At 48.2% G+C, this 286,504-nt stretch overlaps 1 protein-coding gene across 3 annotated transcripts; it reads right to left on the bottom strand.

Annotated features, from left to right (window-relative positions):
- Positions 1–139,768: 139,768 nt before the first annotated feature.
- On the bottom strand, positions 139,769–286,267 carry LOC146822505 (uncharacterized). 3 transcript variants are annotated; one of them, XR_014963321.1, is made up of 6 exons: positions 286,151–286,267; positions 244,846–244,959; positions 195,051–195,366; positions 161,436–161,586; positions 160,525–160,906; positions 160,058–160,259 (listed from the first exon to the last, which is right to left on the bottom strand). XR_014963321.1 is itself a non-coding variant. In XM_085613614.1 (3 exons), exon 3 carries the CDS (start codon positions 143,144–143,146, stop codon positions 140,555–140,557), a length of 2,592 nt encoding a protein of 863 aa, XP_085469740.1. In that variant the 5' UTR covers positions 143,147–143,699; positions 244,846–244,959; positions 286,151–286,267; the 3' UTR covers positions 139,769–140,554. The 3 variants fall into 3 exon arrangements, 1 of the variants encoding a protein (XP_085469740.1); XR_014963322.1 differs by lacking the exons at positions 161,436–161,586; positions 195,051–195,366; XM_085613614.1 differs by lacking the exons at positions 160,058–160,259; positions 160,525–160,906; positions 161,436–161,586; positions 195,051–195,366 and adding an exon at positions 139,769–143,699.
- Positions 286,268–286,504: the final 237 nt, after the last annotated feature.

Below are 286,504 nucleotides of genomic sequence, written 5' to 3'. Positions count from 1 at the left end.
TTACACCCCTCGTTCTGCACCTGTTGATTTAAGGGTTTATTTTCATTACTCACTAATGGTGGATTGGTACACTCGGATCTCCAATGCCCCAATTGTCCACAGTTGTGACAAGGGAACTTCTTTTTTGCCTCTTCCAAATTCCCCTTTCCTTTTCCCGCATATCTGGGTCTAATTCCTGGATTATTTGCCTGTTCCATCAACTGTGCTTCTTGTCTTTCAGCAACTTTCACCTGTGCCCACATTGCTTTTTCTTTCAGCTTTCTCTGTTTTGCTTCAATCTCATCACTGAAGTATTTTGCATGTCTCAAGATTTCATCAATCTTTTTACTCTGCCAATCCACTGTATGCTCACGTATTCTCTCACTGATTTCAGGTCTCAAGCCATATACAAATCTGTATACAAAATGACTCAAATCCTTATCACCCAGGTGTTCATCTCCACTAAACTGTTTGAAAGCCAGTATCAGCCTTTCATAAAAAGCATGAACTGATTCTTTCGCTTCCTGGTGTGTTCGATCTATCTTAACCCAGTCTGTCTCTTTCCGGGGTACTTTATTTTTCAGGAACACAATTACCTGATCATATTTTTTCATAACCTCTGGATCTGGTGCTCCTGTTTTCGGATCTCTTGGATACTCCTTAGCAGGCCAATCTACAACTATCTTACACTCTGCCCACAAGTCTGCTGGAACAATTATATCAAACAGACTATTCAGGTCAATCCACAGCACTTTTGACAATTTCACAAACCTGTCTACCTGCCTATACCACTCGACGGGCTTTTCTCTCAATCGAGGGAAATCATTCGTAAATGATAAAATATCCTGTCTAGTCCATGGGACATGTACATATCCTCCTCCAGGAATCTCTCTCATAGGATAAGCATCCACTGTTTTTTCTTTCTCTCTCATGGGAAATGCTGAGTAAGTCCTGTCCACTGAATCGTCCCTTTTCTTGTACCATCTATCCTTCCACTTTTCCACATCACCCCATTTTCGCAATAAGGCAATCATTTCCTTAATTTGTCCTGTTCTACCAGCACCATTCAGATTTTCAATATCTTTATCTGTAAAATCCATCCTGTAAGACTTCTGCAAAGCTTTCACCTTATCCATATCAACTCCTTGTTCACTCGCTATTGCTCTTAACCTGTCATGCGTACTTTTAGCCCTCCAGGTGATGCTTTTGCACATAAATAACAACTCTCCATCATGATGGTTTTTGAGTATATCTGTAGGAATTGTCCCTGCAATAAGCTCCTCTAATTCTATACGCAACCTGGCTACATCAATTGCCTGTGAATCTTTATCTTTGTTTTGAAGAACCTTCAACCAATCATTCAGATCCTCAGCTGTTATTTCAGTAGACTTCTTCACTGTACCCACTTGTTCTGTCATCCTTTGTGGTTCCAAAATCGTTCCTCCCAAACAACCAGTATTCAATCCTGAATTAGGCTGCACATCTAATCCTCCACTACAGGTGTCATGTTTTGACTGTCTCAAATTATTTCCTCCCGTTCTCATTCCTGATTCCTCCAAAGTGCAAGTACCAACCAAACCATTTCCAACATAAGGAACTGTCAAACTATTTTCACCCATTCTTTGCTTATCAAAAACAGGCACAACCGGACCAATCGTTACAGGTACCGTAACTGCTTCAAGATTTTTCGTCAGCTCCCTAATTTTCTTAGTCAGCTCAGATGTGGTTCTGGCTAATTCTTTTGTTTTCTCGTCACTGACTCGATTCTCTCTTTCTCGCTCGCTCTCTCTCTCTCCCTTTCCATGAAAGAGCTACCACTTTTCAGATCAGGTGTCACAACCTCAGTTTTAATAATTCGCAAAGTATCTCTTACAGGAGTAACAGCTGGCGTACTCTCTTCTGGTTCTGGTCTATACGGCGGTGGTCTCTTATAAATCATGTCATCCAAGACCTCATCCTCATAATCATTAGCTCCATACCTTCTCACTTCTGTATCAGGCACCCTTTCTGTACCCTTCCTCTCTTCCTTTTCGTCAACTGTCCTCATAGGATATAATCCCTCTGACATACTAGCATCTCGCCATCTCCTCATTCGATCATGATGAGTTTCACGATCATATTTCCTCCCAAAAAAGTACCTATAATTGCCTTCACTCCTCTGCTTTTCTCGCTCATGCACCTCATCTTCCCATTCCACCGCCTCGAACTGTGTCGGCCTTGGTCTAGGCTCTAGACACATCATTTTCTCCCGTAAATTTCTCAACACGGCCAAATTAAATGAACCATGTTCCGGGAAAACGCTAAGACACCATCTTCCTTAGTATACTTAGCCCAGTTATCTAACCATATACAGGTATGATACCCATATTTCGCAACCATGAAGGATGCAGGAGTTCTCGTCGGAGGTAGCAATTCACCCTCTCTAGTTATTATGTTCTTATCCTTGTCGAACCACCTCTTTATTTTACCGAACAAGGATTTCTTCTTCTTTTCCTCCGGTTGGTAATACATTTTAACGTTTACCAGTATTCTCTAGTCCCTTCCGCAACTGTGCGATCTTTTTGTCCAATAACAGCGCGACTCACACCAACGCACCAATCCTGGAGCGTTTACGTCACCCTGTACTCCTTCCAATCCCTGCGCGGCTCACACCAACACACCAATCCTAGCGCGAGCACTATTCTGATCCACTACCCAATCAGAGCGCGGTCTGTATGACGTCAGCAGTCGCTGCAGTCGCTTCTGCTCCTGTCTCCTGTCACTCGTCTACCCCTCCTTTACAAAGCCTTCTTGGTAGACCTCGTTTCAGATTCTACAAAATCTATTAGTTACAACATATAAACATCTCCATTGTCTGCTTCGCTAACCACAGAATAGTAAAGAAAATTCTCACAAGAATCCCGCTTCTCTCTAGAACAGCGCTTACCTCTGCTCCACTACGGAATTAATTACTTTCGTTGACACAGTAGCACATACCTCTACTCTGCCCTTCTAACATGCATCCATTAACTGTTTCCTCTAGGACTGCTCCAAAGAGTCTTACAATCAACTAAATGCTCATACATTCACGCACTTTCACACCAGAAAATGTAGCACAACCACACAGAATCCTGCCTTTCCCGAGAACAGCAAACAGTCTGTCCCACTACAGAATTATAACACACGTTAACCAAGCAGCGCTTACCTCTGCCCAGTCCTTCAGACAAGCTTAGAGAATATCTATTACTCCTCCCGCGATAAGCTTTAACGGCAAACCTTACGGCTCCCTGGGACTTAAGACCAGAGTTTCACAGATAACCTTCGCTATCATACGCACTCCTTTTATACCGAAAATATGTCTAGTAGTAACACACGACGATGTCACTGATTCCGAACCCAGACAATGTGACGCGCAACTTCAATTGTCACACGTTTTTTCTGCATACATACAGGTAATTCCAACAATCCCGTCTTTCCCGAGAGCAGCACTCACCTCCCTCTGCCCTACTACGGAACCATCACCAGCTCCCAAGTTCCAGAAGCACTACATAAAACTTAACACGACGACTTCAACATCTAGTATTAGTACATATACCAACATCAATCAATAAATCAATGAATCAAAAGCCAATGTACAAGCAATCTAATCTGATCAAGACAATAATCAAACCATCATACTGCTACCAGGAAACTGCTGCAGATCGGCGCATATAAATTCTCCCTGCTTCCACGGACAGAGTAAATCTACAGTCACACGCACATACATACATCATACGCTAGGGCCCATCACACTAAATTCACACTATTACTCTATCCACACTGAATATAGAAGAGAAAACCTAAACCAATCTGCATCTACAATGAGGTCGATGCGACCTTAATGACATTGTCCCAAGTCATGATTTTAAACATAGGAAATACATTTGAAACTCAATAAATGACAAGGAATAAACACCCGACACTAGAATTCAAACAAATGCTTGTTTATCTAGATTAATTCAAATGAAAAGTCAATCATTAGCAAAATCGTTATTCTCATAGTTACCTATTCTAGCTAAAAGGGTCAGGACAGGTCTCTCGGTAAAGTCTCTCGAGCTGCCGTCCTCAGCATAGGTTCAGGAAGAAGTCCAAAACGCGATGAACCGCAAGGAACGCAATGGAAGTAATGAGCGCAATGGAACAGCAATGAACACGGACCCTCTTTAGTCTAGCATTTTTATAGAGAAAATATCAAATAAAAAGTTACAAACAAATGTCGAATATCTGTTGAGCCGCTGAGCAGAGCGAGCAGGAAAGTATGTCACTCAGTTACATTTAGAAAACCTCCGCTCAGGAAAAATCACAAAAATAAAAAGATGGAAGAAGGAAACTCGAGTTTGCAAATGTTACTTTCGTAAATGTTCTTCCTTGATATCCTAGCAAAGCCACCGCAGACTAGTCATTGTTCATTGTGGCTTTTTTTCCTTGTCCAAGGGCAGCTGGAATCGTTCCCAGAGCTGCTGTCCTCACGGAAAACTTTCTACCCAGGCAGAAGCTGTGGTCAGGTGACTCTCGACCATGTTCAGCAAGGCCTCTCGTCAAAATTCAATCACTCGAGTGCAGGCTGTAAATGGCAGCCATCTTGTTTTAGGCCAAAATGGACCATCGTAATTAAAAGAAACACAAACAACGTTACCACATCATAATGATTGTACAGTGTTAGTCCCCACTAATACCCTTATGTGTATGTAATTATCTAGCCTTCTGCAACACAATAAAGCATTAGTACACGTTATTTTAAAAAGCATTTGTGCTTTAAACAAATAGCACTTTGCGACATTCATTTAATTAGAACCGCACATTATTATTAAGCAACATATATGCATTCCCACGTGTAATTTTCTCTCATTAGTAATGTTGGTTAGTCTGACCTTAACAAGACAATCTATTAATTAGTGTTTTTAAACTAGTAATTTTAATCAAAACATATAAACAAAACTGGAGCTTAAAACTCGATAAATTTTCAACAGAAAACTCTGCTCCAGCAGTGGAACCCCTAGACTGCTCAGCGTAGTTATATTAGGGTCGCCTCCCCCCTGTGACGATTCCAGTGCATCAAACTTACATATGTCTATGGCTTTGCTGATTTGTGGCTTGCCTATCTCAAAGTTGCCGCCTGAGCGGCCCTTGCAAATGGTCACTGTGGGGCTCAGAGGGATAGGTAGCCCCTTGATTTTTGTGTTACTCGAGAAGACGGCTGACCCTGCGTCTTTTAGGAAGGCAAATTTTTACGTTATTTTTGGTTGAATGCTAGATAATTTGTAGTGAGCGAAGCCAGCTTCCTGCGAGTGCATATGGGAGGTGCTGGCTGTAATACTTCCAGGTGCACTTGGCAACAGGTCAAGTATCCGAACTATGTCAGCAGTGGGTATCTCTAGTTTTTCTTTCTGTTTCTTTTTCCTTTGCGGGACTATGCTCCTCTGCTTCCCTGATCGCATTCTTTGCTTTGTCTGGTTTTGTAGCAAAAAGCCAAGGTACCCCGTCTTGGGCCTTCGAGGAGTCCGTATAGGCAGCGTAGGGGTTGCAGGGCCAGATGCACTAGAATGGAGGGATGACAATGAGATCAGGGTTCGTTACTGATTGACTGATTGGCTGACCACGCACATCATGCACTGGGCCGTTAGGGGTGACCGCTTTCTCTTTTCTTTCTATTCTCCCCCCGCTGTCTGCTGCCTACTCCCTGGCGGCTCTCTGTTGCCTGATTGTTTACTGGCTATTCGCTGTCAGTCTCTCAATTGCTGTCAGTTTTTACTGCCGGATGGTTATCTTCCTAATCTGCACGCTGAGGCTGTATCTTCCAGACCAATCCCCACTTCAGCACACAAGGTTTTGATGCTTATTGCGTTTTGACCCTTGGCCTGACGTTTTTTACCTGCTTCAGAAGACTATGCGTGGATGTGTGGATGGGTAAACATGAAACTCCTTCCCACCACAACTCCTTGTTGCCGGGGTAGCCTGTGTTCTGCTATATATCGCTGCTCTCCGACGCCTCCGCCTCTCCAGCGCCTATGAGGTTATTGTGCAGGTTGCGCAGGTGATGCCAGGTGATCCAAAGCCGTGGGAGCTGCGCGGCGCCGCACAGAACCGCGAATCGGCACTCGGCCTAGCGGTCGCGTGCGGCTAAGGCAGGCAGCTGGCGAAACTGATGCATGCAGAGCGGAAGGGGGCAAACAAGCAAGCAGGGATGAGCTGGGATGCAGCAGATTGTGAATGAGTGAGCGAACCAGCAGTGGCAAGTTCCACTCTGGCTCTAGCTCTAGCTCTAGCTCCGATTACCGGTCTCCCCTGCCTCACCTGCCTCCCATCTTCAGTCGCCGGTCTCTGGTCTCTGGTCTCTGGTCTCTGGTCTCCGGGCTCCAGTCTCCGTCTCCGTGGCAACCCGGGGCCAGGCACTCAGGCTCCTCTGCAGGGAAGTGGAAGGCGAGCGAGCTCAAGCTCTAGCTCCAGCCCCTACTCTGGTCCGGTCGCGGCACTTTCCCTGGGGAGGATAAGGCGATGGTGGCGGCTCCTCGCCCACCGCCAAACACTGGTCACGAAGTTCCTCTCTTTCTCCTCTCCTCTACGGGCGGTATCGCGGTATCGCGGTCGCTGTCCCCCGGCAGCTTTCCGGCGATCTTCCGCGGCAGTCTCTCTCTCTCGCGCGGCCGTGCCTCTCGGCGTTCTCGACCATTCTGCTCAGTGCGGTCATCAGCTGGTCGGAAAACACAGACTGCACAAGTGCACTGAGGAAGAGGATACAAGAGGAGGGCAGAGGAGGCAGGGGCAGAGGAGGGGGCAATGGAGACAGATGCATAGGACCTGGGAGAGGGGGCAGGGGCACAGGAGGGGGCACTAAAGAAGAGGGTACAAGAAGAGGGCAGAGGAGGGGGCACAGGAGGGGGCACTAGAGAAGAGGGTACAAGAGGAGGGCACAGCTGGGAGGGTACAAGAGGAGGGCAGAGGAGGGGGCACTAGAGAAGAGGGTACAAGAGGAGGGCAGAGGAGGCAGGGGCACAGGAGGGGGCACTGGAGAAGAGGGTACAAGAGGAGGGCACAGGAGGGAGCACTAGAGAAGAGGGTACAAGAGGAGGGCACAGCTGGGAGAGGCACTGGAGACAGATACATAGGACACAGGAGAAGAGGGCAGAGGAGGGGGCACTAGAGAAGAGGGTACAAGAGGAGGGCTGAGGAGGCAAGGGCACAGGAGGGGGCACTAGAGAAGAGGGTACAAGAGGACAGAGGAGCGGGCACTAGAGAAGAGGGTACAAGAGGAGGGCACAAGAGGGGGCACTGGGGAAGAGGATACAAGAAGAGGGCAGAGGAGGCAGGGGCAGAGGAGGGGCACTGGAGACAGATGCATAGGACACAGGAGAGGGGCAAGGGCACAGGAGGGGGCACTAGAGAAGAGGGTACAAGAGGAGGGCAGAGGAGGGGGCACAGGAGGGGGCACTACTTAAGAGGGTACAAGAGGAGGGCACAACTGGGAGGGTACAAGAGGAGGGCAGAGGAGGAGGTACTAGAGAAGAGGGTACAAGAGGAGGGCAGAGGAGGAGGCACAGGAGGGGGCACTAGTTAAGAGGGTACAAGAAAGGCCTGAGGAGGCAGGGGCACAGGAGGAGGCACTAGAGAAGAGGGTACAAGAGGGCAGAGGAGGGGGCATTAGAGAAGAGGGTACAAGAGGAGGGCAGAGGAGGGGGCACGACAGAAGAGGGTACAAGAGGAGGGCAGAGGAGGGGCACTAGAGAAGAGGGTACAAGAGGAGGGCAGAGGAGGCAGGGGCACAGGAGAGGGCACTAGAGAAGAGGCTACAAGAGGCGGGCACAGCTGGGAGGGGCACAGGAGACAGATGCATAGGACACAGGAGAGGAGGGCAGAGGAGGCAGGGACAGAGGAGGGGGCACTAGAGAAGAGGGTACAAGAGGAGAGCAGAGGAGGGGTCACAGGAGGGGGCACTAGAGAAGAGGGTACAAGAGAAGGGCACAGCTGGGAGGGGCACTTGAGACAGATGCATAGGACACAGGAGAGGAGGGCAGAGGAGGCATGGGTAGAGGAGGGGGCACTAGAGAAAAGGGTACAAGAGGAGGGCACAGGAGGGGGCACTGGGGAAGAGGATACAAGAGGAGGGCAGAAGAGGCAGGGGCAGAGGAGGGGGCACTGGAGACAGATGCATAGGACACAGGAGAGGGGGCTGGGGCACAGGAGGGGGCACTAGAGATGGGGGTACAAGAGATGGGCAGAGGAAGGGGCACAGGAGGGGGCACTAGAGAAGAGGGTACAAGAGGAGGGCACAGCTGGGAGGGGCACTGGAGACAGATGCATAGGAGACAGGAGAGGAGGGCAGAGGAGGCAGGGGCACTAGAGAAGAGGGTACAAGAGGAGGACACAGCTGGGAGGGGCACAGGAGACAGATGCATAGGACACAGGAGAGAAGGGCAGAGGAAACAGGGGCACAGGAAGGGGCACTAGAGAAGAGGGTACAAAAGGAGGGCATAGCTGGGAGGGGCACTGGAGATAGATGCATAGGACACTGGAGAGGTGGACAAAGGAGGCAGGGACAGAGGAGGGGGAACTAGAGTAGAGGGTACAAGAGGAGGGGACAGCTTGGATGAGCACAGGAGGGGGCACTTGAGAAGAGGGTACAAGAGGAGGGCACAGCTGGGAGGGGCACAGGAGGGGGCACTAAAGAAGAAGGTACAAGAGGAGGGCACAGCTGGGGGGGCACTGGAGACAGATGCATAGGACACGGGAGAGGAGGGCAGAGGGGGGGCACTAGAGAAGAGATTAGAAAGAGTAGGCAGAAAGAGGCAGAGGCCCAGCAGGGGACACTAGAGAAGAGGGTACAAAAGGAGGGCACAGCTGGGAGGGGCACTGGAGACAGATGCATAGGACACAGGAGAGGAGGGCAGAGGAGGCAGAGGCAAAGCAGGGAGGATACTACAGACAAGGGCACAGAAGGAAGATTCAGGAGGCAGGGCACAGCGCACATCAGAGGGGGAAAAGGAGAAGGGGGCACAGGAGAGGAACATAGAAGGCAGGGACAGGTAAGGCAGGGGCACAGCAAAAGGTAGGAAGAGTGGGGGACAGGAAGGGAGGGTGTTGGACAGGCCACACGAAGGGCTTGCTCCCTCCCCGCATGACAGGGCCCAAGCCCCGGCCCGCCAGGTGTGACCCACAAGAATCACCCGCACTCCGTCTCCCGACGGAACTCCTGCCCCCGGACCTCCATGTGTCACGGGACCGAACCACCACCGACTTCCCCGGCCGGATCAAGCCGCCATCTTGGGCCCTGCGCCACGAGGCCGCGCGGCCTCCACCCGACCCCAACCCTGGGCCTGGCCGGCCCCGACATCCCGGCACCACCATCCACCCAGGAGGTGAGCGGACCACTTGGCAGGTCAATGGGAGAACGAAGCGTCAAGGGCTCTCCCCCGCCAGGTGCCGATCGCCTCCAGCTCCCCCAGGCGCTGGCTCCACCCCCTGCTGGGTGTCTGGACACCTTCATCCCGGACCCTCCGACCTCCAAGTGCGAGGGTCCGGACATCAAAGGGCGCCAGCCCTATAACTGGAACAGCTCCGGAGCAGGAAGGCAGTTGTATCCTGGAGTCGAGAGACACCGAGAGAACTCAGCCTTGACGGACTACTGGCGCTGCCGTAGCCCTACCTTGTGAACCATCATCCTGCCTGCTGGCGCTGCCGCGGCCTTCTGCAACATCCATCCTCGTGGGGACCTGCTGGCGCTGCCGCGGCCCGTTGTAACGACCATCTTCACCGGGACCTGCTGGCGCTGCCGCAGACCGTGTACCGACCATCTTCACCGGGACCTGCTGGCGCTGCCGCGGACCGTGTACCGACCATCTTCACTGGGACCTGCTGGCGCTGCCGCGGCCCGTCCCAGCTAGAACACCAAGCTCGAGGATTGAGAGCTATCCACCATACCATCACACCTACCCGAAGGGTAACCAGACTGTCCCGCTACCCCCTTTCCCCCATCTTGAGAGACTTGAATCGAGGGGACCCCTGAGTCCAGACCTCCTTGTATCATTTCATCGTACCTAAGAAATTGCCTATAAAGAACGCTAATTCTTCTCCTTGTGTGGTATCTGTCTGTGGGGGGGGAAGTTATTTATCTGTACGATCGCTGGAGACGGCTCTCCCCGGAGACCTCTCCCCTTGTCCTCGGCCGACCCTCCCGGTCCGTCTAACATTGGTGGCCAGCGGCGCGATCCGAATCAACGCGTAATCGTACAGAGAGTAGCTCACCCCACGACAAAACCACGATGTCAGCCAAAGATAGCGGTTCCACTGAAAAGTTCCAAATGGATAAGTTGGAAGAATATAGCCACCGCGAACTTAAACAATTCTGCATGGAACTAGGCATTGCTACCACCGGCCTGAGTACCAAAGACGATTTAAAGCGCGCCCTTGAGTCGTGGACAGAAAATGGGGTTACCGGATCCCCCGACCAAAACAGTGTCGTACCAGAGGGGAACGCCACGGCTCCCGAGGAGCGGGGAACGGGCCTCTCGCAGGAGGAAATCCAAGAAAGAGAAAGAACCAGATTACATGAGTTGGAAATGGCACGACTCAAGATGGACGGTGAACTAAAGTTAGCCGAGCAGAAACTAAATCTAGAACATCTGCGGCTCCGAGAAGAACGGGAAGAAAAACAGAGGCAGAGAGAGCTCGAGGAAAAAAGAATAACACTCGAACACGAGCGCAAACTGGCGGAAATAGAACTCCGGAAACAAAATAAAGAACCGGGGGTGCCTGAGCGACCGCACACCCCGGGAGCAACCGAGAAAAAAGTCCACATCCCCAAGGATGTTGTCCGAGAATATGTCCGAGAGGACGACATACAACAGTGGTTCAAGGCCTACGAGATCGCCATGACCTCCCACCGGATCGACCGAAGTGATTGGGGAGCCGGACTATGGGGGAGGTTCATCAACTAAGGCCGCGATGCCCTATTGCAGCTCCCAGATCACCAAATGTCGTCCTACGACCACATGAAGGCTGCCCTCCTCACCCGCTACGGCCTCACACCCGAAATGTACCGCCAGAGGTTCAGAGACTGCACCCGGATCCCGGGTACAACTTGGGTGGAGTACGTCAACTATTTCAGCCGGGCCTTCGAGGGTTGGATAAAGGGGAGCCATGTAACAACCTACGAGCAACTCTTTAACCTTATAGTATGGGAACACCTGTCAAACAACTGTTTCGTCGAGCTCAGGCAGCACCTCCTCGACAGTAAGTTGACTGACCCCCGGCAACTCGCTGCTGAAGCTGACCAATGGGAAAGCCCCCGAGTGGGCCGGAGAGGACCACACGAGCAAAACCGAAACAACCAGGGTCAGCACCGTCCCCGAGGAGGAGGAGGCCAGGGGCGAGGGAGAGACACCATCCCGGCAACCCCCGTGGCCAGCACCCCGCCCCCGGCCGGCCGGGGCAACCCCCCGATGCGCCCGGGGTTCCGAGCCAACGTCACGTGCCACCGATGCCAGCGAGTCGGCCACTACGCCAATGACCCGAGCTGCCCGCAGAACCAAACACCAAAGCCCCGCCAGGTAGCCGCCGCCGCCCTTGGGGAAGAACGACTATCAGAGGAACAGGAAGAGTATGAGCCGGCCCAGCAAGAATGGGAACCGGCCGCCATGGTTCTAGCGTGCCTAGGGGGAAAAGACATGGTCCCGCGGGCTCCCCTACCCGCCAACACCAGGAAATACGGTCAGTGGGTGACCATTAATGGGCATCGGGCCGAGGCCTTACGTGACACAGGCGCCAGTGTGACGGCCGTCCGCTGTCACCTGGTGAAGCCCGAGCAGATCCTGCCGAACATTCTCTGCCCCGTCCGCTCAGCCGACAATTCCGAAAGTCTGTGTCAAATGGCCTGCGTCCCCTTCGAATGGGGAGGGGTCTCCGGCCTGTTGAAAGTGACGGTCCGGGATGATGCCCCCGTGGACTGCCTCCTGGGGAATGACCTTGAGAGTTCCCCGTGGGCCACCGTCGAGAGAAGAGAGCACCTGGGGATGCTGGGCCTCCCGGACTGGGCCTGCGTAACCACCCGGTCCATGGCCGCCCGTGCCATCCCCCGTTCAGAAGAACCGGAATGGCCAGCACCTCCGCCCCCGGTCGCCCCAGTAGAAGACAACGACGAGGCCAACCCCCCGGAACCAACGACCGAAGGGGACGCGCACCCCCAGGACTTTCCCGGCCTGGCTCAGTGGCGTCAAGAAGGGGGGCCCACTCAAGAACAGTTCCGCCAGGAGCAAAAGACCTGCCCCTCCCTCGAGGGACTCCGCCAACAAGCCAGCGCCCAGAGCGCAGGGGACTCCACCGGAACTCACTGGGTCTACTGGGACAACGACCTGCTATACAGCGAACAAAGAATCGCAGAACTAGGGGCCGGTCGAGTACTGGTGGTACCTCTCCGCTTCAGAGACTTCCTGCTCAACCTGGCCCACGATGTCCCCCTGGCTGGACACCTGGGCCAGGACAAAACTTACAGTCGCCTAGTGACCCACTTTTTCTGGCCGAAGATGCGGAACGACGTCCTGAACCACTGCCGGTCCTGCCCCACGTGCCAGGCCAGCGGGAAGAGCGGCCGTAAGCTGAAAGCCCCTCTGCAACCCTTCCCAGTGGTCACCACCCCGTTCGAGAGGGTAGGAATAGACATTGTGGGGCCCCTCAGCCTAGTCAAAGAAGGTTGGGAGATGGCCCCCCTAAAGACCCCTCCAGACGTCTACAAGTATCTCCTGGCCCTACGCAATCAGACCCGGCGCTTCAGGGAGATGGCCAAGGCGAACCTCGAGGCCAGTCAGGAGGACATGAAAAGATGGTACGATCACAATGCCTCCTCCGTCGAGTTCGAACCTGGTCAACAAGTGTGGGTGATGTCCCCCACCGAACCCTGTGCCTTGCAAGATAAGCGGACGGGGCCCTTCAAAGTGGTCGAGCTCAAAAGCCCCGTCACTTACCTCATCGACATGGGGACCCCCCGGAACCCCCTTCGGGTCCTCCACACCAACAGACTCAAACCACACTTTGTGCGCTCAGAACTCAGCCTCCTGATGGCTACGGACAGTGGGGCAGAGGAGGACTCCGAACCCCTCCCGGATCTCCTGAGGACTCAGGAGAACGACGGTTCCGTGGACGGGGTCCGGCTCTCCGATGCCCTCACCCCGAGCAACGCCAGGGCTGCCGGGACCTCCTGCTACGGTTCGCTACACTGTTCTCCCTCACCCCCGGGATCACCCCTTGGTGCTTGCACGACGTAGACACCGGGGACAGTCCCCCTATCCGACACCGGGCCTACCGCGTACCAGATCGGGTACGGGCCTGCATCCAAGAAGAAGTGGCCAAAATGCTCACGATCGGGGTCATCGAGCCCTTGGACAGCCCCTGGGCCAGCCCGGTTGTACTGGTTCCCAAAGCCGCTGCCCCCGGCACCACACCTGAACTGAGATTCTGCGTCGACTACCGGGGCTTGAACGCTGTCACCCGGACCGACGCTCATCCTATCCCCCGAGCGGATGAATTGATCGACCGGCTGGGGGCCGCCCGCTACCTCAGCATCTTCGACCTAACAGCGGGCTACTGGCAGATCGGTCTCACACCCCGGGCTCAGGAACGGTCCGCCTTCTCTACCCCCGATGGCCACTACCACTTCAAGGTCATGCCCTTCGGCATGAAGAATGCCCCCGCTACGTTTCAACGTCTGGTGAACCAGGTCTTGGCGGGGCTCGAAGAATTCAGCGTCGCCTACCTGGACGATATCGCTGTGTACAGCCGCCACTGGTCTGACCACCTCCTCCACCTCCAAGAGGTCCTGCAGGCCCTCCAGCGGGCCGGCCTCACGATTAAGGCTGGCAAATGTCAAATTGGTCAAGGGTCCGTGACCTACCTCGGGCACCAGGTAGGAAGCGGGCTGGTGGCCCCGCTGCAACTTAAAATTGCTGCCATCCAGTCCTGGCAGCCCCCCGTCACCCAGACCGAGGTCCGAGCCTTCTTGGGGCTCACCGGCTACTACCGGCGGTTCGTGAGGGACTACGGCAGCATTGTGGGGCCCCTCACGGGTCTCACGTCCAAAACCAGCCGAAGCGGATCAACTGGACTCCCGACTGTCAAGCGGCCTTCGAAAAGCTGAAGGCCGCCCTGTGCACCGCCCCTGTGCTCCAGGCCCCCGATTACAGTCGGGAATTCATTGTACAGACAGACGCCTCCGACCACGGCATCGGAGCAGTTCTTTCCCAACTGAACCCCGAGGGTCATGACCAGCCGGTGGCCTTCATCAGCAGATGCCTCCTGGCCCGAGAACAGCGCTGGAGCACAATCGAGAGGAAGGCCTTCGCCGTGGTGTGGGCCCTCAAAAAGCTCCGGCCCTATCTCTTCGGTACCCACTTCCGGGTACAAACCGACCATCGACCCCTGCAGTGGCTGATGCAGATGCGGGGGAAGAACCCAAAACTATTGCGCTGGTCCATCTCCCTGCAAGGAATGGACTTTACCGTAGAACACCGACCGGGCCAGGACCACGCCAACGCAGACGGCCTGTCACGCTTTTTCCGCCTCGACGAGGAGAGTCCCCAGGAAGATGGGTGACTCTCCCTGCCTTCAGCTGGGGGGGACGCATGTTGGACAGGCCACACGAAGGGCTTGCTCCCTCCCCGCATGACAGGGCCCAAGCCCCGGCCCGCCAGGTGTGACCCACAAGAATCACCCGCACTCCGTCTCCCGACGGAACTCCTGCCCCCGGACCTCCATGTGTCACGGGACCGAACCACCACCGACTTCCCCGGCCGGATCAAGCCGCCATCTTGGGCCCTGCGCCACGAGGCCGCGCGGCCTCCACCCGACCCCAACCCTGGGCCTGGCCGGCCCCGACATCCCGGCACCACCATCCACCCAGGAGGTGAGCGGACCACTTGGCAGGTCAATGGGAGAACGAAGCGTCAAGAACTCTCCCCCGCCAGGTGCCGATCGCCTCCAGCTCCCCCAGGCGCTGGCTCCACCCCCTGCTGGGTGTCTGGACACCTTCATCCCGGACCCTCCGACCTCCAAGTGCGAGGGTCCGGACATCAAAGGGCGCCAGCCCTATAACTGGAACAGCTCCGGAGCAGGAAGGCAGTTGTATCCTGGAGTCGAGAGACACCGAGAGAACTCAGCCTTGACGGACTACTGGCGCTGCCGTAGCCCTACCTTGTGAACCATCATCCTGCCTGCTGGCGCTGCCGCAGCCTTCTGCAACATCCATCCTCGTGGGGACCTGCTGGCGCTGCCGCGGCCCGTTGTAACGACCATCTTCACCGGGACCTGCTGGCGCTGCCGCGGACCGTGTACCGACCATCTTCACCGGGACCTGCTGGCGCTGCCGCGGACCGTGTACCGACCATCTTCACCGGGACCTGCTGGCGCTGCCGCGGCCCGTCCCAGCTAGAACACCAAGCTCGAGGATTGAGAGCTATCCACCATACCATCACACCTACCCGAAGGGTAACCAGACTGTCCCGCTACCCCCTTTCCCCCATCTTGCGAGACTTGAATCGAGGGGACCCCTGAGTCCAGACCTCCTTGTATCATTTCATCGTACCTAAGAAATTGCCTATAAAGAACGCTAATTCTTCTCCTTGTGTGGTATCTGTCTGTGGGGGGGGGAGTTATTTATCTGTACGATCGCTGGAGACGGCTCTCCCCGGAGACCTCTCCCCTTGTCCTCGGCCGACCCTCCCGGTCCGTCTAACAGAGGGCAAAGGAGGAAGAGGCACAGGAGATGGGGACACAGGAGTAAGAGCACAGGAGACACAGGCACAGGGACACAGGAGGCAGTGGACACAAGAGCAGACACGTTTATCTGCTGTACTGGAGAATGAGAGGAACAGGGAGGATGGGGCAGGGGCTGTGTGCACAGGGGCAGGGGGAGGGGGATGGGAACAAATGAGACAAGGGCAAGAGGTGGGAGATGGGGACACAGGAACATGTGGCTCTGTCTGCTGGACCCAGAAATGCAGAGACAAAGATATGGAGGCAGGGGGACAGGAGATGGGGACACAGGGACAGGAGATGGGGACACAGGGACAGGAGATGGGGACGCAGGGACAGGAGATGGGGACGCAGTGATAGAAGATAGGGACAGGGCTAGGAGGCAGGAGAAGGGGACACAGGGACAGAAGATGGGAGCACAGAGACACAGGAGAAAGGAGATACAGAAGGCAGTGGAGATAGGAGTAGGACAGTCTATCTGCTGTGCTGAAGAATGGGGGAACAGGGCTCGATGGGGCAGGGGATGTGTGCACAGGAGCAGGAGGAAGGAGATGGGAGCACAGGAACACATGGCTCTGTCTGCTGCACCCATGAATACAAAGACAGAGATATGGAAGCAAAGGGACGACAGAACAGGGACAGGCGATACGAGCACAGGGACAGGAGGTGGGAGCACCGGGACAGGAGATGGGGACACAGGGACAGGAGGGGGGACAGGAGATGGGAGCACCGGGACAGGAGATGGGGACACAGGGACAGGAGGGGGGACAGGAGATAGGGACACAGGGACAGTAGGGGGTACAGGAGATGGGGACATGGGGACAGGAGATGGGAGCACCGGGACAGGAGATGGGGACACAGGGACAGGAGGGGGGACAGGAGACGGAGACACAGGGACAGGAGGGGGGACAGGAGATGGGGACAGGAGATGGGGGCACCGGGACAGGAGATTGGAGCACAGGGATAGGAGATGAGAGCACAGGGACAGGAGATGGGAGTACAGGGTCAGGAGATGGGAGCACCGGGACAGGAGATTGGAGCACAGGGACAGGAGATGGGAACACAGGGACAGGAGATGGTAGCACAGGAACAGGAGATGGGAGCACAGGGACAGGAGATGGGAGCACAGGGACAGGAGATGGGAGCACCGTGACAGGAGATGGGGACACAGAGACAGGAGGGGGGACACAGGAGATAGGGACACATGGACAGAAGACGAGGAAACGGGGACATGAGATAGTCCCAGAGGCTGGAGATGGGGACACAGTGGCACTGTCTGCTGCATTTAAGATTGCAAAGACAGAGATATGGAGGCAGAGGGACAAGAGATGGGAGCACAGGGTCTGGAGATGGGTTAAAAGGGTGTTAGACCTGGCATCCTTGGCATTGTTTCCACTGATTTTTTGCCTCTGCCACCTATACTTTTGGCTGTGTGCTGAATGTCGTTTTTGCAGTTTTTTTGCTGGTTTAGGTGCTCTGGGCGCTTTGCCACTGTTGATCAGAGCCAAAGTGCAGGTGCTCCGTGTGTAAATTGTCATTCTGATTGGTTCTCCATAATGGGCATTTTTGATTTACCAGTAAGCCCCTAGTAAAGTGCACTGTTTGTGCCCAGGCCCTGTGAATAAAATGCTAGTAGTAGGCCTGCAGCACTGATTGTGCCACCCATACAAGTAGGATTTCAATTCTGTCTCAGACCTGCCACTGTCTGCGTTTGCAGGTTTTAACTGTCATCTCGACCTGGCAAGTGCGCCCACTTGCCAGGCCCTAACCTTCCTTTTTTCTACATGTAAGGCACCCCTAAGGTAGGCCCAAGATACCCCATGTGCAAGATACAGTGTATGTGAAAGGTAGGACATATACTGATGTGTTTTACATGTCCATTGGAGCTGCCTTGTAACAATTTAACCCGTTGACCGCGGCGCAAATTCCGCCGCTGTGCGGGCGATTTAATCAGTGTGCGGGGTACGCACACGCCCACCGTCACGTGGGACGGCCGGAGGCCATCCGCAGCACCGAAGGGGTTACTTTCACTTTTGCGGCCGCACAGCTGCTTTGATGTTAGATCGTGACCGCTTTGCATAGCCAATAGGTCTCGCTTTTGGGACCTTCTAAGTATTTAGTTATGCAACTGTTGCATAGCTAAACACTTATAAGGTCCCAAAGGCGAGACCTATTGGCTATGCCAATGCTTGTTCACTATTGTAAGGCTACCTGTTCTCCATAGGCCAGAATGGGCTGTTAGAATTGTTACATTCTATGATCCTAACAGACCCAGGGAACATGGTAGAAATTCGAGTTTAGTATGCCTGAACTCAGAATAAGAAAATACATCTTTTAGTAAAGTTTATTTTAATATTCTGTGTTTGCAAATGCCACTTTTAGAAAGCTGGTATTTGCTTGCCTAACCCTTTCAGCCCGCCTCTGCTAGGATGTGTATCTGCTGTCTGGTTTCTGTGAGTGACAGGGCTGGGGAATTCCAGGAGACAGGCTGGGGCAGCCCAGTGGTGAATAGAGAGATCTACATCCAGATGGGTGGGAGGAGTGCACCTGGACTCTGAATAGGGCTGTGCTCTGCCACCAAAATGCTGGCTCCACCTCCTGTGGAGCGGCTGATGTCTCTGCCCAGCACCCTGAATAGAAAGTCAGAGTCATGTCAACAAAGTGCTCAGGAACTGGTTTGGACTGGGCAAAGGCCCCTCTACCCCAGAGGAACAAAGGAATTAGCGGTATACGTATTGGGACCCTGCTCCCAAGAAATTAGATCCTGCTTGACAAGAAGAACCTCTGCCTGAGGAGAAGGAACTGGGAAAGCTGTAAGGAGGAGTACTGTCCCTGACCTGGGGAATTGGCCTGCAGTGGTTGCCTTGCTGCTGAAGGAGAGGAGAAAGACTACAAAGACTTTATTTCAACTTGTGCTTTAAAAGATCTCCAAGGGCCTGTGTAGAGCTGGCCTCCTGTTAAGAAGTCCCAGGAACAAAAGGACTTCACCCCCAGCTTCCCCCTGAACTCTGATGTGTGAGTTCTGCCCCTCCTTGAGTGCTGGAACCAGTTTTGGGGCCTCTGGGAACTGTGCCTGCTGTTGGGAAGCTGGCTAAGAAGAAAGAAATCAAATATCTCCACTTTTTCACGCACAGCCGGCTTAGCGAGAAAACTTCCGTCGCACCGCTCGTTAGCGTGCAGAATTTTAGCGCTGAGGACATCGTCGCAGAGCCTGCTGCCGCTGAGCCAGATGAGCGCTGGAAAAATCATCGCCCCGCTCATTAGCGGACCGAATTTGATCGCTACCAGCCAAGATCCACGCTTCGCCTGTTAGCGGGAAGAATTCTATCGCTGCGAACTTCGTCGCAGTGCCTGCCGCTGCTGTGTGGAATTGTCGCAGAACAAGCCAACATCATCGCACCGCTCGTTAGCGTAAGTACTTTTATCGCTGTGAAAATCGTCGCAGACTCAACCAAGATAACCGCTGGTGAAATTGTCGCCCCACTCGTTAGCGGGCCGATTTTTGTCGCATTGTGCCTTAGCGAGTACATTTCTAAGCTACACCTTGATTTTCAACGCTGAAGTGCCGCTAGGAACTTTTTATCGCATCATAAGGTACTGTGGGTTAAAACGGACGCTAAGGTGAATGATTTTGTCGCTAACCTAAGAACTCTTTCTAAAATCATATTCTTGAACTGTGTATGTCATTTTTGTCGTTATTTGGTCTTGTGCTAAGCCTTTATATAAAAGATCACTATTTTTTATAAATCTAGTGTGGTGTCCATTTGTGGTGTTGTCACTGGGTTACTTTATGTGGTCACAAATGCTTAACCTATAACGCTCTGAGATAAGCCTTGTCTGCTCGCGCCAAGCTACCTAGAGGGTGAGCAGGGGTTATTTTAGGAGTGTAACCCCTTACCCTGACTAGAGGAGAGGATCCCTGCTTGTCACAAGTCTCTACCTGTGCCAACCAGAGATCCCCAATTCTAACACACACCTTTTGGTAAAGATTTTCTTTAATTGTGCGTTTGAAAATAATACTTTTTAAAAGTAATAAACCAACGTATCACCTTCCCTGGAGCAAAGAACTGACGCATCACCCCCCCACGCCTGTTTTCATCCCGTAACTTTGACGCATTTGAGGTACTATGTGCAAAAATCACACATCTGTAATTTGCTATGGACAGAACTGTTTTTAACTTTTAAAAATCATATTTTGATACCTCTATGTTGGATTTTTGTTGTTTTGGTCTTGTTTGGTTTAGATAAATATAATCTATATCTCTAAATTGGTTTGGTGTCCACTTGTGGTGTTTCCACTGTGTTACTGTGGGTTTTATACAAATGCTTTCACATTGCCTCTGTAGTTTAGCCTGACTGCTCTGTGCCAAGCAACCAGAGGGTGAACACAGGTAAACTTAGGAGTGTACTTTACTCACCCTGACCAGAAGGAAGGGTCCCTCATTGGACAGGGTGTATAACACTGCCAACTAGGGACCCCCAATTCTAAAAAAGGAACAGAAGAAAGGTCTCAGGAAATGGGGTCACAGGAACAGGGTTAGGAGGCAGGAGATGGGGAAAGAGACACAATGGGGAAACAAGGACATGAGATGGGGCCACAGGGGTAGAAGAAGGTGCACAGGATCAGGATATGGGACCACAGGCATATTAGATGGAGGGGTTTAAATTACAAGTCACCAGAGTGTAAACATGACATTGGTACCTGTTCCAAATCAAAACTATCACTTATTAAATATAATATGGTAGCTGATGTTATCCAATGGGAATAGTCTTTACTGTAGTCAAAAACGGAAGTAGGAGTTTTTCATTACCAGGACATATAAAATGTAAAAACACATGTTCTAATTTCTAAATACAGTGCGCGCTGTCTCATGGGCTGTTTAGGGCCTACCCTAGGAGTGACTTACATGTTCTAAAAAGGAAGGATTTGGCCTGGCAAGAAGCTTATTTTGACAGGTTCAAATATTGTGTTTTAAACTGCACTACAGTGGCAGGCCTGAGGCATGTTTTAAAATACTACATCAGTAGGTGGCCCAATATGTGTTGCAGGCCCACTAGTAGCAATTAATTTACAGGCCGTAGATATCTGTTGTACTTTACTGGGGATGTATAAGTAAAATAAATGTGGCAATTGGGTGTAAGCCAACGTTACCATGTTCAATGGAGAGAGCACAAGCACTTTGGCAATGGTTAGCAGTGGGAAAGGGTGCGGGGTCCTACTGCCAACAAAAATGAATTCAGCAAACCAACTGGAGGCAAAGGGTTTGGGGGGGAAACTACGCAAAGGATACCAGGTCTAACAAGCGCCAACCATGTGCATGAATTGCCATACCCCCCACCCCCAATAAAGGTCACACCTGACTCCTATTACTTTAAACTAACACATAGAAACCCGACTAAACTCATGGAATAGTTTCCTTAAGAGCACAAGACTGATCCCAGTAACCACAGGGAAAACCGTCCGCTAGCCTAGGAATCTGGAGCATCATGCTGCCTGGCGAAAAGTGCTTTAACGCCTTGTGAAGAAGGCGGCCAGATTAGGGTCACCCGGGGCACACACGAACACCTCTCAGCCTTCCATACCAAAAGAAGAGTCGGTCAGACAGTAGAGAATACAAACCAATATCTATTCCTTCAGGTACACTCAGAGTGGAACCCAGTCTGCCCAGTGGCTTAGGAGTGCTGCAGAGGGACTGACATCAGCAAACATGGAGATACATTATGTACAATTTACAACCAATGAAGGCACGCCCACAATGGAATTTTCCAAGCAGATGCAGCTAATAATGAAGTACAGAGGATAAACTTTGATTCTAAGGCCAGGCACACACTATCTGCGACTCAAGATCGCTCTGCCCGTGACCGCCACTAGACAAGTGGGAGATGGCCTCTATCTAGAGGGAAAGGTATGCGCTAATAAGAACAGTGTATTCAGTAATGAAACAAAACTTAGCCTTGGAGAAACACAACTTAACAGAGGCCTTTTCTCGGAAATAGCGAAGAATACGTTTTGATTATAACTCAAAATGGCATCAACATAGAAAATGGTGCTGCGAATACCAACATACATAGAACAATGCACAGACATAGATTTCTAATACTTGTCAAGAGTAGAAACTGCTATATAATTGCAATGACAGTACAATGGATACACCTCTTGTTCTACACTAAAACTAATAGCATTACATCCCGCGCTGGGTAGTTGATGGTAGGCCATACAGGCTGAATATTAATTCCCAAGTACTGCTTAACACAATTACACCCACATAAAACAAAACTGCTACAGGTCTTGTCCATCGCCCAGTACGCTAGCAGTCAACAGCGTTAAACCCCCCCATCTCCTTCCGAACAGGCTTGGAAACTGATTGAGATCTGTCACCTGTCGCAGGCCAAGGGAGGACTTTAATGTCCTTCAACTCTGCAGGTCCCGACCAGCTACATAATGTGACCACTTCACAACATCTCACAATGACAATTAGATATGGGATGATATTAACAAAGATTATTCCAGCAGATCTCTCACCATTTCTCCCTCCTACTTAAGCCTTCTCTAGACCATAAACTTTAAACAATAGTTCACAATGTACAACCCAGAAGTAACCATCTAAGTAAACAACGATCAGAAGAAACACTATAAAGAGACTTGCAGAGCTGCTCAACGCTTCCAGCTTAATGAAAACCATAAACTGTGCGCCTTTCTCTCACACTTCTTCATCCATCACACTGCTAAGTGCTGCTTCCTATAAAACGATAACCGCGCCTCAGCGGTCATCATCCATGACATGGAAACTCTACGCACATATATCAAAACAAACACAAAACACTTGAGAGAACACACCCTACCTGATGTAGTGTGGTACCCTGTTAGGAAAGCGCTTCAGCACCCCACATCTGGATAATAACCGCTATAAAAATGTTGCAATACAATACAATAGAACATTCAACATTTAACTAACAAAGTGTAAAACAACTGCAGACTGCATTAACAGGAAGAACAGCTCACTTATGTTAATGGTCACTACTCAGAAAACCAGGTCCTGATTCAACAAGTGAGAAGGAGGCTCTTAGGGGTAGTGGCAGGTCATTCCATTCCTTAGGAGGGATGTAGGAGAATGGTCAACCGCTGTATCTGGTTTTCTAAATGCGTAGGATGTGTGTGAGCAGGAGTCCAGACAAGCGGAGGTGTCTGAAAGACTTGTACGGAATGCGGGGCCAGTGTTATATAGTTCCTTGAAAGTGTGGGTGAAGAGTTTAAATTGTGATCATTTGTGTATGCAGAACCAGTATAGCTCCTTCAGATCTGGTGTGAAGGGAATGCGCCATTGTAGGTTAGACTGATTCTGGCCACTTAGTTGTGCATGGTCTGGAGCTCAGGTGAGTTTTTTGTTGATTGCAGCATAGAGGATGTTTCCATAGTCCAGCTTGCTTGTAACAAGGGCGTGCATGATGGCTGTCCGCCATTTTTATCATTTCTGATTGGGAGTCATTCGAAAATCTTCCCCAGCATCTTCGGTGTATGGAAGCATGAGACGTTGATGGCATTGACTTGGGCAGTCATGTCGAGACTGCTGTTGATGACGATCCTGAGGTGCTTGGCGTTGTCGTCCTAGCTCTGTTGACTACCAGGTGGAATCCCACAGTGAAGTGATCTCCCCGAAGATCACAATTTCGTTTTTGTCGGTGTTCAGCTTTAGACAGATGTTCTCCAACCAGTGGACAATTTCGATCATGCAGGCATTGAACTTGATCGGGGGCCTGAGCGTCTTGTCCATAAGAGAATGAGTTGCATGTCATTGGCATAGGAGAGGATGTTGATGTTGTGAGAGTGAATGATGCTATCTAGAGGGATCATGCATGTGTTGAACATAGCCTGGGTCAGGGAGGATCCTTACGGAACCCAGCAGATGAGGTCACGGACGTCCAAGAAGTATGGTGCAAAGCTGACTGACTGCCTCCTTCTAATCAAAATGAGAAGATACATTGGAGTGCGTAACCTTGGATTCCGATGTTGGTGTTGAGGAGGAGCCCATCTTTCATCTCACAAATCATTTACATAAACCCACATAGCCCCCACTAATGATCACCTTTACCTCCTTTTCAATTAATCTACCAAAAAGTGGAGTAAATGCATGACATGTTTTACTGGGAGAACAAGACTACTTGCGTTGCTGTATTCGGTGAGACGACTGTTGGTCATTTTCTCTAAGACCTTGACTGGGAATGGTAGCGGGGGATCAGTCTGCAGATGGTGAGAGTTGAAGGATCTACAGAGGGTTTCATGAGCAATGGGAGGACAGTTGCATGTTTACAAGTGTCTGTGAAGGTCATGCAAGAGATGGAGGCATACAGAAGGGGTGTGAGCACAGTACTGATGGGCTGCAGTGCTATGGAGTGGGCGTGGTGAGACAGGCGTCCGATGGGGCCCCTAAGTGGATGGACTTCATGGTGGCAGCGGTTTCTTCTGAGTGATGATGGGAAATGAGGTTAACATTGGTTCTTTCAATAAAATCAGGAGGCGTTTGATGAGGTCTTTCGGGTCAGATGCGGATTGAAGTTGCTGTAAATGGTAGTGATTTTGTTGTTGAAGAATTGAGAGAGATTGTTGCAGAAGTATTGTGAAGGAGTGATTGAGTTGGAGGTGGATGCCGGTGAGGTGAAATCCTTCACAAGGCTGCTTTGCCTCTTTTGGTGCTGACATCGATGGGGTCAACCAAAGTGGCTTGTTTGGTGGTCTGGGTTATTCGGCGGTAAAATCTAAGGGCGGATTTGAGCGTGTTCCGGTTTGGTTCATCCTGACTCATTCGCCATATGCGCTCCAGTTGTTTGCCGTGGTTTTTCATTTATCTGGGTTCCTCTGTGTACCCACCGGCCGGGTGTCTAGGTCTTGTATTGCTGTGTTTGAGGGGAGCCAGGGAGTTGGTGCAGAAGGTGATGAAAGTGTTGACATATTTAATGGCTTGGGGGAGGCTGGTGCTGTGTTCGGGTTGGTGGCCACTGAGAGTGGATCTCCTGTCCTCATCAGTGATGTTGTTTCAGTTTCAAATTGGCCTTTCTACTCATTAGGTGAGGCCCAGGCTACCAAGTTCTTCAATGAGTGCTTTTGAGTTTCAGTTGGCGTGGTCTTCCAGATGAAAGTTCAGGTCTCCAAGTAGGATGTTATTGCTAGTGCCGAGGGCGAGTGGTGCGACAAAGTCCTCGATGGTGTCGGTGAAAATAGTGAGAGGTCAAAGTGGCCTGTAAATGAGAGTGCTGCTTAGGGTGAAGTTGGCTGTGACATGGAGCTTGTCTCACAATTTATTGCCAAACTTCACTGACTCCCAGTTAGGCAGAGGATTACATTTAAATCATTGTTAATAGTATACATGGCACTGCATGGGACAGGCCCTGACTTTTTGAGAAAGTGCTTTGCTGGTTATTTACCAAGTCGGTCTCTGTGCTCCACATCAGCCAAATTTAATTTAGTCCCCAAACCGAGAGCCTCCAGCGAAAGGGGGGTCTGTTTGGGCCTATAAAGAGATGTAAGGCCACAGGGAATAATTCAGCGATCAGTATGGGAGAAGTATGTGAAACTGGTCTCATTGGGGTGATGTAACCGTCACGTATCTACTCATGCAAACATGTCCACCAGGGTCCGCAGCTTAGATACGAGGGATCCCGTTCCTGTCCCCGCTGAGCGCCACCTATCCACCCCTGGGGACATTACATCATTGCAATCTTCATCAATAACTGACAGTCCGTTGGGAAGGGAGCCCCAGATCTCAACCATGCTGTCTAGGAAGTTCTGGCCAAGGAGCGGTGGGAGATATATATTGCCAAGCACTACGTGTTCGCCTGCTACAGTCCCGTGCACGAATATGTACCTGCCGTAGATATCGGTTCATTTTTGTATCAGAGTGAATGCTACATGGCGGTTAATCAGGATGGCAACCCCCCTATAGCCCCATGTGAACCTGACATGGAAGATGTGTATATATCCATAGTAAGCCAGGCACAGAGCCTTCGTGCCTAGCAAGTGTGTTTCTTGTAGAAGAAGAATATCAGCGCCAATGTGTTTGGCCTGTCGGAGGACCGCGCCCTGTTTAATTTTGTCAAGCACACCCCTTTGTATTCCAGCTCACAATATATAGTTGCCTGGGAAACTGTCCTAAGGGGTCGGCTGCCATTGTGTCATGAGGTACTAAGATAAGAGTGCCAATGATTGGGGAAGGGTAATTGCAGGGATAGACAAGCTATGCAGCCAAGGTAAATCAAAGCAAAACAAACCAGAACTTGATCAACAACCCGGCCTCCACCCATCCCCCTCAATATCTCCAAACAGCAGAAGTATCTGTCATGGAAAGCCTGGCTTCCCACTCCCAAAAGGCGGGCAGAACACCATCTCCCCAGTGGATCCCCATAGTCCCTAAATGTCTCGAGTTCTCAGTGGGAATGGAGCAAACCCACATACGCAGCACAATATCGACCTGAAAACATGCCTGTATGCATGAAGAATTCCCAGAGGCCTCCCCCCCCCCCCCCCCAGGAGACAGAGATCATATTGGACGCTTTCACTTGTTTGCGGATTGCACATTTTCAACATCTTGCTTATTAGCCTTGGACCGCCACGAGGATCTGGATCTATGAGGTGTTTTTTCTTTTAGCTTCGTCTGTGTCCTGGTCGAGTCTTCTGTAGAAGAATCGGAGTTCCTGGGCGGCGTAGTATGCGGCCTAAGCTGCCGCTGTTCATCTGTCCAGGTGAAGACCTCCTCTGGAGTTTCGAAAAATAGGGTGCAAGAGTTAAAAACCACCCTCAGGCAAGCCGGATACAGGAGCATGTATGGAATCTTGAGGCCCAGAAGACGCGCCTTTGCCTCGGCCAAGGACTGACGTTGTTGTTGCACCATTTTTGTATAGTCCAGAAATATCATGATCCGATGGGACTCATACACTAATTCTGCCCGAAGCCTGGCCTGCTGCAGGATTGTGTAGCGATCTCTGAAGTTTAAAACACGTGCCATCATAGGTCGAGTCAAGCCCCGGGTAGGGGCTTCTGCTGTAGGGCCCTGTGTGCACGTTCAATCACAAAACACAATGACAAAGCGTTGTCTGGCAGCCAGGAGATAAGCCATTGTGTAAGGAACTTTCCAACATCGTTGCCCTCGCAATTTTCCGGGAAGCCCACGAAGCAGAGATTATTCCTCCTGGCCTGTCCTTCAGCGTCTTTAACTTGCAGTACAAGGCACTTAGTTAGTTGTTCTAAAGAAGTAACTTTGCGTTGTAATGTGGTTACTGCATCTTTAACCCCGAGACCCTTGTCTCTGTCTCCGTGATGCGGTCGACAGCGTTACACAGATCTTGGCGCAGTAGGGACACCTCTGTCCCAACCACCCTGACCTGGACCTCCACTGACTGCTGGACTGTGTAATGACCATTAGGCACAGGGTCAGACTGATTTGCATATGGCCATGTCTGAACTGGGGTGGCAGAGTGGGCTAAAGAACGGTGATGGATTAAACCCAGATCAGTTGACTGGGGGTGAGTGCTTGCAATGTTCAACACTCCGTCCATCATTTCCTTTGGTTTTTGCTTTGTTCGCCATAAGTTGGCAGGGTATGCTCAGACGTGAGTCCCTTGCTCACTTTGCCACTGGATTAACGCAAGCCTGGCTGAAGACGGCTGAAATGCCAGAAACCGGTCCTAGGAAGCTTGTTTCCGGTCCAGGGAAGACATGGCTTGGCAGTTTGGGCTGGACTGTTCCCATGAGGCACAGGGTCAGACTGATTTGCATATGGCCATGTCTGAACTGGGGTGGCAGAGTGGGCTAAAGAACGGTGATGGATTAAACCCAGATCAGTTGACTGGGGGTGAGTGCTTGCAATGTTCAACACTCCGTCCATCATTTCCTTTGGTTTTTGCTTTGTTCGCCATAAGTTTGCAGGGTATGCTCAGACGTGAGTCCCTTGCTCACTTTGCCACTGGATTCAAGCAAGCCTGGCTGAAGACGGCTGAAATGCCAGAAACCGGTCCTAGGAAGCTTGTGTCCGGTCCAGGGAAGACATGGCTTGGCAGTTTGGGCTGGACTGTTCCCATGAGGCACAGGGTCAGACTGATTTGCATATGGCCATGTCTGAACTGGGGTGGCAGAGTGGGCTAAAGAACGGTGATGGATTAAACCCAGATCAGATGACTGGGGGTGAGTGCTTGCAATGTTCAACACTCCGTCCATGATTTCCTTTGGTTTTTGTTTTATAGCCATAGTAAGCCAGGCACAGAGCCTTCGTGCCTAGCAAGTGTGTTTCTTGTAGAAGAAGAATATCAGCGCCAATGTGTTTGGCCTGTCGGAGGACCGCGCCCTGCTTAATTTTGTCAAGCACACCCCTTTGTATTCCAGCTCACAATATATAGTTGCCTGGGAGACTGTCCTAAGGGCTCCGCTGCCATTGTGTCATGAGGTACTAAGATAAGAGTGCCAATTATTGGGGAAGGGTAATTGCAGGGGGTGAACAACCTTTACAACGCAACTGTTACAACACACTACACTTACAACGAAATTTTTACAACGCAAAATCCACTACAACGCATTCCATTACATAGCATGACACTACAACGCATGTTTAAAAACTACCTTTACAACGCATTCCATTACATCGCATACTACCTTTACAACGCATACCATTACAACGCAATCCAACACTTACCCTACTGTTGCACCCCCTGGAGTTAGAATAGTAATTTTTACCCCTATACTATGCGTTGTAATGGTATGCGTTGTAAAGGTAGTATGCGATGTAATGGAATGCGTTGTAAAGGTAGTTTTTAAACATGCGTTGTAGTGTCATGCTATGTAATGGAATGCGTTGTAGTGGATGTTGCGTTGTAAAAAATGCGTTGTAAGTGCATGCGTTGTAAAAGTGTGCGTTGTAACGGCATACATCCATTGCAGGGATATACAAGCTATGCAGCCAAAGTAAATCAAAGCAAAACAAACCAGAACTTGATCAACAACCCGGCCTCCACCCATCCCCCTCAACATCTCCAAACAGCAGAAGTATCTGTCATGGAAAGCCTGGCTTCCCACTCCCAAAAGGCGGGCAGAACACCATCTCCCCAGTGGATCCCCATAGTCCCTAAAAGTCTCGAGTTCTCAGAGGGAATGGAAAAACCCCACATATGCAGCACAATATCGACCTGAAAACATGCCTGTGTGCATGAAGAATTCCCAGAGGCCTCCCCCCCCCGCCCCAGGAGACAGAGATCATATTGGACGCTTTCACTTGTTTGCGGAATGCACATTTTCAACATCTTGCTTATTAGCCTTGGACCACCACGAGGATCTGGATCTATGAGGTCTTTTTTCTTTTAGCTTCGTCTGTGTCCTGGTCGAGTCTTCTGTTGTCAGGTCCGCAGATCCTCAGAGACGTACGACGCTCTATGGGGTCCACCTCCTGATAGCTCAAAAGGCCTGAATTAAACCACAGACTCTATCGAGTGATCAGGTGAGGGAAGGAAAGGATGGGTTCAGCAGGGAGGGAGATCTGGAAATGAAAACACACAGAGATCAATACCCTTAACAATAATTGTATCTTACGCACTTCTGCCAATGTCCCTTACAACAACAAGTATCTTACCCCCTTTCTCTCTAATACCTGTAAAGGAAAAGAACGGTTCTTTATGCCAGGGTATAGCCTCTGAGAAGCGACGGTCTCTATCTTGTTCTAGAGATGGGAGAGCACAGTTACTATGGTCATACAAAGTGCGTTCTACAACTGCGTTGTCACATTGCATATGGATAGATAAACATTTATATACATGACGCGTACCTAGAGACACACAGCAGCTTGTTACAGGGGTTTTAGGAGCTGACATCCAAGGAGCTCAACCAGCCCCTGCTACATAAGGCGAGAAGTAGAAATGATATTAGTTTTCCCCCGTTGAATAAGGGAAGCACCACAGAGCCACAAAACAGACAAAGAACTATTCGGAATTTGTCAGGCCTTCCATGGCCATACAAGGTTAGTCACACCCGAACTGTTAAGCACACTAGTCAGGGCGTGTACCAAATGGTGTGGGCTTCTTCGGAAACCCTTCTGCTACTGTGTACGCGTCTTCTGGGTTCTGGCTGTATTTAATCTCATACAGCCCCGAACATCAGAGACACTACTAAAGGTAAAAACAAATGGTGTAGTCTGCAACTGCGGCTTGGACCTTCCTGGTCCGAGTGGGGCGCTTAGCAAGCCCGCACGAGCCGATTTCGGCTCGTCCAACAGGCCTGCGAGTCGCTCCCTCAGCTGGCAAAGTAATAAAGAATATCAGGCCCCTTTTGGCCCACGGGAAGCTCAGAAAATGGAGGGAGGCGGAATTCCTCCTCGGAATCAATATATCACGCAGCCCTTTCTTAGCGCTGCTGAAAATGGCACCCGGTATACAGGAGACTGCAGAGGCGAGTAAAGAGAAGCGTAGGGAGTTCCCAAGACCTGTACCGGTGCTACCGCACCCCTACCGTCTCTCGGCGTCTTCTCCAAACCTAGCTCTCACTCCGGAATTAGCAGCGCCGCTCATCGGGAATCCAGAAGTATTTCAGGATTCCCCGACGGGCGTCGTGACGTCGGCGATCACCGGAATTCTGGGTAATGTGGTTTCTTAGGACTTGCTACCGTCTCGCAGGGACCGCGAGCATCGTCAGTGTTCGGCGGCGGAGCCCGCGGTGAGCTGTGACATCTGTAGAAGAATCAGAGTTCCTGGGCGGTGTAGTATGCGGCCTAAGCTGCCGCTGTTCATCTGTGAAGGTGAAGACCTCCTCTGGAGTTTCGAAAAATAGGGTGCAAGTGTTAAAAACCACCCTCAGGCAAGCCGGATACAGGAGCATGTATGGAATCTTGAGGCCCAGAAGACGCGCCTTTGCCTCGGCCAAGGACTGACGTTGTTGTTGCACCATTTTTGTATAGTCCAGAAATATCATGATCCGATGGGACTCATACACTAACTCTGCCCGAAGCCTGGCCTGCTGCAGGATTGTGTAGCGATCTCTGAAGTTTAAAACACGTGCCATCATAGGTCGAGTCAAGACCCGGGTAGGGGCTTCTGCTGTAGGGCCCTGTGTGCACGTTCAATCACAAAACACAATGACAAAGCGTTGCCTGGCAGCCAGGAGATAAGCCATTGTGTAAGGAACTTTCCAACATCGTTGCCCTTGCAATTTTCGGGGAAGCCCACGAAGCAGAGATTATTCCTCCTGGTCTGTCCTTCAGCGTCTTTAACTCGCAGTACAAGGCACTTAGTTAGTTGTTCTAAAGAAGTAACTTTGCGATGTAATGTGGTTACTGCATCTTTAACCCCGAGACCCTTGTCTCTGTCTCCGTGATGCGGTCGACAGCGTTACACAGATCTTGGCGCAGTAGGGACACCTCTGTCCCAACCACCCTGACCTGGACCTCCACTGCCTGCTGGACTGTGTAATGACCTGCAGGAGGGTAGCGTTGTCCGGCAAGCTGGGCGCGACCTCCGTACCCTCAGTGAGGGGTGCCGCCGTGGCCGTAAATCTGTCCATAGTGCTTTGTTTAGGGCCAGGCCCGAGGCCTTGTCTTTAGACATGCTGCGTGGGTTATAACCTAAGGGAACGTGATCAATTTTCAATGCCCTTTCAGGTCTCGCGGCACTATACACGACTTGCCTCACTGGGACAGTACAGCTAGCCGCCAGCACGTAAGGAGGAAGGGCCGGACCTCGGGCAGCACCAACCAGGCCTGGTCCTCCTAGAGCCCCATATCCCCCGGGCCATCGTCTCCAACCACCACCTCTTGCCCACAGCGCCAACTGATTTAATGCTTACAGGCCGTTTCTATGAGCAATAGGTACCACCAGCAAGAAATGTTCTGTTCCCAAGGATCACCAATCAAGTGCAGCTGCTCAGGTGCCTACACTGGGGTCCAAATTCCGTTCCATTCACACCTTACAACAGGTCCAGAAAGCCTCTCGGCCGGGAATTGTAATGCTGGGCACATAGATGAGGCCAGGAAGTTGTGCATTGCACAAGGCCTCCAACATAATGGGAAGAGCGAGGCTGAGGGAGGGCCACAACCGACCGCAGGCCGAGCCGAACATTAATCGGGCAGCCTCCGCAGCCATGAGCATGCCCCCCTCCCCCTAATGGGCGCCTCACCTCACCAACACTGGCAGGGTTCCGGCACCACTACGTCACCACTCAAGGTGCCCTCAACAGCTCCCGGTCCAAGGAGCGCCGCTGCACAGAGCCCCGCCAGACCAGCAATTCCCGCCCGGCACCAGCAGCAGGCCTCTGGTGAGTTTCACCCCTGGCACCTGCCATGGCATCACAGCATTGCGGACTAGTCAGGAATAGGCCTCCAGGCACGCCCCGCTCAACCACCGGGACGTCTCCAGCACTCCAGAGGTCGCGGGCTACAGCCCGTTGGCTGGCCCAGAATGGATCAGGAATGGCCCGGTGGTGATCGGCAGGCTCTGTTAACCAGGAAAAGACATCCTGGGGTCTGGAAAGCCCAAGGACTTCATCGAGGCAGCCTGTAGTGTATGTTTCAGGCAGGGTTAATGCAGGATTTATTGGGGCCAGCAGAGCTCACTCAGAGAGCATCCGCCATGTTAGGCTGCTTGGCTCCGCTGCCAATGGTGTTCTTGTGGATGATAGGGATTCCTCCTCCAGGCTTGTGAAGTCTATCTTGCCTGGTAATCTTGTAGTTGGGGTGATGGCTCTGGAGATATCAGATGCCGATGTAGGGTTCTGACAGGTTTCAGTGAAGAAATGCAGGTCCAGGGCACTGTCGTGCAGCAGGTCCCACAACTCCATGGTGCTTGGTGAGTGAGAGGGTGTTAAGCATGCATGTGAGTGCAGTGTTCTGTGGGTGGTTGCAGGACTGCATGAGTGGTGGAGAGTGGGTTATTGGTGCTGCTAGTGTGGGTGCAGTAAGTGTTGGGTGTGGTTAAGTGTATGATAACTTGCAGAAACCACAGAAGAATTCTCTCTCAATGTTGCGTGATATGGAAAAGCAGTAGCGTGTAGAATGGAGGCTTGGGTTGAAGTCATGGAAAGTTGCAGCGGGGTAGCTGTGAGAAGGGGGGAGGACTGTGTTTCTGGCACATGGCACGATCCAGGTGAACACTGTCTTCACGTTGGTGCATCTTCAGGCCATTCGCATTGCGGCCACCATTAAGCAGGTCCACCATTAATCAGGGAAGAGTGATGCCACTTCCTGTGCAGATGGACAATTGGAAATCAGGGATGTCACTTCCTGTGCAGATGAATGGTGGGAAATCCACGGAGCTCACTTCCTATGTGGCTGAAACATGAGAAATAGTTCTCTTGCTTGGTTTCTTAGTTAGATAACAGTTTTATAGGGTAACCAGTGATGTCACTTTGTGTGCGGAGAGATGGTGGGATATCCAGTGAAGTCACGTCCTGTGTAGCAGGATGGAAATGAGTCAGTTTGCTTGAATTCTTCTTTTAAAGACAGCTTTACAGGGAAGCCTGTGATTTCACTTCCTGTGCACATGGATGATGGGACAGCCATTGATGTCACTTGCTGTGCAGATAGATGATGGGAAATCCAGTGATGTCACCTCCTGTAATAGCTGGGTGGGGAGAGGGCTTGCCTTGGTGCTTGACTCATGCATGAGCCCGTACGGTGGAGGTTAGTTGAAATGCAGAAGCGGGGGTTAGCGCAGGGGAGATCTCAAATTGTCCACCTACTGTAATCTAACAACACTTAATCTCCTCTAGCCGATCTTTCATCACACAAATCATTTCCATAAACTCACATATCCCCCACTCATGACCACATCTACTTCCTTTTAATTTAATCTACGACAAAGAAACTGGAGTAAATGCAAGGAATGGTTTACTGGGAGCACAATCCTAATTCTGATCACCAACAGTAGTGACTAGTAGATTAATGACTATCCTTAGCTTCTGCAGTAGAGTGTTACTCGTCATAAAATGGTTCAATGCCTCATCAGTAGTAGTAAGTGCTATATAAATCCAATTACAAAACAGTCCAGGCTAAACATGCCCTGATGCTTTGGGGGGCTCTATTGATATTTTCCAGTGATGTCACCACGTCAGAAAGAGAAGCAGACATCAGTAAGCTGTGTGGAGAGGTACACGAGGAAGGGTGAAGGGCGAACTAAATATATATGGGTCGTAAGGGAGACATTATCAGGGACAAGAGTTGGAGCATCATCAGGTGGGTTCAGGTCTGTGGAGAGGGAGCTCTGCCATGGGATGGAGGAGCTATGCTGTGATTGGAGAATCTATGCTTGGTATGGTGGAGCTATGCCGTGTAAGGAGTAGCTCTTCTGGTACCAATCACAAGTTGGCAAGAAAGGCTACAACACAAGACCTTTTTTTGGAATACTTAAGAGCATAGTCAATAGCAAATGACATACATTTTAAAACAAATTACTAGAATTGGGGGTGCGCCAGGCAATGAACTCCAGTAGACTGTTAGTAGTATAAAAAAATCCTTTATTAGAATTTTCCATTTAAGAATTTTAGAATGTTCTCCAGTTGCGCTGGAAGACCTTGGAGTTATTACAGGCATAAAGAACCTGCATGTTGCAAATCGCCAAGACGTCCGTCCGGTCAGGCTCCAAAAGACTTTCGATAAAATTCTTAAATAGAAAATTCTTAATGGGACAGTTCACTTTTGGATATCATTTGATGACCCTATAAGCCCTGATGAAGTTCCCCTTGAGGGAATGAAACACGTTGGCTGAGCGTTGCTTACCCATATGAAATAACGAAATTTGAAATAAAGGATTTTTTGATACTACTTACAGTCTACTGGACTTCATTTCCTGGCGCACCCCCACGTGTAGTAATCTGTTCGGATCTGGAGCACAGAGGCGTCAGGCAACAGCTGGCGCTGGGGAGTATTGCGCAGGACCAGGATTTGATCGAACTAGCGTGAGGTGCAGAGCTAGGAGTCCACCGTTGAGATTGTGGACATATTTACATTTTAAAACAAGCATTGGTAAAGTCAGTAGGCCTCGTCTATGTGAGCACTATTGGCTTTGGCAAGGTGTTTTAACAATGTTGTAAACCTGTGTGGCTGCTGTTCAGCATGGCTAAAAGGTGGTGGGATGGGGGTGCAGTGGGGTAGATTGGAGTAGAGTGAGGTAGATCAGTGTAGAGTGACATAGATTGGAGTAAAGTGCAGTGGGGTACATTGCGGTGGAGTAGGGTAGAATGGGGGGTAGGTTGTAGTGGTGTAGATTGGAGTAGGATTGACGGAATGCAGTAGATTAAAGCAGAGTAGATTAGGGTAGAGTGGAGTGGGGGTAGATTGTGGTAGAGGGTAGTGGGGTCGATTGTGGGTAGATGGGGTGGGGTATAGTGAGTGGGGTGGAGGAGATTGGAGTAGAGTGCAGTGGGGTAGAGTGAAGTAGATTGGAGTAGGGTAAGTTGGGGTATAGTGAGGTACATTGGAGTGGAGCACACCAGTGTAGACTGAGGTAGAGTAAAATAGATTGGTGTAGAGTAGAGTTGCGTAGTATTGGGTATGTGGGGGTAGGGTGGGGCAGATTGGGGTAGAGTGTGGTAAATTGGAGTGGGGTGGAGTCAGGTATATGAGAGCGGGAAAGATTGTGATACAGTGGGATAGATTGGTGTTGGGTAAATTGGAGTGGAAAAGCCAGGCAATAGATTGTTAGAGAGAGAAAGATCATTTTAATAAAAGCAAAAGGTCCAGGTTAATGCCAGACTTAATTAGAGGCCAAATTCTTAAATAAAGTCACAAATGTGCACCCATGGTATATGTTTTTGCATTAGGGCAGGGTTGCGGCTTTCATGAACTCACAAGAATTTACAGAAGTAAATCAGGAAATCGTAATCCTAGAAAATATTTGTGAACTATACTTTAGAACGAGCAAATGTGAATGTGTAGATTTGTTCATGCGAAAATCTGTTTATTTATTTATAAAGCTTTATATAGCTCGAACATGATCCAGAGAGATATCAGAGCGCTTCACAAATAAGGGAGGGAAAATAATCAGGGATGTACAAGCATCAAATACATAACAAACGAAACAGTTACAAAGGGTGAGTCAAAGATTATTACAATAGCTTAAAAATAGCGAATCTAGGAGGGGAAGAAAAGATTAATTAAGGAGATATAGCAAATCAATTCAAGACGTAAAGGTGTAAGTCCAGTATCTTACAGCAGATGATCCGAACTCAATTAAAGTAAGAACTTGTTCATAAGGAATCTTTTTACTTCCAATTTGAAAGCAACCGTGGATGTGATCCTGTGTACTTCAGGAGGGAGAGAGATACAGATCCTCGGGGCAGAGCCAGAGAACGCTCTTTGACAAGTTCTCTTTTTGCAAAAGATCTGTGGTTTCAGGAGGAAGGTGTTAGCGCTTCTTGAGGGTCTCCCACCTCCAGATAATTCTAGCTTTTGGACTAGATAACTGGGGAGTTTTGCTTCAAAAGGCAGCCAGTTTAGAGATTTTAAGACTAGGGAAATGTGTGCATTTCTTTTTGTGTCCGTAGTCAGTCTGGCCGCAGCATTCAATGTAATCCAAGGTATATTTAGGGAGGCCACAGAGCGTAGCACTGCAATAGTCTAGCCTCAGCAAAACCAGCGCTTGGAACACCTGCTTGAAGTCAGCTTGTGGAAGGAAAGGTTTGAGATTCCTGAGCAGTCTCATCTAGTGATTCGCTCCCTTGCACACCTTGCTGATTTGTTTCTTCATATTTAAATGCTTGTCCGGGGTGATTCCGAGAGATTTGGCTGAATCAATATTGTGGGGGGAGCAATTGAAGGCAGGGAGATGATTCATCCAAAGGTCTAATTTCGGGGTGTGATTCGGAGGAGGAATGAGAAGGAATTCAGTTTTGGAGGTGTTGAGTAGGAGGTGGTTCTCAGTTAGCCAGTTTTGAGTATTCATGAGGGTAGTGTTGAGTGATATAAGATTTTCCGGGGAGGATATTTTCAGGTAGAGTTGCGTGTCATCCACATACATATGGAAGAGAATGTTCATTGAATTTAGTGCCTTAGCTAGTGGTTCCAAGAATAAGTTGAAGAGTATGGGAGATAAGGCAGACCCTTGTGGGACCCTCATGGATACTGGTGTGGGCTGGGATAGGGAGTGGTTCACCTTTATTCTTTGGGATCTGTGATGGAGGAAGGACGAGAACCACTGCAGCACCAGACCAGAGAGGCACATCCTGTGCTCCGAATTAGATAAGAGGTTGTCGTGATTTACAGCATCAAACGCAGAGGAAAGGTCAAGGAGGATTAGAAGGCAAGATTCATTGTCGTCGAGCATTTTTAAAATGTCATCCATAACGTGAATGAGAGCTAATTCAGTGCTATGTCCACTCCGAAAGCCAGATTGGTGTTAGGTCTAGGATTTGGAAATTCTCAATGTGAGCGCAAAGTTGTGATTGGACGCATTTTTCAAGGAGTTTGGCCAGAGTAGTGATGTTGGAGATAGGGCGGAAGTTGTTACGGTCGGCACTATAAGCATTAGTTTTTTTTAGTGTAGGTGAAAGCTGAGCTGCTTTTAGGCAATCAGGGATCGTACCTTGTGTCAGTGAGGCGTTGATAATCTTTGTCAAAAGGGGGAAGACGGCCTCCTTTATTTCTTTGAAGACGTAGGGTGGTAATGGGCCGCTAAAATGATTGGATGGGTTGATGCTCAGGCTAGTTGCTTCGAGCTGATCTAAGAGGGCCAGGGGGTGGCAAGGAAGCCTTCTTAGAATCCAGTTCAATATTGATGAGTCTGGATTTCTCTGTAAAGAAAGCAGCCAAGGCATCACTTGAGGGTGTGCTGAGATTTTTGTTGAAGCATTTTTTTTGTTGGAGAGGTGCAATGGAATCCATGATACTTGAGATAGTAGAGTTGTAAAAGTCAGTGAGTAAATGAACCTCAGCCAAGTCAGCTTGGGAGGAAAGGGCAACTTTACAATGGGTTGCTGGTTCAGCTGTATTGAGATGTCTAAGGTCCCTTTTCCACATCTTCAACTTCTTCGTTTAGTGTTTACAAGTTCACTTTCCCTCCAACCACTTTCTTTCCAACCCTGGAAGAACTTCTACTACTGCCCTTGTCAGGAGTAAATTTCCAACCTTTCACATCCTGGGGAAAAATGAGAGAAGAGTTGGTGAAAATCCTTAAAACATGCAAGTTAGTAGGCTTGCACAGACTCAAAGGCATTCAAAACCTGGAAAAATTGCCTACTGCTTCCTCTGGCCCCAGTATGTGGATCTGCGGAAGGTGGCAAAATAAGGAAATTGCTAGTATACAAGCCCTTCCACAGAATTAGCCATGGCGTAATCATAGAGGCTATTATTAGAGCTCTTATATAATAAGATTGCTGCCATAATTTGTTGCTGCACTACATGGCACCAAAGGGACAAGTAGATGTTTTAACAGGACAAGTACATTTATGAAGCAACCTGTCCCATGGACAAGTAGATATTTTATGAAATTTCACACCCGTGGGTAGATTGGGATAGAGTGGGGTAGAGTGGATAAATTGGCATGGAGTAGATTGAAGTGTGGTAGATTGGAATGGGGTGGATTGGAGTGGGGGAGATTGGGGAAGACAGAGTGGGGTAGTGCAGGATGGAGTGGAGTGGGGTAGGGTAGATTGGATTGGGGTAGCAAGGAGTGTGGTAGAGTGGGGTAGATTGTGGTGGGGTGGATTGGAGTGGGGTCGATTGGACTAGAGTGGGATAGATTATAGTGGAGTGGATTATGGTACATTGGGGTGGGGTAGATTGGGATAGAGTGGAATGGAGTAGATTGGGGTAGACTGGAGTGGGGTAGACTGGGATAGATAGCGGTACATGCAAATGGTGGCATTCTTGATGGTAGTTTTAACCGCATTGTTGGAGGGAGGCCCACCGGGTAGTCGGGGAGACTATTCCGGCACCTTCCTACCGCAAAGTTATAGCCGAGCGCCGCTGAGAAGCCCCCTCGGGGAGGTCTTTCTCCTATGATCGTACTAGGCCCAGTAACACCACCACACAGGACTCAATAGCTGTTGCGAGATTAGATTCTTTATCGGCAGTAATACGTGCAATATTTACAGTGGGATCGAGGGATCCTGTCAGAGTCTCAGTGTCCGTTCAAGAGGGTAGGGTAGCGGGACAGTCTTAGTGCCAGCCAGGCACGGGAGGGCTCTGCGCCAGACCTTGGATGCTGGTCTCAGAGCGGCTCGGACGTGGAGAGCCGCGACGTCGTCTGCAGGGCTCGGATGGTAGTTCCGCTTGGGTCGAGCCGCGACGAGGTCAGCTGGGCTCTGGTGGTAAGGTTCAACAAGGTCGGGCCGCGACGGCGTCAGCAGGGCCCCAAAGGTTCGTGAAGGTCTTTAAGCACGGTGGAGCCGCGACGTCGTCAGCAGGGCTCAGGTGGTGGTTCAGGGTGAGTCTTCTTCCGTAGGGTCAGCCGCGATCCGATCAGCAGGGCTCTTGACTCCAGGATACAACTACTGCCCTGTTGTCGGGTCGCCCCAGATATAGGACGGGAGCCATTTGATGTCCGGACCCGGGCGCCCGGAGGGGGCTTAGAGGCCGGGTAGGGAGCGGCCAGACGCCCAGCAGGAGAGGCGCCAGGCCCCAGAGAGCTGTGGAGTGATCACACCTAGGTGTGGAGAGACGGTAGGGGGTCCCATCGATACTGCCCTCCGCCGAGAGTGGGAAGGGCTCACTTGGTATCCCCCGAGCCAGGGGTTGGCGTCTCGATGTCGGGCCTTGCTGGGACCGAGGCCGGGTAGAGCAGGTTCATACAGGTGGTCACGTGGAGTGACGTGCAATCCAAGATGGAGGAGCCCCGATGTGCATGGGACCTCGTGCGGCTGAGCGCGGGGAAACAGGACCACGCCACGAGGCCGGCTCCCACACGCGTCCCCCCCAGCTGAAGGCAGGGAGAGTCACCCATCTTCTTGGGGGTTCTCCTCGCCGAGGCGGAAGAATCAGGACAGGCCGTCAGCATTGGCGTGGTCGTTGCCGGGCCGGTGTTCAACAGTGAAGTCCATCCCTTGCAACGAGATGGACCAGCGTAACAGCTTGGGGTTCTCGCCCCGCATTTGCATGAGCCACCGCAAGGGCCGGTGGTCAGTCTGGACCCTGAAGTGGGTACCGAAAAGGTAGGGCCGGAGCTTCTTGAGAGCCCACACCACAGCGAAGGCCTCCCGCTCGATGGTGCTCCACCTCTGTTCTCGCGGCAGCAGTCGGCGGCCGATAAAGGCCACCGGTCGGTCGAGGCCCTTGGCGTCCAGCTGGGAGAGGACTGCCCCGACCCCGTACTCCGAGGCATCGGTCTGGACTACAAATTCCTTGCTGTAGTCGGGGGCCTGTAGCACAGGGGCAGCGCACATGGCTGCTTTGAGGGCATCAAACGCGGTCTGGCAGCGGGGCGTCCAGTGCACCGCCTTGGGTTGTTTCTTCGAAGTGAGTTCCGTAAGGGGGCCCACAATGCTGCCGTAATCCTTTATGAAGCGTCGGTAGTAGCCTGTGAGGCCCAGGAATGCCCGGACAGCAGTTTGGGTGGCGGGGGGCTCCCACGCCTGGATGGCGTCAACTTTTAACCGGAGGGGGGCCACCTGGCCACTCCCCACCTGGTGGCCCAGATAGGTCACAGATCCTTGACCGATCTGGCACTTGCTGGCCTTAATTGTGAGCCCGGCTCTTTGGAGAGCAGCCAGGACTTCCCCAAGGTGTCCGAGGTGCGCGGCCCAGTGGTCGCTGAAGACAGCAATGTCATCGAGGTAGGCCGCGCTGAAGGCTTCGAGACCGGCCAGGACCTTATTTACCAGCCTCTGAAAGGTCGCTGGGGCGTTCTTCATGCCGAAGGGCATCACCCGGAAGTGGTAGTGGCCGTCGGGGGTAGAGAAAGCTGATCGTTCTTGTGCGCCGGGAGTGAGCTTGATCTGCCAGTACCCAGCGGTGAGATCAAAGGTGCTTAGGTAGCGGGCGGCCCCTAAGCGATCAATCAGCTCATCGGCTCGTGGCAAAGGGTGGGCATCGGTCTTGGTAACTGCGTTCAGGCCCCGGTAGTCGACACAGAATCTGAGTTCGGGGGCTGTGCCGGGGGCGGCGGCCTTCGGCACCAAGACCACCGGGCTGGCCCACGGGCTGTCGGAAGGCTCGATGACTCCGAGGGCGAGCATCTTGGCGACCTCTGTCTTTATGCAGGCCCGGACTCGGTCAGGCACTCTATAAGCGCGGTGTCGTACAGGGGGGCTATCCCCTGTGTCCACGTCGTGGACGCACCAGGGGGTTACCCCGGGCGTGAGAGAGAAGAGGGCAGCGAAGGGTTGCAGTAGCTTCTGGCAATCATGGCGCTGTTCTGGTGTCAGGGAGGCAGAGAGGTGGACGCCCTCCAAGGAGCCGTCTTGGCTCGAGGACCCCAGGAGGTCGGGTAGGGGCTCGGAGTCACTCTCACCCCCATCGTCGGTAGCCAGTAGTAAGCTTAGTTCAGTTCGGGCAAAATGGGGCTTGAGCCGGTTGGCGTGCAGGACCCTGAGGGGGTTCCTCGGAGACTCCATGTCGACCAGGTACGTGACGGGGCTCTTTCTTTCGACTATCTTGAAGGGCCCGGTCCACTTGTCCTGCAGGGCGCAAGGGTCCACGGGTGACATGACCCAGACTTGCTGGCCCGGCTCAAACTCGACGGCTGAGGCATTCTCGTCATACCAGCGTTTCATATCTTCTTGGCTGGCTTCAAGGTTGGCTTCTGCCAGGGCACGGAACTTTCGAGTCTGGTTCCGCAGGGTCAAGAGGTACCGGTAGACGTCGGGCGGGGCACTTTGGACGTTCGCCTCCCAACCCTCCTTGACTAGGCTGAGGGGCCCTCGGACGGGGTGCCCATACAACAGTTCGAAGGGGCTGAAGCCCAGGGACTTCTGGGGTACCTCCCGGTAGGCGAACAGGAGGCAGAGCAACAGGACATCCCATCTCCTCCTGAGGGGCTCTTCCAGGCCCTTGATCATCACCTTCAGGGTTCGGTTGAACCGTTCGACCAATCCGTTCCCCTGGGGGTGGTAAGGGGTGGTGAATTTATAGGTGACCCCACATTGTTGCCAGAGAGATCTCATGTACTTCGAGATAAAGATCGTCCCCCTGTCGCTCACCACTTCTCGGGGGAACCCCACCCTGGAGAAGATGCCCATCAGGGCCCGGCCCACCACTGGAGTGGTCACAGTTCGGAGGGGGACAGCTTCTGGGTACCGGGTGGCGTGGTCGACCAGTACCAGGATGAAGCGGTGGCCCAGGGCGGTTTGGGGGTCGAAGGGCCCCACGATGTCTATCCCCACTCGTTCGAACGGGGTGTGGACGGCTGGAAATGGTTGCAGGGGGGCTTTCACTCGTCCCCCAGTCTTCCCGCTAGCTTGGCAGGTCGGGCAGGACCGGCAGTGCTGGTCCACGTCTCGTCTCATTCGGGGCCAATAGAAATGGGTCACGAGGCGGCTGTAAGTCTTGTCCCGCCCGAGATGTCCGGCGAGGGGCACGTCATGTGCCAGGTTCAAGAGGAATTCTCGAAATCGGAGGGGGACCACCAGCACCCGGCTGGCCCCTAGTTCGGCGACTTTCTGCTCGCTATACAATAAGTCATTGTCCCAATAGACCCAGTCGGTTCCCGAGGGGTCCCCCGCAGCCTGGGCGGCCGCCTGCTGTCGGGCCCCCTCGAGGGACGGGCAGCCCTTCTGTTCTTGCTGGAATTGTTCACGGGTGGGGCCCCCGTCGTGGCGCCACTGGGCCAGCTCGGGGATCTCGCTGAGGGGAGCGTCCTCATCGGAAGAAAGTTCGGATGGCCCGGCCTCCTCGTCAGGTTCCTCCGGGCTGGAGGAGGTGGATGGTTCAGGGCCCGCCGGTTCGTCGGGGGCCGGGGCCGCAGCTGGCTGGACGGTCATGGACCGGGTGGTGGCGCAGGCCCACTCGGGTAGTCCTAGCATCCCCAGATGCTCTCGGCGTTCCACCTGGGCCCAGGGGGAGCTTTCTAGGTCGTTCCCCAGGAGGCAGTCCACCGGGGCGTCGTCGCGGACAGTCACTTTTAGGGTGCCGGACACTCCTCCCCACTCGAAGGGGATTCGGGCCATCCGGCACATGCTCTCGGTGTTGTCGGAGGTCCGGACAGGGCAGAGGACATGTGGCAGGATCTGTTCGGGGGTCACCAGATGGCATCGGACAGCGGTCACACTGGCCCCAGTGTCCCGGAGGGCCTCGGCCCGTCGCCCATTGATGGTGACCCACTGTTGGTACTTCTGGGTGTTGCTTGGGATGGTGGCGCGGGGCACCATTTCTCGGGAGCCTAGGCATACAAGCGACATGGCGGCTGGTTCCCACTCGGGGGACCCGTCGTTGTGGTTCTCCTCCTCGTCCTCTTCCTCCCCCAGGGCTGCGGCGGCAATTTGTCGGGGAGGTGGCCCCGTGGTCCCGTTCCGTCGGTTCACGGGGCAAGCCGGGTCACTTGCATAATGGCCGGTCTGTTGACATCCGAAGCAGGTTACTGTTGGTCGTGGTCCAGACCGGACGATCGGGGTCCCTCTTCGGCCCTGGGTCGGGGAAGCGGGGTTGGTTGCTTGCCCTCGTGGCGGACTTCTGGGCGGTCCAACTGGGAATTCTCGACTGCGGTGGGATCCCCCTCCTCCGCCGCGCTGGCGGGGAGGTCCCGTGGTGCTCCGTTGGTAGTCCCCCACAGGGTTCCGGGGGACCCGGGTGTTGACCCATCGGTCCGCTTTGGCGGCGAGCTTCCGGGGCTCGGTCAGTTTACTGTCCAGGAGGTGTTGCCTTAGTTCAACAAAGCAGTTGTTGGCGAGGTGCTCCCAGACAATGAGGTCGAACAGTTCGTTATATGAGGTGACCTTGCTCCCCTTGATCCATCCTTCCAACGCTCGACTGAAGAAGTCCACGTATTCGACCCACGTGGTACCGGGGATCTTCTTGCAGTCCCGGAAGCGTTGCCGGTACATCTCGGCCGACAGTCCGTAGCGTGTGATTAGGGCTTCCTTCATGTGGTCGTACGAGGTCATCACTGCGTCGGGGAGTTGCAGCAGGGTATCCCGTCCCTCGCTGAGGAACCTCCCCCATAGGCCGGCGCCCCAATCCTTCCGGGGTACCCGATGGGAGGTCATGGCGACTTCGTACGCTCGGAACCATTGCTGGATGTCGTCATTTTTATAGTACTCCTTGACGACATCTTTGGGGATGTGAACCTTTGGCTTGGTCGGGGGCAGAGCGTCCCGGGCTCCGGGGTTGCTGGTCTCCCCAGTTTTAGCTTTTAGTTCAAGTTCTTTAAGGCTCCTCTCGTGCTCGAGGGTTAGCCGTCTCTCCTCCAGCTCCCGATGTCTTTTCTTCTCCTCGATTTCTTCTTGTAGTCGTAGTTGTTCCAGGGCTATCTTTTTCTCCGCCAGTAGGAGCTCACCGTCCAGCCGGAGCCGGGCAAGGTCCATTTCGTGTGTCCGGGCCCTTTCCCGTTCTCGTATCTCTTCGGGGGAAAGGCTGGTGTCTGGGATGGCTCGCTCCTCGTTTGTCGGGGTCGTGATCGGCAGGTTTCCGTCCCGGGCCGAGGTCCCTTCGGCTCGGGGTGGAGGGGTCTCGGTTTCTGCCCAGGCTTTCAGGGCTTTCTGCATTTCCTCCTTGGTGCCCAATCCTGTGGTTGGGATCCCTTTGTCTTTGCAGAATTGTTTGAGTTCCTTGTGGGTGTATTCCTCCAGTTTCTCCAACTGGAAGGTTGCGGCCACGGTTGCTTCTTGGCCATCCATGGTTCCCTTTTTCTCTTCTCGTCTGGTCAGGTAGTGGTTGCGTTACTTGCTTGTACGATTGCGTTTGCTCGGATCCCATCGCTGCCACCAAATGTTGGCGGGAGGCCCACCGGGTAGTCGGGGAGACTATTCCGGCACCTTCCTACCGCAAAGTTATAGCCGAGCGCCGCTGAGAAGCCCCCTCGGGGAGGTCTTTCTCCTATGATCGTACTAGGCCCAGTAACACCACCACACAGGACTCAATAGCTGTTGCGAGATTAGATTCTTTATCGGCAGTAATACGTGCAATATTTACAGTGGGATCGAGGGATCCTGTCAGAGTCTCAGTGTCCGTTCAAGAGGGTAGGGTAGCGGGACAGTCTTAGTGCCAGCCAGGCACGGGAGGGCTCTGCGCCAGACCTTGGATGCTGGTCTCAGAGCGGCTCGGACGTGGAGAGCCGCGACGTCGTCTGCAGGGCTCGGATGGTAGTTCCGCTTAGGTCGAGCCGCGACGAGGTCAGCTGGGCTCTGGTGGTAAGGTTCAACAAGGTCGGGCCGCGACGGCGTCAGCAGGGCCCCAAAGGTTCGTGAAGGTCTTTAAGCACGGTGGAGCCGCGACGTCGTCAGCAGGGCTCAGGTGGTGGTTCAGGGTGAGTCTTCTTCCGTAGGGTCAGCCGCGATCCGATCAGCAGGGCTCTTGACTCCAGGATACAACTACTGCCCTGTTGTCGGGTCGCCCCAGATATAGGACGGGAGCCCTTTGATGTCCGGACCCGGGCGCCCGGAGGGGGCGGAGAGGCCGGGTAGGGAGCGGCCAGACGCCCAGCAGGAGAGGCGCCAGGCCCCAGAGAGCTGTGGAGTGATCACACCTAGGTGTGGAGAGACGGTAGGGGGTCCCATCGATACTGCCCTCCGCCGAGAGTGGGAAGGGCTCACTTGGTATCCCCCGAGCCAGGGGTTGGCGTCTCGATGTCGGGCCTCGCTGGGACCGAGGCCGGGTAGAGCAGGGTCATACAGGTGGTCACGTGGAGTGACGTGCAATCCAAGATGGAGGAGCCCCGATGTGCATGGGACCTCGTGCGGCTGAGCGCGGGGAAACAGGACCACGCCACGAGGCCAGCTCCCACACGCATGAAATGATCAGCTCACATAGATGCAGCTGGTCCTACAACAAGGTGTCTTCCTACGATTGCCACACAGTCGCCATGACTGGATTTGTAATAGGCAGGGTCAGACTGCCTGTAGGGCAGTCAGGCAGCATCCGATGGGCTGGTCTGACAGGTAATTTTTGGGGGGGGGGAGGCGTTCTGGCTGATTTCGCATCTGTTTTAAACCCAGGAGTTTTTTCTTATGTCTTCCCTTATATTACCACAAGCATTGCCTGGAACAAAGACAAATGCATGCAGTCCCTCATACCTTGCAAAATACCCATATAGGGTGTCTTTACCGGATCTAAACTGCCCTACATTGCAAATGTGAGCCAATTTGTTAGCTACCTGGATCACTAATTAGGGCCACTTTTATTTTTGGTCCCAGTCCGACTCTAGTATTGAGGACAGTGAAACTACACGAGTAGTCTGAAGCCCACCCACAGAGGCAAAACAGCTGCAACATTCAAGGGCTTCGGCTGGAAAAAAACACGCGCCGTCGCCAGAAAATCCTCTGATTTTAGGCAAATCATTTAAATTTCCTAGCAAAAAAATAAATTTATGGGAACTTTTTTAATGTAACTGTTACTCATGTAAAGCGCCCAATATTTTCTGGTCAGGTGGTGGTATATAAAAGTAAAAAAATAAATAAAAAATAATACCTCAATTTACAATCGGAGCAGCGGATGGACATTAATTAAGTTAATTTAATTTGTAGTTGGACCCTGATCCACACAAACACAAGGAAGTCAAGCAGTAAGAGACGCCTCACAAGGGTTGCGAATTGGAAGGCAGCAATGAAGAGTGATAAGGATGACAATGAATGTAAATACATTTTTAGATACAATAAGTCACTGCCGAGCACCAGCGCATGCGCGCAGGTTTGACCTAAAATAGGTTATTGCCAAGCGACCGTGCGTGTGCCCTGCCTGAAAGCTTGGCCTATAAAGAGGGCTGGTGTTACAGGTTATTCCCTGTGGTGCATGCCATTATCTTTGTAGGAAAGTAGTCCCTGCTGTTATGGTTACCCTGCTTTTTGCAGGTGTCATTCTGTAGTTATGACTAGTCTGACTGGGATCCTGCTAATACGGACCCCAGTCACTGTGCTCTCTCCCTAAACTGGACTATGGTAAGAACTCTGGCGCCTTCCTAAATGGCTACTCGTGTACCATTGTAAGTCCCTAGTATCTGCTACTAAGGTATCCAGGGCATTGGTACACGAGGGGTCTCCCATGGGCAGCAGCATGTATTATGCCACCCATGAGAGACCCCTCAAACTGTGACTTCAGGCCTGCCATTGTAGCCTGTGAGAAGTGGTGCTAGCACCACTCACCCCAAATATGTTTCCTTACGTCTGAGGTCACTGGAATTAAGACCTATAAGTCACCCCTAGAGCAGCCCTTTCAATGCTGAAGGCAGGGTGCTTGGTTGTAAGTGTGACGGGACCCTGCAGGAGCAGAACAATCCCTTCAAACCCAGGAGTCGATTCTCCCGGCTTTGTAAACGTGTCAGCCATTTATACATATAGTCGACTACAAGTCAATAATGAGATGTCTAACTATATACTGGCTGCACCGAAACTGGTCATGTTTGGTGTCAAACATGTTGGAATCCTACCCCAACACTGATGCCAGTGTTGGATATAGGATCTCATGTACTGGGGGGCTTCGCTAGGGAACCCCCTACTGTATTCCCAGTACCCACCTTTCACGGTCTAACAGCAAGCTAGTGTTGCTGCCGACCAAAGACACGATTCTGCCCTTTTGCTGCTGAGCCAGGCTTGAGCGGGGAAGGCAGAACAATAGGTTTCCTGTCGATGTAACGACCTCCCTGACAGGACATAGTGTATTGGACTAGGGTGGGGGTGCTTTCCAGTGCCACCAGACTGCTTCGAAGTGCACATTTGGTGCCCTCCTTGCATACTCCAGTTAAAAAGCAGTTCAGGGAGCCGTTGGCACCCGCTCTGGTGCGAAACTGGACAAAGGACATGGGAGCATGTTCCCCTCTGTCCAACCCCTCCCCTGGGAGGGATCCCTGAATCATCCTAACCCTTTCTTTGGGGTACTTAAGGTCTCACCTGTGGGTGGCTCTTCAGATTCATCGTGGGACAAGATTCAGATTTGAAACCACTTCATATTCAACCATCTGGGCACTTTGGACTTCGTTGGACTTCGCCTTGGGAACCGAAACTGCATCTGGAAGACTCCTGCTGCTCCTGGTCTTGCCGTCCTGCCGGTCTTCTGCATCATCTGTGCCTGTGCTTCTTCTTTTTGGTTGCTCTCCAGGCCTGTGGGCATCAAAGACATCCAAAGGAATCTCCCTTGGAGTGAAGCAATCACTCCCCTGCATCGGCAGGCACTGCAAAGAAGCTGACCGGTCTGCTTTTCCTGAGCTTCCACGGACTCTGAAAGGTTTAGCAAACACAGATGTGGTTCTGCAACTCCCTCGAGGCCTACACTGTTTTCTCAGCAAGTTTGAAGCCAGTATCCCTCCTCAAAACCGCAGGAGCAATACCCCTGTGCACTACATTGACTTGCATTTGTGAAGGCTTGTTGACTCTCTCCTCCAGAGATCTTCGGGATCCAAGAAGCTACCAAGACCTTCATCCTCACCACATCCTCTGCACCATGGCCTGTGTGTCCGCTAGAGGGTCTTCTTTGACTCCAGTGGGCTCCCCTGCTTGCTCAGGGCCGGCTCTGATTCTCCTGCACTTGATGAGTCCCTTGGACCTTGCTGGTCCCGACACTGTACCTTCTTTGCTTTCCTCATCTGTTGCTGCTTTCAAGGCTTGTTGGTGCTCCTGCTGGACACTGACCTCCTGGTTCTCGAGTTCCGATGTGGGACAGTTCGTGAATGGCTCTTGGTCTTCCGCAGTGATGCCTGGTCCTCACAGCTGAAGCGACAAGGTTACCATCAACTCTCCTGTATCTTCGTGCATCTGTGGTCATTGGTCTTCTGTGCTTCCTGGCCACTCCAGAGTGACATAGACTCTGTCCCCTCTGCTTGCAGTTACTCCTCTTAAGGATTCCACTCTTGGATTCCATGGGACTCTTTCACCTTCTTTGTCGGCGGCATCTTCACTGAAGCCCTCCTTTGTGGTCTAGGGCGGTTTCTGGTGTGGGTATCCTGGTTCCCTGGGTATCCACTTGGAAGGGGTGACTCTCCAGCCTTCCATCTTCCACGGGGTTTCTTCAGGGTCCTTCTTCAAAACTGCAATTGCGACTTCCCAGTTGACTTGCATTGAGTACGCGGTCGTGTTTCCTGGGTACTTACCTTGGGTGGGTTCTTGGGTACCAGCTCTTCTAAGTCTTCTTGGTCCAGTCTCGACATCTGTCGCGGTTTGCATTCCACTTTCTTAGTATATGATTTGGTCTCCCCCTGAAGACCACTGTGTACTTGTGCTACTTACCTGTTCTATTATTGAAATATTGTGTATATTGTGTTTATATCTACGGGTAGCAGATATACCAATGTGTTAGTGAGTGTTTATAATGAATACCTATTTTTATAACTGCAGTGTGGTTCTTTTTCGTTTAACCTACACTACATGATTAGTTCTGATAAAACAATCTGCTTAACACTTCATCTGCACTAACCCTGAAGGCTTCTCTCCACAGCTACCACTTAGAGAGCTTTCTATGTTGTTTAAGACGCTTTCTATGGTAGTCTACGACCACTAAAATCACCATAAGGGTTGTCTGGATTAGTGCCATGTGCTTCACTTAGATAAGTGTGCACCATATACTAAGCCAGGCTCCAACAATGTTTGTGTTGTATCTTGCCCAATATTACCATACCAGATTGAGGTCTATAAATGACATTATTATTACTTTGCTTTCACAAGTGTGAAACTACTTTGTTACCCTTAATGTGAGGTTAAGTAGAGATGAATGAAGAATGTTCTACACTTGCATGACCACGTTTGCTGGTCTGGTACTGAAAACATAGTACACTGTTGGGGTGTAAATTTTACTGTAAAGCACCACTTACAAAGTACTTAGGAGAGTGTTTTGGGAGATACTGGTTCTAACAGTCGTTTTAGCCATCTGTAAAGCCGTTGTTGTAATTGAAATACATTTACTTTAAGATGAATTGAAACAATAAAGCATCTACTCATATCTCGATAGATGCTACTATACGTTACTGGTACGAATTAAAATATTATCATGCACTAACAAATCATGACACGAAGCTAAATAGTATTTATAGTACATTTGTTCCAATACTACCTGTGAAAGACAACATTTAAAGATGGCCGCCATGCATAGAAAGCCTTTATAGTAGGAGACACAAGGGATGTATGACCCAGAAGTAAATTGAATAAAAAAAATTAAGACCGCGACGAGAAGGCGGAATTAATTAAAACATTGCTTGACATATCCAGCCTATATATATGGCTCCTAAACCGACCGCCAAATATCACTAGGCGGGGGATCTTGTGACCGGACGACACGTTTTCGACCTTGAGCGGTGAGTTGATAATATTGATGGAGCGCTATATATAAAAACAAAGTCAGTGGTCTGCAAATTTAATTTAGGACAAGACTTTCATTGCCTATAGATTAATAAAATGCCTAATTTCAAAGCAAGGGCATGTAAGGTTATATTGCGTGTTGGTGTCCTGATCTATTTACCTTTGACTCCCCGTAGTGAAGTTAGGATAGATAAGAACACAGCCCTAAAAACACTCTTTCTTTCTGATGTATTTAATAGCCAAAGTGATTAAGAACCTACAAAGGAAAGAGAGGTCAGTGGGCCGAGAAACCAATGAGTCTCACGCCAGAATGATGAATTACAAAGAAGGCCATAGCCTCACTATACCCTTCGGATTCCAGGAATAAGCCACACTATCCTTAACCTAAGGGTGAGCAAAGTTATTTGCCACTAATTCATTATAGTGCCCATAGGCCTTGTAGTTAAGAGGTTATTAATTAAATCTATAACTTTGTAGATTGTCAGCACTTTAGGAGGAGAACCCCCAATCACATTTGGATCGACCTGAACCGGTGTGAAAAACCATATGAGATGAACTTTAATACACAATTAAAATAATCAGTTTTTAAGTAAGTAAATTTAGTTGTCACTAATTAATTGTAGTGTTCATAGGCCTTGAATTTAAGAGGTTATTAATTAAATATGTAACTTTGCAGATTGTCAGCACCATAGGAGGAGAATCCCTGATTACATATGAATCGTATTGTATCGATGTGAAGTACCATATGAGATGAACTTTAACATTAAATTACGATAAAAAATTCCTTGAGTAAATAATTGTGTAATATGATCGCGGGAGTGTATGATTGTCTTGTTATGAGTAGCGACCCTTATAAGCATGTTACGATGAACTGTAGCAGGCACCACAGTGGTGGAAGTATACATCTTTTACACCATTGGTCCCCATTGGTATGAATGGCCATTGAGTTGTATGGTATTAAATACTGAGCCTATTTTTGTAATGATAGAAATTCTCCTTCATTGAATATTAATACATGCATTGTTTTCAATTTGTATTTTCTATTCTTATAGTAAGCAATACTGTTTTTAATTGAAGAGCATGTCCTGAAGATGGTGGTGTCAACCATTTTCAACCCACCGAAATGACGCGTTGACAACTGTTCTTTTTATATAGTATTGTTTTGATAAAGTATTTCGTAAGTGTTTAATGTGTATGATTGTTTTTTATATAGTATTGTTTTTATTAAATCCTTTCGTAACCTGTATACTTTGTATGCATGTACACATAAGAGACATTAACATATATGTTTCATTGGTACATGATTGCCAACACTGAAACTTACGAATAGCATACTATATAGAATTGTGTGTACTTGAATTTTAAAGATACGTGCTCATTGAAAAATGTTATGTAGATAAATGTTTATGAGAGAGAGTTGATAAAAACAGAATTGTGTCTTCCTCTAACGATATTTCATGTATTGATTTTAATTTTTAAAAGGTGTTTATATAAATAAATTCCATAAAAGAGATGATATTTTTACCAAAATAAGGCCCATAAGGCCCATAGTCTGTATGGTGTGTATGGGTGAATGTTGTTGAACGAGTCAGTGAGCGAAGAAAAAACAACATAGGGAACATCTTCTTGTTATTAGGTACTAAAACCCAGTTACTTTTGTATCTGAAGGGTTTCTCTCATTTTTGTTTTATAGGTCATTGCCAAGCAACAGCGCATGCGTGCAGGCTCGATCTAAAGTAGGTTGCTGCCAAGTGACAGTGCGTGTGCTGCCCACGCTCGCTGTGTTGTACAGAAACACAGTCCACTTTCCACGGGGGTGACAACCTGAAAGTGAATTGCAGTGTCCACAGTGTGTTGGGGTGTTATTGAGATTCACAACAAACAAAGAACAAGAAAACTAAAATCTGTTAGTGTTATTTGTCTTGAAATCATTCTAGGGTCAATCCTATCCACGTTAAGTGCCTCATGTATGCCTTACTATAATTAGGCCGAAAGTGTGAGAAGTTGGCCTGGCATATGCTGTCCACTATTCTAGTGGGCACCTTGCACCAGTCCAAACGACCCTGATTGATGGTAGGTTAAAGACAACCTATATAGAAAGCTATCTTAGTGGTAGCTATGGAGAGCAGTCTTCAGGCTAAGTCTTGTAGGAATGTAAAGCAGCTTATTTTACCAGTCTATAATCTCTTGAATGATCAAATGAAAAGACAACCACACCAGGTATATATTTAAAATATATGTATTTAGGATAATACACACCCCTCTAGAATCTTTATGAGGCTAGAGGCAAAAGTACATTCAGTAAACTTAATTAGCACACAGTAAATTAGCACAATATATGTTGAGCCTTAGGGGCGTTCCAAACCATATATTAAGAAAGTGGTATAAGAACCACGACTGACATAGAGACAAGGCCTAGAGCCTTTAGAACCGCTGGGGCCACCAGGAACCACCCAAGGTACTGACACAGGGGACCCACGGGGGACGCGTGCAGTGTCTAAACACAGCCGCGAATCACCGTTAACTTCTATGGGGAAAATCATGGTTGGAATTTTAAAGATAAAGGACACTTAGAAGAGGACTAGGAGCAAACCCCTCTAGAACTAGGCAGTTCTAGAGTCAATACCCACTGGAGCACTGGAGTACTTCAGTTACCTTACCCAGGGAAGCCGGGTGCATAGGTGTCTTTTGGTGTCGGGTTTCGTCGTCATTTTCAATGGCGATCTGCTGCAAAGTGCTGCTGGCGTCCAAGTGGAAAGTGTCCGGAGGGATCCAAGCCTGGACAAGGATGAGAAGAATCAGAAAGCAGAGGGGACAGAGTCTGGGTCACTATAGGCCAATGTCCACCGATGTCGGGTGATTTCAGGTGAAGAAGGTGAAGCTTGACTCTTCAGCCACGAGGACCAGGAGGCGTCGACAACAACCAGGTGCTGGATTCGAGCTGTCCCACGGAAAATGTCGAGTGCTGCGGTGTCAGTTTCCGGATTGGACCCAACAAGCCTTGGCAACAGCAACCCACGCAGAAAACAGAGATTGGCTTTGGTGCAGACCAGCAAGGTCTGAGGGACTCACCGCACAGTGGGGAGTCAGGGCACGTCTGGAGCAACTAGGGAAGCCCAAAGAAAAGAAGATTTACCTTCGTGGGGACCCACCAGTCGATGGACCAGGGATCGCGAAGGGGCCTCGAGCAGAAATGCTAGAAGTGGGCTCACGAAACACTCGTGGAGTGTAGGCCCACAATCTTCGGTGCAGATGGTGCTCGTGGCTTGGACCACAAGTAGCCCAATGCACAACTTCGGGAAAGCTCGGGAAGTCGATACACTAGCAAATGTGCATGGTGTCCAGGAGTTCCGGTTCCACGTCACTCGTGAGGGCTGCGGGTCTCAGCATTGCTGGGATCTCGTATCGGCCTTTGAGGAGTCTGGAAGTCCATGTCCTGAGTTGCAAATACTTCGGAGTTCGGCGAGAGCTTTGGAAATGCAGACCGGCAAGATACTTCTTTGGTGCCTGTTTGAACAGGGGGGTCAATCCTTGACCCCAAGGGAGATTCTTCAGTCTTCTAGTTGTTAGTAGTGTGTTGAAGTTCCAGGATTCAGCTTCAGAGTTTCGTCCAGGTATAATCTAAAGTCCTGTTGCCAGGGATCCCTTACTTATACCTAGAAAGGGGGTTGGACATACTCTGGGGACCCACCTATGGGAGGGTCTGGGAAGAGGGGTGGTTACACCCCTTTCCCTTTGTCCAGTTTCACACCAGAGCTGGGGCTGAGGTTCCCTGCAACCGGTTTGAACTGGGGTATGCACAGGGACACCAAGTGTGCCCCCAGTGCTGTCTGAAAAGTACTCTCTGAGTGCCCCTACCCAGCCCCAATACACTAAAGCCTGTCTGAGAGGTGGTTACACCTCCCTGTGACAGGAAACCTATTGTCCAGGCCTCCCTTGTCGGAGTTTCGTCCAGCAGCAGGAGGTCAGACCCGTGTCTGTGGCTGCAGCATCCATTTTGTGATGCTAGGGTTCTTTTAAACTATTACCGGTCAAGTCAGTATGTACATGTCTCTCCCTCTAGAATGGTGGAATTCTACCCCCGCCGCCAGGACTGGCGGTGGGTAGGATTTGAAAGTGTTTGACACCAAACACGACCTGTTTCCATGCAGCCATTCCAAAGTTAGCAATTACAGCGAGGTTATAATGCACTTAAGAGTATATGGTCTGACTGCATCACAGAACAGCCTCAGAGAATAGGCTCCGGAAGCTGTAGAGGGGCCCAGCTCATGCATGGGCACCCTCTCACACAAAACCAAGCACTCTGCCTTCAGGATTGATAAGGCCTGCCATAGGAGTGACGGATAGGTTTATTTGTGTCAGTGATTAAAGGTAGATATAGGTAACCTATATCTTAGTAAGGGGTGCATACACCACCTTACCCAGGCTGCAGTAGCAGACCTGTGGTGCCACTTTGGAAGGCTTCCCATGGGTGGCATAATACACGCTGCAGCCCCTGGTAGCCCTCTGGGGTACCTATGCCCTTAGAACCTAAGGTACCATATACTAGGGACTCACAAGGGTAACCCAGTAACCAATCTGGAGTGTACCTAAAGTACATGCAATCATTTTAGAGAGAAAGCAGCGATGGCTGAGGTCCTGAATAGCAAGGCCCCAGCCAGACTAAAGTCGAGAAACAGTGAAACACCAGCAAAAAGTGGGGGTAGCCATAATAAGCAGATCCAGCTCTCCTACACAACCCCCCCCCCCCCCCTAAACGCAGGGACATTAAACTAACCTTGACTAGCTGAGTCTTCATGTTCTAAGTGGAAGTATCTGGAGAGTCCATCTGCATTGGCATGGTTACTCCCGGGTCTATGTTCCACTGTATAGTCGATCCCCTGTAGGGAAATGGACCACCTCAAAAGTTTAGGGTTTTCACCCTTCATCTGTTTTAGCCATAAGTGGGGCTTATGGTCAGTCTGAACAGTGAAGTGAGTGCCAAACAAGTATGGCTTCAGCTTCTTCAGAGCCCAAACCACAGCAAAGGCCTCCCTCTCAATAGCTGACCAAAGTTTCTCTGTAGGGGTCAGCCTTCTGCTAATAAAAGCTACTGGCTGGTCCTGACCTTCATCATTCAATTGTGATAGCACAGCCTCTACCCCCAACTCAGATGCATCTGTTTGGACAATGAATTCTTTGGAGTAGTTAGGACTTTGCAGAATTGGTGCAGTGCACATGGCCTGCTTCAGGTCATCAAATGCCTTTTGACAGATAACTGTCCACTGAACTTCCTTTGGCATTCTTTTAGAAGTTAAGTCATTCAGAGGTGTCACAATGGCACAACCCGAGTCTGGGTAGTTGGAGCCATCCATTCCATAATGGTCTGGATATTCCTCTGTAATGGTTGAACCTGGCCTCCACCTATAAGTTGGGCCAGGTATACAACCTAACTCTGCCCTATCTGGCACTTAGTAGCCTTGATAGTTAGGTCTGCCTTCTGCAGGGCCTCCAAAACATTTCTCAGGTGGACCAGGTGATCCTCCCAGCTAAAGACAGCAATATCATCTAGATATGCTGCACTATAGGCTTCCAGGCCTGTTAGGACTTTATTCACCAACCTTTGAAAAGTGGCAGGTGCATTCTTCAAACCAAAGGGCATTACCACAAATTGATAGTGCCCACTAGGGTTGGAGAATGTTGTATTTGGCTTTGCATCATCAGCTCAATTCAATTCAATTCAATTCAAAAGACCTTTATTTGAATTACTTAAATTCATAAAAGTACACACATAAAAACAATTCATTATTACAATATTACAAAATACAATTGCATATAGATTAAAAAGAACTAAAACAGCAATCTTTCAGGGGTTTTCCATCGTTTTACGTACACGTATTATTAGTCTTATGAAGGTGCTAGTGCGAAAAGTCAGTTCCTCCGTGTCCAGGGAGAGTAGCATTAGACGGGACTCCTCCAGGGAGAGGGGTCTTTGTTTTCTAAAATAAGGTGTTAAAAACCAGTTGATATATTTTAAATAAAATGTACAGAAAAATAAAAAAATGCAGATCATTCTGTGTACTGGTATCGTCACAGGGACAAGGATTATATTCCGTAGGATGGTTATAACCCAAGGGGAAACCCAACAAAAATTGTATGGAGCCTGCCCTTAGACGAAATAACAGAGACCTTTCCCAGCTAGACATAGGAAGGGTAAGGTAAAGTGGAAGGGGTTGCCTACACAGGTCGTTCTCCATGTATCTAACAATGGTGGATTTAGATATTTCCCTTTCCATCCTTTCTGTTTCAAAAAGTGCATATAGTGCTTGTTTAACCTCTACCTTATCTTTACATCCAATTCTGGAAGGATCAGAAAAGAGATCGCCTTTGTTCACGGCGCTTAATGTTTTTGAAACTCCAGCAAGCCATGGGATTGATCAGCCATGATCACATTTAAGGCAATCTTTAACCTCTTCGATGCGGCGCCGATTCCCGCTCAGCGCTGACCATTTCTTGCGCGGGCGTGGTCATGACGGAACGGTTCCGTCATGAGCACAGCTCAACCGACGCTCATGACGGAACCGTTCCGTCATGAGCACCGCAAAGGTTAATTATATCTTGTGTTAGAGAGGCTGCGTTGTTCCTGCGTTGTTCCTCCAAATTCTCAGCCAAAATAAAGCTGGTCTGGTTCTAATAAAATCACAGATATAAGGGAGATTTAGCTCTTTGTGACAAATGAATTCAGAGGACGAGATTGGGGCACCCAGTACTTTCCTACAGAAGCGGGTCTCTTCGCGTTGAATACCGGGGTTTTTAGCGGAGGCCCAAACTTCAGCCCCGTAGGTGGCAACAGGGATGCACTGCAATCTAAAACATTTTAGAATAGCGCTGGTAGCACCTAATTTCTTAGGGCGTGGAAGACTCAATATTGAATTGATGGCCTTCGAGAACTTGCTCATGGCGTGGGCAGAATGCCCACTCCATGAGCTGTTCGCAGCGAAAGCCACCCCTAGATATATAAAAGAATTTACGGAATCTAATTTGTCAGGCCCAATGTGAATGGTATTGAGTTTCCGTTTCCCAGGTCCGCATGACATAACAAAAGATTTTTTTACATTTACACGCAGATCTAGGCCCTCCATATGATGTACAACATTTTCCACAAGCAAGCGGAGGGCGTTAGGGGTGCGGCCCATGAGGACCGCATCGTCTGCGTATAATAAAACTGGCAAAGGATGCCCCTGGATAATTGGCACATCTCTAGTTACTTGTTTTAATACCTTTGCTATGCCATTGATATAGATGATAAACAGCAGGGGTGCTAAAACACACCCCTGTCTAACCCCCCTGCCAATTTTTATAGCTCCGGATACTTCACCACCCAACCCAATCCTAACTTGCGCCCTAAGATCAGTATGAAGATACGCTAAGAAGTGTACAAGGGCCTCGTCCAATCCATAATTAAGAAGCATAGTCCACAATTTAGATTTATTTACCAGATCAAACGCAGATGAAAGATCCATAAAAGCAAGATAGATGGGGGACGATCGAGCGACGTTATACTTGTCAATTATTAGTTTCATCAGCTAATCTGATCTGCGAGTAGCCAGCTGTCAAGTCAAATGTGCTAAGGTACTTGGCTGAGGCCAAAGTATCTATAAGCTCCTCTGCCCTGGGTATTGGATGGGCATCAGTCCTAGTGACTGCATTGAGACCCCTGTAGTCAACACAAAACCTCATCTCTCTCTTACCACCCTGGGTGTGAGGTTTAGGTACCAAGACCACTGGACTAGCCCAAGCGCTATCTGAGGGTTCAATAACTCCCAAATCCAACATTTTCTGGACTTCAGTCCTGATACAGCCCCTGACATGATCAGGTTGCCTGTAAATCTTATTTTGAACAAACAGACTGTCCCCAGTGTCCACTTCATGAGTGCACCAGGTAGTCTGACTTGGAGTCAGAGAGAACATATGTCTGAACTGATTGAGCACCTGTCTGCAATCAGTTTGCTGCTGATCAGTGAGGCTGCCTGCCAAGGCAATACCATCAACTGACCCATCATCAGGGTTCTGTGAGAGCAGGTCAGGGAGTGGATCACTCTCTTCCTCCTGTCCCTCATCAGTAGCCATAAGCAAGCCCATGTCTGCCCTGTCAACATATGGTTTCAGTCTGTTGGCATGAAGCACCCTATTTGGGCTCCTGGGAGTTCCTAGGTCTACCAAATAGGTAACCTCTCCCTTCTTTACAACACTTGTATGGGGGCCACTCCACTTGTCCTGGAGGGCTGCTGGGGCCACAGGCTCCAACACCCACACTTTCTGTCCTGGCTGGTAAACAGTCAGTATAGCTTTTTGGTCATGCCAGGCTTTCTGTAATTTCTGGCTAGCCTCGAGGTTTTTAGTTGCCTTTTTCATGTACTCAGCCATCCTGGAGCGGAGACCAAGTACATAATCCACTATGTCTTGTTTAGGGGGTTTGAGAGCTAACTCACATCCCTCCTTCACTAAACACAAGGGACCTCTTACAGGATGCCCAAACAGAAGTTCAAAAGGGCTGTAGCCAACCCCCTTCTGAGGAACCTCCTTGTATGCAAATAAAAGGCAGGGTATTAGGATGTCCCATCTCCGCCTAAGCTTTTCTGGGTTTTGTTGAATCTTTCAATTAAACCATTGCATTGTGGGTGATAGGGTGTGGTGAATTTGTAATTCACTCCACACTCCTTCCACATTGCAGTCAAGTAGCTAGACATAAAGTTTGCATCTGTCAGATACTACCTCCTTAGGGAAACCCACTCTTGAGAACACTCCCAAGGGGGCTCTTACCACCACAGGTGCTGTAGTGGTCCTAAGGGGAATTGCCTCTGGGTACCTAGTGGCATGGACCACCACCACTAGGATAAACCTGTGCCCAGATGCTGTTTGAGGATCCATGGGACCAACAATGTCAATCCCCACTCTCTCAAAGGGAACCCCCACCACAGGTAGTGGTATCAGGGGGGGCCTTTGTTGCACCACCTGCCTTGCCACTGTCTTGACAGGTGACACAGGAGCGACAAAACTCATTTGTGTCTTCAGAAATGTGGGTCCAATGAAAGTGAGGGACAATTCTGTCCCAAGTCTTGTTTTGGCCCAGGTGTCCTGCTAAAGGAATATCATGGGCTAGTGTCAATAGGAAGCCCCTGAATTTCAAAGGTATAACCAACCTCCTGGCTGTACCGGGCTTGGGTTCTGTACTCTCTGAATACAGGAGTCCATCATCCCAATAAATCTTATGGGTGCCACTAGCATTCCCAGCAGCCTCAGCAGCAGCCTGCTGTCTGAGGTGTTCAAGAGAAGGCAAGCTCAGCTGTTCCTGACTCAGATCTGCCCTGGAAGGGCCCCGTGTCCCCAAGAACTCAACCTGATCAGGCTCAAGCTCATCTGGGACAGTTCCTTCTTCAGGAGAACAATCATCTCCCTCAAGAGACTGATCTTCACTGTGAGTCATGGGGGAAGGCACTGCCTTAACCCTACTGCTCCTTTTTTTGGAAAGCGTTACAACAAACAAATGATGGATGGAATGCTGACAATGCAGACATTCTCCCCCAGTCAAGAGATCTGGATTAAATCCATCGTTTTTTTGCCCACTACGCCACCCCAGTTTAGACATGGCCATATGCAAATCAGTCTTGACCCTGTGCCTCATGGGAACAGTCCAGCCCGAACTGCCAAGCCATGTCTTCCCTGGACCGGAATCAAGCATCCTAGGACCGGTTTCTGGCTATCAGCCGTCATCATCCAGGATAGCTTGACTCCGGTGGCGTAGTGAGCACGGGTCCCACGTCTGGGAATACCCATCCCACTTAGGGCGAAAAGCGTTACAACAAACAAATGATGGACGGAATGCTGACAATGCAGACATTCTCCCCCAGTCAAGAGATCTGGGTTAAATCCATCGTTTTTTTGCCCACTACGCCACCCCAGTTTAGACATGGCCATATGCAAATCAGTCTTGACCCTGTGCCTCATGGGAACAGTCCAGCCCGAACTGCCAAGCCATGTCTTCCCTGGACCGGAATCAAGCATCCTAGGACCGGTTTCTGGCTATCAGCCGTCATCAGCCAGGATAGCTTGACTCCGGTGGCGTAGTGAGCACGGGTCCCACGTCTGGGAATATCCATCCCACTTAGGGCGAAAAGCGTTACAACAAACAAATGATCGACGGAATGCTGACAATGCTCACTTTGCCACTGGATTCGAGCAAGCCGGGCTGAAGACGGCTGAAATGCCAGAAACCGGTCCTAGGAAGCTTGTTTCCGGTCCAGGGAAGGCATGGCTTGGCAGTTCGGGCTGGACTGTTCCCATGAGGCACAGGGTCAGACTGATTTGCATATGGCCATGTCTGAACTGGGGTGGCAGAGTGGGCTAAAGAACGGTGATGGATCAAACCCAGATCTGTTGACTGGGTGTGAGTGTTTGATTGGTTCTGATGCTCCGTCCATCACCACCCCCTTTTGTACTCCTTTTCTTGGAAGGCACCTGGTCCATTATTCCAGAATCCAGGGCCTGTTCAGTTTTAGACATTTTGGCCTGTGACCTAGTCACAGCAAACACGTGTGCAGAGATCCCTAACATTTCTACATTGGTCCTTCACTCCAATTCAGACCAGGTTGAAGTCTCTAAATCATTGCCAAGCAAGCATTCTGTCAGGTTCGCAAACACTCTTACCTTAAAAGTGCTTGACGGTGTTTCGCAGAGACGCTATGAGCCAACTTCCAAGAGCTCTACTGAATAACCTATGGGTTGTCTTACACTAGGCTACAAAATAGAACCCCAAGAGGAGGGCCGGTGTTAGAAATGAGGGGGCTCTGGTTGGCGCAGGTAAGTACCAGCGACAAGCAGGGACCCTTTACTTCTAGTCAGGGCGAAGGATGGCTCCTTAGAATAAGCCCTGCTCACCCTCTAGGTGCGTGGCACGAGCAATCAAGGCTAAACTTCAGGGCGTACACAGTTAAGCATTTGTAATTATATACACACCAAACTCATCGCATGCACCACAAACGGACACCAGGCAGGTTGTAAGAACAATAAGGCTTTTATATTCTTTATGCAGACTTAGTACAAGGCCCAGTAACGTTGAAAAGGTGGGGCCACAATCTCTATTCTTACGGAAAGTTCTTTCATGCGGGGCAACAAGGGGAACTGTAGGTCTTAGCGCGCTTCGCGCTGAGACGGCGACCTGGTAGAGCACGTAGGACGACAGGGAAAACAAACGTTGCGGACCCTGGATCCGATGCGAGCTCGCGGTCGAGTTTGGGTGTTACAGTACCTTGTTTCTTTCAGCAAAGGTGATTGCGGGGCGTCCAGCGGCTCTTTTAGAAGGGCGAGGCGGCGTCCAGGACTCCCACGCTTTACGGGGGGGAATCTGATCCTTCAGGCTCACAGGGGGAGTGGGGTGCTCAGGTGGGGCAGGTGAGCAGAGCGGGGCAGCCAGGTATGTTGTCTACATCCGGGCCATCCGAGGCTTTCGGGATGCTCACAGCGCCGATTCCGGCGGGTGGGGTGAAGGTGCGCAGCGGGACTCCAGCGGGCGAGGTGACGGGGGCAGCCCAGCACAGTGTAGAGAGAGCGGCTCGGAACAAGCGAGTCTCTGCTCAAGGCGGGGGCGGCCAAGCAGCCCGGCCACGGCTCAAGGAGGGGCTGATAAGCACGAGAGTCACGGCTCCGGCGAGGGAAGGAACACCACAGTCCAGCGGCAGGCGGGTGAAGGTCAGGATGAGCCCAATGGTCCTGGGGCTCAGTTCAGGGGGCAAGCTTGCTTCCAGGCCCTTGGAGATCGTTTTTGAAAGCACAAGGTTCTTGAAATAAAAATGCAGCAATTCTTTAGTGAAGGGTTCCTCTTCTCTCCTTTGGCAGCAAGGTCACCACTGCAGGCCAGCCCCCCAGGATAGGGACAGTCTTCCTCCTTACAGCTTTTCTGGCGCCTCCTCCTCAGGCAGAGATTTTTCTTGGTTCAAAGCGGATCTGATTTCTTAAGAGTAGGGCTCCTACATTTATACTACATTTCTTTTGTTCTCCCAGGCCAGGGAGGCCCTTGCCTAGTTCAGTCCAGTTCTGGAGCACTTTGTTGACGCGATGCAGGCTTCTTCTTTCAGAGTGGAGGGCAGAGTCCTCAGACGCTCCACAGGGGGAGGAGCCGGCATTGTGGTGGCAGAGCACAGTCCTATTCAGAGTCCAGTTGTACTCCTCCCACCCATCTACCTGTCAATCCTTCTATTCACCACCAGGCTACCTAGCCCTGCCCATCTGGGTTTCCCCAGCCCTGTCACTCACACAAGCCAGACAGCAGATACACATCACGCAGAGGAGGGCTGAAATGGTTAGGCAAGCAAAGGCCAACTTTAAAAAAAAGTGTCATTTGCAAACGCAGAATATTAAAATAAACCTTACTAAAAGATGTACCTTATTATTCTGAGCTCAGGCATACTAATCTCGAGTTTCTACCATGTTCCCTGGGCATGTTAGGATCATAGGATGTAACAATCTTAACAGCCCATTCTGGCCTATGAGAACAGGGTAGCCTTACAATAGTGAAAAACGAAAATGGCTGTGATTCACTATTAGGACATGCCACACACACAGGGCTTGTCCTACCTTATGCTTACAATGCACCCTGCCCTTGGGCCTACCATAGGGGTGAATAACATGAAGTTAAGGGAAGGTTTAGGGACTGGCAAGTGGGTGCCCTTGCCCAGTCAGCGTGTCAGTACCAGACTGCACGCAGGTTCTGCGATGGCAGACCCTACACATATTTTACCAGGCCGCTTCTGTGGGTGGCACAACCAGTGCTGCGAGCCCACCAGCGGCATTTGTATTTACACGCCCTGGCACTCCTGGTGCACTTTACTGGGGTCTGACAGTAAACCAAATAAGCCAATCATGGAATCCAACCAACATATACATTTTACATAGAGAGCACATGCACTGTGGCACTGGTTGGCAGTGGCACAGTGCGCTGAGCGGCCAACACCATAAAAACACATGAGGCACAGCAACAAAAAGTGGAAGGGAGACTCCTGCCAAGGTGCCAAGTCTAACACGTGTCCCCTCCAGCTGAAAAGTGGGGAGAACTACCCTACCCCAGGGAGTTCCTCATCACTAAGGCGGAAAAATCTGGACAGACCGTCAGCATTGGCGTGATCTGTACCAGGGCGATGTTCCACAGTGAAATCCATCCCCTGTAGGGCAATGGACCACCTCAACAGCTTTGGATTCTCACCCCTCATATGCATCAACCATCTGAGGGGCCTGTGGTCCGTCTGAACCCGGAAGTGAGACCCAAACAAGTAGGGTCTTAGCTTCTTCAGCGCCCAGACCACAGCAAATGCCTCACGCTCAATAGCACTCCACCTCTGTTCCCGTGGAAGTAACCTCCTGCTAAGAAAGGCTACGGGTTGATCTAGGCCCTCTTCATTAATCTGTGAAAGAACAGCCCCCACACCATGCTCTGAAGCATCTGTCTGAACGATAAACTCTTTGGAGAAGTTGGGAGCCAAGAGCATGGGCGCCGTGCACATAGAAGTTTTCAGGGCCTCAAAAGCTTTCTGACAGGTGTCAGTCCAAATCACTTTCCCGGGCTGCTTCTTAGAAGTCAGCGCTGTCAAGGGGGCAACAATGTTGCCATACCCCTTGACAAACCTCCTGTAGTACCCGGTGAGACCTAGGAAGGCTCTCACCTCTGTCTGGGTTTTGGGCGACTCCCAATTCAGGATGGTTTCTATCTTGGGTTGGAGGGGCGCCAACTGGCCGCTCCCAACCTGTTACCCCAAGTACACCACGGAACCCTGCGTGATCTGGCACTTACTCGCCTTGATCGTGAGGCCTGCCCTCCGCAGCGCCATCAACACTTCCCAGAGGTGGCGCAGGTGTTCTTCCCACGTGGAGCTGAACACTGCGATGTCATCCAGGTAGGCTGCACTGAATGAATCCAGTCCAGCCAACACCTGGTTGACCAACCTCTGGAAGGTGGCAGGGGCATTCTTCATCCCAAAGGGCATAACCCGGAACTGGTAGTGCCCATCTGGGGTGGAAAATGCTGACCTCTCTTTGGCCCCATCGGTCAAGGCGATCTGCCAATACCCAGACGTTAAATCAAACGTGCTGAGGTAGTTGGCAGCCCCTAGCCGATCTATGAGCTCATCAGCTCTGGGGATGGGGTGTGCGTCAGTCCTGGTGACTGAATTGAGTCCTCTGTAGTCCACAAAGAACCGGAGTTCGGGTGTGGCTCCCAGCGCTGCAGCCTTTGGGACCAAGACCACTGGGCTGGCCCAAGGACTGCTGGAGGACTCAATTACCCTGAGTGCAAACATCTTGGAGACCTCCTCCTTGATGCATGTCCTCACCCTGTCAGTCACCCTGTAGGCCTTGTGCCTTACGGGTGTACTATCTCCAGTGTCCACATCATGGACGCACCAATCAGTGACACCGGGAACCAGGGAAAACAGATCAGAAAATTGTCCCAGTAACTGGCGACAATCATTCTGTTGCTCAGGGGTCAGGGCGGAAGAGAGGATGACACCATCCACTGACCCATCTTGCTCCTGGGCTGACAGGAGGTCAGGAAGAGGCTCGGTCTCCTCTTCCATTCAAGCATCTGTTGCCAAGAGCATACCCACTTGGGACCTCTCCAAGTGGGGCTTGAGGCGGTTGACATGTAGGAGCCTTATGGGGTTCCTAGGAGACTTCAGGTCCACCACGTAGGTAACAGGACTCTTGCGCTCCACAACCTCAAAGGGACCGGTCCACTTATCCTGGAGCGCACATGGCTCCATGGGGGCCAAGACCCACACCTTCTGTCCAGTATGAAGCTCTACCAGAGTGGCATTCTGGTCGTACCACCGCTTCATCTCCTCCTGGCTGGCTTCCAGATTTGCCGCAGCAAGTTGCCTGAATCGCCTAGTCTGATTCCTGAAGGCCAGCATGTAACTATATACATTCTGGGGAGGTTTCCTGGGAGATTGCTCCCAGCCTTCCTTGACCAGACTTAGAGGTCCTCTCTCTGGGTGGCCGTACAGGAGCTCAAAGGGGCTGAACCCTAGAGACTTCTGTGGCACCTCACGGTAAGCAAAGAGAAGGCATGGTAAGAGGATGTCCCACTTACGCCTCATGGGTCCTTCTAGGCCCATTATCATGCCTTTGAGGGTACGGTTGAATCTCTCAACCAACCCGTTTCCTTGGGGGTGGTAAGGTGTGGTGAACTTGTAGGTTACACCACACTCTTTTCAAAGGGATTTCATGTATTTGGACATGAAATTGGTACCTCGGTCAGACACCACCTCTAGAGGGAATCCAACTCTGGAGAAAATTCCCATCAGTGCACGTCCCACCACGGGGGACGTCACTGTCCTCAGAGGGATGGCTTCCGGGTACCGGGTGGCATGGTCCACCAGGACCAGGATGAACCTATTGCCCATGGCTGTCCTGGGCTCCAGTGGCCCTACAATGTCAATCCCCACTCGCTGGAATGGGGTACCGACCACAGGGAATGGCTGGAGTGGAGCCTTCTGCTTCCTTCCACTCTTTCCACTTGCCTGGCAAGTCTGGCATGTCCTGCAGTGAGTGTCTGAACTCCTGCGCATTTGAGGCCAATAAATAGTGGGTGACAAGCCTTTCAAAGGTCTTGTTCTGCCCCAAATGCCCTGCCAATGGCACATCATGAGCCAGCCCCAGTAGGAAGGCTCTGAAGTCCTGGGGTACCACCAGCGCACGGGTGACCCAGGCTCAGCAACCTTAGGCTCTGTATATAGGAGGTCGTTCTCCCAGTAAATGAAATGTGACCCAGACTGATCACCTGCGGCCTGGTCTGCAGCCTGCTGCCGCACACCCATGAGAGAAGGGCATTCTTTCTGCACCTTGCAAAAGTCCTCCCTGGAGGGCCATTGTTAGAAGGCGACCCCAGAGGAGACAGGGAGGGTACCTGACCACCCTGAGACCTACCCTCGGGGTATCGTAGCCGGGCACTGGCGGGAGACTCCTCAGGGGAAGAGTCTCGTATCTAGGATCGTACACACTGCACCACAGGACAAAGAGACACCACACTGTATGCTCTTGGGAACAGATCTTTATCTAATCAGCTTCGTAGGATCTTTATGATCAACAAGGTGGATATATACAAATAGAGCACGGGCTCAAAGAGTCTCGGTAGGGATAGGGGGTAGCGGGACAGTCTTTGGGGATCCGGATCAAGGCAGGGGCGTACCCGGCGCACAGCTCACAATCCTCGAGCTGGGGGATACGCCGTGGTCATTGGGGTCCAGCCGGACCGAGGGAGTCTTTAGGAGCCGCGAGTTACTCAGCAGGGCTCAAGCACCAGGTCGGAGGTCTTACGATCTTCAGGGGAGCTGCGAGTCACTCAGCAGGGCTCAAGCACAAGGTCGGAGGTCTTACGATCTTCAGGGAGCCGCAAGTCACTCAGCAGGGCTCAAGCACAAGGACGGAGGTCTTACGATCTTCAGGGGAGCCGCGAGTCACTCAGCAGGGCTCAAGCACAAAGTCGGAGGTCTTACGATCTTCAGGGGAGCCGCGAGTCACTCAGCAGGGCTCAAGCATAAAGTCGGAGGTCTTACGATCTTCAGGGGAGCCGCGAGTCACTCAGCAGAGCTCAGGTGTTTCAAGGTTGCAAGGGAGCCGCGACCACGTCAGCAGGGCTCTTGTCGTTCCAGAATCGAATCTGCAGATAGTCCCAGAGCACCCCTTGTTATAGGTCAACTCCTCTTTGATGTCCGGAGTCTGTGTAGGCAGGGGTCTTCGCACCTGGGGGTCGCTTGTTGGAGTTTCCTGCCATGTCGTCCTTTGATCCTTTCAGGGCCGAGTCGGAAGGAGTCCGAGACACACAGCAGGCATGGAGCCAGCCCTCAGGGAGGCCGGTGGGCCGATCGAAACCCATCTCCCAAGGGGAGGTCAGAGGTGCGATGGAAACTGCTCCTCCCTCTCTCGCTCCATGGGAGCGCGATGTCCTCCAGCCGGGGCGGCGCCTCTATGCCGGGGTCGCGCTGGAGCCGGGCGGCCATCGTAGGTGCATGAAGTGGGCACACAGGCCCTGTGGTGCTGGGAAGATGGAGGGCATGGACGGAGAAGTCCGGGTCGGGGGTGTGTGGGTTCGGGCGGGAAGGACCTGCTAGGCCGTGTACTCGGGGGCTGAATGAGGTGCACGGGTCAGGGTGTGTGGCTAGGGGTCAGGGATGGCCATGCCACAAGGCCGGTTCTAACAGCCCTCCTTCCTGCTGCCAATGGGTCAGCTCAGGCAGGTCCCCCAATTCAGCTATCTGTTCCCCTGTAGGCTCCATGGCATCCCCTCGAGGTCTGCTTCCTCCTGGACCGCGGGAACTTCAGGGGCCGGTTTCCCGCGCCCCCTGCTTCTTCTCTCTAAGGCCGGTTCCTGGGCCCCCCTCTCAGGCTCCAGGACCTCTTGAGCGACTCTACTTGCTGCCATGGACCGTGTGGTGACACACGCCCAATCCGGCATACCCAACATCTCCAGGTGAGCACTCTGCTCCACCTTAGCCCAAGGTGAGCTTTCCAAATCGTTCCCTAACAGACAGTCTACAGGCATGGCGGGCCTCACAGCTACCTGAAGAGTACCAGAGACCCCCCCCCCACTCAAAGGGAACCTGAGCCACCTTGCAGTGACTCTCTGTGTTGTCAGCGGCAACAACCGGATAGAATGCTCCTGGGACAACCTGCTCTTGAGACACCAGGTGACACTTGACAGCTGTCACACTGGCTCCTGTATCTCTCAGAGCTTCCACTCTACGGCCATTTATGGTCACCCACTGCCTGTACTTCTTAGTGTTCTCAGGCAGTTGGGTTTGGGGGACCACTTCACAGTCTCGTAATGAGACAAGGGACATCTCTGTGGGACCCCACCCACCTTGGACACCCATCTCCGCCCCCAAGGCTACACTAGTCACCTGCCGGGATGGAGCACCAGTGGGTGCTGGTTTACCATACAAAGGACACTTTACATCAGAGGCAAAATGCCCCAGGTTACCACACTTGTAACATTTTAGGGGCCCCTTCTGAACAGGAGGACCTGTCGGGGCCCCGGTCGGTCTCGGGGGTGGGGGAGGCTGAGAACCTTTCCCTTGGTTCCCTTGGGGATTACTTTGGGGTCTTTTTGGGAACTCACTCTGGTTACCCCTGTCCCCCACACTCTTCTGCTGGGGACCCTGCCCACCTTTGGCGGAATCTCCCACGGGACCCTTGTGGACCCTGGTACTGACCCAGCGGTCCGCCTCCTCAGCAAGCTTCCTAGGGTTAGTCAGCCTACTATCAATCAGGTGCTGGCGTAACTCAGGAAAACATTTACTGGACAAGTGCTCCCATGCCATTAAATCAAGAAGCCCTTGATAATCATTTACCTTGCTACCTTTTACCCAACCATCCAATGCTCTGCAAAAAAAAGTCACATACTCCACATACGTACTGTTAGGAATCTTTGTGCAAGCCTATATAACTCAGGAGTCAACCCATACCTAGTCATCAATGCTTCTTTCATATGGGGATAAGAATAATAAACGTCTCCAAGCAAATCTAACAGTGTGTCCCACCCCTCATTCAGGAACCGTCCCCACAACCCCGCTCCCCTATCTCTCTCAGGGACCCGGTGGGAAGACATGGCTACCTCGTAGGCTCTGAACCACTGTCCTATGTCATCATTCTTAAAAAACTCCTTAACCACATCTTTAGGAATATATACCCTTGATTCCGCCGGCACCGGCGGTGTGCTGCCACCAGAGGGATTAAGCTCCAAACTTTTCGCTTTCAGCTCCAGCTCCCTCAGCTTCATCTCATGTTCTAATTGTAGTTTTTTCTCTTCCATGGCCAATCTTTGTTTGTCCATGTCCATCTGCCCATGAAGCCTTGCCATCTCCACTTCATGTGCCCTGGTTGCTGCCCTGTCTGCCAACTCTTCTGGCGACAGGCCTCTGCCAAACTCATGGATGCTTTCTGGTGGAACCACTTCCACCATATTCTCTGGTGCCCTAGACTCATACCAGGCCCTCAGCGCCTTTACGAATTGGGCCTTGTTTTTCAATCCAGTTTGGGAAATTCTGAACTTTGAGCAAAAACCTTTCAAATCCTCATTTGTGTAGCTCTCAAGTGCGCCTTCTCCCCAATCTATATCATCCATTCCAGAGACTATAGAGGCTGCCCTTCCTGCAGGGAGTGAACCAGGCATGGTTTCTCACAAAAGGAGATTCTTGGCAAAACAAAAAAGAAAATCACTATTATTGTGGCTGTGTTACTGGTCTGCACTCACTATGTGGTGATCAATGATTTACTGTATACAAACCCCAAATGCAAATTCGCTGCCTCCAATGTTAGTAAAGAGGGGGCTCTGGTTGGCGCAGGTAAGTACCAGCGACAAGCAGGGACCCTTTACATCTAGTCAGGGCGAAGGATGGCTCAGTAGAATAACCCCTGCTCACCCTCTAGGTGCGTGGCCCGAGCAATCAAGGCTAAACTTCAGGGCGTACACGGTTAAGCATTTGTAATTATATACACAGCAAACTCATCGCATGCACCACAAATGGACACCAGGCAGGTTGTAAGAAAAATAAGGCTTTTATATTCTTTATGCAGACTTAGGACAAGGCCCAGTAACGTTGAAAAGGTGGGGCCACAATCTCTATTCTTACGGAAAGTTCTTTCATGCGGGGCAACAAGGGGAACTGTAGGTCTTAGCGCGCATCGCGCTGAGACGGCGACCTGGTAGAGCGCGTAGGACGACAGGGAAAACAAACGTTGCGGACCCTGGATCCGATGCGAGCTCGCGGTCGAGTTCGGGTGTTACAGTACCTTGTTTCTTTCAGCAAAGGTGGTTGCGGGGTGCCCAGTGGCTCTTTTAGAAGGGCGAGGCGGCGTCCGGGGCTCCCACGCTTTACGGGGGGGGGGGATCTGATCCGTCAGGCTCACAGTGGGAGTGGGGTGCTCAGGTGGGGCAGCTGAGCAGAGCGGGGCAGCCGGGTACGTTGTCTACATCCGGGCCGTCCGAGGCTTTCGGGATGCTCACAGCACCGATTCCGGCGGGAGGGGTGAAGGTGCGCAGCGGGCCTCCAGCTGGCGAGGTGACGGGGGCAGCCCAGCACAGCGTAGAGAGAGCGGCTCGGAACAAGCGAGGCTCTGCTCAAGGCAGGGGCGGCCAAGCAGCCCGGTCACGGCTCAAGGAGGGGCTGATAAGCACGAGAGTCACGGCTCCGGCGAGGGAAGGAACACCACAGTCCAGTGGCAGGCGGGTGAAGGTCAGGATGAGCCCAATGGTCCTGGGGCTCAGTTCAGGGGGCAAGCTTGCTTCCAGGCCCTTGGAGATCGTTTTTGAAAGCACAAGGTTCTTGAAATAAAAATGCAGCAATTCTTTAGTGAAGGGTTCCTCTTCTCTCCTTTGGCAGCAAGGTCACCACTGCAGGCCAGCCCCCCAGGATAGGGACAGTCTTCCTCCTTACAGCTTTTCTGGCGCCTCCTCCTCAGGCAGAGATTCTTCTTGGTTCAAAGCGGATCTGATTTCTTAGGAGTAGGGCTCCTACATTTATACTACATTTCTTTTGTTGTCCCAGGCCAGGGGGGCCCTTGCCTAGTCCAGTCCGGTTTCTGAGCACTTTGTTTACGCGATACAGGCTTCTTCTTTCAGAGTGCAGGGCAGAGTCCTCAGACGCTCCACAGGGGGAGGAGCCGGCATTGTGGTGGCAGAGCACAGTCCTATTCAGAGTCCAGGTGTACTCCTCCCACCCATCTACCTGTCAATCCTTCTATTCACCACCAGGCTACCTAGCCCTGCCCATCTGGGTTTCCCCAGCCCTGTCACTCACACAAGCCAGACAGCAGATACACATCACGCAGAGGCGGGCTCAACTGGTTAGGCAAGCAAAGGCCAACTTTCTAAAAGTGGCATTTGTAAACGCAGAATATTAAAATAAACCTTACTAAAAGATGTACCTTATTATTCTGAGCTCAGGCATACTAAACTCGAGTTTCTACCATGTTCCCTGGGCATGTTAGGCTCATAGGATGTAACAATCTTAACAGCCCATTCTGGCCTATGAGAACAGGGTAGCCATACAATAGTGAAAAACGAAAATGGCTGTAATTCACTATTAGGACATGCCACACACACAGGGCTTGTCCTACCTTATGCTTACAATGCACCCTGCCCTTGGGCCTACCATAGGGGTGACTAATATGAAGTTAAGGGAAGGTTTAGGGACTGGCAAGTGTTTGCACTTGCCCAGTCAGCATGTCAGTACTAGACTGCACGCAGGTTCTGCGATGGCAGACCCTAGACATATTTTACCAGGCCGCTTCTGTGGGTGGCACAACCAGTGCTGCGAGCCCACCAGCGGCATTTGTATTTACACGCCCTGGCACTCCCGGTGCACTTTACTGGGGTCTAACAGTAAACCAAATAAGCCAATCATGGAATCCAACCAACATATACATTTTACATAGGGCGCACTTGCACTGTGGCACTGGTTGGCAGTGGTACAGTGCGCTGAGCGGCCAACACCATAAAATCACATGAGGCACAGCGACAAAAAGTGGAAGGGAGACTCACGCCAAGGTGCCAGGTCTAACAGCCGGATACTAGACGCGCGGTGATATCCTGTTGTCGACCTGCGAGGCAACAAGACATATGTATAAGAGTTGTATTTTCAATACAGTGTTAGTACTTTCTATCTTGCAGCTGTTCGTAAAAGGCAATTCCTAAATAACTCTTCCTACCTGCGATCTTTAGGATTCATAAATTACGTCCAGTGTTCTTGTGAACGCGACGAAGTGCTGTTGCTGATGTGTTGTCTGTAGTGATTGTCAGGGGACGAACTGTGTTTATCTAAAACATTAAAACATAAATTAGCTTCTATTTTCAATATGCAAATATCCTTATTCAAATTTTCTCATTTAACATTATTTTCCTAAAACCCTCACTTACTTCTGTTTAAACCAGCAGCGTTCTAAGCCATCACAAGATCTACAAGAAAAAAATAAAGAATGTGCAATACAGGAATAGATACAATTTTATACTCTGTGATTTTCCTTTCAAATTGTTCCGCCTACAGTTTGCAAGCAAAAGGTCCCAAAAATTGTTTGTTATGAAAGTTAACGCCTGTTCTGTTTCAAGCTTTCTTGCAATGAGCGCCAGAAATAAAACATTGTCACTTAGCTTTCTTTCCTCGTGTTTTCTCTTCCCTTAGGTTTCTCCGTGGTGCAGAGCTGCCCTCTTGTGGATCCAGAAGGAAGGAAAGGCATCGGCGAAAATCAGGTGAGTTTCCCAACGAAGACGGAAGGCTAAGCGAAGGGCAGAAGCTGGGTGTGGCATTATATACTCATGCCACACCCAGATATGGCCGTCACGTTGCTCGCGTAACGTCATGCGAGCGTAGCGCGACGTGCATCTTCCGATCCCGGTAGAAGACCGGGTCGGAACCTTTCTTCTTCACGCTTCCGGTGCTGCGCGCCATACTCTGCATTAAGGTATCAAACTCATGCAGAGCGAGCGCAATACAATCGTTAAAAAGAAACTTAAGGCAACCCTCGCAATAGTAATAACTAATACACGAAAGCCGCATCATGGAAACATCGAATCCTAAAACAAAATAAGCATTGGTAAAGGCAACATTACATCACAAGTACTAAAACAAAATAAGCATTGGTAAATGCAACATTACATCACAAGTACTGTGATTCATTGCAATTCAGCAATACAACAAACACAAATACACCCACACACATGGAGTGCTGGTAGCCGGGACAGGGGAGGGTTTCAAACGGGGGATAACCCATGACGCTTTTAGGAAAGCGTACCATTGGTACAGAGTGGTAAAAGGGCAGTATTACGATTCATGACACATTCTACAGGGAGGTCTGCACTTACCACAACTTTCTTGAGGCCAGTTACCCCTCCCCAGGAGAAATTAACTGCCAGGGCATGGTTGGTCCTTACATTGCTAGCATTGGTCACTTGGTAAAGTTCACCAAGTATGATCTGTTCAGGGTCCACAAGGTCTTGTGTCACCATTGTGACACTTGCCCCTGTGTCCCTGTAGGCCATGGCCTCTCTTCCATTTATCAAAGGCTGCTGTCTGTATATGCCCAAGTTACTAGGACTCACAAAGGAGGACATATCCATGCCTCCATCACAGACCAGTACAGCCTGAGTTGGAACTCTGACTAGGCCAGAGTCCATCTCAGTACCCAGGGTTAACCCTACTATAACCTTCTGCTGAGTACCACCTCTTGGAGCTGAACTAGGGGGGACAGTTGCCTTAGGGGCAATGATTGCTGGAGTTGAATCTTTAGCTCTAGTGCAAACACTAGTCCAATGGCTGTTCTGCTTACAGATTTTACACCATGGTTTCTTTTGGCCTTTCTTTTTGGAAGATTGGGAATCCCCACCATTAGAAGATTTTTGGGGGCCTTGTGAAGAATTCTGGTCTTTACCCTTCTCCCCACCCTTATTAGGATCTTGCTTCTTCTGGTCACCACCTTGGTTCTGTACCTTCATTTTCACCCTGGTTCTGACCCATTTGTCTGCCTTCTTTCCCAATTCTTGGGGAGAGGTCAAATCAGAGTCTACCAGGTGCTGATGCATCAGCTGATTCTGACAGTTATTAAGGATCTGCTCCTCATGATCCAATTATACAATCCATAATCACACACTTTACTTCCCAGTAACCAGCCCTCCAGAGCCTTAGTAGCACAATCAACAACATCAACCCAGTCCTCAGTCAGAGCCTTTTGGGTATCTCTGATTTGTATTCTGTATTGCTCAGTGGTTAGGCCAAACCCATCAATCAGAGCACTCTTCAGGACTGTATAATCATCAGCATCCTCTTCTCTTACAGTGAGGAGCTTGTCTCTACCTTTGTCTGCAAAGGAGAGCCACAAGATAGCTGTCCACTGCTCCTGGGGGACCTTCTGAACTTTGCAGGCCCTTTCCAGTGCAGTTATCCATTTGTGGATGGCATCCCCACTCTGGTAGGGAGGGACAATCCTGAGGTTCTGGACTTTTTAGAGTCCAGAGGTGTCAGGGAAACAACACCCAAAAGACCCCTGAGTTCCTTCCTGCCTTGGTGCACAAATAAACAGAGACACGGGCTTCTCGATGGTGGCGTCAGACACAAGGTTTATTTACTGCAGGGACACAGAAGTCGTAGGAACCACACAAAGGCAGAATCTAGGAGACTGTTCGAATTGTATAAAGTGGGTCGCTCCTTAAATACACCAAATGTGTCCTCAGGCAATGTTGCAAAAATATCTTTCATGCCTAGCCCGGTATCCCAAACAAACAATAAACATATATCAAACAATAATTATTTGTAAGGTTCCAGTGTTCGATCAAGTCTTCATGTCAGTTTCCCATTCTTCGACGATCCTCCCCATCATAAAAATTGTATCCTCCCCATAGTAAAAGCCCAGAAGGAGAGGAGCGGAGCCAGGTGGGAAAGATTGATAAGTAGGATAAGAGATGCTTGTGGGTCATAAACGGGCATGGCTACTGGCTTCGGCCTCTTAATCGTGATCAGGCCAACGAACACAAGAACCAGTATAGCAGGATTGGCCTCAGGCAAGGGAGGTAGCTTCTGCCTAGTCATGCAGCATCAGCTTCTTTGGACTAACGCTTACGTGTCCTTAACAAGGCGATTCAGCCAGGGTCATTGCTTTGTGCATTGACTATGTGAGGGCAAGAAACAAGATGGATGCCGTATCTAAGATGGATGCCATGAAGTGACAACGGAATGCCCTATTTCTTAGTGAATCCATGCTCGTAGCACAGCGAAAACACTGTCACATACTATATGGATCATTTATGGTTCGCTGGTACCAAGATCGTGTCAGTGCTGCGATACCGAACACACGGGTTTGGATCGAGACAAAACCTCAGACCGTCCTTTTGCCCTTACATAGGCAATAACTTGCTCTAGTCAGAATCCATTTCTATATTCATCAGGTCACTGATATGTTGTTGGAGCATTATTCTATCCCGTGGCGTATCTCCTAAAACCGGTGGTCTTCTTACGCAGGTTGCAGCGCAGAGGCCACATAAGGCAGGACCACACTGAACGATGAGACAACATGAAAATAGAAATACCAACAAAACACCAATGACTATCAGAACCTTCCATCCCCACGCGGATAACAGATTCCAGAACCATCCCATCAGCGACCAATCACCTTTGTCTACATGAATAGAGTCAGTGATCTTGTGTAACTTGGAAATGGCCTCATATACTGTTGGCGCATTGTTTGGGATAAAGACACAGCAACTCGATTGGATCATCTTACATACTCCACCTTGATCTGCAAGTAATACGTCAAGGACCATACGGTTCTGCAACGTCATGAGGCGATCCGCTTGAAGCTCAGCTGTCAGGTTACTAAGGGCACCAGCAGTTTCAGTAATGGTGGATTCAACTACCCGTGTTAGTTGACGCAAGTTTCTACTGTTGGCCATGGGCCCCCAGAATGGAAGGAAACCTTTGAAAAAGTCTCCTGCCTCTTGGCCAGCTGTATCTTCCTTGTCGAAGACACCTCTCACAACTCTAGTCTTGTGATAATCCGGTGCGGCAGTGTATGTCGGAGGTAATAGTCGGGCAATATAACATGAGCCTGAAAAGTCAGCAGGCAGCCATGTATATGCTCTATCTTTGCAGACAAAATAGGTACCCTTAGCAGCTAAAAATGCAGGGGAAGACTGTGATGGGAAAACGTACATTTCAGTACAGTCACTCTTCCCTAGTCGAGCTCTCGGATTCCTCCCATTCCCTTGTAAACAGACCTGACCTTGGTGGGGTACGACCCAAATCGGAGTCGAGCTTTTACGCTTGTTTTCACCCAAACTAATGCCGCACTCTGTAGCATTCCAACCCATATAAACTCGTAACTCATCCTTGGGAATAAACGGAGTGTCACTGACATCTCTAACCATGTCAGTAATTCCCTTCACCAAGGCTCTATTAGCAGAGTTATACCTAGTGGAACGCGGAGGCCGCGGGGGATAGGTCTCTAGAGCATAAGCAAACATGGTCTGAAATGCCCAAAATGATCCATTATAACTAAAGGGCAGAACCAGATAGGGGATACCCTTGTTCATAGTATGTGGTATCAGACCACACACCCAGCAGTTCGTTGTATTTACTACTAGTTGGTGTTGGTGCAAGAGCTGAATGAAAGTGTTATTTATAAACTCAGAGCGTCGTGCTTGCTCGTGTGCAGGAAAAGGGTGAAAAGAATGAAGAGAAACAACAGTCGGAGAAACAGAAACAGGGGGAGGCACTGTAGATGTAACAGGTGCAAAAATCAGTTGGGTACCAAAAACGATTCCGCCTACCAAAGTTAAAAAAACAATCAGAAAGGTTAGAGCGCATTGCATCATGAAACATTTGCTATGCAGAATTCTATACAGTTTTGTCTTACGAGCATTTATGACGTTAGCTCGTCGCAGTTCAGGAAGCTCCATCTTCTACAGCCGTTCGTAACGGATGGTTTGTACCTGGTGAGAAATTGCCTCTGCTTACCCTGGGAGTTCCCAAAATAAACAGAAGAGACCGACCTTGTGTCTGGCCGCCTGCAAGTCAAAACAAGGCACACGTTACGACCCTACGGTAACCCAGATGGCAAGGCGAGAGAACAACAAAAAACAAAAGGACGAAAATTATAGAGCAAACTTCCTGACTGAATGCAACGTGATAAGATCAAAACAGTTTTCAAACGGAAAAGGTGAATATGCTATGTTATTGGTTCATGGAATGAGAACGTAGGTTATATCTGTACTTTCCGGGTCTTGTCTGATCTTGAAACAGCGGATCCGCAGGTGCAGTAATGTTCAAATCCGCAGGTGGCAAATGTTCACTTTGTACAACACTCTGTTCAGGGTTCAACGGAAACGTTCCCGGTGCAGTATCAGAGTTCTGTATTTCAGATCGCTTGTCCGTCATGCACTCTGCATCACTGAACGGGATAAGCCTAGGAACAGGTTCTGTTTTGGATACTCCAAATCCCTGTCTAACCCAGTTATCGTAGGGGAGTGGGAGAGGCACATAACCGTAACATAACATAACATAACGTATGGGTAGCGTGCACCCAATTTTTCCTGCCAGCCAGGCGTACAGCAGTTCTTGTGGCCAGGAGCACCTAAAATGGACCCATGAATCTTGGCTGGAGGTTCCGGGTCCGTCCAAAGTTCCGCACCACAACCAGATCACCGGGTTTCAATGTGTGACCTGGACTCTCTGGCAGCTTAGGCAAGGATTCAAATACCTGTTGGTGAATAAGACTCAATTTAGCAGTCAGGTCAAAAAGGTAATCAATCAACATTGGATATTCGATCTGTTTGAACTCCTTGGGCCTAGGGACTCCCCAGACATTAGCAGGGCGACCAAACACAATCTCATATGGGCTAAGCCCTACTCGAGAGTGTACAGTCGCTCTGGTGGACAATAAAGCCAAAGGCAGTGCGTCTGGCCAAGATAACCCAGTGGAAGCTTGGATTTTAGCAAGTTTCAGCTTCAAGGTACCATTGTACCCCTCAACCAAACCTGCTGCCTGTGGGTGATTCGCGCTATGGAATTTTTGCTTGATTCCCAAACCCGTACACACACTCTGCATAACTTTCCCTACGAACTCACTTCCATTGTCCGACCATACAATCCGTGGCATACCATACCTGGGGAAGTACTCTTTGAGGAGGATTTTGGCAGTGTACATAGCAGTGTTATCCTTTAACGGATACGCTTCAATCCATCTTGAAAAAGCACAGACTACCACTAGGACATATTTGAGATTATTACATCTGTCCATGTGGATAAAGTCCAACTGAATCACTTCAAAGGGACAAGAAGGGGGAGCAAAGTGACCAGCTGGGGTTGGGGTTCCCTTGCCAGGATTATGCATCAGGCATATCATGCAATTTTTCACCACTCTCTCCGCGCACTTAGTAATTCCATCATTCTTCCATACTGGAGCTAACATCTTACAGATCCCTTTCGAACTGATGTGCGCCGCTCCATGCGCCATAGTGACTACCGCAAGTACATACGCATCAGGTAGCATCCAACGCTGATGCTCAGACAAATCAACGCAACATCCACTCGAATCCATTTTACCCGTTTTCTCCCTCCATGCATTCTTCTCATTTTCAGTTGCTTCATTCTGGATTGCCTTCACACTTTCAATCGTATTCTCACACATTCCTGATTCAGCAATCCATCTTGCAGACGTTGCAACGTACATTCGGCTCATCATGTTCTTGGCCGTCTCTTTGGCGACCTCATCAGCAAACGCATTCCCACGGCCAACATCATCCGTAATCTTCCGGTGTGCACTGCATTTCACAATCGCAACTTCATTCGGTAAGGTCAGAGATTCCAACAGGTCATTGACTAACTGTCCATGTTGGATCTTAGTCCCATGGGACGTGAGAAAACCTCTTTCTTTCCACAAGCGACCGAAACTATGTGCTACGCCGAAAGGATACTGGCTGTCAGTAAACACATTCACTCTCTTTCCCTCAGCTAGAATACACGCTCTTGTCAATGCAATTAATTCTGCAGCTTGGGCAGAATTCTGACTCACTCTTGCAGTCTCGACAACCGTACTCAAAGTCGTAACTGCATATGCAGCCGTCACATCACCAGTCTGTAGCTTGAAACACGATCCATCGACATACAAAGTACCATCTGGATCCGGTAGCGGAGTATCTTTTAAATCAATCCTACCTTTTGTCTCTTCCTCAGTTCTAAAACAACAGTCATGGGGCTCTGAATCACTCGACTCCTGAGTAGTCGGCAACAGCGTTGCTGGATTAAATATGCTGCATCGCTTGATCTGAATGTGGCTTGCCAAAAGTGTCAGCTCATAGCCTGATAGTCTAGCACTGGTGAGGTGCTGGGTTTTCGTTCGATTCATGAGTGTATCCACAGCATGTGGGACCATGACTACTAACATGTTGTTCATGACCAGTCCAGCAGACTGTCGAACAGACACTGCAGCTGCTGCTGTAGCTCTCAAACAACTTGGCAACGCTCTGGCTACCGGGTCTAATGTGGATGAGAAATACGCACAAGGTCGCTGTTTGCCACCAAATTGTTGCGTCAAGACACTCAACGCGCAACCCTCTCTTTCATGGACATATAGTGTAAACGGCTTACCGTAGTCAGGAGTACCTAACACAGGAGCTGAGCATAACGCATCACGCAATTCCGAGAAGCTCTGTTGACATTCATCAGACCATGGCAAAGGACTCGGAACACCTTTTCCAGTCAGAGCCACCAATGGTTTTGCCATGAGAGAAAAATTTGGGATCCATTGTCTGCAATATGACGTAATACCCAAGAACGCCCGTACTTCTCTCTGTGTGCTTGGTACAGTCATCTGTGAAATTGCTTTGATTCTCTCTGGGGTCAGCCTTCTTCCCTCCTTTGACAAGAGATGACCTAAGTAGGTCACTTCTTGGCAACAATATTGTAGTTTAGAAGGTGAAACCTTGTGATGCAAGTGTGATAAATGACGCAGCAAAGAAATTGTAGCTATTTTGCAAGTTTCCTTGTCGTCCGCAGCTATTAAAAGATCATCTACATATTGGATCAGAGCAACACCAGGTGGAAGTACAAAAGCATCTAATTGACTTTTTAATGCTTGGCTGTAAATTGAAGGGCTTTCACAATAACCTTGTGGGGCGCGCTTGAACCTGAAACTACGGCCACCTAAGGAGAAACCAAAAATATCCCTACTTTCCTCGGCTATCGGAATGCTGAAAAAGGCATTCTTCAAGTCGATCACTGTAAACCATGTAGCTGAGGCAGGAATCAACGTCAATAATGCAGTGATATCTGGGACCACCGGAAACTGTGGAACCACTATTTTATTAACCTCTCTGAGGTCAATCACAAATCTGTAGATTGGAGGTTTGGAAGGGTCAGTGCGTTTCAAAATCGGCAGAACAGGACTATTGCAGACGTTTCCTCTAGTTTCTTCTATCACATCTTTCTGTATCAAATCTTGCACGATCAGTAAAAGCGCACGTTCACCTTCATTTGAAATCCGATACTGTGGGATTCGTGGGAATCTAACATTTGCCTTCAGACTCACTACATAAGGGGGGATTTCCAGAAGGCCTACATCATTAGGACCAGTCGCCCAAAGGTTATCAGGGAGAGAACGCAGCTCCGGTGGGAGCTTATCCATCGACAAGTACATTGGAGAGATGACTCTCTTGCCCAATGTGAGCTGTACTCCCGAAGGAGAACAGTACAATGTCGCATGCAGGCGTTTCAACAGATCTAAACCAAGCAAATTCTCATTACATCCGGTTGTCAGGATAAGGGGTGCTTCTAGTTGACATGGCCCAACAGAAATTGACAAAGGACCAGAAATGGGGTTGTGAACAGGGGCGCCTGAGAAACCTACTGAAATGTTCGTTGAGCCAGACAAAGGTGCGCCAGGGAGTTTCGCGTGCATAATTGAACTTTTTGCTGCACCAGTATCCAACAGAAACGGTTCAATCACGCCTGATGTAGCTACTGCGACATAAGGCCCACTCTGATCAACTGGAACGGATACTACTCCCTCTCTCTGCCTGTGGCTGTCCTAGTACTCACTGTGCTGAACTTCTTCACTACCTTCATAGTAATCCTCGACATGGTATTGGGAGATCTACCTGATTGGGTAGATTGTGCATTTCGCTGATCGAAATAATTAGATGGGCGATCCGTCTGTGGAGGCATAGTACCACGTCCTCTACCTCTAAGAGCTTGCATAGACCCACCACGACCTCTCTGAGCTGGGACACCACTAGTTTGTGAGTGCAGAACTGGACACTCATTCTTATAGTGACCCTCCTTTTTACAATAGGCACATTGATTCCATGCTAACTGTTGTCGGGGAAAACCATAGTCAGATCTTTGGGACATCCCTTGCTGGAATTGTGGCTGTTGCTGAAACTGAGGTCGTTGCTGCGAGTCTGACTGATTCGAGCGAGACGGATACGCCTGTTGCAAAAGAACTTTAGTTTTCAAGTCTTTTGTCTTCTTTTCTGACTTTTCCTTCTCTTCTTTTTCTCTATTCTCGTAATACTGAGCAGTTGCGAGTATCTGTGCTGTCGTCGATACCGCCCATGCACTCTCAGAATCCTTCAACTTGTTACTAAGCTCAGGCAATAAATTAAACACAAACTTGTCGACAAACAGCCTCTGACCTCCCTCAGTACTCATATCTTGCCCACTGTGGTCTACGAAGGTCTCTTCAAATCTATTGAAGAAATCAGAGACGCTTTAGTCCTTCTTTTGCTTGCATGCTGATAATTTATCCCAGTTGACCCGTAACGCTGGCATCAGTGTTTTCATCAAATTGATTATTCTGCCAGGCAAAGCAGCAATCAGGGGCTCAGGTTTAGCACCACCAACTTGTTGTACATCTGCTGCTACAATAGCTGGCCAATCACCCCCTAAAGCAACTGGGTGATTCTCCTGGCGAATTTTGGCCCATATAGGCTGTGGCACTACGTTGCCAAATAGCATTTCGATGTCTGCCAAATTCATGACGCATGCTTGAACTGTCTGTGTTAACTCTTTATAATACCCAGCAGGATTCTTACGCGGGTCCGGCAACGCCTGTTTTACTGCTAATACTTCGGCCCGCTTCCAAGGGATGTGTATCCACACTCTATGGAAATGTGCTGGAGCAGCTAAAATATTATTAGCCGCATCAGCTTGAACTGCATCGCGCCATATCGGCGGAACTTCCCTCATCGGATACTGACCTTGCTTCTTCTTAGTAATCGGAGAACCATCAGAGTCCCTTGGTGCTCGAAGAGGAGAATCAGACCTGTATGCTAGAATCAGTTCTATCGCTTCCTTTACTTCCGAACCTATTACCATTCCTGCAGCGAACCTTCTCTGAATATGTATCAAGTCAGTGGGAACGGAATCTAAGTCATCATCATCCCATTCCTCACGCAAAAGGGAACACATCACGTCAAAGACATAACGCTGAGTTGGTTCATTCCATTGCATAAATGTATCCAGCACTCTTCGTGCATCATACTTCACAGCTTTCGACATCCACCTAAGAGCTGTCGAATCTAATATTTCTCGCTCATGGGGACCAGGGAGCTGACTACGTCTCTGTGTAGAGTCAGAAACGGGTGTCTTAATTAAAGACCTGTAGAGAGGAGTTAAGATATTAGTTACAGAGTCGGTTATTTTCCGACGAACAGAAAGCGGAGTCAGAATGTCTACAGGGTTCGGGGACAGGGAAGCTGGAGCAGATGAAATTGTAGGGGTAGAAGTAGTAGAAGTAGTAGGTAAAGCAGTTTGCGAAACGGCAGGCAAAGGCGGAATAGGCAACCCGGGCAGAGGGGGTGCCGAAGGAACATTAACCACAGGAAGAATAGGAGCTTGATTCAAAGGAAAAGGAACAACTATTCCAGGCTGACCAGCAGCCGGTTGCACAACGGGTGGTAACTGGGGCGCTGCAATACCCTGTACGTACGGTGGAGGTGATCTCAATAGGTAAGACAACAGGGGATCCTTTTCACAGTCCTCTATTGGCTTAGCAGGACACGATGGCAAGGCAGGGTAGCACTTGTCAATCGCCAAATTATGTTCTCTATTTGCTACCTCTATTGCTTTTTCAGTTTCGTTGACATGCAACTGCCTAGCAGACTGCATTAAAGTCAACCCTTTCTCTTTCTGTTCCTTCTTTATTTTTCTAATTTCTCTCTGTCTAGCTTCTTTTCGCCAAAAACGAAAAGAATCGAACATTGCCGGCCGGGCTTTCTTTTTAAACAACTTCACTTCTAGATTGTCTAGAATTTTAGTTTCAAAGCTACCATGTGGTGGCCAACTAAGGACACCATCTTTCCTGGTGTAACGGACCCACACTCCATTATAAGTGATAGGACCCACACCATGTTTACAATAGAGCTCATATGTAGGAGTTCCGATTGGAGGAACCGGACACGAGTCCTCCAACCGGGAATCCCTGCTGCAACTTAACCAGGACAAGAAACAATTACTACGGTTAGCCATTACGAACCGAAGACAAATTTTAACCAAAATGCGCAAAGAACTTAGGCCTATCAAATGAACCAATACCAAACCAAAGATTATCTTAACAAGAGCAACCAGTGATAATCTACAAATCCAAAACAAACGTACCCAGAGAGCAAAAAGGATTATCCGAACAAGAGCAACCAGTGATAAATCCTTACAAGAGCAACTAAGAGCAATCAGACTGGGCGCGACCCACTTAATACTTAACTGAGATGTCGAAGACGTCACCAAGGAGAACCCGCCTACGTCTCGCCGTACTAAGGTCTGCACCTCGGGTCCAAGACAGGGCGACAGTCAGGGCAGCGGTCCTCTGTAGCCGTCTGGGAGTGGGAACCCTCGTGGAAGAGATCGTCGGGCCACTTTTACGACATACAGGGATCGATGAAGTGGGGTACCCCCCTCCGGAATCTTCACACGAAGCTCCTCGAAATCTTCAGGCTTTGGACCGGTACCGGTTGACGTCGCCCTACGTTGGGCGCCAATTGAGGTTCTGGACTTTTTAGAGTCCAGAGGTGTCAGGGAAACAACACCCAAAAGACCCCTGAGTTCCTTCCTGCCTTGGTGCACAAATAAACAGAGACACGGGCTTCTCGATGGTGGCGTCAGACACAAGGTTTATTTACTGCAGGGACACAGAAGTCGTAGGAACCACACAAAGGCAGAATCTAGGAGACTGTTCGAATTGTATAAAGTGGGTCGCTCCTTAAATACACCAAATGTGTCCTCAGGCAATGTTGCAAAAATATCTTTCATGCCTAGCCCGGTATCCCAAACAAACAATAAACATATATCAAACAATAATTATTTGTAAGGTTCCAGTGTTCGATCAAGTCTTCATGTCAGTTTCCCATTCTTCGACGATCCTCCCCATCATAAAAATTGTATCCTCCCCATAGTAAAAGCCCAGAAGGAGAGGAGCGGAGCCAGGTGGGAAAGATTGATAAGTAGGATAAGAGATGCTTGTGGGTCATAAACGGGCATGGCTACTGGCTTCGGCCTCTTAATCGTGATCAGGCCAACGAACACAAGAACCAGTATAGCACGATTGGCCTCAGGCAAGGGAGGTAGCTTCTGCCTAGTCATGCAGCATCAGCTTCTTTGGACTAACGCTTACGTGTCCTTAACAAGGCGATTCAGCCAGGGTCATTGCTTTGTCCATTGACTATGTGAGGGCAAGAAACAAGATGGATGCCGTATCTAAGATGGATGCCATGAAGTGACAATGGAATGCCCTATTTCTTAGTGAATCCATGCTCGTAGCACAGCGAAAACACTGTCACATACTATATGGATCATTTACGGTTCGCTGGTACCAAGATCGTGTCAGTGCTGCGATACCGAACACACGGGTTTGGATCGAGACAGAACCTCAATCCTGTTTAAGTTTCTATTGTCATAAGAAATTTCCCTACCACTAGGGAAGTTGCTGCCGCCATGGGACTCTAGTCCCATCTTTTTTCTAGCTTTTTCAAGCTCTTGTAACTCCCTTTCTAAGGCTACTTTTTGTCTCCTTATCCTCAGCTGAGCTTCTTCAAGTCTCATCTGTCTTTCTCTCTTCTCATGGTGGTTTGTACCACTGGGCTCTCCCTCTGCTGCTGCCCCATCCCCACTGCCTGCCCCTCAGGAACTGAAGCCTTTCTAAGATCATCTAACAGTAGTACCTTTCTGAGGTGTTGGGTGTTGGCACTTTTGCCTATCTTCAGTTTCCTCATAGTACACAGAGCCCTTCACTCTAGAAAAGGGAATGCGTCACACTTGGATGCCTGTAATGTACTGACATCTGGCAGGGACCCACTGGTTCCTGGCCCTGAAGACATAACTAGTGAGGTGTGGTGTATGCACTACCTACTCTAGTTGTAGCCTACTAAACTATCTTGAGTTGTAGAAAGAGTGTGCTAAGCCCTTGACACACAACTCTAAGTTCAGTAGAACTTACTGTATTTAAGCTTGTATTATATGTACCTTAGGTACCTTTAGTGGTTTTCAAATGATCAATCACTTGAGATTATCTGGTAAAACAATGGCAAGCTGGAATCCTACCGCTGCCACGAATGTGAGAAGTTGGCCTGGCATATGCTGTCCACTATTCTAGTGGGTACCTTGCACCAGTCCAAACGACCCTTATTGATGGTAGGTTAAAGACAACCTTAATAGAAAGCTATCCTAGTGGTAGCTGCGGAGAGCAGCCTTCAGGCTAAATCTTGAAGGAATGTAAAGCAGCTTGTTTTACCAGTCTATAATCTCGTGAATGACCAAATGAAAGGAGAACCACACCAGGTATATATATTAAATATATGTATTTACTCTAAACACAACCCTCTAGTCTCTTTATGAGGCAAAAGTACACTCAGTAAACTTAATTAGCACACAGTAAATTAGCACAATATACGTTGAGCCCTAGGGGTGTACCAAACCATATATTAAGAAAGTGGTATAAGAAACACGACTGACATAGAGACAAGGCGTAGAGCCTGTAGAACCACTGGGGCCACCAGGAACCACCCAAGGTAGTGACACAGGGGACCCACGGGGGATACGTGCAGATTCTAAACACAGCCACAAATCACCATTAACTTCTATGGGGAAAGTCGCGGTTGGAATTTGAAAGATAAAGGACACTTAGAAGAGGACTTGGAGCAAATCTTTTAGAACTAGGCAGTTCTAGAGGCAATACCCATGGGAGCATCAGAGTACTCGAGTTACCTCACCCAGGGAAGCCAGGTGCATAGGTGCCTTTTGGTGTCGGGTTACATCGTCGTTTTCAATGGCTATCTGCTGCAAAGTGCTGCTGGCATCCAAGTGGAAAGTGTCCGGAGGGATCCAAGCCTGGATTGGAGGTGAGAAGAACCTGAAAGCAGAGAGAACAGAGTCTGGGTCACTTGCCAGTGACCAGGAAGGCGATAGGCCGATGCCCACCGATGTCAGGTGATTTCAGGTGAAGAAGGTGAAGCTTGACTCTTCAGCCACGAGGACAGGAGGCGTTGACGACAAGCAGGTGCTGGATTTGAGCTGTCCCACGAAGGATGTTGAGTGCTGCGGTGTCGGTTTCCGGATTGGACCCAACAAGCCTTGGCAATAGCAACCCACGAAGAAAGCAGAGATTGGCTTCGGTGCAGACCAGCAAGATCTGAGGGACTCACCATGTGGTGGGGAGTCAGGGCATGTCTGGAGCAACCAGGGAAGCCCAAGGAAAAGAAGAGTTACCTTTGTGGGGACCCACCAGTCGACGGACCAGGGATCCCGAAGGGGCCTTGAGCAGAAATGCTAGAAGCGGGCTCACGGAACACTCGTGGAGTGTAGGCCCACAATCTTTGGTGCAGATGGTGATCAGGGCTTGGACCACAAGTAGCCCAATGCACAACTTCGTGAAAGTTCGGGAAGTCGATACACTAGCAAATGTGCATGGTGTACAGGAGTTCCGGTTCCACGTCACTCGTGAGGGCTGCGGGTCTCAGCATTGCTGGGATCTCCTGTCGGGCTCAGTCGCAAATACTTCGGAGTCCGGCGGGAGCTTCGGAAATGCAGACCGGCAAGATGCTTTTTTGGTTCCTGTTTGAACAGGGGAGTCACTCCTTGACCCCAAGGGAGATTCTTCAGTCCTCTAGTTGTTAGTAGTGTGTTGAAGTTCCAGGATTCAGCTTCAGAGTTTCGTCCAGGTATAATCTAAAGTCCTGTTGCCAGGGATCCCCTACTTATACTAAGAAAGGGGGTTGGACATACTCTGGGGACCCACCTATGGGAGCGTCTAGGAAGAGGGGTGGTTACACCCCTTTCCCTTTGTCCAGTTTCGCGCCAGAGCAGGGGCTGAGGGCCCCTGCAACCAGTTTGAACTGGGGTATGCACAGGGACACCAAGTGTGCCCCCAGCGCTGTCTGAAAAGTACTCTCTGAGTGCCCCTACCCAGCCCCAATACACTAAAGCCTGTCTGAGAGGTGGTTACACCTCCTTGTGACAGGAAACCTATTGTCCAGGCCTCCCCTGTCGGAGTTTCGTCCAGCAGCAGGAGGTCAGACCTGTGTCTGTGGCTGCAGCATCCATTTTGTGATGCTAGGGTTCTTTTAAACTATTACCGGTCAAGTCAGTATGTACATGTCTCTCCCTCTAGAATGGTGGAATTCTACCCCCGCCCCCAGGACTGGCGGGGGTAGGATTCCAAAGTGTTTGACACCAAACACAGCATGTTTCCATGGAGCCATTCCAAAGTCAGCAATTACAGTGAGGTTATAATGCACTTAAGAGTATATGGTCTGGCTGCATCACAGAACAGCCTCAGAGAATAGGCTCCGGAAGCTGCAGAGGGGCCCAGCTCATGCATGGGCACCCTCTCACACAAAACCAAGCACTCTGCCTTCAGGATTGATAAGGCCTGCCATAGGAGTGACGGATAGGTTTATATGTGTCAGTGATTAAAGGTAGATATAGGTAACCTATATCTTAGTAAGGGGTGCATGCACCACCTTACCCAGGTTGCAGTAGCAGACCTGTGGTGCCATTTTGGAAGGCTTCCCAGGGGTGGCATAATACATGTCGCAGCCCCTGGTAGGCCTCTGGGGTACCTATGCCCTTGTAGCTAAGGTACCATATACTAGGGACTCACAAGGGTAACCCAGTAAACAATCTGGAGTGTACCTAATGTACATGCAATCATTTTAGAGAGGAAGCAGCTAGGCTGGGGTCCTGAATAGCAGGGCCCCAGCCAGACTCCAGTCCAGAAGCAGTGAAACACCAGCAAAAAGTGGGGGTAACCATAGTAAAAAGATCCTACTCTCCTACACAAAGTGCCATGTGTCAGGGCATTTTCAAGCTGCCGATAGTAACAACATAACATAACACGTGTATTTGTAAAGCGCACGTTCACCACTACGGGTATCTTGGCGCTGAATAACAGATGTTTATAGTCTTCAGCCAAACCCTGGGCCCTGAGGCTGGGGGTGTGCCTGGGGGTTGTACTGTGGCAAATCTAGTGTCTTCCCACATCTAGCACTATAATCCAGTTTGAAGCAGACACTAAACCTACAACAAACCTTGAGACAGAAGTCTGATAGGACAAAAGCAGGGGTCTTCAGCAACCAAGCAGGGGCTCCACAAAAATGGTCTTGGAATCCACTTCGCTCACGTTGAAGTGCACTCCAAGTTTTACACATGGCACAACAGACCCGTCAAGGAGGATTTGACACTGTGATGTCAAAACAACATGTCGTACTGCAGGTTTACAGTGCATCAGTCAGGCTAAACGGCATAGGTCTGTAGCCATGTTTACTGCCACTTTAAGATGCCACAATGGGTGCTGCAGTCCAGTATGGCATTTAACTTCCAGGCCCTGGTTCTAATTTTCTACACCATACACTAGCGTCTTATAGGCATGTTGAATGTGTCAATCAGAAATAAGCCATTTTAACCAGGGTTAAAGGGGGAGCATACTGGTTAGCAGGGGTATTTTGCACAGAGTTCTAGAGCCAGCAAAGATATAGTGTCCGGCAAAAGGTGAATAATCTGGGGTGATCCCACAGAAAAAGCAGATTGCCTTCAAAAGCGTTTTGGCCCACCCATGTAAAGTTTCTCTTCTGTGCGCTTACCCAGTACTTCGCGCTAACATCCCGAGTGTGTGTTGTATGTTTGCATGTGATCCCAGTGTAGCACATGAATGCTGTTCATGGGTGAAGCACAGAAATGGAGATCTAGAATTGCGACACCTGGTCCTTGGTGCTGCACGACAAGGAGGCAAACACATGGAGATGATGGACGGAGCGCTTAAACGTTTCAGACACTCACCCAACGTCACAGATCTGGGTTGACTCCATCATCGTTATTTAGCTCACTGCGCCACCCCACTTCAGACCCAGCCATATGCAAATCAGTCTTGACCCTGTGCCTCATGGGAACAGTCCAGCCCGAACTGCCAAGCCATGTCTTTCCTGGACCAGAAACAAGCATCCTAGGACCGGTTTCATGCTAACAGCCCTCATCAGCCTAGCAAGCTTGAATCCAGTGGCAAAGTGAGTAAAGGACCCACTTCCGGGCACACCCTGCCAACTTAGGGTGAACAAAGCAAACACAAGGAGAACTGTGAGTGGGGGCGAGTGTCTGAAGAGATTCAGCGCTCCGTCCATCATCTCCTTGTGTTTGCTTTGTCCCATAGATGCATAGATTTGTGTGTCGGCTGGACCCACTGTCAATGCTGTACAGATCAGCTTGCACCACTAAGTTTCTCCACATATTACAAAGTGAGGGGAAGAGGTCACCAGCCTGTTTCTAACTTTAGTGAAAGAAGAAAAAAAAAGAGCAGGGTCGAAGTTTGGCCCTTATGTATTGACCAACGTAATGTGTGCCGAAACAAACAACCCCTGCACAACCCCGCACCGGCCCTCTCTATCACAGAATGTGTCCAGAGGCCTGAACTGTAAGCCCCGTTTAACCAATCTGGCCACTTCCTTAGCGACTGAGGAATAGAAGTACGAGCTACAGATTTTGGAGAAATGATGAACCCCCCAAGAAGCAGCATTTGTCTCCTGAAGTACTGCAAAATCCACCTTAGGTCTATTGAGGTATGCAGTCATGCAGTTTTGACCCCCCTCTTTCTACGAAGCCTTTCTGCCATATCAGAAGTATTTATAACATCAAACCACTGTGCCATCTGTGATTTAGTAATGGTCTCCCAAACAAACCTCCCAACAAACCCCTACCCACAGTGCATGAGTAACACTTCCAGAGCATTACAGTCTAGCCTTGGGGTGGCTAAATTAGCATCAATCACATTGTTGTTCAGACTCATTTGATGCTCTGCAGTATTAGATACGACAGTAGTGTTAGAAGCCTGTCCTTCTAGAATCTCGATGAGAGATGTAACTTGCTTTGAGACTGTGGGTGTTCATTGAGGATTAGTAGCTGGTGAATTGTGGGCGGGGGAGACCTTTTCAAACTTTCACACTGTTTGAGTGCCTCCCTCTTTTACAATCTTTAAAGCACAGGAGCACGCCTATACTGTGGAATTAACAACAGTTAGCCTTTCATAAACAAGTGAAGAGTAGCTTCCAGTTTTTAATAGTTTCTATCCAAGTATCGTTGTCTTCAGGATGGTGCAACAACAACCTATCAACTGCTCCTTCTGTCCATTCAAGTACTGAGGATTCATCTTCGTATTCTTCCCGCTGCGGCTCTTCGGTCACCAGATGGGCCCATTCAGTTCAGTAATATGTTTTAGGTCGAGCGTTCAAGACCTCTTGTATATACTTTAGTATACTTCTCTTGGGCTTAAAGCCATTCCCCCTGCTTTTCATTTGTTTGTTTTAGAGTCCTTTAAAAATCCCTGCTTGCTAGTGGTCAGTCCTGCCTCTTTGTCCCTCCTTTTGCTCTTTTGTTCCTCCAAGAGCAGGGATTGATTACGGTATGCTTATGCTTTGGCTCTTTATCAGATTTTTGGGGGACTATTTTCTTCTTTCTTTCCTGCTTGTTACTCTGAGGGTGCTTGCTCAGCTTCAGGCTTGTAGCTGCATGCGTTTGATTGCAGCATTCGTCCCTCCCACCTCCTCGAATGTCCCTGTCATTCTTCAGCCTTCACCCCGGTGTTGTTCTCCTCACCATGTGGCTCCTTGAACATCTGCTCCCCCATTAAACCCTAACAAAAGACAGCTCCAGGCTCGACTTGTTTTCTTTTCGTTCAGGCCAACCTGGGCAAGGCTGTTTTTACAAGCGAGCACTCTGTGTTTTCACTTTTGTGTAAACTGGGTTGTGAATCTTACCTCGTAGCGCACTGAAGCTAGCAGAGGAGCCCGGCTGCCTCCTTCGGCTTCCAAGAGGGCAGATGGTCTGGAGAGAACCTCTCTTTGGCCCTTCCTGCCTTCTCTGCTGAGGAAACTAGCAGAGGAGCTTGGCTGCCTCCGTCGGTGCCCAGCGACGCATGCTTCCAAGAGGGCAGGGGATCGGGAGAGCACCTCTGCTAGAATTGGGGGTCTCTGGTTGGCACAGATAGGTACTTGTGACAAGCAGGGACCCTCTCCTCTAGTCAGGGTAAGGGGTTACACTCCTAAACAACCCTGCTCACCCTCTAGGTAGCTTGGCGTGAGCAGACAAGGCCTATCTCAGAGCGTTATAGGTTAAGCATTTGTGACCACATACAGTAACTCAGTGACAACACCACAAACGGACTCCACACTGGGATTATCAAAAATAAGTATTTTTATATCAGGCTTAGCACAAGACCAAATAACGATAAAAAGGCCCACAATACTATTAGCAATAAGCAGTTCTTGGATACAGCGTACTTTAAAAGTTCTGTGCGCTTCGTTCTTCTTAGATCGCCCCGTACGGGGATGAATTGGCCTACAGAATGAGTCTATAAGCGTTACAGATGCTTCGGTGCGAAGCGTACACCCTACGGTGCAAACGTACACAGTACCTTAACTTTGAAGAGTTCGCCACGGACGCTGCGGCGAAAGTAAAGCGTTGTACGCTGAAATGTCCTCCTTTCGTGGTGCGAACTTATGGCTCTTTGGGGGCCTGAGTCGCGTTGCTCGAGGGGACGGGACGTTGTACGGTGCTTCTGTTCGTTGCGGCGTACGAGCCGTACTGCGGGAGCGGCTCTCAGTCTTCGGCTGCAATGCGGAGCGTACGTACGGTGCGTACTCCCTCCTTCGATACGAACGGCAGTCTTGACTTCAGCGCAGGGTGCGGGTCGTACCCACCAAGATGGTTCGATGAAGCGCAGCGTTGTACGCGGCAAAGTCAGCTAGTCACGGTGCGATCTACGGATCGTAGTACGCGTTGTTCGAAGCGGACCGGCTGGGTACGGTGTGTTGCTAGATGCGATTTGGCGGTACGGAGCGTACACAGCTCCCGGCCTCGGAAGATGCTGAAAACAGCGTTTCCAGCAGCGGACGGCGAGGCGGATGAAGTCCACTGGTCCTGGGACTTCGTTCAGGGGGCAAGCTCAGTCACAAGCCCTTGGAGATCTTAAAGCACAAGTTAAAATAAAGTTTCTTGGTAATCTTTCTCCTCTCCTTCAGCAGCAAGGCCACCACTGCAGGCCAGCCCCCCAGGTCAGGGACAGTACTCCTCTTTACAGCTTTCCCGGTTCCTTCTCCTCAGGCAGAGGTTCTTCTTGTCAAGCAGGATCTAATTTCCTGGGAGCAGGGTCCCAATACTTATACCCCTAATTCCTTTGCTCCTCTGGGGTAGAGGGGCCTTTGCCCAGCCAGAACCAGTTCCTGAGCACTTTGTTGACATGACTCTGACTTTCTATTCAGGGTGCAGGGCAGAGTCATCAGCCGCTCCACAGGAGGTGGAGCCAGCATTGTGGTGGCAGAGCACAGCCCTATTCAGAGTCCAGGTGTACTCCTCCCACCCATCTGGATGTCAATCTCTCTATTCACCACCAGGCTACCTAGCCCTGCCCCTCTGGAATTCCCCAGCCCTGTCACTCACAGAAACCAGACAGCAGATACACATCATAGCAGAGGCGGGCTGAAATGATTAGGCAAGCAAATACCAGCTTTCTAAAAGTGGTATTTGCAAACACATAATATTAAAATAAACTTTACTAAAAGATGTATTTATTATTCTGAGTTCAGGCATACTAAACTCGAATTTCTACCATGTTCCCTGGGTCAGTTAGGAACATAGGATGTAACAATTCTAACAGCCCATTCTGGCCTATGGAGAACAGGTAGCCTTGCAATAGTGAAAAACGAAAATGGCTGTAATTCACTATTAGGACATGCCACACACATCAGGGCTTGTCCTACCTTATGCTTACAATGCACCCTGCCCTTGGGCCTACCATAGGGGTGACTCACATGAAGTAAAGGGAAGGTTTTAGGGACTGGCAAGTGGGTGCACTTGCCCACTCAGCATGACAGTACCAGACTGCACGCAGGTTCTGCAATGGCAGACCTTAGAGTTAGACACATTTTCCAAGGCTGCTTCTGTGGGTGGCACAACCAGTGCTGCAAGCCCACCAGCAGCATTCGTATTTACAAGCCCTGGGCACTCCTGGTGCACTTTACTGGGGTCTGACAGTAAACCAAATAAGCCAATTATGGAATCCAACCAACATATACATTTTATACCGGGAGCACTTGCACTGTGGCACTGGTTGGCAGTGGCACAGTGCTCTGAGCAGCTAACACCAGCAAAACTCATGAGGCACAGCAACAAAAAGTGGAAGGGAGACTCACGCCAAGGTGCCAGGTCTAACAACCTCTCTTTGGTTCTCTCTGCCTTCTCTGCTGAGGAAACTAGCAGAGGAGCCCGTCTGCCTCCTTCGGCTTCCAAGAGGGCAGGGGATCGGGAGAGCACCTCTCTTTGTTTCTCTCTGCCTTCTCTGCTGAGGAAACTAGCAGAGGAGCCCGGCTGCCTCCTTTGGCTTCCAAGGGGGCAGATGGTCTGGAGAGCACCTCTCTTTGGTCCTTCCTGCCTTCTCTGCTGTGGAAACTAGCAGAGGAGCCTGGCTGCCTCCGTCGGTGTCCAGCAGAGCATGCTTCCAAGAGGGCAGGGGATCTGGAGAGCACCTCTCTTTGGTTCTCTCTGCCTTCTCTGCTGAGGAAACTACCAGAGGAGCCCGGCTGCCTCCTTCGGCTTCCAAGGGGTCAGATGGTCTGGAGAGGACCTCTCTTTGGTTCTCTCTGCCTTCTCTGCTGAGGAAACTAGCAGAGGAGCGCGTCTGCCTCCTTCGGCTTCCAAGAGGGCAGGGGATCGGGAGAGCACCTCTCTTTGTTTCTCTCTGCCTTCTCTGCTGAGGAAACTAGCAGAGGAGCCCGGCTGCCTCCTTTGGCTTCCAAGGGGGCAGATGGTCTGGAGAGCACCTCTCTTTGGTCCTTCCTGCCTTCTCTGCTGTGGAAACTAGCAGAGGAGCCTGGCTGCCTCCGTCGGTGTCCAGCAGAGCATGCTTCCAAGAGGGCAGGGGATCTGGAGAGCACCTCTCTTTGGTTCTCTCTGCCTTCTCTGCTGAGGAAACTACCAGAGGAGCCCGGCTGCCTCCTTCGGCTTCCAAGGGGTCAGATGGTCTGGAGAGCACCTCTCTTTGCCTTCTCTGCTGAGGAAGCTAGCCTCCTTCGGCTTCCAAGGGGGCAGATGGTCTGGAGAGCACCTCTCTTTGGTTCTCTCTGCCTTCTCTGCTGAGGAAACTAGCAGAGGAGCCCGGCTGCCTCCTTTGGCTTCCAAGAGGGCAGGGGATCGGGAGAGCACCTCTCTTTGGTTCTCTTTGCCTTCTCTGCTGAGGAAACTAGCAGAGGAGCCCGGCTGCCTCCTTCGGCTTCCAAGGGGCAGATGGTCTGGAGAGCACCTCTCTTTGGTTCTTCATGCCTTCTCTGCTGAGGAAACTAGCAGAGGAGCCCGGCTGCCTCCTTCGGCTTCCAAGAGGGCAGATGGTCCGGAGAGAACCTCTCTTTGGCCCTTCCTGCCTTCTCTGCTGAGGAAACTAGCAGAGGAGCCTGGGTGCCTCCATCGATGTCCAGCGGCGCATGCTTCCAAGAGGGCAGGGGATCTGGAGAGAACCTCTCTTTGGTTCTCTCTGCCTTCTCTGCTGAGGAAACTAGCAGAGGAGCCCGGCTGCCTCCTTCGGCTTCCAAGAGGGTAGGGGATCTGGAGAGCACCTCTCTTTGGTTCTCTCTGCCATCTCTGCTGAGGAAACTAGCAGAGGAGCCCGGCTGCCTCCTTCGGCTTCCAAGAGGGCAGGGGATCTGGAGAGCACCTCTCTTTGGTTCTCTCTGCCTTCTCTGCTGAGGAAACTAGCAGAGGAGCCCAGCTGCCTCCTTCGGCTTCCAAGAGGCAGGGGATCGGGAGAGCACCTCTCTTTGGTTCTCTTTGCCTTCACTGCTGAGGAAACTAGCAGAGGAACCCAGCTGCCTCCTTCGGCTTCCAAGGGGGCAGATGGTCTGGAGAGCACCTCTCTTTGGTCCTTCCTGCCTTCTCTGCTGAGGAAACTAGCACAGGAGCCCGGCTGCCTCCGTCGGTGTCCAGCAGAGCATGCTTCCAAGAGGGCAGAGGGTCTGGAGAGCACCTCTCTTTGGTCCTTCCTGCCTTCTCTGCTGAGGAAACTAGCACAGGAGCCCGGCTGCCTCCGTCGGTGTCCAGCAGAGCATGCTTCCAAGAGGGCAGAGGGTCTGGAGAGCACCTCTCTTTGGTCCTTCCTGCCTTCTCTGCTGAGGAAACTAGCGCAGGAGCCCGGCTGCGTCCGTCGGTGTCCAGCAGAGCATGCTTCCAAGAGGGCAGAGGGTCTGGAGAGCACCTCTATTTGGTTATTTCTGCCTTCTCTGCTGAGGAAACTAGCAGAGGAGCCCAGCTGCCTCCTTCGGCTTCCAAGAGGCAGGGGATCGGGAGAGCACCTCTTTGGTTCTCTCTGCCTTCTCTGCTGAGGAAACTAGCAGAGGAGCCCGGCTGCCTCCTTTGGCTTCCAAGGGGGCAGATGGTCTGGAGAGCACCTCTCTTTGGTCCTTCCTGCCTTCTCTGCTGAGGAAACTAGCACAGGAGCCCGGCTGCCTCCGTCGGTGTCCAGCAGAGCATGCTTCCAAGAGGGCAGAGGGTCTGGAGAGCACCTCTCTTTGGTCCTTCCTGCCTTCTCTGCTGAGGAAACTAGCGCAGGAGCCCGGCTGCCTCTGTCGGTGTCCAGCAGAGCATGCTTCCAAGAGAGCAGAGGGTCTGGAGAGCACCTCTCTTTGGTTATTTCTGCCTTCTCTGTTGAGTAAACTTGCAGGCACACTGTCTTGGAGTGCAGGCATTTAAATAAACGCAAAATAATTGGAAGGCTGGGGATTTTTTTTACGCAATGCATGAGTACTTGTTTTAGAATTGTCTCCTTTGTATGCTTGAGACCCTTCTCTGTGCCTCTCTCAAGCACTGCGTGATCCTGTGCACCCCACGCTCCACTTTGCTGTTTCCCTTGTGTGCCCCCAAGCCTGTACTTTGCAGCCCGGATAATGTGGCAGACAGGGGAGCCCACCAAGGCGCCCAGAGCTCTATGGCTGTGTCCTGAGCTTGCCGGCGGCAGTGTCTTTACATCGTCTCCCCTTGCTTCACTCCCTAACCAGCCCTCCAGCCCCACCCGTCTTCCCTCGACTGCCCGTGCTCCCTGCCCAGACCAGGACGGCTTTAATGCAGCCAGTGTCTGTTTCTCTTAGGTATGTATAAATGATGAATCCGGAGAGTCACTCGGGACTAACCGTTTCCTTTTCTCAAAAGCCGCTCCTGTAATTGTGTATTGGTTTTCATTCATTTGCTATGCACATAAGAAAGACGTGTTGTACTGAACTGCGCTCAAACTTTTGTTTAGGGACATGCAATGGCTAGAGGGCAGTTTAATTTGCAACCATCAGCCAACAGTCACCCAAGTGTCAAGGAGGGAGCTCACTGGACAGTGCAGTTCAGTGGTGAGAAACAAGGCCAGTGCTGGTTTTCTGTGGAGAGTGTCTACATGTGAAATATTGCCAGGAAACCATCTTCAGTTTTTATTGAAGGTTAGCATTTAATAGCCCAGCTTTACACAAGTTAATGTCGATAACTTCTCGACCCCCCATTAAAAAGTATGGAAACGGTGCAAGCTTTAATACATTATTATTTCCGGCACTCTTCCTCCATACTTCAATGTGCTATACAATTGTAATGTCAAAGGTATAATAATATTTAACATAACAAATCTGGCCGAAATTGGAAGCTGTACTAGAAAAATATATATGTTTTTATATCACACTGTTGTATTCCACAGGTTTCAATGGGAGTGATTTTAACTGCTCTTGTGAATGCACCGGAGGGTTGGATTTTATATTGTAGCACAAGATCTTAGGACGTCAATGCACGTGATTTTACTTGCCACTATTTGTTCCGTGTGTGAAAGGCTGTGTGGTTTACAGTAAAGCTGAGAGCACTTTACATTAAATCTAAATCTGAACTTTGAGAGGCAGGGGGTATGTATACTCGCCTCTCTCAGGCAGTGCACGATTGTGCGACATTTGTCTGCAGTAGAACTGGACTCTGCGTCAGCGCTGCTATACTGTGACAACTTCCAGCATTTCAAGGCCCCTTGACCTGCAGGCCAGTGTTCTGTGCATTTAATGATCCCAGTACCCCAGTACAGTGTTCTGTGCATTTAATGATCCCAGTACTCCGGTACAGTGTTCTGTGCATTTTATGATCCCAGTACCCCGGTACAGTGTTCTGTGCATTTTATGATCCCAGTACCCCGGTACAGTGTTCTGTGCATTTTATGATCCCAGTACCCCGGTACAGTGTTCTGTGCATTTTATGATCCCAGTACCCCGGTACAGTGTTCTGTGCATTTAATGATCCCAGTAGCCCGGTACAGTGTTCTGTGCATTTAATGATCCCAGTAGCCCGGTACAGTGTTCTGTGCATTTAATGATCCCAGTGTTCTGTGCATTTTATGATCCCAGTAGCCCGGTACAGTGTTCTGTGTATTTAATGATCCCAGTACCCCGGTACAGTGTTCTGTGCATTTTATGATCCCAGTACCCCGGTACAGTCTTCTGTGCAATTAATGATCCCAGTGTTCTGTGCATTTAATGATCCCAGTACCCCGGTACAGTGTTCTGTGCATTTTATGATCCCAGTACCCCGGTACAGTGTTCTGTGCATTTTATGATCCCAGTACCCCGGTACAGTGTTCTGAGCATTTAATGATCCCAGTAGCCCGGTACAGTGTTCTGTGCATTTAATGATCCCAGTACTCCGGTACAGTGTTCTGTGCATTTAATGATCCCAGTACCCCGGTACAGTGTTCTGTGCATTTAATGATCCCAGTGTTCTGTGCATTTAATGATCCCAGTACCCCGGTACAGTGTTCTGTGCATACAGTGGACTGGGTGCAGGGAAATACATCTAGCTGTTGCTTTCTGTCAACATTTGCATTTTATCAACTTTTTATACTCTCTGGAGTTTGTATAGTGTCACCTCTGTTGAAAAGAGATAAGATGGGACCTTTTCTTGACCAATCCTCCGGCACTTACCATGACTGCCACTATTTCTGTTCCTTTGTTCCACATTTTGTTTAGGTGTTTTGTCCTAGATTTGTGAGCAGGTGATTTTGTGACGTACCAACTGATGACTGTTTCAATTGAATCATTTCACGATCAGTACATTTTAAACCCGGGTGACCTTTTTAATGCCTCATCAGAGTGCGTTTGGTAGGAAATGCGCTTTTATGTTGTTAATAATATTCAAATGGCTTCTCCCCGGTGTGATCAAGCATCAGCTATTCCTTTGCAATGAATCTCTTGTCACAGTTTCTCTCTGTTGATACATTAGGTTCTTCCTGTGAAAAAACTATTTGCAAGAAAAACTTGTTTCAGGCAATATGGACTATCTGATCAGCACCTGGTCACGTCTATTGCTGCTGTTACTTCCCGCTGTGGATTTTCAGATGTTGCATTACCAGTGCCTTTGTAATGATGGCTTTGTCACATTCAGTATGTTCCTATGCAGGCCTCGAAAAATCGTAAAATTGTTTCTAGACCTGCAGGTCTGTTGATTTAAATAATCTACTCGACCTAATTGGAATGCTCTTGATCTATAAAATGGTTTCAAATTATGCTATCCTGGGCAAATATTTTAATTCACAGGGCCGCCATTTTCTTCATTGTCACGTGAGAGCACCTTATAATATTTGGATTCAGCATGTCTGCTCCACCAAAAACTCTTGTTTGATTTAATAGACTAAACCTTTGCTCCTTATACAATGCAAAGGTAGCCATTTGTAACATACACTTGACCCCTGACTTGCCTCTTAGTTCATTAACAACATTGTCATCAGGGTGGGGGCAGGAATGTTTCTGAAATCATATATAAAACTATCACTCTTACCAACTAAATTCTGGCTGCTCCACAAAGCATATTGGACCCCAGCCCGACTACACACACTAGGACTCAGAGAGGTCTCCCTCTGCTGGAACTGTAACAAAGACAGGGGGGACCTAGCACACCTTATCTTCCAATTCCCAACACTCAAGGTATTCTGGAGGAAGATCTTTTATTTCATTAATAATGTGTTTAACTGCAAACTAGCGATGGAATTCTCCTCCCTCACCACGGCGTTTATATGCACAAATTTGAGCTCTGAGCGAGCGGGATAAGGACCTCATAGAACTCTTACTAACAGCAGCTGTTAAACGGGTACTAACCAACTGGAAAGACACAAGCAAAACTAGCTACAAAGGAAGGATCAACTGGGTCACACATCTCAGAGGAGCGGACAGCATTGCCCTACAGTACTCACCCTGGAAAGCGTCCTCGACGGGGTTGTGGGAAGCTCTGGACAAGTACCTCGACCCTTATGAACCTCCATAAACAATTGGCCTGCATATTTAGTGCACCGACCCTCGAACCAAAAGTGCGGAGCACAACAGAGCCAGGGTGGACTCGCAGGCAGACTCCAGCACCCTGAATGTCTGAAAAACATAATGCAGTTTGTACAGCTGTTGCCAATGTAATGCCAAGCTATTGTACCTGGCTACATGCCTGTCCTATCCCTCTTTTGTTTCACCTCTAATTTTTCTGTACTTTCCTCTTTCACTGTCAAAATACAAGCAGTAAGGAGTAGCTACATATGCATCATTGTACGAAAGACTACTGCCATTCGTGGCTAACCCTGCAACAGTACTTGTGATTGTATACTGTATATAAAAATTATAAATATATATATATTTTTTAAACTATCACTTTTAATAACTACATAACCAAAGCATGAAGTGGTAGCACACTGTATTTTGCAAAAAGTAGATTTTCCATTGAAATGGCCACAAAATTTCCCACTGACAAATTTCTGCAAATATTTATCATTTGCACATCACCAAGTCAAGTGTTCTTATTTATTTTCCTCATACTTTAATCTTTGTGTGCATCACACTTCTGAATTACAAAACAATGGGCTTTAGTAATTAATATTTTCATATAGTTTGAAATATGTGTACTATTTATTTACAAGCTACATAAATGCTGTATTGAAAAAAAAAACTGCCATCCTACAGATGATTGTTAGAAATCTCGCTTTGCAAAATCCTCTATCTGTAGTAAGAGAAAGAAAAGTAAACAACATTTTCCAGGATAAGATAAGCAGCAATTAGTAAAATGATAAACGGACATTCGACCACTGTCCTTGAACAGACAGAATATGTGTCAGGGTAAAAACAAGATTTAAAGGCATCTTTATTGTTCATTCACTTTCTGAATGATCAGAACACTTGGTCCTTTCCAGCTTAGGTTAACTCGGCAGAACAGACCTGTAGGTCCTAACAACAGCTTGACCTCATAAAACCTGACTCGGTATAGCAAGTGGGCGAGTGGATTTTTCGTAGTCTGCTAAGTAGTTGCTTCTGTATGGAGGACAGGTGTCCCACTATTAATGACTTTCTGATGTTGCATTAGCTTTGCCTTTGTAAAGGATGCGTCCCATACTGAGTGCAGTGATATGCATTCTCCACGGTCTTCACTTTCTCCTCTGTGTTGACTAACTGTTATTGTTTCAGCTGGACCCTGCCAATAAATGAATTGTTGCATTCCGTACATTTACACCCCGGATCTGGTAGCCGCTTTGCCCCCTAACTATGCGGCCCTCCACCATAACAGACCCGGTAGTTCTAGAGGGGGTGTGGTTGCCCTCCTCTACACCCGCCTTCTTAAGGCTGAGATGCTCTGTGCAGAAAGCATGGAAGGGGCTGATGTACTAGGGGCGAAGTTCTGCTCGCAGACGTCTTGTCTCGTCGTCCAGATTGTGTATCGCCCCCCGCGAGCCTCGCCCAGGTTCATCGAACTACTGACAGAACTTGTCCACGATATCCACTCATGTTACCAACATATTGTAGTAATGGGGGACTTCAATTTCCACTGGGAACAGGCCCCTAAAGAGAGTCAAGCTAAACATCTGGAAGAGGCACTGACTGCGTTGTAACTCCGCCAAGTTGTGAACGGCCCCACCCATGAGAAGGGCCATACACTTGACCCAGTCTGGACTTCCCAGGCGCTTACCAATCCTCTAGACATTAGTCCTTGCCCCTGGTCGGACCGTTATATAATCAGTGGCCGGTTCACACTCCTGATGCAGAAAACTCGTTCATCCCCGGAATGGAAAGTGCTGCGGAGTTGGAATAAAATCAGAGTCGATGACCTGGTCACGACCCTTAGCAAAACTACCCCCTTGAGTATAACGCAGGGAGACCCTGACACACAAAGCGCCATCCTTGTGTCTAGGCTGAATAAAGCTATTGATATGCTAGCACCAGTGCGAAGGGAAAAAGTAAGGGATAAAGGGAAAGGGGCGCCCTGGTTCAATGACACCCTACGGAGCATGAGACAAACGCTTCGTCAATATGAGAGAGCCTGGCAAAAAGCCTTTGACCCAGGTGCTCGAGTAGAAAACCACACAAAGTTCGCAGCCTACAAAAAGGCAATCCTTACAAGAAAAGCAGAATTTTTTTAAGCTAAAATTGCATCTGCCAAGAACACTCAGAAAGAGACCTTCAAGATCCTAAAAGAGTTAAGACAAGAGAAGGAACAAAAGCCTTCATTCTGTAGGGAAGATACCAATAAATTCCAGGCCTTCTTTATGTCAAAAGTGGAGGATCTTCTGACTGAGATCCAGCTTACCCCTACACTCTTCTGCCCGTCAGTACACACACCCACGCCCCACGTCTTTGATAAACCTCCCAACAGCTTCTCCAAGCTCACGCATGATTCCCTGGCTACACTAATAGGGCAAGTGAAATCAGGGTCGCCTGCTGATCCCTGCCCTCCCAGGATCATTAAGATGGCTTTTCCCGGGATAAAAGCTGAGAACCTTGCACTCATCAATCCCTGGAAGCAGGATATGTCCCTAGGGACTTCAAGGAGGCACGTGTCATTCCGCTCCTAAAAAAATCTGGAGCTGACCCAAACAATTTGAAAAATTTCCGGCCCATTTCCCAACTCCCGTTCCTTGCAAAAGTACTGGAACAGCATGTACTTCTTTCTCTGTCACATCACCTTGAGGACAATCATCTCCTACAATTTAACCAGGCAGGATTCAGGGCCTACCATAGCACGGAATTGGTTATGCTGTCAGTACTAGACGAACTAAGACGGAGGGCAGATAAGAAAAAACCATGTGCCCTGGTCCTGCTGGACCTATCCATGGCATTCGACACGGTCAATCATAAGCAACTCGTGTCGCGGATCTCTGTTCTGGGTATCCAGGGCACGGCCCGAGCATGGCTCACTTCTTTCCTGAAGGTCCGCTCCCAGAGAGTACAGTTGTCTGACTTTGTGTCCAATCCAGGTGTTAGAGGTCGGATCCCTTGCGCAGTCGTTACGTGGGTTTCGACTGTGGCATAGAGATTTGCTTGCTGGCCTTGTGGTGACACACTTTTTAGACGATCCCTTATGGTGACACACTTTTGAGACGATCCCTTAAGGAGGTGGATTCCTCCTACGTTCCCTCCTTTATAAACCCTGGTTAGCCTCGAATCCGGTGCTTGGCTTTCGGATTCCCAAACCCTGGTCCACGCCCCTTTGTTTCCTGTCTGATCATTTGTGGTGTCCGTTAGGGTAAAGACTACGGTAGCTGTTCAAACGGTGTTTCCTTGGTGCTCCCTCTGTGTTTTTGCCCTGGTTTCTGACTCCGGTAAGAAGGAAGGTGAGGCGCTCCCCTTCTGACATCGAGGTTTCGGAGTGTCAGTGGTTTCAGTGAAGTCGCGGTGAGATTTCTCCATGCCGCGCGGTTGATTCAGTCTCAGGTTCCCGCCACGCTGTGACTCCCTCCTCCTTCTCGTGCAGCGTTACTTTTGGCAATTCGCTCTAGGGCTTTGCAGCTGGTAACTCTATGCCGTTGATCTAAAGCCCCGAAGACAGACTTCCTACGCTGTTGCTTTCCCTCAATCTCTGAAGAGAGATACATTGTAGCATTACCCTCGTTCTGTCACAGAATAGCGAAAGTTAGTTCTTGCGCGGCCGCGCTCTTAGTCCCCCTTGGAGTGTAGTCAGAGGATAGCGCTCCCTAGTAATTAACTTTCAGAGGGCTTCATCACTAGTACCCAGTCCCTTCATACACTGCTGAGGGTGATAGCTGTTTATACTCATGGTACGGCTGTTTTTTGGATTAGGTGACGGTATCATTCCCATGTGGTACTTAGGTATTGGAAGAGCCCTACCTTGAGTGAAAGCCTTGAATCCATAATAGTGCTGCTTGCCATCCTCCTCACACCCTGCTGAGTCATTCAGATCTTCTTACAGTTTAAGGAGATGTTCAGTTGGTAAGAGGCCTTGTGTTGTGTGTCATACATAACGTCAGCAATTGTAAATCTCCTGTGTGTCTTGAAATAGGGGAAGGGGACAAGGTTAATTAATAATATCTTCATTGTTCCTTCTGTAGGTTGTCCCATTCTGCTACAGACAATCAACTGGGGGTTCCAAACAGCTGCCTTCACGTTCAGCCCCACATCTCCGGAGGTTCCCCTGTGGGAGAGCATTCCATTGAATAGGGCTCGCCCATGGAGGGGTTTTAGGAGTGTGGGGACTTCCTCGTCGCTCCTGTGGATTGAGCTGAGCAGTCTTCATGGTGGTATCGGCAACACCAGGCACACTTCCTTGTGGGGTTCCTCATGTTCCGGCTATGTCACCTCTCCTCTTCAACGCCTATCCCCAACCCTTGATAGCGGCTTTGAATCAGATGGAGTGTCAGATATACAACTATGCCGACGACACCCAAAATATAATTCAGATAGATAACTCCCAAACTGCCCTTTCACAAGTTCAAAATATCCTAAAATTCACAGTCAATTGGATGACGGCCAACTCTCTCAAAACTAACCCAGAAAAGACAGAGGTTATGGTTGTCAATACTGACGCTAACCCCTGGAACGATCTTTTCTGGCCACAAGAACTAGGCAAATACCCGAAGCCAGCCTTCGCCGTAAAACGCTTGGGTATCAGAATCGATGTCAAACTGTCCATGACCTACCAGGTATCATCAGCAATAGTGGGCACATGTGTCGGCATGCTGAGACAACTACGTAAACTCGCCCCGTCTCACCTTTGCCAAAATCAGATTGGCGGTATCTGCCTTGATTATGTCAAGATTAGATTATGGCAACTCCCTGTACAGCGGCCTCCTGGGAAAGCTATTGGCCAGATTACAAGTCATCATGAACGATACCGCCAGACTAATCTTCAACGGCGCCCAGACAAACTGACATCCCCCCCTTCTATGCCAGCTACATTGGCTCCTGATTAGGCAGAGAACAACGTTTAAAGGTCTCTGTATTGCACATAAAGCCATCTACGGCCAAGCACCAAGATATATTAAAGACAGCCTAGTCAAATACAATCCAAGCAGAACGCTACGGCCATCAGGGGCCAACTTGCTGGCTTGCCCTCGCTTCTGCTATCCTCCATCGGAGGTAGAGCCTTTTCTACTTGCATACCGCAAATCTGGAACAAGCTGCCAGAGAATGTACGTAAACAGCATTCTCTGCTCCCCTTTAGGAAAAAGACAAGACAGTACTCTTTTCAGAGGCATGGGGCATATTATAAGTAAGGCTCCCTGTTTTCCGTTTTTACAGATTTTTACACATACAGACAGAAAACATTTATTTTCTTGTCTGTATTTATTTTTAAATGTGGATAACAATGGAAATTGGGTTGCTTTTGGAGTTATGTTATGTTATGTTATGTTATTTGTATTTATAAAGCGCACAGATGCCCCAGCCAAGCGGCGTCCCGGCGCTGTAAAGGACAAGCAACACAACAACTGATAACACGAACCAGTCATGACCACTAAGCCTCGGGAAACAAAAATGTTTTCACGGCTTTCCTGAAGAGAAGGAGATTTGACATAGACCGAATACTGACAGGCAGTGTATTCCAGAGGCCAGCCGCCAGAACACCAAATGAGCGGCCACCCATTCTGGCTCTTTTAAAGCGAGGAACCTCAGCTAGAAATTGACCCGCTGAGCGAAGTGCTCTAGCAGGGGTGTAGAGGGAGATGGTCTGGGCTAGAATGGGAGGGGAGGCAAACTTCAGAATCTTAAAAGTCAGGCACAGCACTTTGAATTTTATTCTCTGCCTGACGGGCAACCAATGTAGATCGGAAATAGAACGCCTAGCCGAGCAAAACTTAGGCAAACCAATCAGCATACGGGCAGCCGCATTCTGCACACGCTGAAGGCGTGTGAGCTCTGCTTGGTTAGTGCCCAATAGAAGGCCACTGGCATAATCCAATCTGGAAAGAATCATTGCCTGCATTATAAGTTGCCTAGTGGGGGCATCGAAGAATTTAAAAATAGGCCTAAAGCTTTGAAGAACGCCATAGCAGGTGCCCGCCACTTTCTTTGTATGGGGTATGAATGAAAGATTGGCGTCGAGCAAGACCCCAAGATTTTTCACCTGAGTTGCTGGCGTAGGAGTAGGACCTAGCTCCGATGGCCACCAGTCGTCTCCCCAGAGATGAGGTTCTTTGCCCAACACCAGGACTTCAGTTTTAGTGGCATTAAGTTGGAGACGGTTATCAGTCATCCAACCTGCCACCTCCCTAAGGGCGCTTTGAAAGTTGGAGGCGTCCAGTGTAGTGTTCCCGTTTAGAGTGACCGCTAATTGCGTGTCATCAGCATATGACACTATGGTTAAACCCCATTTATTGGCCACCTCCATCAATGGTCTCACGTACAGATTAAACAGGGTCGGGCTAAGTGCTGAACCCTGTGGAACTCCTTGAGAAATGGAGCGGGGAGAAGACTCATATGGGGGAGTACGCACTTTAAAAGTACGCTCAGTCAGGAATGAGCGAAACCAGTCCAGCGCCGTGCCCTCTACTCCGGCTTCTCTGAGTCTCTGAAGCAGAATAGGATGTGAAACAGTGTCAAAGGCGGCACTGAGATCCAAAAGGATCAGGAGTAATTCTAAATACTGTCTGCCATGATTGCCAGGCCAATAGCTGCATGGATTGATAGGTAAGGGGTTAAAAAAGAAAGTAATTTTAATAAAGAGGATTTAACAGCAGTAGATATGCACAAGGTTGATACTGAAATTGATCATATTTTCATATACGTGCATTGATTTATCTTCTGCGGATGTTCACAGCATTGAAACCTGACAGGTATTCAAGCATGACAGCATATTTATCGGTTTAATAAATGTGGAAATATAATATTTTCAGCTTAATTTCTCCACAAAATAAATATGGATAAATACAGATAAAATTAGCACAAAATAAATATGGATAAATACAGACGGAAATGTCAAAAAAATAAATACCATAAAACCGGGAGCCCTAATTATAAGTCATACCATCCGCGCCCGGGCTCAGGCAGCACCCTCTTGCAGTGCTTAGAGACCTGACGGTGATAACGCGCTTTACAAATAACAATTACGATTACAAATACACGGTTTCTCCCCTATGTGGACACTCTAATGTTGCAATACGTCTCCATTGGTAATAAAGGCCTTGTCACAGTCTGTACATTCATACGGTTTCTCCACAGTGCAGATTTGTTGATGTTGCTTTAGATTCCTCTTCCATCCAAACACTTTATTACATTCTCTACATTTATATGGTTTCTCCTGTACGTGGACACTCTGATGCTGCATTAGGCTTTTCGTTGCAAAGAACACTTTTCCACAGTCAGTCCCATTATATGGTTTTTCTCCAGTTGGAAGTCTCTGATGTTGCAATTGTTCTTTCTCTGCCTAATAAAATGTTTTGCCACATTTTAGCTATTCATATGGATTATCTCCAGTGTGTTCTTTCCGATTCCAGGTTGTCTCTCCCTTCGTAAGGAGCACCTCATCAGACTTTCTTCAGTATGTCAGTGTCTTATGTCCTTTATGTCTATCATCGGATGCCTAAGAGCCAAGTACAGGCCTCATTGGGCAGCTTGGGTTTTCTGCTGTAGGAAGACTTTGACGAGGCATTAGTCTTCAGGGGAAGTGATTTACAGGCATGCGGTTTTTAAATTGCTTCCTACACAGGTGATCTTTATTGCCTTTACCTTTTTCGTTTATTACTGCATTTACTTCACCTGTTAGATTAAGAAAAAGAAACACAGAAAAAGCTGAAATGCAGAGTCTATCACAATAATTCAATAAGACATTTAATTGTCCACATAAACAAGTGTGATGAAGAAATTCTAGATTACACTTTCAATGTTAAAGATGCAATCGGCAGAGTAAGGGCATGCACTCCTTCTGTGATCTCCTATTGAGGAGTCTGCACCGAAGGAATAACCAAGACACCAGAGAACGTTCCTGATCAGTAAGACCTTCTCCCCACAACACACTACAATGTTATATTCATAGTGACAAGATGCCTCCCTTCTTATCCATGGATTGCTTCCTAGTATCATATGACACACAAATGATGGACAAAATGCGGAACAAATCAAACATTAATAAAACAATGGATTTAGCCCCAGATCTCTGTACTGCGGGTGAATGTTTGACATTGTTCAGCATTCCGTCCCAAAAATTTTCTTTTTGCGTTTGTGTGCCGTAAGTCGGATGAGTATACCCAGACGTGGGTCCCATGCTCACAATGTCACTGGAGTCAAGCTAACCTGGCTGATCAAGAGTGATAACCCGAAACCGGTCCCCGGATGCTTGTTTCCGGTCTAAGGAGGATCTAGTCTGGCCGTTCAGGCTGGACTGTTCCTATAGGGAGCAGAGTCAAGACTGATTTGCATATAGCTGAGTCTATAGTGGAATGGCATGTTGTGCAAAAACGATAGATTAAACCCAGATCTCAGAACTGGGGGTGAATGTTTGACATTGTCAGCATTCCATCCATCAATTGATCCTTTTACTGTTATCACATGGCTGAACAAATAATACAAGATGGAGCCTTTGCCAGTGAATGAACCGTGCAACACCAAGCATCACAATAAAGGAGGGAAACATAAGCAACTGCTGCAAGGGAATGCTTTATACTATCAGACCCTGGAATAGGACCCAGGCAGGTAATCCGAGCATCTTCCACATAGTTCAACTCCAGAGATCCGAGGCTCTGACCAGATCTACACAAGGAACAGGAGGTTTACAACCATTTTAAACACACATTAGCAAAGTCAATAAGTCTCACCTTTTAAACGTATAGGCTTTCCCAATGCTGCAAAACATCAGCAGAAAAAAGAAAGAGAAACAAAAGGTGCAATGATGTGGCTACTGTGGCCTCATTCTACAAGCATGCGATTTTGTTTCTCAAATGTGCACACCTACATGCACCATTTTCCATTTTTGGTCAGGTGTTAGCCAAGACCTTTTATTTTACAAAATGTACATGTATAATTTACTTACTTAAAGCGGCTTTCAGCTCTCCATCCATTGGTCTGTTGTTGTGCCATTCACATTTTGCTCCCACCCACTACAGAATACAGCATGGTGCAGTGGGTCTGCGTACTTCAATCACTGGTTAACTTCACTTTGAGTGACTGCATTTGACTAATTCACAAGGGGGTAGTTTCCTTCAGTGCCAGTGTTTTTCTTTGTACTTAATAATTACTTTAGCATTGCCTGTGTGTTTAGCCTCATGTGATAGCAGGACGTTTTAAACCAGCTCTTTACAGCACAGGACACATTCCAGCATTATCGTTTCCTACCTCCTGCTAATGCAGCTATATCAAAGCATACTAATAAAATAAATTATGAAATTAAATGAAGCAGTAAATCCCTTTTGGAGCTGCCTTTGTTTATCTCATTGCTGCCATATCAAAGTATACCGGAAGGTGTCCATTTGAATATACTCTTTATAAAGTAATTCACATTTTAGAATGCACACAATAAACTGCACTCCTGTATGTATTTTAATTGAGGACTACAGTTATGCTTTTAAACCAACTGAGTTTGTATGTCCTGCTTGTATATCTTTCAAGTTTGCTTTAAATGCCGGTTTGCCCTGCTTAGATACCCTCATGCTGTAAAACACCCACCTAAGCCAATCACAGTGAACAAACCTGCTCTCAGCAACACTGACAACCCTATTGTGCAACCCATCGACATGCCCGGCAACCCCAACCCATGCTAACTACTCACTCCCCCTTCTTCTTTCCACACTTTGTGGAACGCTGACCGAGGTGCCCACACCCGGCACTTCCCCATGGCCCCCCACGCCATGTGACTCGACGAAGTTGGATTTACATAGACACTTCCTATCTCCTTACCCCAACCATGACCTAACCAGGGTTGAAACACGCGGAAGCTCAACCTCTGCTCTCACTGACCTAAGCCCCACTTATCTAGACTACAACGTACATGATAAATCTCACCTCAAGAGCTCCTCACTCTACTCACTCAACCCTGTACCCATGACAGATTTAAGGGTACGACTCACTCACATGTAAAATTACCTCACTAAAGCAACTCGGGACATTAAGATTACCTAATGAGACTCAAATTGTTTCCTTAACTTGTTGCAATCCAAGACTCGATACATGCGGCTTCTAGTAGGCCAAGAGCACTTACAATTTCTTGCGGTTAATTTTTGGCCTGACCAGTGTACCTCAGCAGGTCACAAAGGTGATGGTGGTGGTCGTGGCCCATCTGTGGAAGTTGGAATACCAGTCGGCCCATACCGTGACGACTGGATGTTGAAGGCGGGTGTAAGCCACCTTCAGACAACAGCTGACCTGTTGATATTGTTGGGTTTCTCCATCAATATGCTGACGTCACACCTGACTCATAAACAACCTCTCAAGTTAATCAGAGCCATAATGGATACAGTGCCCTTCTGAGCCTTCCAGCCACCTCAATGAATCCAGGGCTTTCAGGCTATGATCCCAATGTTTCAACATTTGACCTGGGTAGCAGTGAGAGTAGAGGTGAGGCTAGCATCACTTGAACCAGCATCAGACACGTCTCCCTACCCAACCCACAGCTAAGAGTCATGATGGATGCACCATTGCTTAGTTGGGGAGTTCATCCGGGAGAGGCGGAGAACCGAGGACTCTGCAGGAGGATCATTTTCCCACCAACTTGCTGGTGTTGCAAACGATTTGCATGGTACTAAAGGTGATTTTCCCCACCATCAAGGGGGAATGGGTGTCAGTACTACCAGCCAACATACAAGCCATGTGGAAAGGGGTGGAACACACTGCTTCACCTCCCAGGTGGGAGCACACTGCTTCACCTCCCAGCACAATTCGCCCCTTAGCATTATGGTAAATGCAGTTCATGGTACAAGCTTACTTGAATATTTACTGGAGTATTCCAGCAAAGTTGGTGTAGGTAAGTGCTGTAAATCTCTAGACACGTATTTCTGGATTTCATCCGTCATCTGTAGAGATAAATATGAATTTAATATGGGGATGCTGAGCAGGCTGCCACAATCCTTTCAGGTCTCAGTACCTCTCACAGGCGCACAGGTGCTTCCCAACAAGCTCTTCAGCTCAATGGCTCAGGGAGCCTTTTCAAATAGAAAGGGGTGGGAGCACACTACTTCACCTCCCAGCACAGTTCGCCCCTTAGCATTATGGTAAATGCAGTTCATGATACCTGCTTCCTTCAATATTTACAGGAGTATTCCACCAAAGTTGGTGCAGGTTAGTGCTGTAAATTTCAAAACGGTTCAATTAAATGGCTATCAATTTCCAACTAGAACAACACACACAAGATATCAGATATGGACATTTAAGATAGACACTATAGACTACATACTAGGGGAAGTTTATAATTAGGCAGAAATCTACGCCCAAACCTGACAGAACAGACCAACAACTAAATCATCTGAAACGGAGACCTCTTCATCAGATAGCGAATGTGAGACCGGCCTCGTGGCGTGGGCCCTCCTGACCAGCAAGTCACACTACAAACACGCCGAACCTCGTGGGCACGGCCTTCCGGCTTCCGATGACCAACATCCCGAGGGCCGACCAGATCCCCAACACGCATGCCCGGCCGAGGGAGAACGAAACCCCCCCCCAAACCAGACCGAGAGGCGCCGACTCTGTCACACCTCTGGCCTCTTCCCCGAGGGAGGTTTCGATCGGCCACCAGGCCCCCGGTGAGCGGGCGCCTCTCCTGCTGGGCGTCTGGAGTCCCTCCCGGACACACCTGAACAGATCAAGGGGCTGAGCGACAGGAAACCCCGACACACCGCCCCCCAGGCACCAGACCCCTCTCCGCGAGGACTCCGGACTTCAAAGAGGAGGGGGAGTATAACAAGGGGTGCTGAAGGAACGAGAGGCAGAGAAGACCTGGACTGACGAGAGCCTGCTGACCTGGTCGCGGCTCGATCGCTCACCGAACAGAAGAACGCTACCCGAACTCTGAACCATCTGAGCCCTGCTGACGCCGTCGTGGCTCCCCGAACTCTGAACCATCTGAGCCCTGCTGACGCCGTCGCGGCTCCTCGAATTCTGAACCATCTGAGCCCTGCTGACGCCGTCGCGGCTCCTCGAATTCTGAACCATCTGAGCCCTGCTGACGCCGTCGCGGCTCCCTGAACTACGACTCTCCGGTGCCTGCTGAGTGACTCGCGGCCCGCTCCTCCAAGAGAATCGGCAGAGATTGCCGAGAGAAGCAACATCCCCTCAGCTCGAGGATTGAGAGCTGTGCGCCGGATACCTCGCAGAGACACTGATTGAAAGACTGTCCCGCTACCCCTTTCCCCATCATCACAAGATCGCTGCCGCTTGTGGCATTAATTCTGCACCTGCCTGCCGGATCATAAAGATCCCTGACAACCACTGATAAAAGCTTTGCCTTATAACGACCTACTGTGTGGTGTCCCTCTATCCGAAGAGAGAGTAAGCGCAGTGCGTGCGATCCTAGGTGCGAGACCCTTCCAGGAAGGGCCTCCCTGCTCTTGCTCGGCCTAATTCTGGGAAAGGTGGGCCTCAGGGTGGTCAGGAACCCATTCCGCAGCCTCCCCGGGGATCGCCTTCCAACATTTGGTGGCAGGCGACGGGATCCGAGCCAACACCTAGAGATCGTGCAGTAGACGGCTTACGCACCACCAAGAAGAATGGAAGGAGAAACTTCCCTAGGTGCCGCAGGCTCCAACCCGAGCACGGCATTCCAAAAGGACCAGTTAGAATCTTATACGCACCGAGAACTGAAACAATTTTGCAAAGACTTTGGAATCGCTACCACCGGACTAAGCACTAAAGAGGACTTCCAGGGGGCATTAAAAACCTGGGTCGAGGCAGAAACTCCCCGGTCACAAGCAGAAGGAGAGCCCCCCAACGAACCACGAAGCAGCCCGGGAAGGAACGGCGCCCCCGAGGGGGGCCTATCCCCAGAGGAACTAGCGGACCGAGAAAGAAGTCGCAACCATGAACTGGAACTAGCAAAACTAAAGATCAAAGGAGAGATAAAACTGGCTGAGAAAAAACTGGCAGTAGAACAGTTACGCCTACACGGAGAACTAGAGGAAAAGAAACGACAGAGAGAACACGAAGAAAAGAAACTCCAACTAGAGCACGAACGTAGCCTAAAAGAAATCAAGCTCAAGGCTAAGAGGGCGGAGGCCCGACCCTCGGAAACCCAACCCATCTCCTCCACCGTGGAACCGGAGGTCCACATCCCCAAAGACGTGGTGAAAGAATACTATAAGAACGACGACATCCAGCAATGGTTCAAGGCCTACGAAGTCGCCATGACCTCCCACCGAGTCCCGCAGAAAGACTGGGGGGCTGGGCTGTGGGGCCGGTTCCTGAGTGAGGGGAGAGATACCCTGCTGGACCTGCCCTCCACCGTGATGAACTCCTACGGTCACATGAAAGAGGCCCTGGGAGCCAGATATAGGCTCACCCCTGAAATGTACCGGCAACGGTTTAGAGACTGCAAAAAGATACCCGGTACCACATGGGTGGAGTAAGTGAAGTTTTACAGCCGGGCCTTGGACGGATGGATCAAGGGCAGCAAGGTCTCCACCTTTGAGGAGCTGTTCGACCTAATCGCATGGGAACACTTGGCCGCTAATTTCTTCGTAGAGCTGCGCCAGCACCTCCTGGACAGCAAACTCACAGACCCTCGGAAACTGGCTGTCGAGGCTGACCGGTGGGTGAACACCCGGACCTCTCGGGGCCCCGTGGGAGACTACGGCCGCCACAGTCAGGGACCCCCCCGCCAGAGGGGCGGAGGGAACCAAGGCCGGCAAAGGGAACCCCCGGGGGGATCCCCGCTCAGCCCTCCCAGAGGACAATCTCCGCCCTTTCCAGCTCCGCCTCCGGCCAGCACCGGGCCACCAGGGAGGCCGGGACCCCGAGGGAGAATCACATGTTTCCGCTGCCAACAGACCGGACACTATGCCAGCGACCCCCAGTGTCCCCTGTACCAGCGGACCGCCACCACCACCCCGCCGGCTCGACAGATGGCCTCTGTAGCCCTGGGGGAAGAGATGGAAGACTCCGAGGAATGGGAACCAGCCGCCATGGCCTTAGTCTCCCTAGGGGACCGAGAGATGGTCCCCGGAACGCCCCTGCCCGCCAACACGAAGAAGTACCGACAGCAAGTAACGGTCAACGGTCACCGCATCGAGGGGCTCCGGGACACGGGGGCGAGTGTCACGGCGGTCCATTGTCACCTGATTTCCGAGGATCAGATCCTGCCTGACGCCTTTTGCCCCGTCATATCATCAGACAATTCCGAGAGCCTCTGCCGGATGGCCCTAGTCCCCTTCGAATGGGGGGGAGTCACCGGCAAGTTAAAAGTAGCGGTCCGAACCTCCCAGCCCGTGGACTGCCTCCTGGGCAACGACCTGGAGAACTCCCCGTGGGGACAAGTGGAACGAAGGGCCCACCTCGAGATGATGGGCCTACCCGAGTGGGTGTGCGCCACCACGCGCTCGATGACTCTCCGGGCGCCTTTCTCCGAGGGGGGAGAGGCCATGCCCCTGAACACCACCACCATCCCCGAGGGCCAGGATACACCACCAGAGGCCAACGACCCCCTTCTGGATGAACCAACCACCCCGTGGCCCTGCGAAGGGGGCCCCTCCCGTGAAGAGTTCTGCCAAGAACAATCCACCTGCCCGTCCCTCATTGGACCCCGACAACAGGCCGAGGCCCAAGCAGCAGGCGACCGGACTGGCACCCACTGGGTATACTGGGAGAACGGACTGCTGTACAGTGAACAGAAGTCGGCCGAGTTGGGATCGGCCCGAGTACTAGTAGTACCCCTACGCTTCCGAAGTCTTCTCCTGGGCCTGGCCCATGATGTACCCCTGGCCGGACACTTAGGCCAAGATAAGACCTACCAGCGACTCGTCACCCACTTCTATTGGCCCAAGATGCGAGCAAATGTGGAGGCCCACTGCAAGTCCTGCCCCACGTGCCAGGCCAGCGGAAAGAGTGGGGGCAAGCGCAAGGCTCCGCTCCAACCTTTCCCCGTCGTCAGTACCCCTTTTGAGCGGGTAGGAATCGACATTGTCGGACCACTGGACCCTAAGACCGCCCAGGGCCACTGGTTCATCCTCGTCCTGGTGGACCATGCCACCCGTTACCCCGAAGCCATCCCTCTCCGCACCGTGACGGCCCCCGTGGTGGGCCGGGCCTTGATGGGGATCTTCTCCCGCATGGGGTTCCCCCGCGAAGTCGTGAGTGACCGGGGTACGAACTTTATTTCCCGATATATGAAGTCCCTCTGGCAGCAGTGCAGAGTATCGCACAAATTCACCACCCCGTACCACCCCCAAAGAAACGGCCTAGTCGAGCGCTTTAACAAGACACTGAAAGGGATGATCATGGGCCTCAAGGAGCCCCTACGCCGGAGGTGGGACGTCCTCCTCCCCTGTCTCCTGTTCGCCTACCGGGAGGTTCCCCAAAAATCCCTGGGATTCAGCCCATTCGAACTGTTATATGGACACCCCGTCCGAGGACCCCTGAGCCTGGTCAAGGAGGGGTGGGAAGCAACCCCCCGGGGGACCCCTCCAGATGTGTTCCGATACATCTTGGCGCTCCGCAACCAGACCCGAAAATTCAGGGAACTCGCAGAAGCAAACCTCGAGGCCAGTCAAGAAGAGATGAAGCGCTGGTATGACCAGAATGCTACGCTGGTCGAGTTTCAGCCAGGCCAACAAGTCTGGGTCATGGCCCCGGTGAGACCCTGCGCTCTCCAAGATAAATGGACTGGGCCCTTCAAGGTGATCGAGCGGAAGAGCCAAGTCACCTATCTCATCGATGTGCAGTCCCCGCGGAACCCCCTCCGGGTTCTCCACGTGAACCGCCTCAAGCCCCACTTTGTGCGGACCGAATTAAGTCTACTCCTGGCCACCGACGATGGGGCCGAAGAAGACACCGAGCCCCTCCCAGACCCCCTGGGGGCGAAGGAAACCGATGGATCCGTGGAGGGAGTGAGACTGTCGACCGCCTTCACAGCCCAACAGACCGACGACTGCCGCCAGCTACTAGGGCAGTTCGCGGATCTCTTCTCCCTGACCCCCGGGGTCACCAGCTGGTGTGTCCACGACGTGGACACCGGAGACAGCCCACCAGTGAGACATCGGGCCTACCGGGTCCCTGATCGGGTCCGGACCTGCATCCAGACCGAGGTGGCAAAGATGTTAGACCTTGGGGTGATTGAACCCTCCGACAGCCCCTGGGCCAGCCCGGTAGTCCTGGTTCCGAAAGCGACTACCCCGGGTGTTGCCCCCGAGCTGAGATTCTGCGTGGACTACCGAGGCCTCAATGCGGTCACCCGAGCAGACGCTCACCCTATCCCCCGTGCCGACGAACTCATTGACCGCCTTGGGGCCGCCTGCTACCTCAGCACCTTCGACCTGACCAGTGGGTACTGGCAGATTGCCCTCACCGAGGGAGCCAAGGAGCGCTCCGCCTTCTCCACCCCGGATGGGCACTACCGCTTCAGGGTGATGCCGTTTGGAATGAAAAATGCCCCGGCCACCTTCCAGCGGCTGGTGAACAGGGTCCTGGCCGGACTAGAGGGGTTCAGCGCAGCATACCTTGACGACATAGCAGTCTTCAGCTCCCAATAGATCGAGCACCTCCAGCACCTCCGTCAGGTCCTGCTGGCTCTACGCCGGGCCGGCCTCACCATCAATGCTAGCAAATGTCAAATTGGGCACGGCTCCGTAACTTATCTGGGGCACCAGGTGGGGAGTGGGCAGGTCGCCCCCTCCAGCCGAAGATCGATGCCATCTTGTCCTGGGTACCCCCTGCAACCCAAACGGAAGTCCGAGCCTTCCTGGGCCTCACCGGCTACTACCGAAGGTTCATTAAAAACTATGGCAGCATCGCAGGCCCTCTCACAGAACTAACCTCCAAAAAACACCCCAAGAAAGTACACTGGACTCCCGCCTGCCAGAAGGCGTTCGACACCCTAAAGGCCGCAATGTGCGCGGCTCCAGTACTCAAAGCACCCGACTACGCCCAGGAGTTTGTGGTCCAGACGGACGCCTCGGAATACGGCATCGGGGCAGTCCTCTCACAATACGACGACAAAGGCATAGATCAGCCCATAGCCTTCATCAGCCGAAGGTTACTGCCCCGGGAACAGCGGTGGAGCACAATTGAACGAGAGACGTTCGCCATAGTCTGGGCCCTCAAAAAGCTACGGCCCTACCTGTTCGGAACACACTTCCGAGTGCAAACAGATCATCGACCCCTGCGGTGGTTGATGCAGATGCGAGGGGAAAACCCCAAGCTGCTACGCTGGTCCATCTCTCTCCAGGGGATGGATTTCACTGTGGAACATCGCCCCGGGACTGACCACGCTTCTTCCGCTTCAGCGAGGAGAACTCCCAAGTGGATGGGTAGTTCTCCCCGCCTTTCAGCTGGGGGGGGCACGTGTGAGACCGGCCTCGTGGCGTGGGCCCTCCCGACCAGCAAGTCACACTACAAACACGCCGAACCTCGTGGGCACGGCCTTCCAGCTTCCGTGGACCAACATCCCGAGGGCCGACCAGATCCCCAACACGCATGCCCGGCCGAGGGAGAACGAAACCCCCCCCCAAACCAGACCGAGAGGCGCCGACTCTGTCACACCTCTGGCCTCTTCCCCGAGGGAGGTTTCGATCGGCCACCAGGCCCCCGGTGAGCGGGCGCCTCTCCTGCTGGGCGTCTGGAGTCCCTCCCGGACACACCTGAACAGATCAAGGGGCTGAGCGACAGGAAACCCCGACACACCGCCCCCCAGGCACCAGACCCCTCTCCGCGAGGACTCCGGACTTCAAAGAGGAGGGGGAGTATAACAAGGGGTGCTGAAGGAACGAGAGGCAGAGAAGACCTGGACTGACGAGAGCCTGCTGACCTGGTCGCGGCTCGATCGCTCACCGAACAGAAGAACGCTACCCGAACTCTGAACCATCTGAGCCCTGCTGACGCCGTCGCGGCTCCCCGAACTCTGAACCATCTGAGCCCTGCTGACGCCGTCGCGGCTCCTCGAATTCTGAACCATCTGAGCCCTGCTGACGCCGTCGCGGCTCCTCGAATTCTGAACCATCTGAGCCCTGCTGACGCCGTCGCGGCTCCCTGAACTACGACTCTCCGGTGCCTTCTGAGTGACTCGCGGCCCGCTCCTCCAAGAGAATCGGCAGAGATTGCCGAGAGAAGCAACATCCCCTCAGCTCGAGGATTGAGAGCTGTGCGCCGGATACCTCGCAGAGACACTGATTGAAAGACTGTCCCGCTACCCCTTTCCCCATCATCACAAGATCGCTGCCGCTTGTGGCATTAATTCTGCACCTGCCTGCCGGATCATAAAGATCCCTGACAACCACTGATAAAAGCTTTGCCTTATAACAACCTACTGTGTGGTGTCCCTCTATCCGAAGAGAGAGTAAGCGCAGCGCGTGCGATCCTAGGTGCGAGACCCTTCCAGGAAGGGCCTCCCTGCTCTTGCTCGGCCTAATTCTGGGAAAGGTGGGCCTCAGGGTGGTCAGGAACCCATTCCGCAGCCTCCCCGGGGATCGCCTTCCAACAGCGAACCAGGACAACGTATCCAGAGACCAGAAGAACGCATCTTCCCTTCAAGTCACCCAAGTACATCGACACAAGACAAAGACATATCACCAACTTTGAAGGGTTCTTTGTTGGAAATTAGCCCAGCAGCCAATGACGAACCCGGAGGAGACGTTGAACCAACAGAAACAGAACAGGCGACAATAAAAGAATTAAACAGACTGACCAGGAGTCAGAAAATGTAGCAGACAAGAGTTTAGTCATTATCATAACTAAATGCCAATTGACTAGGGTTCAAGTTGAAACATTACAAAATGGGACTTCATTTGGCCCCAATTACCATTCTGATGAGTTGGAACAAGAGGTTAGCTTTTTGAGATTTATGGGGAACTGAAGACTGGTATTTTATTGAAAATGCTGTAGTTTAACAGCCTACCAAGAAAGAAGGCACCCTGATGAGTCTGAAATTTAAACGACACATCATAAAATACTGGACTCTTTTGAAGTTATCATCAAAAAGGAGATCGCTAGCATCTTTAGCACCAAAAAATCCAAACACTCAAACATGAGTATAAAGGTCAAAGGAATAATTAACCAAATCGCTACGAACCCTGAAATTACTTGCAGCAAAGCAGATAAAGAGGGCACCCTAGTAGATATGGTTAACTCGATCTACACACAAAATGTAAACAATCATGTTTTTGAATCTACCACCTACATGAAGTTGGACCATATCTCACAGGGGAATTCAGCAAAGTTTTTAATAACATCTTGTACTCCGCACTGAGGAAGTCAAACGGTACCTAATGCAAGATAATAACAAAACTTCAAGCATTCACATGCTCCTGAAAAACACATAAGAACTTGAGATCGCCCAACTTCAGACCTAAAGTGAGTAAATATCTAGATAGTCACCTACAACGAATAGTGCAGAAAATAACAACTTATATAAAAGATACAAAAGACTTTTTGAACAAAATCAAGGGTATAAAATTTGAAGAACACAACAACCTCATCTTATGCGCCATCGATGTAAGATCGCTCTATACCTCTTTCCCGATGGATTTAGGTATTGAAGCAGTGGAATACTTCTTGATAGAAACCAACATGGATAATGATGTAAAAGTATTTTACTTGAATTAGGCCACTTCATGTTACACCACAGCTATTTCACCTGGAACAACAAGTGTTTTTTATTTTTTTACAAATAACTGGTATTTCTAAGGGAAATTGTGCCACTCCATGCTATGATAACCTCTTCATGCACAAGTTAAAACTAGATTATATTCTTAGAGATCAAATTTGGTAACACAATCTTATGACTTTCCTGAGCTATACAGATTACATTGTACACTGCACAGAACAAACCCACAACAGAGGATCAATCCTAGATGCCATTATTTGCCAAGCAGACATAGTCATTATCGACCACTTCCTACCTGTTGACTAGTCCGACCATCACATAATTTTATTCCACATAAACCTAATGACTCAATGCATGCCCCGCAAGCAGGTAACTACCCAATGGGTGAGGAATCCAAGTCAAATCCATCTTAGTGACCTGGAGGAAAGGGTAAGCTCACTCCTCCCCACCTCCACTGACAACCTCTCCACAACAGGACTCACCTCCCACTACAGTACTACTATGACTTCCATCATGGACCAATTAGCCCCCTTGAAACAAAAAAGAGTCAGAAACACCCCATCCAGATCATGGTTCAACACGAACATAAACTCGGGAAGATAACAACTAAGAGCTGCAGAAAGAATCTGGCGGAACAACCCATCCACAATCCTCCGGAATCAACTCAAATCAATACGCAGGAAATACAAAAAACACATTGACAATGAGTCCTTCTTTTGTAGTGCTTTGAACAACACTAAGAACAGGCCGAAAGTACTCTTCAATCTCATCAGACAACAAACCTCCAAACCCCCCACATCCTCTGTTCAACCCTCCAAAGACCTGTGTGACAAATTTGCCAATTTCTTCAATGACAAAATCACGAAGATTGAGATCTCCCTGGACATTCACTGCTATACCCCCCCACCCCGCCCCCGGCAATAGCTCGCTCGCTGACGCAGAAGCTATCCCACCCATGCCCCACCCAAACTACTGGAAATCCTTCAATCCCATCTCTGTAGCCGAGATCACAAAAAAAGATTTTCAACTCTACTCCCTCATCTCACGTCTCGGAAACCATTCCTCCCCAACTGGTAAAAAAAGCTCAAGCTCACCCTAGCTCCGATCTGGACCAAGATTATAAATAGCTCCCTGAAAACCGGTGTCATGCCGGACTGTCTCAAAATCGGGCAAGTCACACCACTACAAAAAAAAACGGGCTCTGACACAAATGATCCCAATAATTTCAGACCGTCTTTAATCTCCCTCTCCTAGCTAAAATCTTGGAAAAATGTGTTCTCCTCCACCTCACTCAACACATGGACTCCAACAAGCTTCTAGACCCTCACCAATCTGGCTTCAGAAAAGGTTGCAACACAGGGACAGCAATCCTGGATGCCACAGATGATATCCACAAGTCTCCAGACAATGACCAATGCTGTCTGCTCATTCTCTTGGACCTATCGGCAGCCTTCGACACAGTTGACCACAAATTACTCATCAAGGTGCTGCAAGAAAAGGTAGGAGTGGATGAGATGGTCCTACAGTGGTTCACCTCCTTTCTACAGAACCGCACACAAAGAATGAAAATCAATAACTTCTTGTCGGACCTACAGCCCGTCAGTAGGGGGTACCTCAAGGATCAGTTCTCTCTCCGCAACTTTTCAACATCTACATGGAACCCCTCACTTACATTCTCAAAAAAACAACATCCCCTTCCACCTTTATGCAGATGATACCCAGATCTATCTCGAAACCTCCTCCATTGACAACATTCTCAGACTAAATAACACTCTAAGACAAGTCCAACACTGGCTAACAACCACCTGAAACTCAACCAAGACAAGAAGGAAATCCTACTCATCTCCAACAAGGAGCAGAACCCCCAAGTCACAGAATGGCTAAAAGCCATAGATGCGCTCAACTGCAATCTCACCCTGACCCACTCCGTAAAATTACTAGGGATCACTCTGGACCCAAAATTAGACATGGCCAAACACATCACGAACTCCGCTAAGAGCGCCTTCCTCAACCTTAAACAGCTCAACAAAATAAAACCCTTCATCCCTCCCATTGATCTCAAACAAGCCACCCAATCCCTGGTGTTGTCCAGACTGGACTATGGGAATTCAACCCTCACAGGAACAGCAAAATCCCGATTAGCTCCCCTTAGATCAACTCTCAATGCAGCAGCCAGAATGGTCACCGGAGTGAAGAAATTTTAAAACATTTCGACAGCACTCAGAGAACTAAAATGGCTCCCAATCAAAATGCGGGCAAATTTCAGAACTGCCTGACTCACGCACAAAGCTCTACACACTGGAAAACCCACCTACCTGGCCGCCAAACTCAAGAAAGCCGGCTAGACAATGAACCTCAGGAGCACCAACACTCTACTCCTCATCCACCGAAAACTAAAAACCTAATCTCGATTCTTCTCTGGAAATGCACAGAAAATCTAGAACTCCATCCCAGTCCAAATCAGGACTAACCCCTCCTTTGTAAAATTCAAAAGGCAGCTCAAAGACCTCTTCCTCAACCGCGCCCTTCCAAATCGATAGCTACCACCCGAAACCAGACTCTGGTCAATTGAAGCACTCAGGCACCTTCATATTAAGACTTCTACCTCACCCCATTCTGACTCGTTCATATGCCCCCCTCCCGGAACGGTCTCCCCTTGAGTCTAGGTATATAATTACCTTAAGACTCCGTGATCTCCAGTTATTCAATGTGTATTTCGATCTGAGTGGTTTGACTCGCCACAAGTCTATATGTATACTACTATTTTTTTTTTTGCGATGATCTCCTGCTATGCAACTTTTATGCTGATCCGAGAATTTCGACTCGCAACGTGTCAACATATAAACTACTGTTATTTCTTTTGTGATTTCCCTTCCACCTATGTTGTAAAGCGCTCTGATACCTTTGGGTCTGGCTAGCGCTATATAAAACTCCTAAATAAAAATTTCATCACATGGAAAGGAACCACAACAGAACATTTTTAGATGTACTAATTAGCATGATGGGTAACACACTTGACACCAATGTTTACAGAAAAAGCACTGATTGTAACAATTTTTTACACTTCAACAGCTTTCACCAGAATTCGCTAAAAATTCATTTACGTTATTCACAATTATTGAGAGTTAAAAGGATAGTATCTAACCCTAATAAACTGATGGAAAGAAAAAAACAACAGGATAGATTGGTTCAAACAACAAGGTTACCTAGATGCTGTTATCAACAAATCTATTGAGAGGGTCAACAATAAAACGAGACCCCAACTTTTGGCTTCAAAACACACCCAAGATGATACTAAAAAGAAAGTTATAAGTCTATAAATTCTTGACTAGAAGTACCAAATTTAAGAACGTCATCCTAAAACACTAGCCTTTGCTTCAAATGGAGAATGACTTCAGAGGGATCTTTAGCCAACCTTTGCTCTTCGCCTATGGAAGAAGGAAGGATCTCAAAGAACTATTAGAAGCCAATGAGAGTTCCAAAGGAAAGTTTGAACATAAAGAAATTATCCCTTGTTTAAACTACATTAATTGCAATAACATTATGAAAGGAAATACCATCACCCACCCATCAAAAGGCACAACATCAAACTACATACCACCACTAATTGAGACTCCAAGAACATCATTTAGTTGTTGAAAAGCCTGTATGGCCTTGCATACATCAGTAAAACCAAACAAAAGATCAAAACTCAAATAAAAAAACATAAGAGTAACATTCGTACCAGAAACAAAAGATTGACTGTGGACTTACATTTTCGAGAGGGGGTGGGCAACAGAAAATACCTACTTCAAAGAGAGACACATTGGATTAAGAGTTTAGATACATTACTCTCTAAGAATCTCAATGTTCACTTATAATTTAGCAGCCATTTGTAAATCTTATTGTTAAACGCAGGTTAAGGCACATTTAGAATAGGCTTCAAGAAATTGTCGGCAAACACACATTTCTCACATTATACATTGTTCTCCCCGGTTTAGTTGCACACCATTTCAACATTCATTTTTTCACTCATATATGCACAGTTTATTCCTTCCTCTAATTGCACATCAATGAAATCATTACCAATGACATGCTTTCAATTAAAAAATTATGCAATAGTTGTACACATTTTTAAATTATGTCCACTGACATGAGAAACACGCTCATAACAGTGAAGAATTATGTTTTGAAACGCAATTAAATTTAGAACAAACATCGCATATATATTGTTCATACTTAAGATGTTATACAGATATTATGTATTTAACGTTTAGCATCTAGTTTCATACACCCTTAACAGATGTTCATATCATCGACCAGAGAGACATGTTTATAAGAGTGTTGAATCACGTTGATGTACACCATATGTATATGATCACTTAGGATGTCTCACATATGTTGTGTTCTGTAGACATATTTAGTTGTCACCTTTTAATAATGGTGCTGAACGTTCAGCCACTTGGTTTTAGGCTTTTTTATGTTGACGGCACCTACTTAATCATGCAAGCTAATGAAACAAACGTACGTGTTTCACTTTTCTAACATGGCAGCCAATCTAGTTGCCAGACAGAGGCGGACAATTAATATTTGTGATACTTCACACATGGTGAGCTATTCATTCAGAACACCATGCCAGCTGCACTTTCAATACAAAGATTTTTGGACACACTTAGAGTTGCTTTAAAATCACAAACACATGGGAGTGTACGATACTTTGGCATTAGACATTCACCTTGTAAACTGCATGTACAGTGTTTGAACTCAATTTACTTTGATGCAACAGGGTATGTTAAGATGTGAAAGTTCACTCTTAAACAGAGTGGTTTACCAATATTTGCACACTCAGGACTGCTATATAGCCGAATGCGTTTTACCAACTCTGCTTGTGCACATAATTTTTCCCCATCGTTAAATGAATTTATGGGCACTTAATGCTGGATAACTTCATGGTTTCACCAGCACTTTACAACAGATGGAGTTGACAACTTCACAGCTTCATCACTAATACTCTATGGCCATGTCAGCCACGGAAATCAACCTAATACACCATGGCTTTCCCCATTTAGGGCACAAGGTGAGATGTTGAGCAGCCTTTTAAGTCCATAACCTAAGCTTGATTCTTATTCCGCCTTTTCCATTATTCTATGCAGTAATATATCCCCTGCAGAAGGGCATTTACCCGAAATGCATGGGGACATTTGAAGTGTGAGAATCAAATGACTTATCAGCATACAATTTGATACGGTTGGAATGTTGTCAATTTCACTGTCACTTGAATTAATTAAAATTTCCAAAAAGTCATATTTGGATTACAAGCAATAAAGATATATTTTTTAAACTATCTCGATTAACTTGAATACATTCACCTTAGGGATCAAAGTGGTGCTATTAGGGAAAGCATTCCCTAATATGGGAAAGGCAACAGTATCATTGAAACTGTTCCAGGAAGCTCTATGTCTCTGAAAGTGACTGAACCTGTAGTTCAGGACCTTTCAACACCAAGGCAGATAACCTCAAATATTTCCTAGTTGTCATGAATGGCAGTTGCACTTGGAGGTAGCACGGGGCATCTTCCCACAATGGCAAGAACCCTGGCTTGATCTATTTGCCACCACAGTGAAAGCAGTGGCAAAGCTTTTGTGCATTGGAGTTCCCAGGGTACTTCTCTCTTGCCTGGATTGGGGTCTGGACTCCTATATGGCTTTCTGGTCCTACCTCTCTTACCCAGAGTGGTGGCCATATGCATTTGCCTTTTCGCTGCCTCTTCCAGAGGACCCCCTGTCGCAGCAGTGGGGTTGGATTCTTCCCCCGAGCCTGCACAATCTACACCTCCCTGCTCGGAGTTTGACTGGCTTTCAACCTTTCATCCAGACGTAATTGGAAGTAATTGGTGTCAACTTGCCAGCTAAGCATCTATTCCTCAACTTGGCATATGGAGGATGCTGGGAGAAGTTTGTTGCCTGGGGTTTAACTCACCCTGCCCTAGTCCCCTTGGAATATCAATCCTTAAATGCAAACGTGTGGGACATCCTGTTATTTTGTCTGTCATTAGCCCAGCAAGGCCTCACTTTGGCAACTTTCACGTTTGCCAGATGAACCATCCCTTTTCAAATCACCCGTTTCTTGAGAGGGCTAATTCACATGTTCCCATCAACACCTTTTGTAATGCCACAGTGGGAATTTAATTTGGTTCTCACCAATCAGATGTGAAATCCCTTTGAGCCAATGCATGGTTGTTCACTATTCCTACGGACAATCACAATGGTATTCCTCATTACATCTGCAAGGTGAGTGAGTGAACTCCAGGTCCAGTCTGTGCCACAACCATATACCTCATTTTTTCAAGACAAAATATTTCTCCAGACAAAAGCGGAATTCCTGTCAATGGTAGATATACCCTTCTACATAGGGCAATCCAACACCTCACAGCCTTTCTACGCTCTGCCTCACCTCTCAAAGGAGGAGGAACAGCTTCACCATCTTGACCCAAAGAGGGTCCTCGGTTTTTACAGTTTTTGATCAGAGACCACCAAATGGACAATCAACTTTTCATGGGCTTCACTTGGGCAAAAAAGTGGAAAGCGTAATTAAAGAGATCCATCTCCCTGTGGATTGCATTATGCATCAAGGTCTGATATGGGCTGGCTGAAAGCTGCCCCTAGAAGGCTTGCATGCCCATTCAATCACAGGAAAGGCTGCTACCACTGTGCTGGTGTGTGATGTGCCTGTCTCTGACAACTACAAGACTGCTACAACAGTATCCCTCCACAAATTCACAAAATACTAGTGCCCAGACAGCCTCGTCTGGCAGATAGGCAGGTTGCCTGATAAATCCTGCAATATTTGCTGGTTTGAGCCATTCTAGAGACCTACCACTTGTGAAAATGTATGCCTGGGTATTGAGTCACAAGGTGAGGAAACCACAGTTAGAAGTCTCATTGAGAAGAACATGTTACTTAACATTCAATTAATCAATCAATCAGGGTTGGTAAAGTGCAGCTACCCACCCGAATGGGTCTCAAGGCACTGGGAGGGGGGTTGTGCGCTGCTCCTCGGTACTCAGGGGTGTTATTGGGGAGCGGAGGGGTTCCTGTCCTATCAGGTACGTGCGGGCCGTGCAGTCATGGTGATTCATCAAAAAGCCAGGTCTTAAGGTCCTTCAGGAACTTGGATAGAGTTGGTGTCTGGCGGAGGTGGAGAGGGAGGGAGTTCCTTGATTTAGCAACGAGGTAGTAGAAGGAGCGTCCTCCTGTTCTGGTAACTTATTTTCTGATAGGGACTATATTTAACCTCACATTTCGCACAGACCTACCCGCCTCTCTAGTCTGAGGACATGTCTTACACAGTTCATTTATAAGATACCAATCTGGATTTCTTTACAATGGAATTTTCAGATTTCTATGGCTCAGCGTTCAACGTTGCGGACAGAGATGAAAAGAAAACTGACGTCAGTGCATGGAGGTGGCGTGGATATACTGGCCCTGCTAGTCACATTCAGGGCAGGACGGACGCAACACGGAGTTACACAATGCCACCTACCGATGGGGGAGTAAATTACTATAAAATGTGTCCAGATTCAGTCTGGCACCAAGGGAAATTCACAAGGGGAGGAATCTGTGATTAGATGGATACTCTACAAGAAAAGGCGGTACAGAAGGAAAGCAACTCTTATGGTCATCACTGACCTTGTTTATTCTTACTCCCCCTACGCTCAATTGCTATCACTGAACATGTCCATTCTCCGTCTGCACTTCACTTTTACCACTGAGAATTGCACTAGTGCTGAACATACTTCCCACTGACAGTGTCACCTTCCCGCTTCGTACTGGGTGAACAGCCTGCACATCTCAACGTTGCCTCCTCTTTAAGGTGTGAATGATAAAATTCAACAATAAATCTGCCTCCACAGCACCCTGCGCCATGTCTAAATTTCTGCAATGCATATATGAGCTATTAACAATGGAATGGAATGCACCCAAATTAAGTGCAAGCTATTTATATCGATTGTTTTATAAAATGTGCAATACGTCTACATATAGCATTTAAATTACATTGCCTGTCAGTAAAAACATTTTTACCTTTAGTCTATGTAACCATTCTGCTCCCTATAACCCAGAGGGCTTTTCTGATGCTACATACAGTATTTCTGGGACAGCTACTTCATTCATACATGCCTACTACAAATGCAAATGTATATACATTCAGGGAACCTCCCCCAAATTCTAGTAGGTGGAAGTAGAAGGGTGCCCATTATTCACAGCCTATTGATTCTTGAGCCAGGCTACGGTGTATATTTATGGCTCTGCTCATTCATACAGGGCAAACACTATCTACAAATTGGACGGGGTAGGGGAATTTCTCCATCCCTTACAAGGTGGATCTGAAGGAAGGCCAGTAGAGGAGAGAGCTGGAAGACAATGATCCAAGACCTTTTCCTTACTTCCCCACTCTGAATTCTTGCTGGGGTGAGAGATGAGGTGTGAGGGAGGGGCTGGGGAGCGCCTTCCATTGCAACAAGAAAGCTGTGTGGAAAACAGGGACTAAGAGTAAAACAAATACTTCCTAGTCCTGTATTTGAGCTTGGGATAGGAGGCACAAAAACCTTCCTCCAAACCTCCATCACGGCCATAATTCTTGGGATTGTTGTGTGAACAGTTTGGGAGCTACGAAGAGTGATCATTAGCACCCGCCCGCCCCTTCCCAAGCCTAGCCACAGATTGTCAAGAGGACTTGGAAGCAGGTGACATCCATTTTAGGGAACACATCATCCCTGCCTAAGCCGCTCCCTTGATAATGCCGAGTGACGACCTTCACTAGAGGACCTAGGAGGGTTTTGCATTAATCTTAGGTACATGTTGTAATGTACTGTCACCATTACTTTAACCATTGCCCTCAGCCCTTTCCCTAACAATGACTAGCCATAGATCTCATGATCAGGGTTTAGGGGATGAAGGCAACCTTCATAAATAGGTACATGTTTTACTGTACTAAGATCATGGACTCAGTCATCCTTAGAACATACCTAGCATGTGTTGAAGCTCCAACCTCTTTAATCTTTAAGGAGGGTCGATTCACAGGAAAAGGGGCATCCAGTTGTCAGAGGCCATGGAGAAAGCAGGGGTTACTGGGCCTAACTCTATTGGCTGAGGCCTTTTACTTCTGATGTCAGACCAACTAGTAGTTCTGAGCAACTGGGTCACGTATCCCCTCAGCACTTAATTCTCAGTGGTAGCATGAGTGGGTTCAAGGTGTTCACAGGCTCAAGACTCAAAATGTGTAACTACAATACATGAATGTCAAGCCAAATACTCGCTTTCATGACAAAAGCATTATTTACATATGAACAATTTCAAATAAAACACACACGAACAATCCACACACAGCCGTTCTCCTTAATCCAATTATATTAAGGAGAAAGTCTGCGTCTTGTCCTTCACACTCCCATGTGTCCCTCCCACATACTACTAAATTCTAAACTTGCGTGTGCACAGGCTCTGCAGCTTGGGGAGGGGGGAAGAACTCCACACACACACAAGCATTGGTAGTGCGGAGTCATAAAACTCCACACGTAGTTGTGAATAGCATTTTTTTAAACAGATTTTATTTGCCAACATATTACATATTACATATGACGCAGATCTCTGAACCCGAGACACCTGCTGCATGAAAGATGCAAACATTGAATTTGACCATTTTTCATAACGATTAGGAGAAAATGAAAGGCAATGCAAATAAATCAAACCCTTAGGACAACAACGCCCCACCCCCACACACTGCTATCTATTCCAGAGCAACATATCAAACTGCCATTGTACAATATAAGACCTCATCAGCCATGAACAATTGACCTGCCCAAGGGCCATAAATGAAACACAAGTCCAAACAGCACGATAAAAAGAAAAACGAACAGCAGGAAATATAGAGGTCACCCTGGGTCTCAACTCCGATCTCCCTGGGGCGGCTCATGTTCCAGGCCACGATATTCAGCCTCCAGATCTTGTAATGCTTCCGGGGACATCCCCTGGCCTCAAACACTGGGATCTCCAGGCCCATACAAAAGTCTAGACCGTTTTTCATACGGAAATCGAGGGAGCGACTGCTGCCCTCCAGGCCCTAGCTATGTCTCTCTTTGCCAGGGTAAAGCCCAGGAGCAGAAGATGGAGCTTGTAGATATTGTCCCCGATCCCTTCCATCACATGCAGCAGGACTAACTTCGGCTAATCCGGGAGCTCCCACCCCAGCACTTCAGAGAGACAGGCCAGCACCCCCCTCCAGAGTGAATTGCATTTGTGAGTACATTTTCTATTATCACAAAACATACTATAAAGGGCAGTTTGTGAATCAGGCTGATTTTGTTCCAGCGCTGTATGAAGTAGGTCACGTTTTCCCTGGGCTCTGCTGCCTAACGAACAGTCTTACCTGTTTCTGCTGTGATACAGAAGATCATCAAAACATGCAGCACTCGAGCGCTGAAGTGGACTGGTGTGGATACCAGAGATTCTATCAGCCCCATCCCCTTTCAGAGGGATGCCCCGGCCCATCTGACCAGTGACCTCCTTCAAAATCAAACAGTTCTTTTGAAAAGTATATAATAGCTTGACTCCTCCTTCCTCCTGCGTGTGTCTCGCTCAGCTCACAAGAATGGAGCAAACCATGAATCAGTCTGGGGGTTCCTCCGCAAGCCTCTTCAAAGGCCCTTGGTTTCCAATAAGGAACCCAAAGGCTTCCCTCTCTCGTACTACTCACAAGCACAAGTGCATGCAAAACACCACGCAGGCTTCCATGCACTGTTCAACTGACAGGCACTCACACTTCCCAGTGAGCCCACATGAAACACATGCGCAATACGCAGAGCTACTAATCACAAGCTTTGGGCCAAGGGCAAGGCCGATGACACACAGATCATCCTCCCACTATCCGAATATCGCTCCAACACTAAAGCTAACTTCAAACAGACGCACGATGAACATCGTGGACTGGAGGAAGGACAACTGTCTCAAACTAAACATCGAAAAAACGGAAGTCCTCATCTTTGGGAACAACACCTTGCTATGGACCAACAAATGGCCTGTGGAGCTCGTTACAGACCCCGGCCCAACAGACCACGCCTGCAACCTCGGCATCAATGAAAGAGCAAGGGATCCCCTCTGGAGAACAAATAAGGTCTGGGAGTAAGAGGGGGAGTAAGCAGACCAAAGAAGACCAAAGAACACTGCCCTTAGACCTATATTTCTTTAACAAACGATTCAATCTAGAAGGGGTAAACAAAGTTAATAAACATCCGTATATATATAACACTATAAGGATCATTTTGTTAATAAAAAATGTATTTGTTATTGTCATAAGTTTCTTATTTCATTTTCTTAATGCAATTATGTCATTTTAGTGAATAGATATGAAGCGTTTTTTTTGCCTTTTTCATAAGAAAGTCTTTTTTTTGTAAATACACATAGCCACTAATACAGAATTATATACAGTGTAGAAGGTTCCCTAAATGACAAGTCTTCTTACTACTCATACATACTTCACTTACGTCCACATTCATACGAAACACTTATGCACATCTGGAATAAACAAGAAACAAAAGATGTAAATCATTTCCATCAAGATGAAAAATAATAAGGTCTGGCCACACGAGGTCGACGCACGTTTCGGTGGGTTAACACAGGGCGTGAACCACCTTCATCAGGACCTTGTCCAAATAGAGCACAGTGACACAGACAAATATACTTAAGGAACCTAAAGAACAATAGTATTTTTAGTGACCCATATGATATCTATAACCCATACATTAGGACCATAATGCTATATTTGATCAGACCATAGTGCTGCACAACTGTGTGAGCACTTTAATATATCTACATTTTTTGATACCTTCCAAAAGTATTACCAAATGTAATGTAACAACTAGTACATCCTAGGTGAACATGTTATTAGTGTCTCCTACTTGTTAGTAGTGATTCTAAAAAATAGAGAAAAAGGTGCATTAATAAAATGAAAAAGACAGGCCAGTAATAAGCATGGTGAAAAGTAGATACTACCAAGCATATCCGTCAAACATGCGATAGCACCCCTGGTGACTAAAAAAATGTATATGAGAGACCTCAACTTACAAGTTTCTGAAAATGGAATTCCAATAATTTAGACCAGGACGATCGAGTAGTTGATAAAAGGTGATAACTATTACTTTTATCTGCAGAGGATGAAGAACAACATATTATTATCGGATAGTATTGAGGACACTTGGTGCTACATACTGTGAAGCTAGGGCAACCTTACCGCTAGGAACAAGCAAAAAGCTCTCCGCTGATCTGGTTTGGTGTTCACAAGACCATAGCGGAGATAGAAGTCCACCGATTATCTAAGGAAAGAGTGTGATATACTAATAAAAACAGTGTTTGGGCCCATAATAGACTGGGATGTCATATGGTAGTATTATGTTAATACTCACATGGAGGTATATATTGCTTGGTTTATAATTCTCACATCCTATTGTCGTACTAGTTTCAAAGGCATAATATGCTTTCACCGCAGTTGGCAACACCACTGGACGTTCAGAATGCTGAATAAGTAGGGTTTATGAAAAGAATGCCTGCAAGACAAAGTGCACGCAAATTGTAATGTTGATTATTGTGAAAATGATAAATGCCAGCTGCAAGTACCATTGAAAAGTTGCCTATGACTGCTAAGAAAGGCAACGACAAAGAAGCAGTGTTAGAATTGGGGATCTCTGGTTGACACAGGTAGGGACTTGTGTCAAGCAGGGATCCTCTCCTCTAGTCAGGGTAAGGGGTTACACTCCAACAATAACCCCTGCTCACCCTCTAGGTAGCTTGGCGCGAGCAGACAAGGCTTATCTCAGGGCGCAATGGTTGAGCATTTGTGACCACATACAGTAATTCAATGATACCCCCACAAATGGGCTTCACACTGGGTTTATCAAAAATAGTTATCTTTATATAATAGGACTTAGCACAAGACCCAATAACGTTACACGGACCCACAATACTTATTGGTATAAAGCAGTTCTGGTTTCAAGCGTATTTCAATAGTTCTGTGTGCTCCGCTCTCTTCGTACGTTTCGTACGGGGCTGGAAAGATGCTTACGAGCGGGGCTCACAAGCGTTGCCGACGCTCCGGGAGAAGCATACACCCTGCGGTGCTCACGAGCGAGGCTCACAAGAGTTGCAGACGCTCCCGGCGATGCGTACACCTTACGGTGAGAAGCGGGCACGGTACCTTATCTTTGAAAGTTTGTCACGGACGATGCGTTGAATCCCAGCGCGTTGTACGGCGCGATGTCCTCCTTTTGCGGTGCGAGCTACGGCTCGTAGGGGGCCTCAGTCACGATGCTCGAGGGAACGGTGCAGAGGTACGGTGCGCTGGCTCTTTGTTGCGGCGTACGAGCTGTACCTTGGGATCGGCGCCTTTTCTTGAAGCGCGGTTCGAAGCAGACAGTACGCGCCGATGGTGAGCGATGTACCAACCACTCTACGCGCCACAGCCTGCCCACATCAGGGATAGGGGGGCACGCTGAGCAGTACGATGCGGAGAGGGGGCAAATAAAAAGTGCGGCACGAAGTCCTTCCTTCATGGTGCGAGCTACGGCTCGTAGGGGCCTTAGTCGCGTTGTTTGGGTCGGACAGCTGGGCACAGTCTTTCCTGTGTTTGCGCCGATCTAGGCAGCGCACACTTCTCTCGGCCTCGGCTTCACAGGGAGAACGGCGGTTCTCGGCAGCGATTTCTCAAGGGATTTGAAGTCCACTGGTCCTGGGACTTCGTTCTGGGGGCAAGCTCAAGCACAAGCCCTTGGAGGTCTTAAACAGCACAAGTGGAAATAAAGTTTGTTAGCAATCTTTCTCCTCTCCTTCAGCAGCAAGGCAACCACTGCAGGCCAATCCCCCAGGTCAGGGACAGTACTCCTCCTACAGCTTTCCCGGTTCCTTCCCCTCAGGCAGAGGTTCGTCTTATAGGAGGATCTGGTTTCTTGGGAGCAAGGTCCCCATACTTATAGTGCAATTCTTTTGTTCTTGCAGGCCATGGGGGCCCTTGCCTAGTTCGGTCCGGTTTCTGAGCACTTTGTTTACATGATGCAGGCTTCTGCTTTCAGTGTGCAGGGCAGAGTCATCAGACGCTCCACAGGAGGTGGAGCCAGCATTGTTGTGGCAGAGCACAGCCCTATTCAGAGTCCAGGTGTACTCCTCCAACCCATCCTGTTGTAATCTTCCTATTCACCACCGACTGCCTAGCCCTGCCCCTTTGGAATTCCCCAGCCCTGTCACTCATACAAACCAGACAGCAGATACACATCAGCGCAGAGGCGGGCTGAAATGGTTAGGCAAGCAAATGCCAACTTTCTAAAGGTGGCATTTGCAAACACAGAACCTTAAAATAAACTTTGCTAAAAGATATATTTTATTATTTTGAGTTCAGGCATACTAAACTCGATTTTCTACCATGTTCCCTGGGTCTGTTAGGATCATAGGATGTAACAATCTTAACAGCCCATTCTGGCCTATGAGAACAGGTAGCCTTACAATAGTGAAAAACGAAAATGGCTGTAATTCACTATTAGGACATGCCACACACATCAGGGCTTGTCCTACCTTATGCTTACAATGCACCCTGCCCTTGGGCCTACTATAGGGGTGACTCACATGAAGTAAAGGGAAGGTTTAGGGACTGGCAAGTGTGTGCACTTGCCCAGTCAGCATGACAGTACCAGACTGCACGCAGGTTCTGCAATGGCAGACCTGGACACATTTTACCAGGCCGCTTCTGCGGGTGGCACAACCAGTGCTGCAAGCCCACCAGCAGCATTTGTATATACACGCCCTGGCATTCCTGGTGCAATTTACTGGGTTCTGATAGTAAACCAAATAAGCCAATCATGGAATCCAACCAACATATACATTTTAAATAGGGAGCACTTGCACTGTGGCACTGGTTGGCAGTGGCACAGTGCTCTGAGCAGCCAACACCAGCAAAACACATGAGGCACAGTGACAAAAAAGAGGAAGGGAGACTCACGCCAAGGTGCCAGGTCTAACAAGCAGCCAATGCAAAAGTAAATATATATACACACCGTCCAAAAAAACAGTAATTAGGCGCATCATTTATTTAGAATATAGTGGGACGATGTAATCTAATGTGCTAGTTTTATCTAAAAAACGGGCTGCCTATGTTCGTCTTACAAATGCACTGCCTTACTGATGAACATTGTCTAGGGACAAAGTTTTAATGAAGGAGACTCGCCAATCCCCAGGAGATCGAGTGACTACATATCGCTGGCAAAAAAAGGGGAAATCCTAGCCCAGTCCTATACAACAAACTCACCAGGAACGGCACTGGAATAATGCAGCATTCAGCTACAGTCACGCTAGCTTGTTACTACAATTTGTAAGGACATCGTTTTAATGTGGTGTCTGCACAGTAATCCTGATACGGACGACCTCCCCCCTACCAGTAGTTATATAAATACACATGGAAGGCACACAATACCAGCCCGATCCTGAGAGTGAAACTCACCTAATTTTTTCGATACACTACCGCAAAATGCTCCGCGTCCTTTAATGGCTGTAGCTCTAAACGGAAATAGAGTGGATCTTTAAATAGCCCGCCGTGCATGCGTAGTATGTTTGATAAATGAAGGCAGAAATACGTACAAATGACACGTCGCAAAAACAACGCAATGTCGATGTATAAGTATCCACCATATTAATGTGGTATTAGCCTAATACAAAATAAAGGCAATGCCTCAACAAGAATAAATATATGATGTGTTTTAGACCTCGATCTGCCAAATAACTGAAAAACAGAGTATTACAGAGAAAATTATCCAAGGCTGTTCAATTGAAACCAAATAACAAATGAATGTTAAAATTTGAATATTAAATATGTGTGCACCGTCCGTCAGTGAATAAATACCTCTGTGATACAAGATTGATAGATATCTGTTTGGATAAAAAGCTACAGCCACCTCGCCATGTAGGTGAATCTATGCTCTCCCATCGACATAAACGGGGGATTAGGCTCTATAAATATGAGCAAGTCGGGTGACGTGAATGTAAGAAAGCATAATAATCGTCAAACTAGGCATGATATTGCATAACCCTAATGCAGGCACATGTACAGTGAGGCCCCTACATAATTTATGAGCCAAACTTTTAAGATAACAGGCATTTGCCTGTATATCATAGCGGCAAAAACTGATGATAGACAGCCTCAAACGATATGAGAATCCAGTAGGTGTAGTTTAAGCACACTTACTAGGTGACAATAGTCCAGAAAAAACCAGCATGGAAATGTAAAACTCGAAGCAACCTATTTGGGAACAGAGGATATAGATGGAACAGGTGATATGCTTGATGCATACATTCACCATGTACGCGTAGCATGATAAAGCATATAAGGCCTGGCATAAAATTTAAATCAATGATGCACATGTGTCCTAAACAGCATGATGACATAAATGCTAAGCAGACGCTGTTGCAGAGATGCAATCAAACAATTAAGCCGAATTATGGCATAGTACCCTTGATATAAAAACCAAACAGCTGCTTAGGTTGGAAAATAGCAGCAAGATGCTAAAATCTGTATCAGCACCACAGGTATATATACTGATGTTTATTAACTTTGCTTACCAATACTAGATTGAATCGTTTGTTAAAGAAATATAGGTCTACGGGAGTGTTCTTTGGCCTTCTTTGGTCTGCAACCTCGGCATCATCCGGGATAGCAAGCTATCCATGGAGATGCAAGTCAACACAGTCTCAGCAGTATGCTTCCACACCCTATGCATACTCCGCAAGATCTTCCGGTGACTCCCAGCATACTCCAGAAGGACCATCACGCAAGCAGTCATCACAAGCAGACTGGACTATGAAAACACGCTCCATGTAGGACTCACTGCATGCCTCCTATTGAGACTCCAGACAATACAGAACTCAGCAGCAAGACTCAAACTTGACCTCCTCAGAAGGACCCACATCACACCACATTTCAAGAAACTACACTGGCTCCCCATTCAGGAGAGATACTACTTCAAGATGCTGACCCAGGTCTACAAGGTCCTACAGAACCAAGGACCAGCATACAGCAATAAACGCCTGACACTCCACAAACCGACCAAACAGCTTCAATCAGCTTCCATCTCCCTCACAGACACCCCACGGATAGTCGAGCCAACAGAAGAGGATGCTCCTTCTAGCACCTGGCAGCCAAGGCTTGGAACAACCTCCACTTGCACCTCAGTACCGCATTGTACGCTGCGAACCCCCCCCCCCAGCGCCTTGAGATCCTCAAGGGTGAGTTGCACGCTCAACAAACCCCTGACTGATTGACTGATTTCGAGTTTGGCAAATGGATATTTCGTCCTTGTTATAAGTGCATTATATCCAAATACACTATCTGGCTTTGGTAGAATTCCTTTATCCATCTTGAGCTCCTTCATGCAACTGCAGATCACAACTAGTACGCTTGCCTTATCGATTTGCATTAGAACGGGACTACCCATGCTCTAATTTCTTATCCTGACGTGACTGAACCCATTTTTTACATAAGATCATGGCACAATCTTATGAAACAGTAACTGGCCTCTCCTCTTCATTCTTTCAACAAGTAAATCGGTTCCATTCATTATTTCAATTAGGCTATCAGGGGACTGGCCCATCCCCTACGATCTGCTATTTGTTCGATTTACAATATGCATCCTGGACTGCAATCACACCATTAGTTACCAGTGTAAGCAGTGTTGTGTTTAAAACCAGTTTCTTTATATGTAAAGTACTGCATATCAAAGGCAATGTTTTTGTACTAACTGCCCCAACCTTTTGTGCCAGGACAGATCTTCCTCCTCTGTTGCCACTTCTCTAACCTGCACTCTCTGGTTATCCCGTCTTTGCCCTCCTCTAACCTCTTCACTCCTAAGATATCCTCTCTTTTCTTGCGACTGTTAATGTCTTATCCATCACCTCTTTCCTGCCCTCCTGGTTTACTACAGAGGAGAAGCATGCTTGGATCCAGCAAGATGGACTATAAACACACCTAGAACAATGATGCTGGTGAAATGAGTAAGTGTTTACAGTCAGGGCACAGAATGTATAAAGAGCCTTCGGCATCATTGCTATTTCCACTGCCTTCTTCGTCCCAGTCATTACTTAGAAGTGTCGCTACTAGAAGACATGTACACAAAGCTATTGCTTGTAAAGATGTTTCTCTCTATCTATTAATGATAACCCTATCCTCCTGGATATGACCTTCTCTGTGACCTTAGAAACTACCTGTAATATTAAGCGAATCACTAGACTAGCTATGCAGTGCTATGCTGCATTTGGTGAGCTTTGTTCTGGTTATTCCAGCAACATTGTGCTGAGGTCTGCTCAGACAACTATCAACAGAAATTACTCTGTGAACTTTGACATTAAGGCACTTATATTTAAGACCAGCTCAGGCGGAAGTAGTTGACTAGTTACTGTACTTTGTTATTTAGCTTATTACTGCTTCTAAGGGCACAGTCACCCCTGAAAGATACAGGGCATTGGTTGATACATTTCAATACAAAAAACATATTAATCTTCTAAGAAAATAAAAATTTATAAAAATGCAATCAAATGACTTGTGGGTTTCCAAGAATCAATATCATAAACAAATGCAATTTCAGATAAAAGTTTTCAGAGCGCTATACACTGAAAGTCATGTATGCTGACAGAGAATCTGAGCTGATAGTGAAGCGCCAAAGCATAGGCAGTTATAGAAAGAGCGAATCGTGGGTTGTCCAGCCATCTCAGTTCTTCACTCCTCTAGGCACTCAGATATTCTGCAACCTGGCACTCACCTGCAAAGTAATCTCCCTTCATTATGAGTTCAATTTGTTATGGATCACACTGCACTGCTAGATCAGATCCTCTGGTTGGTCGAACTGTCCTATGGAATTTGTGAAGGCGTGCGACATCTCGGAAAATTATAGTGGGCTAGATGTTCACTTTCCTCTTGCCTGATCATTCAGTGTGCCAGATGAACATTCCTACGGTGTCAGTAATCACGACTGCCTCACCTGTAGGAGAGTATCATTGCATGTACACCGATACATATATATTAATTGTTGATTGCACAGGCTCCTTCCTGCACACTCAACTTCACAGTTGCCTCAACTCATGTACTATGTCTTTAAAATTGCCAATATTAAGTGTTTTTCCATTAATATGGTATTATTAAGATTTTGTGTTCTTAACCAAAAACGTACATGGGCAGAGCAAATAAAGCAACCATACAGACAAGGGTGGAGCCTCTGACCACAGGTGGAACTTGGTGCACGTGTAGAAAAAAAAGTGGCACCCACATGAACAGGTGGAAGCTAGACCTCCTGTGCATAGTTGGCAGCTATAACCACTAGCTGGAGGTTATAACCCCATGCAAAGGTGCAGGTTAAGACCACAAGCACAGGTGGATAGTGGAAACTCTGGAACCCCTCCATAAAGGTGGGGGATAAAACCATAAGTGGAAGCTAAAATCCTTGTGTACAGGTGAAGGTTAAAACCACTATTTACAGGTGGATGTTAGAACCTTCGAGCACAGGTGGAGGATAGAACCCTGATGGAGAGGGGGCGGATAGAACTTTTTTGCACATTATGCATCACAGGGATTCATACAATCGAGAGGCACTAGAAGAACGTCACCATTTTCTGCCTTATTCACAGTCAGACACAAAGTGGAAAATCATTTTGTTGTACTAGTTTTTCAAGTGGAACCTCATGAAACTCATCTACAATCATGGAATAACTACCCTTGATCAGAAGATGGGTCAGTGGTTTCTTATTGATCCTTTGATCTTTGGGAATTAAAATTGGGGATTCAAGACCTATATTATGTGTGGCTTCAACTACTTTCACACTCTCCGTAACACCTTGTGCACATGGACAGCAACATGTGTGTGCCATGATTGGAACACTGGATTAATGGAAAAGAAATGTAGAGCTGTTCTTAATTTATGGGATCAGTTTTACATGACACTTTTTTCTTTTTTACAAGGGTTGACAGATTTTGTAAATGTAGTATGTTCAGGTTTCAGGGGGTTAAATTAATACTTTTATCTCTGCCCCAGTGCAGAATCAGTTAGAAGGCTCAAACAGATAGCAATTGAATAACATCTAATACTGAGTATAAAGGCTGCGTTTAATTCCCAATATACCCTCCTTTGTTTGATTTCTATGCTGACAAGTGCTGTCAATTACGCCGGTCTGTGCTCGTTGGTAAATGCAAAACTGTTATTTCTACCTCTATGTTTGTGGCGTGTCCCAGTTTTCAGTTTCAGTAATTTGGTCACCCTACCCCTCATACATTGTGTGATATGAGGTAACCCACTAGAGTGCAATTTGTAGTAAATACTTTCTTACATCCAGTTCATTCTTGTGGTTTCTGGCAGGTGTGAACTTTCATGTTACATTTTATATTTCTACCTAATGAATGTCTTGTCACAGTCTGAAAATTCATGTTTTCTAACCACTGTGGACTCTCTGAGCCTTGTCACATTCAATAATTCATATGGTTTCTCTGTGGTTTGGACATTCTGGTGTACCAGTACGTTTCTTTTTGTAATGAAATCTTTATCACATTTGAAACATTCATGTGGTTTCTCTCCAGTGTGGGATATCTGCTATTGCCTTAGCTTATCCTTTTTACTAATTGCCTTGTCACATTCAGTGCGTTCATATGGTTCCTTCCTCGTATAGAGGTTCAAATGTTTATTTAGTGATGAGTTTGTGATTAACTTCTTTTTACATTGAGTAAATCTGGGTTCTCACCATTATCAGATTTCAAATGATATAGTAGTCAAGTCTTTGTACTGTATACCTTGTCATATTCAGTACACTGATGTGGCTTCTCCCGGTGGAAAATCATAGCTGAGAAAAGTCTTCCTTTTTTTTTAATAAATGACTTTCGATGGCACATAGGATGTCTCTTTGTTATGAATGCATTGTCTCATTCTGATCAGTGGTATGGTTTCCACCCTTTATGAACCTATCAATGTAAAAATGGTCCTCACTTTTCAATAAAGGCTGTGTTGGATTGAGCACATTGATATAATTTGCCCCGGTGTGAATTCATATGGTTTGTCTCCTGTGTGGGTTCTCTGATGTTGCAGTAGGTGTTTTTGCTAATTAATGCCTTGTTAAACCAATTACAAGCATATGGTTACCCCCATGTGCATTTTCTGATATAGTAGTAATAGGTGCTTTAAAGTGAATGTCCTGTCCTATTTAGTACATTCATAGGGATTTCCCCCAGTGCGGACTTAATGATACTGCATTAGGATGTTCTTTGCAACAAATGCCTTGTCACATCAAGTGTATTCATATTGTTTCTCCCCAGCGTGGACTTTCAGATGTAGCATTAGGCAGTCCTTTGAAAGAAACCCCCTCTCACAATCACTACATTCATATGGTTTCTCTCTAGGGTGGATTTTCCAATGTCGTATCAGCATGTGCTTTAGAGTGAATCACTTGTCACATTCAGCGCATTCATATGGTTTCTCTCCAGTGTGGGTTTTCTGATGTTGTACTAGCATGTGCTTTAGAGTGAATGCCTTTTCACATTCAGTACATTCATATGGTGTCTTTCCTATGTGGACTTTCAGATGTTGCATTAGGTGGGTCTTTCTCCTAAATGCTTTGCCACAATCAGTGCATTGATATGGTCTCTCCCCTGTGTGGGTTTTCTGATGTTCCCACAAGTGGTGTTTTCTACTGTATGCCTTGTCACATTCAGTGCATTCATATGGTTTCTCTCCAGTGTGGGTATTCTGATGTACCATTAAGTGCTGTTTTCTAAAGAATGCTTTGTCACACTCACTACATTCATAGGGTTTCTTCCCAGTATGGATTTCCCGATGATGTTCTAGCTGGTACTTTAGAGTGTATGCCTTGTCACATTCAGTACATTTATATGGTGTCTCTCCGGAGTGGACTTTCTGGTGTCGCCTTAGGCTTCCCTTTGCAAAAAATGCCTTGTCACATTCATTGCATTGATATTTCTTCCCAGTGTGGGTTTCCTGATGCTCCATTAACCGCTGTTTTGTAATAAATGCCTTCTCACATTCAGTGCAACCATATGGCTTATTTCCGGTGTGTCTCTTCTGATGTAGTATAAGCGTGTGCTTTGTAGTGAATGCCTTTCCACAGTCAGCGCAATCATATGGTTTCTCCCCAGTGTGAGTTTTCTGATGTTGCTTTAATTCCCCTTTTGTAACAAATATCTTCTCACATTCACTACAACCATATGGTTTCTCTCCCGAGTGAAATTTCTGATGTCGCAAGAGATGGGATTTTCTAAAGAATGCCTTCTCACATTCACTACAACCATATGGCTTCTCCCCGGTGTGGATTTTCTGATGTTGCAAGAGATAGCTTTTTGCAATGAAAGCCTGGTCACATTCACTACAAATATATGGTTTCTCCCCGGTGTGGATTTTCAGATGTTGCAAGAGATATCTTTCTGTAAAGAATGCCCCGTCACATTCAGTGCATTTATAAGGTTTCTCCCCAGTATGGAATTTCTGATGTACTATAAGGGCTCCCTTTGTAATGAAAGCCTTGTCACATTCCGTGCATGTATATGGTTTCTCCCCAGTGTGCAATCTCTGATGTCGTATTAGGGATGCACTTGTATTGAATGCCTTGTTACATTCTGTGCATTCATATGGTTTCTCTCCAGTGTGGACTCTCTGATGTCGTATTAGTTCTCTGTTAGTAATGAATGCCTTCTCACATTCACTACAACCGTAGGGTTTCTCTCCAGTGTGGATTTTCTGATGGTGCTTTAACAGAGCTTTTGTAACGAATGCCTTGTCACATTCAGAACATGCAAAAGGTTTCTCCCCACTGTGGACTGCATAATGTCGATGTAGCTCTCCCCTTGTACAGAATGCCTTGTTACATTCAGTGCATTTATATGGTTTCTCCCCTGTGTGGACTGTATGATGTCGCATTAACTCTTTTTTTGTAATGAATGGCTTGTTACATTCTGTACATTTATATGGTTTCTCTCCAGTGTGGATTTTCAGATGTCGCATTAGGGATTCCTTTTCAACGAATGCCTTGTCACATTCAGTACATTTATATGGCTTCTCTTCAGTATGCATTTTCAGATGTCGCATTAGAGATGTCTTTCCAACAAATGTCTTGTCACATTCTGTACATCTAAATGGTTTCTCCCCAGTGTGGATTTTCAGATGTTGCTTTAGATTTATCTTTGCAGCGAATGACCTGTCACATTCACTACAATGAAAGGGTTTCTCTCCAGTGTGGAATCTCTGATGCTGTTTTAACAGCTTTTTGCCAATGAATGCCTTGTCACATTCAGTACATTTAAATGGCTTCTCTCCAGTGTGGAATCTCTGATGTTGCTTTAACAGCTCTCTGCTAATGAATGCCTTGTCACATTCCGTACATTTATATGGCTTCTCTTCAGTATGCATTTTCAGATGTCGCATTAGAGAGTTCTTTCCAACAAATGTCTTGTCACATTCTGTACATTTAAATGGTTTCTCCCCAGTGTGGATTTTCAGATGTTGCTTTAGATTTACCTTTGCAGCGAATGACCTGTCACATTCACTACAATGAAAGGGTTTCTCTCCAGTGTGGAATCTCTGATGCTGTTTTAACAGCTTTTTGCCAATGAATGCCTTGTTACATTCAGTACATTTATATGGCTTCTCTCCAGTGTGGATTTTCAGATGTTGCATTAGGTTTGTCTTTGCAACAAATGACGTGTCACATTCACTACAATGAAAGGGTTTCTCTCCAGTGTGGAATTTCTGATGTTGCTTTAACAGCTCTATTCTACGGAATGCCTTCTCACATTCAGTACATTTATATGGCTTCTCTTCAGTGTGGATTTTCAGACATTGCATTAGGTTTGCCTTTGCAATGAATACCTTGTCACATTCTCCACATTCATATGATTTTTGCCCAATGTGCACGTTTTGCTGTCGTAATAGCTCTGCCTTTGGAATGAACGCTGGATTACATTCAGTAAGTTTGAAAGGTTTTCCCTCCCGATGGACAGTCTGATGTGACTGCAAGTTTCCCATTGTTATGAATATGTTTTCCTCAGCAGGGCATGCCTGATCTATCAGTAGGTGTCCTTTTGCATGCAATGCCTTCTAACATTCAGTCCATTCATATAACTTCTTTCTAGTGTCAATACTCTTTTCATTGAATGTCTGTCCACATTACTTACATTTATATGTTCTCAGTCTTGTGTGGGCTACCTTGTGTAACTTTAGACGGCCTTTGGCCCTGAATGTTTTATCTCATTGAGAATATTTATAGTCATTCCATTATATGAACCAAAGTCACATTAAATAAATATTGTCTTTCTTCAATGCTGATCTCATGTGCTCCTTATAGAAACTATAAAAATTGCTTTGAGAGCTTTAGTACATATAGAAAGTTCTCTATTCCATAGTGTCTCTCTGGTTAGTCTTTTAGAGTAGAGTATTTTTTTTACGCTGCTTGAGAGCGTAGAGTAAGAATTTTTTAATGATTAACAGGTCTTCTTGGGATAGGTTTCAATGCCCAACTTTGCCTTTAAAAATAGCCTTATGTCCTTTCCATCTTCCATTCTTAAAGCATTTCTTTCATCTGTAAAAAAAAAAAAAAAGCAAGTCAATAATAAATAAACTATAATTCTGATCTAATGTTATTCAGAAACCCTTATACTGCTCATTTATAACAAAGTGAAAGAAACTCTGATATACACTTAGTCTTCCCTGTTTTCAGTTTCTATTTGATGTGAACTGCAGATATGTCAGTATAAAAATCTGTGGTTATCAGTGTTTGGATATTTTTAAGCTGTGCAAATCCATTTTCACAGTTTCTATCTAGGGCTTTCAGAGACTTTTGGTGTTTTACTGTTTGTTTTGTGCATGGACGTTGCAGGATAAACAGCGTATTTGAGCTTCCCAGTGCTGTGGGTACTCCATGGAACATACTAGTCATTTGGATTACTTTTGCCCAGGAGCACCCTTGACCAGAGGGTAAACCACTAGATTCACTCACTAGTACAGTACATGTTTGCAGAAGCACAACATGACCAGCTCCTCACCAAGACCTGCCCTTCTGAAAACACAAAGTATGAAACATATATCAAGGGTGACTAAGCACTGGGCTTCATTTTATCATGCAAGCAACCACTCTACAGAGAGTAAAAGATGTTGCTTACATGTACCATAATGAATTGGGAAGGACTAGGGCAGTCCTGCCACAACCAGTGTACAACTGCACCCCTTGTCAATCTTTTGAGCATATGGTGGTTATGGTTTGTTCTACGCTAGTCTTTACAGTCTGGCACTGGGTTAGTGTTCTACATCCACAGAGATTTCCTTGGTTCTTAGCTTTAAGCCTTGGATTCTACATGATAACATTTCTGCTGAAACATTTAAAAACAAAAATACAGACAACAGAGAAAGGTAGACTATTCTAAAAGTTGCAGGAATATTGAATTTTGTAAAGAGTAATTTCTGTAGATCAAAGGTTCCTTAACCCCTTCTCTGCTAGCCCCCCCCCCTCCCACCCCCTGTGCAAAGCCTTTTCTTTGGCTATTTGGGGTAGTTCGCACTTACACCCCATAACCGTTTGTCCCTGTATGGTATCCATTCCAAATTTGCATCCTATTTTTCCAACATACTGCGGATTCTAACGGTATCAGGGGTTTGTGGATTCCACTGAAGGGGACTGAGAATTCAGCCACATTACAGCTACATTTTGGGTTTTTGGGGAAAAATTAGGAAAAGGTGCTGCAGAGGAAAGCATCTGTTTTTCCCCTGCAAATGGCATCAATGAAGGGTTTGCGGTGCTAGAATCACCATCTTCTCAGCTTTCTGCAACAAGTAAAATTGAATAAAAAACAGATATTTCAACACTGATTTGGCACTTTATTGGCACATGGCCCATTTTAACTATTTTTTGTGCTTTCAACCTCCTTCTAGTTAGTGGTAGAAATGCTTGTGAAATCCATAGTTGATCCCGGAAAGCTATATATTTCTGAAAAGTAGTCACAATCCTGAATTCAGCAAGGGGTCACCTGTGAAGATCCTTAAAGGTTTTCCTATAGAAAGTAGCAGTTGAAATAAACAAATAGTAAAATAGATTTTTAAATAACCTGCCATTTGTGCATTTCATTTTCCTCTGTGACTTCTTCCAACTATGCCAGATTTTTTAAAGCAATACACCATCACATTCACTGGACCCTTCTGGTTGCAGGGATATACAGAGATTGTAGGTTCACCAAGAATCCGAGGTACTCAGAGCCAATAACTGAGCTGCACATTGCAATGTTTGTATTATGTACCAGGTATACAGCAATTCATTTGGTAAAATATAAAGAGTGCAAAATAGGTATAAAGGAAAACTATGTCTTTCCGAAATGGACATTAGATATGGAGTTTAGGAGCAGTTCGTATTTGCACATCCCTGAATTGATGGACGCACATACTATTATGTGAATTAGAGAGAATTTCTTAAAATGACTTCTTTCTTACAACCGTCTGACATTTGAAATGCACAAATGCAGAGGAAGACAATTGTTAATAACACTTGTTCAACTATTCCATGTTCCCGTAAGTCTCCTGATACAAATGGTACCTCACTTGTGTGGCTAGGCCTAGTGCCCAAGATAGGAAACGTCCCAAAACAAAAAATGGACGCATCACATTATTCCATTGAAAACTAACCCTTTTTAGCAAAGTGCCTAGCTGTGAATATTGAGCCCTACCTCAGCCGGCACCTAGATAAACCTAGCCAACCTGTCCATTTTTTAAAACAAGACACCAAGTGGAATCCAGAATTGGGTATCTTGTGTGGCTCTCACCAGGTTATTTTACCCAGAATCCCTTGCAAACTCTAAATTTATCTAAAAAAAACACATTGTCGTCACATTTCTGTGATGGAAAGTTCTGGATTCTGAGGGGAGCCACACACTTTCTTCCACCCAGCATTCCCCCAAGGCTTCTGATCAAAATTGTACCTCACATGTCTGGGTAAGCCTAGTGCCTGTGACAAAAATCGGACCAAAAGGCAGTGTGAAACATCACTTTTTTTCCACTGAAAACTGACCCTTTTTTTACAATGTACCTAGCTGTGAATTTTGGGCCATAGCTCAGCCAGAAACTAGGGAAACCTAGCAAACCTGTACATTTTTGAAAACTAGACACCTAGGAGAATCCAGAATGGGTGACTTGTGTGGCTCTCACCAGGTTCTGTTCCAGAATCCCTTGCAATCTTCAAAATTTGTCTCAAAAAACATTTTCCTCACATTTCTGTAATGGAATGTTCTTGAATCTGCAGCGAGCCACCAACTTCCTTCCAACTGCCATTCCCTCACGTCTCCCGATAAAATGGTACCCCACTTGTCAAGGTGGGCCTAGCGCCCGTGACAGGGAAGGGTCCAAAACGTATTGTTGAGACATCAAAATTTTCTATCACAAAACAACCTGGTTTTGCAAGGGGTGCACCTGCGTTTTTGGTCCCGGGCTCGGCGCACATTTAGGGAAACCTACCAAACCCAGACATGTCTGAAAACTAGACACCCGGGGGAGCCCAGGGAGGTGTGGCTTGCGTAAATCTCCCCCAATATTTTCTTACCCATAATCCTCTGCAAACCGAAAATATAGCTAAAAATTATATTTTCCTCACGTTTCAGTGTGGGTTCTCCATGCCGGAACACATTTCCTACCACCCAGCTTTCTCCTTGGTCTCCCAATAAAAATGATACCTCAGTTATATGGGTGGGCCAAGTGCCTGCACCAGGGAAGGGCCAAAAATTTGTGGAGTTTGAGGTGGAACCAAACTGGATCCAAAAGGACAGTTTTTAAAAATACTTTTTAGGCTGACTCTACTTTGGGTACCCACACAAGAAAGGTATCATTTATCGGGAGACTGAGGGGAACGCTGAGTGGTAGGAAATGCCAGCGCAATGATCCCACACAGAAATGTAAGGAAAATATGATTTATTTAGTTAAATTTGAGGTTTGCAGTGGATTCTGTGAAAGAAAACGTTGGGGATCCATGCAAGTCACACCTCCCTCGAATCCCCTGGAGGTCTAGTTTTCAGAAATGTCTGGGATAGGTAGTTTTCCCTAGATGGTCGCAGAGCCCTAGACCAAAAACAAAGGTGCCCCCTTGCAAAACCAGGTCATTCTGTGAAAGATAATTTTGATGTCTCCAGATTGTGGGCATATAATTGTAGATCTAGAAAACTAAATTAGCACTTGTTCTGAGCTGCATTACTAATAGCTGTAAACTCAGGAATCTGATTTGAAATTCTGTATTCTGTACTGCACTGTTGTATTTTAAAAAAAGGCAATAAGCAAAAGTGTTAAATAAACACGTTTTGGGCCCTTCCCTTTCACGGGCACTTGGTCCACCCACACAAGTGAATATAATTTTTATCAGGAGATCTGAGGGATTGCTGGGTGGTCGGAAGTTTGTGCTGGGCCAGTGATCCTACAACTCTCCCGTGCAGAAATGTGATTTATTAGCTACATTTGAGATTTGCAGGGGATTCTGAGTAAGAAACGTCGAGGGATCCATGCAAACCAGACTTGCTTGGCCATCTCCTGGTGTCTAATTTTCTGAAGTGTCTGAGCTTGGCAAGTTTCCCTAGATGGCTGTCAAGCCGGGGTACAAAAACGCAGGTGCCCCTCTTGTAAAAACAGGTTGTTCTGTGATAGATAATTTTGATGCCTCCACAATACATTTTGGACTCTTTCCTGTCGCGGTCACTTGGTCCACCCACGCAAGTGAGGTAGCACTTTTTTTTGGTTCTCACAGACATCTTTTAATATATTATTTTATTAGTTTCTCAATGAATTGTATTTTATAATCATTATTATCATGATAAAACTTACATGGAGTGACAGGATGATTTCCCAGTTGGTTTGTTTAAACATTTTCTTACACCCCCACCTTCCTAGTTGCTCATGTTTTGTTGCAGTTAAATGTTTTTACTTCTATTAATAGAGATGCGGCAGTGGCGGCTGGCAGAGAACGGGGATATGAGAGCAGGTGGAAAAATAAAACTATAAAAAAAATCTACCTCTTCACAGCCGCCGTTTGAGTTCTGTCATTGCTTCTGTTCCTGGTGAGTCCCGGAAACAGGAAGCATACAGGCTCCCCATAGCCAATCACAACGCTGCAATGCAGCGTTGTGATTAGCCTGAACGGCATAGTTCAGCTCTCAGATGGGAACTTGGAGCCTGTGCATGTTACCCACAAGGCTGTGCATTACAGCTAGGTGGGGAACATGCAAAGTGTGCATGACTGTTTGGTCGGCCCAACAGAAATGCGCACTTGTGACCCCAGCCCTGCCTTGCTCTAACCAAGCCCCGTAGCTACAAAAATATAAAATGTTAATAGAAAAGTTATTATCATTTTATTTTCCCTTTTTTCATTGCTCCAGAAGCTATGGGTGACCATATCCGCTTTAGCGGTGGAGCCACACTAGTAATGTGGCGATGTCGCAGCACTCTTCGGTGCTGGCAGATGTAGTACTAGGTTAAGTATTCTTGTGTCCATCCTTTCAGTGCCACATTGTGACAGAGTGTCCTGATGTTTGTGCTAAGCATAGTAGCTCCTTGTCCAGGTTTGTTAGTGAGACTCTTTTTGCCACTTTTTGTGTTATACTTCCTCAATGTTGGCTCAACCCCATTTCGTAGGTCTAACAGCATCTGTCTACATGCCACCAAGTGATCTTTCATTCGATCCCACATGCTTCATCCTTACTTCTTCGACCACTGCCCACTCAGACATATCTCGCAGCCACTCTGCATAATCGGGTGGGTGTGCGTTCATCCATTTAATGGCGATCCGGCCTTTCAGGATCACTGACATAATATCGACAGACACTATATCGACCAACCATAATATCGGGTCAAAAATATTGATTACACTAATATCAACAGACTATACTTATTTAAAAAAAATACACAAATATCGAGAACAACATATCGTCATACACTTACATCGATATCAGTATAATCAAACACAAAAATATAGTTATAAGAAATATCGAACATGTTTAAAAAAGATACAAGTCTTCAATAATATTGATTACCACAATATAGACACAAATATTATTGTTATAAAAATTATATCAACATGTTAAAAACATTTATAAAGATACAAAATTTACTCAAAATAATATATACTTATTAATAAACACACACAGCACACAAAAGAAATCAATAAAAACAAATTTTAAAGACATTTAAAAAATAATAAAATATTTTAAATACACACAATTATTTACTATTTAAATATTATACCTAAATAAAAAGCACATATTATTTATAATCGAAAACAATATAATTCACATATAATATACTAAATTACTTTAAAATAAAAAAAATGCAATAAATGAAGCTTAATTAGCGTTTTCCATATATGGAAAGCAACCACCAAATCAATTAAAACAATAAATATCAACCAATGAAATATACACACTATTTAAATAAACCAATGAAATTAAAAGAACAATTAATTAAACACTATATAAACACACGAAAATTAAGCATTATTTTACACTTCAAACACAAAAGAAAGAAGAAGGAGAAACTCTGCCGGATTGCTACCAGAACACTGGACTACATTAGAGAAAACTCTGTTTCCTGCTCCACAAACTAAGGAAAATAACACTTAGAAACTAATACTACTGCTAATCTTCTAAAAGCACCATTTTCAGAAATAAAATAATTAATATATTTTTTTTTTAATTTATATCTCCTCTACAGATAATTCTGAAGACATTCATACACCCACAGAACATTGTGAAAAATGAACTTGCAAATAAAGTAAGTATCAAACTGAAATAAATTAAAACAATTTGGTAAAATACCCAACTGCAGACCAACTTAATCCCCAACCCCCCACGCCCCACTTAATACACAGTTAAACAAAATTATTAAAATTACTTTTTTTTACCAACAGGAATCTCAGCAAGATGACTAAAGGCAAACAGTAAAGAAAACCCATCATCATTTAAAACGACTTGAAATTCAACGCTGTAAGTATAAAACTGACAATGTATAGATTTCAGAAAATAAAACAGTACAGGAATATTTTTAGTAATTTGTATATACATTTTTCTTAGCATTTAAAACATCACAATGACTGAAGGCGCCCAATTCATAACTTGATAAAAAGGACAATTTTTACTATGTTATATGGGGTATATGTACACCCATGAAAAGCAAACAGGAGACAAAGTCAACTGGAAATGTAGTAAATAATATTCTAACAAATGTTATGGGAGGGCTGCAACAAAGGAAACAACTCTACAATATGCTAGGGAGCATAACCACCCCCCTAACATTGCTGAAATTGAAGTTAGAAATGCTTTAAAAGAAGCTAGCACTAAATCAGAAAAATCTACAACAGAAATACTTAAAGAAATGCTCCTCAGAATCCCACAACATGCAACTGGCCGAATGCCCACCATTTTGTCCCTAAAAATAACAATAGCTAGAACTAAAAAAGCTAATACCCCCACCATACCTGTCCCAAAAACATTTGCAGAAATAGAAATTCCCCCAGAACTCACAATTACCCATAATGAAGAACACTTTCTTCATTAAGATAACAAATCAACTGACAAAAGAATAATAATATTTGGAACTGCTACTAATTTACAAAAACTCCAACCCTGTGAGACTTGGATGATGGATGGGACTATTAAAATGTCCCAAACCATTTTATAAGTTATATGCTATACATGCACCCTATCAAAATACAAACATCACTTTTCTATATGCTTTATTACCAAATAAGCAAAACTCTGCCTATATTGAACTATTAACAAAAATTAAACAAGAAACCAATAATTATTTTCCCCAAAAAATAATCATTGACTTTGAACAGCCAATGATACAAACAATACTAAAAACCTACCCTCACACAGCAATTCAGGGTTGCTATTATCATTTTAATCAATGTATTTGGGGACACCTCCAAAAATCCACACTAAGGGCCCGATTCCGATCCCGCTTGGAAACCATTCCGATCGACACAGACCGGGAATGTATTCTGACCGACACGTACACGCGATGTACGAGCGGCGGAGTACGATGCAATTTGTGTCAAATACAACCGATTCGCACGGAGCACAATACGGACGACTGACAAGTATGGGAATCATGCCGGAAAAGAGTCCGATGCGACTGACTCGTACGCGAACGCTGCAACATAGCTTAACGTGAATGGGACAGACTTGGAACTACCCCGCAAATGCTGATAAAAGCATACGTTGCGGTCAACTGAACGTCTCCGTCATGTTCAACTAAACACAACAGAAACAGACAGAAAAAGGCAAAACAAGCATTGTCAAAGGCAAAAAAAGAATTCTAATATGTAAGATACACCCACAACTCCACCTACATAAAGGACAACATCCTTACCATGATCCTTTGCAAATTCAACAGAATTGCCAGCAGATACCACCAGTACACTGCACTAAGACATGCACTCAAAACCACCCACCACACAAACTGGACACCACTAGCACCTATCAAATACCACACTCACAAACACACACCTTTACTCATACTCCCTCACCCTCAATTTCACACCCACCCACACATCCATCTCCACCACCACTCATCACCATGCCCCCAAAGAAGAATCCAAAGTTCACAGACAGTGAGTTGGAAGTCATGGTAGATGAAATTCTCAGAGTAGAGCCACAGTTATTTGGCACATTGGTCCAACATACCCCCCCTGTCCCAGAAAACCAAGATGTGGGAGAGGATTGTCAACAAGGTGAATGCACAAGCACCTTGCCTGCGCACAATGGATGACATCAGAACAGGTACTATGCTGTGCGAAGGAAGGTCAAGAAGCTCATTGGCAGAGACCGTGCACTGAGCCAGCGGACAGGCGGTGGCCCTCCTGCAAAACCTACCCACTTCAATTCCTGGGAGGAGAAGGTGCGGGCCATCCTTCCACCGGAGGGCATCCATGGATTTTCAGGAGTACCTGAGTCTGGTGAATACATAACCAACTAGCTAAAATTGTGACCCAATACACACCCACAGACATCACTCTCAAGGAGACAGTGATACCAATCACAGTTAGCAAAGCCATATCAACATTAAGCAAATGATCCTGTGATGTGTATGTCACTCACAGAAACAAAATACCAGCAATTCAGGGTAATATGTAACTCTTTCATAACATGTACAAACTTACTAACAAACACAACAAGGATTTGGCCTCAAAACACCAACCACCACTGGCAGCCATCTTCCCAGAATTGTTACACTCACTCACAGGGAAGCTGATTCACAGGAAGGAAGGTTTGGATGGCTGGGAGGGTGGGTGTAGCCAAAAGCATGATGGGAGTCGTAGTCACAGCCAACAGTCCTCCTCCAAAATGGCACAACAACCACACATTAAACCATGCTCAGCTCACAGGGAGTGGAAATGTACTGCCAAGATGGATGACCTTCCGTGACAGTGAGTCATACTTTATGTTCAAGATGTCAGACTGTGGTGCCAGGTGTTTGTGCACAACTCCCAACAGGGCCTTGTGCTCCCCACTCCAGAGCCCAGAGTCTGAGATCCTGCCAATACTTTTCCACTCCCTGTGAGCTGAGCATGGTTCAAGATGTGATTGTTGGGCCATGTGGGAGGAGGACTGTTGGCTGTGACTACCGTTCCCATCGTGCTTTTGGCTACACCCACCTTCCTTACTGTGACTGCTTCCCTGTGAGTGAGTGAAACGCTGCTGGCAAGATGCCTGACAGTGATGTCCTGGTGTTTGTTTGAGCAGTACTCCCAACAGGGCCTCGTGCTCCCCACACCAGAGGCCAACATGGTTCATGGGGAACATGGTTCATGGGGGCCTATTTGGGTTGTGGGGGAGGAGTGCTAGCTCTGACTACATCTACCAGCAGGCCCTCTCACACACACACTGCTCCCACCAACACCAAACCCCACACCTGTGACTATGCACAACATGAGAGTCAAGGTAAATCTAGTCCTAAGATGCCGGACACTGGGCTCTGGTGTGAGTTGCACCAGTCCATGATGGGATATCTGATCAAATTTAGATTATAACCAACAACACACCTACAATGTAACAGCAAAGCACACCATATAAAAATAATTAAGAACTTAGCACTAACTCACAGCAATGTGATCCAAACACCAGTCACATACAGCAGCCATCTTGTTTGCAAACATTCACCCACAGGAAAGCAGAGTCACAGGAAGGGAGGTTGGGATTGCTGGGAAGGTGGGCGTAGACAAAGGCATGATGGAAGTCGTAGTAACAGCCAACAGTCCTCCTCCCACATGGCCCATCAAGCCCACCTTGAACTATGCTCAGCTCACAGGGAGTGGAATAGTACTGCCAAGATGGCTGACACTGGGCTGTGGTGTGGGGAGCACAAGGTCCTGTTGGGAGTTGTGCTCACACAAACACCAGGACACCACTGTCAGACATCTTGAATGTAAACTTTGACTCCCTGTAATGGAAGCATGGTTCATGGGGCCTTATCTGGGCTGTGGGGGAGGAAGGGGTTCCTCAATTACTTCAACTACTATCAAGGCCTGCCCTACACACACCTTCTCATCCAGAGCAAATGGCACTCTTGGGACTAGTCAGTCCATGACAGTGAAAGTAAATGTACCGGCAAGAAGGCAGACACATGGGCCTTATGTATGAATTGGCCACAAGTCACACCAAGGCTCTGGCCCTCTCAAACACGTTCACACTCTCGGCCATCTTAACTGTACATCTCCACTCACTGTCTGTGGATGCATTGTCCCAGGGATGGCCCCTCGGCTGGCTGTGAAGGTGTGTGGAGTACAGGACTAGTGGTGAGATGCAGACATAGCACACATCAATACACACACACACAAAGCACCATATACATCATTGACAAGGGATATCTGACAGTTAATGGAATGGCCACAGAAAGGTAGCTGGCACTGTTGCATGGTGTCATTTACAAAAAGAGCTGATGTGAGCTGCATTCAACTCCTACATCATGCAGCGTTGTAAGCATCCTTGGCACTATACTCCCCTCACTGTCATTGACACTTTCAACACAAGGAGTAATCTGGACTGGGTGGGAGGAGGGGTTCAACTTACAGCAGCATAACCCAAGCACACAAACCTCTGGACCTCACAGTTATGCGCATGGAAAAGCAAGAAAGCAGCCTTGGTTACCTCATCTGTCCATGGAGGACAAGGACAATATAAATGACGTTATCACGCACAAAGCTCAGCAGCCACACCATTTGCTACAGAAACACAATCACGTGTGCAATGAGATGAGAACTAGTAACACATAACAAAATAGATCTGAAATTGTCACACACATACAGGACTGTGACTATGTTGTTAGACACAGCAATGTGACTCAAAAAGACATGCACAAATGCCTGCACACGTGCACAAATCTTGCAACACATCGTAAGAGGAAGTGCACGCATGTCATTATAAAAGCACAAATGTGGTAAAGAACAACACACCTGTGTCAGGCACAGGGTGCCACTTGAGTTTCAATGGCTATGTACAGTCAAAGAATCAATAAATGAGCTGTTTATGCACAAAGCTCTACCTGCTCAGCAAAACGCATCTAGTAAAAATTACAAAGTTCTTAACCAATATAGGCCTCATGATGTACAATAGCAAATCAATCAATCAATCATAGTACTTATAAAGCGCGCTACACACCCGCAAGGGTCTCAAGGCGCTGAAGAGGGGGGGAGAGAGGGGTCTGCTGCTACTGCTCGAAGAGCCAGGTCTTGAGGAGCCTCCTGAAGGTGAGTAGGTCCTGGGTCTGCCGCAGGTGGGTGGGGAGGGAGTTCCAGGTCTTGGCCGTGATGTAGGTGAAGGATCTGCCACTGGCGGTGGTTCGTTGGATTTGGGGGACGGCGGCGAGCGTGAGGCTTGCAGAGCGGAGCTGACGGCGGGGGTGTAGAAGTTGAGTCTGCTGTTAGGGAAATTAGTCCGGAGTTATGGAGCGCTTTGTGTGCGTGGGTGAGGAGTTTGAAGGTGATCCTCTTGTTGACAGGGAGCCAGTGCAGGTCTCTTAGGTGGGGGGTGATGTGGCTGCGACGTGGGAGGTTGAGGATCAGGCAGGCTGAGGCGTTCTGAATGCGTTGTAGTCGCTGTAGGTGTTTGGTTGGGATTCCAGCGTAGAGTGCGTTGCCGTAGTCCAGCCGGCTGCTTACGAGGGCTTGGGTCACCGTTTTCTGGTTTCGATCGGGATCCTCTTGTAGATCCTGCGAAGCATGCGGAGGGTGTTGAAGCAGGAGGAGGAGACGGCATTGACCTGCTTGGACATGGAGAGGGAGGAGTCGAGGATGAATCCCAAGTTGCGTGCGTGGTCCGTGGGTGTCAGTGCTGTTCCTAGTGTAGTTGGCCACTAGGAGTCGTCCCAGGCAGACGGGGTAGGGCCGAGGATGAGGACTTCCGTCTTATCCGAAATCAGCTTCAGGCGGCAGCTCCTCATCCACTCGGCGACGGCCTTCATACCCTCAAGGAGGTTGGTTTTGGCGGTGTGCGGGTCCTTGGTGAGGGAGAGGATGAGCTGCGTATCGTCGGCGTAGGAGATGATGTTCAGGTCGTGTTGGCGGGCCACTTGTGTGAGGGGGGCCATGTAGATGTTGAATAGTGTCGGGCTGAGGGATGAGCCTTGGGGAACGCGGCATATGAGGTTGGTTGCTTCGCCTCTGTAGGGTGGGAGGCGGACTCTCTGGGTTCTACCAGTGAGGAAGGAGGAGGTCCAGTCCAGGGCTTTATCCCGAATTCCGGCTTCTTGGAGGCGCGTTCTTAGTGTGCGATGGCAGACCGTGTCGAAGGCGGCTGACAGGTCCAGGAGGATGAGGGCAGAGGTTTCGCCGTTGTCTAGTTGGCGTTGGATGTCGTCTGTGGCGGCGATGAGGGCTGTCTCGGTGCTGTGGTTCTGTAATGTGTGAGATCCGTTGACCTGTGCAAACCACAACATACATTGTGTTTTTCTTCTACCCACAGGGTCTGCTGGGGACACTGCAGGACCAGAACAAGAATCCCAGTCCCAGACTCTGGTTGACCCTGAGCTCTCCAGTGTGGAAGTCTCAGTCCTCTTCAGACGACGATGAACGACCTGGCCCCTCTGGTGTGGATCAGCATGCAGCACCAGCAGCTGTAACTTCAGCAGCCCCTGCGACCACTCCCGCAACATCTGCCAACACCCAGATGACCTCTACCAACACGGACAGACCAAGGCAAGAAAACACCAACAGCACAGCTACATAGGGCACTCTGGAGTTGGTGGACAACAACACCAGTGTCAACAATGAACGAGACTTCAGTGTTGTCTGTGTCTGCCAGGGCAGGTCCTGCTGGTGTGGGTAGGGGTGGTGTGAGGGTCCGCAGGGTGAGGTCACATCCTGAAGATGGTGCTGCTGATCAAGATGACCCACAGTTAAGACGTATTAGCTTTGTTATGTTCTTTGATGCACTGTTAGAAATGGGGGTCTCTAGTTGGCAATGGCTGGCCACTGTCCAAGTAGGGACCCTTCTTCCTAAATCAGAGTAAGCGGGCTACACCCTTTGACAACCCCTGCTCAACCCTGTGGTAACATAGCAGGAGCAGCTAGGCTTATCTCAGAGGCAGTGTGTGAAGCATTTATGACCATACACAGTAACACAGTGAAAAACACTACAAAGGGACACCACACAGGTAGTTATAAAATATAAGTATTTTATATATAGCACAAGACCAATAACAGTAAAAAGCCACAATACTAGAAAATAGGGTAACTCTTGAAATGCTGCAAAAATAGTTCAAAGTGTGCAAAGAGGAGTTCAGTTCAAGGCAGTGGTCTCTGCGACCCTTTTACTCACAAAATACCTAGATTCTGTAGCAAAGCAACCAAAATGTCGCTAAGGAGCTGTAGCGATGATTTTCCTCACACGTGACCAGCGATGCGTTGAATCCTTGCCGCAAGGGAGGATGATGCGCCGAGCCTGCTGCGTGTGCGATCTTGTTGCGATGAAAAGAAATCCTGATGCCATGCGATGAAAATGGCGGACGCCCGGCGTCCGCGCTGCGGTGTCGTGAAGCGATGAACTCGATGCGATGACCTTTGGTTAGCGAGCACTTGGAGGCCTGCAAACGTGCGATGCGATGATCTTTGGGTTAGCGAGCCTTTGGCAGCCCGCAAATGTGCAATGCAGTAATCTTGAGGTTAGCGAGCATTTGGCAGCCCGCAAACGTGCGATGGGATGATCTTCGGGTTAGAGAGCATTTGGCAGCCCGCAAACGTGTGATGCAATGATCTCCGGCAGCGAGCACTCAGCGGCAGCAGCGCGAGGATTTTTCTTACGCTCTTCAGCTGCGGCGACTCGCAAAACGGGCATTAGCGACGATTTTCAGCACTCTCTTCTCTGTAGTAGAACTAGAGGCCCTGGAAATCCCAGGAGCCTCACTTGCAGATAGAAATCCTCGCTGGGAGGAATCAGGAGGCTGGTGGTGGAATCTGATGTGCCTGAAACTCCAGCAGGAGGCTAGCTCTCTTCTAGCCCTTGGGTGATTGCTTTAGCAAGTTGAAATAAAAGTTCTCTTCAAAAGACCTTTTCCTCTTCTTCCAAGTCCCGTGAAAACTACTGCAGGCCAGTCCAAGAAATAGCACACAAGCACAAGGACAGTCCTCTCCTGCAGATTCCTTCAGTTACACGGACAGAGGTTCTTCTTGTTGTCCAGGAGCAATACAAATTGTAGGGGTTTCAGCACAGATATTTATACCCCAAAAGTTTTTATTCTCAGAAGCTACAAGTCACTGAACCCAGCCAGAACCAGTTCTGCCTAGTCCTGGAGCACTTTGTTTACCAGGCTACATCCTTCCTTTCAGAGTGCAGGGCAGAGACATCAGACGCAGCACAGGAGGTGGAGCCAGCATTGTGGAGGGAAGGCACAGCCCTATTCAGGTCCCAGGTGCAACTCCTCCCACCCATCTAGATGCAGATCTCTCTATTCACCACTGGGACACCTCACCCTGTCTCCTGGAATTCCCCAGCCCTGTCACTCCAGAACCAGACAGCCAATACACATAACAGCAGAGCACACTGGAAGGCTTAGGCAAGAAAATACCTACTTTCTTAAAAGTGGTATTTTCAAACACAGAATATACAAATAAACTTCACTAAAATATGTATTTTAATATTCTGAGCTCAGGCATACTAAATTCGTTTTTCTACCATGTTCTTTGGGTCAGTTAGGACTATAGAATGTAATAGTCAAACCTCCCATTCTGGCCTATGGAGAACAGGTAGCCTTACAGTAGTGAAAAACGAAATTGGGTGTAATTCACTACCAGGACATGCTACACACAGCAGGGCATGTCCTACCTTACACATACAATGCACCCTACTATAGGGGTGACTCACATGATGCTAAGGGAAGGTTCAGGGGCTGGGAAGTGGGTGCACTTCACAGCCAAAATGGCAGTTCTGGACTGCACACAGACTCTGCAGTGGCAGGTCTGAGACACACTTTACAAGCTGCTTCTGTGGGTGGCAAAAACCAGCGCTGCAGGCCCACCAGCAGCATTTGGTCTGTCAGCCCTGGGCACACACCGGCCACGCTACTCGGGACTAACAGGTAAAGCAAGTAAGCCAATCATGGATATACCAATTCACATATCATATTTACACAGGGAGAGCATATGCACTTTAGCACTGATCAGCAGTGGTAAATGCCCAGAGTCATAAAGCCAACAAAAACAGGTTAGAACAAATCCAGGAGGAAAGCAAAAAGCTTGGGGATGACCCTGCCAAAAGGGCCATTTCCAACATGTACCCTTTATAATTGTTTCGTTTGTTATGTATTTGACGCTTGTATATTCCTGATCATCTTCCCTCCCTAATTGTGAAGCGCTCTGATATCCCTTGGGATCATTTTCGCGCTATGTAAAACTTTATAAATAAAATAAATACAATTATAAATACAAACCGATAATGCACCGGAGTCTTTGGCCAGGTAGTTGGGATCCTGAAGGATAAGCAAAATAAGCAGGCTGCCCATTATGCCAAAATGGACTCCCACATGTCCAGAATGGACTCACACATGTCCAGGATGGAGACCCACATGTCCAGGATGGAGTCCAAAATGGATGGCCTCACTGCGGTGCACAGGGTCATACTCACATGCCTCCGACAGATTAATGACAACATGACCACACCTCCCTGTGTGCCCACTACATCTGTTACTAATACATCTGGAACTGTCACAGGGAGGGATGAGAACTCTGGCGGAGAGTCCCCTGCACTGCAGCAGCCTGCACCTGAGGGTCCCCTCAAAAGAAGAAGAGGGGTCGTCCGAAGAAGGACAAATGAGAGACAGATGGCCATGCATACCCCCCAGGAAGTGAAAAAATGCTCCTCATAACCTTCATTGTGTGCAAAGTGTTCACCTTGTTGACTGTAACTGAACTCTTCCATATGGGATGGAGGGTCTAAGTTGGATCAATGATTCAAATGACTGTGGACTTGGCTCTGAACATTTTATCTACTAGCACTAATAACTACTCTGTGAACTCTGGAATTCTATCACTTGGTACAGCATGATCAATTACTTGTACTATTTCACACATGCATCGTAATTAAATCAAATTCACGCAATACTTGCCTATGCTGTGAATTAAACACTGTTTGTGACATAGAGATAATGACCTGAAAAACAAATACTTTGCAGGAAAACAAGTACAGCAATTAAAACATAGTCTTGTGAGTATTTGTGATGTGACAGATATGAGAGATACACACAAGGTCAACACAACACAAAAATCACATGGCATACATACTCATTGCCTCCACTATTGTAAACTGAAAAGACACTTCAATACACAAACACTAAACATGTTCAGATAAAGTAGAAATCAGGCCACAGGTACAGTATGCAAATAAATGTTGGATGTGTGTATACAGACGAGGCACACCTCAATGTGGAGCACAGGTTTATTACACAGTCACAACATGTTGCCTCAATAACAGCTGCAAGCTAACCACAGTGACAATAAGCACAAATTAACCAAGAGGGACCACAATATTAGTCACTGGGTGTGTGGCACCGCTTCCAGTTTCCAAAAGTCGCATTCTATAACAGCATTGTGTGTTTTGGAGGTCACATGTCAGCAGACAACAGCCAAAGTACCCTGTGAAGGAGAGACATAGAACAGACTTTACATACCTACATTTCTGCATACATCTCCAATAGACATTCCATATACAAGTCTTCTGATTTGTGAACACAAGCTAGGACTCATGTCAACACTGTACTGGTAAACATACTAACTCAATGGACACATCACTTCAAGAATCATGTCAAGTAGCATGCACCAACATGTATGCATAGATATTGCACTGCAGACACATATCACACAAAGAAAAAGCTTAGTGAACTCATCACTGTATACTCACAATCATGAGAAAAAGTTGTTGATGAGCTGTCTCCAAACATCTTCCTTCCCCTCATCATCACTGGCAACATGACCCAGGGCTGGATCCTCCCCTGCTGGAGGCTGCAGGTCACCGTCATCTTGGATGAGAGGTAGCTCATTCCTCACTGCCAGGTTGAGTAGCAAGCAACACACAATGATGATCTTGCACACCTTTTCTGGTGAATATTGTAGAGTCCCTCCAGTGTGGTCCAGGCTGCGAAATCTTGTTTTCAGTAGTCCATGTGTCCGCTCTATCGCTCGCCTGGTCCACCCATGTGCCTCATTAAAACGTAACTCAGCAGGGGTAACAGGGTTCCTGAGTGTTGTCAGCAACCACGGCATGTTGGGGTATCCGGAGTCACCTAAATTGAAACAAAAATACATGTGTCTGAAAAGAGGGTACAACCTGACATACAAACAACACACAACATAAACAGACATTACACACCAACAAGCCAGGCACGCTGATTTGGCAGCTGTGACATCATTTGTGGGATCTATTCCTCATGATGTATGCGTCGTGTGCTGATCCTGGGAAACGTGCACAGACATGTGAGATTGTCATGTTAGGCAGACATACCACCAGGGCATTAATGGAATGAAAATGCTTCTGACTCCTGTATGTTTGTTCATTTGCCTGTGGTGGGACCAAAGCCACATGTGTACCATCAATGGAGCCAATGACAAGTGACATTCTTCCCAAAGCATATAAGTCACTCTTGATGTCAGCAAATTGTCGTGGTGTTGGGAATTTGATGTACCAGTTCAGAAAATGCAACATTCCCTCAAAAAACTCTCACAGCACATGGATAAACATTGTGACATCCCACCAGCAGTAGCCACAGTGTAATGGAAGGTTCCTGTGGCAAAGAAATGTAGGGCTGCCATCACCTTCGGGGTCAGCACAGTTGAATATGGGCATCCAGGAAGCAAATGTGGGGTCAACTCCTCAATGAGTGGTCTGGTGAAGCGGTAATGTTGGATGCTGTCGCGTTCAATGATGGTCTCTAGGTGGGGGAAGGGTCTGTGGACAGCTGGTCTCCTGCGGTACATAGGTGGCAAAGGAACATTATCATTTCCCTTTCAAATGTGGCAATTAACATACTAAATATATGCAACATCAAAGCAAGACTCAATGAAGTCAGGTATGTACTGCTGAGCATTGACACAAATGCTAACTATGTGGCCCTCACAGAACATTTCATGTCCTGTGGTGCTACAACAAGTGCAATTCAGGGCTGTGACCAGTCAATAGTGTCTGTCACAGTCCCTCTTAACAAACATCACACCTCAGTTACGAGCAAAGATAGATGTGTGGAACAACTGACACGTGTTGGAAAGGCACACACACAGGGATCATGTAATGCCACATCAACACTGTCATGATGTAACGTCTGACATACATGTACCATCACACACATGGAAACACACATGATGTGTATCACATTTTGTTTGCATGACAAACAGGTATGTCTGTGACAGAAAGACACAACAGCAAACCACATGCCAAACACAGATTGATGTCTTAAAGTGTTTTTCATCAACAACACAAACAATAGAGTGTGTGCGTTGCACAATACTCAGATACTGTGGATTCACCCAAAAATACTGCATCCAAAGCACTTTGTAACACACAGTCCATTACCGTGTTTATTCTGGGTGTATGTAACTTGTGATTACACAATTGGCCCCTGGAACTGTGTCCATGCCTAGGACGGTGATCTGTAAAGTTGTCACACACAGTTGTGATGTGCATCACAAACAATGGATTTGGTCCCCAAGAAGGTTGGCTCATCAAGGGAGTGTGAGCTAGGAAGAGCTCTGTCCAAAATGACATGTGAAGCTATGTATCCACACATGTCATGAAGCAAGACTGTCTGACAGGCTTATTGATTGGTATAGGGCACCTGAGCCAAAGCCAAAATACTGTAGATTGCATCCTTTGGTTGTTGACTGTAATGGGGACAGACACGGGTGAGTATTCAAAACATGCGGAGTACACTTCAAAACCAAGCCGGACGCACACATTGGCTGTTGATTGGAATGGGGACAGAAGCGGGTGAGTATTCAAAAGAGGCGCCGTACACTTCAAAACCAAGCCGGACACACACATTGTCTATTGGTCGTCATGGGGACAGATGCGGGCGAGTATTCAAAAGACGCGGCGTACACTTCCAAACCAAGCCGGTTGCACACATTGTCTATTGGTTGTCATGGGGACAGGCGTGGGTGAGTATTCAAAAGACGCGTTGTACACTTGAAAACCAAGTCGGACGCACACATTGGCTATTGGTCATCATGGGGACAGACGTGGGTGAGTATTCAAAAGACGTGCGGCATACACTTCCAAACCAAGCCGGTCGCACACATTGGCTATTGGTCGTCATGGGGACAGACACGGTTTTGCTTTGGGTACGATTCGTGTGCAAACAAATTCGGTTGGATAACAACAACAATGTATCAAACTCAATAGTGTTATGATGCAGAATATTTGAATGACATGGTAGGCGTGTCCGATGCATGTCGTTTTATGGATTGGCCAAATTTGGATAATGCAAACGTCTTGGACCTATCTCTTTGGACCCATGGAACAGAATCCGCCTCAGCAGCACAGATATAAGGCTGTCTGTTCCCAAGAGACTTCACTTGCTTGCACTACATGCTACTTGCCTACATCTCAATCTACCACTGCTGCGGTCTCTGCATCCTCTGGGTCTGCAATGGCACGTACTGTGGAGAGGGCACCAGCTTTCACAGAGGAGGAGAACCAGGCCCTGCTGGACAGCCTCTTTCCACAGTACAGCAATCTGTATGGGAAACCAGGGGAGTAGGTGAGTGTTGATTGCATTGACTTTTCAATAGTCCATGTTTCCTAACAGGCGCTACTAGCATTGTGATCCCCAAGGGCAAGCATGCACACATAGTTATTATAAGTCTCACAGTGTGTAGATTCATGTTCTGGACAGGTACAGTGATGTAGAAGTGTATTTTGTGCAAAATATTTTCATGCACTGTTCTCATTTTGTTAAGGCAGCCTTGCACCCAGGACAACTGCCCCTGCTGATACTTGAACTACCTTAATACATTATCTGCCCTTCTAACAATGACCTATATGTCGAAGTGTGTGATGAACAAACATGCAGCATGTGTAGTAATGGTGTCAATATATCATCCTTACAGGTTGACGCCCATCAGAAGCAGGAAATTTGGCTGACCATCGTCCGGGCTGTGAGATCTGTGGGGGTCTTCAGATGCCGCATCCGCCACTGCCAGAAGAGGTGGCAGGACCTGGAAGATCGCAGGAGTCCAGCTGAAGCCGTCACCTCACAAAAGGGGTGGACGATGGACCCTGACCCCCGACATGCTCCGGATACTTCGGGTGGTCTTCCCTGACCTGGATGGGCAGTTAAAGGCCAGACAGGAGCAAGGAGGGGGTGAGTTTGTGCCATTTTGCTGAACTATGTCTGACATGCATGTTGCACTCCCTCAGTCTGGTAACACTCACAGTACATCTGTCTGAAGACAACACATGTGCCAAAATGTAATGATGGGCCATTCTCATCTGATGCCCAGGTGTGTCCCTTTCCGTCTGTGACATGTGTCACTTGGGTCCTATGTATTTGCTGTAGTGCAAGGTTACTGTGAACAGCACCATATATAACAGGTGCATTGAGTTGACCATCATGAGTGAGGTGATTGTCTGACATTTGTCAGCACATTGACAGAAATGTGACCTGTACTCTGTGTGGTACATACATAAATGTACAATTTGATGATCTGGGTCAACACAGGTTTGTGAGATTAATACTACACACACGTTCAGCAGGTAAGACCAATGTTGCTGCCTCAGACAAATGAAATGGATAAGCTTACAAAATGCGTAGTAACCGGCCTAGTGCTCCGACTAAACCCATGATTCACATGGACCAAGGACGGGTATGCCAACTCAGGCCATCTGAGACACTGTCACATCCTATTTTTGTGTGTCAGGCAACACTGTAAACTTTATAAATTTAAAATCATGTGCCTGACTCTGTGTCAGTGTGTACAGTCCGAACTATTTTGATTTCACATGTGGCAAAGATATAGAATGTGGACAGACATCTCATGCATGGAAATTCGCAAAAGGTGCACAGGACTAAACATGTGTGTGTTATCCCTTGACTGTGCATAATGGTGGCTTCCACATATATGTGTATGCTGCATTACGTTGTTCTTGAGAGCTTGCAAAATGTTCAGGTATACAGGTTTGTAACTTCATATACTCAAATGTCTCAGTAGAACAATGTGAGCTTGTCAACGTGTTCAAATTGTGTGTAGCACTTAGGGGACATGTATACTTGACCATTACAGATGTTGCTTGAACAGTGATTACATGACTGTGACACAGTGCTGACTGTAAAGTCGGGATTCACTGCCCCTGTAACAAGAGTCAGTACAGACTGTTTAGCCAGACAGACCTGTGGCATGGTGTGTCACATGAAATAGCTTGAAGATGCAGCATTGGTACTTGTCAATTGTCTTGCATGCAGACCATTTTAGCATTCAAATTTCAAGACATAAGCCCATCATGGTGACTGGGGATGGAAGTATGTTCATCATGTCTACTTAGGAATTTGTCCATCCCATTTGCGTGGCCACTTCCAGACTCCCTTGCAAGAGATGAGACATGTTTGTGATGAGCCCTGACACCCAGGAGCATTACAGATCAGACAACAGGCAAAACATGTAAAAAATGTAATTCCCGGTGACCTCTTTATTCATCCTACCAAAGGCCACAAAATAAAACTACGCCACTCCAGCACCTGCGACACATCTAATGTAATCTATGCGCTCAAATGCCCTTGTGGCAAAATCTACGTCGGAAGAACAGAACGCAAAATAAAGATTCGCATTGGAGAACATAAAAGTAACATCCGTACTAAAAATGAGAAATCTGCAGTCCACTGGATGGAAGCCAAACACAACATCTCTCAGCTTTGTTTTACTGTCTTAGAGTCACTCAAAACTCGCAATGATGCTGACCCTCAGAAATCTCTTGCAAGGGCAGAATTTTATTGGACCAAAAAACTGCAATCCCTGCAGCCTCTGGGACTCAACGATCGTATTGAACTAAACTGCTTCCTGTGAACATTGTTATGCCTTGCATCACGTATTTTTGTGCTATTTGTCACCTGTACCCTTCTTGATTATTTTGTTTTCTTCTTAACTCGTTTTTGTGAACACTGTCATACTACATATTATGCTCCTTGCGTGTACCTCTCCTATTCTTCTATTTCCTTTAAAGCATCACTCATTTTTTCTGCACTCGTTACATCCGATATGCTTTACACTATGTAATTGCTACCAACCCCGTCGCGCACTCTTTCTATGTTCATTCTTTGAGTGGATCACCCGTCTTCTATTTCGTAATTAAACTCCTCCTCCTGCTCCGACGAGCACACGCCAGCTTTCCTGCCGGACGTGTTTTCGCCGGATGTGAACGTACTTGTACCTTCCGGGTAAGCTCGTAATGTTCTTTTTGCACAGACTTGTTTGTATCACCGCTCTGCTTTACTTCGTTTCACGCGTCTTCGCAACTTTCCTCCTTACATCTATTGGAACTATATGCTCGCACTTTAGCCTCTTTCTACTTCTTTAAGACACGCCGGTTTCCAGGCATATCTCGCACTGCACTTGGTTTCCGCTATACTCGTGTTTCTCATGGGCTCGTTGTAGTGTACTTCACCTATCCCGTTCTTGCTTGTGGTTTACCTTTTCACCGACTCCCGGCACTTCAGCATTTCCGATGCTTCTTAAGGCATGTGCTCCTCAAATGTTGATCACTCTGATCACGTCGTTTTACCATGTGATATTTAACATCTACGGACATAGCTTTCTCGTAATCCATATATTCTAGCATAACTTCTTATATTATTTGTCATTTGCCAATCGAGGACCCCATTTTGATTTGCCTTTTGTCATTTACAGTCTCAAGAGCTACCCCTGAAGAAGGGTTCGGTTTGAACCAGAAATGCATTGGGTTTATGGTTGTTACCTTCGCAAGACGGATAATGTTTCTTAACGCCGTAAAGAAGTTCACCAACAACAATTAAGCATATTGTAAATAATCCAAATTGAGAATAAATCAATCACTTGGAGAAAAATCATGACTACTGATTTATGATTTATATTCTATGAAACCATCAGAGGCTAGACCAGCCCTTAGAAATTGTGCTCGCGCTAGCAAAAGGAACCCTCTCCTATTTGAACTATAGATTGGATGAACAGGCAAAAAAACAGAGCCTTGTTGGCCATGTATTTAGTTTAATTTGAAATAGATCTAACAGATGGTTCCATTGCCATCATGTGTTTCGTAACCATGATTCACTGGCAGACTGACAAGTGACATGTTCACATATGTGTGATGAAAATGAATAGCTGTATTAACATTATGCAAGGACTTGCTCTGTGGTGTGTTTTGAAAATAAATCATGTTTCAAGTATATGCAGAGGACAGATGTGAATCTGTTTGTCCTCCTCGTTCACAGCATCATCTACGGCGACTGGAGGAGACAGTTCCACGGACCAGGAGAAAGCGCCTAGCCAGACGGGGTCCACTGTGGAGGAGGAGGAGGGACTCAGTGGCACAGAGGGTGAGGGGAGCCACACTGAGGGACGCTCAGAAACATCAACATCAGCTGATGAACAATCTCCAGTGATGAATCCCTTGTGGTGGTGGGTGTTACCAGAGCAGAGGCCAAAACAACAGTCAGTCCCCGCCACCACTCTCCAAGCTGCTCCCATTCCAAAGCACCGTGGACACTCCCATGTGAGGGACCATGTCTCGTTTGATCCAGTCAATGCACCCCCTGCATCTGTCACCCCTGCTGCCCTGAGTGTGGAGTCTGTGAACTTGCTCAAACAGTTACACGTGGGGCAGACATCCATACTGCGTGTCCTCCATGCACACACCAGTCTATTGACACAATTGGTGTCATACATGGAGGGCATGTCATCAGACATGTCTGTCCTACAGCGGACAAATCAGTCCATGGCCTTCTCACTGACGGCAGCAGTGTACCTCCTACAACAGTCCCTCACCCCTTTTACCTCTGCCCCATCCACAGTCTACACTAACCTACCTGACCAAAGCACACTCACACAGGGACATGCACACACCCCAACAAACAGAAGCAGCACACAGCAACCTAAGACTAAGTCCAAACAAACACGCACGCACACTCAGGGGACTGACATCACACACACAGGGGATAAGGCAAAAAAAACACGCCCATCCACAACCCCTCCGCATTCCTCAGCTACCTCTCCCTCCAAAAGCCCTACCCTTGACTCTCCTGCAACCCCCCCCTTCCCAGAAGGTCTTCCACTGTGACCTTGGCCTCTTCCCCACAGATATATCAGAGCAGACTCGCAAGGGGAAGAGGAAATCCCCACACACAGAGAGGAGATCCCCCACCGCAAGCACACCCTTCCCTAAGGGAAGAAACACTGAGGCCTCCACCCGTACATCTCCCAGGACAAAGAAAATCAACCCCCCCCCCCATCCCACACTTCCCCACGAAAGCTACATCTGCCAAAGTCAAGACCACCCCACCCAAATTTCACACATCACAAGCAATCCCAGTTTCACCCACACACCATTACACCATCCCCAAGATGAGAAGGCCCTCCCCCGCTACCACAGGCACTTCCACTCCAACAACACGACACCCTCAGTCAGTTCCAGACAATGCAGTGGAGACCCTGCACCCCCGATCTGACCTGTCCACTGCAGGAGACCCAGCCCCCCGATCTGACCTGTCCACTGCAGTGGAACCCCCACCCCCTCAATCTGACATGGGCACTGCAGTAGAGCCCCCGCCCCCTCAGTCCAACATGTCCACTGCAGTGGAGCCACAACCCCCTCAGTCCAACATGTCCACTGCAGTGGAGCCCCCGCCCCTTCAGTCCAACATGTCCACTGCAGTGGAGCCACAACCTCCTTAGTCCGACATGTCCACTGCAGTGGAGCCCCCACCCCCTCAGTCCGACATGTCCACTGCAGTTGATACGGACACTCCAGTAGCCCGCATCCCTCCCATAACCCATCCTGGTACACCCTAATTCTGGCCCTGCGGTGCCTGGCCTGCCCCATAAGATGCCCCTCCTCGGGGAGTTGACCCCTAGTTACGCCAGTGCAGGCAAGCAATAGATGACGACTCATCATGTTTATCCCCTGAAGGACTCATTGACATGGACTGGCCATTGGCCTTATTTTTCTTCATGATTTGTGTTTTTATATTTAAATGCTGAATAAAGCAGATTTTTGTTATTTTCGTGATTATCATTTTGTGTACATAATGTTGCTGTTTAGTGTACTGAAATTGCTGTTGATAGGATATGTGTCCTATTGCAGTATGTAGCAGAGTCGTCGCTGACTGCAATTGCTGGTTGTCTTTATCCACATTGGTTTGGACAAGGAGTGTGACATTCTTTTCACTACCTCACATCTTTGGCTTACACTTTAGCACATATGTCGGGCTGACATTTGTACTCATTTTAAATGTTTCTAACGGTACACACCTCTCCAATGGACATGCAGAATAGCGCATAGAGGATGAACAAGTCATCTGTCTCATCAGTGCCACTTGGTAAACCTGGATTATGACTAAGTGCCGATGACTTGGGAGACACACCTGTACACAGGCTGATGGGACCAAAGTATTCTGTGTGTTGCAAAATTTGATCAATGTCCGAGTCTCATTCTGACATGACAGACCCATGCCAAGACCAAGCTTGACACAGCAGAGCTTCCACAGTTGTGAAATCACCTCATGGCAGTGCGTTAATTTGTGACATTTCCTGAGTCCATGGTGTGTGTTCTGTGAGCATGACCCTCTGTGTTCAAAGCCCTTTTTTTACGAAGACTGTAGTCCCTGCAGATGTTCCTGTCTGCAAAGCTTGCCAAATTGTCCAGTGATTTGTCAGCCTATTTGACTGTGAGTGTCCGGGATGTTGGTGCATGGGACAAATTCAGTCATAATGATGTCATCCCTGGTTGTGTTGCTATGAGTGCCTGCACTGTGGGCAAACTCACATTAGACATATTTAGGATCCCACGAGTCACATCTGTGCTACCATCATCAGCATGTTTTTTTGTCTTTCATCTGTTTTTGGGAGTTTGGCACTTGTATGTGTGTATGACTGCTCACACTCAGCAGATTCTTCCCTTCCGTACTCCTGATGGCAACATGTCTTATTTGAAGGTCCCCTTGAGTGTTTCATTGTTTTGGGACAGTGTTAAATTTCCCAATTTGTCTGATACTTTTCACGTTATGCACATATACTCTGTCCTACACGGTGCGACAAATTTCACCAGGTGTCATGCCTAGCTATGTGTCTTGTGTTTGTACAACACAGAACCAACTACCACCCCTGGGATTGTCATGGGTGCATGTGCAATGTCACCAGTCAATGTAGGCTCAGATGATGCACATTGCTGGTGATCAAGGTGTATGGTGTTTAGACTGGCCAAATGTGACATGCCTCTTGGCAAAGATCCTACCTACATTGTGGACTTGTAATACAGGCCATGGCCTGTGAATGATGTTTGGATATGTGTGATGAAAGTTGTTCTGGCAAGACACGTGACACAGTATATGTTAGACCTGGCACCATTGGCGTGGGTCTCCCTTCCATTTTTTGCTGTGCCTCCTCTGTTTTTCTGGTGATAGATGCTCTGGGCGCTGCGCCACTGCCATTCAGTGCCACAGCGTGAATGCTACCTGTGTAAAGATGACATGTGAATTGGTAAATCCCTGATTGGCTTCTTTGGTTTGCCTGTTAGTCCCTAGTAGCGTGGCCTGTGTGTGCCCAGGGCTGGTAAACCAAATGCTGCTGGTGGGCCTGCAGCGCTGGTTTGCGCCACCCACAGAAGCAGCTTGTAAAGTGTGTCTCAGACCTGCCACTGCAGAGTCTGCGTGCAGTCCAGTACTGCCATCTTGGCTGTGAAGTGCACCCACTTCCCAGCCCCTGAACCTTCCCTTGGCATCATGTAAGCCACCCCTATGGTAGGGTGCATTGTATGTGTAAGGTAGGACCTACTCTGATATGTGTAGCATGTCCTGCTAGTGAATTACAGCCAATTTCGTTTTTCACTACTGTAAGGCTACCTGTTCTCCATAGGCCAAAATGGGAGGTTTGACTATTACATTCTATAGTCCTAACTGACCCCAGGAACATGGTAGAAAAACGAATACAGTATGCCGGAGCTCAGAATATTAAAATACATCTTCTAGTGAAGTTTATTTTTATATTCCGTGTTTGAAAAGACCACTTTTAGAAAGTAGGTATTTTCTTGCCTAAGCCTTCCAGTGTGCTCTGCTGTTATGTGTATTGGCTGTCTGGTTCTGGAGTGACAGGGCTGGGGAATTCCAGGAGACAGGGTGAGGTGTTCCAGTGGTGAATAGAGAGATCTGCATCTAGATGGGTGGGAGGAGTTGCACCTGGGACCTGAATAGGGCTGTGCCTTCCCTCCACAATGCTGGCTCCACCCCCTGTGGTGCGTCTGATGTCTCTGCCCTGCAGTCTGAAAGGAAGGATGCAGCCTGGTAAACAAAGTGCTCCAGGACTAGGCAGAACTGGTTCTGGCTGGGTTCAGTGACTTGTAGCTTCTGAGAACAAAGACTTTTGGGGTATCAATATCTGTGCTGAAACCCCTACAATTGGTGACTGTCCTTGAGCTTGTGCGCTGTTTCTTGGATTGGCCTGCAGTGGTTAGTACTGGACATGGAAGAAGAGGAAAAGGACTTTGAAGGAACTTTTATTTTATCTTGCTACAGCAATCACACAAGGGCTAGAAGAGAGCTAGCCTCCTGCTGGAGTCTCAGGCACATCAGACTCAACCACCAGCCTCCTGTTTCCTCCCAGCGAGGATTTCTATCTGCAGGTGAGGCTCCTGTGAGTTCCAGGGCCTCAAGTTCTACTACGGAGAAGAGAGTGCTGAAAACCGTCGCTAACGCCCGTTTGCGAGCCGCCGCAGCTGAAGTGGTATAAGAACCACGACTGGAATAGGCACTAGGCACTAGGCCTATTGCCTCTAGAATCGCCTGGGACCCCAAGGAACCACCCAAGGTAGTGACGCAGGGGACCCACGGGAGCTGTATGCAGTATCTTCTATGGGCAATGTCGCGGTTGGAATTTTAAAGCTTAGGGGCACTTCTAATCGAGTCAGGACCAAACCCTTTTGGACTTAAGAAGTTCTAGGGCTAGCACCCACGAAAGCACCAGAGCACCAGAGTACTCGAGTTACCTCACCCAGGGAAGCCGGGTGCATAGGTGTCTTTTGGTGTCGGGTCGCGTCTTCGATTTCATTGGAAGCCTGCAAAGAACTGCTGCTGAGGAGAAGTGTCCGGAGAGATCCAAGCCTGGATATAGGATGTAAGGAACCTGAAAGCAGAGGGGACAGGGTCTGGGTCACTTGCCAGTGACCTAGGGCAGGATGGACCAATGCCCACAGATGTCGGGGGCTTCAGGTGAGTTGATGGGTGTCTTGACTCTTCAGCCACAAGGTCCAGGAGGCGTCGACAAAGTCCACGTACCGGATTCGAGCTGTCCCACGAAGTCTGTCGAGTACTGCGGTGTCGGCGACCAGAATGGACCCAACAAGCCTTGGCAACGGCAAGTCACAGGAATGCAGAGAAAGGACTGCGGTGCAGGCCAGCAAGGTCTGAGGCACTCACCCAGCGCGGGTAAGTCAGGGCACATCTGGACCAACCAGGAACGCCCAATTAGAAAAGGAGTTGCCTTCGTGGGGACCTGCTAGCCAACGGGCTAGTGATCGCGAAGGAGCCTCGAGCGGTCGCACTTGGAGCTGGCCCACGGGTCACCCGTGGAGTGGAGGCCAACAATCTTCGGTGTAGGAGGTGCTCAAGGCTGGGGCTACTCGGAGCACAAAGCACAGCTTCGAGGATGACCAGGAAGATAGTGTTGCTGCAAAGTTCACGGTGTCCAGGGGGTCACGGTTCCACATCACCCACAATAGCCACGGGCCTCAGCTTTGCTGTGGCCTCAGAGTAGCCTTGGGGAAATCTGTAAATCCACCTCTGGGGATGCAGAGACTTCGGCGTCCAGCGGGAGCTTCAGAATTGCAGACCGGTCAGTTGCTTCTTTGATGCCTGCCAAGCAGGGGAGTCACTCCTTGACCCCAAGGGAGATTTCTTCCGTCTTCTAATCGTGATAGAAAGTCGAAGGTCCAGGATTTATGTTGCAGAGTTTCGTCCAGGGTAATCTAAAGTCCCAAGGACTGGATTCCTATACTTATACTAAGTTTAGGGAATGAACTAACTCTAAGGCCCCACCTATGGGAGGGTTTGGAAAGAGGGTTGGGTACACCCATTTCCTTTGTCCAGTTTCATGCCAGAGCAGGGGCAGGTAGCCCCTGCAACCGGTTTGAACTGGACTATGCACAGGGACACCAAGTGTGCCCCCAGTGCAGGACTTCAAAGAACCAGAGAGTGCTCCCGCTCAGCCCCAATACACATCAGCCTGTCTGGGGAGGTGGGGACACCTCCCCTCGACAGGAAACCTATTGTCCAGGCCTCCCCTGCCGGAGTTTTGGTCAGCAGCAGGAGGCCAGACCTGTGTCTGTGGCAGAGGCATCCATTTTGTGATGCCAGGGCTCAGGAAAGTCCTACCGGGTTTAGCCAGTGTGAACATGTCTCTCTCTCTCTAGAAGGGTGGAATGCTACCCCCGCCGCCAGGAGGGTGGGGGAGGAGGTGGAGGGGGTAGTATACAAAGCGTTTGACACCAAACACAACATTTTTTGATGCAGCCATCCCAAAGTTAGCATTTACCGTGAGGTTATAATGCACTTAAGAGTATATGGTATGGCTGGGGAGTGGAGAAATTAATACAATAAGCAAACTACTGATGTTTAATATAGTGTGTTATATATAGGGGCTGTTTACATCGATTCAACGTGTGTGGCTGTTTAAGAAGTGGGTTTTGAGTGTATTCAGTCAAAAAGCTTTACAGCGTGGAAGGGGGTAGTCACTGGGGAAAGATAGTAAGGGGGATGTTTTCCAAATTTATTTTAGTGCACATAATTAGTATAATAATTTTAGAGTATAGAATTATTCGCTGCTTGTAACATTCTGCTGAATAATTTATATGTATCATTATATATGTAAATGTTCATTATTAATTATGAAATGTTTCACTTGTAGTCACCCCTGAAGAAGGACTCGTGAAGTCCGAAATGCATTGGGGTTTAATAAAGAACATGCCTGGGATGAATCATGTTTTGATCGTGTTTGTGATAGAAGTCCGGATGGTCTCATCAGAAACATAAGAAACTTGGAAAATTGCATGGCTCTTCAAGTGTGGATTAAATTGAGTTGAGTTGTTAAAAGAAACACGAACGATTATTTGGTAAAACAAGGAATAAATTGAAGCATTGTGGATTTGTGCATGGAGCTGTGCGACTGACTAGGGGCGTAAATAACGCCCCATTCATTTCATTGTATTATAAGTGCCACCAGGGCAAGGCGCTATACCAGTAACGCACGCATTCTTTGAGGACTTTTGGAAAACATCGGATTCAGGATTGAGCAGATGGTGTGCATCCCATTATTTGTACCATTAACCATGATTTATTGCCCTATTTATGGTTTGCACCCAGCACAGGAAGTTTGATAATGACTAAACAGTTTGGGAATTTTAATCCACATCAATGGCATTTACATCTTGTTCTTTTGAAATCGGGGAATGAGTGGAAAGGAATATGCTACTTACCAGTATGCATCTGTTCTTGGCATGTAGAGCTGCAGAGTTGTACACTTAGCATAGATCGCCATCTGGTGTTGGGCCCGGATGTTTGCAGTTTGTTTTTGTTCTTTGGACAGTCTTTGGAAGTCACGAGTTCGGTGACTCCTCCTTCGGTCCGTACTGCGCATGGGCTTCGGCTCCATCCTCAGATTGTTTTTCGCCAACAGGGAAATGATGGAGCGTAGTAATAACAGTGAGAAACCCATGTGTGTTGTATCTAAATAAGATGTACTGGAACGGATACAGGTAGCCGGGGAGGCGGGTGGGCGTGTACAACTCTGCAGCTCTACATGCCAAGAACAGATGCATACTGGTAAGTAGCATATTCCGTTCGAGGCATATGAGCTGCAGATTGTACACTTAGCATAGATTATATAGCAGTACCCAACCTAAGCGGCGACCACCGGTATCCGTTGCAGTGGTTTGAAAAAGTGTCTTTAGTACAGCCTGGCCCACCCTAGCTTGCTGCTTGGAATGCACATCTACACAGTAATGTCTTGTGAAGGTGTGCGGTGTAGACCATGTGGCTGCTTTGCAGAGGTCATCTAAGGGTATGTTCCCTAGAAAAGCCATAGAAGCCCCTAACTTTCTTGTAGAGTGGGCTTTAGGCGGAACAGATAATGTTCTTTTTGCCTTTTGATAGCAAATTTGTATGCACTTTACAATCCACCTAGCTATCCCTGATTTAGAGATGGGGTTGCCTTCATGTGGTGGAGAGAAGGAAACGAACAATTGTTTAGTCTTCCTGAAGGGTTGCGTTCTTTGTATGTAGTACAGCAAAGCCCTTTTAACATCGAGTGTGTGTAAGGCCCTCTCTGCAACAGATTGAGGTTGCGAGAAGAAGACAGGTAATTCCACCGATTGATTGAGATGGAAGGGGGAAATGACCTTGGGCAGAAACTTCGGATTCGTGCGAAGTATGACCTTGCTGTGATGTATTTGTAGGAAGGGTTCCTGTATAGTGAACGCTTGTATTTCACCAACCCTTCTAAGGGAAGTGATAGCTACGAGAAAAGCCGTTTTCCAGGTGAGAAACTGTAGCTCACATTTATGCATTGGTTCGAAGGGCGGACCCATTAGCCGTGTAAGAACTAAATTTAGATTCCATACAGGGGAAGGTGGTGCCCTGGGAGGAATTACTCGTTTAAGGCCTTCCATAAAGGCTTTAATAGCGGGCACTCTGAAGAGTGATAAATGCTGTCTGTTTTGTAGATAAGCAGCGATCGCTGCTAGGTGTAGGCGTATGGATGAATATGCCAGGTTACACCTGTGAAGATGGAGCAGATAGCATATGATGTGCTGTATGGATGCATCTAAAGGGTTGATTGTATTGTTACGGCAGTAAATTACAAATCTCTTCCACTTTGCGGCATAGCATGCTCTAGTGGTAGGACGTCTGGCTTCCATGATGATGTTCATGCAATCAGGGGGAAGGTTAAGGTATCCAAATTCTAAGATTTCAGGAGCCAGATCGCCAGGTTGAGCTGAGCTGGGTCCGGGTGCCTGATTTCTCCATGGTTCTGGGTTAGGAGGCATGGGGATAGGTGCAGTTTTTGATGTGGTACCACTGATAGTTGTAGTAGTGTGGTGTACCACGGCTGCCTGGCCCACGTCGGAGCTACTAGAATGAGTGTGAGGGAGTGTTGTTGTAGCTTCCTTACCACTAATGGAATTAGTGGGAGAGGTGGAAAGGCGTATGCAAATCTGCCTGACCAGTTCATCCATATCGCATTGCCCTTGGACAATGGGTGTGGGTATCTGGCGGCGAAGCTTGGGCATTTTTTGTTTTCGTGGGTGGCGAAGAGGTCTATCTGAGGATGCCCCCACTGTTGGAAGAATGGGTGAAGAACTTGTGGATGCAGTTCCCATTCGTGTAGTTGTTGCGTTTGTCTGCTGAGCAGATCTGCCATGGTGTTTTGTACGCCTGGAACGTGCTGTGCCAGGAGAAAAATGTTTTGGGGAATTGCCCATCTCCATATGCTCTGGGCTAAGCGGGAGAGCTGGGGAGAGTGTGTCCCCCCCTGTTTTTGCAGTCATGTTGTCTGTGCGAATGAGGACTGCTTTGCCCGAAATGTGTTTTTGGAAAGATTTTAGGGCTAGAAAGATCGCCAAGAGCTCCAGATGGTTGATGTGGAGCGATTTTTGCTGTGGCGTCCATAGACCTTGCATTGTGAGGTGTAGGAGGTGCGCTCCCTAGCCGGAGAGCGATGCGTCTGCTGTTAGAATCACCTGAGGAACCGGGTCCAGGAACGGCCGCCCTTTGGAAAGGTTTGTGGTGTTCCACCACTGCAGAGAGTGATGTGTGCGGCCGTCCACCAACACCAGATCCGTCAGCTGACCCTGGGCCTGGTTCCACTGTTGTGCTAGGCACTCTTGAAGTGGACGCATGTGGAGTCTTGCATGGGGCACTATGAAAATGCAAGACGCCATCATTCCTATGAGCTTCATAAACACTCTTGCTGGAAGAGAGTGTTGAGGAAGGAATGTTTTGCGTAAGGCTTGAATGCTTGTGATTCTGGCTGAGTTTGGATAGGCAATACCCTTGGAGGTGTCTATAGTGGCCCCGAGATATTGCTTTGTGTGAGATGGTATGAGGTGGGACTTTTGGTAGTTCACCGTGAAGCCTAGCTGGTGGAGCAGTTGGATGGTGCTGTTTGTATGTTGCACACATTGGTGGTAGGACGCGGCTTTTATCAGCCAGTCGTCTAAGTAAGGGAAGACGGGAATATGTTGACGTCTGAGGTGTGATGCTACTACCGCTAGGCATTTGGTAAACACCCGTGGCGCTGTGGTGACCCCGAAGGGGAGAACCGTGAATTGGTAATGCTGCCCGTCCACCACGAACCTGAGGTACTTCCTGTGAGAGGGGTGTATTGGAATGTGAAAGTATGCGTCTTTCAGATCCAAGGTAGTGAGAAAGTCTCCCTGACAGAGGAGCGGGAGGACTTGTTGTAGGGTGACCATGTGGAAATGGTCTGAATGTATGTAGGCATTTAGAGGCCGGAGGTCCAGAATGGGCCTGAGGGTCCCGTCTTTCTTTGGTATTAAGAAATATAGGGAGTAGACCCCTAGATTTTGCTGATTGACGGGGACCTGCTCTATAGCGTGTTTTTGGAGGAGGGAGAGTACCTCTTGTTTGAGCAGTGTGGAATGTTCTTGAGACATTGGACGGTGCCTTGGTGGGATATTGGGTGGGGTAGATGTTAGCTCGAGACAGTACCCTGACCGAATAATTTGGGTCACCCATTTGTCTGATGTTATGGACTCCCATGCGTGGATAAAGTTTTGTAGTCTGCCCCCGACCGGAGTGGGATGGTCTGGGGGGAGCGGAGGGAAGTCATTGTGCGGGCGGGGTGGCAGAACGGGTGGTGTTAGTTTTGCCCCTGCCCTTATTGTTGTTGCCTCTGTAACCACCCCTTTGGTTGCCCTTTGAAAAGGTATTTTGAGAAGGGGACTTGTAGGAGGTAGAGGCGCTATCGGTGGAGAAACCTCTGCCTGTGCCACGAAAGGACGAGCGTCGAAAGGAACGTTTAGAGGCTTGTGTTTGGAGTGCCCCCATAGACTTTGCTGTGTCTGTGTCCTTTTTCATCTTTTCCAACGCTTCGTCTACCTTTGGCCCAAAGAGAGTTTGTTGGTCAAAAGGGTGATTGAGTATGGATGCCTGGACTTCAGGCTTGAACCCTGAGATCCTGAGCCAGGCATGGCGACGAAGCAGGACACTGGTATTTATGGCTCTAGAAGCAGTGTCGGCTGCATCGAGGGCACACTTAATGGAGGTGTTTGTAATTAGTTTACCCTCCTGTATCAGGTCATGAGCCTTGCGCTTGTGTTTTTCAGGAAAGTGTTGCATAAGAGCCTCAAGTTCGTCGTAGTGTGCTCTGTCATAGCGCGCAAGTAGCGCTTGTGTATTTGCAATGCGCCACATGTTTGCAGCTTGGGAGGCGGTGCGTTTGCCAGACGCGTCTAGAAGTTTTGATTCCTTGTCTGGCGGTGGGGCTTCTCCTGAGGACTGGGAGTTAGCCCGCTTTCTAGCTGTGGAGACAACTAGGGAATCTAAGGGAGCAGGGCCCTTAATGTATGCAGGGTCTGTGGGTGCCGCCTTGTACTTTTTCTCTATTCTAGGGTTTAGTACCCTGGCCCTGACAGGGTCTTTGAACACCTCTGCAGCATGCTTGGTGACACCCTTAAGCATGGGCAAAATAGACGTGGATTTGTCCTGAATGTCAAATGTGTCCAGTAGGAAGTCGTCTTCCACTGGTTCGCTGTGCATGTCCACCCCATGGTAGTGTGCTGCTCTCTGCACTAGGTGATGAAACCCTAAGGAGTCCTCTGGAGGAGACGGCCTGGATGGGTATAGGTCGTCCTGAGGCATATCAGGTATGTCAGGGTTGTGGTACGATGAGTGCGCCATGGTGCGTCGAGCTCTTCGATCTCGGATGGTCTTCTTTGATCGAAAAGACTTACAGGCGGGGCAGTCTCTGGCCTCGTGTTCTGGAGAGAGGCAAAGGTTACACACCTGATGGAGGTCGGTGTGGGGAAATTTAGACCCACATTTTGGGCACTTTTGAACGGAGTCCTTTCCATCGGCCGGGACCGGAGTCGAGGAGGGCCCGAAGGCCGGTGCCGATGTACGGGAGGGAGAAAAGTGCCGCTTCGAGAGATGAAGATGATGATGAAGAAACTCGGAGAAACGAGGATTTTCCGTCGAGGCTGGAACCGTAGAAGTTCGAAGCCGGAGCACGAAGTATCACATCCGAGCCCGATGGCGGAAAAAAACAATCTGAGGATGGAGCCGAAGCCCATGCGCAGTACGGACCGAAGGAGGAGTCACCGAACTCGTGACTTCCAAAGACTGTCCAAAGAACAAAAACAAACTGCAAACATCCGGGCCCAACACCAGATGGCGATCTATGCTAAGTGCACAATCTGCAGCTCATATGCCTCGAACACAGTCTTTTCGACAATATAGTGAAAGCAGCATTTGTAAATAGCACTGATTCATGCATGTTCACTAATCGAGGATGGTTTGATTTTTATTAATTTTTTTAAAGCACATTTATGACGGCACAGAAATTGGGAGTATGTTAAAAGCAAAGTACCTTGGGAATTGTAGTATTTGCCAGCTATGAAGCGGTGACCGATAGATCAGGTGATTAATTAGCACACAGAAGTTCCGGGGTGGGATTCCAATTCACACGCGAGGTTTAAAAACCGAGCGTTGTTACGGGCGGGTTAACACCTTCTTTTTGAAATGAGGACGTTGAATCTTTGAATTCCCGGGCAGGTACGTGCGTAACCTGTATTGAATAAGGCGGGGTTTTTTGAAACGGGGAATTAGATAGGAAGTTTAAGCTTATATGGGACCCCACGGGAGGAATACTGCATTGGGGAGTGGAGAAATTAATACAATAAGCAAACTACTGATGTTTAATATAGTGTGTTATATATAGGGGCTGTTTACATCGATTCAACGTGTGTGGCTGTTTAAGAAGTGGGTTTTGAGTGTATTCAGTCAAAAAGCTTTACAGCGTGGAAGGGGGTAGTCACTGGGGAAAGATAGTAAGGGGGATGTTTTCAAAATTTATTTTAGTGCACATAATTAGTATAATAATTTTAGAGTATAGAATTATTCGCTGCTTGTAACATTCTGCTGAATAATTTATAAGTATCATTATATATGTACATGTTCATTATTAATTATGAAATGTTTCACTTGTAGTCACCCCTGAAGAAGGACTCGTGAAGTCCGAAATGCATTGGGGTTTAATAAAGAACATGCCTGGGATGAATCATGTTTTGATCGTGTTTGTGATAGAAGTCCGGATGGTCTCATCAGAAACATAAGAAACTTGGAAAATTGCATGGCTCTTCAAGTGTGGATTAGATTGAGTTGAGTTGTTAAAAGAAACACGAACGATTATTTGGTAAAACAAGGAGTAAATTGAAGCATTGTGGATTTGTGCATGGAGCTGTGCGACTGGCTAGGGGCGTAAATGACGCCCCATTCATTTGATTGTATTATAAGTGCCACCAGGGCAAGGCGCTACACCAGTAATGTACGCATTCTTTGAGGACTTTTGGAAAACATCGGATTCAGGATTGAGCAGATGGTGTGCATCCCATTATTTGTACCCTTAACTGTATCACAGAACAGCCATAAGGAAGTATTTCCGAAAGCTGCAGAGGGGCTCAGCTCATGCTTGGGCACCCTCTCACATAAAACCAAGCACTCTGCCTTCAGGATTGTCAAGGCCTGCCATAGGAGTGGCTTATAGGTTTATATGTGTCTGTATAGGGTAGTGATATAGGTAGCCTATACCACAGTAAGCGGTGCAAGCACACCCTTACCCAGGCTGCGGTAGCAGACCTGTGGTGTCATTTTGGAGTGCTTCCCAGGGGTGGCATAATATATGCTGCAGCCCCTGGTAGGCCTCTGAGGTACCTATGCCCTAGGTACATAGTAAACCATATACCAGGGGCTTATAAGGCACTCCAGAATCCAATTAGATATTTACCTAAGGTACATAGAAACCATTTTAGAGAGGAAGCCGCTAGTCTGTGGTCCTGATTAGCAGGGCCACATCCAGACTAAAAGGTCGAAAAAGAGTGAAACACCAGCAACAAGTGGGGGTTCCCATGTGAAGCAGATCCTACTCTCCTACAGAGACCCCCATTTCTAACATTGGTGGTCAGCGGTAAGGATCTGGACTTGCATTTATGATCGCATACAGTAATTATAGTGTACACTACTAGTGAGTGCAGACCATAACATAACCACGTACGTTTTTTGAGGTTTTTGATTCTATTTTTGATTATTATTGCCAGTTATTGCTACAATGGGCAAGCCCAGATCCAATGCCTCTGAGGATCTCTCCTGGGAAGAAGAGAAATTAGAAACCTACAATGCCAAGCAGCTCAAATATTTTTGCAAACTCTTCACAGTCCCTATCACAGGTCTCACTAGGAGGGAAGAGTATTACAAGGCACTGAAGGCCTGGTTAGAAGCCAGGGATGCCCCTAGGAATATGGGAGAGCCTGTGGAGGGGGAAGAGAATGCAGGAGAGCAGCAGGATGAAGTGGTAGATTTGGTGGAAGATAAAGCAGTTTCCAGCCCAGGCACTAGTGTGTCCTCAAGGGGTCTGACTCCAGAAGAGATGGAGGACAGGGAGAGAGATAGGTGGCATAATATGGAGATGGCTAAGCTTAAAATGGATGGTCAGAGGGACCTAGAGAACAAAAAGTTGGAATTTGAAATGATGAAAGTGAAACTTGAGCATGAGAGAATATTGAGGGAGTTGGAGATTAAAGCTAAGAGTGTAGAGATCTCCCCCTCTGGTGGCAGCATACCAGTAGTGCATACTGAGAGTAGAGTGTATATACCCAAGGAGGTTGTTAAGGATTTCCATAAAAGTGAAGATATTGGGCAATGGTTTGCCGCTTATGAATTAGCTATGGTGTCCCACCGGGTCCCTCAGAAGGATTGGGAAGCGGGGTTGTGGGGGCGCTTTGTGAGTGAGGGGAGGGATACCTTGTTGGGCCTACCCCCAGAAAAAAAATGGTTTATGCCCACATGAAAGAAGCTTTGATTACCCGCTATGGTTTGACCCCTGAGATGTATAGGCAGAGATTTAGAACCTGCAAGAAGCTAGAGGGTACCATGTGGGTTGAATAGGTGTCTTTTGTTTTGCAGAGCAATGGAGCGCTGGGTAAAAGGTAGCAAAGTTGAACCTTTTGAGCAGCTTTATGATTTGATTGCATGGGAGCATTTATCTAGTAACTGTTTTCCTGAGCTTCGCCAGCACCTGATTGATTGCAAGCTAACTAACCCTAGGAAGCTTGCTGAGGAGGCGGACCGCTGGGTGAGCACCCGGGTTCGCAAGGGTCCAGTGGGAGACTTCGCCAAATGTGAGCAGGGTTCACATTCCCTCCATCTGAATCACCCCTAAGCTAGACAACATTTACAGGGTTGTATGTGTCTAGGCAACCAGCACTACAACTCCCACCAGGCCCCCTGACCAGGATGTAGCACTACCCCCAAGCATGTGGCAGCCATTGTATCACTACAAACAGATTAACAGATAGGTAGCCATCTTCCCAGGAGGGCTGTTTGGGGGTAGGAGACCTGCACCACAACTCCCACCATGCACCCCTGTCCCACCCCTGACCAGGATGGAGCACTCCACCCCCCCTACCCAGAAGCATGTGGCAGCCATGGTATGGTTCTCCCTCACCTAACAGGTAGATAGCCATTTTCACAGCAAGGGCTGTTTGGGGGTGGGAGGCCTGTACCACAACTCCCACCATGCACCCCTGCCCCACCCCTGAGCAGGATGGAGCACTCCCCCCACCCAGAAGCATGTGGTAGCCATTGTATGGTTCTCCCTCACCTAACAAGTAGGTAGCCATCTTATGCTCTCTTGTCACACCCCTGAGCAGGATGGAGCCCTCAACCACACACACACACACACACAGAGATGTATCACAAATTCAGCACAAATGTGAAACAATAACAGGTAAGTAGACAGTACATGCACCCAGCCATTCCTCTCAAAAAGCATGGTGCCATATGACACCAGCCCTCTCATCCCACAGCAATAGACACATATCCCATTGCCACTTACAGTGTGCAGACAGCTGAGCAAATGTAACTGTTACAGCAATTAAAGTGTGACTCACCAATTCATATGTTGAAGAAAGTCTGTGCACAACCATGCACAGCATTGAATGCCATGTGTAAGTGCCATGGGGCCAGAGCATCAAGGACCATATGAAAACAAAGCAAGCATGGTCAGTAGATACAAATTGAGATTTGAACATGACATGACAAAGGTATGCATGAGATAACAATGGCTAGTGCATGCTCAGATGTAACGTCTGCCAGGCAGAGTAACCAACAAAGATGCTTCACATTAACTTTTTGTGGCGTAGTCGTTAGATGACAACATGTCCCTGTAATCACAAAATATGCATGTGGCGCATGGTAGGTTTTGACATGTCACACCATGGACAAGTTATGCATGTACTGCCACATCATGTCATGATGTGCAGTAGTGTGCAGACCAACAATGTGATAACTAGTAAACTGTGTGGTGTATAACCTGTAAGTAAGATACATCTAACACCAAGCTTGAGGGGTGCACTTTAAGGACCATTTCCCCTCTGTCCCACAGGTGACCAAATACTGTCTGCAGAGGACAACAACAGCAACCTGCAGAGCCAGTCCCCCCCCCCCCCCCAGAACATGGCCCCTCGGATGTTGACTCCCAAGATTCTGAGGATGCGGAGCTCGAAGCCGGCCCTTCTGGTGTGTCAGGGCGCAACTGGTCCGAGGACCCCATTGTCCCCCCCACCACATCTGCAGCAACACCAACTTCTATGCAGACCCCTGCTGTAACGGCCTGTGCGTCCTCCACCACCACCTTCACCACCACCATCACCACCACCACCAGTGCTGCCTGCAGCCCTCTCTCTGCCCCAGAGGCTGACCACCCCACACCACCAACTGAGGAGGGCAGGGAGAGGATGCGGGTGCCTACAGTGGTGAGGCAACACGTCCGTAGCAGCAGGGAAGTTGGGAGGGCAAGGTGCAATCAAAGACAACCGGACACTGGGACCGAAGCCCTGCACAACATCAACTGAGTCCTTGGGGCCTATGAACGGATCCAGGGACAAAGTGGCCGGGCTGAGGAAGATTCACGTGAGCTCCTCCTGCTGATGACGTCCATGGACACACGCATGGGCCAAATTGTGGACCTCTTGGGCTGGCTAGTGGCGGTACTGAGGGACAGGCCTGCGCCACAACCAACTGCTCCACCTCCCTCTGGTGGGCCGCAGGATGATAGTTCACCATCCTCCCCTGCGGACACAGAGAGGGGTGAGCCCTCAGACCCCACTGGGCCCGCAGCAGGGGCCCCCGCAAAACGACCAAGTGGCCGTCCGAAGAAATTCCTGGGAGTATCCCGTGGAAAAGCACCTGCCAAACACCATTCACGGAGCCAGCCATGATGGCAACACTCTTCAATACTGCATTGACATTTTTGGACTGTCCTTACCCACACTGCCTTGTGAATGGCATCTGTCTGTTGGTGACTACTTGATTGTCTCATGTATCATAACTGACAACTCACTGCTTCACTTATCACCCTATTACAAATATTCACCCCCACTCACATGTCCCCTTTGAAAATAAACACTCCTTACACACACGTCGTTGTGTCTGCTCTGTGTTTATTCCAGGAAGTGCAGGCTTCAACATGATTACAATGTAAATGGAGTATGGAATGTATGTAGACAAGGAGAGGCTGAAGGGACCTAGGAAAACACAACAGAACAATATTCACTAGTCAGGCCTTGGCATCACAGCCATCACACAACACTTGTCACCAAGGCACTACAATCTGCACACATTACAATGAGCAACAGTGCCAACATGAACATCCAGTAGATGTGCCAAACTACCCTGTCCCAGAAACATTGGCAGCCACCAGAGTCAACAATCGGCTGCAGTCACAAAGCTAACATACACCTTGCCAACAACAGCAACATCAGCAGTCAATGGGTCCCTTGTACATTGTCACTCACCTTCAAGTGAAGTAGCGTTTGATGAGCTGATGCCGCAGGTCAACACCTTCCTCCTCTCCACTATCCTCGTCACTGGACATGGGTTGGTTTGCAGGCGGGGGCCTCGGCTGCTCATCACCGTCCAGGAGCAGGGGGATCTCCTTGCGCATGGCCAGTTTGTGGAGCATGCAGCATGCAACTACAATCTGACACACCTTTTTGGGCAAGTACATCAGGGCACCTCCAGTCTTGTCCAGGCAGCGAAACCGTGACTTGAGGAGACCAAAAGTACGCTCCACCACACAACAGGTCCTCCCATGGGCATCATGGTCGTGGACTTCAGCCGGGGTCCTGGAATTCCGCAGTGGGCTCAGCAACCAAGGACGGTTGGGATATGCAGTCGCCTAGGTATGAGATACACAGACCTACTTTGTAACACAACAGTGGCAGTGGACAGCATGTCACACACACAGCATGCTAATTGACTCTGCATACTCACCCACAATCCATGCACCCTCAGGAAGCAGATTAGCCATCAGCTGTGGTACAATGCTGTTACGCATGATGTATTAGTCATGAGCAGAGCCTGGAAATTTGGCACACACGTGCGAGATGATCATATCCGCCTGGCTCACCACTTGCACATTTATGGAGTGGAAATATTTCCGATTCCTGTAGATGTGCTTACGTGCCTGTGGTGGAACCAGCCCAACATGTGTGCAATCAATAGCACCGACAACATGGGGGATGTGCCCAAGGGCATAAAAATCACCCTGAACACCCGCCAATTCATGCCTCCTGGGGAAATGGATATATCTGTCCTTGTAGATCATCATAGCAGACAGGACATCCTGTAACACCATGCTGAACATAGGTTGCGACATCCCACCTGCACTGGACACCGTGTGCTGGTATGATCTAGTAGCAAAGAAATGCAGGGCCACCATCACCTTAGATGTTGGGGTGAAAGAAGTTGGATAAGTTCTGCGAGGCTGCAGGTGGGGCTCCAATAGAGCACATAGGTCTTGTAGGGTGTCTCTATCCAGACGGAATTTCTGTATTACCTCCTCGGCCTCCATGTCTGTCAGCACTGTGAAGGGACGATGCACATTTGGTCTCCTCCTGGGTGAGATGTAAGTGGACACATTTCAATGCACTCCACCACAAGATGTGTACAACACCTAACATCTAGGGACACCTTCAACTACACTACTCGTACACTTGTCCACTTTTCACACAGCAATTACCTCCAAAACAATATCGGACTATGAGAAGTCCCAAAGGGGTATGGCCACATCTTGCATGAGCAACCCTGGGGGTATTTCATACAGCATATGTGTGAAACTGCAACACTACCATCTCACACCTAGCTGCAGTACTTGCCACACCTTCAGGCATAAGTCGAACAGGGCACACATCAACAACACAATGAGCACAGTCTGTGCAAAAACAACAAGTGTGTGCATGAGCCAAGAAAAGTAAAAGTAGACAGACAAATCAGCACATTGTTCAGTAAGACATTCATCACTGAGTTGCCCAGCCCTTCCACACATTGACATGTGTACCCATTGGAGGGTCCATTACAACACTGTTCTGTGTGCATGCCCAGCAATATCACAAGTGACATGTGAGGGAGTACATGCCAATGTTCAAAATCATATACACAAACATGGCATGTGTAGTCAGCAGTGGGGAAATGCAACATTCACATTGTGTGCACAATCATGTGCCATTAATCATGTGGCCACTGTGCACTGTTGAGAACTGCCCATTGGCCATTCACACAGCATGATGTGTCCATAGGTGCTGTCAAAGTGCTCCACCACCCAAATCACAGTCATTCATAGCAATGTATGGCACATATATCGCAGTAGCTACCGCCTGGCCCCAGCGGTGTGTCCCTACCAATGCCCAAGACACAAAAGCGGTAGTGATAGGCATATACACATGGTCAAATGGCGGTTGGCATGCTCCGCCACCAATATCACAGACATTCATAGCGATGTATGGCACACATATCACGGTAGCTACCGCCTGGCCCCTGCGGTTTGTCCCTGCCAATGCCCAAGACACAACTGCGGTGGTGATAGGCATATACACATGGTCAAATGGCAGTTGGCAAGCTCCGCCACCCAAATCACGGTCATTCATAGCAATGTATGGCACACATATCACGGTAGCTACCGTCTGGCCCCTGCGGTGTGTCCCTACCAATGCCCAAGACACAATCGCAGTAGTGATAGGCATATACACATAGTCAAATGGCGGTTGGCATGCTCCGCCATCCAAATCACGGTCATTCATAGCGATGTGACCCTTGACCCGGTCGCTCCACTACCGCACGGCCCCCGTGTGCCCGGATTCTGCTGCCGCTGCCTGCTTGGCCCTCTTGCTGCTGCCTCTCCTTAGGGCCCCTGCTCTCCAGGCTTGCCCTCGCTCTCCCCGCTCCACTTTCCCGCTCTTTCCAAACCCCCCTCTGCTCCCCGCCGCTGCTCTCCTGCGGCCCCGCCCCTTCCCCTGTCTCCCGCTCCCCATTCGCCGCCCCGCTCCCAGCTGCTCCTCCCTCCCACTTCGCCATAAATGGCGGGGACCACGCGTACGCGCAGCGGGCGCGCCGAAGGCACGCCAAAGGCAAGCCCGTCTACGCCCGTCTACGCCCGTCCGCACCTGGATCGCGCGCAGCGCCAGGACCCCTGGCCTCCGACGATGCCAGCCACACGACGGATTACGACGCAGCACCCTCAACGCACTCAAACCCGCCCGGAACCCCGCCTGCTACCGAGCCACCCCGAAACGCACCCACGGACCCTTCACCTGCCAAGCCTGCAATTTCACCTGCCTGCGGACCTGCACCACACCTGTAAGGCCAGGCACCAGCAACAACCACCTCAAGTGCATCTTGCTCAACACCCGCTCCATCCACAGACACGCCGTCGAACTCTGGAACCTGTTCGACACAACATCACCAGACGTCGCCTTCCTCACGGAAACCTGGATGAACGCCTCCTCAGCCCCCAACATCGCCATAGCCATCCCGGACGGATACAAGATCACCCGGATGGATCGCGTCAACCAGACCGGAGGAGGCATCGCCATCGTCCACAGGAACACCATTCGCATCACGACCAACTCCGACGACACCCTCACCGCCGCCGAGCACCTTCACTTCCAGATACACACCGACCCCAAGACCACCCTCAGAGGCACTCTCATCTACAGACCCCCGGGATCACGCACACAATTCAGCGAAGCCATCGCAGACTTCATCAGCCCGCACGCCCTCACCTCCTCTGACTACATCCTCCTAGGGGACCTCAACTTCCACCTGGAGAACAACAAGGACAGCAACACCACCACCCTGCTAGACAAACCTTGCCAACCTCGGACTCAAGCAACTGGTGAACACCCCCACCCACTACGCCGGCCACACGCTTGACCCCGTCTTCTCCTCCAGCAAGCACATCTCCTTCAGCCACTCCACCGGACTTCATTGGACTGATCACAGCTGCGTCCACTTCCACTTCAGGAGAACCACGACCCACAACCACCCGCAACAGGTTCTCCGCAGGAGCTGGAACAAGATCACCGCCGACCAGCTCACCACCTCCCTCAGCCAGAACCCTCCCGCCAGCGCAACGGACCCCAACGAAGCAGCCCGCAACTTCACACAGTGGCTCACCAACTGCGCCGACGACCTCACACCTCTGAAGAACCCACCCAGCAGACCCTGCAGCAAGAAAGCCTCGTGGTTCACCAACGAACTCAAAACATCCAAGAAAAACTGCCGCACCCTCAAAAAAGCCTGGCGCCACGACCAGACTACAGAAAACATGACAGCCCTCAAGAACGCCACCCGCATACACCACCAGCTGATCCGCACCACCAAAAGAACAACATTCAGAGAACGACTGGACAACAACACCCACAACAGCAAGGAACTCTTCAACATCGTCAAAGAGCTCTCCAACCCCAGCGCCGAAAACAACGACATCACACCCTCGCAAGACCTCTGCGACTCACTCGCCTCATTCTTCCATCGCAAGATCGCTGACATACACAACAGCTTCGGCGCACAGACCACGCACCCAACCACCGATTCAACGCCCCCCACCAACCCTCTGCAACTGGACCCCGGTCAGCACCGAAGACACCACCCGCACGATGAACACCATCCACTCCGGATCCCCAACCGACCCCTGCCCCCACCACGTCTTCAACAAGGCCGACTCCATCATCGGACCCCAACTCTGGGACATAATCAACATCTCCTTCACCACCACCACCTTCCCGGAGAGCTGGAAGCATGCCGAGCTCAGCGCCCTCCTGAAGAAACCGTCAGCGGACCTCACGACCTCAAGAACTTCCGCCCCATCTCGCTCTTCCCTTTTCCTGCCAAAGTCATTGAGAAGACCGTCAACAAACAGATCGCCGCCTTCCTCGAGACTAACGGATCCCTCGACCCCTCACAGTCCGGTTTCCGAGCCAACCACAGCACCGAGACCGCCCTCATCGCAGTCACCGACGACATCAGATCCCTGCTCGACAACGGGGAAACTGCCGCCCTCATCCTCCTGGACCTCTCTGCAGCATTCGACACAGTTTGCCACCGCACACTAATACAGCGCCTCAGCAACACCGGAATCCAAGAGAAGGCACTGGAGTGGATCATCTCGTTCCTCGCCGGAAGACCCCAGAGAGTCCGCCTCCCCCCGTTCCGTGGCCACCGAAGTCAGCTGCGGCGTACCTCAAGGATCCTCGCTCAGCCCCACCCTCTTCAACGTCTACATGAGCCCCCTCGCAGCCGTCGCACGCCAACACAACCTTAACATAATTTCCTACGCCGACGACACCCAGCTGATCCTCTCCCTCACCAACGACCCCGCCACCGCTAGAGCCAGCCTACACGAAGGAATGAAAGACGTCGCCGAGTGGATGAAGAACAGCCGCCTGAAACTGAACTCAGACAAGACGGAAGTCCTCATCCTGGGATCATCCCCCTCTGCCTGGGATGACTCCTGGTGGCCCCCTGCCCTGGGCACCACCCCCAAGCCAACGGACCACGCACGAAACCTGGGCTTCATCCTGGACTCCTCCCTCTCGATGACCAAACAAGTCAACGCCGTCTCGTCATCCTGTTTCAACACCCTGCGCATGCTCCGAAAGATCTTTCGCTGGATCCCCACCGAAACCAGGAAGACGGTCACCCAGGCACTCGTCACCAGCCGATTGGACCACGGGAACACCCTCTACGCAGGAACCACAGCCAAACTACAGAAAAGACTCCAGCGCATATAGAACGCCTCCGCACGACTCGTCCTGGACATCCCCCGCGACAACCACATCTCCGCCCACCTGAGAGACCTGCACTGGCTCCCCGTCAGCAAGAGGATCACGTTCAGACTCCTCACCCACGCACACAAGGCTCTAAACGACCTGGGCCCCAAGTACCTCAACAACCGCCTCACTCTCTACACGCCCACCCGCCAGCTGCGATCAACCAGCCTCGCCCTCGCCACCGTAACACACATTCGTAGAGCCACCGCCGGAGGAAGATCCTTCTCCTACCTGGCGGCCAAGACATGGAACTCCCTCCCCATCCACCTACGGCTGACCCAGGACCATCTCTCCTTCAGGAAGCAACTCAAGACCTGGCTTTTCGAGCAGTAACGGACCCCTCCCCCCCAGCGCCTTGAGACCCTAGCGGGTGAGTAGCGTGCAATATAAATTGTTTGATTGATTGATTGATGTACGGCACACATATCGCGGTAGCTACCGCCTGGCTCCTGCGGTGTGTCCCTGCCAATGCCCAAGACACAATCGCGGTAGTGAAATGCATATACACATAGTCAAATGGCGGTTGGCATGCTCCGCCACACAAATCACGGTCATTCATTGCAATGTATGGCACACACATCATGGTAGCTACCGCCTGGCCCCTGCGGTGTGTCAGCGCCATGGCTCATGCCCCCACAGCCAATGGGAACCGCAATCGCGGTAGACTAATGCAGTTTTGAAAATAGCAGAAGGGGTGCTCCGCCACCGCGGGGCCGGTCACTGGATGCAATTGAAAGATGCACCACCGCGTTAGCGACCGCCTGGCCCCTGCGGTGTGTCAGTGCCATGGGCCATGCCCTCACAGCCAATGGGAATCTCAATCACGGTAGCCTAATGCAATTTTGAAAATCGCGGTATGCGTGCTCCGCCACCGTGGAGACGGTCATTGGATGCATTTGAACAAAGCTGACCTGGAACACCAATTGCAGCAGCTCAGAACCACTGAAACTACCCCAGGGGGCTATATATGTGTGGGAGAGAGCCTCACATTTCCACAGCTTCCAGAGCCCGCTGCCTGCCACCCCTCACCACCAACTGCTGCTGCTGCTCCTGTCTCCAGAGCCTGCTGCCTGCTACCCCTCACCACCAACTGCTGTTGCTCCTGTCTCCAGAGCCTGCTGCCTGCCACCCCTCACCACCAACTGCTGCTGCTCCTGTCTCCAGAGCCTGCTGCCTGACACCCCTCACCACCAACTGCTGCTGCTCCGGTCTCCAGAGCCTGCGGCCTGCCACCCCTCATCACCAACTGCTGCTGCTCCTGTCTCCAGAGCCTGCAGCCTGCCACCCCTCACCACCAAATGCTGCTGCTTCTGTCTCCAGAGCCTGCTGCCTGCCACCCCTCACCACCAACTGCTGTTGCTCCTGTCTCCTGGACCCAGTGATGGTGAGGACTGAGTAGATCAGGGCCTGCCCCTTCACCACCGAGGAGCTGGAGGTCCTGGTGGACGAGGTGCTCACACAGTATGGGAGGCTATATGGTGCTCCAGATGTCATGGTAAGTGTTTCAGAGTGGAGGTGAGAGTGCAGGGAGGGCACACATGGAGATCATCTGCTGCAGTATGTGCCTGAGAATGTGGGGTTGTGTCATATACTGCGTAGTATGCTGTCTCCAGGGGAAAGGGGTGTGTAGCCAATTTCACACGTTTCCCTGCATGAACATCAAAATTGTTGGGACATGTATTGTTTTGTCAGCCAACAGTGACACAGCAAGTTGGTTAGGCAGGAGACCGGACAGAAATTGCCTGTGTAAATGGATGTGTGGATCCCTGATGTTCTTCACAGGCTCATCTGTGGTCTTACCAAGGGTGTACGTCCAGAGGGCACGGATAGAAGTGTGTCTGACTCAAAATCACATCATGTATAGTTCAGCACTATGCTCAGGACTTAAATGCCAGAGGGTGACACTCTTGGTGGTAATTCGCCTATAACACAGCAGAATGTCATATATTTGTACTGAGCCACTACCATTTCCACCAGCATGTGTACTGACTTGCATGTGTAGGCACTGTTTATGCTCTCAATTTGTCCCTTCCTGTGAACTTACTGATGCCCCACGTTGAACCTCAGTGTGAGCCCACCTGGCATGCACAGTCACTGCCCAATCTGACAGGGACACATCACTGTATAAACATAGTGTAACATATGGTTTGTTTGCTAGACTATCCATCAAAGAGCCATCTCTCACCTGTAGAATTTTACACAACAGGCCTTGTGAAAAGGGTGTGAAATTGTGAGATCATGTCCCTAAATGTGACCTCCATGACACAGTGGGCCATTCACAGGACAAGGACATTGAGGGATGCACAGTGTTGGACACAGTGAGACTATCCCGAAACATGAATACCAATGTGATGTATGTCCTGCTCACCCTCGAACTGGATAGTAGATGTGGGCACCCTACACATTGCTTTTTATGCTGGCATCCTTCATGTGTATGAGATGGGTAGGTACTGTGTCCACACTCATATCTGCATGCATTTCCTTATGTTTACCCCCATGCTACTGTACCATGTTAGATGCTGTATTGTCTCTGCTAGACATATCTGTGATGTTGTGCTGAGTCGGTATCATGCTCCTGTACTGAGTGAAAGTGGTACATAACCCTGTGTCACAGGATTTTTCACCCTCTTGTCTCCCATGCTTGCAGCTCAAAGTCCACCAGCGTAAGGCCGTGTGGAGGGCCATTGCACGCAAGGTGCGGGCTCTGAGTGTCTCCAACCGACGGCGCACACACTGTCACAAGAGGTGGGATGACAACTGCCGGCACAGCAAAAATGTGGCAGAGATGATGCTGGGGCTGCTACCTCGGACTGGCAGGTTGGTGCGCAGGAGCATAACACCACTAATGGCCCGTATCTTAGCTGTGACACAGTTTGAGCTGGATGCACGTTTGAAGGACCATCAGCAGCAAGCTGGGGGTGAGTATTCCTTGAAGGGTGACTTTGGTTGTGAGTGGCTGCATGTGTTCCAAGCCTGTGCCAGTGCTGGTCTCTGTGATGTTGCTAGTGTGATGCAATGGCTTATAAGTGGCCTCTGTGTTGGGTGCAGTTGCCATGCCTTTTCCCTAGCTGTACCTTCTCATGTAATTGGAGTAATGGCACTTGACATTGCATTCTGAGTTGTAGCCTTCTGGCATCATCTGCATTGGGGTAGTCAGGGACATCCCAGTGAAGGGAAAGGCCGTGTGTCGCATCTGAGTGTGAGTGTTACTGCACAGGGTGGTGTGCAACATGGGTATGTCATCATCTTGTTTGGTGCTTTGCTTGCTTATGATTGTTGTGCTAATGCCACAGAACTGATCCTACGTCTCTATTTATTGCAGCATGTACCCGGGCTACGGGACAGGGGACTGACACCAGTGGTGAGGCATCAAGCACAACTGCTGCACACGAGCACACTGACACTGATGTGACCTGCGCCTCGTCGGAGGACAGGCGTCTGCTTGAGGAATCACAGCCAGAGACACCAACCTCTACGTCATCTGACGCCAGCGGTGACACATCTATATTGGCGGGCACAGGGAGTGGGACCTCTGCCTCCTCTTCCACCACAGTGTCCAGTGCCCACCCTCCCATCTACTTCCACTAGTGCTGCCCGTGTTCGCACTAGTAAGTAGGGAAGTGTGTCCTTTCTCCCAGGCACCGCTGCCCCTGTCTCCCCTGCTGCCATCAGTGTTGAGTCTGTGGACCTTTTGCGCCAGTTGTGTGTGGGCCAGACAACTCTCATCAACGCCTTCCTAGACCACGACAAATAATTAGCACAGGTTGTTGCTTTCATGGAGGGTATGCATTCAGACGTGGGTGGGCTACACCGGACTGTCCAGTCTTTGTCCTCCGCAGTGACGGCATCCATTCAGCTGGCGCAGTCTCAGAGTCCAGCTCCAGTCCCTTTGTCAACCCCCCTGCCAGGGGCTACATCTGACAATGGTGACCACACACCACAGACCTCAGGCCCACGATACATCACCCAACAGCAGCAGCCCAAGCATGGCCGAGCGCAGACACCATCCCCCCCAAAAAACCAAAGCCACCCCAGAGCGCAACAGCAAAAGCCCTTCAGGCAACACTCAGGGGCATAAAGCCAAGAAGCAGGCCTCAGGCCCACATGCCTCAGAGGCATCCCAAGCCAAGGACTCTCCTGTCCCAAAAGCGTCTCGCAAAGAAAAGCAGTCAGTTCCCGTTCCTGCTGTGAAGCTGGTGCTAGCTAAGGGTCCACATAAGAAGGCCACTAAGGCAGATTTACCCACAACCTCAACTCCCATCCAGAGGCCTGTGAAGCAGGGGAAGGAGGTCAGTGTATGGGGTTCACGTGGCAAACATGTGGTGGAGGGGAATAGGCAAGGCCAGGCCAAGCGTGCCTCAGGGTCCAGCAGGTCCCCAGAGGGAGACCCACCGGCTGCACCTGATGCAACTATGGTGGTGAGTGTGCCTGTAGTGCCCGCAACACTTACCACTCCAACCAAGCTTCCCTATCGAGTCCCCAAGAAGTGGAAGGGCAACCCTCCACAATCTCCAAGACACACTGTGTTTCACGGCAGCATGACTACACCTCCACGTGCCACCTTGCCACCCGGTCCAAGCAGCCCTCCGGCTTCCTAAGCCACTGATGCCTCTACCTCCGCTGGTCCTCACTCTCCCAGGTCCAGTCCTCCAACTGTCACGATAAGCCACCTCCCAGTTCGACTGACAGCCAAGTCTGAGTCCAAGTCCCCCTCACACACCTGCCTCTCCCACAGCGATGCCTGGACTGCCCATGGTTATCCCCCCAAATGTTTTGCTGACCATGGCAGTGTACAGTCTCACCCATTCCCTGTGCAGGATCTAATGCACACATGTGCCTTCTCTGGACTTTGGACTGGCCTCTGGACTTGATGTTGTCTCCTGTGTTTAACCATTGCATGTGCAGGTTCTCGTGTGCCTCATCTGCACCTTGGACTGGCCACTGGCCTTGATGTTCTCTCCTGCATTTAACCATTGCCTGTGCAGCTTCTCATGTGCCTCATCTGCACCTTGGACTGGCCACTGGCCTTGATGTTTCCTGCTGTTTGCCCATTGACTGTGCAGCTTCTTGTGTGCCTCATCTGCACCTTGGACTGGCCACTAGCCTTGATGTTCTCTCCTGCATTTAAAAGAGAGAGAATTCCCTTGATTCTACAATTTGTAGAGCATAAAGTACTATGTCAGAAAAGTCCATGTGAGAATTATTTTATTTAAAAATATATATTTCTTATTGTTAAAACAGATAAAATCACAAAACATTTCATAATACTTCAAATCAAATTATTAAAAAACATCATACAGTACATATCAATCCAATCTAATTATCATTGAACAACATAACACAATTATGACCAGCATAATATTGAGACAGACACGAATGTAAGATCCAATTACTCTTCTTTACAAATGCACATCACATTGGACTCAAAATTACAGCTTCTTATACATTGGTAAATCAGTATTTGGTTTATCTGTATTGGTCCTTTGATTGTGCTTTTCCACAGCGTCGACGCGTTTCGATGGCTTTAAACTGATAATACCATCTTTATCAAGACCAAACAATTCTGTCTCCCACCATAATTAGTATTATTCCTTCGGATGGGGTGACATTTGTGCGTACTCCTGGCTCTCTAAATAGAATGGCAGGTTTTGGCAAACTTCCGTTCTACTGCCTTCGTTATTTGATTAATAGCGTATTCCACCTTATCTTTTGATCGTTGTAGGGGACTTATTTTCTCTATTATACTTCTTCCTTCAATTTTAATAAGAAGTTCCCGCACCATGAGGCTTGAATTCCTCTTCTTAGTTACAGCGAGTCTTTGTTTCACTGTCTGTCCTCCGTCGTATGTGTTTTCGGATCTGCACCTTGGACTGGCCACTGGCCTTGATGTTCCCTGCTGTTTGCCCATTGCCTGTGCAGCTTCTCGTGTGCCTCATCTGCACTTTGAACTGGCCACTGGCCTTGATGTTCACTGCTGTTTGTCCATTTCCTGTGCAGCTTCTCATGTGCCTCATCTGCACTTTGTACTGGCCTTGCTCTTGTCTACTTTTGGTGCTGTCACGGTGTCCCTGGAGAGTGGGCCCCACAAGCCAAGCCAGACGTTGACGCTTTAACTCTCCTCCGTATACAGGAATGGCCTGGCCCTTTTAATTCTGCTTGGGACCAGCCGGGGGCTGTCTCAGGAGGCGGGAAGTCGGACCCTCTGCACCTATCAGGAGTCATCACCGAGGCTAAAGAGGTGGAATGAGAACCAGGAAGCGCACAAGCCGGAAACCGAACTGGAGAAGCCGATCGAGGAAGAAGACCGGAGGAGCAGCAGCTGGGTTCCGAAGCAACCGGAGGTCCTAAGGTACAGGAGAAGATGCCGGAGAAGGGTCCTACGCCAGGAGGCCAACGACACCACACGTCGCCCCTCCAAGCTCCAGGAGGAGTGTGGCTGGAGCAGGTATGTCGGCGTTTACGGGGACTTTATTTTACACGGGGAGGGAACGGGTAGTTTTGTGAGGGTGGGCACCGTTTTTTTCTACACTAAGTACACATGGTTGCAGTCTGGGTGACCCCTCGCACAACCGCTTCCTTGAGATAATGCGGTTTCACTGTATAGCCCACTGACCTGAGGTTCTTTTTTTTGCATACAACAATCGGACGTTTGCTGCCGGAGCTGAAACCAAGCCAAAGCCGTCCCACCGTCAGAAACCCTGTGGATAGCAGAAACTGTTTTCCTCGATTTTTGTCTTCTCCCTCCCCCTCGGATCCCAATAAAAGAAACTCCATAATGTATATTCTGGTCTCTCCCCCTCATTTTGTGTTCACCTCTCCTGTAGGAATACAAGTTCAAAGGGGCCTGTGACAACTTGGTGTCAGAAGTGGGATACTGCAGTCTGAAACAAGATGGAAAACCTCATCGCCCAAATGAAAGAAGGACAAAGCAAGCTTGAGGTTGCCATGGAAAGAACCACCAGCCAGGAGGAGATGGACAGGGCTGTTTTTACCTCAGCGATACAGACTCAGGCGGACAACCTCACAAAATTGGCTGAAGGACAATCGCAACTAATGGTAGCCCTGGGGCAAGGGAGAGCAACCAACGCACCTGGCACTGTGGTCCCCTTACAAAAATACGTACCAGGGGACAATCCTGTTTCTTTCTTTCTTAATTTTGAAAGAGCCGCAAGGGCTAGTGCTTGGCCTGGAGATCGCTGGCCGTTCTATCTGGCCCGTTGCTAACCGGAAAGGCACAGGCAGCATACCAGATGGCCAACAGGGATGGGACTGCTGCCTACGACCATGTTAAACAATTTATTCTGGACAGACTGGGCATCGACGAAGAGGCCCATTGTCTAAGGTTTAGACAAGAAAGGGGTATGCCGGGTGACAACCCGAAAAAGTTGTTTTATAAATTGAAGGACGCCACAGACCACTGGTTAAAACCTTTGGAGTCCACCCGTGAGGAAATCATGGACAAGAGTTACCTCGAGCAGTTTGAGGCTCTGCCCTACGGTACGCAACTGTGGTTGCGGGCAACATGCCGATCTGACCTTAGCACATGCCATAGAGATGGCTGCGTCCTATTCCAGGGCCCAAACCCGAACAACCATGAGAGAATGTTAGAGTCGGGGATCTCTGGTTGGCGCAAGGATGCCCTTGTGTCAAGCAGGAACCCTCTCCTCCACGTCAGGGCGCAGGATAACCCCTCGCGAATGACCCTTGCTCACCCTCTAGGTGCGTGGCGTGAGCAGCCAAGGCGATTCCTCAGGCGTTGTTGGTTAAGCACTTACAATCATACACACAGTAAATACATCAATCCCCCCAGAAACGGACACCAGACTTGGATATATATGAAAATACGCTTCTTTATGTAAAAATAAGGATATATATCTCAGCAGACTTATCACAAGACCGATAACGTTTTCGCTATGCCACCAGGTTGTAAAGCAGGCAAATGTTCTTTGTTCGTAGCTTCAAATAGATACTTTGCAGTCTCTTGCAAATGGTCCTTGTGGTTCCAGTACTCACAGAGATCGGCTCCTACGAAAGGGGAAATAAGGCGTTGCGGGCCCCGAGCCCGATACTGGAACTTCTTTCGTGATGTGGGGAGTCGGCACCGGTCGGTGCGACTCTCAGCTTGGGAAGTGTTCTTGGGTCCTCAATCAGCAGGTGTGGGCAAGTAGGCAGGCGCGGCCAGCGACCCTTTAGCACGGCGGTGCCGGAGGGTCTCCACAGCGGGGGCGGCGCGGCCTGAGATGTCCGGGGATAGTGAAGCGGGGTCGCAGGGCACAGTCAGTGCAGCTGGATGACCCGGCGTAGATCACAGTCGTCGGACGGCTTCCGGCGGGAGGGGTGATAGCGCGGTCAGCGCGCTCCAGTAGCAGGCGGTGACAGGGATGCAGGCGGCCTGGCCCGGGGACAGAGAGCGGCTCTGGACGGAGCGGGGCTCTCACGGGTTTGAGGCAGGCAAGCTTCTGAGTGTCACGGCCCTAGGAGGGGCGATGAGGGGCGCAGTCTCTTTCCAGCGGGATGCACACACGGCTCGAATTGGAGGACGAGCAAAAGCACAGAGAACCCACTGGTCCTGGGGTTCAGTTCAGGGGGCAAGCTCAGATCAAGCCCTTGGAGAATGTTCAAGCACAAAGTAGCAAAGTCTTTCCAGTAAGTCTCTTCCTCTCCTTTCTCAGCAAGGCAAGCAGCAGGCCAGCTCCTCCAGCGTCTTCTTCTCCTTCTAGTCGGGCAGAGGTTCTTTGTGGTAAACAGGATTCTGATTTCTTAGGAGCCAGGCTCCTACTTTTATACCATGATTCTTTTGTTCTTTAGCGCCAGGGGGCCTAGGCCTGGCTCAGTCCAGTTCTGGAGCACTTTGTTATGGTGACTCTGCTCTTTCCTTTCAGCAGCAGGGCAGAGACATCAGCCGCTCCACAGGGGGCGGCGCCGGCTTTGTGGTGGCAGAGCACAGGGCTATTCAAGAGTCAAGGCGTACTCCTCCCACCCATCCAGGTGTCACCTCTCTACCCACCACCTGGCAGCCAACCTGTCTCTGGGGATCCCCCCACCCTGCTCCTTACTGTTGTCAGGCAGAACACACACACACAGCAGAGGCGGACTGAGATGGTCAGGTCAGTAAACACTAACTTTCTAAAAGTAGTATTTACAAACCCAGGATACCAAAATAAACTTGACTACAAGAAGTATTTTACCATCCTGAGTTCAGGCATACTAAACTTGACACTTCTACCATGCTCTCTGAGTCCACTGGGGTCACAGCGTTGGCGTGATCCCGGCAGCCCATTCTGGCCTATGGAGAGCAGGTAGCCTTCAATAGTGAAGAACGAAAAGGGCTGTAATTCACTACTAAGACATGCCACACACATCAGGGCATGTCCTACCTTATGCCTACAATGCACCCTGCCCGTGGGCCTACCAGAGGGGTGGCTAATATGTAGGTAAGGGAAGGTTCAGGGACTGGCAAGTGGGGGCACTTGCGCAGTCAGCGCGACGGTCCGGGACCGCGCACAGGGTCTGCGGTGGCAGACCCTAGACACACTTTACAAGGCTGCTTTCTGTGGGTGGCGCAACCAGCGCTGCAAGCCCACCAGCAGCATTGGCATTCACAAGCCCTGGCACCCCTGGTGCACGTTACTGGGGACTGACAGTGAATCCAATAAACCAATCATGGACATCAATTACAGGTACACTTTACCTCGGGAGCACTTGCACTGCGGCACGGATTAGCCGTGGCGCAGTGCCCTGAGCAGACAACACCAGCAAAACAATCGAGGCACACCATCAAAAAGTGGAAGGGAAACTCACGCCAAGGTGCCAGGTCTAACAGGGAACCAGAGAAACAACCTAAAATTCCGCGAGCGGGAAGACCCGTGAAAAGAACTGTAAAACTGAAATACAAGCCACCCAAGCCAAGATATGAGAAGACAGAGGCCCCTCCTACCTCAGGGCCTCAGTGTTTTGAGTGCGGGGAGTGGGGGCATATTGCAATGTACTGCAGAAAGAAAAGGGAAAAGACAGAGGATGATCCTATGGATTTGAGCTATCTCACTCGCTCCATCCTGTATTCCCAGGAAACTGGGCCAGTCTTCTACGTGAGTGTTTATTTGAATGGCCAACCCATAACTGCTTTGCTAGATTCAGGCTGCAAACAGTCAGTGGTTAGAAAGGAACTCTTGTCCTCTTCCTCCTTACTTCCCAACAAGTCAGTCAGAATAAGGTGTGTGCATGGCGATTCGAAAGACTATCCCTTGGCCCGGGTTACCCTAAAAACCAAGCTCTGGGTTGGGGTTCCGATAGACGTAGGGGTTTTACCTTATCTCCCTGAGCCCTTAATCATATGGACAGACAACCCCTGTTTTCCTACCCTCATGCTAGAAACCCTGGCAAAACCCACAAAGGCTGACAGACCTCTCAATAGCCTCCTGACCTCGGAACCTTGGGCCATCGACACCCATTTTAGGACGGCCCAACTCAATGACGCTACCCTCAGCAATGCCTGGCAGAATGCTAGAGAAACTCAGCGGTACCAGCAACGGGTATATCCCGGTTTCCTTGAACAAAACGGGCTTCTATACAGGGTGGCCAAGGACGGTGAAGAGCCCCAGTTGTTGGTACCAACCGAATTCAGGGACCAGGTGCTTTTTTTTTGCACATGCTCATCTCGCAGGGCACTGTGGCGCCGAAAAAACAGCACAGTCCATACTGCGAAACCTCTTCTGGCCCGGGGTCTATGCAAGGGTATGGAAATTTTGGCAGGAGTGCCGGATATGCCAGAAGAAAAACCCCTACGTTCCACCGAACGTTCCATTGAACCCTCTTCCCATTATCGGCAAGCCTTTCGCTAGAATAGGTATGGACCTTATAGGACCCCTTCCCAAGTCTCGCCAGGGTTATCAGTACGTCCTGGATATAGTAGATTACGCCACAAGATATTCGGAAGCCTTTCCCTTGAGGTCGGCCACATCCACCACGATCGCCCAACAACTAATCGAGGTCTTCTCCAGAATGAGGTTTCCCCGTGACATTGTCATCGACCAAGTGACTCCCTTTGTGGCAAGGCTGATGAGACAGATTTGCAAGGAACTGAATAGTCACCACATAAAGACGTCAGTGTACCATCCCCAGACGGAAGGGCTTGCAGAGCGCTACAACGGCAATCTCAAGCTCACCCTAAAGAAAACGCTCACTGGGGATGGGAAACTGTGGGACCAGCTACTACCCTTAGCACTGTTCGTAATCTGAAGTCAGACCCAAAGTAGCCGTTGGGTGCCACCATTTGAGCTACTATTTGGTCGGAAGCCCAGAACACTGCTTGAGATCACGAAAGAGAGTTGGGAAAAGGAGGGAGTTCAAGAGGCCCAGTCCTTACTAGATTATGCGAACCAGATTAAGTTACTTCTGCATAAACTGAGAACCCTAGCTCACGAGTCATTAGAAGAGGCCCAATGAAAACAAAAATACTTCTACGACAAAGGGAGGAAGTGGCGCGAATTATAAATCCTCCTTCCTTCGTCCTCACACAAATTGAGAAACGAATGGCAAGGACCATTCCAAGTCATAAGAAAGATAGGCAAAACCACCTATGTCCTAAGCCTCTCTTCTAGAAAAGACCAAATGTACCTTATAAACCTTCTAAAAAAAATGGCTGGGGCCTCCACCCACTCAGACGCGCAGTGTATTTGTCGTAGAAACCCAGGACCACACTGTCCATGATACCGTAAGCAACACTGACTTGACTGACAGAGAGGGCGAAGAGCTCTGACTCCTCCTCCTTGGTCATAAGGAAATCTTTTCCGACCAACCTGGTAGGACCCATTTGACGGAACATTCGATCTCAACTCAAGAAGGAGTAGTGATCAGACAAAAACCTTACAGGGTTCCCGAGGCCCGATGACTCGCTCTCCAGAATGAGGTCTCACAAATGCTCAAAACAGGTGTCATAGTGTCCTCTAGGATTAATTGGTGCTCCCCAATAGTACTTGTTCCGAAACTGGATAGCAGCATCCGGTTTTGTATTGACTTTCGTGCAATAAACCGCATCTCGAAACAGGACTGTTATCCCCTTCCCAGGCTTGACGAGCTAATAGAGCGCCTTGGTGAGACCCGTTACATCTCAACGATTGACCTCACCAAGGGCTACTGGCAAATACCCCTAAATCCTGCAGACCAAGAAAAGACGGCTTTCGCTACACTCGATTGCCTATACCACTTTACCGTCCTCCCGTTTGGGTTGCATGGGGCGCCGATCAAGTTTCCAGAGGCTAATGGATACGGTGTTGGCACCTCACCTGTCATACACCTCTGCCTATCTTGACGATATTGTGGTATACAGCAATTCGTGGCGAGAACACATGCAACATCTCCAGGCCATCCTTACCGAGCTCGGACTTGCTCGTTTACATATCAATGCAAAAAAGTCTAGGTTCGCTTTTCAGAAGGTCAAATATTTAGGATATGTTTTGGGGAAGGGACTGATAGAACCCCAGACAGAGAAGATAAAGGCCGTCCAGAACACCCCCTTCCCTACTACCAAACGTGACTTTAGGGCCTTCCTCGGATTGGTCGGGTATTACCGACGCTTCATTCCCCAGTTCTCAGAGGTCGCTGCCCCCCCTCGCGGATCTTCTAAATAAATCAGCCTCTCCCTCCCGGTTACGTAACCCCTCGGCCCTTGAAGACCAGGCCTTTCATTCCCTCAAAACTGCCCTGACGAGCTTCCCGGTACTAATGGCACCTGTTTTCTAAAAACCCTTTCTTCTCCAAACAGATGCCTCTAGGGTGGGTATCGGGCCAGTACTGTCACCGCTTGATAGTGAGGGAGCTGAGAGGCCTATCGTTTATATCAGCAGGAAGCTGTTCCTGAAGGAAAGGGTCTATCCCACGATAAAGAAGGAGTGTCTGGCTGTGAGATGAGGAATTGAAAAACTGTGCTTCTATCTCGACGGTAGACCCTTTGTTTTATACACAGATCATGCTCCCTTGACTCTGCTACAACGGAATAAAAGTTGCAACGATCGGGTGCTGCTATGGTTCCTGGCTCTGCAGCCTTTCCAGTTCGAGGTTCGTCACCATAAGGGGGCAGAGCAGGGGAATGCTGACTTTCTCTCCGGCTATCCTCTTTCCCCCGAACGGGGAAATCCAGGGGGGAGGTTGTGTCACGGTGTTCCTGGAGAGTGGGCCCCGCAAGCCAAGCCAGCCGTTGACTCTTTAACCCTCCTCCGTATACAGGAATGGCCCTTTTAATTCTGCTTGGGACCAGCCGGTGGACGTGTCAGGAGGCGGGACGTCGGACCCTCTGCACCTATCAGGAGTCATCACCGAGGCCAAAGAGGTGGAACAAGAACCAGGAAGCGTGCAAGCCGGAAACCGAACTGGAGAAGCCGATCGAGGAAGAAGACCGGAAGAGCTGCTGCTGGGTTCCGAAGCAACCGGAGGTCCTGAGGTCCAGGAGAAGACGCCGGTGAAGAGTCCTACGCCAAGAGGCCAACAACACCATGCATTGCCCCGCCATGCTCCAGGAGGAGTGTGGCTGGAGCAGGTACGCCGGCGTTTACTGGGACTTTCTTTTACACAGGGAGGGAACGGGTAGTTTTGTGAGGGTGGGCACAGTTTTTTTCTACACTAAGTACACATGGTGGCAGTCTGGGTGACCCCTCGCACAACCCCTTCCTTGAGATAATGCAGTTCCACTGTACAGCCCACTGACCTGAGGTTCTATTTCTTTTTTTTTTTGCATACAACAATCGGACGTTTGCTGCCGGAGCTGAAACCAAGCCAAAGCCGTCCCACCGTCAGAAACCCTGTGGATAGCAGAGACTGTTTTCCTTGCTTTTTGTCTCCTCCCTACCCCTCGGCCCTAGAGGAATGTGGTGGCCGTTGTTCTTGTTTGGATCCCAATAAAAGAACCTCCATAACGTATATTCTGGTCTCCTCCCCCTCATTTTGGGTTCACCTCTCCTGTAGAGGTACAAGGTCAAAGGGGCCTGTGACAGGTGCCTATCAGTGTAATATGTGAATAAAGACAGTTACTCCTGTTGTCTGCTTTGTCGGTGTCCTTGCTGAATAAAGGGTTTTCTGTGTGGGTATTGTTTACTGTGACACATGCTCTGTATGCCACTTCAACATTGCCAATGGCTTGTTTCACTTTTTCAGGTTTTTGCACAGGTGACAGGCACTTCAGTTCTTCTGGACTCTGAGGCTTGGGGGTGCAATGACGGTGGTTTGTGGTGAACTACTGTTATTATTATCATTCTATGGTCAGGTTAGCTATATTTTACACATCATGTTTGTATGCACTGCCAGCACAAAGTGGGATTCTATCCACAGGATTGCCGGAAGGCTGGCCAGGGTCATCATGTCTGTGTGATCATTCTTGATGTGTGACCAACACTGCTGGTGTATGCTCATCTTGTGACGGCCAGTCATCCTAGTCACAGGGGTCAATTTCAATATGTGAACTTCGGTGGACAAGAAGTGTGCAGTGTGAAGGGGGTGACTTTGTCAGTGGAGTTGATGCGTGTGTGCCCCTGCAATGTCAACTGCACACGTGTCAGGCAGGAGTTGTGTGCGTGTTAGTTTGATTTGCCAGCCCCGTGCTTGTGATTGTGTGCACATGTGGGAGTTGTAGGTTGTGCAGTGTGCAGTGTGTTGGTGTTTCCTTGCACTTCTGGGGGACACCTACTTATTGTTGGTGCCAATTGTGAGTATGCAGAATGTGTGGCAAGTCAGTGTTGTGTTTTGTTGATCAGCCATGTGTCTTGATCCCGTTTGTACTCACTATGCTGTCCTGCTCAGCCACACTGACATTGTGGGGGTGTTTTCTCATGCATTGCTGTCACTTGAGGCTTTTTTTGCTCCAGTATGGCATGTGGGGTGTGGAGTCATAACATTCCCTATCTGTGCTTCTGATGCCTACCCATTGTGAGTGTGCACTCCATGTATTTGTGTATGGTGCACTCCTCACCTGTCCACTACTGACATACACACCACTTCACTCTCATGTCAGCTGTCCCCTTGGGTTGCCAGTGTGAGTGCCTCCCCACCACTTCATTTGATACACTATGCTTTGTGGTGCTGATGTGTGCACAGGACCAGTGTGCCACTAAGGGCCATTTCCAAATTGTTTATATGTGATTTTCTTGTACTGTTTTGCAGCCATGGTTACTCATATGCAGTTCCACTGTTTGTGCTGCACAGTCCTCTACTAATGTTGTTTTCACCTGGGTGTCCCAGACTTGTGCATCTGTGGGTGTTGGGTTAGCTGTATGTGTGTTTGCTGAGGTACTGCTTCCCTTCCTGAGAGTGATGTCTGTGTGCTGTGCTGATTAGTTGGGGGGGGGGTTCATGGTGTGTCACTCATGTCTGTGTGGAACTGGTATGTTTTGTGTGCACACACTGCTTGTCGTGCATGCAGTGCTGTGGGTGTATGTTGCCTGGTGTGCATCACCTGATGTCCAGCTGTATTTGCAATGTGATATATGGGCATGGGCATCTGTTGTGTGTTTGATGTGGATGTGTGCAGTGTTTGGGCTGTGTTGTGTCTTGGAGCTGACGGATGCTCTGTGTGTGATGTTCTATTTGCATGTCAGTGTGTGTGTTTTGTTGGTGTGTTGTGATTCATTCAGATATGTGTTGCCAGTGTAGTGTGCATTACTTGTGTGTCTGTCACATGCACCTAGGGATATTCTTATTCCTGGGCTTGTTTTGGGTGCATCATTGGGGGTTTCCCCTCTGATAATTGACCTGTCACTTGTCAGGATTGTGCATGAGCATGTTGACTTGTTGGGTTGTGCGGTATGTCTGTCTGTGTTTCATTATAGGCCTATTGCTCCCAGTTTGTGTCCATGATTGTTTTGAGATGATGTACTTCTTGTCTGTGTTGGGGTATGTTGTCTGTGCATTGTTTCTGCCTGTTGAGGTTGTGTTCTCCTGTTCCGATTGGGCTCCCATTGCCTTTCCACAGTTTTGCTGTACAGGTCAGGTATGGGCTTGTTGTACTTCTGTGTATATTGTTAGTGAGTTTTGTGTTTGGCTGTTGTTTTTGTGCCAGCATTGGCTCAGGCATCTCTGAGTGTGTGTGTCTATGTGTGTGATGTTTGTGGATGCCCCCCAGGGAGTGTGATTTTTAGTGTACTGACTGGACATTATTGCCCCCCCCTTCTGTGTGTTTGACACTGGTGTTGTGTGCTGCAGGTGTGAGGTTGGGGGGCAGGGGGGATATGTAAAGGATCCTACTTGTGTTCGACAGTCATGGAGAGTAACAATGGGCCCTGTGTGTTGTGCTGCTGACATACACCTGTCAAGTAGTTGATTGCAGATGTGTGGCTGTTCACTGTTTGACTTCAGTGACTTCCTTTCATCCCTGTGCCTATACATAGTTTGCCTTGCTGTCTCCCTGAGTTGTTGCACAGAGGTGACTGTGGTTTGATTTCAATCACTGTGTGATTAGATGGGCTAAACGTGTTGTTATATATTCCTTCTACTGCATGTGATGTACACATGCTTAGTGGTTGGCTCCTTTGCCTTTCAATTGTGTGCACCTCACTTTAGCTTTCCTATTTGTTGTCCTCCATTGCTGCTGACATCTGGTCTGAGTATGTGGCTGTGTGTCAGTGTGGGGTATGTCTGTGTGACTTGACAGGCTGTGTGTCCAGTTGAATGATTGTTAATATTCTGTGTGAATGCTCATTGTGCTTGGACTCAGTTTTCTTGCCATGAGTGGTGTGAGGGTTTGCCCTGGCCCTGAGCTTCTGTGCTGTGTGCTCCTCTGCAGCCCCACCTGCTGAGACTGTCTCCCTGGTTGTTTGGTGTGTGTTGCAGGGTGTGGGTTCACCTGGCTGGTTATTGTGCATGAGGCAGCACAGGAGGGGCACAGAGCAGGTCTATTAATGGGGGGGCTAGTGTGTGGAGGTGTGCCCCTATGATCTTTGTGCACTGCCCATGCCTGGCGCTGGCCCTGCCTTCTGCATTGTTCCCATATTTTCCCACGTCTTCACCGCTGCAATGACGTGACCGGGACATTGCTTCAATATCGCGGTTGGTGGGTGATCTGTATGCGGAGGGGTGTTTTTGTGACAGGTAGGACATGGGTGGGTACACTTGTGGATGTGTCCTGTCTCCACCAGGGTGTCTGGTGTGGACAGGAAACGCAGATCAGCCCACAAGTTGTGTGCTGTGCTTGTGTGCGGAGTTGTGTGTTTGCGTACCTGCGGCAGGATCCGCGACGGTCCATGACTTGCTGGTAGTGTATCAAGTACAGCACCGGGAAGACGTGTAGAGCTGGATCAATTGCGGTCGGGACGGGGTGGAAGGGACCGGGTATCTGTTTTCCCGCTCCGCTGTGGTGCTTCCGCCGTCTCTGGTTGGGCGGTTTCTTCGCTGCGTTGCGACTGGCTGTTTGGGGCATCCTAATTTGTACGGCACACAGGACGTCATTCCGCACAGCGGTGGGTCTCCATGGCTCCCACCGCCGCGGTGACGGGCGCACTTTGATGGCGGTTCGCGTCGCACCGCGGTGGACGGGAAATGGGCTATGCTTGGCTATACTAATATGGCTGGCATGAGGACCGCTACTGGAGTGCGGAAAAGGGCATTTTCCGCCACCTCCAGCACTGCGTTGGTGCCTCCGCCCGCCATCCTATTGGGCCCCTAAGTTTGCAAAAATATATATAAATGTATACATGTACAAAATGTATATCTGAAAAATAAATGTTTTATTTGTTTCTCTATGTCTAACAATATATATTAAATACACTTAATAAAATAAAATGTTATCTCTTTTCATTAATAAATGTTTGAAAATAAACATATCAATAAAAAAATAACATGTTTCATGATTTGTTATTTTTTTAAACTTTGTATATGTGATAAAATATGTATGTTACATCAATGTACTTTATAAAATAATTTGTTTTAGTAATTATTTATAATAATATATTTTTATTAATTCAAACTATATTATTATTTTTAAACATTCACACCGTACACTACATTAATTCTGACAAATTGCAAAACTGTAAACATATATATTTTACTATTCCTACTCCAATTTCTATTAAGTCTGGGAAAGTGCTAGACACTAAACATATATAATTTACTATTCCCACTCCAATTAATATTAAATAAGGGAAAGTGCTGGACACTAAACATATATAATTTACTGTTCCCACTCCAAACTATAATAACTTTGAGAAGGTTCTGACACTAATTATATATAATATACTATTCCCACTTCAATCTATAATAATTTAGGGTAGGTGCTGGACACCAAACATATATAATTTACTATTCCCACTCCAATTAATAGGAAATCAGGGAAGGTGCTGGATACTAAACATAGAGGGGCAGATTCCGATCCGGGTCGGAAGGGCACCGAACGCGATCCGGCCGGAAAAACTACGAACCGTATGCGTGTTTTCCGGCTGACTCGTACAGCTGTACGAGCGAGCAAGTATGATGCGAGCTACATGAGATTCACCCCCCGAGTCGTTTCCAGGTGCGAACTGCTCCGTACGTGTCGGTCGGAAGCTAACCGTGGCGTGCAATGGATGCGATTTACAACCGAGCCAGTACAATGCATGCGTCGGACAGCCTGTGCGAGCCGGAGTGTCCGGCTTGCAAAAGCTCCCGGAGTCGGACTTCGGGTGTCCGCGTCCGACCCCCTGACACCCGCAGCCCTACGACTCGGACACAGGGGGAGACCTATGGGTCTTCCCAACACAGGCATGTACGGTGCGGATGGCACCGATGCGCGCCCACTGTAGGGGGCACACTTGTTCGAGACGTACCCATTCAGTCAATGGGAGCGCATGTACGCGTCGTACAACTGGCTCCCATTGACTTCTATGGGAGTCCGACCGAACCGAGTCCGACAGCATGCGTGCGCATCGTACTCGCTCGGTCGGACTGTAGGGGTCCGGCTCAGTCGGAAAACACTCCGGATCCGACTCGGTCAGAGTGCTTTCCGACCCGGATCGGAATCGGCCCCATATTATTAACTATTTCCACTCCAATTATTATTAAATCAAGGAAGGTGCTGGACACTAAACATATATAATTTACTATTCCCACTCCAATTAATATGAAATCAGGGAAAGTGCTGGACACTAAACATATATAATTTACTATTCTCACTCCAATTACTATTAAATCAGGGAAAGTGCTGGACACTAAACATATATAATTTACTATTCCCACTCAAATTTATAGTAAATCATAAAAGATTCTGGTCACTAAACATATATAGTTTTATATTCACAATTACAAAATCTAAAATTATTAAAATGTGTTACTCCGTATCAAATGTATAAATCATATTCATAATTAAAAATAAATCATACATTTTAAATTTGAAATAGTAAACAAAAAATGTAAAACATCTTTCCATTGAAACAATATTTTTAATAATTATAAAATCTAAATCATATTTGTATTAATATATTATCATAAATATATATTTTATTGAAATTCTAAAAAGACTAGCAAATTTAGATACATAATTCAATAAAATTATTTAATATCTATTATTTAAAAAAATCAATTTCCAAAAATATTTATATATTTTTTTCAACTTAAGAAAATGTATCCCCTATTAACACATTAAATTAATTTTAAAAAAATCAAATTCTTACCCCCAAAAAAATTTCAATTAATTTTTATAAAATAAAAGAAAAATACCCACCTTTATTCGCTATAAACACAACATCCGACTCCTAAGAAACAATTTTGATTACATTTTTTTAAACTGAAATTTAAAAAAAAGTGCATAATTATTTTTTAAACACTCCCCACCCTTATCCCCTATAAATTTAACACCCCGCTCCTAAAAAACAAATGTAAATTATTTTTACAATTTATTTTTTAACAAATGTTTTAAAACACTACCTACTCTTATCCCCTATAAACCCAACATCCCACTCCTAAAAACAATTTAAAATTAATTTTATTGAATTGAAATTTTAAAAATAATTTATAACAAATTTTTTAAAACACTCCCCACCCTTATCCCCTGTAAACCCAACTCCTAAAAAACAATTTAAAATTAATTTGATTAAATTGAATTTTTTTTAATAATTTTGAACATATTCTTTTAAACACTCTCCACCCTTATCCTCTTTAAACCCAACATCCCGCTCCTAAAAATCATATTACAATTCAAAACTTTTATAACATTAACTATTATTATAACATTAACAAACATATACCAAATAAAAAATAATATTAAAACGATATTTTTGCATAACAATATTTTAACAAACGGCATTTATCACAACAATATTTTTTACAACATGCAATCGATATTTTGTACTGCGATATATTTAACATCGATATTACCTACTTTCGATATTAAAAACTCAATATTACATATAGATATTAAAATTTCAATATTATGTCTACTTACCGGCTTTTTGGCAACACCAGCTCTAGCCTCAGGAATTTGCAGTGGTTAGGATCAAGCCCAGCAATATCTTGCGAGGGGTGCCTACAATCTCCTATCTGGTTGCTACTTTCAAATTTCGTAGCATATCCCTCCAAAAAGACGCCATAATCGCACAACTCCATACAGAAAATCTGCCCCTGGTGTACCACAGTGCGGGCACCTGTCTGACCGTGAAGGATAAATATCATGAAGGGTTTTAGGAGAAAGGTATGCCTGGTGTACAAAATTGTACTGTACGAGTTTAAAGCGTGCACTTGAGCTCACAGTGCGCATCTCCATGTGTATCTTGTGCCATTGCTGTGACGTTAGCTCACCCCCTAACACCTTCTCCCATCTACTGTGTGCCTTTGGGGTTATTTCAGTCCAATCCTCTCATAATGCCCTATAAATATGCGCTATAAGTTTTGCTATACGTTTTCATCCTCCAGCCAGATCCAGCAGCTTGTTCCTTGTAAGCGGATAATTGTTATTCAGGAAAACGGGGCCTTGTGCGCTGTGATTGATATCTTGTTTTATTGTAAGGTACTGACCATGTCCTAAAGTGAACGAGTCGACTATGTCATCCCATGGGATAAATTGGCACCCAAATACAGGCCACCCAGGACATCAGTGCCCACCTCTTGCCATTTCTGTATTGACATCATTTTTGCTATGTCCGCAAACAGTGTGGGAACCCACAGCAGCATGTTTTGTGCATAAGGCACGCAACAAAGTACCTTCGTAACCACCTACTCCTAGATGTGTCCCACCTGTTGAATCAAGAACGGGTATGTCCTGGAAATCCGTGCACAGTGTATAAGCACCTCCGGAAAGGCATACCTCCCACACGAGTCTCTCAGCCACTTAAAAAGGAGCCTGCCAAACAAACTTGAATGAGCCGACATTCCCCAGTAATACCATCTTGCTCCTCCAGCGGACATGTCTAATGTCCAAGACCTTACAGATCACTACAATAATTCCATGATGAACATTCTAGACTTGCTTTTCCCCTTCAGCTAAAAGGAAAGTCCACCAAAGACTCCAAACCATGGTACAATGGTAGCTTAAATGCAATTAAGCTAAGACAAGCTGCACGATTATGGAGCTTCTGACTAACCTCAAACACCTCAAGAGCTTGAGAGCGCTGAAGAACAGTTATAACAATCACATCAGAAGCTTGAAAGCAAATTTCTTTAGAATCCAACTAGATAATGCCAGAAATTGATCTGGAAAACTGTTCGAACTTGTCAGTCAACAAACCTATAGGCAATCCAACTCTTTCCCAGGTAACCTCCATCATAAAAAAAACTCACATAGAATCACAGAGACCTAAACAACTTCCCTTCAATTGCCAACATCCCAACTCTAGCAAAGCTCCTGGAGAAATGTGTCTATGCCCAATTATGCAACCACATAGCCAAATTTCAACTCTTAAACTAATTCCAATCCGGCTTCCGCTAGGGCCAGAGCTTTGAATCAGCAGTAACACACACAGTTGACGACGTACAAAAAATTCAGAATCAGAACGAATCCTGCCTCTAATCCTCCTAGACCTCTTGTCAGTTTTAAACACGGTCAAACATAACAGCCTCCTAGACTTACTGGAACACAGGATGGGGCTGTCAGGGTTTGTCCTACAATGGTTTGCCTCGTTTCGCCACAACAGAACTCAAAGAATCAAAGTTAATCAGTCCCTGTCCAGTCCCACACTGGTCACATTAGGCGTCCCACAGGGGAGTTCACTCTCACCTACTCTCTTTAACCTATTCATGGAACGTCTAACTGAAACTTTAAAATTTTCTCACATCCACTATCACATGTATGCTGATGACACCCAGCTTCAGTTGAAAATCTTCTCCCCGAGGATATGAGGCCTCTCAATATCACTCTACAAAAAAAACCATAATTGCCTGACCTGCAAACACCTGAAACTCAAAGCTCTCAAGACGGAATTCCTCTTAATTGCCCCTCCAAAACAGTCACGCGACATTGAAGATTGGCTCTCAACTATCTACCACACATTATAAATTCCCCATGATCACTCGGAATAACGCTGGAAAAGAACTTGAATGTGCAGGAGCACATAAGTACAGTTACCAAAGCTGTGAACTTACAAATGAACATCATTAGGAAAATAAAGCCCTTCCTCCCCTCGATGACTTCAAGGCAGCTGTTCAAGCTCTGGTAATTCCAAAGCTGGATTATGGAAGTGCAACGCTGTGTGGCTTGTCTAGGCACAAGCTCGCTCCACTAAAAGCCTCTTTTAACTCTGCTGCAAGGCTCATCACAAGATCTAAAAGAAACAACCACATCTCTCCCAATCTGAAATCTCTAAAATGGCTCCCATATGAGGCAAGGATACAGTTAAAAATTATGTGCATGAACTATAAAGCCCTACACTTCAACACTTAAAGTTATCTTGTACAAAAACTGCAGCTTTCTGGCAGCTTCAGATCCTCTAGAACATGGGTACTCACAAACTTTCTCTTAGGCGCCAAATTTACAGTGTGGTTTGTGGCTGAGGGCCGCACCGGTGGCGGCGAGGTCAGTGGAGGAGGGGGCGGGCCCGGAGGTTGAACACAGGCCCCTGCATAGGACGCCTTCGTCCACTGAGCCACCAGACCCGGCATACACACCTCTCTCTCGCTCTTGCTCTCTCTCTCTATCTATCTATCTCTCCCTCCCTCTCTGTCTCCCTCTCTCTGTCTCCCTCTATCTCTCCCTCTCTCTCCCTTACTCTCTCTGTGTCTCCCTCTGTCTCCCTCGGAGTCCCTCTGTTTCCCCTTGTCTCCCTCCATTTCCCCTTGTCTCCCTCCATTTCCCCTTTTCTCCCTCCGTTTCCCCTTGTCTCCCTCCGTTTCCCCTTGTCTCCCTCCGTTTCCCCTTGTCTCAATCACTCTGTCTGTCTCTCTCTCTCTGTCTCCCTCCCTCCCCTCTATGTCTCCCTCCCTCTCCCTCTCTCTGTCTCCCTCCCTCTCTCTCCCTTCCTGTCTCCCTCTGCCTGTCTCCGTCTCCCTCCCTCTGTCTGTCTCCATCCCTCAGTCTGTCTGTCACCCTCCTCCCTCTGTCTGTCTCCCTCTCTCTCTCCGTCTCCGTCTCCCTCTCTCACTCTCACTCTCTCTGTCTCCCTCTCTCTCTCTTTTTCTCCCTGTCTTTCTCTGTCTCCCTCCCCCGGTCTGTATTCCTTGGTCTCCCTCTGTCTTCCACTGTCTGTCTCTGTCTCCCTCCCTCTCTCTGTCACCCTCTCTCTCTCTCCGTCTCCCTCGCTCTCTCTCTCCCTCTCTCTATATTTCTCCCTCTCTCTCTCTGTCTTCCTCTCTCTCTCTCTGTCTGTCTCCTCAGTCTCCCTCTGTCTGTCTCTGTCTCCCTCCCTCTATCACTCTCCGTCTGTCTCCCTCGGTCTGTCTCCCTCCCTCCCTCTGTCTCCCCCTGACTCCCTCTGCCTCCCTCTGTCTCCCTCTTTCTCTGTCTCCCTCCCTCTCTCCCTCTCCGTCTCCCTCCATCTCTATGCCTGTCTCTGCCTCTACCTGTCTGTCCCTGCCTCTATCTGTCTGTCCCTGTCTGTCTGTCCCTGTCTCCCTCTCCGTCTCTGCCTATATCTGTCTGCCCCTGTCCCTGTCTGACTCTAGCTGTCTCTGCCTGTACCTGTCTCTGTCTGTCTCTATCTGTCTCTGCCTCCTTCTGTCCCTGCCTCTATCTGTGTCTCCATCTGTCTCTCTCTATGTCTCCCTCTCTCTATCTCTATCGCTGTCTGTCTCTGTCTGTCTCTACCTCTATCTCTGCCTCTATCTGTCTCTGTCAGTCTGTCCATGTCTCTATCTAGCTCTGTCTGCCCCTGTCTCTATCTGCCCCTGTCTCTATCTGTCTCTGCCTCTATCTGCCTCTATATGTCTCTGCCTCTATGTGTCTCTATCTGTCTCTGCCTCTATCTGTCTCTGCCTCTGTCAGTCTGTCCCTGCCTCTATATGTCTCTGCCTCTATCTATCTCTAGCTGTCTCTATCTACCTCTGTCTGCCCCCGTCTCTGTCTGCCCCCGTCTCTGTCTGCCTCTAATCTGGCTCTGCCTCTAATCTGGCTCTGCCTCTAATCTGGCTCTGCCTCTAATCTGGCTCTGCCTCTAATCTGGCTCTGCCTCTAATCTGGCTCTGCCTCTAATCTGGCTCTGCCTCTAATCTGGCTCTGCCTCTAATCTGGCTCTGCCTCTAATCTGGCTCTGCCTCTAATCTGGCTCTGCCTCTAATCTGGCTCTGCCTCTAATCTGGCTCTGCCTCTAATCTGGCTCTGGCTCTAATCTGGCTCTGGCTCTAATCTGGCTCAGCCTCTATCTGTCTCAGCCTCTGCCTCTGTCTGTCTCTGCCTCTGCCTGTCTCTGCCTCTGTCTGTCTCTGCCTCTGTCTGTCTCTGCCTCTGTCTGCCTCTGCCTCTGTCTGCCTCTGCCTCTGTCTGTCTCTGCCTCTGTCTGTCTCTGCCTCTGTCTGTCTCTGCCTCTGTCTGTCTCTGCCTCTGTCTGTCTCTGCCTCTGTCTGTCTCTGCCTCTGTCTGTCTCTGCCTCTGTGTAACGCCCTGAACGTCTCAGGATCGTTTAACAGACACGATAATGAGGACGCAACCACTTGTGAAGGGTTAGTTATTTTAATGAAGGCAAAAACAATACAACGAATAAACAAAAGTTATAGTCACTGGAATCCTCCAGGCTAAGTACGTTACCAGCCCACAGCACGGATGGTCCTAACCGTCCTCTGCATATACGCCGATCCCGGCGTATGCCAACAGAGGGCAGAAATGAAATGGCCGACAATGCCAATCGGTAGGCTGTGAGGGGCACGACGAGTGTTGGGGAGAATCGAGGAGTCAGGGAAACACCCAGCCGGGGTCTCTACCTGAAGGGAGCAGCCGCTCAACCTCTTCCTCAGACTGCACCGGGACGCGGAGTCACCTCCTGGTGATGCGTCACCGATACCCCAATCAAAAGCAAGAAGACTGAACCGAGAGCAGCCGCTCGATCGATCCTGTGGACTTCCGAGTCTGTAACGCGGCAAACACCTCCTGGTGTGCGTTACAGCTGGCAGTCCCTGTATCTCTGGTCGGGCTGGGAGTTACGACTCCAACCAGCAAAAGCGCCACTGCGCTTTGACTCAGCCGAGTCAAAAAGCGAAGCTCAATGGTTGACCGGTAGAGCTTCCGGGTCCTTCACAGGTGACGATGGGGCAAGACACGGCCCAGGGAGTAACGACTCGACCTACCTCCGTTCTTGCCTTACTGGAGCACCACTCCGGAACACTGCTCTTCACGAAGCAGGTACGTCGGTGTAAACACAATATCCGACAGCCTTGTACCTCCCGGTTCCTCCCTTTATAGGGCGTGTTTTCCTTGAGTTATGTAACAGCTCTCCTGTTTACATAAGGGCGTGTTTTCCCTTGAGTTATGTAACAGCTCTCCTGTTTACATAAGGGCGTGTTTCCCCTTGAGTTATGTAACAGCTCTCCTGTTTACATAAGGGCGTGTTTTCCTTGAGTTATGTAACAGCTCTCCTGTTTACATAACCTCTCAACCGCTAAGCATCCTGGGAGATGTAGTCCGTTTACGCTGGTTACCGTTTTCCTCCCCTCGCATGACAGGAATTCTTGACACTCTGTCTGTCTCTGTTTATATCTGTCTCTGTCTGTTTCTGTCTCTGTGCCTCGGGCAGTGCACACGTACTGCATCTTCATGGCCCCATCACCAGCCCAGAGACAGCACCCCACCACCCCCTGCCCCCCTCTCCCTGTGTAATGTAAAAGCCAGCTCGTTTTCTCTCTGAATTTGCTGCTTCGCAGGTTTGGGTCCCACCACTGGGCCTGGGGTCACATCTGTCGCTGGCTTTAATTCTGACTCTCACCCGAGCTGTCAGATCAAAGCCACCCTTTGGCACCAGTCACCCGTCCATTTAGGTATGCATGCATCAATTATATATAGCGCCAACCTGGCGGCGAGCATTTGTGCGCCGTGCTGCGAGAGCGGAGACCAGGCCTGAGCTCCCTAGCCTTGGCTCAACCCTCCGACTACAGGCTGGTGGGAAACATCACATCACATCACAGGCTCTTAACACACACCTCACCCAGCTCTCAGTCCCTGCTGCCCTCTGTCGCCTCACCCGGCTCTCACTCCCTGCTGTCCTCGGTCACCCTCTGCCATCTCACACGGATCTCACTCCCTGCTGCCCTCCGTCACCTCACCTGGCTCTCACACGCCGCTGTCCTCTGTCACCCTCTGTCACCTCAACCTGCTTGTGTGGCAGCCTGGGCTGAGACAGCTTCCCGGACACACACACACAGCCACACCCGATTACTTCACAGGTCTTTTAAAGACCATTTACTTGTCAATTAGGCTTTGTTGTATTTCACCTCTTCTTAGCGCCCCTGCAGCTCCACTCTGACTATCGCTGGAATCGCCCAGCCCCCATAGAGCAGAGTCTGTGTTTGCTGACACTCTTTAAAAAAATCACTGCAAGGTCCGCGGGCTGCCAAGGAAGGCTTGCCGGGCCGCTGGCGGCCCGCGGGCCGTATTGCAGGTACCCGTGCTCTAGAAGCACCAGCACCTTACTGTTGAAACCACAGACATTTCACAAAAAGAAAATCTACAACCAGGCCTTCTCGATTATTAAACAACAAATTTGGAACTCCCTGCCCCCCTGCAATCAGATTCAACCCATCAAATGCATCATTCAAAAAAAAAAGTTAAACTGCTGTTGATGAACAAATCTTTACACTAGAATCTATTGCACTTCATCCCGATACCTGATTCGGCGCAATGTTATCATCCATGCTTGCACTTGACCATTACTGTCTTGAATGTATATATGTCAGCTTGGACCTTGCGATGGGAGCTCCCCGCACCTTGGGGGCTGCCATATCCTTTACCGTTTTCGAATATATGTTTCTTGCTTTCATTTATCTTTTCAAAAGCCCTCTGATATCCCATTGGTCACATTATGCTATATAAAACCTTTATAAACAAATAAAAATGAAAAGTACTGGAAATATTGTATTGGTTAAGTATTCTGATAATTTATTGATAGCGTGATGTAATGCGGCATCACAGTTACAGGACTATTTGGCTGTGCTTGATAGGAATGATTGCAGTTTAGAATGTACTTAAAAATATTGTTATAATAAAATCCTATTTTTAGATATAACGGACAACATTATTTTTTGTAACTCCTTTTATTGAATTTTTAGCATACACACACATTGAACTGGTTCAAGCATGTCAGTCATCATCCTAAGGGGCCGATTCCCGATGTCGGATGGACTCGGGTCTGTCCGACATCGTTCAGGAGCCGTAACCGACCGACCTGCTGTCGTCGGTTACAGCCCTGCTAGTACGATGAGACCGAACAGGGTTCGGTCGCACTCGTATACAACACAAGGCAGGCATGCATTCCGAGCGGAATGCATGGCTGCATCGTTGAAAGCAGGGTTGCAGTTCATCCCTGCACCCTGTGGGCGGCACCCCAAGGTGCCTGCTACCGGGTGTAGGGATCCACAGACGGGCACCATAGGTGCCCCCAGGCTGCCATTCGGCAGCCTCGCACCCATGGGGGCCCTACTGGGGGCCCCCCAAAGACAGTTTCCGACTGCCTTTTCGTGCCGGAAAAACCGTCACGAAAAGGCAGTGAAAAACTGCCATCGTACTCCCTCGGTTGCAAAGAGTACCGAGGGATTTCCTCTCCGAGCCGGTCGTCCACAATCCGGAAATCCGTGTCGGATTCCTTTCCGACCGAGCACATCAGAATGGCTCGGTCGGAAAGGAATCCGGCCGACACGATCCGAATCGGTCGGAAGGGCTCCGACCGTCGGTCGGAGCCCTTCCGACCGAAATCGGAATCGGCCCCTTAGTGTCATGAATTCTAGATATTGCATATCATGGAGAAGCTATGGAGTTAAAAACAGTCTGGGGCACTTGATTAAAGAAACATAACATCACTGAGAAATGTCAACAAAAATGCAACACATAGTGAGTCAAAAGGTGAAAGTAACAAAGGTTCAGAAACTGATAGCAGCTTTGGAAAATAATTTTTCCCAGAATAGTTCACCCTTTCATCAACATTCACTGTCCCCTTAGATAAGCTACAGAACATTGCACATTCCAACCTTCATCCGGAACATCCAGCAGATTGTCTTGGGACCAATAAGTAGCTGGGCTTGGACAGCAGAGATACCATGGTCAGGTCGTGTCTCCCCACTCATGGAGGAAGAACATTCAGATTCGCTCAGCTTAAAAATCTCCAATTCATGTACTATTTCCGGAAGCCCTTGTCGACAAGGCCGACCAACAATTTATTCTGTGTGGGATTTGTACCATTCAGACTATTCAGAATATGGAAATTATACACAACATCCTATGAATATTTTACTGAAATATTTATCACTTTAAAATTGATCGATAAACATTTAACCCAAGGAAATTATTAAATATCAATGCCGTAACAATGCAAAATAAGGAATTGGATAGGCTCTGAAGTGGTATTGCATTAATTTTAACAGATCGGTGAAAAAACAATCAATGTTTAGACAAGCCTTCACAATGCAATAGGTCTCGCATTCACACAGGTTTGAGCTACTGGAATTGTAAATGACAATGCCTTTTATTTATGTTTTGGGTTTTAAAACATAAATAAAAGGCACTGTCATATACAATACTAATAGCGTAAACTCTCGCAAATGCAAGACCTTTTGCATAGCAATAAAGGGCCTTCTCAACCGCTTTTTAGATTGTAAATATCAGAAGAAGCGACCGGCCTGCAACGTCTTCAAAAGTAGTGATAAATAGTCCCGTGAAGAAGATGTGGTAAGTGTTGTAAATTACACCGGCACAAAGTGTGAAGTGAGAGTTACACATGATCTGAACTATAAACACTAACAAAGAGCTCCAACACCTTTTGCTCTGTGATTACACTGTCACGGCTCAGGAGGAAGAGTGGGGTGGGGGCTATTTCCTACCCTCTCTGTGATTTGAGTGTGTAGTGCGGCATTGCGTAATGTCATTGCTATCTCTAGCCTAATAAAAAAACACTTCAGCTGTAGTAGGGCCCTGGCTTAACCTCCTGGTGCGGGGTGGGCTGTGCTTTATGGCAGGCATGGAGGGAGGGAGGGATGGTCTTGGCTGCAGCTCCGGCCTCGTACAGTGCCCCTGTTATTACTAATGATTGAGAGGCGCTGAGGTGGTGATATTGGTGGTGGTGGTGGTGGTATTGGTATTGGTGGTGGTGGTGGTATTGGTATTGTGGTGGTGGTTTTGGTAATGGTGGTGGTGGTATTGGTGGTGGTGGTATTGGTGGTGGTACTGGTATTGGCAGTGGTGGTACTGGTATTGGCGGTGGTGGTGGTATTGGTGGTAGTGGTATTTGTGGTGGTAGTATTGGTTGTCGTGGTGGTACTGGTGGTCATGGTGGTATTGGTGGTCATGGTGGTACTGTTAGTGGTATTATAGGTGGTGGTGGTATTGGTGGTGGTGGTAATGAAATTGGTGGTGGTGATAGTATTGGTGATGGTATTGGCGATGGTGATGGTATTGGTGGTGGTATTGGCGTTGGTATTGGTGGTATTGGTAGTGGTGGTAGTATTGGTGGTGGTGGTATTGGTAGTGATGATGGTTTTGGTGGTGGTGGTATTGGTGGTGGTGGTATTGATATTGGTGGTGGTGGTACTGGTGGTAGTATTGGTGGTGGTATTGGTAGAAGGGGTGGTATTCGGATTGGTGGTGGTGGTATTGGTGGTGGTAATGGCGGTGGCATTGGTGGTGGTGGTATTGGTAGTGGTGGTAGTATTGGTGGTGGTGGTATTGGTAGTGATGATGGTTTTGGTGGTGGTATTGGTGGTGGTGGTATTGATATTGGTGGTGGTGGTACTGGTATTGGTGGTGGTATTGGCGGTGGTGGTACTGGTAGAGGTGGTATTGATATTGGTGGTGGTGGTATTGGTATTTTGGTGGTATTGGTATTGTAGTGGTATTGGCGGTGGTATTCGCAGTGGTATTGGTGGTGGTGATGGTATTGGTGGTGGTGGTATTGGTGGTGGTGGTGGTGGTACTGGTAGTATCTTGTGATACTGGTGGTATTGGAATTGGCGCTAGTGGTATTGGTGATGGTATTGGTGCTATTGGTGGTGGTGGTGGTATTGGTGTTATTGGCAGTGGTATTGGTATAGGTGGTGGTGGTATTGGTAGTAGTAGTAGTAGTGATATTGGTGGTGGTGGTAGTGTTGTTAATAAAACCGGGTTTTGAAAACAACCCGTCAGGTAGCTTTAGTACAGATGACATGTAACACAGATGTGCTGTTGTCAACTTCAGCCCTATCGCACAGGATTATATGCTACCTTGAATTCACATGTCCTTTTTCGCTAACCATTTTTAAACCCATTTTAGTTAGTGGGGGTTGAAACAGACACGAGATAATGCCGGGTTAAAGTGAATGAAAGCAGGCGCCCTCGTGTCAGTAGCAATAACAAAGGTGTCAGGAGAGTTCAACTCTGACCCTTTAGCCAATTTGGCTGCGAGCAACAATTGTTTAGGTCCCCAAATGAGATTACAGGAACTGGATCTCCCTTTCGGTGCCGGAGATTTCAGCAGCCTGGGAAACTGAACTATATCCCATGGCAGGTTACACCTCACCCCCCCCCCCCCCTCACCTAGCCTAGCATTTTGCGCATGCCCAACTCAGACATCTGCAGAATACATTCAATACACTTTGCTTCCAACAACTGTAGACTCTGGCCTCACATCTATGGCCAGTCATCAGGACGCTCCACAGCCTGAGGTCCAAAAACCACCATTATACTCACTCCAACCTCAGCAGTAAGACTGTGCCCATATCCAGTCAATGTATTCTGTACTGCAGCCTAGCAGCCGCCGCTACTCATCATCCTTAGCAATAGGTGCTGCGCTCCCCATTCCCCCCTCCATCCCAGCAATCATAACTCTATGGCCCCCACGCCTCAGCAGTCACTGTTCTATCAATCTCAGTCTGTTAACTCTTCCATCATTACTCACAACAGTCAATCCCCCCTTGTCCCTCACAACAGCATCAAGTGCTCATCCTCCACACCCGGTTTCTAGGCTCGGCAACCATGGTTCTCACATTGGTCATCCACCGCATCTCTCTGGCTATGCCTCAACGGCCAGTGCTGTATCCGTAGTCTTGCAGTGACTGTCACTCGCCTCAGCAGTCAGCATTCACCCTTGGAGTGGTCGTCACCAGCCAAACCACCACAACCATCACACACCCAACATAACACCAACCACTGCTATGTGCAGAGAGGGCAGACAGCCACAGTTCTCCTCTGCCCCACCACTCAAACCTCCTCCCCCGAGCAGTAGCACCCCCTTACCGCACAGCCCCCTGAGGAACTGCTCCTAGCTTTAACTGTTACCGATCTGCCCTCCCTCGACCCTGCCACTGCTCGGTCCTCACCAATCAAGCCTTTTATTGTGCAATCACTAACAACAACAAACAAAAGCAAAGGTCTATTTACAGAGCAGTCTTAGACGTCTGATCTGGCAACTTCAGAACAAGGACAGGAATAACAAAATACATAATAAAGAAGAAATAAAAATAATTGGACCCATTCAGCTGCTGAAACAGGAATGAGTTTGAAAACAAACTCCAATACTTTCACCCATAGTCGCCTGCTGTCAGGCCAAATTCTTTTTCCTAACACAGAAGTATAGTTTCTCTTCTGCGCCATGCCTGGCACACCTCTGCCCATCCGGAACAGTTTCTTCTGCAAATAAGCGGTCTTTAAGCGTTCTTGGCAAATCTCTCGCCGGCACTTCTACATGACAGCAAACATTAAAACATGCACACTAAGAGAAATAAAGAAAAACAAAAGTACATGTACCGTGTAACAACCAAGTAAAGGGTCCGGTAGCCATGGGAGGATACAAATGACGACATGGGCGTACTGGGAGGGACTAACTCAAGGAATCAAACGCCAGCATTTACGAAGGACAAAGACCCAACCTAATATTTTACCAACAACATTTTGCCAGAGCAGTGCTTGTGTTCTGTCTCAGGCTCGTCCCAAAAAAACACTCTAAACTGAGCTGCTCGTCCTAATATATGTTTTCTTTATAGATAGGCCAGTACCGTCAAATGATGCAACTTTGATAGCCTTATGACAAATTATAGCTTACAAAAGTGCTTTTTACTTAGTAGAAATCAACTGAATATGAAAAATACTAGGTTAATTAAATTATTGACAAGGAATGGTAAAACAGCAGGAAGATGTGAGAGAGGGTCCGTTTTTACCATATAACAGATACCCTGGGCCATCCTTGTCACTCAGCAAAGCATGAACCCCTACGTAGGCCCTGCCAGCCTAATTTGTAGGCCTTTTGTTAAGTTGACCAAAGTTCTGCACCCATCTTTACTGAACAGCAGGCTCTAGGCTTGTCCGACCAAAAATCACTGCCAGCCTCTCTCTGTGAGGCCTCATGCTCCAAACTATAGAGCCCCTAACCTACCCGTGTGCGAAGTTCACTGGCGCAGAGTTCACTGTCTCTCTATTCTGTCGACATATAGCACATCACATCCTGGGTCTGTACATGAGAATAGAGAAGTTGCCACCGCAACAACCGTCAGACCAGGGTGATGAATGTGGCAACCAAGACAAATATCTATAGATAAATATATTTTATTCCTTTGCATTACATATTTTCTGCTTGCCCTATGCAATTTACGACGAGCGCTTGGCCTGCGCATATAACCTTTCACCTAGTCTACGTTCCGCATTTAGTAGGATAGACGCGACACGTCTGATAAATGTGCGAACCATGGTATAATTGACGTAGGTAGAAGTGGCGTGAGATGACGTTACTGTAGGCGCTTCTCATAGCCTTAAAGAGTATAACAAGCATTTACAATGCAATGGTGTCGGCATTTTTAAAGTTAGAGCTATTGGCATTGCTCATGACATTATTTTTGTTTTTAAAACATTTAAAGAAACGGCATTGTTATTTACAATGTCAATAGCTTAATCACTCTCAAATACGAGACATATTGCATTTGCACCCACACACAGAGCCACACACACAAAGCCACCCACACACACAGAGCCACTCACATAGCCACCTACACACACACACACAGAGTTACCCACACAGAGAAAGCCACCACGCAGAGCCACCTACAAAAAAAGCCACCCACACAGAGCCTCCCACACGCACAGAGCCTCCCACACGCACACAGTACCCCCCAGAAATGTAGTGTCTCCTACGCCCCTGTGCGTAAGTGCATTTATTACCTGGCCGGTGTGAGTGATCTTCTCGCCACTGGAGCTGATCTGAGCCCCATATAACCGACGAGACTCAGGGAGGCTTACAAGTTGAGAAACGGAAGGGAGGGATTTTAGGGCATTGACTCCGCGCAGAGCGGGGCACAAAACCGCAGACATTGTAACTAACGTCCTCTGAAGGCCAGAGAGGTGACTTGAATAGCAGAGGGAAAACAGTGCAGAGAGTAACGCTGCATGCGCATGTGCGAAAAGCCGGGTAACCACTAGGCGAAAAATAACACTGAAGATCCAATTGCAACTGAAGCAATTTCCCATACTATGTACGGTTTCCGTTCAGAGCGCCGTAGTTTCTTTATGAAAGCAATACTAATCTTTAGATTTTGACATTTAAATAATAAAGAAAGCCAATGTATTTCAACTTTTCTTCAAAATACCAAAACATTTTTAATAGGTTTTGGCGTTTGAAACATGCAGTATTGCCTAAAACAAATCTCTGAATTTGAAGCGGTTTTTTTAATGCTACTTTTTGTTTATTTTGTATACCAATGGAAACAAGATCGATAAGGAGCCACCTTAACACGGCGACTCATTTAGCAATTTTGAAATATAGCTATCTGTTTGCATGTCTTTCTTTTATGTTTTTTCCAAGAGCTATACTTACACGCAGCCCGCGTTAAGAACTAGACCGCGTTAACTCTACTGAATTTTTATGGTGGCCATGTTGGTTGCCTCATGCAGCAATACATACGCAGCATAGCCTATGGGTAAAAGTGTGCCTGGGGTCGAGACGGAGCACGCGTACACATTTGCAGGCAAACGTTCTTTGGGATCCCAGCAAACAGCACAGAGTTGTTTATCGGAGGGAAATATTTCTAGGACAGAGGTGTTTGATTTCCACCACGCTGTGTTTGTGTACACAGTGCCTCACTGATAACAGCGAGCAAGAAGAGCAGGGAACAGAAATGTCCCGCAGCGTCCAACATCCGCAGGAACCGGCAGCTAACACGGCTCCGTTTGTAGAAGAGCCGAAAGTTAAAAGCAAGAATCCATTTCAATTAGGGACAGCCTAAAACTCGATAGCAAGTACTTACTGTGTCTTGCCCCTACTGTAAAATCAGTGTCAGAGCATGCCGTCTCCAAGTCCCAGGCTAAACGCATGGCTGCATATAGATCCTGTGCATTAGGTGTTTCCATTGCAGTGCCTCCCCGGCCCTCTCTGACTTCAGTTTGGAGAAGTGCCCTGGTTGCCTCATGCAGCGATACATACGCAGCATAGCCTATGGGTAAAAGTGTGCCTGGGGTCGAGACAGAGCACGCGTACACATTTGTGGAGAAAAGAAAGCCCCAGTCTAATTTTCAGGCAGAACCCGTGAAAAAGAAAGGTTGACCTGCTTCGACAGAGGTGAGTTGAAATTCCGATGCTGATATCTGCTTTCTCGGAGGTCACTTGAAAACGGAAAGGGCCATCAGAGGGTATTAGCTGGCAGGCCTTTTATTTCACCGGTGTGTTTCGCTCTGCCGTCTGTCCCGTTCTTGAAAGGAATGAGTGTTTTTCGTGTTAAAATGATATGTACCATTTGGTTTATGCTGAATAATAATGTATCAATTGTTGGGAAAGAAAGAGGACTCATTTACACACATGCCTTTAGAGGTGATAATTGTTACAGTTTGAACAAGCACACCACTGCCTTTCTCCGAGGCGAAGCAGAAATGCCTCGGAGAAAGGCAGCGGCGTTTCCGGATTCGGGGGCGTGTTTTGCTTTTCTCTCCTCTTGCCATTGGCTGGAGGAGATAATTAGAAAAGTTGAAAAAAACATGCCCCCGAAACCGAAAAGGACGGGGCCTGTTCGGAGTGACGGACCTCTTCTCCAATGGCTGGCCAGCATTCAAGAGGCCAGCCAATGGAGAACAGGGGCGGGTTCAAGCCCCTCTACTCCAAGTCATTAAATCTCGCAAGCGAGACTGCGCAAGCGCAGCCTTCGCTAGCCGAGACCTAAAGAGGAAGCCCACACAGTTCTCGGCGGACTACCTCCCTGTCTGCATGTAGGTGACAGACTGTGTGGGTTTTTCCCCAAGAGCTCTTGTTCTATTCTACTTTAAGTGTAGTGTTCTATTTTATATTCTACCATATAGAAATGCCGTTTCTGCTATGTTATTTTTAACAAAGGGAAAATGTAATATAAATATAGGGGCTGTGTCCCCATGAAATTGTTCAGTGTTCCTGTTCCTGAGGCAGGAGGGGGCTTGCTGCTGCTGGGGCCGAGGAGGGGGCTTGCTGCTGCTGGGGCCAAGGAGGGATCGCCATGGGGGCTGCCTCCCTGCTGGAGGGTCCTGTGTGCTGGAATCTGGGCCCAGCTCTGCCCCTGAAACCTCCCCTGGACTTTCCCTGAAGGAGCTGGGGCTCCTAGCGCCTGGTGAGCGCTTTATTTCTTTTCCTTGTTTCTAGCACCCTGGGAGCGCTATCTTTGAAGAACTGCCCACCTGTTGGAAAACCTGGGGCTGCGCAGCGTGGCGCTGCAGCCCTTGCTGGTGGAATCCACTACATAGGAATTCCCCGTTATGCCTTTATCTTAATTGGGGGTGCCACCCCGCTCATTTTATATACCTAAATACGGGTGCCCACCCCGCTTTCATCCCGCTTATTTTTTATAATAATAGCGGCGGGTGCCCACCCCGCATTCATGGTGAGCTTTGTGGGTGCCCACCCCGCGTTCTTGTGTGCATTTAATCACCGCCGCGGACCCGATCGATATCCCCGACCCGTAAGCCAGGCAGAGTCCGCCTGACTCCGGGCGGGTCGAAGGCAGGAAGTAGATGGCCGGCCAATGGCAGCGCAGCCGGGAGAGGAAGCGAAGAAGCCTCGCTGGCTCCATCTCGAAGTCCCGGTCCCAAGGAGGGGGACCGGGTGAAGCATAGCGCATAATGAGGCGGGGTTCCCGTGAGTGAAGAGAGCACCGCAAGCGCCGCAGCCCATGAGGATCGAGGCGGAGGGGGCTCGAGGCACATTGTCGGTGCCTGCCCCCGCCGCATGACAGAAGTGGCACAGGCCACGAGGAAAGGAGCGGAGTCCCCGGAGAGCAGCACGGTGAGTTGAAAAGGGCTGGGGGGATTCAGGGTAGTTATGGCTCGTGCTGGTGTCGTTAGGGGCACAGATGCTGAGCAGCCCCGTCTGGCAGCGGGCCGCTCCAAAGGTGGGCACATTTGTTAAAGAGCCAGTGCGCTCCAACAAGGCGGCGCATGTTTGTTTTCAAGAGCCCCGTGTGGCTCCAACAGGGGCATATCTTACAGAGCCTTGGTGGCTCCAACGAGGGCATGGTTGTTGGGAGAGCCCCAGCTGACCAGCGCACATTTGTTTTTCCCCCCCACAGCTACCGCCCCACCTGACAGTGGGCAGCTGCACCGTTCTTGGGGGCATGTTCTGGTTTGCGCATGATCTATTTACAGAGCGCCATGTGGCTCCAACGCTTTGCATATTTGTTCTAAAGGCACAGTGGTGCCAGGCCTTATCTGAGTCACAGCTGCCCAGCAAGTAGTGGGCAGCTGCACCGTTTAGGCGCACATTTCTTTGGGTGCATGTTTTGAGTAAGGAGTGAGATGCACTCCTTTGCCCCATACTTTCCCAGCTGCCCAGCACGTAGTGGGCAGCTGCAACGTTTAGGCCTGCGAAGCTTGCGCACCCTTGACTTTCGCTGCTCTGGCAGCGCACCCTGACTCTTGGGACATAGGGCATTTGAGCCCCCTTTTTGGATGGCCAGTTGGCCAGGGGGACGGTTAGATTCATAGGGAGCTAGTGTGGTGCTAGGAAATGTTATTCATTTAGTATGATTTACGCACCCTGATTTATACCTCTAAATGTGGTTTATGATTATGAGGTTGCTTTGCATATTCTGGTTTATGTTAGTGAGATTATGTTTCACTGTGTGATTTATGCCCATAATGTGAGTTACGCTTAGGAGGCTAGGGTCTAATGTGTTTAGACTTGTGAGAGAATTGCATAATGTGTTTATGCTGGTGAGGTTGGCGCAGAATGTAATTCGCGCCTGATGTGATACTGTGCATAATGTAGTGTATGTTACAGGCTGATGCTAAGTACAGTGATTACCAGTAGTTACTGATTGTGTTCTAGGTTTATGATAACTTCTACATTTACTAAGTTCACAGCCATTTTCGTTTTTCACTATTGTATGGCTACCTGTTCTCATAGGCCAGAATGGGCTGTTAAGATTGTTACATCCTATGGTCCTAACAGGCCAAGGGAACATGGTAGAAAATCGAGTTTAGTATGCCTGAACTCAGAATAATAAGATACATCTGTTAGCAAGGTTTATTTTAATATTCTGCGTTTGCAAATGCCACTTTCAGAAAGTTGGCATTTGCTTGCCTAACCATTTCAGCCCGCCTCAGCTATGATGTGTATCTGCCTGTCTGGCTTGTGTGAGTGACAGGGCTGGGGAAACCCAGAGGGGCAGGGCTAGGTAGCCTGGTGGTGAATAGGAAGATTGACATATAGATGGGTGGGAGGAGTACACCTGGACTCTGAATAGCGCTGTGCTCTGCCACCACCATGCTGGCTCCACCCCCTGTGGAGCGTCTGATGACTCTGCCCTGGTATAAATGTAGGAGCCCTTGTTGAAGATTGCATTAATATCTTAGCATGAGCTGAAAGCCATTTTGTACTTGGCAGCCATTTTAGTTAGCTATGTGCTGGACATTTGCTGTTTCCCTCTCCCAGAGTCTTGCACATGCGCAGATGTGCTTAGCTAGTAGAGTGCACCTGTTCCTAGTATAGAACTGTCAGGCTGTTCTAACTGATGTCAGCAACTGATTACTCCTCCTACTTGTTGACAGTGCAGTTTCTGTATGACCATCTATGTGCATAACTCTTCGCATGTGTATTTGTACCGCCTTTTTCAGCCCCTGTGTGGGTATAAAAGGACCATGCGCCTTCTGTTCGGTGTGCTACTTCACTCAACACCGAAGGGTGCTGTGTGAATGTAGTTCCACCTCATGAGGTTTATTAAACTTTATATTTTCTATTCCAGTTTCTGTGCCAACTTCTTCCTATTGGTCTGAGGACTCTGTGCAGAGAAGGGCGAACCCCTTGCACTGGTAGGCCTAGCTGAGGTCACCATCAACACTCTGCTCCTAAGAAACTAGATCCTGTCCTGCCAAGAAGAAACCTCAGTCCAACGAGGAGGAACCGGGAAAGCTGCATGGAGGAGTACTGTCCCTGACCTGGGGGATTGGCCTGCAGTGGTTGCCTTGCTGCTGAAGAAGAGGAAGAAAAGACCCAAGAAACTTTTATTTGACTTGTGCTGAAGATCTCCAAGGGCTAGTGAGCGAGCTTGCCCCCTGAACGAAGTCCCAGGACCAGGACCAGTGGACTTCACCGCCGTGAGAGCGCACCGGCAAACGGACTGTTTTCCCCGTAATCCTGAAGCGAACTGCTGTGTACGCCTCAACGATCGAAGCGTACCCCCCTGGAAGCCTGCACCAGCTGTCTGGCCTGAACAAAGTGACTAAGGCCCCTCTACGAGCCGTAGCTCGCACCGCAAAGGAAGGTATCGTCCGGCCTGAGGAACACGACAAATTGGCCCCCTACGAGCCGTAGCTCACACCGTAACGGAAGGACTGCGAACCGTACTTGCTTCCATCCCCCTACGAACCGTACTGCCAGCGTACACTCCTTTCCCTTGCTTTAGAAAGGCTGTGGTGCGTGCGGTAGTCGCGTACGTCTCCCCTGTGCAGAGCGTACTGTTCGCTTGTGTCCAGCCCTTCAACTCAGGATTGCCGATCTCATGGTACGGCGCGAATGCCGCGATGAACATTGAAAGCACCGTCCCTACGCACCGTCCCCGGGAGCCCTGCACACCCAAGATCCAACTTACCGTAGTACGCACCGCCCCCGGAGGACAACGCACCGGACATCGCGCCTGATGCCAGCGCAATCTTCGTGACAAACTCACCAAAGACAAAGGTACTGTGCCTGTTCGCACCGTAGGGTGTACGCTCCATCCCAGAGTACCTACAGTACGTGTAAGACCCTTTCCCCAAGCCTATTTTTAACGCGTAGGAAGCGTACTGAAAGGAACGAAGCGCACAGAACACTGACACTACGCTAAAGTAAAGAACTTTTTTGCTAATAAATATTGTGGGCCATTTAAACGTGATCTGGTCTTGTGCTAAACCTATATCTATATATAAAATACTATTTTTGCATATATCCCAGTGTGGAGTCCATTTGTGGGGTTGTCACTGAATTACTGTGTGTGTGTTCACAAATGCTCAACCATTACGCCTGAGATAACGCCTTGTCTGCTCGCGCCAAGCTACCTAGAGGGTGAGCAGGGGTTATTATTAGAGTGTACCCCCTTACCCTGACTGGAAGAAAGGTTCCCTGCTTGCCACAAGTACCTACCTGTGCCAACCAGAGAACCCGGATTCTAACAATAACCTTGGGTGGAGTTCCTTTTGTGGTGTGCCTGGGATGTTGTTGCTGTGTGCGTGCGCAAATGCTTTACACATGACCTCCGGGATAAGCCTGACTGCTCGTGCCAAGCTACCAAGGGGGTGAGCAGGGGTTATCTTTGGCGTGTAACTCCCAAGCCCTGACTAGAGTGGTGGTCTCTGCCTGGCTTTGGCGCAAGCCTTGGCCAACCAGAGATCCCATTTCTAACAGCTGCCAATTGCCCTTGTCAGTGGAGACTAATACTGCGCCTGAAGGCCAATATCTATTGTAACAGCAAATAGAATGGCCCACATGACTTAATATGCAAGGCAGCCTCCTTAGGATGCCTGATTGTAGGAGCAGAGCACAAACATGATATTGACAGGAACATTGGGGAAGAGTGCGCTGAGACATGGGCACAGGAAACTAGAAGATGCACCTTCAATCAGGGCACGACATACAAACCAAAGAGAGCATACAAGCTAAATTCTCCTCTTCTTTGCTTCCAAGGTAACGGTACAGTTCCTGTGGGCTGAAACACTAATTGCAGCAACATCATTTTTAATTTGGACCTCCAGTACGGCACCTCCAGCCTCACGGACATCTATTGGGCCTGCAGAGAACCCATATCTGCAGCTGCCTCCCCAGTGGAATGGACTCTGTACCATGGTTACGATGCATGAACTGCATTTGGTCGTGCCAGCAGCGAACATTTCCCACATTCATGCCCACCGATGACAGGCGATATCACCCTACTCCACCACCAAAGAAGGGGCATCAAGCACTATTTCTCAGATGGCCCCTTTCACGAGATTCCACAAGAATTCCGCCTTTTCAATGACGCTGAACTTTTCTTCGAGGGCGCTATCCCCCTGTTCCAGACTACAGCAAATGCCCGCTGGCTTCAAGTGACCCGATACAAACTCACGCAACTCGTACACAACACACGTGATGGGTTCAACGCCGTAAAAGAAGAACTACGACCTTTGAGACTTATGGTTCTGGAACACCGATATGTTCTAGATCAGTTAACTGCAATAAATAGTGGAGTATGCGCCAGAATTGGGAAATCCTGCTGCACGTTCATCTTGGCCAATGACGCAGACAATGGCACGCTTACAAAGGCCATTGAGGTCTTGGACAATTTGGGGAAACAGATGCGTGAGGAGGGAGGTGCTGAGGCAGACGTTTTTTCTAATTGGTTCAACTTAGATTGGATGCCTTCATGGCTGTCTGCTGTACTGAAATTTATAATGCCTATTTTTTGTGTGTTGTTGTTAGTGTGTTGCGGTACACAGGTCCTAATCCACTGTGTAACAAGATTCAGCTCTAAGGTAGTTGGGATGAACTATGCAGATACAGGAACATACTCAGGAATATGCAGGAGGCAGGGAAATGGGGAGGAGATGGCTATGTTAAATTTAGTAGAGCTCACCATCCATGACTCTAGCACATCAAAGGTCCCTCTTGATAGCCACTACCAGGTGCCTAGTAGCTCCCCACTTCCCTCGGGGAGAGACGTGGTGCATCCATATGAGACAATGACTGACCAATCGGGGGGACACAATGCGGCATTAAGAATTGACCTAGATATGAACTACAAACAGCCACTCCTTGATGACACACCCTGACCACTACCCCCACCACCGGCTAGATAAGCTGTACGAATGGTGTTAAAAAATGAACAAGAGGAGGGAAATGAGAGAGGGTCCGGCTTTACCATATAACAAATACCCTGGGCCATCCTTGTCACTCAGCAAAGCATGAACCCCTACATTGGCCATGCCAGCCTAATTTGTAGGCTTTTTGTTAAATTGACCAAAGTTCTGTACCCATCTTTACTGAACAGCAGGCTCTAGGCTTGTCTGACCAAAAATCACAGCCAGCCTCTCTCAGCGAGGCCTCCTGCTCCAAACTATAGAGCCCCCACCCTACCCGTGTGCGAAGTTCACTGGCGCAGAGTTCACTGGCTCTCTATTCTGTCGACATATAGCACATCACATCCTAGGTCTTTACATGAGAATAGAGAAGTTCCCACCGCAACAACCGTCAGACCAGGGTAATGAATGTGGCAACCAAGAGATATATCTATAGATATATATATTTTATTCCTTTGCATTACATATTTTCTGCTTGCCCTATGCAATTTACGACGAGCGCTTGGCCTGAGAATATAACCTTTCACCTAGTCTACGTTCCGCATTTAGTAGGATAGACACGTCACGTCTGATAAATGTGCGAACCAGGGTATAAGTGACGTAGGTAGAAGTGGCATGAGATGACGTTACTGTAGGTGCTTCTCATAGCCTTAAAGAGTATAAAAAGGAAGCCCACACAGTTCTCGGCGGACTACCTCCCTGTCTGTATGTAGGTGACAGACTGTGTAGGTTTTCCCCAAGAGCTCTTGTTCTATTCTACTTTAAGTGTAGTGTTCTATTTTATATTCTAACATATAGAAATGCCGTATCTGCTATGTTATTTTTAACTGTTTTCCCTTTTTTTTACATTTAAAATGTTTATATTGTAATTACAGGACTGCTCACTTTTAGGTAGACGTGAGTATTCCCAGAATTTCAGATCAAATGTATTGTGCATTCTGATAGAAATTATCTTGATTTAGACTGTTTTCATAGTGCATTTAAAAATGTGTCTTTGAGGTTTAGTCTCTCTCTCTCCCAAACAGTTCAATGCTTTCATGCAGAAACGCCTTCTGATCCATGTGACTCTCTGTGAATGCGAAGTCACTATATTTTGTATCTTGTATTCTGATGCCTTTTTCTTGAAGTTGCACCTTCTAAATAAATCTGTTAAACCTTTTGGCTTAGTTTCCATGGCTCACATATCTGTTTCCTTCATTTTTAGTGCAAGCGTTCCCAGGCACCCCACCTCAAGTTAAGGTGCCCCTTTTGCCCCTAAATCACTCCTTCAATCATTCGGTGAAGGTCCCCCGTGCCCAATCAAAAAACGCTCCCTCGAACAGATGTGTTTGTGTTTACACACCAGAGAATTCCTCATTAAGCATTAAATGCTTTATTGGCCATGTGTGCCCTTTTGGTTTTCTTTTTGCAAGTTTCTTATTGGTATCTTGTGTACAGTGAATGAAAAAACACACGCAGTCACCAAACAATGAGCACTGGTGGCTGCAATGCCCCAAATTGAAACTCTCATGTCTGCCATCTGCTCCTTGTGGCGTAAAGTTGACTTTGGCCTTGTAGTGAGGGCTGCAATTTAGATACATACATTGCTAAGTTAGCATAACCACGTTAGAAGCCTGAAAGCCATCTTGCCACTCTTGCTGCTTTTGCGAAGGGAAGGTGGACTGTCATTTATATTATGATTTCTCCCTTTATTTTCTATGGTATTGTAACAATGCTGATGGTTTTGATTTTAATCATTTGTCTGCTTGTGTTAGCCAAAGTACTGCATCTTAGGACACGAGGTTTATAAAATAAACTCTTTAAACTTTACTGTGTCTCAGTTTACTCTTGTTGTGGACTGATATGAGAATAATAACAAACAGGTATTTCTGATTCCCACCATTCCTCAGAGTATTTGAAGTCGCTTGTTCTGGGTTGTCTATCCATTGGGACCGCAGTGATAATACGGATAACGAATGGGACACTGATGCTGGTCGGATAAGGGGTTCTGGGTTCTGAGGTGAGTTTTTGGTACACCACAATTCACTGAGGTCCTGGTTTCCTGCGCATAGTTCTGTGCATGAGCAGAATCCCTGCAACATGGCGCACCTAACATTTGGTCTATTGATTTGAAGCGCCTTAGTAGTGCTTATATTAGTCCACGACTCCCTCCCTCTTGTTTCCGGATAACGGGAGAGACGGATTATAAACCTACCTGTTACTAGACGGATAGGTTCTTTCAAGCTTGATCATTAAAAAGGTTTCTGAACCCTTGTGCTACTGATTAAACACATTGTAGATCATCTGTGTGTCCTTATGGCGGTTGATATAGCTCCACATAGCCGTGCGCCTCTGCGCCGTCATTTGACGATGTACGGGGTGCCGGACGATGGTATGGCCGTTATTTTCGTGGTAAGCGCCGATGCGTCGTATCCCTACGAGTTGTTTTACTCTTGGGTGACTTTGCTGGCGGTGGATGATGACGATGATACGTTTCACTCCTATACTGCCACGCCGATACCTGCGAACTATACGCCATATAGGACACAAGAAATTCCAATTTCTGCCTGGCAGCATAGCATTTGGTTTAATGGTGCCCTTCCCCATGCGGTTACACCGGCTAGAATGTGCCTGATGTCGATTGCAGGGGCCACATGGCCGGTGCTAGCCGGATTTACGCCTCATCCCCGCTATCTGACGGTGGCGGTGGCTGAGTTGCGGGTACTTCACACGGCCCTTATTACAGTGTATAGGTCTTTGGTGCAGTACGTGTCATGCAACGTGCAAGTGGGGGCACCTATTGTTGCGGGACAACCAGCTGATCACCACGCGGTGATTATTAGTCCTGTTATGGTTAATTCGGTGATGGGCAAGCGCCACCAAAATAAGGATGAATTACCTTATTGGCTGGCTGAGAAATTTGATCAACTGGAAGCGGTTTTTCCGCATACTTCTCCTGTGGAGAAACACAGGATTCTCACCATTAGTTTGCCAAAAGACTTAGTCCCAGAAATGGCCGAATGTGCCAACTGGGGCAAGGTCTTTGCCGCGACATACTCGAAGTGCTTCGGCACTCCGTCTATGTCTGTGCTTCCCGTCATTAAACGTGTTCAAGAGAATCACAGTGCGGAGGCAGCCGTAGAATTGGGAATGCGGCTAGTCGGAGTGTTCGATGTGGTTGCTTCCATGATAATGGGCAACCTCAAAGGAGATGCTATGCAATTCCAAGTGACTAATAAATTAGACGCAGTGGACGAACACGACAGGCCGAAGGAGTTCGCAAAAATTATTACGAATGCATATAGAACTGTTGGCCGTAGCGCCTTAGGTGTTAAACCAACAGTAATAGTTCCTGATTTGATACAGCAAATTAAGATGAGTTCGTCTGGTAAAGACGATCGCCCAAATTTTCCTAAACAAAATTGTCGGGCGAAGAAACAGGGGTCTCGTCCTGCCTCACCCGTACAGTCGACTAGCGAACGCACATATGATTTGCGCGACCGCTCTAGTATTAAGTCACCTGATAGATTTCAGGTTTCTGAACAACGTTCTCCTCGTTCTTCACAGGAAACATCGGCTTCACAGGAAACATCGGCTTCACAGTCCGGTGGCGGAGACCGTGGCAAGGGTCAGGGTGCACAACAAGGACGTGAGCAACCCCGTCAGGCTGACGGTAAAGGCAAGCAAGACGACACGTCACGTCAACGACCCCAATTTCAGAAAAAGAAAGTTGCTGCGCTAACAGCGAGATATGCCACGGATAGTGCGGACGCAGCTTCTGAACCTGACATGGCCACTAACGCTGCTAGACAGCGCGGCGGAAGTTACAGTAGTGCGGCAAGCACTACGTCCATATCTGGAGGCGACAGCAACTGATACATTCATTACTGTTGAAACTGCTGACACTAGGGTGGCTTCCCCTGACAGACTATATGACATAGTCCTCTTAATTGAAGGTGACATACAACGTACTATTCAAGGGATTTTTTGCGATAATCTGACCTCTTCCTATGACATTCTCCTGGCGGAGGCGGACTGGCCCCCAGCCTTCATTTTAGAAGCTCCCAGAGGGGAGGAAATAATCCTCCCGTCCTTTGCGCACACAGTGCTAAAGGACCACGCTAAAAAGTTCGCTGAGGAGTGGGCTCTGGTGCAAGCACCAGCTTTGTATCATACTCAGGTGGGTTGGGATAAATTGTCCCCCAGCCATGAGATCCCATTGCGGTCTATGCCCCAGCCACAACCCCAATATCCCATGCGTCGCAAAGCTAGATCTCACGTTGCTGATATCCTTGACCAATTAGAATATCAAGGTGTAATTGAAACATGTGTGTCACCAATGAATAATCCTTTATTCACTGTGACGAAGCCTGATGGGTCGTACCACCTGGTTTTGGACTACCGACATTTAAACTCACATTGCCGGACATGCGCGGTACAAAATACCTACAGCTCTGCTCTCGTCGATAGTCTCGTGAGAAAACGGTTTAAAACCACACTTGACATTTCCAACGGCTTTTACAGCCACAACCTGTCCTCTATTAGCAGTCAGTTGACAGCGTTTACTTCAGGCGGCAAACAAAAACAGTTTACAAGACTAGCCATGGGCTACAAAAACAGCTGCCCATGTAGTCTCTCTCTTAGAGAGCATAGACCTGGATGCGTACTCGTATGTGGATGATATTTATCTCACAGACGACGAGTTGTTGCCGCATCTGTGTCGCGTTGATCGCATTATTGTTATGTTTGCAGACTTCGGTTACAAATTCAACTTTGCGAAGTCTCACATTGCAGAGTATACAGTGTTGTTTTTGGGCAACGAAGGTCGAGGCTTAGCTCCTCACTTTCTGGAGAAGTGCGCATGCCTGCGTGCTCCTACAACGCTGCAAAAATTACAGTCTTTGCTGGGCTTTCTGAATTTCGGTCGCACCTACATTCCTGATTATGCCCAGCGTATCAAGCCGCTTTATGCCTTGGTACAACCTACTTTTTCCAAATCAAGCTGGCTTCCAGAGCACTCAGCTATTTTGCAATATTTGCAAGCTGATCTTCTTGCTTTAAAATACTTACTGACGCGTGATAACCACACTAACCTGGCTATAAGAATTGTGCCAGGCGCGGTGGGTTTCACGTACTTAACGTTCAATGCATACAAATCACACTTGTACACTTCTGCTAAACTACGCTTTTCCACTGTCGAAAAAGTTCTGACGGCTGTGCAGGTGGCGATTCTCAAAGAACGAGCGCTGTCGCAAGGAAAACGCATGTTGGTTGTCACACCATATCCTGCCCTTGAGGCGGTGACAAAAGCAAGTGTACCGAATTCTAAAGCTTTGCATCCACGGTGGATACAATGGGCCACTTCATTGACATCGCCTGATGTCACCTATATCTTTGATGCCTCCTTACAGACTCAGGAGTACTTGCAGTATGAATTCGTTCATCCGGCTCCTCTGTCTTTGCGCCCGCTCGAAGATTACCATTGTGTCATTTACACTGACGGTTCGGCGCAACCGGCGATTGGATCGAAGAGTGCCTATTCAGCGGCCTGCGCAATTGTGGTGGATTCATTCGTAAATGGTGATTTCCAATCTGATGTTGTGCATACGCAGTCATTGGGTGATTGTACAGCACAATTGGCGGAGCTTCGTGCTCTGGTGCTTGCACTAGAGTTTGCTGATCCTCGAGTCACTACTCTTATAGTAAGTGACTAGTTTTATTGTGTTCAGTCCACAACAAGAGTAAACAGAGACACGGTAAAGTTTAAAGAGTTTATTTTATAAACCTTGTGTCCTAAGATGCAGTACTATGGCTAACATAAGCAGGCAAACGATTAAAATCAAAACCATCAGCATTGTTACAATACCATAGAGAATAAAGGGAGAAATCATAATATAAATGACAGTGGATTACAACCACCTTCCCTTCACTAGTAAACTAAAATTATTAGACTAATAGAAGGTCTCTAGGATTAAATGGGGAACCCCATACCGTAAAGATCAGCTTAGTTGGATCACATCGCAGGATCAGGTGTGCTCTTCTCCTGGGAAAGCTCTTCTTCAGAATGTGTGTTAAGCATGCAGCCTGCAATATTAAAAGCACTCGACTTTCAGGTATTCGCAGCTGCGTGCATGTTATGGCTAAATAGTGGGCCGATCAACCTGAACTCAAAAACATGCATTGTCTAGCGACCCAGACTGTTTCTTTACACAATGTTCAGACCAAGGTCGCAGCTCACGGCTAGGGATGTGAACAACAGACAGTTCTCATGTGAAGAAAAGGCGAGCAAGCAGTTTTCAAATAATAACATGTAACTGCAGTGTCATGTGCAAAAGCAGCAAAAGTGGCAAGATGGCTTTCTAACATCTAACGCGGTTATGCTAACTTAGCAATATATGTATCTAAATTGCAGCCCTCACTACAGCCTCTCGTAGAACAATCTTCAGCCTTCAAGTACTATATATTTTTTTAATCTTGTATTCATCCCCTTCTCTGTGCTCTATCCATTTTGTCCCAGATTTAGTAGTGTGTATCTGGACTCTCCCTCTTACCGAGGACCAACCCCAATCTCTACAGGACCTTCTTGACTCTGTGCCCCCTTCATCTTCTAGGATACTTAGCAGTGCCATTTTAGGACTTAGATAGATCAGGCTGCCTCAATCTGTTCTGCACGCAGTTACCATTCCCTCCCAGAAAGGCTGGATAATTCTACAGTGCCAGATCATGTGGAGTAAATCCCTTTCCTCTATTTGACATCTGAGGCAGGATGGGCCAGGGCTATGCTGCATTCACCACAACTGTGGTGGGGTTAAACGAGCCCTATGAACAGAAGTATTTTAATTGTATTAAACGAGTCTTCACTTATATAGGCACCATCAACACTAAAGTACTTTCTTCATCTTCCAGGGGCCCCAGATCTCCTCACATGCCTCCCCCAGCTTATTGAACATGTCCGGGATATATACGATGAGGATCTTATATGTTGCAGATATTCTGCCTCTCCAGTAGACTAAAGGTGGGAAACGCTGATGCTAGGCAAATATAGTATAATGTCACATCAGAGATGCAGATAGCAAACGAACGGTCACTGCAAGAGTACAAATCTCAGCAAAAATGTTACCTAGTTTGAGGTGGAGATTTCACCTGTAGTAGAGGCGAGATGGCCTCGTTCTTTAAAAACGCTTAGGCCAAAGAATAGTGGAAAATGGAATGTATGTAATAGAGACCACTGTAAAATATTGCGTATTTTAATGTCGCGTTAAAATTGTGCAGGTCATTTTGTGATTTTCATTATAACTAAGGCTCTGTGTTTTCCGGTTTTACTGACTTTTTGCAGACATATTCTGTCTATTTATTTTTAAAGGAGGAAGAATACTGAAAATTAGGTTTCCTGTGAGGGACTCTCGGTGCTGTTTTTCATGAATTCCAAACCAACAGTTGAGCAGATAGACAGCATGAGGAGTTGAAAAACAGGACAATATTTCCTTAAATACAGGCATATGTTAAGATCTTTTTGTAGGATAATGCTAATATTTACCCGTGGGTGTAGAATGGTGCTATATTTGGCTGCTTCGTTTGCTAAAACACAACAGGCATCAAAGCATAAATGGATGTTCATCAGTTAAATAAATGTGGAAATGTGCCATTATATGACTATTCTCAAAACACAAAATAGATATGGGTAAATAGCAAAACAATTGGTAATAAATAAATATGGATAAATATTAAACCAGGAGCACGTATTACCTATGGCAAGGTCAATAATGTCACATTTACAATGAAGATTTTTCACCCTGTATTGGCATTCATATTTGAAATTGTTTTCAATTTACTTTTTCTGTCAGCTTTCCTCTTATCTGCAATGTTCCATTTTTCAGCCAGTAGGCGGGCACTATAGCCTTGCTTTAGGTATTTCCATTGTTTCGTATACATTCAAAGTAATCCCTACAAAAGTCAAACGAAAACCTTCAAACCAAAACAACAATGTTCAAAGCCAAAAGGTCTCACCTTTGGGACCTACTGTCTCTGCAGATGGTTTTTAGCCATGCTGTACAGCGTGCCCGTCGCAGTGCAGTGCGGCTAAAGCTTGTGATGTCTCCTATGTGTCCCCGTTCGATGGATGTCTAGGCTAATGTCTGGAATGCTGCGAGTTAATGATGTAAGAGATTATTGGGGTGTGGTTTTCAGCGGAAGCTAGGAGGTGGGGACAGTTGGAGGGAGGATGGAGTTATGACAAGGTCGACTTGACACAAAATAAAGAAGTCTCTAAATGGATCCAGCCTCTTGTACGAGGGCCTCTAACTTCAATATTTTGACAACTTGATGGCTTGCATAAAAACGCAGCAAGACTCAGGTGGCAGCTAGGAGCCATTTCTATGCAGGAGAGGAGGCCTGTCATAGGAAGGAAGATGGCCCTGCGACCATAGAGGACTAGTTTTGGGTAGGTAGCCCTCAAATACCCCAACCTAATCCACCCTTCCCCTACGCACCTGGATTCGTGGTTCCAAAGGACACAGTGAGGTCGGGACCCACGTATAGATATACCCGTGGCCATTAGGGCATCTTGTACTCATTGTGCCATTAGAACCAACCTGGGGAGCCTAAAACCAGGGCGAATCCTGTAATGGGTTGCTTGTGTTTCGGTTCACGGGGGACCTGGCCTTCCAGTTTGGGCTGGACTGTTCCTCCTGGATCTGGCAGGGTCTAATTTGAGGTGACATGGTGAGCAAAATAATGATGGACTGAGATGGGCACAGAGTAATTACCAGTGGCTGAAAAAAATTGAAGTATTCCACCCATTTCTTTTTTGCATACTTTACTGCTCTTGAACAGGGCTCAACCCTTTCCAAAACTTCACTATCAACAACCATGATGACTTTTGTAACAACTTTTTTCAGTCCACGTCTTCACTATGGTTTTTTACTACAAACCACATGGATCTGAACTACTGCCAGGCCTACTACGTTGGGATAGAATGTGAGAGATCAGGTGGGTCACAAGAACCTGTAATCAGGAAGGATCTATCCTCTCCACCTAAACTTGGGAACTACCCAGAGTTCTCTGGTTCTTTTTTTGCATAATTTGTGGCACTCTAAACCTGAAAAGTACTGTTGTGACTTATACTGGGTGCTCCCTTGTGTCTGGACAAAGCTAAACACCTCTGAAGAGCTATTATGAGAGCAAAACACATGTCAAGGGTTGCTTTTATTCATTTCAGGTTGGCTTGGTTGATATTTTACTAATCTGAAGCTGTAATACTGTGTCTGGAGTGGTGTAAGGCTTTTGCCATTTTACAGCTTTGGCGTGGATGGCACTGTGCTAATCCTAGGCTTGAAAACTTTGCTAAAAAAACAGACATTTGAGGTGAGCAGACTCAGAGTGTCGCTGACGTTGTAGGCTGCTTTATAAAGAACTGCTCTTCACCTAAACTTGGAAACTACCCAGAATTCTCTGCTTCTTTTTGGCATATATACAAGGTACCGTTTCGGGAACCTTCACAAAACTTTCCCAAAAAGTACTCTTTTTGCCTAGCATGTCCAGGGAAAGTTTCAGGTTCATCTGTCAAGCAGGGGCCCAGAAAAAAGGGGGGGTCCCATGCATTTTCCACTACTGCAAAACTGCTGCATGGGTTGGCAGGATGTTAGATCTTGGTCCGCAGATTGCGCTTTTTGTATTTTGGTGTAAATTTGTTCAGCAGTTTTTGAAAAATTAGGTTCACATATATTTTTACATCTGGATGATTGGGTTCGCAAGATCGCACATTTAAAAATGGATCCCTGTGCAGGGGTGTAACGAAACTTTAGTGTGGCCCCCTGCAAAGTACATAGAGGGCTCCCCCTGCTCCGGATCATGTCAGGAGATCTCAGCTGCCAACCGTGCACAGTGACAGAGGAGGCTCCCTGGAGCTCGACCCCCCTGCACTGCGGGGACTATTGTTACCCCACTGGCCCTGTGATTGGTCGAGAGGTCCGTTTTCCCCATCAGCCTTCTCGCTCCGGTGAGTCCCGCGGGACCGAGTGCTCTGATTGGCTGGCTTTTGGAAATTTGTAACTTAAATGTCTGCCACTACGGTTAACATTGAAAAATTTCAAGAATTGTGAAATGAACTAAAAAAAGCAACATATGAACTGAGGAGAAATGCATCAAGTCCCCCTAGTTATTGAAAGCAGGTCTGTAAGGCATTAGAAGTACAGTGATAAAAAAAAAAGAAATTGTATAAAAATGTTGGGATCTTGCGGGACTGTGAAATGTAGAATGGAGTCGGCGATCTCTGAATACACTCTAGGGTACAATTGTCACTGTACAAAGCAGTCTTATTGAGATGGTATTTGTTTACCACTGCCTACTATTCACGCCCATCACATTGGTAAGAGGTCTGAACAGAGAGGAAGTTGTAAGTTGTAGCTTGGTGAGCAGCTGTGCAATGTATGTCACTGAAGCCCCTTTTAAGGTTTATATTAAATACAATACTTTTCACGCGAAACCTAACTAGCACAGCGCAGGCGCTCTGCAGGCGAAACCTAACTAGCACAGCGCAGGCGCTCTGAGGCGAAACCTAACTAGCACAGCGCAGGCGCTCTGCAGGCGAAACCTAACTAGCACAGCGCAGGCGCTCTGCAGGCGAAACCTAACTAGCACAGGGCAGGCGCTCTGAGGCGAAACCTAACTAGCACAGTGCAGGCGCTCTGAGGCAAAAACTAAACAAGCATTGGCATAGCCAATAGGTCTCGCTTTTGGGACCTTATAAGTGTTTAGCCATGCAACAGTTGCATAACTAAATACTTATAAGGTCCCAAAAGCGAGACCTATTGGCTATGCCAATGCTTGTTTTTATGTGCTTCCTGGATGATAAATGGAAACGGATACCTTGCTGTCAACGGAAACCCATGCAAAATGCAACGCTTGCTGCCTCTTCGCAGTTCGCATGTTGTCTATGTGAACAGTGGCATCTGCGTTATCCATGGGAACGCTGTGCCCTGCGCCATTAGCATCCGTGTTCCCCATTGGAACGCTGGGTCCGGTGCCACCTAACGGCCAGAGCTGCCGACTTTAGAGCTGGGTAACCAGGTTTCGAGTCTGGCGTCGGCTCAGCATCCTGTGATTCTGGACAAATCACTGAAGCTCTCCATGCCTACCTAAAATTAATGTGTCCTTGTGTAATGTAACGGGTGCTCAGGTAAAGCGCTCCAATACCTTCGGGTCGAGTTCGCGCTATATAAAACTTTAAACAATTACGCATGTGTGAGATGGCATGGCACAGTCCATTAGTATAGGTTCTTTTAAAGAATGCCCCGAAATTCATACAAACGGGATGCGTACATTTTGAGTGTTATTTTAGGAAACATTTTAACCATCACACATATTCTCAGATGTAGAGTAGACGTGCAGCCACGAAACCTCTGATACTGTTATGTGTGTTTAATGTTGTGTGCCTAATACTGTTTTATAATGTAGCACTGTATTACCAGAAGGCCGGGTTTAAAAAAAGTTCATTCTTGATTTATCACGGGTTCATATAAGGCACAAATATCGATAAGGCATCACCATGGTTACGTAATACGAAATGTGTTGCCTCACCCTGTCTCTCCCCGCCCCCCCGCAGAATAGGACGAGGGCCCTCGAGACTCCTATATATGCCACAGAAATCCATAGGCTTTATACTGAATGGGGCCTGCATTGGCTGCAAGGGGCATCGTTGTTTAATTTGATTGGGTGCTCGCAGCTTGAGCCAGGTGAGTGGTGCACGTGCATCAGAATGTTGTATTACTTTGACTTCACGTATGGCAAGGGCAGTGTGTGATTGCACGATACTGTGGAATGCATTGCCACGTACGAGGTCTACACGTCACCCACGTAGTCTGTCTATGAGTGAGGCCTGATACTGGTGTACGTGCAGACACTGCCAAGGGTGCTGAGACTAATATGATATTATGGAAACTATATTGTTTTAAGAGTACATGCATATGTGATCGAAAATGATTAATCTTAAATCACTTTTTTATGTAATGATTTTTGTGTTGGCTAGTGAGCATAATAAGCAAAACCGAATTTATTAGTTAATGACATTACATCCAATGAGTTGTAATGCTCTTCTATTCAATATTTTAATGAAAGCCTTTGAATGTGAAATAATGATAAGTTTTGCTGCCTATGTGCAACAGGTCACAGGTCAGTTGTCTTTCCAGGGACCTGTGCCTTGCTGCGCTACCTGTGATTGGATCGTGGTCAGTAGCATATGTGTGCGGTACATGAGCGGCTTAAACGGCCCTGAAAGCAAAGCAGAGTAACAGCCATGGGGAGTGAAAAGCATGTGGAAAAGTGGTAGGAGAGAGTGCAGGACACAGTGACAGGGGCGCTAACTGAAACACGCGGCCGTGCGTCCGCGAAAGTGATCGCGATCAAACTTCAAAGCGGCCGCCAAAGTGAAAGTAAACGCGTCAAGCGCGCGCGCGCCCGCGCACATGCACTGTATAGCTAGGCTGGCCTGGCAGCACTTTTTGGAGCCCACTCAATAACAATAAGTCTCGCAGAGCATCGCTTACGCGATAGCTCAGGCGAGACCTAAAAAGGAAAATACAGGCACAGTATTTTTCTGTTGTAAACTTGCAAAGCAGACACCATGCTGTGAGGCACTCAGTGTCAGAGAGAACTATGCCCAGCCTAATCTACTAATTTAAAGCACAGCAATTTCCATACATCAAATCACGATTTTGTCTTTAGTTGTTTGATTTTAAGTCCATTTTCTATAGATATTTCGCAATTATATGTGTACTTGGCTTTTAAACCCCTGAGTAATAAACAAAAAAAAACCTGCAAAAAGGACTGACCTGAAGAGCCTGTCCCTTCCTTGGCTCTGATTGGTCAAAGTGGTAAAGAACTCCATGGCGCACACCAAATCCAGCAGGCGGTGAAGCAATGAGAAGGCAGACGACGCCAGGAATCTGCAGACAGAAACCAGACAGAATGCAGAAATAAAATGTGTCAGGATTTGCACATGTAAAACGACAGTCCTGCGTTGCAGCAATGACTCAGTCACTCTTTGATCCCAGGTAACCCATGTGGCAACATGCCAATTCAGGGGCAGCAAGATGCCCCAGCCCGACAGGTGCTCTCATGTTTGCAAGTTGGGGCAGTTTGGAACGTGTAAAGACATCCTGTAGAAGTGTTTTGTGAGGTATGGAAGACTGCAATGATTTGAGCTTGCTACAGGCAATATTTGTTTTAATGTCAGGAAATTAACAATGAAAGCTGCCCCACCAGATCATAAAAACAGGCCACAAACATCCAAATAAGCAGCCCACACACTGAACTTGCAGAGCAGCCCACTGGGCACTGCCTGATCGCCCTAAAATACAGTTGGACCCTGGCGGGATCCCCTTGGATGAGTAAAAGGATGGTTGGCATTTTCTCCCAAAGATAAATATGGTATTTGATTTATTACAGCAGATATATGATGTGCATTGTGAGAAGTTGGCCTGGTATATGCAGTCCACTAGTTATAGTGGGCACCCTGTACCAGTCCAAACAACCCCTTATTGGCTATAGGTTAAAGATAACCTTTATTGAAAGCTATCCTAGTGGTAGCTATAGAGAGCAGCTTTCAGGCTAAGTCTTGAAGGAATGTAAAGCAGCTTATTTTACCAGTCTATAATCTCTTGAGTTCCTAAATGAAAGATATCCACACCAGGTATATATATATATATATATATATATATTCACTGAAAAAACCATAGGTTTCACACATGTTATAGTTAGCTGGACATTTTACTGATAAAAAACCAATGAAATTCCCCAGTTATAGTTAGTGCAGGCAACTATAACTCACGCGACCGCAATCCTCTGCTGATGACATATGTGTCTTTATGGAAAAAAAATATTTGTAATATATGTATAGCTAAAATTTAATGGAAGAAGACATGGACAAATAAGTGTCTAAATACAGTATTAGCATCAGCAGAGGATTGCGGTCGCGTGAGTTATAGTTGCCTGCACTAACTATAACGGGGGAATTTCATTGGTTTTTTATCAGTAAAATGTCCAGCTAACTATAACATGTGTGAAACCTATGGTTTTTTCAGTGAATTTGCAAGGTTTTTTAAATGCTAATTCCTAACTATAATGTGTGTGAAACCTATGGTTTTTTCAGTGAATTTGTACGGTTTTTTAAATGCTAAGTTACTTTACGCCATTCGTGGCGTGCGCGCCCACTTAACGCAGTTCGTTCCGTGCGCCCACTTTACGCAGTTAGTGCCGTGCACGCATGGTGGGCACGCGGTGCGCTACACGCACCGCGTGCCCACGTTACGCTGGATGGGCCATGTACGCACGATGCGCTTAGCGCACCTTGCGCACATGGAGGACATATTATGCGCATCGTTGTGAAAGGTAATGTTTGAGTTTTTAATTGATCTGATATGCCATGCACAAATGGTGACCTTCAGGGCACCATTTGCACACGGGGTGTGGAGAGTGGTGATAATTTTTTTTTATTTAAGTTTTTTTACCGTACGCGTACGGTAAGCGTAATTGGCGATTTTTAAAAAAAAATAAAAATGGAATTTTTTGCCTTGGGGGTTCTTAGGGGACACATTCATCATGGCTAGGTGGTTGGGAGCAGTCTAAACAGCCCCTTTACATGTTTTTTGCCTTTGTTTTTCCTCCTCCCCCTCAGAGTGCGAGATAGAAAATGGCGGCCGCCGCTTCCTGGTTTCGACCGATTGGAATGTTTACTAAGATCTAACAGCCAATCAGAATCGCGCTCGCGCACGGTACCGTACGCGTACGGTAAGCTTACCGTAAGCGCACGGTAAGCGCACCGTAAGCTGCCACAGATATATATATTGATTTAAAGGCTATTTTCTCAGGATCTACTGAACAGATTTACACCAAACCTACAAAAGGCACTTCCTTGACCTGTAGACTACCTCTCTGCCAAATTTCAAGTAACTCTGTTCAGCCGTTCGGTCTGTAGCTGTGTCTAAAGGTCCTATGGAAAAATGCATGGGAAAAACGCGTTTTGGGACCCCCCTTTTTTCTCAGCCCCCGCTTGACGAATCCCCCCCGAGACTTTCAGGGTAGGAGCGGAGCATAGCGCCCCACCTATTTTGAAAATTTCGCGAGGAGTCGTCGACCGGCGCGAAAGTTATTCCAAATAGAATGTTGCGGATTTCCTATGGAAACGTGGTCCTAACTATAACTATCTACTGGCGACCGCCAGTAGATAATATAAATATATATATTTATTACTAAACACACCCTCCTAGTCTCTTTATGAGACTAGAGGTCAAAACACATAAGTTACACTTCAATAATCACAGTAAAATAGCACAAATACACGTCAGGCCCTAAGGGCGAACCAAACCATATACTAAAATAGTGGTATATGAACCACGACTTAACTAGACACAAGGCCTAGAGCCTGTAGAATCGCTGGGACCCCAAGGTAGTGACACAGGGGACCCACGGGGGCCGTGTGCAGTGTGTGATCACAGCCGTGAGCTCCCGTTAGCTTCTATAGGGAAAGTCATGGTTAGATTTTTAAAGATTAGGGACACTTAGAATGGAGTCAGGACCAAACCCTTTTGGACTTAGGAAGTTCTAAGGCTAACACCCACGGGAGCACCGGAGTACTCGTGTTATCTCACCCAGGGAAGCCGGGTGCATAGGTGTCTTTTGGTGTCGGGTCGCGTCGTCGATTTCAATGGGAGCTGGCGAAGAAGTGCTGCTACCGTGAAGATGCGAAGTGTCCAAAGAGATCCAAGCCTGGATCGAAGATGAGAAGAACCTGAAAGCAGAGGGGACAGAGTCTGGGTCACTAGCCAGTGACCAGGAAGACGATAGGCAGATGCCCACCGATGTCGGGTGATTTCAGGTGAAAGAGGTGAAGCTTGACTCTTCAGCCACGAGGTCCAGGAGGCGTCGAGGATGACCAGGAGCTGAAATTGAGCTGTCCCACGAAGGATGTCGAGTGCTGCAGCGTCGGTGCCCGGATTGGTCGGGGCACGTCTGGAGCAACCAGGGAAGCCCAAGGAAATTCAAAGTTACCCCCTCAGGGACCCACCAGTCAATGGACCAGGGATCGTGAAGGGACCTCGAGATGAAACACAAAATGGTGGCTCACGGGTCACTCGGAGTGACCAGGCCGACAATCTTCGGTGGATTCAGTGCTCGAGGTGGGGGCTACATATCAGCCCAAGCACGACTTCAGGAGACGTCGAGAAGTCAATGCACTTGCAAAAGTGCATGGTGACCAGGAGTTCCGGTTCCACGCTACTCATGAGGGCTGGGAGTCTCAGCTTTGCTGGGGACTCGGGTCGGCCTGTGAGAAGTCTGGAAATCCTCTTCTTGGGCTGCAAATACTTCGGAGTCCGGTGGGAGCGTCGGAAATGCAGACCGGCAAATTGCTTCATTGGTGCCTGCCAAGCAGGGGAGACACTCCTTGACCCCAAGGGAGATTTCTTCAGTCCTCTAGTCTTGAGTAGAGCGTCGAAGTTCCAGGATTCAGCTTCAGAGTTTCCTCCAGGGATATCTAAAGTTCTGGTTACAGAGGTTCTTTACTTATACCTAAGGAAGGTTGGACTAGCTCTGGGGACCCACCTATGGGAGGGTTTGGAAAGAGGGGTGGCTACACCCATTTCCTTTGTCCACTTTTGCGCCAGAGCATGGGCTGGTAGCCCCTGAACCGGTTGGAGCTGGACTATGCACAGGGACACCAAATGTGCCCCCAGTGCAGGACTTCAAAGCACAAGAGAGTGCTCCCGCCCAGCCCCAATACACATAAGCCTGTCTGGGAGGTAGTTACACCTCCCTGTGACAGGAAACCTATTGTCCAGGCCTCCCCTGCCGGAGTTTCCGTTAGCAGCAGGAGGCCAGACCCGTGTATGTGGCTGCAGCATCCATTTTGTGATGCCAGGGCTCTATTAAGTTTCTACCGGGTAACCCAGTACTGCCATGTCGCTCCCTCTAGAAGGGTGGGATCATAGTCCCAAACCAGTTACTGGTGTGGGGGTATGATTCCAAGGTGTTTGACACCAAACACGACATGTTTCCGTGCAGCCAGTCCAAAGTTAACATTTACCGTTTAGTTAAGCATGCACTTAAGAGTATATGGTCAGGCTGCACTACAAACAGCATCAGAGAAGGGTCTCTGAACGCTGCAGAGGGGCTCTGCTCATGCAGGGGCACCCTCTCACATAAGAACCAAGCACTCTGCCTTCAGGATTGATAAGGCCTGCCATAGGAGTGACTTATAGGTTTATATATGTGTGTGTGTGTGTATATATATATAATTCACTGAAAAAACCATAGGTTTCACACATGTTATAGTTAGCTGGACATTTTACTGATAAAAAACCAATGAAATTCCCCCGTTATAGTTACTGTAGGCAACTATAACTCACGCGACCGCAATCCTCTGCTGATGCTAATACTGTATTTAGACACTTATTTGCCCATGTCTTCTTCCATTAAATTTTAGCTATACATATATTACAAATATTTTTTTTTCATAAAGACACATATGTCATCAGCAGAGGATTACGGTCGCGTGAGTTATAGTTGCCTACAGTAACTATAACGGGGGAATTTCATTGGTTTTTTATCAGTAAAATGTCCAGCTAACTATAACATGTGTGAAACCTATGGTTTTTTCAGTGAATTAGCAAGGTTTTTTAAATGCTAATTCCTAACTATAACGTGTGTGAAACCTATGGTTTTTTCAGTGAATTTGTACGGTTTTTTAAATGCTAATTTATTTATGTATTATTTTTTATATATTTATTTTACAATAAACTACGTATTAAAAATTATTATTTTTTTTTTTTTTGGTTTTCACCCTGCGAATTATTATTTTTTTTTTGTAAAAAAAAAAATTTTTTTTGTGTTGTTCAGGGTGCGCGCACTGTGCGCGCACCCCCGCGATTTTTAAAAAAAATAAATTTTTTTTTTGCCTTCGGGGTCCTTCAGGGACCCCCTGACAAAGGCTAGGGGGTCAGGAACTCTCTACCCTGCCCCCTTTTCACGTTCGCCACCTTCCTTTTTCACTCTCGCACTGAAAACAAACAAAATGGCGGCCGACACTTCCTGATTTCGACCGATTCGAACGTTGACTAACATGTAACCACCAATCAGAATTACGCTCGCGCACGTTAGGGTGCTCGCACGGTGCGCGCACCCTGCGCGCATATATATATATATGCTTTTAAATGCTATTTTCTCCGGAAATACTGAACAGATTTACACCAGACCTGCAAAAGGCACTTCCTTGACCTTATGGCTACCTCTCTGCCAAATTTCAAGTAATTCTGTTCAGCCGTTCGGGCTGTAGCTGTGTCTAAAGGTCCTATGGAAAAATGCATGGGGAAAACGTGTTTTGGGACCCCCCTTTTATCTCAGCCCCCGCTTGACGAATCCCCCCCGAGACTTTCAGGGTAGGAGCGGAGCGTAGCGCCCCACCTATTTTGAAAAATTCGCGAGGATTCGTCAACCGGCGCCAAAGTTATTCAAAATAGAATGTTGCGGATTTCCTATGGAAAAGGGGTCCTAACTATAACTACCTACTGGCGACCGCCAGTAGGTAATATATATATTCACTTAAAAAACCATAGGTTTCACACACGTTATAGTTAGGAATTAGCATTTAAAAAAACCTTGCAAATTCACTGAAAAAACCATAGGTTTCACACATATTATAGTTAGCTGGACATTTCACTCGTAAAAAACCAATGAAATTCCCCCGTTATAGTTAGTTCAGCTAACTATAACTGGCGCGCCTGCAATCCACTGCTGATGACGTCACATATTACATCACTCATGAGATGGTCAGTGACATCACTCATAACATCACTGATGACATCTCAAATGACATCACTGATGACATCATCCATTGAGTATGTGTTTCTGAACAATTTTAATATGTTTAATATATGTAGGGAAAGGCCTGTTGAAGAATGAGTGGGTGTACAAGTGTGTAAATGGATGATTTTCTGTGGTGCGTAACTGACTCTATAAGTGAGTCATTAAATGTATCTTACTGCAGACTAGTGACTAACTGTGTAAATGTTTGTATGTGTCTGTATGTTGGTGTATAAGTGGTGGCATGGTTTTGTGAATACCTATATAAGTGTCTATATGAGTTATTGATTGCTTGTCTCAGTATCTGTATGGGTTCCTGAGTGTTTGTGTGGGTAGTGTGTGTGTGTGTGTGACTCTATGCATAGATGTGTGAGTGGGTGATTCTATGGGTGCATGGTTTTAAGAGTGCATCTGTGATGGACTGTATGGTTGAGTGAGTGTATGTATGGGTGTGTTAGGGATTGAATGTATATCTCAGTGGTACATTTGTGACTAACTACATATGTGAAAGGCAGTATAAATACCTGTAAGAGTATATAAGTGGGTAGATGTGAGAGTGTGTGATTGTGAGAGTGACTGTATGGATGAGTGTGTGCTTGTATCAATGATTCTATAAGAGCGTAAGAATGTGATACTATTTTTATGAGTAGGTGAACTTGAGTGTGTATAACCGCATAGGTGAGTAAATGGGAGTGTGATTATTTGCATGACTGAGTAGGTGTGAGAGTACCTCTATGGATGATTGGTAGTGTGTGAGTGTCTATATAGGTGTATAAATGCATATTATAGTTTTGTATGGAGTGACTGTAAGTATGAGTGACTGCGCGTGCGCGCGTCCTCCGTACGCGCATGCACGCGTGCTCCGTGCGCGCACGGTGCGCGCACGGCAAGTCATGTGATTTAGAAACAATACTTTTCATTGGTTTATAGTAGTTTCAGGTCATGTGATTAAGAAACAACACTTTTCATTGGTTTATAGTAGTTTCAGTTCCAGAAACTTCCAACACCACACCCACTCCCCTCATTATTACTTCTGATTCCCTGGGAGAAGGAGCTGAGCAGCTTTTCCAGTACTCCAGTACTTGAGAATGGCAGAGCAGCAGTCATCTTCTGGGAGTGAGCAGGTGACCCTTGTGCCACAGAGACAGAGGAAACAGAAAAACTCTTTTATATGGCAATTTTTCACTTTTCCAGAGGGGCAGAAGAAGGTGAATGCTCCAAAAGTCACCTGCACTATTTGTGGTGGTGTCTTATCAAGAGGAGATCCTAAAAAGAAATACTCTTTTAGTATCTTCACTATGATCAGGCATGTTAGAGATGTACATCCTGTGGCTTATGCTCGAGCTGCTAGAGAAAACCCTCCAGCAGCTCAGCCGAGCACATCATCGGCAGCTCAGCCGAGCACTTCAACTGTGGCGGCAGCTTCACCTGCTTCTGTTCCTCTGGATATACACCCTCTGTTTAAGAGGGTGCATATACGGTGCAATGCGTCCAATGCTCTTCTCTCTTATGGGGACACCAGCATTCCCCTAATAGAGAGCAAGATACAGCAGCACACATGCGGCACCCTATAATTGTTGTCATTTTTTTGTTCCTCTGTTTCTCAATTAACACAACGGCTCTTTTTAGAGCCACCTAACATCTAAACACTTAAATTTGATTTTTAATTCTATTGTTTTTATGATTTTTTTCCGTCGTGCACGCACCGTGCGCGCACCTCGCGAGGGTGCGCGCACCACGCGATTTTCAAAAAAAATATATTTTTTTTTCCACCCTTCATGGTCCTTCAGGGACCCCCTGACAAAAGCTAGGGGGTCAGGAACTCTGTACCCTGCCCCCTTTTCACGTTCTCCACCTTTCTTTTTCACTGTCACACACAAAATGGCGGACAACACTTCCTGATTTCGACCGATTCGAATGTTGACTGACATGTAACCACCAATCAGAATTACGCTCGCACACGGCACCATGCGCGCATATAGATATTTATGTACTTTTAACTGCAATTTTCTCAGGAACTACTGAACAGATTGACACCATATATGCAAAAGGTGCATCCCTGACCTGAGGACTACCTCTTTGCCAAATTTCAAGTAATTCTGTTCAGCCGTTCGGGCTGTACCTTCGACTAAAGGTCCTATGGGAAAATGCATGGGGAAAACGTGTTTTGGGACCCCCCTTTTTTCTCAGCCCCCGCTTGACGAATCATCCCGAGACTTCCATGGTAGGAGCTGAGCAGAGCGCCCCATTAGTTTTGAAAATTTCGCGAGGATCCGTCAACCGGCGCCAAAGTTATTCAAAATAGAATTTTCAGATTTCCTATGGAAACACGGTCCTAACTATAACTATCTACTGGCGACCGCCAGTAGATAATATATATATATATATATATTTTTTTCAACCAATTCCCTCGTAAAGGAAACACCGCACACCAAGGAAGTTAGTAAATATAAAGATTTCAAGGGATTTATTCTTAGTGCAAGTAAACACCAATATCCACCACCAACGCGTTTCAACCACAATTGGTCTTGCTCACGGTGTGTGAGTCCGTTTTCAGTGTTCTTATTTATAGTTCTACCCATATTGACCATTTAGGGGGAATTATGGGAGACGTAGTTTATGTTCATTGTATCGTTCGTTTGCATGTTATATCGTTCTTTTGCATGTTACATTGTTGCATTGTTACTGGATATGATTCCGTTCTTTTCAGTGGAATTATGGTATCCTTATATTGTAGGTATTATTGATACAGTGTTCCCTCAAATGTATTCACAATTGATATTGGGAAGATGTTGGTTTCTTAGTTAACACTTAGTGTGTGATGGTTGTACTTGATTAGTATCTATCGCATAATTGGAACAGTGATTCGCTCCGTGTATTGTTCTCAATAATTCAGTATTTGCTTAGTGCATATGAGGAACACTTGTGTATCTCATTCATTTTTCAACCAATTGCGGATACAAGTTTTCATTCTATTCCACTTGTTCTCATATCCAGTATTGATTGTTACTGTAGTGCATCAGGATCACAAATGGCTATGTAGCTCCTCATCGCCATTAAGGCCAAAGGGGGTCTTTGTCTTGAATCGTATGATCATTTTCGACTCCAATCTTCGTAGTTTCATTGTCCTGTTCCCTCCTCGCTCATTTTTAGGCACTGTAGTCAGCCCAAAGTATCTTATGTTTTGTTTCATGGTTTCTTTATGGGTTTTCAAATGTTTCGCAATTGCATAGTTGGGATCTTCATTTTGCACAGCTCGTAAGTGTTCTAGGATTCTTTTTTTAAGCGGGCAGATGGTAATTCCTATATACCAGAGTCCGCAGCCGCAGACAATGACATATACTACATATGTAGATTCACAACTGATTCTTTCCGTGATGTTAAAAGTGTTGCCCATAAAGTCCACTGTTTGTTTCATGTTCATGCCATGTTTACATGCCTTGCATGTATTGCAACGTACGAATCCTGTTTGTTTGGTCTCCAACCAGTTTTTCCCCTTCTGGGTGCTGTCATGTGGCTTTTTACCAATTTGTCTTTCAGGGAGGGTGCTTTTCGATATGAGATGTTGGGTTGGTTACCAATTGTATGTCCAATATCCGGGTCCTTCTTCAAGATATCCCAGTGTTTTCTTAGGATGTCTATGATTTGATAGTTTTCTTTGCTGTATGTTAGTACTACTCGAATTATGGCATTTTCCTCTTTATGTTCTTCCTTATATTTCAAAGTCTGTACTCTTGGGATAGCTCTTGCTCTCCTCTGATCCCGTTTTATATCTTTGTCATTGTATCCTCTCTGTTGGAATCTAATTTCTGTTTCTTCAAAGGTTTTTTCCATTTCTAGATCATCCGAGCAATTGCGTCTCATTCGTAATAATTCCCCATAAGGGATACTTTTTTTCAATTGAGGGGGATGGAAGCTTTTTCCATGTAAAATACTGTTTGTCGCAGTTGGTTTTCTGTATAGTTTAGTCTTGATTTCGTTATTTTCTATGTACACAGGTACATCCAGGAATTGAATTTCTTGGTCGCTAATGTTGTGAGTAAATTGTAGGCCTACTTCATTGTTGTTCAAGATGGTCATGTACTCTTCAAATTCCTTCTGGCTGCCACTCCAGATAAGGAATAAGTCGTTGATATAACGCAACCACAGTTCCGTTTTGATGGTATGTATTTCATTTTCATCTCTCCAAGCTATTAGTTTCTCCCACCAACCCATGGTAAGATTGGCGTAGCTTGGAGAGAATGAAACTCCCATTGCAGTTCCGCACTGCTGGGAGTATATCTGTCCATCGAATATAAAGATATTATTACGAAGCCAAAGCTCTATCATTTCTAAGAGCATTTTAGTATGTTTTGATTGTTGTATGTTGCGTTGTTTCAAAAAATATCCGACTGCTTGTAGTCCTATGTCATGATTAGGGCTCCCGGTTTTATGGTATTTTTTTTTTTGCCATTTCCGTCTGTATTTATCCATATTTATTTTTTGGGCATTTTTTCTCTATTTATCCACATTTATTTTTGCCACAAACAAAAGCCAACGCTACAGCTAGTATTTTTCCACATTTATTTAAATTGACAATGCACACAGGGCCAGCTCTAGGGCGGTGCGACTGGTGCCACCGCACCGGGTGCTGCCTTCCTGGGGGCACCGTGTTTGCAAGTTTAGTATGTTTTTCAAGCACCTGCTGCAGCGTTTCTTTCTTCTGGTAATTACCAGGCCTCACAAAAATGTCAAGAAAACTCGTGTGATTAATTATCTTCCTGGAGAGAGATCAGTGTTTTGTATAGTTGAGGTTTTAACTTATGTTAAGTTAGTGCAGAGGGTTAACATGCCTGCTGCAAAGAACGTGTACCAAGTAGATTACAGAGTGCATATAATGTAAACAGATCAGCAGGTTACTGCTTTCAAAAACGACATCCTTTTGTTACTTGCAATTTATAACTTAAAGTCCTAATATAGAATAGTGAGCTATTAACTTTCATAGGACTGCATGCCCACTGCAAAGTATACATTAGAACATTGATTAATGTTGTATAAAGGGTTAATTTGGCTAGAATTCGATTATTGTTATTGAAAAAAACCTCCCAACTATGCTGTTTCTTTTTCGACTCTGAGTTTGTGCTTCTCCAGACCAAGCACTCTTAAACTATACTGCCTACCAGTATGCATGACATGTACCTACATTTTTAGTCCTTTGGCTTATGTAACATTTCCTATACACTGATTTACACATGTATGATTGATAGTCTCTATGTAATGTGTGTGTTTGATGCAAAGTGCTCTGGCACCCTACACTTGTATGAGGGAGAGCCAGGTACCTATACCCACAACCCACCATGCAGAGGCTGACACACACAGACAAAGTACAAACAGGATTGAACTCAGTCTCACCCTATGCAAAAACAATCAGACAGTGCACACTCGGGCACGTAGAGAGGAACAGGGAGATACACCGACAGCAAGGACGATGTGTAAATGCAGGTTTCATGTCCACCTAATATTTAATCATTTGATGATGCACTTGGGCGGGCACAGAAGATCCTGGGCAGAGAGGGGGGGGAAGTGCCGATGCTGACAGGCACACACACACAGACAGTCTTTGAGCTGCCAGCCGCACCCGAGTACTTCACAGGTCTTTAAAAGACCATTCACTTGTTAACGAGGCTGGGTGGGGGTGGGGGGGGGGGGGAGGGTGTCAGGCGTGGGCTTAACTGGGAGTTTTATATAGCGCTAGCGGAAAGATGGGCTGAGCGTCGATGTTTCAGTCTGACTTGCTGAGCATCCACGAGACCATCTTCAGTGTTGTGTTGTTTATATGAAGATGATGGACCCCCCATACTACAAGCATTAAAAGGGAACAGAACTGTACTACAAACACCGCATTGGTTTGTAACGTTAAGCATACACCTGCAATGAACTGAGCAACGGAGCCAAGGGTGCTGCTCATAGGTATGTGAGGATAGAAACCATCACAATATTTAAAAACACCAAAACTGGTATATCACCTTTAAAGAGTTCCCTCGAGATGGTTGTGCCTAACATACAAAATAAACGGAAAAGAGTTAAAATATCATTCATAGGACATCTGTTTGCAAGGTTAGTTCTAACGATATTGCAAACTGAGAAGTGAGTTAAAAAACATAGCCAAGGGTGTGCTATGAGGACTGTAATTTAGGATGTGCATTGTTACGTAACGTTCATCATAGAAAGAATACAGCTGCGCTTACTTTGAGGGCCTGGGGCAGTGAAGTAATTGCCCCCGCAAGAGTTGTGCACTGGCCTGGCAGGTTGCTGGCAGTGCGTGCGTACCTCCCCCCCCCCACGTTTGTGGCAGCCCGGGCTGAAACAGCTTACACACAGCCGCCCCCGAGCACTTCACAGGTCTTTAAAAGACCATTCGCTTGTTAATGGGGCTTTGTTGGTTGTTCACCCCTTCTAGAGCCCCTGCTTCGCCCCTCTGACTATTGCTGGAAGAATTAGCACCTTACACAATACTGCCCTGTCAGCTGAAACCCAGAGGCATCGGGTTTTTGCTTGCAGGAATCGGGAGGCGGGAGACTAGCGCGGCAACATTTACTCGTATTTTACCGTTTATAAATATAAATACAGACAAAGGAAATATCGATTTCCGTCTGTATTTATATGTATAAATCCGTAAATACGGAAAACCGGGAGCCCTAGTCATGATCAATGGAAGTATACAATGATACTACATCAATTGTGGCTAGATAGTAGCCTTCATGCCATCCCATGTTGGAAAGGATTCTCAAGAAATCCCCTGTGTCTTTTATGTATGATGTTAGGTTCATTACTAGCGGTGCCAAGAAGAAGTCCACGTAGTCTGATACATTCTCATATAATGAGTTACAGCTCGACATTATTGGCCTGGCTGGCGGATTGATTAGAGTTTTATGTATCTTCGGTAAGAAATACATTGTGGGCATCACAGGACTTTCATTCTTTAAAAATAGAGACTCTTCTGATGTGAGTAGTCCCTCTTCTTTCCACTTTTTGACCCTAGACTCCAAATTTAGGGTTAGTTCATTTATTGGATTATGAGTTAGTTTCATGTAGTTCTTAACATCATCCAACTGTCTCGTGGCCTCTTTAATGTAGTTGGTTTTGTTTTGAATGACTACATTGCCCCCTTGTCCGCAGGTTTGATTATGATCTTCTGATTGTTCATGAGGGTGTCTATTGCTTGTCTTTCCATTTTGCTCAAATTTTCTTTTTTGCTGTTATTGTTCACTTTGATCAATGTCTCCAAATCACTGACCACTAGATCATGGAAAGTATCTATTCTGTTGCCCGGACTGAAGGCGGGGCAAAATTTCGATTTAGGTTTGAAGTCAGTGGGTTCTCTTTCATTGGTACATATATTCAGATTGTCCATAACTTGAGATTCTGTGACGTCTTCGTCATTGGTCATTAATCCGTGTGTTGTGACTAGGGCAGGTATGTCATTATTGTGAGGTTATTTGTCTCAGATGTTTTCTTTCTTATGATTGGTGTTTTGGGATTCGTAAATTTACTGAAAAATTTGGCGAGTTTCAACTTTCTTACGAATTTATAAATATCAATCCTGGTATCCTCGTAATTGTAGTGTTGTTCGGGACAAAAATTCAGCCCCTTGTTGAGGACATTTTGTTCGTCAGAGTTCAATTTGTAGTCAGATAGGTTGATAATTAGATTCACTTTCTCTCTTTTTAATTTATTCAGTGCATTTACTTCTTTAATCGATTGCGTAGAGGGTAACTTTTTGTTTGGTCTGCCCCCTCTTCTCGTTTTTCTCCTTCTCTTGAAGCTTGATGATAGGCTCTTCCTCTCCCTCGACTTCGTCCTCTTCCTTGACCTCTTGGGCTCTTCTGATCGATGTACATCAACTTCATTTCCTCTAAAAAAGAAAGATGTCCTGTTCTGGTTGTTCTCTCCTCTTCGCTTAAATCCGACTCAGATTCGCTGGCTACTGGTGCATTCAATGTCAATTTGGCATTCTTCCCCATTTGTTCCTTTAATACCTCAAATCTTCTCGCAAATGTTAAGATGGCCCCTGTTTCATAATCCAATTCGTCTCTTCTAAACTTTCTCTGTTTTCGTTGTTCCACTTCATTTTCATTTCTGTCTAAGTTCTTTTCCATTTCTTTCCTGAGTTGTTTACTTTCTTCTTCTTTGTTTAATCTCGTGATCGACATACAATTGGTAACCAACCCAACATCTCATATCGAAAAGCACCCTCCCTGAAAGACAAATTGGTAAAAAGCCACATGACAGCAAACCAGAAGGGGAAAAACTGGTTGGAGACCAAACAAACAGGATTCGTACGTTGCAATACATGCAAGGCATGCAAACATGGCATGAACATGAAACAAACAGTAGACTTTATGGGCAACACTTTTAACATCACGGAAAGAATCAGTTGTGAATCTACATATGTAGTATATGTCATTGTCTGCGGCTGCGGACGCGGACTCTGGTATATAGGAAGTACCATCTGCCCGCTTAAAAAAAGAATCCTAGAACACTTACGAGCTGTGCAAAATGAAGATACCAACTATGCAATTGCGAAACATTTGAAAACCCATAAAGAAACCATGAAACAAAACATAAGATACTTTGGGCTGACTACAGTGCCTAAAAATGAGCGAGGAGGGAACAGGACAATGAAACTACGAAGATTGGAGTCGAAAATGATCATACGATTCAAGACAAAGGCCCCCTTTGGCCTTAATGGCAATGAGGAGCTACATAGCCATTTGTGATCCCGATGCACTACAGTAACAATCAATACTGGATATGAGAACAAGTGGAATACAGTAAAAACTTGTATCCGTAATTGGTTGAAAAATGAATGAGATACACAAGTGTTCCTCATATGCACTAAGCAAATACTGAATTATTGAGAACAATACACGGAGCAAATCACTGTTCCAATGATGCGATAGATACTATATCAAGTACAACCATCACACACTAAGTGTTAACTAAGAAACAGACATCTTCCCAATATCAATTGTGAATACATTTGAGGGAACACTGTATCAATAATACCTACAATATAAGGATACCATAATTCCACTGAAAAGAACGGAATCATATCCAGTAACAATGCAACAATGTAACATGCAAAAGAACGATATAACATGCAAACGAACGATACAATGAACATAAACTACGTCTCCCATAATTCCCCCTAAATGGTCAATATGGGTAGAACTATAAATAAGAACACTGAAAACGGACTCACACACCGTGAGCAAGACCAATTGTGGTTGAAACGCGTTGGTGGTGGATTGTCGCGTACCCGCTGGCTTCTTCTCCTCAGGATGACGCTGATGCTGATAGGGGTCCACCTCCCATCTGCCCCTAGTCCGGAGGATGTATAACACACTCGGACGGAGGAGGCAGATGAGCGAGGGAAGGGAGGATAGGGACGGCTGGGAGGGAGATCTGAAATGAGATAAGCATACAATAAGAGAAGGTCTACTCTAGTTGTCTCCCCTGATCTCCTTCTGTGGGAGGCTAGCTTACCTGACGTCTCCTCCCGCCTTGTTGTTGGGATATGCGAAGGGAAGCCGCTCCCTCTCTGTGGCAAAGGAATGAGGTGGGAACCAAGCAGGGCGGAATGCACGGCCCAAGGTTCTGGCCCCCAGCTGGGTGCTTGCACCTCTATTACGAGGCGGTCCGGTGAGGGTGTCTTTGACGGCGCTGCTACTGCAAGGCTCCTTTAAGTTGTGTGAGCCGAGGAGCGCGACACCCTGTATTCGCTGTGGCCCGGAAATCCGTGGGCAGAGCGGGAACGCTACCACTCGATGCTTCCCGGTGAAACCCGAAGCAGAGGAGCGTAACCCGACTAGGCGTAGCCCGGTAATCCGTGGGCTGGAGTGGAGACAAAGCACTACTACTCACGACTCACGGAGGAGCCGGGAGCCGGGGAGCGCGGTCTCAGGAGGAGCCTCACGGGAAGCTGCCGGGGAGGAGTAGGATCTTGCAGTGCCCCTTCTTCGCTCGCGACGGAGCCGGGATGGGTGGAGCACAGCAGCAAGGTAGGAACAGCCTTTTGGTTTCCTCGCTCCCCGGGCGGGTGAGGTTTCCGGGAAAGCCGAGGCGGAGAGTTTCTGGTCTTCAAGGGTCGTAGGGGTGTTTTCGCCGAGTGTACGTCTACGCGTACCAAAGGTCACTGGATACATCCGGGAATATTCGGCGCCAGCCTGCTAGTGGGTCGAGCTTTTATGCGTATCGGCCATGTGACCAGATTACATAAAACGGGAATTCCTGGAGGGTTCTGGGATATGTAGTTCGTGGACGAGCGGGTCGTTCCGTATCGTTTCGTCCCGGGGTGAGAAGTGCGAGGCACTCAGCGCCTTTACTGAGTGCGATCATGACAGTATATCCCCTCTCACCCCTCAGCTGGTGCGAGGCTCCGGACCGGGTTTGTCCGGACATCGGCGATGGAAAGCCGCCACCAGGCGGTCTGCGTGGAGCGACGACGCCGGTTCCCATGAGTTCTCTTCCGGTCCGTACCCTTTCCAAGCCAGGAGATACCAGATCCTTCCACGCACCTTCTTGGAGTCCAGCACCCGTTGCACCACGTATTCGCGTTCATGGCGGACCCATACGGGAGCAGGGAGCCTTCGGACGGGGCCGAGCGAGGGTTTAAGCAAGGAGACGTGGAATACAGGGTGGATACGTAACCGGGCTGGAAGTTTCAATTGCACAGCCACCGGATTTACGTGTTTCACGACTGGATAGGGGCCTATGTACTTAGGGTTGAAGAGGCTGGGACGTTTAAACTTGATGTGCTTTGTGGACAGCCATACCCTATCCCCCTTACGGTACACTGGATCGGGCCTGCGCCGCTTGTCGGCCTGGTGTTTGTATCGCGCCTTTGCGGACCCAAGGTTGGCGCGTGCCTTCGTGAGGGTTAAACGTATGGAGGTCAGCCTGTCTTGGACGTCTGGTACGGTGAGATCAGTGTGAGGGAGCAGGAATGGTGTGAACCGTGGATGGAACCCCGACGAGAGAAAAAACGGGGTGTGTTGTGTGGAAGCGTGTATGGAATCGTTATAGGCCACTTCAGCGACCCACAACCAGTCTACCCAAGCGTTGGAGGCCTGGTCCACGTAGCACCGGAGATACTGTTTCAGGGTTTGGTTGAGTCTCTCCGTCTGTCCATCGGTCTGCGGGTGGAAGCTGGTGGATAAGGAGGATTGAATCCCTAGTTCGGCACACCATACCTTCCAGAACCTCGCCGTGAATTGGGAACCCCGGTCCGAGACGATGCCAAGAGGAAGGCCATGGAGACGGACGACGTTGACCAACAGAAGTCTTGCGAGGGCACTGGCCGTAGGTAGTTGTTTACAAGCCAGGAAGTGTCCCATTTTCGTAAGGTAGTCGACCACCACCACGATGGCTGTACAGTTCTGGTCTTTCGGCAATCCAACAAAAGTCCACCGAGATCCTCTCCCAGGGAGTGCGGGGGGTTGGCAGTGGACGCAAGAGGCCTTGCGGCTTTCATTTGGGAGCAAATGGCACAGTGAGCGACCCATAGCAGAACGTCCGGTCGGACCGAGGGCCACCAGAAGTGTCGAAGGATTTTCTCGAGGGTTTTTGTACCTCTCATATGCCCGGCACAGGGCAGTTCATGACACCAATGGAAGACGAGCTTCCGTAGCTTGAGCGTGGGGACTAGCACTTGCGAGCCTCGCATGGGGATGCCGTTCCGAAGGGCGCCATTCCTTGTGACTTTTCAACCACGCGATCCATGAAAACGAGGCGACCCCTCGCTTTACCTCGATGAGGAAGGTTTCCGATTCAGTTCTTCCTATCACTTGTCCAGGGGACAGGATAGCCTGCTTTGGCTCCACCGCGGGGAGGCGGTTCGTGTCTTGTCGGGACAAGGCATCGGCCTTTTTGTTGAGCGTGCCAGGTAGGTAGGTGACGACAAAGTGGTAGTCGGCGAAGAAAAGCATCCATCTTTTCTGCCGGGGAGAGAGGTGGCGAGCCGCCCGCAGGAACTGGAGGTTTCTGTGGTCTGTGAAGACAGTGACTTGATGTTGGGCCCCCATTAGCCAGTGTCGCCACTCCCGGAAGGCCTCCCGAATGGCGAGGAGTTCTTTTTCGGAAACGGAGTAGTTTTGTTCGGCGGTGTTCAGCTTTCGGGACAATTATGCAACCGGGTGAAGGTGCCCGGTATCCGGATGTCGTTGGGAGAGAATCGCTCCCACCGCTATGTCCGACGCATCCGTCTCCACTATGAAGGGGAGGTCGGGTTTGGCGTGTCGTAGGATCGGCGCGGATGTGAAGGCCGTCTTGAGTTGATCAAAGGAGTTTTGGGCATCGGAAGACCAGTGGAACGGCACGTTCTTCCGCGTCAGTCTGGTGAGAGGGGAAACCAGATGAGAGAAGTGATGGATGAACCGGCGGTAAAAGTTCGAAAAGCCCAGGAAGCTCTGGATGTCTTTGACCGACCTTGGTTGGGGCCATTGCTTCACTGCTTGTACCTTTCGGGTGGACATCACCTGTCCGGTGGGGGTTAGGTGGACTCCGAGGAATTCCATGGTGGTAACATGGAATTCGCACTTCGTGAGCTTACAAAACAGGCGGTGGTCTCTCAAGGCTTGCAACACAAGCCCCACATGGACGACGTGCTCTTCCTGAGAGGTGGAAAAGATCAGGATATCGTCAATGTACACCACGACAAACCTATCCAGGAAGTCCCGCAGCACCTCATTGAGGAAGAACTGGAAGGCTGCCGGGGCGTTGCAAAGCCCAAAGGGCATCACTAAGTACTCGAAGAGCCCAAACCGTGTTTTGAAGGCGGTCTTCCACTCGTCGCCTTCTCTCATTCTCACCAAATGATAAGCCCCTCTGAGGTCCAACTTGGTGTAAATTTGCGCCTCGCGTACCTGCTCCAACAGAACTGGGATCAGTGGTAAGGAGTATCTGTTCTTGATCGTTAAGGCGTTGAGAGCGCGGTAATCAATACAACAGCGTAGCTCGCCATTGGCCTTCGGGATAAAGAAAAGTGGCGAGGCGGCCGGTGACTGCGAGGGCCGTATGAACCCCAGCTTCAAGTAGGTGTCCAGATACTCCCTGAGGTGGCTTGTCTCTGGCCCGGTGAGTGCGTAGATTCTGCCACACGAGACTATAGCACCCGGAACTAAATCGATGCGGCAGTCGTATTCTCGGTGCGGGGGAAGTTCTTCGGCCTTTTGCACGTTGAACACTTCTTGATATGACAAATACCAAGACGGGAGCTGGACCTCTTTCTCGGCGGCTGTAGATACATGTTGAGCGGTTGGCGGACCGGTGACTAGGTTGGGGGCTGCGCGAATGCAATGAAGGCGACAGGACATGGACCGGAACGAGATGGTGTTGGTGGACCATTCGATCGTGGGTTCATGTTTTCTTAACCAGGGTAATCCAAGTATGAGCTTGCATTGCGGGGCTTGAATGATGTTAAACTGTAGCCACTCGCCGTGGTCTGTTCCGATGGTTATCCAGAGAAACGGGGTAACATATCGTATGGGTCCAGACTCCAGTTCCTTCCCGTCGACCGCAAAGACAAGTTCGGGCGGTTCCTTAGGCGTTAAATGAATCCCTAGTCGGTCTGCTTCGAGTTTATCCAGAAAGCATCCGGTGGCTCCGGAGTCTATCATGGCTCTTATGGTTCGTGTTCGTTGGTTAATTACTGCCTTCAGCGAGATAAAGAAATGGTCTGGTTCTTGCGCGTGGGTGGATTCCATCGAAGGGATGAAGTGTGGGCTTGAAGGCTTCCCTCCCTGGTCCTTCAAGCCTTGTAGTTTCCCTTGGCCCCTTCTTCTTCGGTAGTGAGAGCGGCTTGACTGGGACGTGATCTGCTCGTCTTGGGTCTAACTGGGCATTCCCTTAGGAAGTGGCCTTTTTTGCCACAGTATAAACAGAGGCCCTGTTTGCGGCGATGGTCGCGTTCGCTCAAGGTCAGCGAGGCCCTGACTGTCCCGATCTCCATAGGATCCGATCTGGGACCTGCTGGGTCGGGAGCTCGGTGATTGTCGAATGCGGACGGCATCTTGTCCCTCCGTTTCGGGTCTCCTTTTCTTTCCCGGAGACGATGCTCCAACCGGGAAGCCAATTCGACCATGGCAGAGCAGGTCTGAGGTTGCGGGTCAATTTGGGCGATGACGTCTTTTAACTCGTCCGTGAGCCCTTGGTAGAAGATGGCTGACTGTTTGGCTTCAGGCCAGTCGGTTTCTGCCACCAACCGACGAAAGCTGTTGAGGTAACCTATGAAGTCATTGGGTTTTTGCCGGAGGGCCAGGAGGTCGCGGTCAGCAGAGAAGGTGTCTGTTCGGCGATCGAAGGTCCCTTCAAACGCACATCGGAAGGCGTCCCAGTCGTATAGTAAGGCTTCCTCCCTACGGACTATCGGGACGGCCCATTGGGCCGCGTCCCCCGCCAGGTAGGATATCACAAAGGCAACCCGGGCCTGGTTGGTTAGGAAGAGCTTTGGCTTGCAGTGGAAGTGTAGCGTGACTTGCGTCATGAAGACTTGGACCTTGTGTATGTCCCCATGAAATCGTTCGGGTGGAGCCAATGGAACATGGGCTGGTACTTCTACCACTACCTGCTGGGTCTGCGGGGAAAACGGGGTCCCTGCATCGAAAGGGTTCTTCTGCAGACGATCTATGCGTGCGTGTAAGGCGGCCGTCTCAGACCGGGAAGCGGCTAACTCCGCCTGCATGTTGGCTAGAGCAACCTACACGTCGTCTAAGAAGGCCATAGCTAGATCAGCGTGATCGGGAGGATAATGAGTCGTGGGCCGAATATTCTGTCGCGTACCCGCTGGCTTCTTCTCCTCAGGATGACGCTGATGCTGATAGGGGTCCACCTCCCATCTGCCCCTAGTCCGGAGGATGTATAACACACTCGGACGGAGGAGGCAGGTGAGCGAGGGAAGGGAGGATAGGGACGGCTGGGAGGGAGATCTGAAATGAGATAAGCATACAATAAGAGAAGGCCTACTCTAGTTGTCTCCCCTGATCTCCTTCTGTGGGAGGATAGCTTACCTGACGTCTCCTCCCGCCTTGTTGTTGGGATATGCGAAGGGAAGCCGCTCCCTCTCTGTGGCAAAGGAATGAGGTGGGAACCAAGCAGGGCGGAATGCACGGCCCAAGGTTCTGGCCCCCAGCTGGGTGCTTGCACCTCTATTACGAGGCGGTCCGGTGAGGGTGTCTTTGACGGCGCTGCTACTGCAAGGCTCCTTTAAGTTGTGTGAGCCGAGGAGCGCGACACCCTGTATTCGCTGTGGCCCGGAAATCCGTGGGCAGAGCGGGAACGCTACCACTCGATGCTTCCCGGTGAAACCCGAAGCAGAGGAGCGTAACCCGACTAGGCGTAGCCCGGTAATCCGTGGGCTGGAGTGGAGACAAAGCGCTACTACTCACGACTCACGGAGGAGCCGGGAGCCGGGGAGCGCGGTCTCAGGAGGAGCCTCACGGGAAGCTGCCGGGGAGGAGTAGGATCTTGCAGTGCCCCTTCTTCGCTCGCGACGGAGCCGGGATGGGTGGAGCACAGCAGCAAGGTAGGAACAGCCTTTTGGTTTCCTCGCTCCCCGGGCGGGTGAGGTTTCCGGGAAAGCCGAGGCGGAGAGTTTCTGGTCTTCAAGGGTCGTAGGGGTGTTTTCGCCGAGTGTACGTCTACGCGTACCGAAGGTCACTGGATACATCCGGGAATATTCGGCGCCAGCCTGCTAGTGGGTCGAGCTTTTATGCGTATCGGCCATGTGACCAGATTACATAAAACGGGAATTCCTGGAGGGTTCTGGGATATGTAGTTCGTGGACGAGCGGGTCGTTCCGTATCGTTTCGTCACGGGGTGAGAAGTGCGAGGCACTCAGCGCCTTTACTGAGTGCGATCATGACATGGATATTGGTGTTTACTTGCACTAAGCATAAATCCCTTGAAATCTTTATATTTACAAACTTCCTTGGTGTGCGGTGTTTCCTTTACGAGGGAATTGGTTGAAAAATTAAGTACGAGGACTGGCCCTTCCTCGGCACCAGCACCCGCTATGAGAAAGAGCGCTCTCCTTTTGGGCCGTTTGACGATATATATATATATATATATATATATACACACACACATATATACACACAGTAAGGGGTGCATGCACCACCTTACCCAGACTGCAGTAGCAGACCTGTGGTGTCATCTTGGGTGGCTTTCCAGGGGTGGCATAATACATGGTTCAGCCCCTGGTAGGCCTCTGGGGTATCTATGCCCTGGGTACATAGTATACCATATACTAGGGACTTATAAGGGCACCTCAGATCCAATCTGTAATGTACCTAAAGTACATGGAATCATTTTAGAGAGGAAGCAGCTAGGCTGGGGCCCTGAATAGCAGGGCCCCAGCCAGACTAAAGTCGAAAAACAGTGAAACACCAGCAAAAAGTGGGGGTATACATGTGAAGCCGATCCTACTCTCCTACATGCATAATAAGAGATAAATACGTCAAGTTTGACTAAAATGCATTCTTTAACTTTGGAGATGAGAGTAAACAGTTCTGGATATGGAATCCCAGGATTTTGAGGTGAAGGGTAGTCCAGGGGAAATTTTCATTTCATAGACTCATAGGACCTCATAGGAGACTGCTTTGAACAAGAAATTTCTCTCTGAGGCATATTAATTGCTCTAACCAATGCTTTAAATTGGCAGGACTGAGTAATTGCACTTTGTTAAATGGAAAAGGAGAGTACCTGCACTTCTCAGAAGCAAACAGGGTCTTTAAATAATGAGTGCCTGCACTTTTTTATTTCCATTGAAAGCACTGGCCCTAACCATGCTCCTGCAGCTGTCTCACAAGACACAAGACATTTTTAAACGAGGCTGGATTGTAAAATACCCTAGGGGATTAAGGCATCTGCTGCGGAGATCTCGGTGTACCACACGTTCTAGGGTATAACAGTGGTAAAGTAGCTCAGGTGGTTAATGCGCTTGCTAGAGAGATTTGTGTGCTAGTTCAGTCACCGATTTGGCTCGTCATAAAATAGAATGGGGGTTACTGTGCCTTCCTAAAATGCACAGAGTAACATATAGATAGCTCAGTGGGTTACTGCTTTTGGTGCAGAGATCACTTAGTTATCTGCAGGTCACAAGTTACAAGCCCTGCAGTATAGCTTAGTGAGCTATGAATCAGCATCAAGGAGTATTTAGGGTCTTTGTGTTTTTTCTAAATCTTTCATTTTTCTAAGATTACTAAAAAACAATCCCTTGGTGCACTAATAAATGCTTATGAGTAAATAAGAATATCAGTGATTAAAGCTGTCATTACTCAGATATATTTGTCTTTCTTGTAGTCCACATTTATCTCGCACATAAATGTGTTGGAAATTAAAAAAATAAACTGCCCCCAAATCATAGATTGTCTTAAGCATTTGTAAAGAGACAACGTAAGTTATGTTAAAGAGATTTTGTAAGCATGCAAATACCCAGAGGTGTCAAGGTGCTAGCTCATAGCAGGATAGGGTTGATAGCTAAAAAAATCCATGTTTTGAGTCATTTCTGAATGCTAGTAAGCTAGACATGGTTCTGATATGAGGGTGAACTTCATTCAAGAGTTTAACTTATGGAGGTTAAAATAAAAGGCCTCCCTGCACTCCTGCAGGAAGCTGCACTACATGAAAAGTACACAAAGTGCGCATGCCACTGATCGTGTCCCTGTGTCGGCGAGCTGCACCCGCACAATGTTAGCCAATTTCACTGGTGCCACCCGTCCTTGAACCCAGATCGAGGTCAATAACAGTTATTAAATCTACAATTTAGAGGATCACCTTTTTGCTGCACTGCATGTAAGAACATATACCTGAAGAATAAGGAAGTCAAGTTGGTGGCGGTCACGGGGTTGAAACCTAGCAGAGATACTCCGTCTTTTAACCACCCAATGTAAAAAAGAAAAAGATACCCAGTGCTGTCAAGGTATCTGTTGTCAGGTGAAGGAGTGTATCCAGCTCTGGTTGTCTTCTTTGCATTCTTGCAAATTCGATCTCTGGACCGGAGGCGAGGATTATGCATTTCTTTCTTCAATTTTATTAAACAGCAAGTTCAAAGTTCAAAATTAAAAAACATCACTATACAGTCCTACAACTCCCATGAACGACAGAGTAACAATGGCGACCATAAGGCAATCCTATATTACTCCTTGAGTTCATATGACGTAAACCACGCTGTGGCCCTACTGCTTCGTGTCAGTTAAGTGACTTCTCTTTCCCTTCCCTGACTAATGCTGTTCAGGGGGATATCTGGGCTTACTGACGCCGTGTGTCTCTGCTTGACTAACAGAATTCCATTATCGCTTACAGCAACGCTCTCTTTTCGCAGCTTTCATCAACGCGAGGCAGGCTCACACTGAATGTGTCCTCCTGATACCGCGTGGGTGCGCTACGTGGCGCTCTTTTGTGCGCCTGTTCAGCCCCTTCTCATGAGCCGCAGAGCAGCTACGTCAGCGATCTTACGACCACGTTGCTCTGGGGGGATTTGAGCTCGTTTTACGCCCTGCGCCTTTTCTCTCCCACTTCAACCCTAGCAACACACCGCTGTGCGGTAAGATTAAGGGCCCAGGTCCCCTACTGTATAAATTAACATAAGAATAAATAAATAAATAAATAAAAATGACTACTAGTCTTGTTAGTGTCTTTGGGTCCTGGCACCAGCGAGGTGCCTGCCCTATTAAAATAGCTACAGGGCGTAATATATTGTGTGCTCTCACCCGGTTACTCATGCAGTCCCAGCAGGACCATGGTGATTCACCCTCTTTTTCCTCAGTGGAGGAATGCCCCCACCAGCAGCTCTTTCCTGCAGAGGTAGACAAGCTCCTTACCTAGGCTATTTCCCAGGCGCTTGCCCCTCTGCAGAAGAGTGCTGCTAAGCTGATGGCCCAGGATTCAAAGGGCACAGGAATCCTGGCGGGCTTGGCCAGTGTAGCAACCTCGGTCCCCAAGCGCAAGGCTTGCAACCGTGATGTGGGGCACGTGAAGGGGTTTGAGCGGTTGGCCGAAGTCTTCCAAAAGAGTGCGCGGATGCTGAAGGATGCACCCTACCGGGAGGAGGATACCCCCGAATTAATGTGCAAAGACGTCACAACGGACTTTGACCCAGAGAAGGGGTTCACCGATCAGGAGGGGAGTGATTTAGAGGATGACGAGTTTTCATCAGATAAGGCCCAGGACTCGGGTAGATTCTGCCGCCTGAATTAAGCCGCCTCAGAACCATATGAGGGGGGATGCTGCCCCTAGTGACATGTTTGACCCTGAGGGCATATATCGACCTCGCTCTGTGGAGTGGGTCCCAGACAAAAAAAAGTGTCAGACTCTGTGGCGAGTAAGATCTGCCAACTTCTCAACAAGGAAGTGGAAGCTCGTCTCCGAGCGGAGTGTCCCAGACCATCCTCGCTGGACAGGGTCACAGCTACCCCTGATATTGACCCTAAGCTGTGTACCTTCTTTGCAAAGTACATAAAGGACCCCAAGAATGGGACTGAGTGCTCCTGGGGTGCGTGTCAGGATAAACTCCTTGACATGGTAGGACCCTTAACGAAGATTATCAAGCTGGCAGAGCAGGCTAAGCAGACAGGTAGACCGCTTCCCACAGATAACATTACAGGTTGGGCTCAGAGGGGGGTCTGCCTCCTTGGCAATGCCAACTGCACCCTCTTCGGGAAGCGCCACCACTCTCTTCTCATAAAAATAGACCCCAAGCAGGGGGAGCTCTCTTCATCGGAGACGGGCCTGCAGCGCAGGGAAACCTGTTCGGTGAGCCTTTGGTCAAGGAGTTGAGGAAGTTTTCAAAGCCGACTCGATTACTGCAATGCTCTTCTAGCATCCGCAAACAAATCTCTTCTGAGTCGACTACAGATAGTCCAGAATGTTGCTGCACGCCTGGCTCTCAAAATGCCGCCTCGTGCCTCCTCCAGGCCATTGCTGAGACACCTTCACTGGCTTTCTATTCGCCAGAAAATTATATTTAAACTTTGCTGCCTCGCCCATAAAACACTTTATGGTATGGGTCCTAGCTATTTGGTGGACAAGTTTAAATTTTACTGCCCGAGCAGGCTTCTTAGATCCGAAGGTAAGGGGCTGCTTATAGTCCCCCGCTACAGGAAAGTACGAACAGGTGGCAGAACTTTTGCATTCCTTGCTCCGAAATATTGGAACACTCTGCCAGAGGTCCTGAGCAAATGCCCCAGTCTTCTTCGATTGAGGAAACTCCTGAAGACTGAATTATTCCGGGACTGATTTGTGTTTGTCCTGTACTCTGTCTTTCTTGCAGCGCGGAGATCCCCCTTCGGGGGTGATTCCGGCGCTTTATAAATCCCATACATACATACATACATATATACATACATACATTGTCTCACCCTTTTCAGCACCTGACAAAGCCCAGTCATCCATGAGGAAGATATTCCGGAGTAACTTTTTTGGAGAGGCCGGAAAAGGCATGGGTTACTCCTCCAGCAGCCAGTCCTATCAAGGCTCTAACAGAGCACAGGCCAAGAGGAACAACGGATGGCACGGCGGCCGTCAGGGGGCATTCTACCCCAACTGCAGTGATGGAAGAGGAAGGAGCAACCGGGCCCATGAAGGGGCCTACAACAGGGACGGTTACAACAGTAAGCCCCATCTTTTCATTACCTCTACGTTGGGGGAAGGACGGAGACCGCATTTGTTCAAGCACAAGTGAGCGGAAATCACGGGAGACCAGTAGGTGCAGGAGACTGTGCAAAGGTGCCACTAGAGTTTTACGGAACTACTGTCCAGGCAGTAAAACCTCGTCCGCTGCATTTTTCCACACAGGACGTGTTTCTTATTGACCAATAAGTACAAGACCTTCTGGTCATGGGCGCGGTATGCGCATTCACTCTTCTTCGAAGAGGCTTCCTCAACAATCTGTTTCTGGTGGGAAAAAAGACAAAGGCTTTCCTTCCGTGATCAACCTCAGATCCTACAATGAATGGCTGGTTTACCGCCATTTCAGGATGGAGGGGATCCATCTCCTCAGGGACCTTCTACTCCAGGACGATTGTTAGCGCACCTAGACCTCAAAGACGCCTACCTGACGGTCCCCATTTTTCCTCCAAACTGTAGGTTTCTCTAATTTCAATGGAGAGGGCAAATCTTCGTATTTTGGACTCTCCGGTTCAGTCTGTCATCGGCACCATGGTGCTTTACGAAGTTTCTTAAACCTGTGGTGGAACAGCTTTGGACTCCGGGCATCAGGTTAATAATCTATCTTGACAATATTCTCCTGATTGATCAATCACGTGATCTTCTGGTGTCTCACCTGGACACCACCATAACCTTGCTTCAGAACTTGGGGTTTGTCATCAGCCAACAGAAGTCGGATTTGCTTCCACAGCAAACCATGACTTTTCTGGGTTTTTGCATACCAGAAGATAGCCAAGCTCATAAGGAACTGGAGAAGTTTCTCAGAACGTACTGTCAAGCCCTAGCACACATAAGCAAATGACTTTCAAATACACAATTGCAGTGCACAACATTTATAACAAACACAGCGATATTAGTTGATGATGCTTGTTTAATATTCATTCCAGTAGGTCCCAACACGTGTTTCGTCACTATGGGTTTGTCACCTGCAACTTCATCAGGGCTGTGTAACTGTAGTGTCGTTACAGTTGCCTTCCTGACAGTTATACTTCCGTCCCGGCTAATTCTAGCCTGGGACATGAAGCTTTGGTGTCATGTCAGGGTTGTTTATATCACGGTGCTGTGTTTAGCAGCACATGAGCGGCGCTGAATCGCTGTTGATGGTGCGCATGGTGGTGTGTGTTGGTGGTGTTGGCAGGGGGTGAGAAGGAGATAAGGGAAGAATGGGGTGTAAAACAGCACCTGCAGCAAGTAAAACACGGTTAAAAGCATTTTAATCTGAGTAATGAGAGTCAAGTAAGAGGATGGTGCTGCCTGCTGGAATGTGATGCAGACAGTTCTGTGCGTCCCTCTGAAAATAGGCGGCCTGGGCCCAGCTCGTCCATGCCAAAAGCCAGCCTTGCTCCAGGGAGTGCAAGACACCACACAGGCAAAATATTTCTTTCTTTGTCATGGCAAAGTCCCACACTGATCAAAACGACGATTCAATAACCCCAATATAAACGTAAACATTCCAACATATATATTCACCACTTCTCTGTGGTGAAATGTTTTGCGTAATTCGACTCCTTTGCCGCAATACCAGCACCAATCATGAGCACGCTTTTAAAAGAATCATTTGGTGAGAAAATATATATATATATCGTGCACATGACCTGATCGTACTGAAGGTGTTCGCGCCGTCACGCCATCAGCTTATTTTGACCTTTGGCTGTTGGAGTAGCTTGTTGTAGGACAGTCGGATCTGCACTTATGTTGCCCCCACTTTTTTTCTGATGGATACACTGGTTTCTGGCTATAGCTTGGCTGGGTCCCTGCTAATCAGGGCCCCAGTCTCTCTGTTCTCTCTAAACGACTTGGTGTGCATATTAGATGCACTAGTGATTGGATACTGTGGTACCTTATGAGCCCCTAGTATATGGTACCTTTTGTCTACCAGGAGCTGCAGCTTGTATTATGCCACCCCTGGGAAGCATTCTCAATCTGACACCACAGGCCTGCTACTGCAGCCTGTGTTGGGTAGTGTTAGCACTCCTCACTGAGGTATAGGTTCCTATATCTCACCATACACACACATATTAACCTATCAGCCACCCCTATAGCAGGCCCTATCAATCCTGAGGGCAGGGTGCTTGGTTTACTATGTGAGGGGATGCCTCTGCATGAGCAGGACCCCTCTGCAGCTGGCAGAGTCTATCCTCTGTGGCTGTTTGTGGATGCGGTTAAACCATATACTCTTAAGTGCATTATAACCTCGCGGTAAATGCTAACTTTGGAATGACTGCATCAAAACATGTTGTGTTTGGTGTCAAACAGCTTGGAATCATACCCCCACACCAGTAACTGGTGTGGGAGTATGATCCCATCCTTCTAGAGGGGACGACATATACCCACTGTACTTAAACGACAGAAATCTGAAAGAGCCCTGGCATCACAAAATGGATGCCACCAGCACAGACACTGGGCTGCCCTCCTGCTGCTGACTGAAACTCGCAGTGGAGGAGGCCCAACAAAAGGCATCCTGTCACAGGGAGGTGTCACCACCTTCCAGACAGGATTTAGTGTATTGGAGCTGGGCAGGTGCACTCCTAGAGTGCTTTGAAGTCCTGCACTGGGGGAGCAGTAGGCTCCTCTGTGCATATGCCAGCTCAAACCGGTTCAGGGGCTACCTGTCCCTGCTCTGGCACGAAACTGGACAAAGGGAAGTGGGTGTAACCACCCCCTACCCTGACCCTCCTAGAGGAGATGTCATAGAGCTAGTCCCTCCCCTATCTTCACTATAAGATAGCAAGCATTGCCATTGCAAATCAGATAACCCTGGACGATGCTCAACTAAGAAGAATCCTGGCTCTTCGACGTTCCAATACCTTTGGAAGACAGAAGAATCTCCCTTGGAGTCAAGGAGTGACTCCCCTGCTTGGCAGGCACCAAAAACCTTAATCAACGGTTGCAAACTTTCCCACTCCTGCCGGAGTTCGAAGTCCCTGCTGCCCCGGAAGTGGATTTCCGGACTTCTCGACGGCCATTGTGAGTCCCCAGCAAAGCTGTGGCGAGTGGACCCCACGAGTGACGAGGAACAGCAATACCCGGGGACCGTACACTATTGTCGAGTGCAATCCCTTAACAACGTTCAACGAACTTGTGCATTGGACCATTTGTGGCCCAAGCCTCCAGCAGGTCTTGCAGCAAAAATCAGCGGCCTACCCCATCCTGAGTGACCGTGGGCTCCTGTGAAGCATTTCCTGAGGCGGCGTCTTCGCGATCACTTGCCCGTTGGCTAGTGTGTCCCCCAAAGACTCTCATCGACTACAAGGGCTCCCCTGGTTGCTCCAGGCCTGCCCTCACGCACCCTTGCTGGGTGAGTCCCTCAGACCTTTCTGGTCTGCACCATCGACTTTCTTCAGTCTACACAAGACTTGTAGTTGCCAAGGCTTGTTGACTCCAATCCGGTTGCCAACACTGCCATCAGCTGCAGACATCGTGGGACACTCCGAATCCAGCTGCTGGTCATCGTCGATCCTTCCTGGACCTCGTGAGTGAAGAGTCAAAACACCATCGACCTGAACTCACACGACATCTGTGGTCATCCATCTTCCTGGCCACCGGTCACTGGCAAGTGACTTTGAACACTGTCCCTTCGATTTTCAGGTCTTCTGCATCTTGAATCCACCTTCAGATTCCACCGGACACTTCTTCAGTCGACGCAAGCAGCAAGTCTTCTTTGGTCTCCATAGAAAACAGCGACGCGACCCGACACCAAAAGACACCTATGCACCTGGCTTCCCTGGGTGAGGTAACTCGTGCACTCCAGTGCCCTAGTGTGTGTTGGCCCTCGAAGTACTTACCTTGTAAGTGGCTTGCTTGTAGACTTCCTCGAAGTACCCTAAAACTTTAAAAATCTAACCGCAACTTGCTCCAAAGTAATCAATAGGGAACCCACGGCTGTGTTCACACACTGCGCGCGTCTCCCATGGGCTTGTTACTTACCTGCTAACACTGCAGTAGTGAAGCCCAAGCGATTCCCCAGGCCCTAGGCCTTGTCATTTTGCAAGTTGACATTGTTATACCATTTTGTTAGTATATGGTCTGGTACGCCCCTAGGGCTCCAGCCATATTTGTGCTTAATTTATTGTGAAACGTTGACATTTGAATGTGTACCTGACTTCTAATCTCATAAAGAGATTAGTAGTGTGTCTAGAAATAAATATGTATATATTTTAAATATATACCTGTGTGGTGTCCTTTCATTTGGTAATTCAAGAGATTATAAGGTAAAACACGCTGCTTTACATTCCTCTGAGACTTAGCCTGAAGGCTGCTCTCCACAGCTACCACTAGGATAGCTTTCTTTAAAAGGTTGTCTTAAACCTATCTACCATAAGAGTCGAATTGGACTGGTGCAAGGTGGCCACTATAACTAGTGACCAGCATATGCCAGGCCAACTTCTCACATTGGTGGGCAGCGTGTGGGATTACAGCTTGCCATTGTTTTAACAGAAAATCTCTATTTGAATTACTAACTGAAAACCACTAAAGGTACTCAAGGTACATATAAAGTCAAGCTTAGTATCACTAAGTTCTACTGAACTTAGAGCTGTTTGTGAAGGGATATGCACACCCTTGCTACAGCTCAAGCTAGGTTCAGTAGGCCACAAACTAGTGTAGGTAGTACAACACTGCACAACACTAGAATGTCCTTAAAAGGTGGAGCCAGTGGGTCCACCCAGCCTCAGTACAAGGACATGGCCTACACTGACCTGAATGCCATGTGTGTTGAATGACACCTGAAGCTAGGACGGAGTCCCTCATCACAACACCTGATAGATCTGTTAGCAGATGATCTTAGACTAGCTATAGGAGCTAGTAGATCTGGATCGGGGGTGGGTCAACCATAGTCTCTGGGTCTGATGATGAAAATCAAGATGACCTGGAGTCTGTAATTGAAGGGCCAGACCAAGAAAGGTCTGAACAGGACAGAGGAATTCTCCCTAAGAGAGTTGACAGAGTGGAAGAGAGGCCTAGGTCCCTATCAAGGGAATCTAACCACTCATATCACTCTGACAAGGATTCTGACCATCAGAGGAACTCATACTAGAGGCAGAGATTACATTCCAGACCATAGGAACCTGTCCAAGGTTGTTCCTCCCTACCAGAGTCGGGATGATATCCACAAGTGGATAACTGCTAACTGTAAAGTTTAGCAGGTCCACCAGAAACAGTGGGCAGCAATCTTGTGGCTTTCCTTTTCTGATAAAGGTAAAGACAAGCTCCTCACTGTTAGAGAGGAGGATGCTAATGACTATGAAGCCCTGAAGAGTGCTTTGATAGATGGGTTTGGCTTAACCACTGAACAGTACATGCTGAAGTTCAGAGACACCCAGAAAGCACAGACTCAGGATTGGACTGACTTTGTTGATTGTGCAGCCAAGGCTCTAGAAGGTTGGCTGGTTGGTAGTAGAGTAACTGATTTTAAGGAATTGTATAATCTTATAATGAGAGAACAGATCCTTAATAATTGCCAAAAACAGCTATTGCATCAGTAACTGGTGGACTCTGATCTGACCTCTCCCCAAGAATTGGGAAAGAAGGCAGACAAATGGGTCAGAACCAAGGGGGTGACACTAAGAAGCAGGATCCTAAAGGCTCTGAGAAAGGTGGGGATACGTCAAAAGACCAGAAGTCTTCACAAGAGCCCCAAAAATCTGCATCTGGTGGGGATTCACAGTCTACAAAGGAAAAAGGCCAAAAGAAGCCCTGGTGCAAATTCTGTAAACAGAAAGGGCACTGAACTTCTGATTGTACCAAGTGCAAAGACCAAACCACCACCACTCCAGCCCCTAAGGCAACTGTTCCCCCTAGTGCAGTCATTGGTGGAGGTAATATTCTGAATAAGGGTGTAGTAGGGTTGACCCTGGGTTCTGATGTGGACTCTGGCCTAGTCAGAGTACCAACCCAGGCATTGCTAGTTTGTGAGGGAGACCTTGATATGTCCTTCCTAGTGAGCCCCAGTAATCTGAGCAAGTACAAACAGCAGCCTATCATAAATGGCAAACAGGCTTTGGCATTCAGGGACACAGGTGCTAGTGTCACCATGGTGGCAGAGGATCTAGTGGACCCTGCACAGATCATCCTGGGTGAAATGTACCAGGTGACCAATACAAGCAATGTCAGGACCAACCATAGTCTGGCAGTTGTGAATTTCTCCTGGGGAGGGGTAACTGGCCTCAAAAAGGTAGTAATCAGTGCAGACGTCCCTGTCGAATGTTTGTTGGGCAATGATCTGGAGACTTCAGCCTAGTCTGAAGTAGAAGTATGGACTCATGCTGAGATGTTAGGCATACCTGCAGAGGTATTTGCTGTGGCCAGGTCACAAGCCAAAATGCATAAAGCTGAACCAGCTCTGGGTCCTGAAACTATGGACCAGATGCTACCCAAGAGGAGGAGCAGTAGGGTTAAGGCTGTGCCTTCCCCTCTGTCTCAGATCTCAGATTCCCCTCCTGAGGGAGGAGAAGCAGACCCTGAAGAAGGAACTGCCCCAGAGGGACTTGAGCCTGATCAGGTTGAGTTCTTGGGGGCAGGGGGACGTTCCAGGGAAGATCTGAGTAAGGAGCAACAGTGCTGCCCCTCTCTTGAACCCCTCAGACAGCAAGCTGCTGCTGAGACTGCTGGGAGTGCTAGTGGGTCCCATAAAGTTTATTGGGATGAGGAGCTCCTATATTCTGAGGCTAGAGATCCTACCCCTCGAGCCACCAGGAGGTTGGTAATACCTCAGACGTTTAGGGGGTTCCTCTTGACCCTAGCACATGACATCCCATTGGCAGGACACTTGGGCCAAACCAAGACCTGGGACAGGCTTGTTCCACATTTTCATTGGCCACACATGTCTGAGGACACCAAGGAGTTTTGTCGCTCCTGTGTCACTTGCCAAGCCAGTGGCAAGTCAGGTGGCACAACAAAGGCCACCCTGATACCACTACCTGTGGTGGGGGTTCCCTTTGAAAGGGTAGGGATTGACATTGTTGGTCCCCTTGACCCTCCAACTGCATCTGGGCACAGATTTATACTGGTGGTAGTGGATCAAGCCACCAGGTATCCAGAAGCTATACCCCTAAGGACTACCACAGCTACTGTGGTAGCAAGAGCCCTCATTGGAGTTTTCTCCAGAGTGGATTTCCCTAAGGAGGTCATCTCTGACAGAGGTGCCAACTTTATGTCAGGATATCTAAAAGGAATGTGGAAGGAGTGTGGTGTCAACTACAAATTCACTACTCCCTATCACCCACAATGCAATGGGTTAGTTGAGAGATTCAACAAAACCCTAAAGGGAATGATTAAAGGCCTCCCAGAAAAGCTTAGGCGAAAATGGGACCTTTTACTTCCCTGCCTTCTGTTTGCATACAGGGAGGTTGCACAGAAGGGTGTTGGCTACAGCCCTTTTGAACTTCTGTGTGGGCACCCTGTTAGAGGACCCTTATGTCTGGTGAAGGAGGGCTGGGAGTTACCTCTCAAACCTCCCAAACAGGATGTGATGGACTATGTACTTGGTCTCCGCTCCCGGATGGCAGAATACATGAAGAAGGCAATTAAAAACCTTGAGGCTAGCCAAGAATTACAAAAAGTTCGGCATTACCAAAAGACTGTCCTGACTGTTTATCAGCCAGGCCAGAAAGTGTGGGTGATGGAGCCTGGGGCCCCAGCAGCTCTCCAGGACAAATGGAGTGGCCCCCATACAATTATTGAGAAAAAGAGAGAAGTCACCTACTTGGTGGATCTTGGAACTCCCAGGAGCCCTCTTAGGGTGCTCCATATCAACAGACTTAAGCCATATGGGGACAGGGCTGTCATGGGCTTGCTCATGGCAACTGATGAGGACCAGGAGGAGGAGAGTGACCCTCTCCCTGACCTGCTCTCACAGAACCCTGATGATGGGTCAGTTGATGGTGTTGCTTTGGCAAGCAGCCTCACTGAGCATCAGCAAACTGAATGCAGGCAAGTGCTGCAACAGTTTCTACATATGTTTAGCCTGACCCCAAGTCAGACTTCCTGGTGCACCCATGAGGTGGACACTGGAGACAGTCTACCTGTAAATAGTAAAATCTACAGGCAACCTGACCATGTCAGGGATTGTATCATGACTGAAGTCCAGAAAATGTTGGAACTAGGTGTTATTGAGCCTTCAGATAGCCCTTGGGCTAGCCCAGTAGTCCTTGTGCCAAAACCTCATACCCAGGGCGGTAAAAAAGAAATGAGGTTTTGTGTTGACTACAGAGGCCTCAATGCAGTCACCAGGACTGATGCCTATCCAATACCAAGGGCAGCTGAACTAATAGACACATTGGCCTCAGCCAAGTATCTCAGTACATTTGACCTTACAGCTGGCTATTGGCAAATCAAGTTAGCTGATGATGCCAAGGCCAAAACAGAATTTTCAACCACTGGTGGGCACTATCACTTTGTGGTAATGCCCCATGGTTTGAAAAATGCACCTGCCACTTTTCGGAGGTTGGTGAATAAAGTTCTGACTGGTATGGAAACTTATTGGTTAGCTTATCTAGATGGTATTGCTGTCTTTAGTTCCACCTGGCAGGATCACCTGGTCCACCTCAGGAATGTTTTGGAGGCCCTGCAAAAAGCAGGCTTCACTATCAAGGCCACTAAGTGCCAGATAGGGCAGAGTCAGGTTGTGTACTTCGGCCACCTTGTAGGTGGAGGCCAGGTTCAACCATTGCAGAGCAAAATCCACACCATCATGGAGTGGGTAGCTCCAACAACCCAGACACAGGTGAGAGCCTTTTTAGGCCTGACTGGGTACTATACGAGGTTTGTTAAGGGATATGGATCTATAGTAACCCCCTTAAATGATCTGACCTTTAAGAAAATGCCAAAAAAGGTTCAGTGGACAGCTAGCTGTCAAAAGGCATTTGATGACCTCAAGCAGGCAATGTGCACTGCCCCCATCTTACAGAGTCCAGATTACAATAAGAAGTTCATTGTTCAAACAGATGCTTCAGAGCTGGGTGTGGGAGCTGTACTGTCTCAACTTAATGATGAAGGTCAAGATCAGCCAGTAGCTTTCATAAGCAGAAGGCTGACCCCTAGAGAGAAACGTTGGACAGCTATAGAGAGGGAAGCCTTTGCTGTGGTGTGGGCCCTGAAGAAGCTGAGGCCATACTTGTTTGGCACTCACTTCATAGTTCAGACGGACCACATGCCCCTCCTATGGCTCAAACAGATGAAAGGTGAAAATCCTAAATTGCTCAGGTGGTCCATTTCCCTACAGGGGATGGACTATACATTGGAACATAGACCTGGGACCCAACATGCCAATGCATATGGACTCTCAAGGTATTTCCACTTAGAACATGAAGACTCAACTGGTCAAGGTTAGTTTAATGTCCCTGCGTTTGGGGGGGGTTGTGTAGGAGAGTAGGATCTGCACTTATGTTGCCCCCACTTTTTTTCTGATGGATACACTGGTTTCTGGCTATAGTCTGGCTGGGTCCCTGCTAATCAGGGCCCCAGTCTCTCTGTTCTCTCTAAACGACTTGGTGTGCATATTAGATGCACTAGTGATTGGATACTGTGGTACCTTATGAGCCCCTAGTATATGGTACCTTAGGTACCTAGGGCATTGGTACTTACACAGGCCTACCAGGGGCTGCAGCATGTATTATGCCACCCCTGGGAAGCATTCTCAATCTGACACCACAGGCCTGCTACTGCAGCCTGTGTGAGGTAGTGTTAGCACTCCTCACTGAGGTATAGGTTCCTATATCTCACCATACACACACATATAAACCTATCAGCCACCCCTATAGCAGGCCCTATCAATCCTGAGGGCAGGGTGCTTGGTTTACTATGTGAGGGGGTGCCTCTGCATGAGCAGGACCCCTCTGCAGCTGGCAGAGTCTATCCTCTGTGGCTGTTTGTGGATGCGGTTAAACCATATACTCTTAAGTGCATTATAACCTCGCGGTAAATGCTAACTTTGGAATGACTGCATCACAACATGTTGTGTTTGGTGTCAAACAACTTGGAATCATACCCCCACACCAGTAACTGGTGTGGGAGTATGATCCCACCCTTCTAGAGGGGACGACATGTACCCACTGTACTTAAACGACAGAAATCTGAAAGAGCCCTGGCATCACAAAATGGATGCCACCAGCACAGACACTGGGCTGCCCTCCTGCTGCTGACTGAAACTCGCAGTGGAGGAGGCCCAACAAAAGGCATCCTGTCACAGGGAGGTGTCACCACCTTCCAGACAGGATTTAGTGTATTGGAGCTGGGTGGGTGCACTCCTAGAGTGCTTTGAAGTCCTGAACTGGGGGAGCAGTAGGCTCCTCTGTGCATATGCCAGCTCAAACCGGTTCAGGGCTACCTGTCCCTGCTCTGGCATGAAACTGGACAAAGGGAAGTGGGTGTAACGACCCCCTACCCTGACCCTCCTAGAGGAGTGGTCATAGAGCTAGTCCCTCCCCTATCTTCACTATAAGATAGCAAGCATTGCCATTGCAAATCAGATATCCCTGGACGACGCTCTACAAAGAAGAATCCTGGCTCTTCGACGTTCCACTACCTTTGGAAGACAGAAGAATCTCCCTTGGAGTCAAGGAGTGACTCCCCTGCTTGGCAGGCACCAAAAACCTTAATCAACGGTTGCAAACTTTCCCGCTCCCGCCGGAGTTCGAAGTGCCTGCTGCCCCAGAAGTGGATTTCCTGACTTCTCGACGGCCATTGTGAGTCCCCAGCAAAGCTGTGGCGAGTGGACCCCACGAGTGACGAGGAACAGCAATACCTGGGGACCGTGCACTATTGTTGAGTGCAATCCCTTAACAACGTTCAACTAACTTGTGCATTGGACCATTTGTGGCCCAAGCCTCCAGCAGGTCTTGCAGCAAGAATCAGCGGCCTACCCCGTCCTGAGTGACCGTGGGCTCCTGTGAAGCATTTCCTGAGGAGGCGTCTTCACGATCACTTGCCCGTTGGCTAGTGGGTCCCCCAAAGACTTTCTCATCGACTACAAGGGCTCCCCTGGTTGCTCCAGGCCTGCCCTCACTCACCCTTGCTGGGTGAGTCCCTCAGACCTTGCTGGTCTGCACCATCGACTTTCTTCAGTCTACACGAGACTTGCAGTTGCCAAGGCTTGTTGGCTCCAATCCGGTTGCCGACAGCGCCATCAGCTGCAGACGTCGTGGGACACTTCGAATCCAGCTGCTGGTCATCGTCGATCCTTCCTGGACCTCGTGAGCGAAGAGTCAAAACACCATCGACGACCTGAAATCACGCGACTTCTGTGGTCATCCATCTTCCTGGCCACCGGTCACTGGCAAGTGACTTTGAACACTGTCCCTTCAATTTTCAGGTCTTCTGCATCTTGAATCCACCTTCGGATTCCACCGGACACTTCTTCAGTCGACGCAAGCAGCAAGTCTTCATTGGTCTCCATAGAAAACAGCAACGCGACCGACACCAAAAGACACCTATGCACCCGGCTTCCCTGGGTGAGGTAACTCGTGCTCTCCGGTGCCCTAGTGTGTGTTGGCCCTCGAAGTACTTACCTTGTAAGTGGTTTGCTTGTAGACTTCCTCGAAGTACCCTAGAACTTTAAAAATCAAACCGCGACTTGCTCCATTGTAATCAATCGGGAACCCACGGCTGTGTTCACACACTGCACGCGTCTCCCGTGGGCTTGTTACTTACCTGCTAACACTGCAGTAGTGAAGCCCCAGTGATTCCCCAGGCCCTAGGCCTTGCCATTTTGCAAGTCGACATTGGTATACCATTTTTTTAGTATATGGTCTGGTACGCCCCTAGGGTTCCAGCCATATTTGTGCTTAATTTATTGTGAAACATTGACATTTGAATGTGTACTTGGCTTCTAATCTCATAAAGAGATTAGTAAAGTGTGTCTAGTAATAAATACATATATATTTGATATATATACCTGTGTGGTGTCCTTTCATTTGGTAATTCAAGAGATTAGAAGGTAAAACAAGCTGCTTTACATTCCTCTGAGACTTAGCCTGAAGGCTACTCTCCACAGCTACCACTAGGATAGCTTTCTTTAAAAGGTTGTCTTAAACCTATCTACCATAAGAGTCAAATTGGACTGGTGCAAGGTGGCCACCATAACTAGTGACCAGCATATGCCAGGCCAACTTCTCACACTTGTCTAGTTTATTGTCAGTGCTTTTTTTTAATTCAAGGGGCCAGCATTCAAATTATGAAATTATAATGAACACAGCAGTCGCTTTTGTTGCAAAGTGCGTGGTGAATGGCCAGTCCATGTGAAATCAACGGTGGTAGCGCCAGTGCGCTTCCATACAGAGCTTTACGGTTGCTCTGGGACTCTGTGTAGTTAAAGCAAGAAAGTCCTACAATGTTGGAGACTTCCTCTGATCTCTCCTGGTTGCCACTGCAGTCAAAATGCAGGCACGGGGAGATTAAGAAAACAAGCATAGACCAGGCATAACATTAAAAAAATAATCGCCAAAAGTGTATGAAAACAGTACTTGGGCTTTGGGACATTGATTAGAGCAAGCACATGATGGACAACAGAAAATAGTATGCCACAGCCAATAGAAACAGTTAAAGTAACTGGCAAGCACAGGAACCAATGAAAAGCAACGGGTGGGATGTAAGCCCCTTTTAAGATTTATATTGAATACAATAGATTTCACAACCACAGCCAAGCGATGTAAAGGCGAAATCTAAAAATGGACTGGATGTTACGTGGGTGAATGAAGAAGTGCCTAGACCTTTGGTATATTCACCAAAATGCAATATAATGGTGAACATATAGCCTTTGCAGTAAGTAGCAGTATGCAGCAGTCTTGGGTCTACCAATCTGAATTGGAATTGTATAATTAGCACCCCTGCAAGGTGTTGAAGCGCTTTGGTTTAATAAACTGTGATATCCTGGGCAACGTATACGCTTCATGTGCCTCTGTTCACAGATATGACAGTATATCAGCACTTTGCAACAGGTATAATCGAAGCAATAAACACAAAGGGCATACGCTCATGAAAGGTACTCAGCGCAGTATTCATTCACACATTTGAGACTGTTTGACAGCAGGTCGCTGGATTTGCAACTGTCTGTCTCCCTCATAGCCTCCGAGGACCCCAAAGACAACTTTACCACTGCACCACCCGCCAGCTCCCCGAATCACCCCCTGCCCCTACCCACCCCCTGAGGACCCTATACACAGCTTGACCACTGCACCGCCCCGACTGCTTCCTCGACCACTACCTGCTCCTCCCCATCATGAGGACCCAATACACAGCTTTACCCCTGCAACATCTATGCCCACTTCCCGATCTTCCTATGCTCCTTTCCACCCCCAAGTACCTCATACACAGCTTTACCTCTGCACCACCTACGCCCACTCCCCAATCACCCTCTGCCCCACTCCACCCTGAGGTCACACACAGCTTTACGTCTTCATCACCCCTCCTGCTCACCAGATCACCTTCTGCCCCTCTCCACTCTGAGCTCACACACAGCTTTACCTCTGCACCGCCCCTCCTGCTCCCCAGATCACCCTCTGCCCCTCTCCACACTGAGGTCACACACAGCTTTACCTCTGCACCTCCCCTCCTGCTCCCTAGATCACCCTCTGCCCTTCTCCACCCTGAGGTCACACACAGCTTTACTTCTGTACCGTCCCACCTGCTCCCCAGATCACCCTCTGCCCCTCTCCACACTGAGGTCACACACAGCTTTACCTCTGCACCTCCCCTCCTGCTCCCTAGATCACCCTCTGCTCTTCTCCACCCTGAGGTCACACACAGCTTTACCTCTGCACTGCCCCTCCTGCTCCCCAGATCACCCTCTGCCCTTCTCCACCCTGAGGTCACACACAGCTTTACCTCTTCACCACCCCTCCTGCTCCCCAGATCACCCTGTCCACCCTGAGGTCACACACAGCTTTACTTCTTCACCACCCCTCCTGCTCCCCCGTTCAACCTCTGCCCCTCTGCACCCTGAGGTCACACACAGCTTTACCTCTTCACCGCCCCTCCTGCTCCCCAGATCACCCTCTGCCCCTCTTCACTCTGAGGTCATACACGGCTTTACCTGTGCACCGCCCCTCCTGCTCTCCAGATCAGTCTCTGCCCCTTTCCACCCTGAGGTCACACAAGGCTTTACCTCTGCGCCACCCCTCCTGCTCCCCAGATCACCCTTTGCACCCTGATGTCACACACAGCTTTACCTGTTCATCGCCCCTCCTACTCCCCAGATCACCCTCTGCCCCTGTCCACCCTGAGGTCACACACGGCTTTACCTCTGCACCGCCCCCCCTGCTCTCCAGATCACCCTCTGCCCCCTGAGGTCACACACGGCTTTACCTCTGCACCTCCCCTCCTGCTCCCCTGATCACCCTCTGCCCTTCTCCACCCTGAGGTCACACACAGCTTTACCTCTGCACCGCCCCCTCCTGCTCCCCAGATCACCCTCTGCACCCGGAGGTCACACACAGCTTTACCGCTTCACCACCCCTCCTGTCTCTCGACTTTATCATTTCTATTTAACGCCTTCAAGGTGACCCTTGACTCGTGGGTCTAGTCCAGGACTCACTGGTGCACGTGAAATCCATAAACACAAACAGTGATAACGCCTGTACTTACTCCTGCACCGGGGATCCTGCTCTTCACGGTCTGCAGCAAACCCTGGGGTCAGGGGTCAGCTGACAGCTGTCCAGGAAGCAGGGCAGTAAGGATGCACCTCCTGCGTCTGCGCTTGCGCAGAGCCTTAAACTTTCTTTTCGACCACAACCAGGAACTGCTCATGCGCGGCTCCTTACTTCCGGTTCGAAACATGCGCAGTCATTAAGTAGTGTCCCATTCCAACTAGTAATTTTGAGGACAACGCGTGCGCAGTGGTTAAACTTCCGGAGAGCAGAGCGCGCGCAGTGGTTAAACTTCCGGTCTTATTCACAATACTACTAATCTCGGCTCCAAACTCTAATTTGAACCCTCGGT

Source organism: Triturus cristatus, chromosome 6 (genome assembly GCF_964204655.1).
Source record: "Triturus cristatus chromosome 6, aTriCri1.1, whole genome shotgun sequence".
NCBI lineage: Eukaryota > Metazoa > Chordata > Amphibia > Caudata > Salamandridae > Triturus > Triturus cristatus.
This window is presented reverse-complemented; position numbering and strand designations above follow the sequence as displayed.

Excerpts from the sequence above, each read along its gene's own strand:
- LOC146822505 (XM_085613614.1), bottom strand. The coding sequence starts at position 143,146 with ATGGGAAACTTGCAGTCACATCAGACTGTCCATCGGGAGGGAAAACCT.